At 42.7% G+C, this 288,358-nt stretch overlaps 1 protein-coding gene across 1 annotated transcript; it reads left to right on the forward strand.

Moving 5' to 3' along the window:
* The first annotated feature begins 102,919 nt into the window (after positions 1-102,919).
* LOC124544724 (neurogenic locus notch homolog protein 1-like) lies at positions 102,920-235,093 on the forward strand. Its single transcript, XM_047123370.1, has 8 exons — positions 102,920-103,025; positions 103,611-103,665; positions 151,060-151,194; positions 174,070-174,240; positions 183,582-183,665; positions 205,329-205,504; positions 206,246-206,468; positions 234,059-235,093. The coding sequence occupies exons 1-8, from the start codon at positions 103,020-103,022 to the stop codon at positions 234,421-234,423; spliced, it is 1,215 nt and encodes a 404-aa protein (XP_046979326.1). The 5' UTR covers positions 102,920-103,019; the 3' UTR covers positions 234,424-235,093.
* Positions 235,094-288,358: the final 53,265 nt, after the last annotated feature.

Consider the following 288,358-nt stretch of genomic DNA (forward strand, 5'->3'; position numbering starts at 1 on the left):
ACAACACTGCTCGCAGCAGCTGAAGATTGTGAATTAACGCCGGCTGGAGTGGCCGTGCGGTTATAGGCGCTACAGTCTGAAACCGCGTGACCGCTACGGTCGCAGGTTCGAATCCTGCCTCGGGCATGGATGTGTGTGCTGTCCTTAGGTTAGTTAGGTTTAAGTAGTTCTGAGTTCTAGGGGACTGATGACCTCAGCAGTTAAGGCCCCATAGTGCTCAGAGCCATTTGAACCATTTTTTTTTTTTTTTTGTGAATTAACATCTCGACTGGACATCCAAACCACAGCACTAATCAGTCACCTGTAAGATAAGGGAGGGGGAGCAGATTAGTGGTTAACGCCCCGTCGACAACGAGCTCTATAGAGATGGAGCCCAGGGTTAGGGAATGACGGTAAAGGAAAGCGGCCCTGCCATTTCGAAGTAACAATTCCGGCATTTGCCTTACGCGAATTAGGGAAATCAGTGAAAACCTAAATCACGATGTCCGGAATCTGGTTTGAACCGCCGCCCTCCAGAATGTGAGTCCAATGTGCTGACGACTGCGCTACCCAGCTGTGTATGAGAGATCATATGTAAGTGTGAGTTTCGATGTGAGAATATAAAATTTAACAACTTGCAGCATCCAGCGTTTATTTGATTGACAAAGAGTAGAAAATGAGAACATTACTTTCCTTAAATATTAACATAAAGCACACCATGAGAAAGACATAGCTATGACCATTAACCGTCTGTGCCAAGTTTCGTATCCAGGGTGGCGAACGGCATTTCCCGATGGCAAACAGCCGAGTGAAATGGGTCATTACTTCAGTCGACTAGAAGATCCCTCCACAATCTGCCGTCGCTGTACCCGGATACAGTACGCCCCTCCACTTCGTTACGTCTCCCAAATCGCGCCGCTACGCGTTTCCTTAACTCTGCTCGCCGTCTAAATGGCTCTGTTTTTGGACGCCACAAGTAGCCGACTAAATTCATCTCGTCTGGTCGGGCTTGAGAGAAGAACCGTTAACGGCGCCAAGTAGTGGATTCCGCCTCATATACACCCACTGCCTGAGAATTTTGCACCTTTTTTCGGGTACTCTCAGTGACTACACCGAAAGAAAATACCTTATAAACATGAAGTACTATCCACCACAAAACAAATAACTAAATATTTATAGAGTTTTACAATGTTTCGCCAAAGTCAGACACTTTAGGTAGCAATATCAGTTCAAATGGCTCTGAGCACTATGGGACTCAACATCTTAGGTCATAAGTCCCCTAGAACTTAGAACTACTTAAACCTAACTAACGTAAGGACATCACACACACACATGCCCGAGGCAGGATTCGAACCTGCGACCGTAGCAGCCTCGCGGTTCCGGACTGCAGCGCCAGAACCGCACGGCCACCGCGGCCGGCTAGCAATATCAGTCATACAGTACGTATCACAACGTTAGCAATGCACCACAGACAAGAATGAGAGTTTCACTCAGCAGCGGAGTGTGTGCTGATATGAAACATTCATAGCAGATTAAAGGTTCCGAGTTCGAGTCTCAAAAATGTTCAAATGTGTGTGAATTCCTAAGGGACAAAACTGCTGAGGTCATCGGTCCCTAGTCTTACACACTACTTAAACTAATTTATGCTAAGAACAACACACGCACCCATGCCCAAGGGAGGACTCGAACCTCTGGCGGAAGGAGCCGCGCTCGAGTCTCGGTCCGGTACATAGTTTTAATTTGCCAGGAATTTTCACCACAAACAACGTTTAAATCTTTTTAGTTAAAGGCGCAATTGCAGTGCTCGAAGGTACGGCGAAAAGCCGTCAGCGCCGCAGTGTGAGAGAGAGAGACTGCCGCTTCCGCAGTGCCCGTTAGATGGTTATTCCGTGGGCAGATCTCAGACGTAGAAGGGCGACTGTGGAAGGTCAACAAAGTGGTGCTCTTCAAGGGACACAAAATGTTTTCAGCTACAAATTTCTTACGATCTGATCACCGATCGACATTGAACGGGGGCAAATCTGATTAACAGGGTGGATTTACCAACAACAGGTTCTTCAACTACCTCAGTTTTTCTGTTGGCTAAGCGACATTATTTTATAAGTAGATGCACTGCCCTGATAAACGCGTTTTGTTTCTTGTGGAGACGAGACATTTCGTCGCGTACTTGTGAAGTAGTTTGGGCAGTAGACTACTGTTCGCCAGTTTTTATCTTATCCCATGTAAGCCACTCAATTAGGAGAATTGGCTTTGCAGTCCTCAAAACATTGACCACAATCCTAGGGGCCGTGCCACCGCCCACCACACACCACTCGGTTACATGTTCGTTTCCCAATAAAATTTTTGGACCCGTGTTTCGCCCAACCACAGTAAAAAATCGTAGCTGAGTATGAGTCATATTCACTTGAAAATGGTCCAAATGCTTGAGTCATATTCTCTTGAAAATGGTCCAAATGCTGGCAGATATTGGTGCTCACATCGGAGGGAATTTTAGTGTTGGGCGTGAGAGTCGCTGAGGGGCCTCGACTGCTGCGGTGTCTTCGCCACCTCGCTGCACGTGGTTTCCACGTGGCTTTCACGTGACTCACCTGCGAGAGACGTGCGGGCGGATTTTAGCACCGCTACACATTTCTTCACCGTTGGGAGTGAAGAAAGAGACTTCTTACGAACTGGTACCAAATTTTACTTTATATTGACTAGAAACAGCCGAAATCAAAAAACTTTAAGGTGGCTCGGATTTTTACAGTTGAAATGAATCTAAACGAAGTACACAGGGACAAACATTATAAGAAAACAATGTAACAGAAATAAGTTGCGAGATGGGATTATCAGTTGGTTTGTCGGTGTACAAACGGCTCGTACTGCAGCGCTTTGGTCATATAGTGCCCTGACAGATAAGATGAACAGCAAAGTCGTTTTTAAAGTAAAAAGGTGGAAGAACGAAAACTGTCACGCTAACAACGCATGTGCTTCTTATGTGAAAGAGGTAGTGGACTAAAACACCCATCATGTATTAATACGGGAGACTTTCCACTCTGTCCGTGCGCTGTTAATGCTGCTGTGAAATGCAGAGAAATTAGAAATAATAGGTACCAGTGCTACTATCTGGGCGACATCTGCTGTTATGGAGAAACTAGCAGTGTACACTCAAACGTACCACAACAAATGAAAACACAACATTTTCACAAATGATACTCCACCGAAGACAATAGAATATACACTGAAGTGCCAAATTAACTGGTTGTTGTTGTTGTTGTTGTTGTGGTCTTCAGTCCTGAGACTGGTTTGATGCAGCTCTCCATGCTACTCTATCCTGTGCAAGCTTCTTCATCTCCCAGTACCTACTGCAACCTACATCCTTCTGAATCTGCTTAGTGTATTCATCTCTTGGTCTCCCTCTACGATTTTTACCCTCCACACTGCCCTCCAATACTACATTGGTGATCCCTTGATGCCTCAGAACATGTCCTACCAACCGATCCCTGCTTCTAGTCAAGTTGCGCCACAAAATTCTCTTCTCCCCAATCCTATTCAATAGCTCCTTATTAGTTATATGATCTACCCATCCGATCTTCAGCATTCTTCTGTAGCACCACATTTCGAAAGCTTCTATTCTATTCTATTCTACTCTTGTCTAAACTATTTGTCGTCCACGTTTCACTTCCATACATGGCTACACTCCATACAAATACTTTCAGAAACGACTTCCTGACACATCTATACTCGATGTTAACAAATTTCTCTCCTTCAGAAACGCTTTCCTTGCCATTGCCAGTCTACATTTTATATCCTCTCTACTTCGACCATCATCAGTCATTTTGCTCCCCAAATAGCAAAACTCCTTTACTCCTTTAAGTGTCTCATTTCCTAATCTAATTCCCTCAGCATCACCTGACTTAATCAGACTGCATTCCATTATCCTCGTTTGCTTTTGTTGATGTTCATCTTATATCCTCCTTTCAAGACACTGTCCATTCCGTTCAACTGCTCTTCCAGGCCTTTCTGTCTCTGACAGAATTACAATGTCATCGGCGAACCTCAAAGTTTTTATTTCTTCTCCATGGATTTTAATTCCTACTCCGAATTTTTCATTTGTTTTCCTTCACTGCTTGCTCAATATACAGATGAATAACATCGGGGAGAGACTACAACCCTGTCTCACTCCCTTCCTAACCACTGTTTCCCTTTCATGTCCCTCGACTCTTATAACTGCCATCTGGTTTCTGTACAAATTGTAAATAGCCTTTCGCTCCCTGTATTTTACCCCTGCCACCTTCAGAATTTGAAAGAGCGTATTCCAGTCAACATTGTCAAAAGCTTTCTCTAAGTCTACAAATGCTAGAAACGTAGGTTTGCCTTTCCTTAATCTAGCTTCTAAGGTAAGTCGTAAGGTCAGTATTGCCTCACGTGTTCCAGTATTCCTACGGAATCCAAACTGATCTCCCCCGAGGTCGGCTTCTACCAGTTTTTCCATTCGTCTGTAAAGAATTCGCGTTAGTATTTTGCAGCTGTGGCTCATTAAACTGATTGTTTGGTAATTTTCCCATCTGCCAATATCTGCTTTCTTTGGGATTGGAATTATTATATTCTTCTTGAAGTCAGGGTATTTCGCTTGTCTCATACATCTTGCTCACCAGATCGTAGAGTTTTGTCAGGACTGGCTCTCCAAAGGCCGTCAGTAGTTCTAATGGAATGTTGTCTATTCCCGGGGCCTTGTTTCGACTCAGGTCTTTCACTGCTCTGTCAAACTCTTCACGCAGTATCGTATCTCCCATTTCATCTTCATCTACATCCTCTTCCATTTCCATGACATTGTCCTCAAGTACATCGCCCTTGTATAGACCCTCTATATACTCCTTCCACCTTTCTGCTTTCCGTTCATTGCTTATAACTGGGTTTCCATCTGAGCTCTTTATACTCATACAAGTGGTTCTCTTTTCTCCAAAGGTCTCTTTAATTTTCCTGTAGGCAATATCTATCTTACCCCGAGTGAGATAATCCTCTATATCTTTACATTTGTCCTCTAGCCATCCCTGCTTAGCTGTTTTGCACTTCCTGTCGATCTCATTTTTGAGACGTTTGTACTCCTTTTTGCCTGCTTCATTTACTCCTGCATTACCCCTATTTGATTTTGTATTTATAAGCCTGTAATCGGCTGACCAAAAGTCTTGTTCCTCCTGCCAGCGAACTTCACTAATTCCTACTATATCTAACTTTAACCTATTCATTTCCATTTTTAAATTTTCTAACCTACCTTTCTGGATTAAGGGATCTGACATTCCACGCTCCGATCCGTAGAACACCAGTTTTCTTTCTCCTGATAACGACGTCCTCCTGAGTAGTCCCCGCCCGGAGATCTAAATGGGGGACTATTTTACCTCCGGAATATTTTACGCAAGAGGACGCCATCATCATTTAACCACACAGTAAAGCTGCAAGCCCTCGGTGAAAATTACGGCTGTAGTTTCCCCTTGCTTTCAGCCGTTCGCAGTACCAGCACAGCAAGGCCATTTTGGTTAGTGTTACAAGGCCAGATCAGTCAATCATCCAGACTGTTGCCCCTGCAACTATTGAAAAGGCTGCTGCCCCTCTTCAGGAACCACACGTTTGTCTGGCGTCTCAACAGATACCCCTCCGTTGTGGTTGCACCTACGGTACGGCTATCTGTATCGCTGAGTCACGCAAACCTTCCCACCAACGGCAAGGGCCATGGTTCTTGGGGGGGGGGGGGGGGGGGGGGGGAGGGGGGAAATTAACTGGTATAGGCATGCATATTCTAATACAGAGATATCTAATCTGGGAGAATACGGCGCTGCGGTCGGCAGCTCCTATATAAGATAACAAATGTCTCGCGCAGTTGTTATGTCGGTTACTGCTGCTACAGTGGCAGGTTATCAAGATTTAAGTGAGTATGAACGTGTTGTTGTAGTCGGCGCACGAGCGATGCGACACAGCTTCAAATGGTTCAATTCACTCTAAGCACTATGGGACTTAACATCTGAGGTCATCAGTACCGTAGAACTTAGAACTACTTAAACCTAACTAACCTAAGGACATCACACACACATCCATCCCCGAGGCAGGATTCGAACATGCGACCGTAGAGGTCGCGCGCTTCCAGACGGAAGCGCCTAGAACCGCTCGGCCACAACGGCCGGCGAAACAGGATCTCCGAGGTAGCGATGGACTGGGGATTTTCCCGCACGATCATTTCATGAGTGCGGGCCGCGGTGGTCTCGCGGTTCTAGGCGCGCAGTCTGGAACCGCGCGACTGCTACGGTCGCAGGTTCGAATCCTGCCTCGAGCATGGATGTGTGTGATGTCCTTAGGTTAGTTAGGTTTAAGTAGTTCTAAGTTCTAGGGGATTGATGACGACAGCTGTTAAGTCCCATAGTGCTCAGAGCCATTTGAACCATTTTTGAATTTCACGAGTGTACCGTGTATATCAGGTATCCGGTAAAACATCACATCTCCGAAATCGCTGCGGCCGGGAAGAACGGGACCAACGACGACTGAAGAGAATCGTTCGACGTGACAGAAGTGCAAGCCTTCCGCAAATTACTGTAGATTTCTATGCTGCGCCGTTAACAAATGTGAGCGTGCGAATCATTCAACGAAGCATCATCGACATGGGCTTTCGGAGCCGGAGGCCCAGTCGTGTACACTTGGTGACTACACGACACAAAGCTATACGCCTCGCCTGTGCCAGTCAACACCGGCATTGGACTCTCGATGACTGGAGACATGTTGCCTGGTCGGATGAGTCTCGTTTCAATTTGTATGGAGCGGATGGACGCGTACGGGTATGGAGATAACCTCATGGATCCATGGATCCTGCGTGTCAGCCGGAGGCTGTTCAACCTGGTGGACGCTGTGTAATGGTTTGGGGCGTGGCCAGTTGGAGTGATATCGGACCCTTGATACCTCTAGATACGACTCTGACAGGCATGCTGTCTGATCACCTGCATCAGTTGATCTGCATTGTGCATTCCGATCGACTTGGGGAATTACAGCAGGGCAATGCGACACCCCACACTTCCAGAATTGCTACAGAGTAGCTGCAGGAAAACTCTTCAGAGTTTAAACACTTCCGCTGTCCACCAAACTTCCGAGACATGAAGATTATCGAGTATATCTGGTATGCTTACATCGTGCTGTTCAGAATAGATCTTCACCGTCTCGTACCACTAGGGATTTATGGACTGCCCTGCAGGATTCATGGTGGAAGTTCCCTCCATCACTACTTTAGTCATTAGTCGAGTCCATGGCTCGTCGTGTCGCGGGAATTCTGCGTCCTCGCGGGGGCCCTACACGATATTGGGCAGGTGTACCAGTTTCTGTGGCTCTTCAGTGTAAATTTTGAGGAAATAACATGGCGGAAAGAAATGCAATCGTTTTCCGCAAAGCATAAAAAAGTCGCAAAAATGAATATAATTCAAATACGTGATTAAACTGAAACGGTACAACGAGTGGCGCAGTATGGATGTTTTCTATCGAGTCAGAGGAAACGGTGGGACAGAGACGGCGCCATACGCTGGGAAACGCTGTAGTAAGCAGCAACGCGGTCCCCTCCTCGCCTGCTGGTAAGGGAGGCGCCGGGGAGGGTGATGCAGGCGGACCAAACGACTGCCTGCCGCAGCGGCCCGCCTCCAGCCCCGCTGGAGGCTGGTGGCTGGAGGCTGGAGGCTGGCCGCTGCGAGGCGGCGCCGCGCTCCGCCCTGCTCACTACACACCCTCGTGCTCACCACTCTGCCATTCAGTGCACGGATACAACAACCGTGGGAACATTCTTCTTCCGTCATGTAGATACTTTTCAAGCCACATCTGATTATTTCTGCAGCTCTGAAACGTGCGGGTGTTTGATCCAGAAGCTAGCCCAGCGCTGGGACTTGCGGACGATAAAGGAGAGCGTATTTCTCTATGCCTGTCATACGAAATAAAGAAACACTGCAGCCGAAACCAGCGAAGTACTGACACATAAACATATATTCACATCAGATGGAAAGCTTGTACGAGCTGTACGGAATACGAGGCTGTCGTATTGCGGTGCCGACTAGAAGCTGCGTTACGTCTTCAGACCGCTAAATCTGCAAGGTTGTCTTAATCTGCAGTGACTGGACAGTTCTTTCTTGAGAGGTGTGCGTTTTGCGTTTCAAATTTCGATGTATAGTGTAGGCAGTTGTGACGTACGCGTGTATTGTTTGTGTCGTGACGGCGTGTTCTGTTGTCACGGCTTTGCCCCCGAGTAATAGTGAGGGGCTGCACAGCACAGCACGGCGCACTGGAGAGCGGAGTGTGGGACTCGGCCCAGGGTGCTCGCCGGCTCCCGACGTGGCGGCCGGACATCCCAAAAGCTCCTCAACTCGCCCCTCAGCTCCACCGCTCTGGTGCTGAAAATTTCTCCTGGAAGCAAATCCTAGTGGTCGTCCCCGTTGTGAGCCCCTTCCGAGTGCGACTGCAGCCTCTGGTGAGGAGACTGTGCAGCGGGTGTGGGTGACTTGCACAGCCAAGTGCGCGGCGGCGGCGGCGGCTGCTGTGTGTGTGTGTGGACGCCGTGGGCCCACGCGGAAGCCGCCGGGCCGCCTCTCTGCCGCCTCCCGCTGCTGCTGGTGATGCCGCCGGCAGTGGCGGTGCGCCCACGCCGCCTCTCGCACTGCGGCGTCTCCTCCAAGGGTCGACGCCCTGTTCTCACGTCGTACCGCTTACGGGGCAGCTGCTGCCCGCTGCTCTGTTTTATTTCGTCACCTGTTTTACTACGGCTGCGCGATGCTACGGTTTAAACTAAAGGCCCGTCCACACGCAACGATCTGTCTGCGCAAATGTCTGCGCACATCACATCTGCGCAGACAGATCCTTGCGTGTGGACATAAGATTTGCACCAACCTGAGGTGTGTGCAAACCTGGAAGTTGGAGGTTTGAGGGAAACCTCTCAAATCTGTGGGTTCAAACCGCATCTGCGCAGACAAGTTGGAGCGTGTGGACAGGAGATCGCCGCAAATTGGCGCGAAACAGCTCTTTGCTCAGTCTAGTGTTTGTATTTGTGCACACAGGGCATTAAAATGGCTGATACTCGTCAGTGTTCTCGAGAGACTGTAAGTGAATTCACTGAAATATATAGAAACCACCCATGTTTGTGAAAATTAAAAGTAAAGAATATAGAGACCGAGACAAAGAGACAGCAGCATACAGTGCTCTAATTGAAAAATTGCGGGCCGTTGACACCTCGGCAAACAGAGAAACAGTAATAAAAAAAAATAAAAAAATTCGTTGCGAACTGTTTACCGAAAAGAGTTATCCAAAGTTCAGAAATCTAGAAGATCTGGTGTAGGAGTAGATCAAGTATACCAGCCAACGTTATGGTATTTTGATCTGCTTGGCTTTCTTAGTGATCAATAAACGCCAAGACCATGCAGGAGTACAATTGAAGATGAAATTGGAGTGTCAATGTGCGAGGAAATGGAACACGAGGTAATGTAAAACAAAATATATCACATACGTTTATGAAAAGTTTATTCGAAAGAATATATTTGTGTGCAAACATAATAGAAAATTAACTGCTGTTATAAAAAAAACGATGCATGTAATTGTCCATGTTTTAGGTTCGCCAGGCAACTCTCGCAGTAAATTTACGTGAGAAAACTGCTTTCGCTGTAGCAGCCACTGTCTACACCATTTTGACCGCTTTCTCTGTTTCCTGCGGTTGGTGTGAATGTTTCCTGCAACACAAGTTGCGAACACAGACCACAACAGAACTTCCTCCATTTCTATATTTCAAAATAACTGAATTAAGTTTTTTGACGTTTACGGGGAGCGTAGTCGCTTGCCACTGAGATTTCTTTTCTACGCCAACAGATGGCGGGCGAGTACTAGACTGGAGTTTGTGTCGTGTGAACACACCACATTTGCAGCGATCTTTTGCATGTACAGACATCTGCGCCGATGTCTGCGCAGACAGACCGTTTCGTGTGGACCGGCCTTAAGACCTGTGTACCCAGCTTCGTGCGGTCCTACCAACTACCGCGGGCTGTTTGTAGCAGTCAGTGGGCCAACTGCGCTTCCAGAGACGACGAATCGAAGAATTATGAGAGTTTCTCAACCTGTCGTAAATGTCATTTGCGTATTTCTTGAACCTCTGGATCAGGAGCTATTGTTCTATTGTGTATCCTCACCTACATCTAATCCGCAAACGAGAGTGGTGGGGGGCGGAGGGGGGGGGAGGGGGAGGTTTGTCGGGCACTTTCTCTTGACTCGTTTCCTGCTCCAGGCGCCAGTAGTTCGCGGGAACAGCGAGTAGCTTCCTGTGGGCTCGAATCTCTCTCGTCTTATCTTCACGGTAATATCGCCACGTATGCACAGGTGGAAGCAATAAGTATATTGCTTGCCTCTTCTGGTGACGTATACTTTCGGTTTTGTAACAAGAGGCGCTGCCGTGACGCAGAAGGCCTCTTTTGCAGCTTCTGCCACTGGAGTTTACTGAGAGCACCACCGCGCCTGCTGTGTGAACCCGCAGTGAGCACACGCGCTGCTCTTACTCTGGTCTCACCTGTTTCCTCACTCAGTCCTATCTGGCGCAGATCCCGCACTGATGAGTTATATTCAAGTATTGCTCGAACCAGTGTTTAGTAAGCTATTTCCTTTGTTCATCGAATACATTTTCTCTGAGGATTCTTACTATGAATCTCAGACTGGCAACTATCTTAGTTGTGATTAACTTTGTGTAATCGTTCCAACTGAATTCGGTCCATATCCATACTGCTACCTACTTTGCAGAAGTAACTACTTCTAGTGATCATTCTACAACTGTGTAATCATACAACAAAGGGTGTTTCCATCTCTGTACCAGCAATACATTACATTTCTTTACGCCGATGGTTAATTTCCACTCCCTGCAACAGACGTCGATTCTCTGCAGCTCTTCCTGCCACTTCGCTACAGCTGTCTGGCGTCGGCGCTTCTCCGTACACAACAGTATAGTCAGCTAAAAGCCTCACAGAACTTCCGGGGCTCTCCATTCAGAACGACTCACAGAGTTTGCTGGGGACGCTGCAGTCCAGTCATGACACAGCCGGTCTCATTCTCTCTCTAGGCTCCTATTTTGTTCATTAGGCGGCACTGCGGATCTGTATGGAAATCCTTTCACAAGTTAAGGAACACGGCATCTACCTGGGCGCCTGTATCTCCTGCTTTCTGGCTCTCGTGAACGAACAGGGCAAGCTGGGTTTCACACGGTCATTATTTCCGGAACCCATTTAGGTTCCTACAGAGCAGATTTTTTAATGAGCGCTAATGCGCTGCTTTCTGGACTCGGGTAGGCACGCCGGCCCCAGATCGAATCCACCCGGCAGCTTAACTACGGAGGCCCACGTGCCAGCCAGTTTGGATGTGATTTTTAGGCGGTTTTCCACATCTCACTAGGTGAATACCGGGCTGGTCCCCACGTCCCGCCTCAGCTACACGGCTCGCAGACATCTGAACGCATTCACACTATTCCATGGATTACACTAGAGACACAGACAGTTGGGGTGCACTAATTCCGTCCCGGGGGGTACGGGGTGGCGGCAGGAAGGGCATCCGGCCACCCCTTAAATTAACCTTGCCAAATCCGATTAACCTTGCCGACCCTGCGTCATTGTGGGAAAAAGGCACACGCAAAAAGAAAAAAAAAAAGAAGAGGAGACTTTTCAGCCTCCAGAAATGTCATAGTACGCCAGTAAAAACGTTCCAAAATACTTCAGCTGAGCGATGTTAGAGATGCTTTACGGGGAACTTCCTCGCAACATGGTATAACTGTTGATGTGCCTCGCTGTGGACTGTTTAGAGTTGGCTGAGGTGGGTCTTCAGTGGCGTTCCCGAGACGGGACAGGCCCACCCACAACAGTTCGGATGTCAGACCTGCAAATCTCGAGCCAGCATTCAACGGAGAGAGCCGACGTGGCGCTGGTGAGCGGCCAGGGGCGCCCAGGAGCGCTGCTCCCCTCCTCGTCGCTGTCGTCGGCGTGGCGCTGCCAGGACAGACGGCGCGGCGCTCCGGCGTCACTGCCAGGTCTTTCTCCGTTGGCGTCCACAGGATGGTTGTGTTGCTCATGTTCGGCGGATGCCTCTCGGTCAGTAGCTCTGCCTGGCTCTTTGCAGCATTGAAACCGGTGCCCCAATCTGCTGCCCAGCTTCAGATATCGGTGCACACGTTTTGCAGCCGTCGTTGAATACGTTCCAGCCACCCACTCGGGCAGATTAAAGCGGTGTCATCTCTGTAAACGTATTCGGTGATCCGTCCTGACGTAGGGAAGTTGGCGGTGGTTTGGGAATCTTATAACACAGGACCTATAATCGACCCCTGTCGCACTCCTGCTTGCGATTCTCTGGCGGCCGATTCGTTAATGCTGATCCTTACAATGAAGATTCTGGCGTCAAGGTATTTTCGAGTGCAGAGCTCGTACAGAAGCCCTCAGTGCCAGAGACTCTCCAACGTGTATTTGACATCTGGTAAAATCGCGCCACAGCATTCTTTGTAGGTCAAGGCGAGTGTGGCTTGGTCTACTACTACTGGCGGCAGCTGAACTAGTGTGGAGTCTACAGTCAAATGGGTCAAATGGCTCTGAGCACTATGGGACTCAACTGCTGAGGTCATTAGTCCCCTAGAACTTAGAACTAGTTAAACCTAACTAACCTAAGGACATCACAAACATCCAGGCCCGAGGCAGGATTCGAACCGGCGACCGTAGCGGTCTTGCGGTTCCAGACTGCAGCGCCTTTAACCGCACGGCCACTTCGGCCGGCCAGTCTACAGTCGTGCAACCAAATTATTCTCCAGGTAGGACGTCTTCCTGGGTGAGTTGGTGATTCAGCTGTCGGAAAACGGTGCCAGAGGACTTGCAGCCGAGGTGCTCTGTTGGCTTCTGGGGTCAGGTCTTTCAGCATCTCGATGTTGATGTCATTGTGCCCTGCAGCTTCTCATTGAAGAGTGCTTTCATGCATCACTGGGGTTAGAGTTCTGTGACGGCTGCTTGTTCTTCCTCTTCGTCTTCCCCAACAGCAGTGAGGAAAACTTGAAGACATTCTTCCGCCATCTGGATGTGGGGGTCGTTTATCGGTTCCTGCAGGGGTAGGGAATTGGCAGTGCCCGGTTTGCCCGTAGGTGTACTAACCTGGCCAGCTGGCATTGCTGACGGCGGCGGTCTCGTCCGCCATCTGGATGTGAGGTGCGGACGGCGTCCCAAGCCGCAGCGCATCTCTGCGGCGCTGCAAGTTCTTTGGCTACAGCTTCGACCATAGATACTAGTAGACTGGCCTTGCTGTGCAGAAGCTATAAGGCTGGTATGGCTCCAACATAAACCACGTGATTGTTGGCAAAACGTGGCGGGATTTCAAATCAGCGGTCTGCCATCCTATGTTTGCATCGTATTTTACCCACATTTCTCAATTGACTGCCAAACGCTTCCAACAAAACTTACTTTTTTATTTGCGAAAAATTATGTCAGAACTACATTTGACCTGGATTTGTTCACAGTACCATTTATAAAATCTAACAAATACATCGGACGCCCCTCTGGTGGGAAGCGGGACGAAATTACTATAAACTATCAATTAAAGTAAAATGTCGTTAAAATTCTTTTAAACAGTAAGAGTGGGCTCGTGTCAAAACTTTAAATATTGGATTCGCCACGTTTTGAGCTCTAGCCACTTATAAAAGAAAATGGGATATGGGAATTATGTCGACTATAGGTGCCAAAATTGTCGACTTTAGGGGCAGGTCCATTTTAGAGTATCAATTTTAGGTGCACTTCAAAGGTTCAGTTCCAAATATTTTTACAAAAATTTAAACTATCAGTTTTAAAAAAATGATGCTTTAGATGAAAAGTGAGCCTTTGAAGCTTCAGAAAATAATTTTGGAGCCTACATTTATGTAACAGTATTAGAAGGTAGAAAAAAATTCTCTTCTTGTGTCGACTATAGGTGCTCTTACCTTCTTATAATCTCACTTGTATATACAAAAAGGCGCGTATGTGCAGACGGCTTAAAGTTTTTCCGTTTCAGTGCCTGTATCCAAAGCTGCCTTCGGTTTGCATCCTTAGTGAACCTGTGAGTAGGAACGAGAAACAGTTATACTTACTTCTGTGACCGAATTATCACAGATACTTTCCAAAATGCAATATGAGTCTGACTTTACAGGCATCACTTTCAACACTTTAATTTACGTGATACTCTATTTCAAGTGTAAAAAACATATAAAAGTCACTTCAGCAGATTTCAATAAACGCATCTGCACTATCATAGAAACACACGTGAAATGTAATGCCATTTCCCCCGACAAAACGCTGAGTACAGCCATAAGCGCAACACGAAACAACCATGTTTTGCCAACATTCGCGTGACTTTAGCCCAGAGATGTTGGAGCCACGAAAATGACGTCAGGGCCAGTCTATTGTATTTATGGTCGAAGGGCTACAGTCACTCGTGGAGACTACCTCTGGCTTTTGTCTCTCGCTATCTGGTGAGGCGCCACTCCTCGGACAGCTGGCTTCTCCTTCGTACCAGGTGGAGGATATGTGGTGGCAGTGCTGCCGGTGGCAGGTCTCCAGGTTTACGCTGGACGTGGCTCCAGCCGGTCCCGGCAGCGCTGAGTTTTCCCGCCTCCCCCCCCCCCCCCCCCCCTCCCGTCGCTCCGCTCACTGTCTGCAGACTGGTGACCGCTCCCCTGCCCCACTCCCCCGTTCCCACAACGCTCGCCAAATCTGGCGGCCCTCTTCAGATCAGGGCGATTATCTCCGTTTGTCTCCAGGCAGAAACATCTGAATAAATCGAGTGCGTGGTTACGCCAGTCGGCAGCCGCCGCCTACAGATTTACAGCTTGATTACCTGCGTCTCCATTGTAATGTTCGGCATGAACCTTGACAGAAAACGTTAATGACCTGCGGGACCTGATGGCATAACATTAACCCACAACCCGAGTGTTTTGTGTAGGAGAGCGAGGTCCTTCTGTACCGGCTGTTGGTGGCGCACCATTGCAGCGCTGGGAGCTCTGAGGTCTCGCTCTCCAGTGTCAACGCACGTCAAGCCCCACTCGCTCCTTTGTCTCCATCTCTTGCAAAAAAATAAGTTTATACCCGAAGTGTTTAAATTTCATGAAAGTACGCCACTGGGACGAGACTACATTGCTACAGTGAAACAGCACAAAGCTTTGCTGAAGAAACGATGTCGTCCAATATGAAAATGTCACTATTGATTTTTCAGTTTTTCCAATGTAATTGCAGGACTGACTGATGTGCAATTACAGGAGAAGTTATATTACGAGAAAATGTTGATTTTAAGATTTTCCAGGAAAAATAAAGGAGTGGCTCATCTATAATTCCATCCGTGATGACATTTTAAATTAATGATAGAGTGCTATGTCCATGTCTAAGTAATTTTGGACTAGCTGATGAACAAGTCCAACATTATGATATGAATACTGTTCCATATAAATTATGCATACTTACAAACTGCTGTAAGATACTGATATATAGCTCGGCTGAGAGGAAAGAAGAGTCATTATTGTAGTATGCTGGCACCCCCACTCAATTGTTTGTTAGGTACGGAAATTGTGTGCTGGGAATAGCAATTCTCGGACATATTTTCGCGTCACACAGAATGAAGCAATTTAAGTTTGAAATTGTCTTTAAAAAGTTAATTTAACTAAGCAAGAACTGCACCTAATAATGATTGAATGCATGAGCTCTGTTAAAAAATGTTGCCTTCAGCATCTCCAAAGTTGCGATTTATCACTTGATTAATTACTAATTTCTGATTCTTTCTTTAGTATTGAGTAGCTGTGTTAAAATTTGTAGTTAATGTATCCTTATATTGCCAACTGCATTCAATGCTTTTGCAAATCAATTTTGGGATCAAGCAGCGATGAGAATTTATTATGACAGCAGTACTATTTATGGGTCTCTTATTTTTCATTTTCATTTATAAAGCACTAATCATGGCTTATTTCAAAACTATTTGTTCCCTAGTAGTTTTGGGAATATCACAAGGAAGGGGATGTATTACATTCTGGCTCTGTCAGACGTAAGATTATTCCGACACTTCACATCTCAGTTGAGCAAACATGCAGTAACTGACTGATGGTGTCATAAAGTGTAGTGCGTTAGGAGCAATGGACGGTTCTGAAAGGCTACATTTTAGACTTTAATCTCAGTGCTTAGCAGTTATGAGTCTGATAGTAATGTCCTAAAAATATTTTTCTTCTCGTACAAAATTTTGTCCCATGAGTGAACAACAGTGCAATCTGACTACTGCTAATGAAATATTAAGTAGTAATCTCACTTTCTAGGGCAACGGAACATATGATTGGGTCTTTTAGCAAGTCTTATAGTAATTCAAAATTACAACTAAGACGTTCAGCCACACTAACACAACATATGAGTTTTGGTCCGTCTTCTCTTGTAATAAAGAGCGTGCAGTGCGAATGTAAACTGCACCGCCAGCAACAGGCGTGAATCGCTGAAGCGATGTTTACAGGATGCAGCACGTGTCTCGAAGTTCTCTGCGGGTTAGACCTAACTTATACTGCTTGAAAATAGCGAACAAAGAAGGAAAATTACTGCTGAAGGCAGTTCATAATTCTATTAATTCCGCCTTTGGCACCTTATTTCCAATAAGCAGTGTATCATACCAGCTACTGGCGTGAATAAAGCATAAACGTGTGGTTGTGGGTTGAATATACACTCCTGGAAATTGAAATAAGAACACCGTGAATTCATTGTCGCAGGAAGGGGAAACTTTATTGACACATCCCTGGGGTCAGATACATCACATGATCACACTGACAGAACCACAGGCACATAGACACAGGCAACAGAGCATGCACAATGTCGGCATTAGTACAGTGTATATCCACCTTTCGCAGCAATGCAGTCTGCTATTCTCCTATGGAGACGATCGTAGAGATGCTGGATGTAATCCTGTGGAACGGCTTGCCATGCCATTTCCACCTGGCGCCTCAGTTGGACCAGCGTTCGTGCTGGACGTGCAGACCGCGTGAGACGACGCGTCATCCAGTCCCAAACATGCTCAATGGGGGACAGATCCGGAGATCTTGCTGGCCAGGGTAGTTGACTTACACCTTCTAGAGCACGTTGGGTGGCACGGGATACGTGCGGACGTGCATTGTCCTGTTGGAACAGCAAGTTCCCTTGCCGGTCTAGGAATGGTAGAACGATGGGTTCGATGACGGTTTGGATGTACCGTGCACTATTCAGTGTCCCCTCGACGATCACCAGTGGTGTACGGCCAGTGTAGGAGATCGCTCCCCACACCATGATGCCGGGTGTTGGCCCTGTGTGCCTCGGTCGTATGCAGTCCTGATTGTGGCGCTCACCTGCACGGCGCCAAACACGCATACGACCATCATTGGCACCAAGGCAGAAGCGACTCTCATCGCTGAAGACGACACGTCTCCATTCGTCCCTCCATTCACGCCTGTCGCGACACCACTGGAGGCGGGCTGCACGATGTTGGGGCGTGAGCGGAAGACGGCCTAACGGTGTGCGGGACCGTAGCCCAGCTTCATGGAGACGGTTGCGAATGGTCCTCGCCGATACCCCAGGAGCAACAGTGTCCCTAATTTGCTGGGAAGTGGCGATGCGGTCCCCTACGGCACTGCGTAGGATCCTACGGTCTTGGCGTGCATCCGTGCGTCGCTGCGGTCCGGTCCCAGGTCGACGGGCACGTGCACCTTCCGCCGACCACTGGCGACAACATCGATGTACTGTGGAGACCTCACGCCCCACGTGTTGAGCAATTCGGCGGTACGTCCACCCGGCCTCCCGCATGCCCACTATACGCCCTCGCTCAAAGTCCGTCAACTGCACATACGGTTCACGTCCACGCTGTCGCGGCATGCTACCAGTGTTAAAGACTGCGATGGAGCTCCGTATGCCACGGCAAACTGGCTGACACTGACGGCGGCGGTGCACAAATGCTGCGCAGCTAGCGCCATTCGACGGCCAACACCGCGGTTCCTGGTGTGTCCGCTGTGCCGTGCGTGTGATCATTGCTTGTACAGCCCTCTCGCAGTGTCCGGAGCAAGTATGGTGGGTCTGACACACCGGTGTCAATGTGTTCTTTTTTCCATTTCCAGGAGTGTATAAGTCGTGAAATTGATAAATGATTTGGGGGGAAACTTGACGTTACTTGCAATTATTATTCAATGAATGATGGTTCAGAAATAGTAGATAGATATGACGTCCAACAGACCAAGTAGACATACAACATCACGTATTCCCAATAACGGAAAATGTAGCCCATATGCTTTCAATCCCCGTAATGCTACTTAGTGAATGAGAAAGTAAAATAGAAAGTGTTTGTATTTTCAGACGGTTCGAACAATAGTAGATACCAGTCCTCGCTACGTCGGACAAAAACGTGTACCTGACCGAGGCCTAGCTTTGCTTATGTTGAACACACTTCTGAAAAACCGGAAAAAGAATCGTATACCATAGAAATAAGCGAATGCAACGCTAGCAAGCAACTCTGTCTCTCTCTCTCTCGCTGTGAATCCTGAATGCTGTAACTGAGAAACGGCCATCTCTGCGGAGCACGAGGCTGGAGCGTCTGAACGCAACGAGCAGTGTGACGTCAGCTGGTGCAGGCGGAGACGGCGGGGAGGCGCGGCGCAGCCAGCCACTGGTCCGGCCGGCCCTGTTCCAGCCGAGACTGAACGGCCGCCCAGCCGCCCCAGCTCACTGGTCGACAGGGATGCGCGCTCGTGAGGCCCACTCGCAGATATGCTTCACCGTGCAGCCAAAACATACAACTCCCACACCAGACGAGAGCGCTTAGTGCATAGTCTTTGAGTTACGTGAGTGATAAACAACCGGCCTATTGAAATATACTACTGGCCATTAAAATTGCTACACCACGAAGATGACGTGCTACAGACGCCAAATATAACCGACAGGAAGAAGATGCTGTGATATGCAAATGGTTAGCATTTCAGAGCATTCACACAAGGTTGGCGCCGGTGGCGACACCTACAACGTGCTGACGTGAGGAAAGTTTCCAACCGATTCCTCATACACAAACAGCAGTTGACCGGCGTTGTCTCGTGAAACGGTGTTGTGATGCCTCATGTAAGGAGGAGAAATGCGTACCATCACGTTTCCGACTTGGTCGGATTGTAGCCTATCGCGACTGCAGTTCATCGTATCACGACATTGCTGTTCGCTTTGGTCGAGATCCAATGACTGTAAGCAGAATATGGAATCGGTGGGTTCAGGAGGGTAATACGGAACGCCGTGCTGGATCCCAACGGCCTCGTATCACTAGCAGTCAAGATGATAGGCATCTTATCCGCACGGCTGTAACGGATCGTGCAGTCACGTATCGATCCCTGAGTCAACAGATGGGGACGTTTGCAAGACAACAACCATCTGCACGAACAGTTCGACGACGTTTGCAACAGCATGGACTATCAGCTCGGAGACCATGGCTGCGGTTACCCTTGACGCTGCATCACAGACAGGAGCGCCTGCGATGGTGTACTCGACGACGAACATGGCTGCACGAATGGCAAAACGTCATTTTTTCGGATGAATCCAGGTTCTGTTTACAGCATCATGATGGTCGCATCCGTGTTTGGCGACATCGCGGTGAACGCACATTGGAAGCGTGTATTCGTCATCGCCATACTGGCGTGATGGTATGGGGTGCCATTGGTTACATGTCTCGGTCACCTCTTGTTCGCATTGACGGCACTTTAAACAGTGGACGTTACATTTCAGATGTGTTACGACCCGTGGCTCTACCCTTCATTCAATCCCTGCGAAACCCTACATTTCAGTAAGATAATGCTCGGCCGCATGTTGCAGGTCCTGTACGGGCCTTTCTGGATACAGAAAATGTTCGACTGCTGCCCTGGCCAGCACATTCTCCAGATCTCTCACCAACTGAAAACGTCTGGTCAGTGCTGGCCGAGCAACTGGCTCGTCACAATACGCCAGTCACTACTCTTGATGAACCGTGGTATCGTGTTGAAGCTGCACGGCCAGCTGTATCCGTATACGCCATCCAAGCTCTCTTTGACTCAATGCCCGTTATTACGGCCAGAGGTGGTTGTTCTGGGTACTGATTTCTCAGGACCTATGCACCCAAATTGAGTGAAAATGTAATCACATGTCAGTTCTAGTGTAATATATTTGTCCAATGAATACCCGTTTATCATCTACATTTCTTTTTGGTGTAGCAGTTTTAATGGCCAGTAGTGTATGTAATGTAAAAGATGTTGCTCACAAACGGCGTTCGGTACTACGAGTACACGTATCGCAAGAAGCTGCAGCCAACTGTATAGTCTTGCAGTCTCACAGTCTGCTCTGATAGAAGATGGGATGATTACACTCAGGTCACTGCGCCAAAGATCACGTTTTCATTCATTACTCATTACTAAAATATAATAATACAATAATAAGGGAGAACCTCCCAGTACTAAGCCACCACCACGTATCAAAACTTCTTTAGAATGTCAGAATGTCAATTTTTGTAGAGCAACTGACTAACTCGAGATAGACCCCGACCGCTTAGCATGCCATAGGCTTTTGCGTGCCGAGCGACAGCCCAGCTACCCGGGACAGTCGTTGACGAGGACTGGAAGAGCGTATCTGCTACGATTCCAGAGGCAGGGAGTGACTGCGAGCGAGGCAGGGAGTAATTGAGCTTGTTGTTGTTGTGGTCTTCAGTCCTGAGACTGGTTTGATGCAGCTCTCCATGCTACTCTATCCTGTGCTAGCCTCTTCATCTCCCAGTACCTACTGCGGCCTACATCCTTCTGAATCTGTTTAGTGTATTCATCTCTTGGTCTCTCTCTACGATTTTTACCCTCCACTCTGCCCTCCAATACTAAATTGGTGATCCCTTGATGCCTCAGAACATGTCCTACCAACTGATCCCTCCTTCTAGTCATTTTGTGCCACAAATTTCTCTTCTCTCCAATTCTGTTCAACACCTGCTCATTACTTATGCAATCTAGCCTTCATCATTCTTCTGTAGCACCACATTTCGAAAGCTTCTATTCTCTTTTTGTCTAAACTATTTGTCGTCCACGTTTCACTTCCATACATGGCTACACGCCATACAAATACTTTCAGAAAGACTTCCTGACACTTAATCTATACTCGATGTTAACAAATTTCTCTTCTTCAGAAGCGTTTTCCTTCCATTGCCAGTCTACATTTTATACCCTCTCTACTTCGACCATCATCAGTTATTTAGCTCCCCAAATAGCAAAACTCCTTTACTACTTTAAGTGTCTCATTTCCTAATATAATACCCTCAGTATCATCCGATTTAATTCGACTACAGACCATTACCCTCGTTTTGCTTTTGTTGATGTTCATCTTATACCCTCCTTTCAAGACACTGTCCACTCCGTTCAGCTGCTCTTCCAGGTTCTTTACTGTCTCTGACAGAATTACAATGTCATCGGCGAACCTCAAAGATTTTATTTCTTCTCCATGGATTTTAATTCCTACTACGAATTTTTCTTTTGTTTCCTTTACTGCTTGCTCAATATAAGAGATTCAATAACATCGGGGACAGGCTACAACCCTGTCTCACTCCCATCCCAACCACTGCTTCCCTTTCATGCCCCTCGACTCTTATAACTGCCATCTGTTTTCTGTACAAATTTTAAATAGCCTTTCGCTCCCTGTATTTTACCCCAACCACCTTCAGAATTTGAAAGAGAGTATTCCAGTCAACATTGTCAAAAGCTTTGACTGTACAAATGCTAGAAACGTAGGTTTGCTTTTCCTTAATCTATTTTCTAAGACAAGTCGTAGGGTGAGAATTGCCTCAAGTGTTCCAGCATTTGTACGGAATCCAAACTGATCTTCCCCGAGGTCGGCTTCTACCAGTTTTCCCATTCGTCTGTAAAGAATTTGTGTTAGTATTTTGCAGCCGTGACTTATTAAACTGATAGTTCGGTAATTTTCACATCTGTCAACACCTGCTTTCTTTGGGATTGGAATTATTATATTCTTCTTGAAGTCTGAGGGTATTTCGCCTGTCTCATACATCTTGCTCACCAGATGGTAGAGTTTTGTCAGGGCTGGCTCTCCCAAGGCTATGAGTAGTTCTAATGGAATGTTGTCTACTCCCGGGGCCTTGTTTCGACTAGTTTTTATAATAAAACGTAAGAAATCAAAAGTCGATAGCATCCGAGGAGTTTAATTTCGGCGGCAGTGAGCGTCAGACAGGACATGGGCGGCTGGCTCGACTAGAACCTTACAGCGACAACAACAGGGGGGCGGCCCGCGCGCTGGCGAGGCGACGGCGCTACTTGGAGGCGGCTCGCTGGCGGCGGCTTTCAGAGTTCCAGTACTTCGCTGTGACGCAGCAAGACACAACTAAGCCTCTGACACGCCAGGCTACTCTTGCAGAAGTGGAGAAAGTCGCGTGCAGTCTGTGATAACGCCAGGGGGGGGGGGGGGGGGGGGAGGGGAGGGGGACAACCACACGCGGACTCACTGTGCTGAGTGACCTAACGTCGTATTCAGTAGCGACGACAGCGTATACTGACTGCAAGGAGGCGTTTAACAGCGGAGGACCACCTAATGGCATCTCATGTTCGTCCCCCTAGCGGCTAGCAGAGTCCACTACTGATCTCACAAGTCATTTGGGTCTCTATGACTGAATTTATATTCAGAGTTCACACAGCTTTAGCCACTGACAGCTGCAATGGAAAAGCGCAGACTTGTCCATGTGTGTAAAGGCAAGCTGTCGCTCGTTCATTAGCCCATAATTCTAGGTCAAATGTACCTCTAGAAATGAAAGCCGATGCCCCCCAACTGCCTGTACCCAAACACTGGGCAGCTAAGCATACCGGATAAAATGTTCAGTCATCCTCACAACACGTTGCCTCAATCCAGTGAGGAAGACAGTCGACAAGTTTCTTGAGGTATGCTATGTCCATCTTAAGAAAAGCATTGATGTGCATACAGGGTGATTATAACTAAAGTTAAACTTTCAAACCGCTGTAGAAATAACACCACAGTTCAGAATGACGTCATATTGCAACGGAATATTATCGGAGAAGGGGGAAACGTATGGCAGAAGAAAAATTAATAGTTACAAAATGTAGCAATAGATGGCGCTCTAAGCATCATAATTTAATAGTGGTCGACTACAAATGAATCATACAACAATGCCTAATGTGTACGTTTGACGTTAAACAAACTGTACTGCCCAGTGCGCGTGGTTGTTCAGGTGTGATACTCTTAGTTACGTAAGCCTATCCACCACGGCAAGAGCATATCACATCGTATGGGAAAAATCGGTTTTTAAGAGTCCTGAGGCCAAAAACCGCATAAAAACCATCAACCACGTCGGTTTTTAATTGCCCTGAGGCCAAGAACCGCATAAAAAGCATCAATCACATACTTTTCTAACTGTCCTGAGGCTAAAAACCGCATAAAAAGCATAAATCACATCGGTTTTTAATTGTCCTGAGGCCAAAAACTGCATAAAAAGCATCAATCAAAATCAAATCGGATTATTAATTTCCGTCTGACTGGCGCAAAACATGTTCAATATGCTGCGCACGGTTTTCTGCAACAAGTCGAAATCGAGAAACAGCATGTCCCACAACTGATCGAAGTGTTTCCGAGGTCACGTTCAGAATGTGTTGCGCAGTGCCTGCCCTGAATGCAGCTAAGTTTGCAATCGGAACGCTGAACATCTTTCCGATAGCCCTACTGCCAGAAGTCACACGGATTAAGATCAGATGATCGGGGTAGCTAGGCTGTAGAGAAATGGCGGCTGATAGTTCTAGCATTTCCGAAACGGCACTTCAACAGCTGCTTAACTAGATTGGCAATGTTCGGAGGTGCGCCATCTTGCATAAAAATGATCCCATCCACACATCCACACTGCTGGAGAGCTGGAATGACTACGTGGTTGCGCAAAAGACACTCGTAGCGCTTACCAGTGACGGTACAGGTAACAGGACCGGATGCACCTGTCTCTTCGAAAAGATATGGCCCTATGATAAATAATGCCGTAAACACGCACTACATAGTGACCTTCCAGCATGAAGTGTGATACTGATTGATTTGCGTGTGGATTTTCCGTAGTCCATATTCGACAATTCTGTGTATTGACGTATCTTGCCAGATGGAAGTGGGCTTCGTCTGGCCACAAAACCTTCCCCGGCCAATCATTGTCCACTTCCCTGCGAACAAGAAATTCTAAACCAAAGGTCTCTCTTGCTGGCAGGTCAACAGGAAGCAACTCGTGCGCGTGGATAATTTTGAATGGATAACAGAGAAGGATGTTCCGTAGGATTTGACGCACCGTGCTCACGGGTATGTCCAATGTTCTGGCAATTCTCCGTGCACTACACGTTTGCACACCACCACTCGTCTCCTCCTGCATTGCTGTGTCCACTGCTTCCACTGACGTCGAATCAATTCATTTCCTCCCTCTACGAGGTTGCGCATCAAAAGAACCCGTCTTCTCGAATTTCCGAATAATTTTCTCCAGACCCACGGCAGTCATCGGACCAGCGCCTTTTTTGAAACCCTTCAGTGTCCAGAACTTGTGCAGAGCGACGTGTGCACAGTCATCATTCTTGTAATACAGCTTTACAAGCAGAGCGCGATCCTGCCTGGAGACAGTCATGTCGAACGTCGCATACGCGAAAGGAGGAAAAGTCGTGTACCCGGCGTGTTTATACCAACTTCAAAGGGTTGTGCGCATCGCAGGTGTTTACGTTTACGTTTTCTGATACATACAGCATCTCCTGAGCATTTTTCACACTATTTTTTTCTTCTTCCATAAGTTTTCCCCCTTCTCCGATAATATTCCGTTGGAATTTGACATCAATGATATCTTCAGTGCAGATGCACATCACGCTCGAACTTATAACGGAATCGCGAAAATGCCGCAAGTAATGAGGATGACTTCCCGCCACTTACTACGAAATGTGATCTGTCTGACAGGAAATCACGAATTCAATCACATAATTGTGACGATATGTCATAAGCACGCCATTTTCACTACAAGCTGCTTGTGTGGTACAGTGTCAAAAGCCTTTTGGAAGTCTAGAATTATAAATAAATGAATTCTCCAGGTTCCATCTACCCCCTTCCTTATGTTGATGTTCGTCGACGTGGACATAATGGCCAGACGTGAAATGACCCCTGCACTGGAATATGTACATATGTTTTGCTATTTAATTTACATTTTTGTCACTGTACCTACAGGTTATAAACAGTTCTGGTGGTCTGGTATTTCCTATTAAGTAGCAATGTTTTGAACTGTACTTACAGGTTGCGTGGATAATTTCTTACGTATTACGCTCCTGTTGAATTTTTGGTGTTGTTATTCTTCTTATGAATGCCAATTTGCGGTTTTTTTCCCACATACCACAGCACTATGAACTGAACGCTTGTTTCAATGCAATGTTTTGGTTTCTGTTGCCGACTGTCAAATGTTTTTGCCAAAGATCGAATGTTATTGTCGAACTTTCGAGTGTAATTATTGAAGTATGTGTGATCTGTTCGTGTATGCATTTGTGTGTGTGTGTGTGTGTGTGTGTGTGTGTGTGTGTGTGTGTGTGTGTGTGTGTGTCCAGAAGATGAAGACGGAAAAGTTTTTATGTTTTTATGTCAGACAGTCAAAAAAATGGTTCAAATGGCTCTGAGCACTATGGGACTTAACTGCTCAGGTCATCAGTCCCCTAGAACTTAGAACTACTTAAACCTAACTAACCTAAGGACGTCACACACATCCATGCCCGAGGCAGGATTCGAACCTGCGACCGTAGTGGTCGCGCGGTTCCAGACGTAGCGCCTAGAACCGCTCGGCCACTCCGGCCGGCTGTCAGACAGTCAATAAGTAAAAATTATCAATATACCGTAATATTACACGCAACTGAGGAAGACAGGACTACAGAAGTTGTAGACCTAATGTCCTGTTTGATATTCTTTTGGAATCGTAAATTTTACGAGGGTTTACTAATGTAGCGTCAATAGACGATTCACTGATACCTCAGGACATGTTCTATTAAGCGACCCCTTCTTTCAATCAAGCTGTGCCGTAAATTTGCTGTCTCCATTATTATTTATTCTATCTACCCATCTCATCTCGAGCAATCTTCTCTCGCACAACATTTAAAAAGCTCATATTCTCTTTTGCTACGAACTCTTTATCGTCCGCATTTCGCCTCCGTAGAAGTTACACTTAAGACAGATACCTTCAGAAAATAGCTCCTGAGGCGTAAGTTTATGTGCGATGTTCACAAATTTCTCTTTTTCAGAAATGTTTTCCCTACTACTGGCCGTCTGCAGTTTATGTCCTCGGCACTTGGTTTATCGTGAGACGTTTTGCTGCCCATAAACATCTAATGAAGATCTCAGCGAGCAGGCGTAGCAGAGAACTGTGTATGTGTGTATGTATGTATGTATGTGTGTGTGTGTGTGTGTGTGTGTGTGTGTGTGTGTCAGACAAGGAGCGGCCTCGGAGGTCGTCCAACCACTGTGAGTCACGCGCGGCCGCGGCCGCAGCTGGACGCGGCGCCTCCACGGCTTTTTAAGGCGGGCTGGCGATCTCCAGGGCCGCGGGGCTGTGCGAAAGCAAGCAGCGGCAGTGGCTGCAGGCTGTGGCCTAGAGCCTAGACAGGTGCTCGTGCGAACCTGACGCGGAGCGGAATTCCAGGACACGAGGAGGGAGAGAGAGAGAGAGAGAGAGAGAGACACACACAAAGCACTGAAACTTCCTGGCAGATTAAAACTGTGTGCCGGACCAAGACTCCAACTCGGGACCCTTGCCTTCCGCGGGCAAGTGCTCTGCCAACTGAGCTACCCAAGCACGACTCACGCCCCGTCCTCACAGCTTTACTTCTGCCAGTACCTCACCTCCTACCTTCCAAAGCACTGCCTAAAGCTTGTACACACTGCAGTTCTCTGTGGAGACTACTGAAACATGCCAGTAGCAAGAGCTGGTGATTCTGACAACGTGCTTACTAGTGCCGCGCGGAAGAGACACCCTCAGTGCCTGACAGACGTAGTCAGTGAGGCGTTCGGAACGGGGAAAAGCGAGGCCTGCGGGTTTCCTGCTTGCTCTTGTAGCAGTTGTGGTGTCGACTCCCACAGAGTGGTTGAGGCTGGTGCCTCACGAGCAGGTCCAGGGTTCGGCTCTGGGATGGGGGAGAGGTGAGGTGGAGGTGATCCCACTGTCGTCTCTGTCTGTGTCTCCCCGCACCTCGACCCCCACTTCCGACCCCAGTCATAACTTGCCGCCATCTCCCTTTCAACTTACCATAGACGTGCACTGTTTTAATAATAACAAAAAAGCGTATAACAATTTCTAATATAACAATAAATTGTTCGATTACAATAAAAGGTATAAAATGTTTTGATCCAATAATGCCTATGTGTTTACATTGCTGAGTAGTACACTGATTTAGCTTAACGTCCAGTGCAGCTCAGAAAATATAGGCTTTCAGTATCTCACGTGTGTAAATTTGATAACTACACGACCGGCCATTAAAATTGCTACACCAAGAAGAAATGCAGCTGATAACTGACTATTCATTGGACAAATATATAATACTAGAACTGACACGTGATTACATTTTCACGCAATTTGAATGCATAGATCCTGAGAAATCAGGGCATTGAGTCAAACAGAGCTTGGATGGCGTGTACAGGTACAGCTGCCCATGGAGCTTCAACACGATACCACAGTTCATCACTGGCGTATTGTGACGACCCAGTTGCTCGGCCACCATTGACCAGACATTTTCAGTTGGTGAGAGATCTGGAGAATGTGCTGGCGAGAGCAGCAGTCCAACATTTTCTGTGTCCAGAAAGGCCCGTACAGGACCTGCAACATGCGGTCGCGCATTATGCTGCTGAAATGTAGAGTTTCGCAGGGATCGAATGAAGGTTAGAGCCACGGGTCGTAACACATCTGAAATGTAACGTCCACTGTTCAAACTGCCGTCAATGCGAACAAGAGGTGACCGAGACGTGTAACCAATGCCACCCCATACCATCAAGCCGGGTGATACGCCAGTATGGCGATGACGGATACACGCTTCCAATGTGCGTTCACCGCGATGTCGCCAAACACGGATGCGACCATCATGATGCTGTAAACAGAACCTGCATTCATCCGAAAAAATGACGTTTTGCCATTCGTGCACTCAGGTTCGTCGTTGAGTACACCATCACAGGCACTCCTGTCTGTGATGCAGCGACAAGGGTAACCGGAGCCATCGTGTCCGAGCTGATAGGCCATGCTGCTGCAAACGTCGTCGAACTGTTCGTGCACATGGTTGTTGTGTTCCAAACGTCCCCATCTGTTGACGCAGGGATCGAGACGTGGCTGCACGATCCGTTACAGCCATGCGGGTAAGATGCCTGTCATCTCGACTGCTACTGATACGAGGCCGTTGGGATCCAGCACGGCGTTCCGTATTACCCTCCTGAACCCACCGATTCCATATTCTGCTAACAGTCATTGGATCTCGACCAACGCGAGCAGCAATGTCGCGGTACGACAAACCGCAATCGCGATAGGCTACAATCCGACCTTTATCAAAGTCGGAAACGTGATGGTACGCATTTCTCCTCCTTACACGAAGCATCACAACAACGTTTCACAAGGCAACGCCAGTCAACTGCTGATTGTGTGTGAGAAATGGGTTGGAAACTTTCCTCATGTGAGCACGTTGTAGGTGTCGCCACCGGCGCCAACCTTGTGTGAATGCTCTGAAAAGCTAATCATTTGCATATCACAGCATCTTCTTCCTGTCGGTTAAATTTCGCGTCTGTAGCACGTCATCTTCGTGGTGTAGCAATTTTAATGGCCAGTAGTGTATATATTTGTCAGGCATTTAATGTGAGAACTGTAACAGCAAGACACTCCGAGAACTTTGATAACTACGTAGTATACACAAAGTGAGATCGCAGTGTGCGCTCATAATTGCCAGTATTTGACTCGGCACTACTCTAGTGAACACCGGTTTGAAGACTGTGGCCGTGTATGCACGTGAAAACGATCGGGATGCCGTTCCTTTGAGTGGTGGGCGCCCGCTCGCGTTCAGGAAGAGTGTTCTTCCCGGTGGAGGGCCTCTGCCTTCCCTTCCCTTCCCGCCCCGCGCCGCTCCGCTCCTCGTGCAGCCTGCAGGCGCGGTTAGGACAGCCGCCGCCCCCGCGTGCAGCTCCCACACGTGTTTCGATTCCTTCTGGTTCTCGGTAGCTGATTAAAAAAACGCAAAAAAAAAAAAATGAAATGAACGTGTGGCATTGATGGCCCGGAGGCCCCAACCGGGTAAGCCCGGCCGCCAAGTTGCAAGTCTTATTTCAGGCGGCGCCACATTGGGCGACATGCGTGTCGGTGATGGCGAGATGATGAGAGAACGAACAACCGAGCAACAAGTCCACGGGCGAAGAAAATCTCCAACCCGGTCGCGAATCGAACCCGGGCCCGCTGCACGGTATGCAAACACGTCAGCACTCAGCTAAGCAGGCGGACGAAAGAACGCCTTCACTCTTCGTTTCATTTCTACCTACCACTATGTATTTTTCAGATAAAAAAATAGAAAAATAAAACGTAATTTATCGTGCTCCGTGTCACTATCTTTCTTTCGTTTAGGAGAGAAAGAAATTTTTTTCACCTCTTTCCTCCATCCTGTAATTTTTATTTCATATTATAACTCTATAATATAAATGAGATAGTTATTGCAGTATCTGTAGTCTGGGCTTTCCGGGCGGGAAGGAGCGCCTGGTCCCCGGCGCGAATACCCCCGGCGGATTTGTGTCGAGGTCCGGTGAACCGGCCAGTCTGTGGATGGTTTTTAGGCGGTTTTCCGTCTGCCTCGGCGAATGCGGGCTGGTTACCCTTTTTCTGCCTCAGTTACACTACGTCGGCGATTGCTGCGCAAACAAGCTCTCGACCGAGCGAGGTGGCGCAGTGGTAGCACACTGGACTCGCATTCGTGAGGACGACGGTTCAATCCCGCGTCCGGCCATCCTGATTCAGGTTTTCCGTAATTTCCATAAATTGCTCCGGGCAAATGCTGGGATGGTTCCTTTGAAAGGGCACGGCCGACTTCCTTCCCCCTCCTTCCCTAATCCGATGAGACCGATGACCTCGCTGTTTGGTCTCTTCCCCCAAACAATCCAAAAACAAGCTCTCCACGTACGCGTACATCATCATTACACTACCACGCAAACATAGGGGTTACACTCGTCTGGTGTAGACGTTCTCTGGGGGGTCCACCGGGGCCCGAACCGCACAATAACCCTGGGTTCGGTGTGGGGCGGCAGAGGGCTGAAGTGGACTGCGATAGTCGCCGTGGGGTTGTGGACCACTGCGGCTGCGGCGGGGACGGAGCCTCTCCGTCGTTTCTGTGTCCCCGGTTAACATCCAATACTATACAATCTGTAGTCTGCATCCACTCATATAGACTGTTGTGACTTGGCAAGACAGCCAAGTCACTATGAGAGGAAGCCGAAAGGCACGCGCTTAAGCTCACGCAGGCTGGCTCGAGGTCTGGAACAGTTAAGGGAATTGATAGTAGCAAATAAGTACGTAGTTGATGTAATACTTAACTTTAATCCATAAGTGGTGTACATCGGTCTGACGGTACAGGCATCACAAGTTAAATATCTATTGATAATGGCGCCTTGCTAGGTCGTAGCAAATGACGTAGCTGAAGGCTATGCTAACTATCGTCTCGGCAAATGAGAGCGTATTTGTCAGTGAACCATTGCTATTAACGTCGGCTGTACAACTGGGGCGAGTGCTAGTAAGTCTCTCTAGACCTGCCGTGTGGTGGCGCTCGGTCTGCAATCACTGACAGTGGCGACACGCGGGTCCGACGTATACTAATGGACCGCGGCCGATTTAAAGGCTACCACCTAGCAAGTGTGGTGTCTGGCGGTGACACCACATAGACTATTACCTTTGCTGTTACGTAAAGATACTTATCTGTATACTTGGAAGATGTAAGATGCCTGACTGGTGCCAGAGAGCGCCCGAACAGCCTAAACCAACCAGGATACGGAAGCAGATAAACAGACAGACGACTCTTCACTAAACAAACATTGAGTGTGTTTATTGATACCTGCGAGGCATTTCGTAATTGGTTTTACTGTAGTATAAAGCGGAAGTCCAGACTGCTAAATTATAAGTATTACTAATGTACCGAGAATATTACTGCCGGTTTCGTTAGCTGTTCAAGGAGTTCATATTGTTCCAAACGCATTTGACGCGTTCATTGCCTCGAAAAAAAAAAAAAAACAATCTTTGGATGGTAATATATGCGGCAAGCATGCACCCTACTGTACGGAATGAGTAAATTTTGTTCCTGAATCCATTCCGATATGTATTTTTACGTCCAATAATAATCAGCGGTGCATTAGCAGAGGAGTATCGTTCTAATGTCGCAGAAATTCTTTCAGCAATGACAGAACGAATTTCCGAAGTCAAGGTGTAATACACCGTAACACATGGGGAGGGGGTTTAAACGTGCAGACAAACACCAAGGCTTGGATACACTGAGAAGACTGCAGTGGACAGTAAGCAGGCACGTGTGAAGAGACTCGCACGAGATGGGCTAGCGCGGCGAGCCAGCTACATCACACCAGCCTTCTTCATGCTGGTGGCTGCAGCGACGACGCTCGCGGCTACTGCACTTACGAATTGTTGAAACAAGAGCTGATAATGGACAGTATACGTACGTTTTCTGCAGGATGTCGAAAAAGTTCATTAGCACTGTTTAAGTAGTGGTAGAGGAGGTAAAAATATTACGAGTAAGCCGGCCGGCGTGGCCGAGCGGTTCTAGGCGCTACAGTCTGGAACCGCGCGACCGCTAACATCTACATCTACATCTATACTCCGCGAGCCACCTTACGGTGTGTGGCGGAGGGTACTTATTGTACCACTATCTGATCCCCCCTTCCCTGTTCCATTCACGAATTGTGCGTGGGAAGAACGACTGCTTGTAAGTCTCCGTATTTGCTCTAATTTCTCGGATCTTTTCGTTGTGATCATTACGCGAGATATATGTGGGCGGTAGTAATATGTTGCCCATCTCTTCCCGGAATGTGCTCTCTCGTAATTTCGATAATAAACCTCTCCGTATTGCGTAACGCCTTTCTTGAAGTGTCCGCCACTGGAGCTTGTTCAGCATCTCCGTAACGCTCTCGCGCTGACTAAATGTCCCCATGACGAATCGCGCTGCTTTTCGCTGGATCATGTCTATCTCTTCTATTAATCCAACCTGGTAAGGGTCCCATACTGATGAGCAATACTCAAGAATCGGACGAACAAGCGTTTCGTAAGCTACTTCTTTCGTCGATGAGTCACATTTTCTTAGAATTCTTCCTATGAATCTCAACCTGGCGCCTGCTTTTCCCACTATTTGTTTTATGTGATCATTCCACTTCAGATCGCTCCGGATAGTAACTCCTAAGTATTTTACGGTCGTTACCGCTTCCAATGATTTACCACCTATGGCATAATCGTACTGGAATGGATTTCTGCCCCTATGTATGCGCATTATATTACATTTATCTACGTTTAGGGAAAGCTGCCAGCTGTCGCACCATGCATTAATCCTCTGCAGGTCCTCCTGGAGTACGTACGAGTCTTCTGATGTTGCTACTTTCTTGTAGACAACCGTGTCATCTGCAAATAGCCTCACGGAGCTACCGATGTTGTCAACTAAGTCATTTATGTATATTGTAAACAATAAAGGTCTAAGTTCTAGGCGACTGATGACCACAGATGTTGAGTCCCATAGTGCTCAGAGCCATTATTACGAGTATGCCCACAGCCGTGTGTATGCTGTGCTGTGTCAACTTCGAAACGAAATATTTTTTGTGTCGCGTTTAGTTATCGAATTAGCGTCCGGAAATAGTTTCAATATCCAATGAAATGTAAAAAACAGTGCTTGTAAAAGTATGGTAATACACGTGTATTGTAACTGTGCTGCAGACGTCAAAAGTCCAGATGCAGCGAGAGCTGCCGCCGCCACCAGAGAGGAGTTAACAGCCTGCAGGCCGCTGGGGGTGCAGCCGACGGCCGTCGCCAGCGACATTTAAACTGTGGCGCTCTACACTCGTCGAAATTAATTGTTCCGTTCTGTTTTAAGATGGTCTTCGTAGACAGTACAGTGCCAGCGGAAGGAGAATTCGGTTCAAATCTTGAAGGCATAGTTTCGCAGTAACGTGGTTGTGGAGAGCGAGCTACTCAGTGCAGTAAGCTGTAATTGGAAGAGACTACCGGCGATATTTATTACTCCGCATGTCCCTCCGACATAAGAACTGGTTTCTGTTTCTGTCGCTGATAAAGTTAGTATTCCCGTAACGTTTCGAATGGTGAAGGGAGCGCTTTAGTAGTAAGTTAAAGTTTGATGGGCTTGCGTAACTATTGACTGGTAGAAAGGTATGTTCGGGGCTGTGTGGAGCAAGAATTAGTGATACGAACTGCGAGTTGTTGACCGGTGACACCGGACTGGAATCCGTACCCTTCCGTGGCGTTTTGCCGCTGGTTCCGGCGCTGGCACACTCAGAGGTAACTGAGTTGTGGCTGTCTTGTTGATGCGCGGCGCACTCCGAGGATTGAGTTGTTGCTGTTTTGTTGTGGTATATACGTGGATTTTTAGTCTTCAACGAGGTAATGACTCAAGTGCGTTTTAATTAAGGCGACACACCCTAATACTTGATAGCGGAAATTTATCTTCTTGCTGCAGAGAAAATTTGGGATTGAGTTTGTAAAGATTTGCCCTGGTAAAGCTAAAGAGAGATAACGCCTTTTAGAGAACCGTTGATGAAGGCATTTGTACAGATAAGCTGTTATGAGTTAACAGTGTCGAATGACCATTTCAATGACGGAGCTCCAGTGCGTCGCGTATCGCCAGCATTTGAAGAGGTTTCAGTTTCGTTCAGGTTGTTTAATGTATGCAGCAAACCTAGGTCTTTTGTTCGTCACTTTTGCTCACGATTAGGCTATTGTCCGTCAGAGGGGACTGTATTCTACTGCCACTCGTACTATTGTGATACTATTGCGACGAACTGGCTGTACTGGTTATTAAAAACCTAGTAAAGCCAAGGTACTTAAAACTGGGTTGCCGACTTGTAACTGAACGAAATTGTCCTTCAACGACTTTTTATTGAACCGACACTAGAGATACCTGAAAAATAATAAATTGTAATTTTTCCAAATGAAAGCAAAAAATTTATAATGTAATCTACGTAGTCGCCATTTTGGTAGATTTAATGCAAAGAGTTTTAGTTACATTACGACTATCTAATTTAGAACAGAAAGAAGCCTTGTTTCTTTGTAGGAAAATGGTGACTACACCACAAGAGGAATCGTTTTGTGTGTTAGAATTTACGCGAAGTCAATCCATTGTTCAAGTGCAACACGCATTTCGCCGTCGATTAAGTAAGAATCTGACTCTGTACAAGCAGATTAATGAGCGCAAAGAAAATTCTTGGAAGTTGGTTGCAAACGCAAAGGGAGGAGCACTGGTCCGCCAGGCGTACCTGATGAAGATGAGCGTGTCCGAGATGCGTTCACAAGGAGCCCTCGAAGTCCACAAGACTTGCAGGCCAGGAACTCCAGCTTCCTCAAACAAATATGTGGCCCGTGTTTTGAAACAACACTGGCATATAAGTAGCAGTTACCGCAGCAATTGCGTCCTGACGATCTTAACAGAAGGTACGAATTTTGCATTACAATTCTCCAGGATATTGCAGAGCATACTTTTTCCGAACGACTCAAGTTTTCGGACGAATCGACGTTTCGTCTATCGGATAAAGTAAACAGCCTTAGTGCAAGAACTTTCGCGTCACACAATCCTGGCGTCGTCGTCGAACATGAAAGAGACTCGCCGAAACTGAATGTGTTTCGCGCCGTTTCTGTTCGCAAAGTTTATGGAACTTTCTGTTTTTCGGAGGAAACTGTGGTAAGGATGTCACAAGTAGATATGCTGCAAAATTGATTATTTCCTCAACCTTATGAAGATTCCAATGGTTTCACTTTTATGCATGACGGCGCACCGCCCAACTTTCACCTTGAGGTGTGGTGTTATCCTGACACCACTGTCCCACAAAACTGGATTGGAAGAGAAGGAAAACAAGATGTTGCACATTGCTTTTCGCGTCCCAGCTCACCAGATCTCACACTTTGCGCCATTTTTTTTTCTGTCAGGGTACATAAACGACAGAGTCTTCGTCCCACCTACGGCAGATACTCTTCAAGAGCTGAGAAATCGGAATGACGACGTTCTCGATTCAATAACCACGGAACTGTTGATTCGTGTGTGGATTGAAATGGACTACCGTTTCGATGCTTCTCGAGCAACGCATGTTGCTCATGTTGGGTGTACGGTATAGTGACTGTGCGAACATAAAACTTCGAGCCTTCGTCTATCCAGTGGCATGTGCAATGTGTTTCATTCACAGTTTGTCTGTAATAAACAGTTCGCTGACTTGCGTCGTAGCATAATCTCTGTAAGGCGGTGATAAGCCTTGCAGAACAAAAGAACGTAATTTTCGCTGGACGGAAATATTAATAAAAACTTTACGTTAGTGGTTTTTGCTACTGATATGGACTTGATAGCACTCGGAGAAGCGTTTTACTGTTAATATCCATTCTTATGTTAATATTGAATAATCGTAGTCGGAATAGATTTTCGATAATGAAGTAGTAAAAGTCTGTAATTTACAGTTCGCACTGAGTGCTGAAGTTTAAATGCTTACTTAGCACAGGTAAATAATTAGGCATGTGAAAGAACTAGGCAGAAAATTTCTGTTAATGGGATCTACGTAAAAACACAGTTAACTGTGATTATACCACTTTCAAAAATTCACGAATATGTATTAGCTATTCATTAAAAACTAAGGAACTTTCCTAGAGTGTAGTAAGTCCGGTGCATTAATACTATGGTTGTTCGTACGTATACTAAATATTTTGGTCTGGAAAACCTGTATTCACGTGCGATCGCTAACGGGGACCAAATCGAGTGTAGGGTAAAGCTAACAGGAGCGCCAAGTGCCGACTAGATAATTACAATCAAGCTTATCGTACTGGTTTATAACAGTGTTACGAAAAATAAATTGTAAATCGTTCGTATTTATAAAGTGGCACAGTGCAATCTATAACGACGGACCGGTGTTCAGAACGCCTTGCAATGTTCTTAAACTGCCTTCTCTGCGAACAAATGTGTAGAACGTCACATCAGAATTATAATCGTTCTCCAGTTTGCCAACAATCCTTATAAAAAGAAATTATTTCTTCTTGATTGCTGGGAGACTTCAACGCTGGGTTTGGACACGAACTCACAGCACAGTCCCAAGTGAAACGACCCGGCAACTAGAAGGCAACCACATCGGGTTGCCATTTCGTTCCGGAATACCCGATTAGGATCTAATGTAATTCAGTATACTAAAAAGCTAGATTTCAGGTTGCACGTTTATTCCCAAGCACTGGCAAAACTGAGGGAAATCATTTAGTCATTGATTCTCCAGTGTCGCTTTGTAACACAGAAGAGAAAGTCTAGTTACAGCTAAGAAGACGAAAAATTGCGATTTTTTGTTTTTGTTTTACAATGATATTAATTTTCGGAGCATGGCATATGAAACAAAATTCGTACTTACCAGATCCGCAAGAGGATTCCGGAGGATTCTAGAGACTACTGCGTGTAAAATTATCCAACATTTTAGTTACTGCGATGCCCTGTTATTGGAAAAGGACATAAACTTGTATTTCCTTGTACTGAGAGAGCTACAAGAAATTGTCTGTCAAATTGGAACAACTGAGGAATTACAACTCGCCTGTACTACAGTTCCAACACAGGACTGAAAGTTTTGCGTGAGTCCGGCTACGTAGTTTACTTCAGAATAAGAAGTGAGTTAACTAACGGCCGTTTACATACAAGATTCCGAAACAGTCGTGTGGCAGACTGAGAAAACCGGGCCGCGCTTGTTCAGAAGACGAACAGCACTTCCACAGTGTCACGTGGGCACCTGCATCTCCGTCACATTATAGATACTACGCAGCAGCTACTTCGCTTTCCTTTCAAGGATTCCCAAACAGTTCGCCGAGCATATCTGTTACACTTTCACATCGGTTATGCCGACCGAGACGGCGAATCGTGTACGGGCGCCATTGCACTCCCACGGTATCGCACTGCTTGCTGCTAGCAGTCGTGAATGGTGTCTACGTTGTACACTCCTGGAAATTGAAATAAGAACACCGTGAATTCATTGTCCCAGGAAGGGGAAACTTTATTGACACATTCCTGGGGTCAGATACATCACATGATCACACTGACAGAACCACAGGCACATAGACACAGGCAACAGAGCATGCACAATGTCGGCACTAGTACAGTGTATATCCACCTTTCGCAGCAATGCAGGCTGCTATTCTCCCATGGAGACGATCGTAGAGATGCTGGATGTAGTCCTGTGGAACGGCTTGCCATGCCATTTCCACCTGGCGCCTCAGTTGGACCAGCGTTCATGCTGGACGTGCAGACCGCGTGAGACGACGCTTCATCCAGTCCCAAACATGCTCAATGGGGGACAGATCCGGAGATCTTGCTGGCCAGGGTAGTTGACTTACACCTTCTAGAGCACGTTGGGTGGCACGGGATACATGCTGACGTGCATTGTCCTGTTGGAACAGCAAGTTCCCTTGCCGGTCTAGGAATGGTAGAACGATGGGTTCGATGACGGTTTGGCTGTACCGTGCACTATTCAGTGTCCCCTCGACGATCACCAGTGGTGTACGGCCAGTGTAGGAGATCGCTCCCCACACCATGATGCCGGGTGTTGGCCCTGTGTGCCTCGGTCGTATGCAGTCCTGATTGTGGCGCTCACCTGCACGGCGCCAAACACGCATACGACCATCATTGGCACCAAGGCAGAAGCGACTCTCATCGCTGAAGACGACACGTCTCCATTCGTCCCTCCATTCACGCCTGTCGCGACACCACTGGAGGCGGGATGCACGATGTTGGGGCGTGAGCGGAAGACGGCCTAACGGTGTGCGGGACCGTAGCCCAGCTTCATGGAGACGGTTGCGAATGGTCCTCGCCGATACCCCAGGAGCAACAGTGTCCCTAATTTGCTGGGAAGTGGCGGTGCGGTCCCCTACGGCACTGCGTAGGATCCTACGGTCTTGGCGTGCATCCGTGCGTCGCTGCGGTCCGGTCCCAGGTCGACGGGCACGTGCACCTTCCGCCGACCACTGGCGACAACATCGATGTACTGTGGAGACCTCACGCCCCACGTGTTGAGCAATTCGGCGGTACGTCCACCCGGCCTCCCGCATGCCCACTATACGCCCTCGCTCAAAGTCCGTCAACTGCACATACGGTTCACGTCCACGCTGTCGCGGCATGCTACCAGTGTTAAAGACTGCGATGGAGCTCCGTATGCCACGGCAAACTGGCTGACACTGACGGCGGCGGTGCACAAATGCTGCGCAGCTAGCGCCATTCGACGGCCAACACCGCGGTTCCTGGTGTGTCCGCTGTGCCGTGCGTGTGATCATTGCTTGTACAGCCCTCTCGCAGTGTCCGGAGCAAGTATGGTGGGTCTGACACACCGGTCTCAATGTGTTCTTTTTTCCATTTCCAGGAGTGTATTTTCGAACAATAAATGCTTGCTTACTAGTGATGTTCCATTAGTGCCTTCGGAAGACAGGCAGACCATCTCCCACCGATCTACGGCTCACCCATGCACGACGTGGATGGGGTGAAGGGGAGGGGGGAGTGGGGGGGGGGGGGGGGGGGTTGGCGGTCCAGCCTGCTCCTGGCACCACCCGACACGCTGTCCGGTCCCCGGGCGGTAACGTTGCATACGTTCGCCTCGGCAAAGTATCCAGCCTGCAAATTGAGACCTCCAGTTGGCAACATGGACTGTTACGTGAAGGATTCGACACACGCTACAGAACGCACGAAGGGAGAAACAATTTTACCCACAAACATCGCGGGTAGCTTGGACGTAAAGTCACTGTTCACAGACTGCCATTAGACGAAACTATTCCCACCGTACAAGGGCATTTCCGACCAGACATATGCGACCTGGTTGATTTCTGTTTGTCATCGACATACTTCAAACAGCAAGGAAAATACTACGAGCAGACCGACAGCGTTAGCCCTATCTCCATTAGCAGCCGATATATTCACGGAGGCGTTTATAGCGACGGCACTTTTTTTTCAGCTCCTTTACACGCACGCCGCTGTTTCAGATCCGTGGACGACACGTTCGCTATACAGGCCCACGGTGTCATGGATCTACACACCTTTCACGAACATTTAAACAAAATGGACGAGAAGATCCGGTTCACGCCCTAATTAGTAAAGAATGCTGCCATTCCAGTCCTAGACGTGGAACTAGAGGACAATGTTTTGTATCCCGCCTGGAAGGCGGCGTGTGGGTCTGCTGCTGAAAACTGAGGGTAGGCCGAATGTAGGAAGCTAGGAGGAGCAGGTGAGGTAGAACACTTGGAACTGCAAATAAAAGTGGTTTTACTATGTACTCAACTTTGGCTGAGATGAGCACGTAGGTGCGACTCTGTACATCAAGTTACAAAGTTACAAGTAGTGGCTCCCCAATATGAAATAGAAACAATATTGCTTGGTCGTCTGCTCTTCATCAACGGCGCTGTCGTCGGTGTCGGTGTCGGTGTCGGTGTCGTAGTGCCAACCCAGCAGAGCGCACCTACGTTGTGGCATCGTAGCTATCGATAGCAGACACTGGATGGCACACTAGGGCACAGAGTAGGACTATGTCACACGGGCAGGTAATTTACACGTCCTGTGCCACTGCAGGAGAACTCAATCATTCGTTTTCTGGGTATTCGCTCAGTGCCTAAGTTATGGTCGCAATGTAACACCTGAACTTAAAAGACTGCGGACAACTTAAATGGTCGATGGCTACAGCCCCACATCGATCCGCAAGCCGTGGCAACGAAGGAAAGAACGAACGATATTATAATGCCACTTCCTCGGACGAGAAATGAAAATAAAAAATTAGCTCCAAAATTCCCAAAGATTTCCCCAAAACAAGTTTCAAATTCGATGAAAAATGAACAAGCAAACAAATTTCCAGTTAACAGTATTATTTGGATATTAACCAGTAATTGAATCAAGAATCTAATACTTAGTAATTTATTAACATACGAAAGAAAGATAGGATTCCAGTAAAATCAAACTCAAAATTCAAAATCATACTTAATCGCAAAATCATTGTAATTAAAATTCGCAAAGTCGAACGAACGTTCCCAAAGGATACTCCGTGTGAGTACTCTTTGAGATTCGTGAGCAATGGCTAAGGATAATTCAGTCCATTGTCATTACGTTACGAGAGTCAGCTGAAGCAGGTCATACTTTTTAATGCTCGTATATGTAGGCGCAATTAGATTGTTTTTTCAGAATTGATTATTGCGATCTACTATTACGCATTGAAACGATACTTTGACTTCAAATATTACGTTATTTAGAATTCAGATAGAGGACTTGCATATATTAGACAGATGTGACTTTTAATTAGATAACCTCAAGTTAACACTATTTAGGAAGTGACCACAGATAGACAATTTCATTCGTAGTAACTAATGGACTATGGAACTTGGCGATAGTTACGAAGCATATAATTTATAATTCCCCCCAACACCTGGGAAAGCTTCTTCCTCACGGCTCTGTTAGGAAGTGATTAATATTGTGTAATAAACCAGCATATCGTCTCAATTCACGCATTTATCATTCAAGTTTTACAATAATATTTATAGAGATAGCGTGCTGCGATATTATTTGACTGAAGCGCTAGGCGCTTATATAGAAACTCCTTGTCGTTAGGAATTAATAACACTGTTACGACTGATCATAGATTTGAGATTACAACCAGTCTATAGGGAATTTGGTGTCGCTGGAACTAATTTGAACTATTATTAATATTTAAATAGCAACTAATAAACCATCGATAATGAACGATTTAATTACGACATTTGGTGAAGTAAACATCTCGCACAAGTCGCGAGTTCAGTTCATCAACGTTCTGTTTTGTAGCGTCGATAGCGATACACAAGAAAGAACAATCTCATTGGTCTACCCCTGAGTGTTAGCCAAGACCGAAGATCCGAAGGTGACGTTGCAATATGCAGGACGTCGGCAAAGTGTAGCGAGCAGAGCGCTTACCCTGCGTGGAGACGGTCACTGACATTTGCCGGGTCGATGTCCATTCCGTCTTGTACAGCAGCTACGAGACCCAGGATGCGCCAAGTACACGACTGCTGCTCCGCACACTGCAGGCGTGAACGAGGTGGGCTGCAGGCGCGGATTACCGACACCCTTACGGAACCCAGACGGGTGCATTCGACTGGGCAGCACAACAGACCTGCAATGGCCGAGCACCGGAAGGACCGAGGCGAGGAAGTAAAATTCGGCCGCAGCTGTGTGTCTGCCTAGCAGCCGGGTTGGTGGGACGCAACGCGAGGGGGGCCACCGAAATGCTGAGACACCCCAGCAACGTGAGCAGGGAGGACGGCCTTGTCCTCTACTGGCTGCCGGCCGCCTGCGTCCAGCAGCAGCACCAGCAGCAGGGAAGCAGAGAGGAGCCCAGGGCGCCACGGCTGCTCCCCGCCCCCTCCAGCACAGCGAACTTGCTGCAGTAATGTTTCCCACCCGTTCCGCCATTAACGAGCAATAGTACCATCGCTTTTAAAATTGCGTCGTAATGTCGTGCTTGGCATAGCAGTCGCGACGTTAATACAAGTGACTCTGGACAGCAAAACTGCACCACTAGACCCGGAAGGAGGCCACTGCGATCGCGGCCTTCGTTGGGTTCGCCAGTGATACTACACTACAGGCCATTAAAATTGCTACACCAAGAAGATCACGTCCTACAGACGCGATATTTAACCGACAGGAGGAAGATGCTGTGATATGCAAATGATTAGCTTTTCACAGCATTCACACAAGGTTGGCGCCGGTGGCGACACCTACAACGTGCTCACATGAGGAAAGTTTCCAACCGATTTCTCATAAACAAACAGCAGTTGACCGGCGTTGCCTGGTGAAACGTTCTTGTGATGCCTCGTGTAAGGAGGAGAAATGCGTACCATCACGTTTCCGACTTTGATAAAGGTCGGATTGTAGCCTATTGCGATTGCGGTTTATCGTACCGCGACATTGCTGCCCGCGTTGGTCGAGATCCAATGACTGTTAGCAGAATATGGAATCGGTGGGTTCAGGAGGGTAATACGGAACGCCGTGCTGGATCCCAACGGCCTCGTATCAGTAGCAGTCGAGATGACATGCATCTTATCCGCATGGCTGTAACGGATCGTGCAGCCACGTCTCGATCCGTGAGTCAATATGTGGTGACGTTTGCAAGACAACAACCATCTGCACGAACAGTTCGGCGACGTTTGCAGCAGCATGGACTATCAGCTCGGAGACCGTGGCTGCGGTTACCCTTGACGCTGCATCACAGACAGGAGCGCCTGCGATGGCGCACTCAACGACGAACCTGGGTACACAAATGGCAAAACGTCTTTTTTCCGCACGTCATTTTTTCTGTTTACAACATCATGATGGTCGCATCCGTGTTTGGCGACATCGCGGTGAACGCACATTGGAAGCGTGTATTCGTCATCGCCATACTGCCGTATCACCCGTCGTGATGGTGTGGGGTGGCATTGGTAACACGTCTCGGTCACCTCTTGTTCGCATTGACGTCAGTTTGAACAGTTGACGTTACATTTAAGATGTGTTACGACCCGTGGCTCTACCCTTCATTCGATCGCTGTGAAACCCTATATTTCAGGAGGATAATGCACGACCGCACTTTGCAGGTCCTGTCCGCGCCTCTCTGGATACAGAAAATGTTCGACTGCTGCCCTGGCCAGCATATTCTCCAGATGACTCACCAATTGAAAATGTCTGGTCAATGGTGGCTAGGCAACTGGCTCGTCACAATAAGCCAGTCACTACTCTCGATGAAGTGTGGTATCGTGTTGAAGCTGCATGGGCAGCTGTACCTGTACACGCCATCCAAGCTCTGTCTGACTCAATGCCCAGGCGTATCAAGGCCGTTATTACGACCAGAGGTGGTTGTTCTGGGTACTGATTTCTCAGGATCTATGCACCCAAATTGCGCGAAAATGTAATCACATGTCAGTTCTAGTACAATATATTTGTCCAATGAATACCCGTTTATCATCTGCATTTCTTCTTGGTGTAGCAATTTTAATTTACATACCACGTGCTTTCGCACCCAGAAAACGTTCGTGTAAACCGACTCTGGCCGCGGACGCCAAGCGCAGTTCTATGCTGTGCAAAGCTAAGTCGTCAGCTTTAGCTCGAAACCGCAGGGCAGAACGACGGAGCCCACCGCTTAACTCGCCGTCACGTGACGTTGAATTTCCAGAGCTGCGCTGGCCGCGAAGAGCCGGTTGCTGCCTGCGACAAGGCATCACAACTTTCGCGGCTGACGGCCTACGGTCAATGTGCCGATGTCCCATTTCGTCGCTCAACTGGTGCACAACAGATATTTGCTATCCTACCTTCAAAAAAGCTATCAGTGGATTCGACACATTTTAGATGAGAGATTGTCATTATTTGACTAGAAAAATCTTCTAGAACTTTCATCCAGTTGGTGTACGGCCGTTTTACGAAACAACCAACTGTTGATGTCCACTTTCCAGGCTGCATACCTTATGAAAGGAAAGCATCATTTACAAAATCCTTTACGCCAACCAGGAGTATCTGAGAAGCCACAGTTTTTGGAAACGGTGTCCCTTGTGCCGGAAAAACAATGACCTCCATGTTTCACAGAAGGAGGTTTCATCAACTGTTCCTCACGGGAGTGATCAATATGAACTCTGTTCTCCCGTCGTCCGATATCTCATCCACTACTGCCAGTCACTATGTTCACTATAACTTCATTTGAGTTTCAATTGCCGGTCGGAGTGGCCGAGCGGTTCTAGGCGCTACAGTCTGGAACCGCGCGACCGCTACGGTCGCAGGTTCGAATCCTGCCTCGAGCATGGGTGTGTGTGATGTCCTTAGGTTCGTTAGGTTTAACTAGTTCTAAGTTCTAGGGGACTAATGACCTCAGAAGTTAAGTCCCATAGTCCTCAGAGCCATTTGAATCATTTTTTCAATTAGCTCGCACATCAGAAGTTGAATTTTTTTCAGCTGGTACAGTCCGCCCACGGTAGCTGAGTGGTCAGCGCAACAGGATGTCAATCCTAAGGGCCCGGGTTCGATTTCCGGTTGGGTCGGAGATTTTCTCCGCTCAGGGACTGGGTGTTGTGTTGTCCTAATCATCATCATTGCATCCCCATCGACGCGCAAGTCGCCGAAGTGGAGTCAAATCGAAAGATTTGCACGCGGCGAATGGTCTACCCGACGGGAGGCCCTAGTCACAAGATATTTATTTTATTATATTAGCTGGTACTGAACGTTCTTTTTTTGCACACGAAATTCCTTAGAGATAACTGTTTTCTACCATCCGTTTCATTTTCTGTATTAGCAATTTTTTTTTTTTTTTTTTTTTTTTTTTTTACTTTCCATAGAAGCAACATCCTGACACGTTAATATCTTTTTTTTTAAATACATCCGGGCTGACTTTAACTAAACACTTTGTCGCTAAATAGTTCATTAAAAGGTCTTGATTCATAACGTCATAACTTACATAATGCTTCCAGTTTTCAAACAGCAATGAATATTCCCCCGCTCATGAACCATGCACCCCGCCGTTGATGGGGTGATTTGCATGCCTCAACCATACAGATAGCTGTAGCGTAGGTGCAACCACAACGGAGGAATATCTGTTGAGAGGCCAGACAAACATATGGTTCCTGAAGAAGGGCAGCAGCCTTTTCAGTGGTTGGATGATTGGCTGATCTGGCCTTGTAACATCAACCAAAACGGCCTTCCTGTGTTGGTACTGCGAATGGCTTAAAACAAAGGGAAACTATAGCCATAATTTTTCCCGAGAGCATGCAGGTTTATTGTGTGGTTGAATGATGATGGCGGTCTCTTGGGTAAAATATCCCAGAGGTAAAATAATCCCCCATTCGGATCTCCGGGCACTGACTGTTCAGGAGAACATCGGCAGATACAAAACTGGCGTTTCGTGGATCGGAGCGTGGAATGTCAAATACCTTAATCGGGCATGTTCACTAGAAAATTTAAAAACGGAAATTGATAGGTTAAAGTTAGATATAGTGGAAATTAGAGAAGTTCAGTGCCAGGAGGCACGGAATTCTGGTCATGTGAATACAGGGCTATACATACAAAATGAAATAGCAGTAATGCAGCAGTAGGTTTAGTAACGAACAAAAAATAGGTACGCGGATAAGTTGCTATGAACAGTATAGTGAACGTATTATTGCAGCCCACACCTACCACAGTAGTACAAGTTTATATGCCAACTAGCTCCGCAGATAATCAGGAGATTGCAGAAATGTATGATGCGCTAAGAGAAATTATTCAGGTAGTTAAGGGAGACGAAAATTTAATAGTCATTGGGGACTGGAATTCTATTGTAAGAAAAGGAAGGGAAGGAAAAGCAGTAGGTGAATATTGATTGGGGGTAAGGAATGAAAGAGGAAGCTGCCCGGTAGAATTTTGCACAGAGCATAAATTAATCACACCTAACACTTCGATTAAGAGTCATGAAAGAAGGTTGTATACGTGGAAGGGGCCTGGAGGCGCCGTAAGGTTTCAAAGAGATTATACAATGATAAGGCAGAGATTCTGGAACCAATTTTAAACTGTAACACTTTTGCAGGGCCAGATGTAGACTCTGACCACAATTTATTGGTTGTGAATTGTAGATTAAAGCTGAAGAAACTACAAAAGGTGGAATTTAAGAAAGTGGGACCTGGATAACTGACCAAACCAGAGGTTGTAGAGTGTTTCACAGGGAGCATTAGGGAACGATTGACTAGAACAGGGGAAAGTTATACTGTAGAAGAAGAATGGTTAGATTTGAGATATGAAATAATGAAGGCAGCAGAGGATCGAGTAGGTAAAAAGAGCGCTAGTAGAAATGCTTGGGTAACAGAAGGAATACTGAATTTAATTGATGAAAGGCGAAAATTTAAAAATGCAGACGTCTAAGGAATGAGATCAACAGGAAGTCAAAATGGCTAAGCAGGGATGGCTGAAGGACAAATGTAAGGACTTAAAGTGTATACCACTATGAGGAAGATAGCTGTTGCATACAGGAAGATTAATGAGTCCTTTGGAGAAAAGAGAACCACCTGTACGGATATCAAGAGCTTGTAACGCCGAAAATGTATATCCTCCTATTTCCATCTACTGTACTATAAATTTTTTCCTTATTTTGTTACCTGAAGATATGACATTTCTGTTTCTTCATGTATTGTAATTGTTTTACTATTTGTGTATATATATATATATATATGCATTTATGTCGATGTATAATTGGTTTGTTTTGTAAATATTATTTGTATTTTTACGCTGGGTCTTGCCTAGGGAAAACTACGCTATCGAACGATTACATACACTCCTGGAAATGGAAAAAAGAACACATTGACACCGGTGTGTCAGACCCACCATACTTGCTCCGGACACTGCGAGAAGGCTGTACAAGCAGTGATCACACGCACGGCACAGCGGACACACCAGGAACCGCGGTGTTGGCCGTCGAATGGCGCTAGCTGCGCAGCATTTGTGCACCGCCGCCGTCAGTGTCAGCCAGTTTGCCGTGGCATACGGAGCTCCATCGCAGTCTTTAACACTGGTAGCATGCCGCGACAGCGTGGACGTGAACCGTATGTGCAGTTGACGGACTTTGAGCGAGGGCGTATAGTGGGCATGCGGGAGGCCGGGTGGACGTACCGCCGAATTGCTCAACACGTGGGGCGTGAGGTCTCCACAATACATCGATGTTGTCGCCAGTGGTCGGCGGAAGGTGCACGTGCCCGTCGACCTGGGACCGGACCGCAGCGACGCACGGATGCACGCCAAGACCGTAGGATCCTACGCAGTGCCGTAGGGGACCGCACCGCCACTTCCCAGCAAATTAGGGACACTGTTGCTCCTGGGGTATCGGCGAGGACCATTCGCAAACATCTCCATGAAGCTGGGCTACGGTCCCGCACACCGTTAGGCCGTCTTCCGCTCACGCCCCAACATCGTGCAGCCCGCCTCCAGTGGTGTCGCGACAGGCGTGAATGGAGGGACGAATGGAGACGTGTCGTCTTCAGCGATGAGAGTCGCTTCTGCCTTGGTGCCAATGATGGTCGCATGCGTGCTTGGCGCCGTGCAGGTGAGCGCCACAATCAGGACTGCATACGACCGAGGCACACAGGGCCAACACCCGGCATCATGGTGTGGGGAGCGATCTCCTACACTGGCCGTACACCACTGGTGATCGTCGAGGGGACACTGAATAGTGCACGGTACATCCAAACCGTCATCGAACCCATCGTTCTACCATTCCTAGACCGGCAAGGGAACTTGCTGTTCCAACAGGACAATGCACGTCCGCATGTATCCCGTGCCACCCAACGTGCTCTAGAAGGTGTAAGTCAACTACCCTGGCCAGCAAGATCTCCGGATCTGTCCCCCATTGAGCATGTTTGGGACTGGATAAAGCGTCGTCTCACGCGGTCTGCACCTGCAGCACGAACGCTGGTCCAACTGAGGCGCCAGGTGGAAATGGCATGGCAAGCCGTTCCACAGGACTACATCCAGCATCTCTACGATCGTCTCCATGGGAGAATAGCAGCCTGCATTGCTGCGAAAGGTGGATATACACTGTACTAGTGCCGACATTGTGCATGCTCTGTTGCCTGTGTCTATGTGCCTGTGGTACTGTCAGTGTGATCATGTGATGTATCTGACCCCAGGAATGTGTCAATAAAGTTTCCCCTTCCTGGGACAATGAATTCACGGTGTTCTTATTTCAATTTCCAGGAGTGTATATAGGTCGTGTGGAGAACCAAAGTGGTTAGGATCTTTGGTAGTGTTAACTCTGCCGCATGGAGCGCAGGCAGAGCAGAGTCTGGAGGGAGTAGGGCGATGGAGCAGGTGTGTTGTGTGACGCTACCGCGAGTTGGCGTGCTTTCGGGGTTTGGCAGCATGTAATTGCGCTCGACTTGTTATGATAGTTTCTGACACGGTGTCGCGGACGGGAAGCATTAGCTGGCGCACATCAAGAGCCCGTTTCGCCCGGTGACCGTGTCGAGAAGAAGGCGCGCCAACATCCAGCTTCTGCAACAGCGACGGCCGACAATGAGTGACTGTCGCCACCTCCTCGATCGACGGCTTCAAACCTTCAATCAACCAACAAGGAAGACTAAAAGAACGTAAAGTTTTAGAACTGTATGGCAGCCCTCAGCTTTTCAAAGTGTTTCAAAATTACAGCAACTTAGCATGAACCTTTGTTGCTCATTGTCCCAATTGCATTACCAAGCAGGGTCCCTTCCTTTTCTGGAATGAACCCGAGTGTCGTAGAACTTCAAACGCCAGCATTAAAGTAGTATCATTCCATTTCACTGCTTTAATTTCAAAGTTCAGTTAAAGTATTCATAGCTGGCTACAATATTTAGATTACACAAGCACAAATTAAGAGTGCGAGTTTTGTTATCATATTTTAGCTTACCTGTGACTGCAGCCCAGCTTGGTACGTACTAAATTTTACTATTGTTAACTGTTCAGAATCATTTAATTCAAGTTCAAAGTTAAATCTCTTATTTTAAATTGCGTAGACTCAAGTAGCTTTTGAAATGATTGTTGAGGTAGCCCAAGACTAACCTTATTTTACTGAATTTCGTAGTGCTTCAGAAACAAAGCTCACTATTAATTTCAATCACTAAATTAACTTTCAATTTTCAGGTTTTATTAATTCTTTTGCTAAATTAAGTCAGAGTGTAGCGAAATTTATTACTTCAATCTTTCATTTTCAGTTATTATAATAGTTGTCCATAGGACTGGCGACCGTAATTTTCCTCAGATCTCAAATATCTAATTAACGCCAATTAATTGTTAACGTAAAGTCCGCACATTTACTTTCTTTATTAATTTTACCCTTTTCTCAAAATTAATTTCCACCGATGTGCTCAGATCGAAAACTAGTCCTAGGTAAAGGAGGGAAAGCAGAAAGGTGGAAGTACGAGCGCAGTTCAATAAGTAATGCAACATTTTTTTTTTCTCGGCCAATTTTGGTTGAAAAAACTGGAAATTTCTTGTGGAATATTTTCAAACATTCCCGCTTCGTCTCGTGTAGTTTCATTGACTTCCGACAGGTGGCAGCGCTGTACGGAGCTGTTAAAATGGCGTCTGTAACGGATGTGCGTTGCAAACAATGGGCAGTGATCGAGTTTCTTTGGCGGAAAACCAGAGGATCTCAGATATTCATAGGCGCTTGCAGAATGTCTACGGTGATCTGGCAGTGGACAAAAGCACGGTAAGTCGTTGGGCAAAGCGTGTGTCATCATCGCCGCAAGGTCAAGCAAGGCTGTCTGATCTCCCGCGTGCGGGCCGGCCGTGCACAGCTGTGACTCCTGCAATGGCGGAGCGTGCGAACACACTCGTTCGAGATGATCGACGGATCACCATCAAACAACTCAGTGCTCAACTTGACATCTCTGTTGGTAGTGCTGTCACAATTGTTCACCAGTTGGGATATTCAAAGGTTTGTTCCCGCTGGGTCCCTCGTTGTCTAACCGAACACCATAAAGAGCAAAGGAGAACCATCTGTGCGGAATTGCTCGTCATGTGGCTGAGGGTGACAATTTCTTGTCAAAGATTGTTACAGGCGATGAAACATGGGTTCATCACTTCGAACCTGAAACAAAACGGCAATCAATGGAGTGGCGCCACACCCACTCCCCTACCAAGAAAAAGTTTAAAGCCATACCCTCTGCCGGTAAAGTCACGGTTACAGTCTTCTGGGACGCTGAAGGGGTTATTCTGTTCGATGTCCCTCCCCATGGTCAAACGATCAACTCTGAAGTGTATTGTGCTACTCTTCAGAAATTGAAGAAACGACTTCAGCGTGTTTGTACGCACAAAAATCCGAACGAACTTCTCCTTCTTCATGACAACGCAAGACCTCACACAAGTCTTCGCACCCGAGAGGAGCTCACAAAACTTCAGTGGACTGTTCTTCCTCATGCACCCTACAGCCCCGATCTCGCACCGTCGGATTTCCATATGTTTGGCCCAATGAAGGACGCAATCCGTGGGAGGCACTACGCGGATGATGAAGAAGTTATTGATGCAGTACGACGTTGGCTCCGACATCGACCAGCGGAATGGTACCGTGCAGGCATACAGGCCCTCATTTCAAGGTGGCGTAAGGCCGTAGCATTGAATGGAGATTACGTTGAAAAATAGTGTTGTGTAGCTAAAAGATTGGGGAATAACCTGGTGTATTTCAATGCTGAATAAAACAACCCCTGTTTCAGAAAAAAAAGTGTTGCATTACTTATTGAACTGCCCTCGTAGTACATAGAGCGTCTATACAAGGGAGATGTACTTTGGGGTAGTATTATGGAAAAGGAAAAGGACGCTGCGTGAAGAATTTGATAGAGCAGTGAAAGACCCAAGTCGAAACTCCAGAAGTTGAACTGTTATGGAATACGGGGAGTAACAACTGGTTCACCTATTACTTTAACAACAGACAGCAAAAAGTCATTATCCACGGAGTTGAGAATGGCTATGACGTGGGGTCTGAGTGGGACACAGTTAAACAGGGGGTGCCCCAGGGATCAGTGCTGGAACCCCTCCTGTTCCTTACTTATATGAATGATGTCACCTCTAGTATTACAGGTGATTCTCAAGTATTTCTGTTTGCTGATGACACTAGCTTCGTAGTAAAGAATGTTGTGTGCAACACTGGCTCGGTCTCAAACAGTGCAGTTCCTGGCATAAGTTCATGGCTTGTATAAAATAAAGTGACGCTAAATCACAGTTAGACTCAGTTTTTACCATTTCTAACACACAATTCAACAAAACCCGAAGTTTTAAATCACAGAATGGGCATATGATTAGTGACACTGAACAATTCAAATTTCTAGATATTCAGATGGATAGTAAACTGCCGTGGAAAGCCCTGGCTCAGGATTTTGTTCAAAGACGTAATGCTGCCATTTTTACTTTTAGAACGGTATCTGAAGCAAGTGATAGTTCGACACCAAAAGTAATCTATTTTGCTTATTTTCATTCGCTTATGACGTTTGGTATTATATTTTGGGGTAACTCTTCCCATTCTCAAAGGATATTTTTCGCTCAGGAACGGGCGCTTCGGGCAATGAGTAGTGTAAGTTCGCGAACCTCTTGTCGACCCCTGTTCATTAATCTGGGTATTCTGGCATTGGCCTCTCAATATATACATCCTTTACTGTCGTTTATTGTTAACAATATCAGCTTATTCCCAAGAATTAGCAGCTTTCACTCAGTTAATACTAAGCAGAAATTCAATCTGTATTTGAATTCAACTTCCTTGACTCTTGTGCAGAAAGGTGTGCATATACTGCTGCATCAATAGGCTACCACAGGAATTCAAAAATTTTAGCTGTAATCCAAGTGCTTTCAAATCGAAACGGAAGAGTTCTGTCAATGGTCACTGCTTCTATTTGTCTTGAGGAGTTCCTTGAAAAATTAAGCTGACTCCTGTGTCATATTGCTGATTGCATTTACGTAAAGTTATGGCTTGTCTTCTTTTGGCTTCATAGACATTTTATTTTATCTGTTATTACTTTTATGTTGTTTTCGTGTACTGACACATTTTATTACCTTGGAGATTTGCTCCTCAATTTGGTCCTACGGAGCTAGACATGTAAAATAAAATAAATAAAAAACAAGGCCTCAGGACTTAGACAACATTTCGTTACAACTACTGATAGCCTTGGGGGAGCCAGCCAGCCACGACAAATCTCTTCCTTCTAGTGAACGAGATGTATGAGAAAGGCGAAATACCCGCAGATTCAAGAAGAATATAAGAAATCCAATCCCAGAGACAGCAGGTGCTGACAGGTGTGAAAATTACCGAAGTGTCAATTTAATAAGTCACGACTGCAAAATACTAAAACGAATTCCTTGCAGAAGAAAGGAAAAACTGGTAGAAACTGACCTTAGGGAAGATCAGTTTCTATTCTGGAGAAATTTACGAACACGGGAGGCAATACTGACCCTACGAGTTCTCATAAAAGATATTTTCAAGAAAGGCAAAGCTATGTTTATAGCTTTTGTAGACTTAGAGACAACGTTTGACAATGTTGACTGCAATACACTCTTTCAAATTCTGAAGGCTGCAGGGGTAAAATACAGGGAGCGAAAGGCTATTTATAACTTGTACAGAAGCCAGATGGCAGTTATAAGATTCGAGGGGCATGAAAGGGAAGCAGTGGTTGGGAAGGGAGTGAGACAGGGTTGTAGCCTATCCCCGATGTTATTCAATCTGTATATTGAGCAAGCAGTAAAGGAAACAAAAGAAAAGTTCGGAATAGGAATTAAAATCTATGGAGAAGAAATAAAAACTTTGAGGTTCGCCGATGACAGAAGCAGCAAAGGACCTGGAAGAGCAGTTGAACGGAATGGACAGTGTCTTGAGAGGAGGATGTAAGACGAACATCAACAAAAGCCAAACGAGGATAATGGAATGTAGTCAAATTAAATCAGGTGATGCTAAGGGAATTAGATTATGAAATAAGACACTTAAAGTAGTAAAGGAATTTTGCTATTTCGGGAACAAAATAACTGATAGTGATAATGGTCGAAGTAGAGAGGATATAAAATGTAGACTGGCAATGGCAAGGAAAGCGTTTCTGAAGAAGAGAAATTTGTTAACATCGAGTACGGATTTGTCAGGAGGTCGTTCCTGAAAGTATTTGTATGGAGTGTAGCCATGTATGGAAGTGAAACGTGGACGATAAATAGTTTAGGCAAGAAGAGAATAGAAGCTTTACAAATGTGGTGCTGTAGAAAAATGCTGAAGATTGGATGGGTAGATCACATAACTAATCCGGAAGGACTGAATAGAATTGGGGAGAAGAGAAATTTGTGGCACAACTTGACTAGAAGAAGGGAACGGTTGGTAGGACATATTATAAGGCATCAAGGGATCACCAATGTAGTATTGGAGGGCAGCGTGGAGGGTAAAAATCGTAGAGGGAGACCAAGAGATGAATACACTAAACAGATTCAGAAGGATGTAGGTTGCAGTAGGCGCTGGGAGATGAAGAAGCTAGCACAGGATAGAGTAGCATGGAGAGCTGCATCAAACCAGTCTCAGGACTGAAGACCACAACAACAACAACTTGATGACAGTTTCCGCCATTCTGAACCTTGAGTTACAGAAATGCGCCTATTCTTCTTCCAGTGAATCCAAACATTCCTTCGTCCTTTATGTACCATGTCCTCCTCCATTCAGTTTGGTGGACATCCATCATATCTCCTTATGCTATTCTAAACAGTTTGCGACAGAAGTGTTAAGTACCTAGCATTTTCGCTAAACCATTGTTATGAAGATCGCATGCGACTTTCACATGAATAAAGATCACGTCGTGGTGCATGTTGACCGTATCCAGGATTCGTTGTAGATCCCCAACTTTTCCGCAGAGGTGCTATCCTCTTGGACTGTTGCTTTCACCAAGGCACTATCTTCTGTCATCTCGAAAGCTGACGTACCAGGCACGCACACTCAGTGCCCCTTCCTCTCACGCCTAACTGCTGTACTCATTTCTACTGTCGACCTGGCCGCACTGATGCTGCATCATGTTTGATGACGTCGCATGTAATACAACATTGTGCACACTTTTGTCTATCTTACTTTTCTTATATTCCCATATTTCTCTAATTTACATGGTATCATTACCTATCTTATCATAACCCTTACTCGATTAAAATACATTACAAGCTTTACAAACACTAAACTACTAAGACACTTTACAAAAATTCCGTATTTAAACTATACATAAGATTTTCGTTATTAAACTCTTCATGACTTTACAGCTATTTTAACAGATCAACATCTATCCCCATTCCACATGCAATTTTTTTTTCTATTAGTAAAAGGTTATGGTTTACTCATCTTCATCACGATGGATAGTAAGAGGAAAATTGATGGTGACGAAGGTCAGTGTGGTAGTAAGTCTGTTTTTTGTTCTAACTACAGGTACTTCATATTAGAAAAACTCCGCACTATGACTCCGACTCCAGTGTCTTTTTCTCTGCAATTTCTTCTTTCCAGCATTAACAGAACTTCAAAATACAATATATCCTTGCTTCTTGTCTCCCTTTTTAAAAACTTTCTCCACTGTCCAATTCCATTGTTCTAGAGCTTGTACTTTTATTAGCTGTAGTTATCCCTATCTCCTTCTTATAAACAGTAAACTTTTATATTACTTTCTCCCTCTATCTTACTCTTCCTTATTGAAATTATCTCTGTGTTAAACTCACATCCCTCTGTCTATATCCTTCAAAGAAATATCATGTTTCTCGCTTTCGTTAATAATTCAATTCTCTCTGTTAATTCTTACCTCCTAAGAACCTTTCACATCCATTCCCTAACATCTGCTTTTAATATCAACCTTTGGTAACTTGCACCAATCGTATATACTACTCATATTCCCAAAAATATCTCCTCAGCAAGATGTTCACCGTCCGTGACGGAACGAACCAAAAAAAATATTTCTTTCTTACGTAATTCTTTAGACACAACTTCTTGGCTTCCTTTCGTCCACAGAAAATCAACTTTTCCTACTTTACCCTACATTTTAAGAGAGAATCTACTACTATTTCGTCAAACTATCCGCAGGTTAATCTCCATCTTTCTCCTTTCTTTCTACTCATTCCCCATAACACACTTCCTCAGCAGAAGGATTACTTCAGTTCTTACTTTATTGTTCTTCCTTCACAACTATCTTTTTGATACACTGAGAAAGATAACCAATTTATTTTAATGTGATAACTACAAGTTAAAAATGCATTTTCTTAGCATCCGTACTCTTTGACTTCTAGATTTTGCTCTTATTGGAATCTGGATATTTGATACAACTAATTTTTCTTGTGGAGTTAATATTTGTTGTTTTACCCGTTATACAATTTCAAGTGACTCACATGGTGCAAGCCCCATGATTTTCCTGTTTTTGGATTAATCAATTCGACTGCATTCTCATGGACCAATTTACTCACTTCCATGGGAGCTTTGTGTACCGAAAAGAACTTGTGGCTTTGACGTTTTTTCTTGCTAGAGAGATGGTGGGTTTTCATAAGTACTTTTTGTCCTAGTGAAAACACTTGTGAGGTTGCAGTTTTGTCCACCCGGATCTTTCTATTTAACGCCGCAGCCTTCAAATTGCTCAGTGCCAATTTTACTAAATGTTGATGTTGTACTCTGGGTACTGGTGAGAATTTAATTATTTTTCGGATAAGTCCCTGTCCCATAAAACTTATCTGACTTGGGTATGAATACTGGTGTTGCCAATGGTGCATTATCCTCTTGGCGTACCATTTCTTTCTCGGTTTCGTATAATTGAACTACATTCTTCACAATTTGGTCACCATCAGTTTTTGTACAGCTGTCTATATTAACAGTTAACAACTCTTGTTCCTCATCAGCGGTCGATTCCCAATCAATTGTCTCCCAACATGCTGGTGTTTGTATCTGACCATCCCATAAACCTACTTCAGAATTTTGCTGATCAAAGCTAAGTCTGTTTACATATTTAATCATAAAATCGACTTCATGTGGCGATTGAATCACTTGTGACTGGTCTTCGTACCGTTGACCTTGTCATTCCTATCTTTTACCAGGATTTGGTGGCCTTAACTCGACTTCCTGTACCGGTTAATTTCGCGTGTGTTGTCCTGCTGAAGTCTGAATCTCCCAACCTTTCTACGTTCTAGGTATCCAGTTCCATCCGAATAATTTGGGTTATGTGGTGGAAAACCTCTGAACCTTCCTGCTTCGTTTGCACGGTGATCATATCGCGAATTATAGTTACCGCCATAGTTTCTGGGACCAAGGCCATTATTGTAATTCCGTGGCTCACCAAAACCATAGTTATTGTTTGATCTCTGTGGGTTGCCAAAACTATAGCTATTATTATCCCATGGGCGGTTACTATTCTTCCCAAAACGATTACCTTTCGCAGCATTATCATTGCATTGTAAGCATTGTTAAAGGCCAATCGGTTGCTATTATCCCCCTACCATTGGTTTTCTCTCACTGCACGTTGTTTCTTCGCGTCATCTCTACTGAAGATGCCTGTATATTATCTCCTGCTCTGCCAACCAACGATTGCTGATAACGCAAGGGTAACTGCATTGTGCACATACGTATCAGTTCCCCATCACTGTATGGATTGTCTAAACACTGATTTTTTTTTCGTCATTTCTACAAAAAATCTAACTGGCTTCTTTTCTCCCGAATTTTCAATTGACTCCTTCTGTAACAATTCATATTTTATCCTATTTTGAGTTTCCGCTGACCAGAATCGCTCCAAGAATGCAGACGTAAATTGTTCATACGACTGACAGTTTGCAGCAGCTCTTTGCATCGTTTCCGCTATTTCGCCTTCCATATGATCACAACCGAAATCAAGTTTATGGGCAAGTCGCCAAAGCTCTGGTAAACCGATTTGGAAATTATGTATAAAGGTGCGGGGGTGCAAGCCGTTCCCTTTGTACTGTTGGAATTTTCTGACCGTCAAAAAATGATCATTGTCAAATTTTTCTCTTGCACCATATGGCGTTTGTGCCTTCGCAACATTTTCCGTTCCCTTCAAGTGCGTCATGTTTTCCTTTATTCGTCCTATCACATTTGGATCCTGAGATGACATATTTGAGTCCCATCTAGCATCGCATCTACGCAGTGGTGTCCAGTTGTCTAAACCGTACCGCTCCTCGTGTATCGGTCTGAAAGATACGTTTAAATTTCCCGTTACTGGAATAGTGTTTTGTCTTTGTACTTGCTTTATATTGACCTGCAGTATACTGCCTGTTGTACTGTAACTCGTTAACTGAGAATTTGGTACGTGTGTCGCAGTAAACTGCTCTGTTATCGCGTCATTCGCGTACGTTCTGAGGGTCGGCTGCCGCTCTGTTGGTATTCCCCGCATTTACCGCTTCTCGCACCATTGTCTGCTGTGAACGCACATTACCTGCTTCGCTCACCTCTCTCAACTGTTCTCTTACCATTTGCTTCTGTTTCGGCTCTGAAAATACTCACGCAACATCTTGTGGACATACAAGAGGAATCTCATGACTTTTTTGTGTTTCCGCGACGGACACGGAAGATTGCATAACAGACTTGGTTACATATGGATTTTTTTTCCGGCACTATGTCGGATGATACTGCCGATTCCGTCGCCTCACTTCTGCTTTCTGTACGGTTCTCGATACACTGCTTCAGTTCTGTAAGAATCTGTTCATACTGCTGCTTATTTTTCGAGACGATGTTTACAATGTGTGTATCGAATCTTTTTAACGCGTTACACGTTTTCTGACACTGAGTTCTTCCACGATTTGTTGCGCCTTACCAGACGCCTTACGTGCTAAATTATCAACTCTTTGGTTGATATTAGACACTGCATCCTGCTCCTCGTCAATGTCAGTATGCATCCTTTTCTGATCGACCATAAGCGACTGATTTAGTTCGCGCGATTCTCTCGCCTCTTTCTGAATTTCAATAAACCGCTCATTAACTTCCGTTCGCAACTTTTGCTGATCTTTGCGGACTTTTTCGAACCCAGCATTCGTTTCGGTTTTTAAACTCACCGTTTCGGTTTTTAAGTCTGTTAACCATTCTCTCATCGCGTCACTTGTTTGATTGACAACAATAGTGGGCTGCTTCAACATTGCGAACACAACATCAGACTCTTCGCCATCGTCATCTTTTACCCTCTGGTGTAAATTTTACCGTTCGCGTCTTTCACGTGACGTCTCACCGACTTCTGTGTATAGTGCTGAGGGCACTTACACCCATTCTTTCCCTAGGAAACTGTCGCGTTCGGTTCAGAATTACAACATTTGGTTCAACGTACCGAAGTTGCTCGTCCTCTGATTCTGCTTCTGAACCACTAGATCCGTCATCTGTTCGGTTTTGCGCGCGGCCAGACCAAAGACCTTGTAAAAAATAGACTCACTGATGGCGCTGCATTGCGGGATAATTTGAACCTTCGGCTGGACGCCATTATAGTGGTGGTAGTCTGATGTGTTGTGTAGTACTGTTGTTTATGAAGACCCTGATTTAACGTTGTATATTTGTTGGGGCGTACATACAGGATTTGTTACTCGTAGTTCTACTGTCTGTGCGTCAGGACGCTGTCAGGAGGCAAGATTTCCGACCGACAGAATACCATTTTATATGTTCCGATCATTTTGAAGAAAGTTGTTTCCTTGAAAATTACGTAAATCGCAGAAAGCTGAAAGATGATGCTGTTCCATCCATCTTTCGTTTTCCAGACCATATACAGCAGAAGATAAATTTTTCTTTGTGAACCACATTTTATTTTAACTATAAAAGTTGAGTTGCAAGCAACACGAAATTTGAGTTAGCAGGCTTTTTATCGTTATAAAATGCAACTGAATGTGTGTAATTGTAATCTGATTTCACAACTTCTCTCGATGGAACAGTTGTTGAGTTTTATTTATTATATGAAAAAACCACACATATAAACTGAAGTGTACATCTTCGAAAGTAAATATTGTGACTAATGCGATACTGGATGCCTGCCTGAAGTCTTGTTTGTTGTAGCTGGCTGATCGGTAGTGTTTTCATGGTCTAGGTTAGGTTGAAACTTGATAATTTGGTCTTGAGTTGCCAAAGCACTACGCCATATATAACGCACTTTTCATCATAAAATCTAAAGCAAGGTAGAGTCAGAAAATATCTATTAACATAGTGGGCAAATCTTCGAGTATTTTGATGCATTTTGCGTACATCTATCGTAAATGAACTACGAAAAATGCTAGGGGTCCAGTGCATAACTTTTAGCTACGGCAGATTCCATGTACTACGTAACATAAATTCATAAACAGTGACTAGCTGCTGTTTGTTCATAAATTAAAAACTATATTGTAGTAACGTATTTAAATGAGGCATTATGTTTGTGACCTAACTCTAGGGAAGGCATTTTATAACCAAAAGCGATGTATATACATTCGAAATCGGCGCGTCAGTTTACCACTCTAATGGCCGCCGGCCAGCTATTCAATTTGTCCGCTCTTCACAGTCGACCTCTCGTGCGGTTGTGGGGGCCTGGGCCAGACTGAGATACTAATCCCTAAACTGCCACCATTCCCTCTGCATTGTCACTTCGTTCGGTTTCGTGACTTGCATTCGATACATTTTGTTGTACGTCAATTTCTGTCCTATCAAGATCTTCAATTTGCCCTATATGCGATGATCTACATCCTTCCGTCTAACTAACCTCTGTCTTTCACGATTTGCGCGAGCCTGAGCTCTAGTCAGCATGAGGTAATATGACCTGACACGTCTCCAAAATGTCACAGAGAGTCTCTTATTCTATTAACACAACATTAGCAACGCTGTTCACTGTTTGTCGATATTCAAGCCAAGTCAGCAAACTCGTGAATAACTTCGCGCGCGCCAGCAAGGTCATGCACAAGCTACTTTTACACAAAACTTTATCTTTACTCGTTAATACAACTTCTCCTACTCTGTGGATCACACATTTACAGTAATTTGACCACTATGCAGACACATTCCTTGAGTAAACTTGTCATTTTTTGTTTTCAAAAAAAATTTTTTTCAATTCCAAATTTTAAATATGCTTTCTATTTTGACTAATTGCCATACTGGAAGATCAATTGCCATCCTGGCAGGGTCGCCATCATCTGACACTCCACTCCTTTTCACGTTAGTCAGACATCAGCAAAACACCCTGTGAGTGCGTAAGCGTCTATAGGATAAATAACTGGGGTTAGCAACGAACCCTTATTCTGTGAAAGAGCACATCGGCGTTTAGCTGTACACAAATTGTTTTTAATCCAGTATTATTGTCAAAGAAGTACACGAATTTACATAGGTTGTAACATGACAATGTTAGGGCAGTTGGCAATATACCGCATTACGCCCTATTTAATCGAAATAACACCGAACACAACAATATCAAATTTTAACCAGAAGGTTCTCTACAAAATTATTCTTATGACTACACTGTGAAGTTGGCCAATATTATGACAAATCATCCGTTTGTGGTTATAAGTTTGGTACTATTTAGGACGACAATCAAGTCTATGGCGGATGATCAGTTTTTTGTGACAAGATGAGCAAAAGATTACTCACATTGGATGCAAGCTGGTGAACCAACAAGTTTACGCCTCTGCTAGCGGTATTTACCTTAGCTGCAATGAGCTGCTGGCTGTGTAGCTGCTCTGACCCTCCGAAAATCCTGTAAAAACTAATCAAAATCTTTGCTGATTATATCAGCAGAAGCTTTCTATGTTTCTCGTTAGGCGAGAAAACATGCATTCATCTCTGATCTTGAAATATGGCGATATACACGTGCATAGATGGAGCAGCGTGCTTATTACAAGGCACTATCAGTTCTCGCAAGAACAATTAAGCACGTGGCTGCTTCGTTTCTCCGCTGCTGGAGGTCAACGACTCTTCAGCTAATATCTAGCTGAATGTCAGCCAAATTGAACGCACTGTTCAGACAAAATTCCTCATTTGGCGTCATACAAAGTGTGATGTGCTTTGTTCTGCACTTGACTCTGGTTCAGAGGAGAGGCCTCGAAATTTTCGGTCTTGTGTCTTCTGCAGCAAAACTGTCCCCCCACTTGTGTCCTTTCATACTTCACAAAACATTCACTCTCTTTTAACACAGAACATTCGAAATCGTTTTATCCAGTCTCTCTTTGTAGTTTAGCTCAGCCTAGTCTGCATCTCCCTCTCACTGTGACCGTCTTCGCCGCACGACAAAATTAAAAGATCGCTTTTTCGAAACGGCGCAAGTACCTCCCATTCCAGCACATTAGTCTGAAGTTTGGCTCAAAGTTGCCTACAGCCTCCCTCTGCAGCGGCGCCCCACGACGTCACCCTCGGTCTCGGTGACACTTCAACCAGCGAGGTGTCGACAAGTGCGGAAAAAGAGGGCACAGCTGAGAAGTTCGTGTGAGCTGTGAGGTGGGTTCGTGAGGTCACACTGGCACCAGACTTCAGCACAATTGTTTGCAACGTCGCCGTGGGCGTGTCACACGGTGGGAAGGTCGCCACAACCCCCTCTTACCCACGTTTCACTCCTTTCTTTTGCCGGGTGAGAACCGCGACACCCAGAGTCGAAATCACGCGGTTTCATTATGGGCGACTGAGGGAATCATTTCAAATTCACCGCCCCTCAGAATCGACACCAAGATGCCCGAGGGGGTGGTATAAAGGGCGTCTCCGCTTGGGGCGTTGATTGCCGCGTATTTCGCTGTCTGAAACGGCAGTCTGCAGTGCGGTGAGCAGCTGTCGACAACGTTGACACTGCTGCCACCTCCTGGGCGTTTCAGCACTACTCTAAGGACAAGGTGGGGCTGGTATAAAGACCGTTCAAAGCCGTTGGTCGAAATTTTAATGTGATCCGAAGCGGCAAAGGCGCTTTATACTTTTTCAGCACTTCTCTTTCGCGCCCTCCTATGGACTGGTCACAGGGAGAGGAAGGGGGAGAGAGGGGCTACATTGTCGTGTGCATAAATGAAACGACAAAAGGTCCCTCCGAGAACCCCCAGTGTGACAACAGCCTAGGTGCCACCCTCGCATCTTTGTGTGGCATTTTAACAATGAACCTGTCGCAAACTTCGACACCAGTTTAGTCTCCCTCCTGCTGTAGAGTCTGAATCTGGCAGACCACACTTACGGGGCGCTGAAGGAATTGCCAAATCCTGAGCCACGAGGCTGAACTGGTGTTTTTGGCAGGTACATTTTTAATGTGCACAACAAAGGTCCGTGGGTGGCACCAAAGGTGTTACAGAACTGAGGGTCTTGGAGGTGCCCTTTGCCTAAACTCTACAGAGGGCAGATCGGGTGAACTGGCGTTGCAGTCCATCGATGTCGTCCTTTAATTTTGCTGCGCAGTGTACGTACGACTCCCTCCCACTGCCTACTTTATCTCCCTTTGGTTCTTCCTTCTGTCTGTCTCTCCCAGTACCACCGTCTTCATCCCTTTCCCTCGCCCTCCTTTACCACTGTCTCCTTCTCTGCTCTTGTCATTTTCTCTTTTTTCTACTGCCTTGTCTTGTCCCATTCTTTTTCACCCCCATTGCCACTGTCTGTTACATTCTCACTTACAGTCTGCTATTTTTCTCTTCAACCACCATTGTCTCCTCTCCACACATTTTCTTTGGAATGGTTTACTCACAGTTTTGACCTGTATACAGGGAAAATTTAACATGTCTACAAGTGGATGAGGGAAACTGCGCAAATGTTTTCCTCTTCACCCAGACTGTCAGTGGTTGTGGGGGTGGGGGGAGGTGGGAGGGGGGGGGGGGACGGTGCCTGTTGTCCACAGCACCAAGCCTATGTAAAGTCTTCACTCACCTCTCTTTTTCGTTTCCACTGTTTCCTGTCTCTTTCTCTCCCCATCCTCCTATTTTTCTCTTTCAATGCCATTGCCTCACACTGACCATCACCACATTGGTTACCAATACTATTGTTTTCATCCATCTTTCTCTCTTTCACTGCCACTTTCCGACTGTCACTCCCTCCTCCCTCTTTCTCTCTCACTTCCAATGTCTCCTCTCTCTTTCAACATCACTGTCTCTCTGCTAATCTCTTTCAGCACAAAACGCCGCAGATATGTCCGCGTGCCAAAATTTTTCGTTATGAAGACAGAACGAAGATTGAGACAGGAGGTTCTTCACCTTTATGCCAGAGTCTTTGGAAGGATAACGCTCTCGCCTTTTCGTGTTCCGACAGGAACGTTTTCAGCTCTTTCCTTCCTTTTCCCTGTTACAGCAGGCTGCGCTGCTTATATACAACGAATCCTGTAGGTCAGTAAAGTTTTGATAATTTATTTATATACTTCGACATATTTACGTACTTTGACAGATATAAACAACAAGAAAGTATGTGTAATACGTTAAAACAGAATCGTCTCCCATCAAACGTGGCTACCCCGCGTGTTCTGTGGCGTCTTGACGCGGTTCGCGCGGCTCACCCCGTCGGAGGTTCGAGTCCTCTCTCGGGCATAAGTGTGTGTGTGTTGTCCTTTGTCAAGTAGTTTAATTTAGATTAAGTAGTCTGTAAGTCTAGGGACCGATGACCTAGGCAGTTTGGTCGCATACAAATTTATCACCAAATTCCAACGCAAGTTCATTTTAAACCACTTTAGGCTACACGTACAGTATACCAAAAAATGCGGTGTTTCATTTGCTAGAAAAATGATTTCGAGTGACAAAATACTTTTTTGTGAGGTACTTAGGCAGCGAGGTGGCAACATAAAATAATATCCAGCTCGAGACAGCCCGTATTGGCTTGGGGTGCGCATTGTACACCTAGCGTTTTATCGGTCAAAAAATGGCGACTGGAAACATAGTTTAGTGACCTTGGAACTTTTTCTATGATCCCAGAACCCTTCCCATATATTCACTACGTCTCTTAACATTACATTTACGCTTCAGACCGGATAGAGCGTTCAGATTTTATTTCCTAAGTACGGTAACTTGAATCTCTGGCCCTCGATAACGGGTAATGGTATCGAATAAAGTTTCGAGGTTCCACGAGAACATCGTCATAAGAACACACGGCAAAAATGTCGACGATCTGCCACGAATAAAAGTTATAGAAATGGCCGTCCCACAGTTGGTACTTCTGGTAGCCAAAAATCTTGGTTTTTCGGGTTTTTATCAGGAACTGTCCACGAACAAATGGTGCTAAGGTCAACCCTAGACCACACCTGATGGAAAAGAACCAATCCGTTTGCTGAACTTGCCTCGGCTAGAGGAAGCGTTTAATGTTTGAAGGATAGCTGCAGAATGCCCATTCTTCCGGTAGGTGTACAGGTGGACAGTAGGCCAGCAGCAGTCCAGAACACCTGGCCACTCGTCTGTTATAGAATTATGAGTTTTCCATGCGATACGAATAGAAGCATATCTACTGTTTTTACTTTCAATAAACAGCGTATGCCCCAATACAGTTCTTCATTTAAACATAATTGTAAAGGATGTCAAGCACATTGCGATTCTCTCTATTTGCACTGACCATCGTTTTGTGAATCATTGTACTGATTTGGTACTGCGTTTGAAACATATAGTGATATTTTGTGCACGCTTAGCAGTTGAGAGTTGAAAAATTCTGTTCCGTGATGTAGAGGTTAGATGGAGACATTATACAGGGTTATTACAAATGATTGAAGCGATTTCACAGCTCTACAATTACTTTATTATTTGAGATATTTTCACAATGCTTTGCACACACATACAAAAACTCACAAAGTCTTTTTAGGCATTCACAAATGTTCGATATGTGCCCCTTTAGTGATTCGGCAGACATCAAGCCGATAATCAAGTTCCTCCCACACTCGGCGCAGCATGTCCCCATCAATGGGTTCGAAAGCATCGTTGATGCGAGCTCGCAGTTCTGGCACGTTTCTTGGTAGAGGAGGTTTTAACACTGAATCTTTCACATAACCCCACAGAAAGAAATCACATGGGGTTAAGTCGGGAGACCGTGGAGGCCATGGCATGAATTGCTGATCATGATCTCCACCATGACCGATCCATCGGTTTTCCAATCTCCTGTTTAAGAAATGCCGAACATCATGATGGAAGTGCGGTGGAGCACCATCCTATTGAAAGATGAAGTCGGTGCTGTCGGTCTCCAGTTGTGGCATGAGCCAATTTTCCAGCACGTCCAGATACACGTGTCCTGTAACGTTTTTTTCGCAGAAGAAAAAGGGGCCATAAACTTTAAACCTTGAGCTTGCACAAAACACGTTAACTTTTGGTGAATTGCGAATTTGCTGCACGAATGCGTGAGGACTTTCTACCGCCCAGATTCGTACATTGTGTCTGTTCACTTCACCATTAAGAAAAAATGTTGCTTCATCACTGAAAACAAGTTTCGCACTGAACGCATCCTCTTCCATGAGCTGTTGCAACCGCGCCGAAAATTCAAAGCGTTTGACTTTGTCATCGGGTGTCAGCGCTTGTAGCAATTGTAAACGGTATGGCTTCTGATTTTGCCTGTTCCGTAAGATTTTCCAAACCGTCGGCTGTGGTACGTTTAGCTCCCTGCTTGCTTTATTCGTCGACTTCCGCGGGCTACGCGTGAAACTTGCCCGCACGCGTTCAACCGTTTCTTCGCTCACTGTAGGCCGATCCGTTGATTTCCCCTTACAGAGGCATCCAGAAGCTTTAAATTGCGCATACCATCGCTGAATGGAGTTAGCAGTTGGTGGATCTTTGTTGAACTTCGTCCTGAAGTGTCGTTGCACTGTTATGACTGACTGATGTGAGTGCATTTCAAGTATGACATACGCTTTCTCGGCTCCTGTCGCCATTTTGTCTCACTGCGCTCTCGAACGTTCTGGCGGCAGAAACCTGAAGTGCGGCTTCAGCCGAACAAAACTTTATGAGTTTTTCTACGTATCTGTAGTGTGTCGTGACCATATGTCAATGAATGGAGCTACAGTGAATTTATGAAATCGCTTCAATCATTTGTAATAGCCCTGTATAGCAATATCAGCGGGTACTTGAAAACTGTGCTTGTTACGTACTTTTAGATCCAGAAGACTTATCATCACAAATTTTGTGCATTACTTATGTCCTACAATTGTGCAAAAGAAAATAAACAGAATTCTGTTGACCATAGGCGGGGTCATCCATGCGTAACAGATATGCTTTGAGATTTTGTTTACTGGACAGAGGCAGGTAACGGCAAACCATCTCCATAGCGACGACCGATGACAAAATTCGGAGGATTCCCGCATTGTTGCCAATGGTCACCAGTCTGTGATGGATTCGCCAACACAACACTACGACGCTAAGGTGTTTCGCTAATCAAAACTCCAGTGGAGCAAAACTCTCAGAGAACCGTACTTGACAGTGGGTACAAAACGGTTCATTCCCGTCATTGTGGTGAAAAAATGGTGTTTCCATGTCGAAGTTTAACATCGTCCTCTTCTTATTGTACCAGCTAAAGGATAACTGGGACAGGCTCTTGGGTGGGTCCCGGTCGGTCATTTAACACAACGTTTCCGTGGGCTCGAAAACACGGTTTTCGTTTAACCGACTTACAGACTCTACTCTTGTAAACACTCCAGTATGGATCCTAGAAATTCGACTCTGGCTGACAGATTTCTGTTCAGTGGGCTCGAAGTAAACGCACTACAGTGTCGTGACTGGGTTGTCAGGTTGTTACTTCGCGAGTTCTCGTTCGCAGGCTCGTGTCTGAAGTCACGGTAAACGGCGAAAAGAGGAGCCACGACAAAATGGCGGAGCCCACTGATAAAATCGTGCGTCAAACCGTTTTCTGCCTTTGAAGGGAAACACCGCCGCAACAGTGCCTTCTGAGTCGGTGGAAGAGTGCGCCAGGGTGCGTGCGCCGCCGCATCACGCAGTGGCTGAGTCGCCCGGGCGCTTCTAGCGTGGTGAAGCGAGTCTCAATCACAAAGAACGAAGCGGTGCATCGTCTCCACGCGAAGAACCGAGAAACGCGACAGAGGTGGAGGGACTGCTACTCGAAGGCCGGCGTTCCGCAACCCAGGCGGTGCTGGAAAAGGTGGAGACCATTTGCGGACCACTTGGCGACACCTTTCGCTCCATTCTGAACGTGAAAAAGATCAGACTAGCCTGAGAAAGTCTGCTTATGAAGTTTCAAGAACTGGCTTTAAATGATGACTCTCGGAACATACTACAACCCCCTGCGAATCACTCGGGTAGGTATCGTGAGGACAAGATTAGAATAATTACAGCACGCATGGACGCATCTAAACAATCATTTTGAAAAGATGCAAGGCGTGTTTTTTAAGTAAGGTCCGTTTTGTTGTAGACACTAATAGTTCGCGCGCATACCGCAACGAACGCGTGTGTCGTGTACTGGCATGCCTCGGAAATAACTGTGCTCAGTTTCAGCTCTGTAGCTAACCTGTACGGTTCTGTTTTGTGCTTTCAACTCTCCCGCCGCGTGTGAGGTTCGCTCAGTGATACGGTTTTTGTCAGCAAGGAACCTGTCTGCTGCAGGAATTCATCGACAGATTTGCGAAGTGCACGGTGATAATGTTATAAGTGAAAGCAAAGTGCGTAAGTGGGTACGAGAATTCAAAGATGGCCGTGACAACGTCCATGATGAGGACCGTTCCAGTCGCCCTTCTTTGGTGAGAGACGACTTGGTGGCTTCAGTTGAAGCGAGGATTCGTGAGAACAGGCGCTTCAAAACAACGGGTCTCTCAAACGAATTTCCTGACGTGTCGAGTTCATTGCTTTACAAATTTGTTTCTGAACACCTAAAGTTTAGGAAACTGTGCTCCCATTGGGTCCCGAAACTCCTAACAGAGTACCACATAAACCAAAGATTTGAGTGTGCGATGAAGTTCTTCACTCGTTATCACGAAGAAGATGACGGCTTCTTAAGTCAGATCGTAACTGGAGACGAAACATAGGTTTCGCATATCACCCCCGAATCGAACCAACAGAGCATGGATTGGAAACATACACACTTTCCTGTAGAGGTGAAGGCAAAACAGACTCTGTTCCAGAGCAAAATCATGGCGTCGGTGTTTTGGGATAGGCATGGGGTTTTGTTGGTCGACTTCATGCAACGAGGAACCACTATCAATGTAGAAGCATACTGCCAAACCCTGAGAGAGATACGCAGAATGGTTCAAAAGAAAAGACGTGGCATGCTGACAAAGGGAATTGTCCTTCTCTATGACAATGTAAGACCTCACACTGCAGGTCAGAACCACGATTTGTTGGACAGTTTTGGCTGGGAAGTTTTAGACCACCCACCCTGCAGTCCTGATCTTGCGCCGAGCGATTACCATCTGCTCTTCAACCTCAAACAACACCTCAGTGGCAACCGTTACAATGAGAATGACGACGTGAAAACGGCAGTAAACTCTTGGTTATCAGAGCAGGCGGCAAGTTTTTATGAAGAGGATATTTTAAAAGTGGTTGAGAGGTATGATACGTGTTTCAACGAACTTGTCAACTATGTCAAAAAATAGAGTGAAGTATGTACTTTCTGAATATAAATTTACTTTTTTAAAATAACCTTTCTTTTTGTACTTATATTCAAATGGACCTTACTTTAAAAAAAAAAAAAAAAAAAAACACGGCTCATACATGAATGCGTCGTGTCTGTTCTTCCGGACATGTCCACACAATCTGCAGCTGTGAAACATTATATGTGCGAGGGCTACCCAGAATGTAATTCAGCACATTTTATCTCCAACGATTCTTTATTGAACATAATGAGAATTACATAGACATAAGAAAGGTATTTTATCTACATACCCTATTTTTCCACGTTATGTCCATCCCGTCCTATAGCCTTCTTCCAGTGCGAAACAAGGGCGTGTATGCCCTCTCGGTACCAGTCATTGTCCTGGTGGCGCAGCCAGTGCTTCACTGTGTGAACCACCTCCTCACCGTCCTCTAAATGTCTTTTCGAGTCGTAATGCATCTGTCCTTGCGAATGACAACATCAGTTCGCTGCAACATGTCAGGTGTGACGGCCGTGGATGGTCTGCCCGACCGCTGCAAATTGTTGAGCTTCGCCGAACCGCCTGCTGGTGACGACATCCTCCGTGTCCAATGACTAACTGTACTTCTGTCGACAGCAGATGTTCCATAGACTCTGCACAAGTGTTTGTAAATATTCCCCACAGTTTTCTTCTCAGCAACGATAAATACAAAGACGGCACGCACATTGATTGTAATGCACATCGCCTGCAGACGCCGTTTTGAAACTGTCCTGCAGCTACGCTATCTGTCGGAAGTGACGGAAACTTGGCACGCTCACTCAGGAGACAACAAAGAAAACATACGTAGCGTTTCGCACTTGTAGAATTTTTTTCGGCTGAGAAAAAAAAAGAATGTGGTGCATTGCTTAGTGGGTAACCCTCGTAAATTGAAGGGTATCGTCACTTTCAGCCGCGGCGTGACATCACGCGGAATCAACAGCGGCGAGTGGAAAATTGTACTGGACGCAGATTCGAACGCGGGACCTCCCACTTCCTAGACACATGCGGCAACCACAGCGCCATCTGGGACACAGCAGTGTGGCAACTGCGCGGAGTATTTCGACACGCCTCACGGTCGACCCACGTCACCACCGAGCGCCACCTGTCTGCAGTCCCTGTCCATTACACGCTCGTTCGCTACTCTGAGTTTCGCACAGGAGGTCGGACGTATTTGTGCACTGAAGAAGGTGGATCAATTGAACAGCTAAGTATATCGATTCAGTGTGGATGCACAAATACGTCCGACGTCCTGGGGATGTCAGAGTAGCGAGCACGAATAAAATGGACAGGGACTGTGGATAGGTGGCTCTCTGTGGGAGGGTGGGTGGCCGGCGAGGCGTCCCGATACACTCTGCGCAGTTGCCACACCGTTGTGTCCCGGACGGCGCAGTGGTTAATGCACCTGCCTACTAAGCAGGAGGTCCCAGGCTCGTGCAGCCCCTTCTACTAAAACGAACGCTCGCCATCCACGATAATAACCCTGACAGCGTCACAGCCAAGATAATTGGAGGATACAATCCCGTAGCAGAAGAAGTGCCGGTCGACACGAGGCACATTCCCTTCAGAATGCGACACGTCAGGCTGCACTACACCAACAAAAGTTACGTTGTGGACACCGTGGCGAACCCCAGCCACAGAACAGCCGAGAGAATGTACTGGGCCCTCAGGGGGAAACCGGCAAAAAACAAAATTGAACACAAACTCCCGCAATACAATTGGAAACAAATATGGGGAAACGTCTCGGAAAACGTGTTGCCTAAACATGCGAAGGAGACATAGGACAAAATAGTCAACAGAACGGTACCAACCAACCAAAGACTGGCGGAGATAAAACTCGTCGCAAGTGACAAGTGCGACGTATGTGGTATGACCGACACCCTCGAGCACCGATTCACCTGCGGGAATGCCACCAACATATGGTGGCCCACGTCGACAGAACGGCACCGGGAAACATAACAGTGGAAACGATCATCGCCCCCGACTGCAACCCACTTCCACGACCCAAGCGACTGGCGACTCTCTGGATCCTCGCCATGACGGCACACGCCATCGTAGCGCGGAGACAGACCGACCAGCTGGCCATCCTGATGGACCTCTGGGAGGAGAACAAGACGGCCCAGCAGCACAGGTGCTACCGCGACAACTGCAGAAACTTCCTGCAGATCCCACTGCAGACAGCGACCGCCAGAGTCCTCCCCAGCCTGTGACCCTCAGCACCGCCACCAGCCACCTCACCACACTCACCACGAGAATAGAATAACGTGTGCAGTGATAGTGAACAAGTGCAACACAAAAGATAAAGTGCTTTCTCCTCTCCCCTCATCTAGTGAAGTATAGTAGTATAAAGTGTTTCTGCTTAGTGAAACCAGTGATACAAAGTGCTTCTCACCAACCATCTGTCATCCTCGCAGCCAAATCAGTGCCAAAGGAATGCCCAGTAGTACTAAGAGTGATTTCTTTTTTTCTTTCTTCCTCATTCTTGCACTATATTGTCTAGGATACAAGCACTGCTTAGTGGAAAGTGCCAACTACTCATAATTTTTTTTGAATGAATTCCTATACTACGTGCCCTATAAAATTTATATTGTTTACTCATACTTTCCTCTCTGCTTCTCTTACATAATACGACATAATTTTTTTCCTTCTTCTTCAATTTATGTACAATCTGTAGCACATGTAAAAATTCTTCCACTTCTGCTCCATCTGTCATGCTGACGTTTTTCCTCATACTGTCCCACCTAACAGTGCAAATTAGAGGAAGACATCAAACCAGAATACACAATGTGAACGTGGCATCACAAGTGCATGGCACACAGAAATTTGAACTCAAAAGAAATGTGTCGATGCTACGTATAAATTATTATGCCTGTCCTGCAATGCTTTACCAAAACAAAGAAGACGACAAATGGCCATGTAAAAGGGTTCAAGGACAACAATAAGAGAAAAACGAAAAGAATATACGAACGAAAACCTATAAAATGACAGTAATGTTAACCAACTCTAGAAATAGGATAATAGAATGAAATGTTTCTTTATTTAAATGTAACGTTTGTTAATATATTTAAATAAATATATATGGTTACAAAAAATGGTTCGAATCCTGGTGTGGTACACATTATTGCTCGTTGCCACTGATTCCGCGTAATGTTCCGCTGCAGCTGACAGCAGCCATCCCCTTCAGTTCACATACAGTTCTGAAACGAGTCAAACCAGTATGCCTCGTGACTTTCAATTCCTAAATCCGTCATTACGCAAATTAGCCACATTTTCATTTGCATATTCAGTGCAAGCTGCAAATAAATTACATTTCAAATTAAATCCAGTCGAAATCGTGGGACTGTAGAAACGCAAGCCTATTTTCAATTGTAATACAAGAACAGTGATTGCGTAGGTGATTTCATCCTTATTTCTTCCCTCTCGACACTTTTAGGTATTCCACCGCACGTACTGCGTAGTCTCCAAGACGATTTCTGCGTACTGTGCCAACCACAGAGCGACGAGGGCGGTTCGACCGAAGAACCGTTCCAACCCTCCCCGCTGCAGCAGACAGCCTCTGGTGCCGGACTCTGGCAGCGGCAGCACACACAGCTGTTGGCTGCACTCTGACCGCAGACCCTGTCAGTCGGGCGCACTCTGTGACTTCTCGCTGTTAAGGACAATCTGCGAAACGCTTCCCTGGTGGTGCGAAGACGATTTTGTAAATAACACGGCCAGTGCTTTTGAGCCATTCTTAAGAGAAAACTTACTAGGCATGTCACTGATTTCGAAACCTTTCCGAAAGACATGGGCAGACCCTGGGAATGACGGCCACATGCTTCGGCCGCCTGTTTGTCATCTAGCCAAATGTGATACGCCCTGATAAACCTGCAGGACAGGACAGGTAGTTGGAATTGTGGAAAGGGGCCAAAATGAGCGGCTGTCAGCTACACTCGAACACATATATGGTTCAAATGGCTCTGAGCACTACGGGACTTAACATCTAAGGTCATCAGTCCCCTAGAACTTAGAACTACTTAAACCTAACTAACCTAAGGACTTCACACACATCCATGCCCGAGGCAGGATTCGAACCTGCGACCGTAGCAGTCGCGCGGTTCCGGACTGTAGCGCCTAGAACCGCTCGGCCACCCCGGCCGGCGAACACATATAACTTTATTTATTTGACCAAACATTACACTACAAATTCTCGCCCGCATCTCGTGGTCGTGCGGTAGCGTTCTCGCTTCCCACGCCCGGGTTCCCGGGTTCGATTCCCGGCGGGGTCAGGGATTTTCTCTGCCTCGTGATGGCTGGGTGTTGTGTGCCGTCCTTAGGTTAGTTAGGTTTAAGTAGTTCTAAGTTCTAGGGGACTGATGACCATAGATGTTAAGTCCCATAGTGCTCAGAGCCATTTGAACCATTGAACAAATTCTCGAACTTAGTTATAGGCTGAATACGCCACACTATCTTATGCCTTAAGGGCGCAACCACTTCAATTTTTTTAAAAAAAGAAAAAACTGCTAAAAGCCATTAACTCAAAATTCAGACGCCAAAAAGAATATTTGGAAGGCAGAAGGCCTCACGTTAAGTAAGTTCTATAATTTGGCTGAAGGCCCAAATAACACTTCAAAAGCAACAACCTTAATTTAAAGACGGCGGAAGGCCTATGATTTAAGACTCAAGGTAAAATTAAATAAAAAAACACAAGACAGAAGGCCTTATCTTCAATTAGGCTGAAGGCCCCAAACAGTCTGATGCTCGAAAGACAAAGATCCTTAGTTTAAAAGTGGATGATGGCCCCATAACTTAAAACTCAAGGTAAAATAAATTTAAACAACAAAGCCTTATCTTAAACTAGGCTGAGGGCCCCAAACAATCTAGCACTTGAAAAGCAAGGAACTTTAATTTTAACGCGGCTGAATGCCCATGACTTAGAACAGCAGTGAAAACAATTCAACTTTAATTCAAAACCATCGGCTATGAGCCATATAAATACACACGACAGAAAATAAGAAAAGGCAGGGAAGCTAACGGCACTCAGAAGTTTCAGGGGACGGCCAGCACTTGAAATACTAACGTTAACTTAGGTGAGACAGGCAGTCGGCCCAACCATTGTCGATCCGCCGACAACCCAACCAACAGATAATAAACTGACTCACCGACAAGGTAACTTGTGCTCCACTCGCCCAGCACACAACTGGGAGTTCAATGCAAAACGTAAAAGGCATGGACGCCCACAATCAAGCATACACTAAGCTGTCGAACTACACACCGTGCTGGACAGCGACAACACGGTGAGGAAAGGACACTGCCTAAATTTACGTCAACAGCCAGGGCAGGTAACCGGAACTTTAACGGCCACAAAGCAGAAAATTCCGCTGGTGCACTTCAATTGCAAATAACCAAATACAGTTAGACTCCACCAGGCGGTGGCTAAACCTTCGCCAACTCCAGTACACATGTTCTTGCTCACGAGAATGTCCCAATAGCCAACAACGAGAACCAAACGGCACAATGTCAACAGTCTTGACTTGCTGATGAATTAAATCCAAACTCAACTTTCGTGTCCAGGGTCGGTGAGCCACGGACCTCGTAGCAATAGGAACAGCCCCACACACTCCGACACTGCATAGAAACCGACAGCGGGCCCGACCAAACTACGCCCCGCGGAGATTTCCTCGCTGATCCACGCCAACCGACCGATTGCCACACATGAGCACGGAGTCAGCGCCAAAATAACTGAGCAGTCGACATCTCAAGCTACAAGCAGACAACCAATAAGCGATAACCGGCCAACATACACGGCGTCCGACAAGATGACCGGCCGACCGACGACCGACCAAAGTGGTCCACACTCAGGTGATATGTATCGGCAACCGTCGGGCGAGTCGCGGCTGTCCGGACCTCACTGCAGCCGCACCCCGACTGAACTTCTGCCGCGTCCCAAGTCAAACACTGCCAGGTCCGAACTGCACTGCTAGCGCCTCCCAACTCACTGGCAGATCCCAACTAACTCCGAACACACGACAACCGGGAAGTAATAGCAGTCAGCAAAGATACTGTGCCAGGGCTTATATCGATAAGCGCCGCTGCTGCCGCTCACGGGCAGGCAAGGCGGCAACTCTGTGACACTAGTAATTAACATAACGAGATGGTAGTACAGTAAAAGCAGGATGTAAAATGAGATATGGCACGAACACGAGCCACGCACGGCTCAAAACGTTTTTCCCTTTTCTTTTCTTTTTTCTCATTTTATGTTCCCACGGTAGGAAACAGCGTGCGAAAGGCACCAAATGTAAGACACCTTGATCGGCTGGAGTATTGTGACGTAAATTTTTTAGACCCCAGGTTTCTGGAACAGTGATGTCGATTGGAAGGAGCGCATTTTCGTACGGTGGTTTGACTACAGCGGCGTGTGTTTAATTCTTTCACTGGCAGAATAAAAACGTCGCTTTTGCGTCTGGGAGTTGGTGCCTGAGACTCGGGAAACGTGCGCAGGACTGACACGCTCTGCGCTTTTAATTTCACGTCGGGTTCTGCGCCGGGTAGGGCGACTCTAGGCTCTGCTTCGGCGTGTCGCTTGTCCGTCTTTCTTACCCTCGGGGCTGCGCACGCCGCAGACGGCTGGCCCCGCCCCCGGCTAGCGGCGCAGCGCGGGCGGACAGACGGGCCTCCTCCGCCTCCGGCAGCCAGCGGCGCGTCCACAGTCCACACTCCGGCCGGCACCGGCGGTACGGGTCGCGGTGCATTTTACAGCCGTCACTAAGTTCACAGTTAGTTCCTACTTGGCCACTGACGCTGGCACAGCTCGACAACAAATTCACTTATATTCTAAGCACGAACACTAACCACTCTTGTCGAGTCGCGGACTTTAGTCAGTTAAAATTTAGACTGAAGAGCCTCAGGAACTTGTACATCTGCCTAACACCGTGTAGGCTGCCCGCGAGCACGCCGGAGTGCTGCACCGCGGCTTGTCTGGAGGGAAGCCACACCGTTAACCCTGCACGGCTGTCCACAAATCCGTAAGAGTACGAGGGGATGGAGATCTCTTCTGAACAGCACCTTCCAAGGCCCCCCAGATGTGCTCAGTGATGTTCCTGTCTTGGGACTCCGGTGGCCACCGGAAGTGTTTAAACTCAGAGTGTTCCTGGAGCCACTCTGTAGCAATTCTGGACGTCTGGGGTGTCGCACTGTCCTGCTGAACTGCCCAAGTCCGTCGGAGTGCACAATGCACGTGAATGGATGGAGGTGATCAGAAAGGATGCTTACGTACGTGTCACCTGTCAGAGTCGTATGTAGACGTATCAGGGGTCCCATATCATTCCAACTGCACACGCCCCCCAGACCATCAGAAAGCCTCCACCACTTTGAACACTCCCCTGCTGACATGCAGCGTCCGTAAATTTATGAGGTTGTCTCCATACCCGTACACGTCCATCCTCTCGATAGAATTTGAAACGATACTCGTCCGACCAGGCAACACGTTTCCACTCGTCAACAGCCCAATGCCGGTGTTGACGGGCCCAGGCGAGGCGTAAAGCTGTGTGTCTTGACCCCGGTAATTATGGGACAATTTTCTTAACAACATGTATTCTTCGACACTCAATAAATCAGTTTTCACCAAGACACCATCAAGGGTACATGAGCGGGCCTTCGGATCCGAAAGCCCATATCGATGATGTTTCGTTGTACGTTTCTAACGCTGACGCTTGTCGACGGCGCAGCATAGAAATCTGCAGCAATTTGCGGAAGGCCTGCACCTCTGTCACGTTGAACGATTCTCTTCCGTCGTCGTCGGTCCCGGTGTTGCAGGATGTTTTTCCGGCAGCAACGATGTCGGAGATTTGATGTTTTACCGAATTCCTGGTATTCATGGCACACTCATGAAATGGTCGAACAGGAAAAGCCCCACTTCGTCGCTGTCTCGGAGATGCTGTGTCCCATCGCTTGTGCGCCGACTACAACACCGCGTTCAAACTCACTTAAATCTTGATAACCTGCCACTGTAGGAGCAGTAACCGATCTAACAACAGCTCCAGGCAGTCGTTGTATTATATAGGCGTTGCCGACCGCAACGCCGTATTCTGGCAGTTTACATATGTCTGGATTTGAATACGCTTGCCTATATCAGTTTCTTTGGCGCTTCAGTGTATAATGTTAGGGAGCTGAAGTTAACCGTCGCGCTTCACTTCCTGAACTTCTCTAACCAAAGTCACTTCAATTTTATCTTGTTTTTTGTTCATTATTATTGCCGTTGCTTCTGGAATAACTTTTACTTAATTACTTGACAATGTTTTTAATCAAATGGTCTTGCGCTAATAAAGTATCGTATCCTCGAATTTCGTTTCGTAGCTAGTGATCCCCGTGCATAATTAACGAAACTATGTGATTACCCGCACCCGTTGATCCATTCCTGTGCCGAAAATTAGCGCTTATTAACTCCTTTGCGCACAGTTTAAGAAGCGTGGTTGATTGGGGAGAGCTGTAGATAGAGAACATATTAGCGCCATTTGTAACTCTCTTTAATAGCGAGGGGGACTTTGGTAATTCCTCCTGCGCTCCATACACTAATGGAACGGGCGAAAACCCCAACAGCTGGTGGAATGAGACGTACCCGCTGCCACACACTCGTCACTGCTTTGTGTACAGCTGCAGATGTACACTGCTTGGCTACACCAAGAAGAAATGGAAATGATAAACGGGTATTCATTCGACAAATATATTATACTAGAACTGACATGTGATTACATTTTCTCGCAGTTTGGGTGCATAGATCCTGAGAAATCAGTACCGAGAACAACCACCTCTGGCCGTAATAACGGCCTTGATACGCCTGGGCATTGGTCAAACAGAACTTGGATGGCCTGTACAGGTACAGCTGCCCATGCAGCTTCAACACGATTCCACAGTTCATCAAGAGTAGTGACTGGCGTATTGTGACGAGCCAGTTGCTCGGCCACCATTGACCAGACGTTTTCAATTGGTGAGAGATCTGGAGAACGTGTTGGCCAAGGCAGAGTCGAACATTTTCTGTATCCAGAAAGGCCAGTAAAGGATCTGCAACATGCGGTCGTGGATTATCCTGCTGAAATGTAGGGCTTCGCAGGGATCGAATGAAGGGTACAGCCACGGGTCGTAACACATCTGAAATGTAACGTCCACGGTTCAAAGAGCCGTCAGTGCGAGCAAGAGGTGACCGAGACGTGTAAGCAATGGCACCGCATACCATCACGCCAGGTGATTCGCCAGTATGGCGATGACGAGTACACGCTTCCAATGTGCGTTCACCGCGATGTCGCCAAACACGAATGCGACCACCACGATGCTGTCAACAGAACCTGGATTCATCCAAAAAAATGAGGTTTTGCCATTCGTGCAACGAGGTTCGTCGTCAAGTACACCATCGCAGGCGCTCCTGTCTGCTATGCAGCGTCAAGGGTAATCGCAGCCACGATCTGCGAGCTGATAGTCCACGCTGGTGCGAACGTCGTCGAACTGTTCGTGCAGATGGTTGTTGTCTTGCAAACGTCCACATCTGTTGACTGAGGGATCGAGACGTGGCCGCACGATCCGTTACAGCCGTGCGGATAAGATGCCTGTCATCTCGACTGCTAGTGATTCGAGGCCGTTGGGATCTAGCACGGCGTTCCGTATTACCCTCCTGAACCCACCGATTCTATATTCTGCTAACAGTCATTGGATCACGACCAACGCGGGCAGCAATGTCGCGATACGATAAACCAGAATCGCGATAGGCTACAATTCGGCCTTTATCAAAGTCGGAAACGCGATGGTACGCATTTCTCCTCCTTACACGAGGCATCACAACAACGTTTCACCAGGCGACGCCGGTCAACTGGTGTTTGTGTATGAGAAATCGGTTGGAAACTTTCCTCACGTCTGCACGTTGTAGGTGTCGCCACCGGCGCCAACCTTGTGTGAATGCTCTGAAAAGCTAATCATTTGCATATCGCGGGATCTTCTTCCTGTGTGTTAAATTTGGCGTCTGTAGCACCTCGTCTTCGTGGTGTGGCAATTTTAATGGCCAGTAGTGTAGAACGTCGGCGTCGGCTGGCTACGCGCGTTCAGGAAGCGCGCCGAGTCTAGAGGCAGCGTCAGCGATGCCGCGGCCGCGCCGCCCCTCCTACGGCTGACCGGCCGCTGCCTGCAACCGCGGCCAGCGCCCCCTGCGTGTCCACCACCGCCACGTCGCGGTGCCAGACGCTTCTGGTACGAGCTGGACGGAGCCCGGTTGTGATTCCCTTCCCCCTCGCATTTATCATTCGTTATTGCAACTCTTCTCATTTAGGATCAGACGTGTGCACGAGTGTAGCAGATTGTAGCACGCTCAGAAATTTCAGTAGTCGGCGGCGCCTCGTCCAGCACTGACCCCCGGCAGCTCCGCGCCGTGCCACACCCACAGGTGAGCACCGCGCGTGACGCTGCCGGGCCGCACCCCACTGGCTTTAGACGGGCAGCTCCCTCGTAATGCACGCCACACCCCGTAGGTGGAAATAAAAAAAGTGATACCCAAACTCCCACACCTCTACACGTGACGCTACTCAAGCCTCACAGTCGTGGGCAAAGCGGCAAAGCGAGCGCGAACGACGCCCAGACCCAGCAGTTGTCGGACGAACGGGGTTGCCGAGTATCTTCTGCTGGGGCTGTCACGGTGTGAGGCCGACAGTTAAGCCGGCAGCCGGCCAGTGTGGCGGAGTGATTCTACGCGCTTCAGTCCCGTGGTCCCGTGGTTAGCAAGAGCAGCTACGGAACGAGAGGTCCTAGGTTCAATTCTTCCCTCGAGTGAAAAGTTTAATTTTTTATTTTCAGTGTATGTGACAAACTCTTATGTTTTCCTCACTTTTTTGGGAGTGATTATCACATCCACAAGAAAACCTAAATCGGGCAAGGTAGAAGAATCTTTTTACCCATTCGCCAAGTGTACAAGTCAGGTGGGTCGACAACATATTCCTGTCATGTGACGCACATGCCGTCACCAGTGTCGTATAGAATATATCCGACGTGTTTTCCTGTGGAGGAATCGGTTGACCTATGACCTTGCGATCAAATGTTTTCGGTTCCCATTGGAGAGGCACGTCCTTTCGTCTACTAATCGCACGGTTTTGCGGTGCGGTCGCAAGACACAGACACTAAACTTATTACAGTGAACAGAGACGTCAATGAACGAACGGACGCAGCATTTTTTTTTTTTTTTTGGTCATCAGTCTACTGACTGGTTTGATGCGGCCCGCCACGAATTCCTTTCCTGTGCTAACCTCTTCATCTCAGAGTAGCACTTGCAACCTACGTCCTCAATTATTTGCTTGACGTATTCCAGTCTGTCTTCCTCTACAGTTTTTGCCCTCTACAGCTCCCTCTAGTACCATGGAAGTCATTCCCTCATGTCTTATCAGATGTCCTATCATCCTGTCCCTTCTCCTTATCAGTGTTTTCCACATATTCCTTTCCTCTCCGATTCTGCGTAGAACCTCCTCATTCCTTACCTTATCAGTCCACCTAATTTTCAACATTCGTCTATAGCACCACATCTCAAATGCTCCGATTCTCTTCTGTTCCGGTTTTCCCACAGTCCATGTTTCACTACCATACAATGCTGTACTCCAGACGTACATCCTCAGAAATTTCTTCCTCAAATTAAGGCCGTTATTTGATATTAGTAGATTTCTCTTGGCCAGAAATGCCTTTTTTGTCATAGCGACTCTGCTTTTCATGTCCTGCTTGCTCCGTCCGTCATTGGTTATTTTACTGCCTAGGTAGCAGAATTCCTTAACTTCATTGACTTCGTGACCATCAATCCTGATGTTAAATTTCTCGCTGTTCTCATTTCTACTACTTCTCATTACCTTCGTCTTTCTCCGATTTACTCTCAAACCGTACTGTGTACTCATTAGACTGTTCATTCCGTTCAGCAGATCATTTAATTCTTCTTCACTTTCACTCAGGATAGCAATGTCATCAGCGAATCCTATCATTGATATCCTTTCACCTTGTATTTTAATTCCACTCCTGAACCTTTCTTTTATTTCCATCATTGCTTCCTCGATGTACAGATTGAAGAATAGGGGCGAAAGGCTACAGCCTTGTCTTACACCCTTCTTAATACGAGCACTTCGTTCTTGATCGTCCACTCTTATTATTCCCTCTTGGTTGTTGTACATATTGTATATGACCCGTCTCTCCCTATAGCTTACCCCTACTTTTTTCAGAATCTCGAACAGCTTGCACCATTTTATATTGTCGAACGCTTTTTCCAGGTCGACAAATCCTATGAAAGTGTCTTGATTTTTCTTTAGCCTTGCTTCCATTATTAGCCGTAACGTCAGAATTGCCTCTCTCGTCCCTTTACTTTTCCTAAAGCCAAACTGATCGTCACCTAGCGCATTCTCAATTTTCTTTTCCATTCTTCTGTATATTATTCTTGTAAGCAGCTTCGATGCATGAGCTGTTAAGCTGATTCTGCGATAATTCTCGCACTTGTCAGCTCTTTCCGTCTTCGGAATTGTGTGGATGATGCTTTTCCGAAAGTCAGATGGTATGTCGCCAGACTCATATATTCTACACACCAACGTGAATAGTCGTTTTGTTGCCACTTCCCCCAATGATTTTAGAAATTCTGATGGAATGTTATCTATCCCTTCTGCCTTATTTGACCGTAAGTCCTCCAAAGCTCTTTTAAATTCCGATTCTAATACTGGATCCCCTATCTCTTCTAAATCGACTGCTGTTTCTTCTTCTATCACATCAGACAAATCTTCACCCTCATAGAGGCTTTCAATGTATTCTTTCCACCTATCTGCTCTCTCCTCTGCATTTAACAGTGGAATTCCAGTTGCACTCTTAATGTTACCACCGTTGCTTTTAATGTCACCAAAGGTTGTTTTGACTTTCCTGTATGCTGAGTCTGTCCTTCCGACAATCGTATCTTTTTCGATGTCTTCACACTTTTCCTGCAGCCATTTCGTCTTAGCTTCCCTGCACTTCCTATTTATTTCATTCCTCAGCGACTTGTATTTCTGTATTCCTGATTTTCCCGGAACATGTTTGTACTTCCTCCTTTCATCAATCAACTGAAGTATTTCTTCTGTTACCCATGGTTTCTTCGCAGCTACCTTCTTTGTACCTATGATTTCCTTCTGTGATGGCCCTTTTTAGAGATGTCCATTCCTCTTCAACTGTACTGCCTACTGCGCTATTCCTTATTGCTGTATCTACAGCGTTAGAGAACTTCAAACGTATCTCGTCATTCCTTAGTACTTTAGTATCCCACTTCTTTGCGTATTGATTCTTCCTGACTAATGTCTTGAACTTCAGCCTACTCTTCATCACTACTATATTGTGATCTGAGTCTATATCTGCTCCTGGGTACGCCTTACAGTCCAGTATCTGATTTCGGAATCTCTGTCTGACCATGATGTAATCTAATTGAAATCTTCCCGTGCCTCCCGGCCTTTTCCAAGTATACCTCCTCCTCTTGTGATTCTTGAACAGGGTATTCGCTATTACTAGCTGGAACTTGTTACAGAACTGAATTAGTCTTTCTCCTCTTTCATTCCTTGTCCCAAGCCCATATTCTCCTGTAACCTTTTCTTCTACTCCTTCCCCTACAACTGCATTCCAGTCGCCCATCACTATTAGATTTTCGTCCACCTTTACAAACTGCATTACCCTTTCAATATCCTCATACACTTTCTCTACCTGTTCATCTTCAGCTTGCGACGTCGGCATGTATACCTGAACTATCGTTGTCGGTGTTGGTCTGCTGTCTATTCTGATTAGAACAACCTGGTCACTGAACTGTTCACAGTAACACACCCTCTGCCCTACCTTCCTATTCATAACGAATCCCACACCTGTTATACCATTTTCTGCTGCTGTTGATATTACCCGATACTCATCTGACCAGAAATCCTTGTCTTCCTTCCACTTCACTTCACTGACCCCTACTATATCTAGATCGAGCCTTTGCATTTCCCTTTTCAGATTTTCTACTTTCCCTACCACGTTCAAGCTTCTGACATTCCACGCCCCGACTCGTAGAACGTTATCCTTTCGTTGATTATTCAATCTTTTTCTCATGGTAACCTCTCCCTTGGCAGTCCCCTCCCGGAGATCCGAATGGGGGACTATTCCGGAATCTTTTGCCAATGGAGAGATCATCATGACACTTCTTCAATTACAGGCCACATGTCCTGTGGATACACGTTACGCGTCTTTAATGCAGTGGTTTCCATTGCCTTCTGCATCCTCATGTCGTTGATCATTGCTGATTGTTCCGCCTTTAGGAGCAATTTCCGACACCTAGGACAAGAGAGTGCCCTGAACCTCTATCAGCTCCTCCGCCCTCTTTGACAAGGCCGTTGGCAGAATGAGGCTGACTTCTTATGCCGGAAGTCTTCGGCCACCAATGCTGATTATTTATCAAAATTTAGGCAGTGGCGGGGATCGAACCCGGGACCGAAGACGTTTTGATTATGAATCAAAGACGCTACCCCTAGACCACGGGTACGGATCAGAAAAGAGAGTAAACTTTTCACTTGAGGGAAGAATTGAACTAAGGACCTCTCGTTCCGCAGCTACTCACGCTAACCACAGGACCACGGCGCTCCTGAGCTAACACTATCCTTGATGTTGCCTATGTTGCGCATGTACTCAGTTTGTATATTTTGCTTATTTTTTCATAGTTCCACACAACTTCTTCCTGTTTTCTCGATTGATGTGTGTTCAGTTGTTCAAGGCCTATCCACTGTGCCAACTTATAACTAAATCTGAGGGGGGTGCGATGGGGAGGTTCCGTTGTCAGAGCCATTTGAACGATTTGAGTTAAGCGATCGGCAGCTAAGTAACGTTGACGTGTACGCGGACCGTGTTACCCGACACCACGAGACACGGCGCCGCCAGCACGCGGCACCAGCTGCGCAGCGCCATTCAGCGATCTCAGCGCTCCCCGGAGGCACTTGTCGGCTCTATTTGGCTCGCAAACAACACAGTTTGTTCACGAAAACGAATGCGTGTACAGTTCCTGCACGGGCTCTATTCAAACGCACATTTCGTTTCTGGACCGTATCCTAGTGGTGTCGCGCTGTCTGTCGTATACATTAATAAAGGGTCAACACCCGTGAACGAGTAGTAAGACGGAAATGAAACATACATGTCCACTCAGAAAGCACACCAGCGTATAGAAGTTCACCAAATCGAACAAACTCACTGCTGACACACAGTGCACTTATATTTGCGTAAAATCAAATATTACAGAAATGATTTCCACTACTTTCATAGGAAACCGCACAATCTTTTAAAGAAAGCGAGGGCCATGCGGAGGGTAGCCGAGCGGTCTCAGACGTCTTGTCACGGTCCGTGCAGCCTCGCTCGTAGGAGGTTTGAGTCCTGCCTCGGGCATGGGTGTGTGTGTCGCCCTTAGCGTAAGTTAAAGTTAGATTAAGTGGTGTGTAAGCTTAGGGTCCGATGACCTCAGCAGTTTGGTCCCATAATACCTTACCACAAATTTCCAAATAGAGAAAGGGAAGCTGAAAAGAAATTGCATGCAGCAGCACACGAACTCACTACCCGCCCACCCGCAGTTCCACTACAGGGCGCCCCGGCCAACTACGCCATGCCTATACTCCCAGCGTCGCCGTAATTCGTGTTACAGGCTTCTAAAGGCTTCAAACGTCGAAGTGTTATTGACATTTAACTGTAACAAACTCTAACAAGAAGGACACGTCTTGATGAATCTACAATGCGTATTAGCTTTAAAGTGGCTCACTCTCATAACAGGCGACTTATAACGCGAAAACAACTGAATACGGCGTTTTGCGTCATTTTATTGCAACAAATCCTACTACTAGCGCTTCGTTCTCGAGGCATTCAATGTGCTGGTGCTTTGAAACAGCACATATTCATAGCACGTAATGTACGACGAAAATGCATCGAATGCGGACTCGTACTGAACACGACAAATACAGTACGGCGTCATGCTTTCTGCTTGTGACGTAGCTAGCATTCTTGCTTCCTATCGGTTCTGTTTTACGTGGCACGTTGCCGAAATTCAGGAAGTTACGTCACAAAACTGGTAGACTACCTTAGGTAATTCGTTCCGTTCGCCGATGGTTTTGCACTTCTGAGGGGGAAACCTCGACAGTAGCATACCACCAAGTCCACATGGCCAACATACGGGGGCTGTGTCTTGCGACCGCACCGCAAAACCGTGCGATTAGTAGACGAAAGGACATGCCTCTCCAATGGGAACCGAAAACATTTGATCGCAAGGTCATAGGTCAACCGATTCCTCCACAGGAAAACACGTCGGATATATTCTATACGACACTGGTGACGGCATGTGCGTCACATGACAGGAATATGTTGTCGACCCACCTGACTTGTACACTTGGCGAATGGGTAAAAAGATTCTTCTACCTTGCCCGATTTAGGTTTTCTTGTGGATGTGATAATCACTCCCAAAAAAGTGATGAAAACATAAGAGTTTGTCACATAAACTGAAAATAAAAAATTAAACTTTTCACTCGAGGGAAGAATTGAACCTAGGACCTCTCGTTCCGTAGCTGCTCTTGCTAACCACGGGACCACGGGACTGAAGCGCGTAGAATCACTCCGCCACACTGGCCGGCTGCCGGCTTAACTGTCGGCCTCACACCGTGACAGCCCCAGCAGAAGATACTCGGCAACCCCGTTCGTCCGACAACTGCTGGGTCTGGGCGTCGTTCGCGCTCGCTTTGCCGCTTTGCCCACGACTGTGAGGCTTGAGTAGCGTCACGTGTAGAGGTGTGGGAGTTTGGGTATCACTTTTTTTATTTCCACCTACGGGGTGTGGCGTGCATTACGAGGGAGCTGCCCGTCTAAAGCCAGTGGGGTGCGGCCCGGCAGCGTCACGCGCGGTGCTCACCTGTGGGTGTGGCACGGCGCGGAGCTGCCGGGGGTCAGTGCTGGACGAGGCGCCGCCGACTACTGAAATTTCTGAGCGTGCTACAATCTGCTACACTCGTGCACACGTCTGATCCTAAATGAGAAGAGTTGCAATAACGAATGATAAATGCGAGGGGGAAGGGAATCACAACCGGGCTCCGTCCAGCTCGTACCAGAAGCGTCTGGCACCGCGACGTGGCGGTGGTGGACACGCAGGGGGCGCTGGCCGCGGTTGCAGGCAGCGGCCGGTCAGCCGTAGGAGGGGCGGCGCGGCCGCGGCATCGCTGACGCTGCCTCTAGACTCGGCGCGCTTCCTGAACGCGCGTAGCCAGCCGACGCCGACGTTCTACACTACTGGCCATTAAAATTGCCACACCACGAAGATGAGGTGCTACAGGCGCCAAATTTAACACACAGGAAGAAGATCCCGCGATATGCAAATGATTAGCTTTTCAGAGCATTCACACGAGGTTGGCCCCGGTGGCGACACCTACAACGTGCAGACGTGAGGAAAGTTTCCAACCGATTTCTCATACACAAACACCAGTTGACCGGCGTCGCCTGGTGAAACGTTGTTGTGATGCCTCGTGTAAGGAGGAGAAATGCGTACCATCGCGTTTCCGACTTTGATAAAGGCCGAATTGTAGCCTATCGCGATTCTCGTTTATCGTATCGCGACATTGCTGCCCGCGTTGGTTGTGATCCAATGACTGTTAGCAGAATATGGAATAGGTGGGTTCAGGAGGGTAATACGGAACGCCGTGCTAGATCCCAACGGCCTCGTATCACTAGCAGTCGAGACGACAGGCATCTTATCCGCACGGCTGTAACGGATCGTGCGGCCACGTCTCGATCCCTCAGTCAACAGATGTGGACGTTTGCAAGACAACAACCATCTGCACGAACAGTTCGACGACGTTCGCACCAGCATGGACTATCAGCTCGCAGACCGTGGCTGCGATTACCCTTGACGCTGCACAGCAGACAGGAGCGCCTGCGATGGTGTACTCGACGACGAACCTCGTTGCACGAATGGCAAAACCTCATTTTTTTGGATGAATCCAGGTTCTGTTGACAGCATCGTGGTGGTCGCATTCGTGTTTGGCGACATCGCGGTGAACGCACATTGGAAGCGTGTATTCGTCATCGCCATACTGGCGAATCACCTGGCGTGATGGTATGCGGTGCCATTGCTTACACGTCTCGGTCACTTCTTGTTCGCACTGACGGCTCTTTGAACCGTGGACGTTACATTTCAGATGTGTTACGACCCGTGGCTCTACCCTTCATTCGATCCCTGCGAAGCCCTACATTTCATCAGGATAATCCACGACCGCATGTTGGAGATGCTGTACTGGCCTTTCTGGATACAGAAAATGTTAGACTCTGCCTTGGCCAGCACGTTCTCCAGATCTCTCACCAATTGAAAACGTCTGGTCAATGGTGGCCGAGCAACTGGCTCGTCACAATACGCCAGTCACTACTCTTGATGAACTGTGGTATCGTGTTGAAGCTGCATGGGCAGCTGTACCTGTACAGGCCATCCAAGCTCTGTTTGACCAATGCCCAGGCGTATCAAGGCCGTTATTACGGCCAGAGATGGTTGTTCTGGGTACTGATTTCTCAGGATCTATGCACCCAAACTGCGAGAAAATGTAATCACATGTCAGTTCTAGTATAATATATTTGTCGAATGAATACCCGTTTATCATTTGCATTTCTTCTTGGTGTAGCCATTTTAATGGCCAGCAGTGTACATCTGCAGCTGTACACAAAGCAGTGACGAGTGTGTGGCAGCGGGTACGTCGCACTGCAACAGCTGTTGGGGTTTTCGCCCGTTCCATTAGTGTATGGAGCGCAGGAGGAATTACCAAAGTCCCTCTCGCTATTAAAGAGAGTTACGAATGGTGCTAATATGTTCCCTATCTACAGCTCTCCCCAATCAACCATGCTTCTTAAACTGTCCAGACGGGGCGTCGCGAGGCGGCGGCGCTCGCGCTGCACACCAGATACACGTGTGCCACCTCCTCGGGTTACCCTCGGTGTCTGGCTGACACCGCACCCACTCACCTCCTCTTCTTTCCTCGGATGGAGAAACCACTGCGCGACGTGCGATTCCAGATTTACGACGCACTGCGTGTAACGCCGGAAATGCATATCCTCCTATTTCCATCTATTGTACTATAAATTTTTTCCTTATTTTGTTACATGAAGATATGACATTTCTGTGGCTTTATATATTGTAATTGTTTTACTATATATATATATATATATATATATATATGCTTTTATGTCGATCTATAATTGGTTTGTTTTGTAAATATTATTTGTATTTTTACGCTGGGTCTGGCCTAGGGAAAACTATGCTATCGAACGATTACATATATAGGTCGTGTGGAGAACCAAAGTCTTTAGGGTCTTTGCTAGTGTTAACTCTGCCGCGTGGAGCGCGGGCAGAGAGCAGTCCGGCTGGAGTAGGGCGCTGGAGTACGGCGCTAGAGCAGGTGTGTTGTGTGACGCTCCCGCGAGTTGCCGCGCTTTCGGGTTTGGCAGCATGTAATTGGCATTGCTTCCACTTACTTATGCCAGGCTCCTCACTCTTATCTTTCCTATGTGGCCACCCTAGGCCAGCTCTTGTTCTTTTCCGACCCTGACGCTATTAGGTTTCGAGGGTTAGGGGTCTTTCATTTTCCAACCTATACTTCTCATGCAGCGTCTGACCCGGAGCGGGCGGCTGCAAAAGGCGTCTGTATCCCATGTTAGGGGCGGCCTCCAGAGCTGCGGAAGGCAACGGAATATCACCGCAGATTATCTTCCCTGCATAATGCAGTCTCCATTTTATGCACAAAAAATGGCTTCCTCTCATGTTAAATCAGTGTCCGGAGGTAAAATAGTCCCCCATTCGGATCTCCGGGGGGGACAACTTGAAAGGAGGCAAAAAATCAAAACGAGAATTGGTACCTGGAATGTCAGAACTCTGCTACAAGCAGGAAAACTAGAAAACCTTAAAAGAGAGATGGAAAAGAATCATATGGACCTCGTAGGAGTTGCTGAAGTAAGATGGAATGGACATGGAGAGTTGCAGTCAGATGAATATGTATTCTACTACTCAGGAGGAGAAGTAAAAGGAATTAATGGAGTAGGAATGATTATGACAAAGGAATTGGCTAAATGTGTGGAATATGTAGACTATGCAAATGACCGGGTTATTGGTGTAAGGCTGAAAGAGCAAAAAAAGATTTACTGATTGTCCAGGTGTATATGCCAACTTCAGAACATGATGACCAAATTGTAGAGGAAACGTACAATGTAATAGAGAGAATAATGGACGAAAATAAAAAATGCTGCAAAATAGTAATGGGAGACTGGAACGCCATTGTGGGAGAAGGGAAAGAGGGAAACATAGTAGGCAGTCATGGTCTTGGAAAGAGAAATGACAGAGGTGAATGGTTAATTGACTTCTCCAGGGAAAGGCAGCTGATAGTGGCAAACACATGGTTCAAGAACCATAAGAGGAGGCTCTACACTTGGAAATCACCAGGGGATAAATATAGAAACCAAATCGATTTTATACTGGCAGAAGAAAGATACAGGAATGGAATCAAGAAGGCGCACACATTACCAGGTGCAGATATTAATAGTGACCACAACTTACTTATGGCAGAAATAGAAATAAGAATGAAAAAACTGAAAAAGGCGACAATGGTGAAGAAATGGGATCTAGAGAAGATAAGGTCCAACAAAGAACAAATTACAGAAATGCTGTCTCGGGACTTTCTAATCACATTACGAGACAAAGAAGCACCTGATAATGCCAATGAGTACTGGAATATGCTGAAAGAAGGAATCATTAAAGCAGGACAGCAAAATATAGGATATGTAAAAGGGAAAAGGTCAAAAAAACCATGGGTCACACAAGAAATGATTTCCAAGATGGAGGAGAGAAGAAAATTGAAAAACAAGAACACTGAAGATGCAAGAAAGATATACCGAAGGTTAAATAACGAACTGCGAAGAGAAACAGAGCAGGCTAGGAAAAAATGGCTAAAAGAGGAATGTCATGAAATTCAAGAACTGGACAGGAAAGGAAGATACGACTTACTATACAACAGAGTAAAGACTATGACATGGGAACAAAACAGAGCAGGAAGTGCTACTATGGAAATTTTGAGTAAAGACGAAGAGGTAGTGTATAAAGATCGTGACGATGTCCTCCAGAGATGGGAAGAATATATAAAAGAGCTATATGACACAAATAGCAAACCAGAAACTCTGGAACTTGAATCACACAACAGTGTAAGTGATGAAGAGAAAGGACCGACCATCATAATGGAAGAAGTAAAGTCTGCCATTGATGCAATGAAAAATGGCAAAGCAGTAGGTACAGATACAATACCGGGAGAAATACTAAAATGCTTGAACCACAATGGAATAAGAGAAATATTGAGGTTATGTAATAAAATATATGACAGTGGTGAATGGCCTGAGGACTTTTTGACAACAGTAATGATTCCATTGCCGAAAAAACAAGGAACCAAGAAATGCAGCGAGCACAGGACAATCAGCCTCATTTCACATGCAGCCAAAGTGATGTTAAGAATAATTAATAAAAGACTTGAAAAAGTAATAGAGGAGAATCTCGGCGAGGAGCAGTTTGGCTTTAGACGGAATACGGGCACCAGAGATGCAATAGGGCTCCTACGAATCTTGGGAGAAAGGTTTATTGAAAAAGGAAGAGACCTATATATGTGCTTCATCGATTTAGCAAAGGCATTTGACAATGTGGTTTGGGACAAGCTGGCGACTGTTATGAGGGAAAAGAGAGTGGACTGGAAAACCAGAAGACTTATAAACTCATTATATCTTAATCAAAAAGTTTCAGTTAAAGTGAGAGGAGAAAGTACAAACTGGATCAGACTAGGAAAAGGAGTAAGACAAGGATGCTGTCTATCACCTACTCTTTTCAACCTCTACTTGGAAAATATGATTGACCAATGCTCATTAGATGACAAAGGAGTAGAAATTGGAGGAAGAAGAGTAGGGTGCTTGAGATTTGCTGATGACATGGTCCTTCTAGCCACAGGGGAAAAAGAATTACAGGATTTGGTGGACACCATTGCAACTAACGGAAAAAAATATGGAATGAAAATTAACACAAATAAAACAAAAGTATTGACAATAGGAGGAAATAAGGAAATAAAAATTGTGCTGAATGGAGAAAAACTAGAACAGGTGCAAAATTTTAAGTATCTTGGAAGCAGGATAGACACCGACTGGAAGTGCACCACAGAAATTAAAACAAGGATAGCAATGGCAAAAGAGGCGTTTTATAAGAAAAGGAGAATCTTCTGCAGCGGTATGGACAGAGAACTCAGAAAGAGACTCATAAAATGTCTTGTATGGAGTGTTCTTCTATATGGCGCTGAAACATGGACTATGAGGAAAAAAGACAGAGAAAGGCTGGAGGCTTTTGAGATCTGGACATGGCGGAAGATGGAAGGAATAAGTTGGATGGACAGAGTAAAAAATGAAGAGGTACTGAGAAGAGTGGGAGAGAAAAGGCAGTTACTAGATGTAATAAAGAGAAGAAAAAGAAATTGGATTGGGCATATATTAAGAAAGAATGACGGACTGATAAAAACAGTTTTAGAAGGTTATGTAGAAGGGAAAAGGAAGCGAGGAAGGAAGAGATTCCAGATACTGGATGACATGATGGACGGTACAACATACAGCAGCCTTAAGAAGGAAGCAATGGATCGCAGAAAATGGAGAGGCAAAGGACCTGCTAATATAGCAGATAACTGATGATGATGATGAATTGCGCTCGACTTGCTATGATAGTTTCTGACGCGGTGTCGCGGACGGGAAGCATTAGCTGGCGCACATCAAGAGCCCGTTTCGCCTGGTGACCGTGTCGAGAACAAGGCGCGCCAACATCCAGCTTCTGCAACAGCGACGGCCGACAATGAGTGACTGTCGCCACCTCCTCGATCGACGGCTTCAAACCTTCAATCAACCAACAAGGAAGACTAAAAGCACGTAAAGTTTTAGAACTGTATGGCAGACCTCAGCTTTCCAAAATGTTCAAATCACAAAATTACAGCAACTTAGCATGAACCTTTGTTGCTCATTGTCCCAACTGCATTACCATGCAGGGTCCCTTCCTTTTCTGGAATGAACCCGAGTGTCGTTGAAATTCATATGCCAACATTAAAGTAATATCATTCCAATTCACTGCTTTAATTTCAAAGTTCAGTTAAAGTATTCATAGCTGGTTACAATATTTAGATTACACGAGCAGAAATTAAGAGTGCGAGCTTCGTTACCATATTTTAGCTTACCTGTGACTGCAGCTCAGCTTGTTATGTACTAAATTTTACTATTGTTAATTGTTCAGAATCATTTAATTCAAGTTCAAAGTTAAATCTCTTATTTCTAAATTGCGTAGATTCAAGTAGCTTTTGAAATGATTGTTGAGGTAGGCCGAGACTAACCTTATTTTATTGAATTTCGTAGTGCTTCAGAAACAAAGTTCGCTATTAATTTCAGTCACTAAATTAACTTTCAATTTTCCGGTTTTATTAATTCTTTTGCAAAATTAAGTCAGAGTGTAGCGAAATTTATTACTTCTAACAAACATTCAGTTTTCACACGACACATATCAGCCTTCAGTTGCCACGCTTTTAGTGCTAATTATATGTGCAATTATCTTTCATTTTCAGTTTTTATAGTAGATGTCCATAGGACTGGCGACCATAATTTTCCCCAAATCTCAAATATCTAATTAACGCCAATTAATTGTTAATGTAACGACCGCACATTTACTTTGTTTATTAATTTTACCCTTTTCTCGAAATTAATTTCCACCAATTTCATTTCCATTTTTCGTTTCATGAAGATGTAACCCTTTCCCCCCTCTTTACCGACAAATTAACTTCGGTGACGATTGCTTTTCCCAAATTTCCATTAGGTGCACGCGGTTTAATTTTTCACTGTCATTATGGTCGATAAGTGAGGGGGAAGTTACATGCGGACTACTTCAAGCCGATGTCTCCGCCGGGTCATCCTTCTCAGGGGAAATAGTATCCACATTGAAGGGTGGATACAGAGGGAAGACAAAACACCGAGTTTCGTGCCGGCAGATTGATTTTTTTCCCGAGTGAGAATTGAAACTTACTGACTACCCCCCCCCCCCCCCCCACACACACACACACACGCCGCGTCTGGCTCAGGATCTGGGGAAACACCTATGCAGACCCCGTTTCTCAAAGCGCTGAAGAGCTAAAAGTGAGTGACGAACACTTTCCTAAGTGGTGCCTGACAAAGTGAAAGTGGACGGGTGTCGGTCGCGAAAATTGGAAAACCCTACTTCGATTGAAATTAAATGTGTTACGAGTGCCGAGTGAGAAGGAAGTTGGCGGTCACCCCAGCCTGCAGCGGCCTCTGCACAGAACACACACACACACACACACACACACACACACACAGAGAGAGAGAGAGAGAGAGAGAGAGAGAGAGAGACAGCGCCACTGCGCCTAGTTGAGCCGTGTTTAAAATCCCACACACTCAAACGCGGCCGTTTCTCTCAACACTGTTTAATCAGCCATTCGTTTATAGACCCATAAATGCGGACTGACGTGCAATAAACGTCGCCAACGGCTTTTCGGCGACAATAAGCCACAAAAAAGGAATTACGCACGCAGCAGGGGCCGACAAGTCGTAATTTCGCAGAGAGATCGAAAGACGAAACAACGAGTCACACTGCCCGTCGCTTCACGTGCATACGACCTCGCAGCTCTTGTTTGTAATCACAAGTAAAAGAAATAATAAGAAAAGTAACGACAGACAGAGGGCTGTGGCCAAGTTCTCAGTCGACGTTTTACGATTAAGTGCGCAAGAGTAGACTCCTAAGATGTTGCTCAAGTCGAGGCTTACAAGTGGAGAGACGCGGAACGGATGTCATTCTCACCTGCGTGCATCAACTAGACTTACCGAAATATGTGCCACGAGCTCAATCACTGCAGTACAGTTAAATCTTTCCTGAAGTTTCGGCTCGTAGCCGTTTACTGTGCACGCAGTTCTTTTCGTGGTTTGTTGCCGACTAAAGGCCAGCTGTGACGTTCAGTAGTACCGAACGTCGCACCACTTCCACATCTGCAGGCTTGTCCCCAAGGGCAGGGGGGGGGGGGGGCTTCGAGGGAGAGGGAATGGGGCTCGGTAGGAAAGGGCCACCTGACAACCCCCTACTACCGGAATATGGGGTGCAGCGCTTTTATTCATTACAGCATTCTCATACCCTTCTAGAAGTGAATAGATAGTTCTCTGGGGTACATTAACTTGCTTTGTGTCACCTACAAAATTTATTTCTTGTGGCATGACACGTCGTGAAACTGACCAGCTCATTTAAAATACAAATGGCAATTTTAGAGCCTTGTCCCCCCCCCCCCCCCTCCGCTCTCCGCCCCTCCTATCGTATAAAATTCTGCGGGCGCTCACACCAAGGTTCGTGTAAGTACCTGTCAATGAAAGGTTGTCTGATATATTTCATCTGCTTGATGAAACGATAACGCAAGTACAGAATGTAATATCACTCCAACAAGAAAATTCATTTGTTTTGTACGCACTTTCTTCCAGACGAATTCCATAGATTTCAGTGTACACCATCTCCAACCTGTTATTCTCTTTACGCAGGTGTTCCGCCCCGTGGCAGGCCCGTGTCTTCGTACGGAGAATTCCTGACCCCGATGTTTCCTGTGCTCGGCTTCCTCCTTCAGCCTTCCGTATCTTCTTCCACCTTTCGCCTTATCCAGATGTTGAGTTGTTGTTCTTCCTCGTCCTGTAGTTCCTTTCATCTTCCCTTCGATGACGTCCTGTATGTGACCATCGTGCCTATGTCCGATCCAATTGGCCTTTCTCTGAAGAACTACGTATATTCAGAATAGTTTTCTCCTCTCCTACTCTCCTCAGTACATCGCCATTTGACACCAGACCTGTCCACTCGATCTTCTCTGTTCTTCTCCAGCACTACGTTTCAAATTCCAGGTATTTTTTCTCCATTTTCCTGACGGTCCACGTCTCTGCTATGTGCAATAAAATGCTTCAGATGTAGCACTTCACCAGTTTTTTTTCCTTAATTCCGATCTCAATTTGCTGGTCAGCAGACAGTGGCGATTCTTGCTCGAATTTCCTTTGTGCAGTGGGCATCTTTTGTCAGCAAGCTTCCCAGGTACTTGAACTGCACCACATTATCCAGTTCTCGATTGTCGACAGTCATCCTCAGGGGGCATCTCCCGTTTGCTTATCCGCATCTCTTTCGATTTCTCGACGTCTATGTCTGGGCCTTATTTCCGCCGACCGTTTCATCGCGTGTTGCAGCTGTCTTTGAGTTTTGGCGAGCACTGGCAGGTCACCTGCGTACTCCACGGTGTCGACGAGTCGTCCTCCTATCCTGAAGTTTCCGCATCCGCTTCCCTCGCCAGCCGTACTCCACACAGGTTGAAGAGACTCGGTGACAGACGACATCCTCGTCTGACTTCTCTTCCTATTTCTGACACAGTCTGACTGCACTGTGTTCCAAGACTTGGACGAACAGCTCTCCAGACACCGTCTCTCAAAGAGCTGGAAAGCTAAAACTGCGGAACGACCACTTTTCTAAGTGGCTTCTCAGAAAGTAAAGATGGACGGGTGCCCGTCGCGCGACTTGGAAAACAATACTTGGATTGAAAATAAATATGTTTTGAGCGATGAGTTGCAAGTTAGTGGTCGTCCCGTCTCGGTGTATAAGTTCCCAGCGTTTTTCCATAAGTTTAATAAACACAACACATACACATAACAGAAATTTTAACATCAGTAATGTATTCTCCTTCACTGTTTACAACAGTCTGCCAGCGGTGGGGTAAATTTTCTATTCCTCGACTATAGGAATCGCGTGCTTTTCAGGCAAACAACTCGTCAAGCCATATTCGGAGCGCATTTTCACCCGGAAAGTGTAATGGTACTTGAATTACGTAACCATTACGGCACCTCACCTGAACCTCTCGATACCAGTAATATTCTACTGTGTTTCTGTAAAGTAGTTGCCGGCCGATGTGGCCGAGCGGTTCTAGGCGCTACAGTCTGGAACCGCGCGACTGCTACGGTCGCAGGTTCGAATCCTGCCTCGGGCATGGATGTGTGTGATGTCCTTAGGTTAGTTAGGTTTAAGTAGTTCTAAGTTCTAGGGGACTGATGACCTCAGATGCTAAGTCCCATAGTGCTCAGAGGCACTTTTGTAAAGTAGTTGACATATTTCTGAGACAACATTCAGATTTAATTTCATTACTGTAGAGGTATTTTGATACATCGACATGTTTATGTTGCAATGATATTATTCTTATGTGTATTCTTTCTTTTGTCACTATGATCTTTGACGTACTTGTAACTCTGAAGTTTTGGGCGCGCAGGCGATTATTAGTTAGTTAGAGTCGGACCTTGAGAAGGTCAAGTCTTGGACGTCATGTTGGAAAGACGCATATTGTAGTCAGCTTATAAAATGTGAATTTTAACAGTGAGGAAGATTTTTTCAAGTATGTTTTGTATTGTGAAGTGATGTTTTGTGTGTTACGTGATATTGCAGCAAAAGTAATAAAAAAGAAGTGCAACTTAAATTCAGAGTGCTGATTACTTTTTTTACATCACCATTATCCTGCAAAAGTGTAATCTTCAAGAATGGTTTGTGAAACACATCTATAAAACTTTTGAATATCGCATAATAAAACCTAGGCCTCTTTGCATCCGAGCTTGGAATCATCACCACCTAGATTTTCGACGATTGAGCCACGATTTTACAACGAGACCAGCGTGGGAAACACGAAAAGATGAGTACCTAGTTTATTCGTTATTACATGAAATGACTTTATTAACTGTGCTCTAATGACACCTGCCACAAAACAACTTTGTTGTTGCCCGAAAATGCAGTATTTAGCAGCGTGAGCAACACCACAATCATTATTAAATTTTGACCTTTGTTGTGGTAGGGTTGTTCCTCGAACGTTGTTCGATAGAGAGCGGAAGGATGAAAATCTGAGGGCGCGAGATCAGGTGAATGAGGTGCGACCAGAATGAATTCCCAGTCCGAGTCCTGTATAGTGTTTTTTTTATCAGTGTAGTAGAGAACGTTATCGTGGAACAGTATCACTTCACACAGTCTTCACACAGTCGTTGTTCTCGGACTGTGCCTGCAAGACGTCCCAGTTGCTGACAGTAAATCTCAGCAGTGACGGTTACACTTCGGGGAAGCAATCCGTACGAGGTGCATTCAAGTTCTAAGGCCTCCGATTTTTTTTCTAATTAACTACTCACCCGAAATCGATGAAACAGGTGTTACTTCTCGACGTAATCGCCCTGCAGACGTACACATTTTTCACATCGATGACGCCATGATTCCATGGCAGCGGCGAAGGCTTCTTTAGGAGTCTGTTTTGACCACTGGAAAATCGCTGAGGCAATAGCAGCACGGCTGGTGAATGTGCGGCCACGGAGAGTGTCTTTCATTGTTGGAAAAAGCCAAAAGTCACTAGGAGCCAGGTCAGGTGAGCAGAGAGCATGAGGAATCACTTCAAAGTTGTTATCACGAAGAAACTGTTGCGTAACGTTAGCTCGATGTGCGGGTGCGTCGTCTTGGTGAAACAGCACACGCGCAGCCCTTCTCGGACATTTTTGTTGCAGTGCAGGAAGGAATTTGTTCTTAAAAACATTTTCGTAGGATGCACCTGTTACTGTAGTGCCCTTTGGAACGCAATGGGTAAGGATTACGCCCTCCCTGTCCCAGAACATGGACACCATCATTTTTTCAGCACTAGCAGTTACCCGAAATTTTTTTGGTGGCGGTGAATCTGTGTGCTTCCATTGAGCTGACTGGCGCTTTGTTTCTGGATTGAAAAATGGCATCCACGTCTCATCCATTGTCACAATTGACGAAAAGAAAGTCCCATTCATGCTCTCGTTGCACGTCAACATTGCTTGGCAACATGCCACACGGGCAGCCGTGTGGTCGTCCGTTAGCATTCGTGGCACCCACCTGGATGACACTTTTCGCATTTTCAGGTCGTCATGCAGGATTGTGTGCACAGAACCCACAGAAATGCCAACTCTGGAGGCGATCCCCCAAAACAATTCTCTCCACTTTCTCGATCATGTCGTCAGACCGGCTTGTGCGAGCCCGAGGTTGTTTCGGTTTGTTGTCACAGGATGTTCTGCCTTCATTAAACTGTCGCACCCACGAACGCACTTTCGACACATCCATAACTCCATCACCACGTCTCCTTCAACTGTCGATGAATTTCAATTGGTTTCACACCACGCAAATTCAGAAAACGAATGATTGCACGCTGTTCAAGTAAGGAAAACGTCGCCATTTTAAGTATTTAAAACAGTTCTCATTCTCGCCGCTGGCGGTAAAATTCCATATGCCGTACGGTGCTACCATCTCTGGGACGTATTGACAATGAACGCGGCCTCATTTTAAAACAATGTGCATGTTTCTATCTCTTTCCAGTCCGGAGAAAAAAAATCGGAGGCCTTAGAACTTGAATGCACCTCGTAGTGCACCGCACCATCGCTGTTCCACCAGATGCGTCAAATTATCTTTTGTGGAAGCGTGCAGGTCTTTGTGAGAGGAATTCCTGCTTTGTTTGGCGTCAGCCAATCCTTTGTTTCCTTATGTTAGCGTAAAGACACCACTTCTCGTCACCAGTAACGACACAGGATAGGAATGGTTGACGTTGTTCACCCATTTCACCCATTCATTTTTGTGACTTTGGCATACAGCATGCGGTCCCCAAACACCCGATTTATGAACCTTCCCCGTTGTACGGAAATGTCACCAAGGTGGTGGAATGATCGCAGTTCAACACATTTGCCAGTTCTGGAGCTCAGTGACGTAGATCATTGCGCATTAATGCGTTTATAGTATCCTCATCAAACGCCAAAAGTGTTCCTGAACGTGGAGAATCACTAATGTCAAAACGATCCTCCGGCAAATGTTTCCGACTGCCTCCGCTGCTATCATTCCGCTATTGAACTCAAACAGAAGAGTACGTCGGAAATGTTCCGATTAACACTTCATTTTCTAGCGTCCACAGCTCCACTCACCATTTCCAAATGACAAAGTGACAATATATACACTCAGACAGCAATGCTGAACTAAAATAAAAAATGACAATCAATAAACGAACCCATAGCAACCGGAATATCAACATGTAAAAGAAAAACGCTAAGCACTTATGCATCAACCTAACTTTCCCTCTCTCAATAAATGTGATACGCCCCGCTTAACCCGCAGGACAGGACAGACAGTATAAACTGTGGAAAGGGGCCAAAATAAGGGGCTGTCAGTTACACCCCAACATACAAATGGTTCAAATGGCTCTGAGCGCTATGGGACTCAACATCTGAGGTCATCAGTCCCCTAGAACTTAGAACTACTTAAACCTAACTAACCTAAGGACATCACACACATCCATGCCCGAGGCAGGATTCAAACCTACGACTGTAGCAGTCGCGTGGTTCCGGACTGAAGCCCCTAGAACCGCTCGGCCACCGCGGCCGGCTCGAACATACAACTTTATTATTTTATCAACCATTACAAGATCCCAAAAAATTTAAAAAAACACACAGCTTTAATCTTTGGGGCTTAATTACCGGCTGAAAGCCACTTTCACTTATAATCAGCTGAAGGCCAAACACTTAAAACTCCGTAACATTAATTTTTTTTAATATCAAAGGCCTTACGTGAAACAGTTCTTTAATTTAGGGTGAAGGCCTCAGAACAACTCAAACTCAAAATCGGCTGAAGGCCCAAGACTTAAAATTCAACAACATTAAAATTTTTTAAAATGCCAAAAGCCTTACGTGAAACAGTTCTTTAAACTAGGCTGAAGGCCCTAAGAGCAAAACAACACTAATTTTTAAAAAAAATCGGCTAGAAGCCATAAAGTACAAACAACAAGAACAAATTTTTAAAAGGGGCAGTACAACCAAGGGCGCTCAGATGTTCGAGGGTCAGCCTGGAATTCAAACACTAACGTTCGCTTAGGTGAGACAGCAAGTCGGGCCAACCATTCACGATCTGACGACAACCCAACTGACAGACAGTCAATGGACCCACCAACAAGATAACTTCCACTTCACCCGACCAGGGTACAACAGGCAGTTCAACGGAACAACGTAGAAGATATTGGCGGCCACAACCAATCATAAATGGAGCCGTCAAACTACGCACCGCGCTGGACAGCAACAACACGATGAGGAAACTACACTGCCTGAAATTTACGTCAACGGTCAGGGCAGGTAACCGGAACGATAACGGCCACAAGGCAGAACATTCCGCTGGCGCACTTCAATTCAAATAACCAAATACAGGGAAACTGCACCAGAGGGTGGCTAGAAATGACACAGTGTGAACTGTCTTGACTTGCTGTTAGGTTAAATCAAAACTCAGCTTTCGTGTCCAGGGTCGGTGAGCCACAGACGTCGTAGCAATGGGGAACAGCGCCACACCCTCCCACGCTGCATAGAGACCGCCAGCGGTCACGGCCGAACTACCCCCCGCCGAGAATTCCTCGCTGTTCCACGCCAACTGACCGACACAGAGCAAGTACGCCGACAACATTTAAAATAACTTGCCAGTCAAATTCACACAAACTACACATAGTTTCACGAACACTTGCCCGAAGAACTAGACAATGCTAACGGCAGTGACTGCACAGTAATAAGGACGAATCGCAAGTCGGCACGCACAGCCAACCCGTAAGTGATCGCCGGCCAAATACACGTCGTCCGACAATACGACGGACCGCCGACCAACCAAAGTCGTCCGCACTCAGATCATGTGTGTCGGCAGCCGTGGCGGTCCGGACCTCACTGCTGCCGCGCCCCGACTGAACTTGTGCTGCGTGCCCACTCGCAACACGGCCAGGTCCCAACTCCCTCACAGCTAGACTTGGCCACTGTTTCTGTGTTTCGATACAGTGTATCGATACGTGGAACTGTTTCAGTGTTTCGGAACGGCTGTGGTTCACTGTTTCGAAACAGTGGTGTTTCATTCCGCCCCTGTCTCGGATAACCGGACCAGATTCGATCTCGAGCCAGACACAGAAACTGTATCGTTGTTTCAAAATAAGGCGGTTTCATTACACCTGTGCTTGGAACGGACTAATTGTATCGAAACAGTGATGTTTCATTCCGCTCTGTGTCGGGCGAGATTCGGGCTCGGCACAGGTACTGAAACACAACATACCACTTCGTGAAACACTTTCAAGAGTGTCGAAATCTTTTTGACAAGCAATAGCATGAAGCTTAAGATATCCGAAAATAAAGCTTCGTTTCTAGCTGACAGTCCTATGCCGAAATGGCATAACATCTGCTTTATAAACACTAACCAAACAATAAAACAACGCATACTATTCAGATTCAAAATAATAAATAGATGAAAATCATTCAGTTACATTACACTTTTTTTATAACATACGCTTCTCTGTTCATGTACAGTAATCATATTAAGAAACGCAAGTAAGCCTACAACATTTCGAACAAAAAAAAGGCGTAGAGTGACAGTTATTAGACATATACATAAATTTGATGTAGGTATAATTGCAAGCAACCTGTTTGACATATCACTGATAGTGTAATAGTGAACGGGAAGGGCTGGCAAGCATGGTGTATTTATAGTAACGGTTCGAAACACCTTGAAAGACAAAATTTTTTCTATTATATTCTGTTATTTATTCGAATTATTTGGCATTATTTGTGAGACTATAGTCACTGTGCCTATTATCCACAATGATTCCCTTTGTGTGCATGGAAATTAGCAGGATGGGTATATTACCCATACTAACGGAAACTGGGAATCCCAGTAGCATATCAGTTGTGTCTGCAGTTTGCTCCCCCCTCCAGTTCCGTTCGTGGTGGTTCTTCTGTCTTAGGCCATGGCTGTCCTCAGCCAATTGAAAAGTATGAAAGTCACACGACACGAAAGCAGAGCATTTGCTGCAGGAAATACGAAACTGCCAAGACGCCTAAGTGATAGTTTCATACTTTCTGCGATATGATTAGCGCTCTCGCACCTCATTTGCGTTTATATGGACAAACTTATACAGTAGACATTCAAGATGATAAAATGTGTAGGTTTATTAGATAACAAAACACAAAGTGTTTCACTGTTTCGAAACAGCGTATCGAAACATTACATTGTACTGTTTCATTTGTTTCGAAACAGTTACGTGTTTGCCCATTTCTACTCACAACTTACGACAACCGGAAAGTAATGGCAGTCCAGCAACGATAATAAGGCAGGGCCTATATCGATAAGCGCTACTACTGCCGGTCACGGGCAGGCTCAGTGACACCAGTAATTGAAAATTAACATAACGAGGTGGCAGTACAGCAAAAAACACGATGTTAAATAAGAGATGGCACGAACACGAGCCACGGACGCCTCAAAATGTACGAATTTTTGCAAACAAGACACCATTTCCTGAATTAAGTATGTAGATATCTTCCAAGATGCCTCTTTCTACGAGTATCGAAATCTTTTACCTCGGTTTTCCATAAGTTCTCGTCCTATTTGAAATAAGAGAAAAAAATCATTTTCCACAGCTGTATTACACATTATACAAAACAGACTGTTCACGAAAGGCAATTATACCAGCGTGCATTATTACCCAGATCTGTGTTTATATGCCAGCTATTTTACTAATATTGAAGTATTCATTTTCTGATACTTCATATCAATAAATTTTACAAACGCAATGTCCAGTAAGCGATTTTTAGTACACGGCTGTACGTATGTGGTATAGGTCAAGTCAGGGATGAAACAGTTATTTAGAGTCACAGTAGTTAATAAGTGAGACTGTAAGTGCAACAGAATCAAAGTAAATAATAATATGAAGCGTCATAAAACGTAATGATAATACAATTAATGATATTTGGCAAATGAGACTTATTTAGAATGATGCTTCAGACATATACAGACAGTGTAGAAGTAGTGGTCAAACAACAGACGTATAAACTGCACTTTAAATGTACCAAACGGTAGCGTTCATTGGTTGTCATTTCTCGCCTCTCCCCTCCCTCCCGCGCAAACTTCCAGCCGTGTCAGTTTTCGCTACTAGTTGTGATCCACACTGTACACAGACAGGTCATGCAGTTTCAGCGGCCGCTCGCTGTCTGTGGCGGAATCTCAACAGCTGCGGCGCCTGAGGCGGCGGCTCCACGTGGCTTGGGCCTGGGTTAAACCTCTTATAGTGGAAATCATAGATATACTCGAAGATCTTTTCCTCTTTTAAGAAGCTCCTTTAAGTGAAGATTGGTATTTGATATACTGTATGTACAGTCAAGGTAGAGACAGTATTTTCAAATTTTTAACTAGTGATCTACACTACAGAACAGAAAGTAAGTAAACAAGCAACCACATTTCAGTATCAGCATCAGTGGAGAACGTTCTTATTGCGATGTCATCAGCTACACTTCTACATGAGATTAAAAACGTGACTTTCCTCTATAGTATTCCAACCGTGTTCGGCCCTAGAATATTAAAATGTTCGCCTTATCTATTACTTGGTGACAAAACGTCGATTTTTCCAGAAACCCAGTCACTTTGTTCTGTTGCAGTGGCGGACAGCCGCTCTCAACGGCCCTGCCCGGCCGCCCGCCTCACCCACAACACAGGCCGTGACCTGACCCAGCCCACGTGTCCGAGGGCCGTGACTCAGGGCAGCGCCGGTTTGGGTGTCTGTGCTCTGCCGTGCGCCTGGACACAGGTACACTCACACACTGCGAGAAAACCTCCTCGGCATCGGAGGCGCGGCTTGCCAGCCTTGGCAAACCAATAAAGGTTGTGCTCGGCGCTTCGCACGCAACAGTCCGCTTCCGCGCTGGCTCCAGTCAACATGCACGTAAGTACACCACGCCCGCAGCTCGGTGTTCGTCACCTACTGTCACCTCATGATTACAGACGCATGTTTACCCAGACAAATTCTGCGTCCCCCCCCCCCCCCCACCCACCCTATTTCTCGCGGATATAAAACACGCTGTAAATGACACAGAAACCATTTCTCATATTTGCAATAAATTTGCAGGTTTAGTTACTGTGGCACAGCATTCTATAATTTGAAAGAAGTTTTTTTTTGTTTCATACGAGGAAAAAACCGATGATCACATTAAATCATCATATTTGCCAGGGCAGCTGCTATTCCAAGTAAAGTCTGATTATTCAGTCACTTCTGAGCTAGAGCCGTACGCTGCATAATTCTTGGAAGGTCGCGTATAACGGCAAAGGGAGCAGCAGTACTGTACGTCACTTTTCTGCTTTCAAGTTGCCGCCCCCGGATGTTCACTACCCTAGCTTATAGTGAGCAATGAAGTGACGCACAGTGCAGGCCTTTTGAGTTTTTGCGACGAATTTGCGTTGCAAGATAATCAGTTTTTTCTTTGAAATTTTTCAAGGTAATTAAGACAAATGTTGTAATGGATGTTCGCAGGTTACTTGCTGGGTCTTTACTGTGATTACGTTTCTCATTACTCCGTCACTGGGAGGTAAGAAGATACTCTTTTTATCACGACAGTAATGCACTATACTTTTAATATCATTCTTATCTGTGTTGTTACTAATCACGTTTGTTATTGTTATGCGGTACAGTACTGTCCTTGTAATAATCGCCGCTGTTTTTCAGCGTTACTATTGTTGTGTTGCAATGAATGCCGTTGTCGTCATAGTTATTATTTTTATGTTATAGATTGTCGTCGTCATTATCAGTAATGGTAATGTTCTGGCCCATTATAATTTTATTACAAGTGACGTAAATAAAATAATTTTGGAAGACCTGAATTTTACCGTCAAATACTTAATTGCAACTGCACTGTCTGCTTCAAGATAATGAAGTCATGGTTACTTTTAATTATGCACATATGTTACATCTGTACAACCTTAACGTCTACATGAATTATAACTTACAAATAACAGTTAACATGATTTACAATTCAGTTACAAATCTTATAATTTGCACTGAAATAATACATAAGTAAATATGTACTCGAGATCAAAGAAAGTGCCATTGTTGTAACAATGAACGGTGATTCGTACTGACGCAAAACAGGAGCCATTGTCTAAGGTTCATAGTGGCCTTCTGTAGTGTGGTGCAAAAACATTTGACAAACCACTGGCGAACTAAAATAAAGAAACTAGGAAATTTGCAAATACAGCTAAAGACACGTAATTGATCGTTCCATCAGTCAGTTATCTTATAATGTAGATTCAAGGATTTTATGTGGAAAATGCCAGGGTTCACCTCTCTTCATATTATATATAAAGTTGCAACTCCAACCCCATCCTCTCCCCCCAACAAATCACCCAGTGAGTAGCTTAGTCCACAAGAAAGGTAACCATTTCTTGTAGAATCATGACATGTTCTTCTAAACGGCATTCTAGTGGCTGTCTGCTTTCTTGCCATTTATTTATTTATTTAAAGCTCTCATACAGACAGCATTAAGCGAGTTTCAAAAACATATTGGGTACTTCTTGACAGCACATTATGAAATGAAAGTTTCTGTGACTTTAAAAAGGAGTAATTTCATGTATCCATAATAAGCAGGTGACAGTGAATTGTATTGCAGGGGGTTTAGGAAACATAGTGGTACTTTACACATAAAACTTGTAACGGTTTTTTTTTCTTTTTTGTTTTGGAGGTCATCATTGCTTCACTAGAATCCGCTATCATATAATCAAAAACTCTCAGAGCTTTCATTCTGATGAGGTACATGGGAGCTAGTAAGGTTTTCAACCATGGATTTTTATGACAGGAATGACAAAGACTTCTGAACATCATACTTTATTATTGTATGGCCACCTGATTTCTGAGTAAAGGAGCAGTTTGAGTAGACTTTATTCCACAAATGTACATATTGTATTTAAATTTTAAAAGTAGCCTATCCAGAAGGCTGAAAAATTGTATATTCTATCACTCACAAATGCTATTGGCAGTTACGCTACAGCTTCTCTTAAAATAGTAGCAATGTTCAGTTTTAGGTAAGTCAGTTTGCTTCTAGATGATTGACTAATAATAAAATAATAATAATAATAATAATAATAATAATGGCCTGCAAGTAAATATAAAATTAAGAAAACTGATGATGGAAAAGCCTAGTTGGATCACAAACAGCGGTAGAGGATAGAAGAAATTGTAACAAAAAATTATGGCTCTGTAAATAAAAGTTATAGTACATTCTGTTTTTTACTGTCAAAAATATCCCACCTCATATTTATGTAAATAATTTAGGAGTAAAATTAACAAACCACCAAGTGGAAATAACAATCTTTATTTGGCCACAATAACTTTATAGTTTTGGATATCATGATTTTTTTTTACATTTATAACATTGATTTCATGCTATAAGTATAACGAACGTATGCAACAAGTAGTTTTTAAGATATTTTATATCAACATTAATCACCACTAATATAGTGCAATATACAAAAGCAGTGCTGCTAACAATGGAGTTCAGAATTCTTTGAATTGGAATAAACATCTTTCAATGAACATCCCTTAAAAGCTTTCTACAGAGATTCTCCTTATTATTTGGCTATTGAATTGTCTTCCAGCTGCGAGTAGTCTGTGGATTGTGACGCTTAGCTCTTTTATGACCCACATCCCGTGGTAATCATATCTGGTTCGTGTATTCTGATTGTCTCTGTTCATTACAGTTGTTGTTCATTCTCTTTTACAAACATATTTGTTCAAAAGACATGCAATGAGCAGGCCTAAGCAGTCAGTAAATTAAACTTGAAGTAGCCCCTAGAGGACTGGTGTTTGTTTATATTACCAGTTTTTTCAACTGCTCTATTTTTAAGCCTGAGTATCCTATCCACTTAGACTGTGGTTGCCCCCATCCCATATTTCAATGCCACACTCCATATATGAGTAGATTAATCCATAGTGTTATAATAGAGGGAAACATTCCACGTAGGAAAAATATATCTAAAAACAAAGATGATGTGACTTACCAAATGAAAGTGCTGGCAGGTCGACAGACACACAAACGAACACAAACATACACACAAAATTCAAGCTTTCGCAACAAACTGTTGCCTCATCAGGAAAGAGGGAAGGAGAGGGAAAGACAAAAGGATGTGGGTTTTAAGGGAGAGGGTAAGGAGTCATTCCAATCCCGGGAGCGGAAAGTGTATTTGTTGTATTGTATTGTATTGTATTGTATTGTATTTGTGTATTGTATTAGTGTATCTGTTGAAGAACAGGAGGAGTTATTATATTTGTAAAATGTTTTAATACGCAAATGTTGCAGGTAATCTTCATGCAACATAGCACATCTGCTCTTTCACATAAGGTGTTAATCAATCCCAGTGCCTGAAAATTTATGTGTATTGGATGTTTCAGCTGTAGACAGTGGTTCAGTACTTAGCCCTCTCCCCCCTCCCCACCCCCCACCCCCCCTCCCACTTGAGATAAGTTATAATTTGGCAAGAACTTCATCACATCTGTCATCTCCTTCAGTGTAAGTTTATTTGTGATTAGATATTCTGTGATTAGATCAAAGTTCTCTTTATTGCTTTGCAATGTTAGCTATTCAGTATAGCCCCAGCTAATAAATGATGTATCATGTGCATAATTCACCAGTTTTCTGTTTTATGGCTGTGCTATGCAAGAAACAAAAATGGCCCAAGAATGTAGTTGATAGTCTTGTATGTTGAATGTACTGTTAAGATCTTAGCTTCATTCTTACAATGTAGTTCACCTCACTGTCTTTTGTCTTTGAGACAAGAACTTACGGAATTTAGTGCCATTCCACTTCTGTCATAAGTTTCTAATTTGGATAAAAGTACTGAATAATTCATAGAAGCAAAGACCATAGACAAATCTAGAAAAAGTCCCAGTGACTTTCTTTTCTTTATCCAGTCTTTTTAGTAGTTCATGGAAAAAAGTTGCCTCCATTATTGTGGATCACCCATTTAGGAACCCATGCTGTGAGTTGTTTAATAGGGTATATTTGCAGAAGAATGACTGCATTTGGTCTAGAATTATCCTTTCAAGTAATGTGCCAAATGCTGAAGTCAATGAAATTGGCCTGTAATTATTTGTCAGCGGCTGTTCCCTTTTTATACACTGGTCACACCACAGCAATTTTTGAAAGGCTAGGGAAGGTCCCCTGGCCAGTTTAATTTATTAATTCTTTTCTGTGTATGTTAAGTAATGCAGATGATATACTATCCAAGCCTCCAGATGGTTTTATCTTGAGTTTTTAGATTACTGCTGGTTCATTAATTTCTTCTCTTCATGTCTTCCTGAAATATTCTGAAGGCCTCACATACTGCGCTTTGCTCACTCACCGACATGCCATTTTCTCCTAGTGTTAAAGTACTGCAACTTGGAAGTTCGGTATTGTCACGTTCTTTGTTTACTGTCTTCCAGGCTGTTTTAGTAACATTATAGGATTGGCTTAGCTGTTCAGCATAATATCTTGCTTTTAAAGACTTCAGGGGTCCCGTTTATGTTTTTCTGGTGGTTTGTACATAGCATAAGGGTTTTCATGCATGTGGATTAAAGTTGTTTCTCGTTACTGGCTCCTTCTACATCTACATACATTTTCTGTAGGGTACTGAGAAGTGTGTGGTAGAGCATACTTCCCATTGTACCACGTATTACGATTTCTTCCCATTCCATTCATGAATGGAGTAGTGGAAGAATTACCATTTATTCCCTCTGTGCACACTGCAGTTTGCCTCGTCTCCAAGGACACTTTCTGCATGGGAGTAGCGTTCTGTCACTTTGTCTTGATCATGAAACTTTGTAACTAGATTTTAGCTGAATAATTATCTGTCTTCGTGTGGCTGCCAGTTCAGGTTTCTCGGGCATTTCAGTGATCTTCTATGAGTCAGACAGACCTGTGACACTGGCACTGCCCTTCTTTGTATGTGCTCAACATCTCAGACTGTTAGTCCTGTCTGCTGTGGTAATTGGTAAGCAGTCTCCTTTGTAGACAGACTACATTTCATGGTACACCTAGACTCCTGACTGTCCTGCTTGTGACAATCCGATCTCCGTCTGTCCGACCTAAGTAAATCCGGCCTACTCAATTAATATCACAATAATACTTCTCCGTGATATAATGAGGATTAATTTATTGTACTACAGACTTTTCCAATGGCTTTGCAAGTGGGCAGTAGCTGTAATGCTTTGTGACCTTTCAAAATGTTTCGTTTATCTTTTGTGCTTGTAGCACATCTTGAGTTGTTGTTGTTGTTGTGGTCTTCAGTCCTGAGACTGGTTTGATGCAGCTCTCCATGCTACTCTATCCTGTGCAAGCTTCTTCATCTCCCAGTACCTACTGCAACCTACATCCTTCTGAATCTGCTTAATGTATTCATCTCTTGGTCTCCCTCTATGATTTTTACCCTCCATGCTGCCCACCAATACTAAATTGGTGATACCTTGATGCCCCAACACATGTCTTACCAACCGATCCGTACTTCTTGTCAAGTTGTGCCACAAATTTCTCTTCTCCCCAATTCTGTTCAGTACCTCCTCATTAGTTATGTGATCTACCCATCTAATCTTCTGCATTCTTCTGTAGCACCACATTTCGAAAGCTTCTATTCTCTTCTTGTCCGAACTATTTATCGTCCATGTTTCACTTCCATACATGGCTACACTCCATACAAATACTCTCAGAAACGACTTCCTGACACTTAAATCTATACTCGATGTTAACAAATTTCTCTTCTTCAGAAATGCTTTCCTTGCCATTGCCAGTCTACATTTTATATCCTCTCTATTTCGACCATCCTCAGTTATTTTGCTCCCCAAATAGCAAAACTCCTTTACTACTTTAAGTGTCTCACTTCCTAATCTAATTCCCTCAGCATCACCCAACTTAATTCGACTACATTCCATTATCCTCAGTTTGCTTTTGTTGATGTTCATCTTACACCCTCCTTTCAAGACCCTATCCATTCCGTTCAACTGCACTTCCAAGTCCTTTGCCGTCTCTGACAGAATTACAATGTCATCAGTGAACCTCAAAGTTTTTAGTTCTTTTCCATGGATTTTAATACCTACTCCAAATTTTTCTTTTGTTTCCTTCACTGCTTGCTCGATATACAGATTGAATAACATCAGGGAGAGACTACAACCCTGTCTCACTCCCTTCCCAACCACTGCTTCCCTTTCATGTCCCTCGACTCTTATAACTGCCATCTGATTTCTGTACATATTGTAAATAGCCTTTCGCTCCCTGTATTTTACCCCTGCCACCTTCAGAATTTGAAAGAGCGTATTCCAGTCAACATTGTCAAAAGCTTGCTCTAAGTCTACAAATGTTAGAAATGTAGGTTTGCCTTTCCTTAATCTAGCTTCTAAGATAGGTCGTAGGTCAGTATTGCCTCACGTGTCCCAACATTTCTACAGAATCCAAACTGATCTTCCCCGATGTTGCCTTCTACCAGTTTTTCCATTAGTCGGTAAAGAATCCGCATTAGTATTTTGTAGCTGTGACTTATTAAACTGATAGTTCGGTGATTTTTCACATTTGTCAACACCTGCTTTCTTTGGGATTGGAATTATTATATTCTTCTTGAAGTCTGAGGGTATTTCGCCTGTTTCATACATCTTGCTCACCAGATGGTAGAGTTTTGTCAGGACTGGCTCTCCCAAGGCTGTCAGTAGTTCTAATGGAATGTTGTCTACTCCCGGGGCCTTGTTTCGACTCAGGTCTTTCAGTGCTCTGTCAAACTCTTCGCGTAGTATTATGTCTCCCATTTCATCTGCATCTACCTCCTCTTCCATTTCCATAATGTGGTCCTCAAGTACATCGCCCTTGTATAGACCCTCTATATACTCCTTCCACCTTTCTGCTTTCCTTTCTTTGCTTAGAACTGGGTTTCCATCTGAGCTTTTGATATTCATACAAGTGGTTCTCTTTTCTCTGTGGGTCTCTCTAACTTTCCTGTAGGCTGTATCTGTCGTGAGATAAGCCTCTACAACCTTACATTTGTCCTCTAGTCATGCCTGCTTAGCCATTTTGCACTTCCTGTCGATCTCATTTTTGAGACGTTTGTATTCCTTTTTGCGTACTTCGTTTAGTGCATTTTTATATTTTCTCCTTTCATCAATTAAATTCAGTATTTCTTCTGTCACCCAAGGATTTCTACTAGCCCTTGTCTTTTCACCTACTTGATCCTCTGCTGCCTTCACTACTTCATCCCTCAAAGCTACCCATTCTTCTTCTACTGTATTTATTTCCCCCTTTTCTGTCAATTGTTCCCTTATGCTCTCCCTGAAACTCTGTACAACTTCTGGTTTAGTCAGTTTATCCAGGTCCCATCTCCTTAAGTTCCCACCTTTTTGCAGTTTCTTCAGTTTTAATCTACAGTTCATAACCAATAGATTGTGGTCAGAGTCCATATCTGCCCCTGGAAATGTCTTACAATTTAAAACCTGGTTCCTAAATCTCTGTCTTACCATTATATAATATATCTGAAACCTGTCAGTATCTCCAGGTTTCTTCCATGTATACAACCTTCTTTCATGATTCTTGAACCAAGTGTTAGCTATGATTAAGTTGTGCTCTGTGCAAAATTCTACCAGATGGCTTTCTCTTTCATTTCTTACCCCCCAATCTATATTCACCTACATCTAGAGTATCAGTTATAAAATACAGATTGCATTGTTAATATTTAATAAATTACCAGAACCACTCTTCAAGAAATGATGCTTAGAAGCCCTCTTCCAGCACTCTCATACAACAATGATAAACACATGTAGAGACTGGTCTGTTGGCAGCTCTGTGTTCTTTGTTTCTTCAGTTGCGTATCAGATGTCCAGAGTGCAAGCATTGTTAAATTTTTGTTTTGTGCTGTGCTTTGTGTTTTAATTAAAGAGTTCAGAATGAGTGATAAACAAAAAAAATGTAGTGGCTATGGATCAGAAACTACATGCTATAATACAACTGGATTCCGGATAGGAGCCCTTAACTATTGCTTTGGAGATATGAGTAGGAAAAAGTCCTGTTGAAGACTGGAAGAAAAATAAAGCAGAAATTGAAAAGTGGTGTTTTTCCCTAGCTAGTAGAAGTGGGATCTAAGTAAGGAAGATGATGTTGCAAGGTAAGCGCAAAGAAGTTAAGGAAGCTGTATTTTTGTAGCATGAACATTTAAGAGGAAAAGGTTTTTCCATTACTGGGCCAGTATTGCAGGGAAAAAACAATACATTTTCAGTGTTAAATAGTAGAAGGAGATTCAGAATTTACTACCAGTGCATGGTTGTATCGGTGGAGAAAACAATTCAGTATTCTGCACATTACCATTAGTGGAGAGGCTTTATCTACTGACAGAGAGGACTCGATGGAAAAAACAGTTTAGTATTCAGCAGACTACCATTAATGGAGAAGCTTTATCCACTGACAAAGAGGCTGTGACATTGCTTAAAGACTATCTTTCCAAGTTAATTGATGAGGAGGGAATTTCTGGTGAACAATTGTACAATTGCAATGACAGTGGTGTAATTTACAAGATGCTCCCCGTGAAAACGCTTGCTGGAAAAAAGGAAGCTGCAGCACATAGATACATGAAAACTACAGAAGAGTTACCGTATTGTCTTGCAATAATGAAACTGGGAACCACAAGCTTAGTTCTACATTAATAGGGAGATCTTAAAAACCTAGAGCTTTTAAAAACATGAAAAGTCAGGAATCAAAGCCCCTACATTACGCCAATCAACAGAAGGTGTGGATGAATTTAGAAATCTTTCAAATCATCATCATCTTGGACAGTTTCCAGCCACTGGCTGGGCCTGTCGGGAACACAAGCCTCTCCATCGTGTTCTGTCTTTCCACCATTCCCCCTCTTCCACCTTCGTCCAGTTCTCTCCTCTTCTCGTCACACATTCCTTCACGCCCTTCACCCATCTATCTCTTGGTCTTCCCCTGGGCCTCTTCCCCTCCAGTTGCAGATCAAACATCCTCTTTGGAATTCTTCCCTCATCCATTCTCTTCATGTGTCCATACCACTGCAGTCTTGATTTTTCTATCCTGTCCTGTACTGGTTCCTCCTTTAGTCTTTCCCTCACATACACATTTCGCAATCTGTCTCGTCTTGTTACACTCAACCTGCTCCTCTGGAACTTCATTTCACTAGCTTGTATTCTACTTTTGTCGCTTTTGTGCATTACCCATGTCTCACTTCCGTATGCCAATATGGGGACAAAGTAGGTTCGGTATATAATTCCGTATGAAATCTTTCAAATATGGTTCCAAAATGAATTTGTGCAAGATGTAGAGAATTATTTCAGAGACAAGAATTTACTGAGGAAAGCTCTGCCGCTTCTTGATAATACACCTACATGTCCTGCCAGTGCTGAACTCACAGATAGACGTATCGAAGCATTATTTTTACCACCAAAATGTGATTGCTCTTAGTCAGCATCCTTTGAATGCTAAAGATGTAGTATTGCTGCCATCTCCTCAGTTTCTTGATATCAGCAATTAATAATGATGTATACTGTGTAACCGTTCTGAAGAGGATTGATTTGCTAGATGTCAAGGTGGTTCGGATGAACGGGAAGAGTTTCCGAAAATATCACTCGTAGGGTCACGGAAAATTCTTTTAGACATTGAAGGTGGACATTTTAACTTTGAATCCATGTGTGAAACCAAAGTCAAAGATTGAAATGGTGATATCGTTTTGTTGCTCAAAAATCTACTGGGCTGTGAGGATGTCGTTGCAGAGGACGTCACAGGATGGATGCAAATAATGAAGTTGATGTACTAACTGATACTGATATTGTGGAAATAGTGACACAGGGGGAAGTAACGCAAGACGAGGAGGCAAACATATATGACAGAAGAAATCTCATCCCATGTTCAGAAGGCTTCAGGATGATTGAGGTTGTGTTGCAATACATTAGAGGACAGAAGCAAGCAATGTCTGCTGGTATCTCCATTTATGTAAGTAGAGCCATACGGCAGCACAGAAGAGCTTTGAAAAGGGGGGGGGGGGGGACAGTCATCTATCATGGACTTTTTTTAAAACTCAAACGTATGAGGTTCATCTTTTTTGTTGAGCCTGGATTTTACATTGTGTAATCACACTTTACAATGCAGATCATTTTATATTTCCTTTAATAATTTCTGAAGGGCGCAGTATGTACATCATAAACACTTACAACTAGCATGAATTATGTAATAAGTTAGAAAATGTTAATATATTTGGCTTTTGGTACATTAAAAAGGGTGTTTTGAATAGTACGGCTGGTGTCAGACGAAAGAATTTTTAGAACTCCACCCTGTTCAGGTTTTTGTTAGCCAGCCTGACCTTGCGCCACATTAGGCCAGATAGTCTAACATCTAATTGTATTTTACCAATGAACTATTTTATACTGTAAAGGAACTTTTGTATAAGAAGTCAATTACAAACCTGTAACTATCCAGTTTGTAGTCATATAAATAATTTTTGTAATTATCCATGCAATATTTTGCTCAGTTGGCATATTCCTCATCATTTGTTTATTGTGTATATTGTCTATGGAACATAGAAGACACTAATTAACTAATTCACTGTGTGAGGGAGGTAACGAGGTGAGGTGCACATGGGAACACACAGAGCATGTTGAATACTGTTATGTGATGAAGAATGCAGGTCGTAAGTTGAGCGGTAGTGTTCAACATCTTGTTTGTATGCCTGTCTGTTTCTCAACCCTTTCTCTATACAGTGAGATGGTAATATAGTTTCTGATAGCATTCTATGATGATGTTGCAAAATTCACTCAATAGTTGATCTCTGTTGGGAGTCCTCTTGTTCCTGCATTAAAATTAAAGGGTTCAAGGAGTAAATTGGAAAGAAAATCAGTTTCTATTTGTCTGTTTTGTTGTGATGCAGAACCTATACAAAAACAGATTTTCAGTTTTTAATGTACAGTAACTAGAAATATGAAAGATTTCTTCCGTACATTCCTGAAACCATGTAAAAGTTTATGTGGAACTAGTAGGTGTAATTCTGTTTTCCTCATGCATTTTGCTGTTAATTATGGCTTAGTCATGCGACATTAAGAAAGGGAAAATCTTTTTGAATTACTACGATGCTCAGCTAATGATTTTATTTGCATTCAGGCCTGCAGTTCCCATGAATTTCTTAAATGGCTCCATGCCACCTGCAATTGTTGACCTGTAGATTATTTATGCACTGTTGCGTCGTTTCAGCCGTAGACCTTCTTCACACTCACTGTTAAGATTTTTTTTATACAATAACAACATTTTATCCTCAGTACATCATGCATTTTGGTGTAAGGTGGGTCCTCAATTATGGAACTTGTCACACATATGTAAACAGATGTGCAAATATGCACTTTATCATGTATGGTGATTTTTTAAGAATTAACAGTCACCTGTGAGTGTTATGTATATGGACATGGTCATGTGCACAAGGTGCTTTTTAATTGTAAATGTTTTATTTCTGGCAAACTTTTGTATAGTGTGCCATATTTTATCCACCATAATGATAATATGGCATGGGGTTCTAACTCACAATCAACACATTTTGTAATAAAAAATTTTTGAAGATCAGAAGATGGCAGTTATATCTGTCAAGATTGGTTGTCAAAAATAAAGACAAATTTATGTGATCTTGGCTATAGAAAGTTTTTTTACATTGTTTGAAGTTACAGATCAAAACCAGTGATTAAGCAAAATACAAATTACGTTGTACGCAATGACTAAATACATACATTTGTTAGCTGTTTGGTCATCAAAATTTTGCAGTGACAAATATTGCCATACTCGTCATTTATATGTGTCATACATAAAGCACAGCACTTATGCATGTACTTTTGAGTGTAGACTCCATGTTTATGATTAAAACATATGTATAAATGTGGTAAGGGAAGTTCTTGCTGAATCTAATTACTTTAGAACTAAAGGAGACCATTCATCCAATGGAAATGGAAATGTCGTGTGGCTAGGGCCTCCAGTCGGGTAGACCGTTCGCCTGGTGCAGGTCTTTCGATTTGACGCCACTTCGGCGACCTGCGCGTCGATGGGGATGAAATGATGATGATTAGGACAACACAACACCCAGTCCCTGAGCGGAGAAAATTTCCGACCCAGCCGGGAATCGAACCCGGGCCCTTAGGATTGACAGTCTGTCACGCTGACCACTCAGCTACCGGGGCGGACTATGCACCAAATAGTAGAAGCATTTAGTTAAGCACACAAAAAAGGAAGTTTTATGGATAGGGTATTGGAGGAATAGAGGGCTCCATGGCTTAGGCAGCATTTAAGGAACAGAATGTGGAACCATTTTTTATCCAGGTGTAGGGGTTTTTCTGAACTGATGCAGATAGATCAAGCAGGGATCCATTTGGGATGAGATGTAGTTAAGGCAGAAAAAGAAGGAACCATTCTAGCTACCAAAAACCTGAAACCCCTTGTCTACTTCACGTTCATTGTCAATATCTTCATGATCTGGACTGAGGACGAGACACCCTGTCATCATTCCTTATAACCTCAACAGTGTCTCTCCCCTCCACTTCACCTGGTCCTCCTCAGCGCAATATGCCATCTTCCCAGATGTTCATCTTCACCTTTCTGATGGCTCCATCTTTTGTCCATACAAGCTCACTGAGCATTACTTGCATCTTGACAGATTTCATCCCTTCCACACTAAAAAGTGACTCCCATATGGCCTGGCCACATGTGTAAGGCGATCAGCAGTGACAAGAATTCTCTTGTCCAGTACACTGAATGTCTCACAAAGGCCTTCACAGACAAGCACTACCCTTCAGACTTAATCCACAAACAATTCCTGACACCACCCTGTCACAAATTGTCCCACCACCTCCAAGAACCATCCACCAAGGTCAAATGTTTTTTATTTCAGTTTTTTATCACAATAAAGTCATTCGATGATGACCGGTTTCAGTCAGTAATGACTATCTTCACATCTACCATATGGAAAATATACAGCTAGTGGGCAGTCTATCTTTCAATACAGTATTTCCTATCATAGTATATTCTGATACAAACTGGGAATGTACAGATAAAAATAAGGTAAAGCGTACCTGTTTTATACCATGTCCTAATGTGATAAAGCCATAATGGCATCATCAAAACATATAAATACACTCGGCAAAGCGTCATCACGTAGAGCTACAATATGGTGTAAAATAGGCCACATCGTCCACACAGTCATTTTGCAACTGGCATTACTGTACAAAACATGCTAAGTGCAGTAGCTACCAGAATATGTTTGCCTGTATGCTTCATAGATGTCGCTACTGTGGGCTTAGATGTATTGTTCATTTGTGTGAGAACCATAATATGATGAAAATACAGTAGGTAAAATACAAATAGCAGACTTTTAAATACTGATAACTATTATAGAAACCAATTGTGATAAAATAAAAGATGAAGACAGTAACATATAAAATTATTTAAAAGAAGTATATAAAGATAATAGGTTTTGACATTTTTATGGTCAATTTACGGTCATAAATAAAATATACGTAAAACGCTGCCTATAGCAACCTATAAATTACCTATGAACGATAAAATGTGTATATGACAAAATAACTGTATGGAACAAAAGACAGATCAGTGATCAGCGCCTTCTGTTGGCTCGGCCACCAGGATATTATGTAGGTGCGCAGCAATCGTAAGAACTTAACCGCTAGAGGCTTTTCATACATTGTGATACATCTCCCACAGAAAAGATTTAGACAACATATTAACAGTCAATAAATAAGATTATATAGTCTGGCCATACAATCCATGAATAGGTAGGACATAATCAGTTACAGGATTAGAGCAGCGAATGTATGGTAGTAAGACAAGTGCATACTGTTCTCGACATCAAACAGCAACAAGGCTAGATATAAATAAGTGATGCATTAAGTAGTTTTTGTAATATGTTATCAAATAAAGCAAAGTAGGCGTTGGGTACAAAAGCGATCTGTCCATTGAGTACCCTTGTGGGCTCATGCTTTTTGGCCTTGTAAATCTCCAACTCCTCTAACAAATCGAGAGCTCGAACCCTTTTCCGCCTTGTGAAGAATACGCATACAACTCTCAATATTCTCTATAGTGTGGCCAGTTTCTGGCAAATGCATTCCCAATGCAGTTATGTTATATGCCTCCAAATGCGCCTTGAATCTTACTTTATAAGAACAGCCAGTTTGACTGATATAAAATTTGTCACAACCTGCTACAAACAATCTTTAAACCTCAGAACCATCAGAATTATTACTCAAATTATGTTTTACATGGAGTTTCAGAGTGTTGTTAACTTCGAAACCACATCTGACATTTTTTATTTGTTTTTTATTTGTTGGGACATTTTTCCGAAAAATTTCATTGGAATAGCTTTCAGTTTTTCTTTATTACTTCTTTTTTCTGGGTAATTGAGCGTTTGCATACTATTTATTTTCTGTTTTTTATCCTGTTGTATGGGTGCATTACAGCATTTGCAGAAAAACCATTGGCTACTGCAATTTTCTTAAAGATGCTAAGTTCTTGGCGTTTTTCATTGTTGGCCAATGGTAATCGAAAGAGTCAGATGGCATGAACTGACACTGTACATGTAGGCTTTCTGAAAATCGAAAATTAATGTCTGTTATCAACTTTCTTAACAGTAAGGTCTAAATAGCTAATGGAGCTTGCTTCTTCTACTTTCGTTGTAAAAGCTATTTTTTGGTGCATGCTGCCTATGGCTTGAGCAGATGTGGTAACCTCATTCTCGTCACCCTCTAACAGTAGCAAGATTTCATTGAAATAACATTTATAATTTATAGTCTTTTCTTTTAGATGGGGAAACTTAGCAAAGAACTTACATTCTAAATCGTACAAAAAATTTCTGCTGACATACGAGCCAAACTGTTAGCCATCCCGAGACCATCTTTTTGTTGACATATTTTACCATCGAAGGTAAAAAAGTTATAAGTTAACATTGCAAAGGAGTAATGTTCTCATCACCCAGTATCATCCCAGAGTGGAGCAACTAAACTACGTCCTTTGCCTGGCCTGCTGTATCGTTGTGTCCAGAAGTGAGGGACATCCTGTCCACAATCCTTTCCAACTCTCCTAAAGTGGTATTCTACCACCCACCTAACCTGCACAACATCGTGATCCATCTCTGTGCCACTCCCACTCCCAGTTCCTTGCCACAAATGCCTAGCCCTGTGGAAGACCCAGGTGCAAGACCTGCCCAATCCACTCAACCTGGCACTTTCTATTCCAGTCTTGTCACAGGCTTATCCTACCCCATCAGAGGCAGGGCCACTTTTGAAAGCAGCCATGTCATATACCTACTCCGCTGCAATTTCTGCACAGCATTTTATGTGGGCACGACCAACGACCAGCTGTCCACCAGAATGAATGGCCACTGCCAAACTGTGGCCGGGAGCAGAATTGCAGAACATCCTTCTGACAGTCCCACTGCCTCCACCCACCCACCTGACTGCCGGCACCAGTGTTTCCGAACTGTGTAGGCAGGATTTATCCTTGCAACACATACTTTACTCCCGTAGTTCTCCTGGGCCCACTCTCTGCTAACCCACTGCAGCCATGAAAGTCTCTTCGGGTTTGCTGCCGGATCCTAAAATCAACTTGACTCGATATTTCGGCAATCCAACTGTTTGCCATCTTCAGGAAAATGCTGCTTATGCTGATGAGTCCCGCTGAGAACTGACGCCAGGTTGCAAATTGACGTCCTATATAGGCCACCGTTCAGTACACGGCGCATGCGCCGCCCATCACGGTTTCTGCCTTCCAAAACAAGGGAGGTGGCGCCGCCCTTAGTGAAACACTGCTGGAAACGATATATCGCAATCAAGGTCGCACCGAAGAACGTTCAGTTTTGATACGAGATAATACAGGATTCCACGTTTTGCTGAGAGGAAACCCATTGTCTCTGTTGATTAAATTATCAGTCAACCTAATTTCAATCGCCTCTTTATGGACACTGTTCCAAAAACCGGAAATGTTGGCAACCACAACAGTTTCCTCAAATTTCATTTTGTGTCCCTCATTTGGGCAGTGTTCTGCTACAGCTGATTTTTCCCGCTGTTGTAGCCTCGTATGTCGGCAATGTTCCACACACCTGTCTTGCACTCTGCGGATAGAATGGCCAACGTAAGCTTTCCAACATTGACACGGAATTTTGTACACCCCGGGTTTCCTAAGCCCCAAATCATCCTTTGCAGAGCCGAGCAGAGCCCTAATATTAGAAGGTGGACAGAAAACACTCTTAATGTTAAAATTCGTTAAAATTCGTCCAATCTTAAACGATAAGCCTCCAGCATAAGGATGAAAGGCCACAGATCTATGTTCCTCTTCGTACACCTTCGGAGATGGTCCAAACTCCATATCCCAACGAATCTGCTTCTCGGTGTACCCATTTTCATTAAAAACAGTCACCAAATGCTCAAGTTCTTGGGTTAAGCTGTCTGCGTTGGAAATGGCATATGCTCTCCGTACCAAAGTCCTAAGGACGCCACTACGTTGGTGTGGTGGATGACAACTCTTAGGATGCAGATACCAATCTGTGTGTGTCGGCTTTCGGTGAACACTTTGTCCCAAAGTTCCATCTGGTTTTTTATAAACCATTACGTCTAGAAAGACTTTCAAGACTTATTACATCGGGAAAGCCTACGTAATCACTTTAGCCGCATCCTCTACCCAGCAGTCTCCCCTTCCTCTGCCCTACCAGTCCAGTCCTCGACATCACCGTCATGATACACCACACCGACTCACCGCTACCAGTGCATCACATCCCTACCACGTGCACTTGCTGACTCCCTCTGAACAGTCAGCTACCCTTCCCCAGCACTCCCACCCACCTTCCACCTCTTTCCTCCCTCTACCACACCCCTCTGCACCATCCTTCAGCCCAGTTTACCTGTCAAACCGCAGCCCCAGCAATGTGTGTTCATCTGGTGCAGTGCAACTCCACAGGTTTAAGGGGCAGGTGGGGGATCAGGATGTGTGTATTTTATGTATGTGTATTTTAGCTTGTCGGGTACAGCTAAACTGGTGGCTGTCCGACCTTCGCTTAACGTGATTCAGAAGAATGAAGACCTTCAGTTGAGCAACAATATCTTTATTGCGGGCGCGTACCTGACGACGCCCGGCATGCATGGACAGATCGGAGCTATAAAATTTGCTTCCGGCCTATACAGAGGATCCTTAATCCTCGGAAACTTCCGTAGTTAGGAGAGGAAACAGTACTCGTCCACACAAGTCAGGAGGCACGGAACTACTCACTAACTCAAAAAACAAGGAATAATAATAATAATAAACAGAATGTATATAAAAGCTAGAAAACACAGCGCCTCTAGAGGCTGAGCGCGGAACTACACTGACGTCGTGTACAGTAATTACGACCGCACAGCACTGCATTGACACACGCGCACAGCACGCAAACCGCGCCGGAAAGTGCACCCGACGTCCAGAACGGGTCGTCCTCGTCGGAGGAGGAGGAACAACGTCTGGAGGCGGATGTTGTGCTGCGTTGGGCGGCGGATGTTGAAGAGCCGGCGCCGGAGATGTGGCGTCAGTGTCTGGAACAGCGGTTGATGGATGCCTACGACGAGGTGCCGCTAGTGCGGTGTCAGGAAAAACACACGCAGGTTTAACCCGATTCAACGCAACAGTCGTGGTTTTGCCGTTCACTAGGATATCCATGGTGTGGGCACTGCGCCGTAGCACTTCATATGGACCAGAATAAGGGGCTTGTAGAGGCGGTTTAACGCCCTCAGTGCGGAGCATGACGTGACGACATTGTTCCAGGTCCTGGTGCACGAAAGTGGGCGGCTTGCCATGACATGTGGCTTTCGGAGGGCGAATCTTTGATACATGGTCCCTCAATCGTCGCAAGAAATCCGGCTGGCCAGTAGCAACTGTCTCTGTGGCATCAGCGTCTACAAAGTCACCAGGAAGGCGCACTGTTTCTCCATAAACCAGTTCTGCCGCTGACGACCCCAGGTCTGGTTTGAAAGTCGTCCGTAAGCCTAACAAGACCACTGGTAGTGCGGTTGTCCAGGTTTCTTCGTGGCACATCAGCGCGGCCTTCAAACAACGGTGCCAGCGTTCGATCATTCCGTTGCTTGCTGGGTGATAACTTGTGGTCTTATGGTGGGTGTAACCACAAAACTTGGCCAGCTGTGAGAACAGGTCTGATTCAAATTGCCGTCCGCGGTCAGTTGTAATATGTAGTGGGCATCCAAATCTTGTCAACCAAGTCATTGCAAAAGCAGAAGCTAATGTGTCTGCTGTGATATTATCCACCGGCACTGCCTCCGGCCAACGTGTAAAACGGTCGATCATTGTAAACAGATATCTTTGCCCGTTCGAAGGTGGAAGTGGCCCGACTACATCTAAATGAACGTGGGCAAAGCGGGCGGTGGTATCCGGAAAATCGCCGATCGGTGCGCGTACATGGCGGTTAATCTTGCAGCGTTGGCACTGAAGACAAGATTTGACCCACTCGCGGCAGTCTTTTTGCATGCCTGGCCACACGAAACGTTGCGATACTAGGCGGAATGTCGGGCGTACCCCGGGATGGCACAATCCATGTACTATATCAGAGGCTTGTCTTCTAAAAGCCGGCGTCAGAAAGGGACGAGGTCGGCCGCGAGAAACGTCGCAGTATAGCTGTGTATCTTCCCCCGGAACATCAACGAGTTTCAGTTGCAATGCGGAAGCCGTGTCGTTAACATAGGCAAGGAGTTCTTCGTCGTCTCTCTGTGCCTGTGCCAGTGCAGGAAAGTCTATGGTACTAGAAACACTGCTGATCCGTGAAAGGCAATCCGCAACAATGTTGTCGATCCCAGAAATATGTCTAATGTCGGTGGTAAACTGGGCCACGAACTCAAGGTGATGAAATTGACGGGGGGAGCAGTTGACGCTATTCCGACGGAAGGCGAACGTGAGTGGCTTGTGGTCTGTATATATCGTGAAAGTTCGCGCACCCACTTGGGGGCGAAAATATTTCACTGCCTGGTATACTGCCAGGAGCTCACGGTCATATGTGCTCCATTTTCTCTGTGCAGGCGAAAGCTTGTGGGAATAATACGCCAGTGGCTGCCATGCGTTGTCGGACCATTGTTGTAACGCGGCACCGATCGCCGTCTGGCTCGCATCTACGACAATTGCTAATGGCGCGTCGAGCCGTGGGTGTGCGAGAAGCGCCGCGTCGGCCATGCTCTTCTTTGTTGCCTCGAACGCAGAACACATGTCCTCTGTCCACTGTGTCAGAGACTTGCTATTTACTTTAGGGCCTGATAATGCCGCCGTCAAAGGTTCCTGCAGCTCCGCAGCGTGAGGAAGGTGTCGTCGATAAAAATTGAGCATCCCCAAAAAACGACGTAATTCTTTGATCGTAGTTGGTCGGGGTACCTGCAAGATAGCGTCCACCTTCTCAGACAGAGGAAGAGAGCCTTCAGCAGAAATCTTATGGCCAAGAAATGTCACCTCTGACTGCCCAAAAACACACTTGTCCACGTTCAAGACGACACCGTAACGCTCCAATCGCTCGAAAATCTCTCGCAGATGTTGTCGGTGTTGATCGCGGTCAGCAGAGAACACTAACACATCGTCCAGGTAGGCGAAACAGAACGGCAGCCCCTGGAGAACCGAGTCTATAAACCTTTGCCAGGTCTGAGCGGCATTGCGTAAACCGAAAGTCATAAATTTGCTTTCAAATAAACCGAAAGGCGTTATTATTTCAGTCTTTGGAATGTCGTCATTGGCCACCGGAATCTGTGTATACGCTTTAGCGCAGTCCAGAACTGTGAACACCGTGGCACCATGTAAAGCGTGATTATACTCCCTCAGTAACGGAACGGGATATCTGTCCGGCACTGTTCGCGCGTTAAGCGCACGGTAGTCACCGCATGGGCGCCAAGCTCCACCCTTCTTCGGAACAAGATGTAATGCGGAGGACCACGGGCTCTTAGATGGCCGCATTATGCCCTCGCGAATCATGGCGTCAAATTCTGCCTTCGCTATCTTCAATCGGTCCGGAGCGAGACGCCTAGGTCGGCATGCTACTGGGGGACCATCAGTCGTTTGAATGTGATGCGCCGTGTCATGTGGTATGAACCTGGGAGCGCCGGGCGGCCTGGTCAAGTTCGGATACTTAAGCAGTAACTCGGTGTACTCACCCTCCGTAGCATGGACCAACTTGGCACTGTGCGTTGCGGTGTTGCGACGGAAACCCGTGACTGCTAAGCCAGTGACGCTGTCTGTCAAGCGTGCGTTCGCGACGTCCGGCAGCAGGTGGTAGTGCGCGAGGAGATCAGCCCAGCCGATCGCCTCCGTGACGTCAGCCACTGTAAAATTCCACTCGTACGCGCGACGTAGGCCGAGATTAAGTTCCTCCCTCTGTGTGCCATATGTTGCGATGGAAGAATTGTTGGCAGCCGTCAGACGGAAGGCAGTTGGCGGCCGGCAACGATGTATGGCTGTTTGTGGTATGATACTCAGGTCCGACCCAGTGTCAATTAAAAACTTAACGCCGGAACTCCTATCGGTAACGAACAGGCGCTTGGAGGATAACTGGCAGTCGGTTGCGCCTATTGTCGACCGCCGGTGGCGTTTGGGTGCGAGCATGGCGATGTGCACTTCCTTGCCTGATCGCCGAATCGTCGGTGGTACCAGCACAACGGTACCTCGCCTTGCGGGGTGGTAGTACCGCCGGAAGATCTGCTTCTCGAATGCCGCCGTCTGTATCGGCTTCTTCTATTATTGTCGTCGTCACGTGCCAGCAGCGCACTGACCTGGGCGCACAAAAGCTCAACCTTGTGAGCGAGAGAATCATGGTCGGCTCGTGCTACAGACGCGGTACTGTTTGCACTGTTATCCAACGCCGCAACTGCGCCGACCGGAGCCAGTGTGATCGCATCCTGAATCCGGTCTGCTAGCTGCGCCACGTCATCCAGCGGCATGTCCGTTTGTGAGGCGATTATGGCTTTTATTTGCGGCGGCAACCTACTGCTCCACAGCGTTCTGAGCAGACTGTCTGGCACAGCAACGGTGTTAACTTTGCTGCGTAGATGTCGCAGGTATTGAGAAGGCTTCCTGTCGCCAATTTCTTCCTGTGTCAGAACCTGACGTATTCGGTCCTCTAGCGACGCGGCCACCCGTCGAATCAACTCTGATTTTAGCCTGGCATAAGCTCCAGCCTCGGGCGGTGCTGTGATTATGTCCTGCACCTCGGCTGCATAACGTTGGTCGAGTTGGCTCACAATCAGCGCAAATTTAGTTGCTTCGACCGTTATTCCAGTGCAGCTAAAACTTGCCTCTGCCTGCGCGAACCAGAGTACCGGGTTGTCGGGCCAGAACGGCGGCAAACGGACTGCAATCCTGGAGACGGCCTGCTGTTTGGTCATTATGTGCTCGTTACTTACGTAGCTCACGGCTGCTTCTTCTTAATCACGTCGGTCTCTGCTTGAATCACGTCGGTCTCTGCTTGAATCACGTCGGGCTCTGCTTGAATCACGTCGGGCTCTGCTTGAATCACGTCGGTCTCTGCTTGAATCACGTCGGGCTCTGCTTGAATCACGTCGGGCTCTGCTTGAATCACGTCAGGGTCACCACTTGTCGGGTTCAGCTAAACTGGTGGCTGTCCGACCTTTGCTTAACGTGATTCAGAAGAATGAAGACCTTCAGTTGAGCAACAATATCTTTATTGCGGGCGCGTACCTGACGACGCCCGGCATGCATGGACAGATCGGAGCTATAAAATTTGCTTCCGGCCTATACAGAGGATCCTTAATCCTCGGAAACTTCCGTAGTTAGGAGAGGAAACAGTACTCGTCCACACAAGTCAGGAGGCACGGAACTACTCACTAACTCAAAAAACAAGGAATAATAATAATAATAAACAGAACGTATATAAAAGCTAGAAAACACAGCGCCTCTAGAGGCTGAGCGCGGAACTACACTGACGTCGTGTAGAGTAATTACGACCGCACAGCACTGCACTGACACACGCGCACAGCACGCAAACACACACACACACCGGCGAGCTTGAATTAGCGCGCGGGAGCGTCGCTACAAGCTCTTTGAAGGATTTGTATAAAAGCTAGTGAAGTTTTCATTCTTTTTTGTGCATCTGTCGATGACTCGACACTTCTACTGTTTGGCGAGCTGTTGTCTTTATTCCAAAATTATGTACTTCCTACCATAACCTTTCTTACCATATTTACATGCATGATTAAAAAATACATACAATATTTCACTCAAAAGTACTGAGTTAAGTTGCCACTCTGTTATTTGTCATGTGTTATATAGGAAGCACATTACAATACAAACAACCATATTGATCTTGGTAATTATTAGAGAACAATTAAATAGAACTATCACAATCTTTAATGGAGCAGCCTTGGAGATCCACTTTCTCTGTAGAAACAAAATCGTTTGATCTCAATTGAACACCTCTAGTTGTCTGAAAATATTTCATTATTATAACATGATTTATTTATTTATTCATCAATCTTTAAGCATGTACATGCAATTGTTGTCATCATTAGTAAGTTTAAAAATAACTTTTACATTGGGGAGTGTCACGTTAGAAAAAACATGGTTGCTTATTATATAGTAATGTACTGTACTACTCAACCACAATATTATTGCATTATTGGAAACACATGGTGACATTACATTAAACAAGTAACATGGTGACTAAGGAAAGCACATCTCTCTGTAAAGGCTTTCAGCTCAGTTGCACGTATACTGTCAGTCCCGATTACACGCTGACTGACCGTGGCCTGACCAAGGCGCCCTCATTCTCAGCTGTGGTCAGCTTATATACTAAACTTTACAAAACCAAATAAACAGTATGTTTATATATAATAATGAACTATTAAGAACAAATAAATAATTCATGAATGAAGGCACAATCAATGTTATGAATTCATTAGTAAAACCGAACAATGGAAATTCCTGGGTGGAATCATAACAGTGTGGAAAGTATAGTTTTCTACTCACCACGTAGAGGAGGCATCGAGTCACAGACAGGCACTACGAATAATAATGCTAGAAGCATTTAAGCTTTCAGACAGAGTCCTTCTTCCAAAGTAGAAAACTCACCCATTCACACAAGCACATCTGCACACATATGCCCACTATCTCTAGCTGCTGAGGATCTTCTTCTTCTTTATCGTTGCCTTGTCCCACGTCACATAGGGTCGGCGTTGCTCTTCTGGATCCTTCTCCTCCATAGTACTCTATCTATTGCCTCTTCCTTCTTCCATCCTTTCTCCCTTAGGTCCCCGGATATCTTATCCTTCCACCTCATCTTTGGTCTACCTCTCCTTCTCGCTCCTTCAATCTTTATTTCTTCAACTCTGTTTCCCATATACTCTTCCGCTTTTCTCTGTAAGTGTCTGTACCACCTTAGTCTGCTCTCTTGTATCTTTTTCCCCATGGGTCCCACTTTCACAGCTCCTCTAACAAATTCATTTCTAATCCTGTCCTTCCTTCTTACCCCTCACATCCGCCTCAGCATCCTCATTTCTGCCACTTCCATCTTCCTTTCCTGGGCTACTGTGATTGGCCACGTCTCTGCCCCGTATATCATAGCAGGCCTTTCCACCGACTTGTACACTTTCCCTTTCAACCCCAATGCTCACCTTCTTGTCACACAACACTCCACTCATTTTCCTCCAGTTGTTCCAACCGCAATTTATTCGGTGTTGTATCTCACTTTCCAGTCCTCCGTTCCTCTGTATGTATGACCTCAGGTATTTAAATTTGCAGACCGATTTCAGCTCATCATCCTGGATCTTGCAAGACCTCATCTGCACATCCTTCAGTGCTAAATATTCTGACTTTGTCCTGCTAATTTTCATCCCTCTTTCTTCTAGTGCCTTTCTCCAATCCTCCAGCTTTTCCTCAAGTCTGTCAATGCTCTGCTCACAAAGAACCACATCATATTCCACAGCACTTCCTTCTTCACATCTTTCACCAGCACATCCATAATCAGGTCAAAGAGGTAGGGGCTAAGTGCTGACCCTTGATGTAACCCTACTTTTGCTAGAAACTCCTTTGTCATGCCCACACTACTTCTCAACTGTGTCATTGCTCCTCTGTACATTTCCTTCACTAACCTCACATACTTCTCTGGCGTGCACTGCTCTCTCATGCTTCTCCATATCTCGTCCCTTGGGACTCTGTCATATGCTTTCTCCAAATCAATGAAAGCCATATGTAGATCTGCTTGTAGCTCCCCATGTCTCTCCCCTGTCCGCCTTATTCAGCTGCTGAGGATATTCCTCATTATTTTATCTTTCTTTTGTTTACCTCAATGAGGAACTTGAAACTTCCAGCACAGGGGAGGAGCATGTAGAGAAACCATGGCTCAAGTTTAAAATAGTAGATGACCATGCACTGGATATAGTAGTTGACCATGCACTGGATAGATATGTACCCAGTAGAACAGTTCATAAGAGGAGGGACCCTCCATGGTATACAGTCACTGTGAAGAAACTTCTGAAGAATCAGAAATTACTACATAATAGGTGTAAAACAAAGTGTAGGGCTATAGACAGAGAGATGCTAAATGAAATGTGTTTGGCTGTCAAGAGAACAGTGAGTGATGCCTTTGATGGTTACTGTAGCAGAATATTGTCAGATGATCCCTCACAAAACCCAAAGAAATTCTGGTTGCATGAAAAGGCTGTTAGTGGCACCAAAGTTAGTGTCCAGTCCCTAATGAATGAAACAGGAACTGAAATTGAGGATAGCAAAGCAAAAGCCAAAATGCTTAACTTCATTTTCGAATGTTCCATTACAAAGGAAAACACACTCGAACTGCCTCAATTTAATCCTTTACCAATGAAAATATGAATGAAATAAGTATTAGTATTAGTGGTGTTGAGAAACAGCTGAAAGTGTTAAAACTGAACAAAGCTACAGGAGCCAGTGGAATCCCTATCAGATCCTACTCGTATACTGAATTTGCAACTGAGTTAGCTCCTCTTCTAATTACAATCTATCCCTCAAACAAAAAACGGTGCCCAGTTTTGGAAAAAAGCACAGGTACATCTGTCTGCAAGAAAAATAGTGGAAGTGATCCACAAAACTACCGTCCAATATCCTTGTCATGGATTTGTCGCAGAATCTAAGAACATATTCTGAGCACAAACATAATGAGGTGTCTTTAACAGAATAACCTCCTCAATACCAACCAGCATGGGTTCCAAAAACATCGATCACATGAAACCCAACTCGCACTTTTCTCACATGACACTCTGAAAACTTTGGATCGAGGCAGTCAGGTAGATGCAGTATTTCTTGATTTCTGAAAAGAATTTGACTCAGGACCACACCTACACTTACTGTCAAAAGTACTATCATACGGAGTATCAAGTGAAATTTATGACTGGATTGGGGACTTTTTAGTAGGGAGGATGCAGCCTGTTATCTCGGATGGAGAGTCATCACCAGACGTAGAAATAACTTTAGGTGTACCACAGGGAAGTGTGTTGGGACCCATGCTGCTCATGTTGTATATCAGTGACCTTGCAGACAATTAACAATAACCTCAGACTTTTTGTAGATGATGCAGTAATCTATGATGAAAGTACTCTGAAAGAAGCTGCATAAATATTCTGTCAGATCTTGATAAGATTTCAAAGAGGTGCAAAGATTGGCAACTTGCTTTAAATGTTCAGAAATGTAAAATTGTGCACTTCACAGAAAAAAAACCAACATAGAATCCTATGAAAATAATATCGGTGAATCACTATCGGAATCGGTCAACTAATAAAAATACCTGGACGTAACACTTTGTAGGGATATGAAATGTAATGATCACATAGGCTCTGTTGTGTGTAATGCAGATGGTAGACCTTGGTTTATTGGTAGAATATTGGGGAAGTGCAGTCAGTCTACAAAGGAGACTACTTGCAAATCATTTGTGCGGCCCATTCTAGAATATTGCTCAGGTGTATGGGACCCGTACCAAATAGGATTAATAGGGATATTGAACATACAGAGGGAAGGTCAGCATGAATGGTCACAGATTTGTTTGATACATGGGAAAGTGTCACAGAGATACTGTAGCAACTGGACTGGAAGACTTGTGAAGATAGACATAAACTATCCCGAGAAAGCCTATTAATTAAGTTTCAAGAACCAACTTTAAATGATGACACTAGGAATACATTAAAACCCCCTATGTATTGTTCACATGGGGATTGTAACAGTGAGATTAGAATAATTACTGCATGCACAGGGTCATTCAAATAATCATTCTTCGTGCGCTCCATATGTAAATGGAATGAGAAGAAACACTAATTACTGGTACAATGGGTCATACCCTCTGTTGTGCACCTCATGGTGGTATGGAGAATGTAGATGTAGATGTAGAAATCCATAGTGTGTTCATTAGACTGTTCATTCCATTCAACACTGTCAGCAGTTCTTCCTCACTTTTATTATTGAGGATAGAGATGTGGTGACATGTCTTGATTTTTCTTAAATCTTGCATGTATTATCAAGTGCACCATCAGAACTGCCTCCCTGATGCCCGTACGTTTCCAAAATCTGAACTGATTGTCATCTAGTAGATCCTCAGTTTTCTATTCCATTCTTACGTATATTACTCCTGTCAGCAACATGGATGCATGTGATCTTAAAATGATTGTGGAGGGTTGCCACAAGTTCTGGAAATCAGGGAATTTCAAATGTATCAGGGAAATCTGAAAGAAGAAACACTGGAAAAACCTCGTTTTTGTCTCAGTAGATGAAATGGTTTACTGAGATGTCACACACCGTCACTGACTGGGCACAACTGAGTATGTGTGTTGCTTCCCTTCTCCATAATTCCTACTGCTTCTCCCCTTCCTACCACTCCCCTCAGCTTGCAGTCATTGCTGTCACCACTTCCTGCCACTAGCCTAGCAGCTGCCAACGAGAGGCAGGGAAGCATGAGAAGTGCTTTGTTTGGATCTGATTCTCAGAGGTGGTTGACGCAGTGGCCGGAGACGGTTGTCATGTGTGCATGAATTGTCTCTGAGTGATTGTGTGAATGTGCGTTTGCTGTCGTTTTCTGACAAAAGCTATGGCCAAAAATTTAGTTATGGCAGTGTGATTGTTTTTTTTATGTGTCTGTCTGTGGCTCAGCAATCATCTGTACAGTGAGTCGTTACCTATTCTCATTATTTTTGATTGTATTTGCGCAAGTTATCTGTTGGCACGGACTGATCACCGCGGTCTCATTTCATCAACATTGTGTCTGTGACATATGAATAGCTGGCCACACGAGTAGACTTTCATGATGCACCAAAACCACAGTCCATTTCTTTGGTTATGTAAAGTATCAGGCCTGCCAATCTGAAGCCCATAGTTTCCCACTAATGTGCAGGCCCTGCCTGACGGATCTAGTCTCACCGATCTGTCCGCAGGCCAGGACTGTCTGTGTGTGAGGTGTAATGTGGCAAATTTTCATGGTTTATCTGTGCACCCAGGACTGAGGTACTCCTCGGCACACCAGGGGCCATGGGCAATGGATTTCAAAAATTGCGACTGTCTCACCACAAGTACATTCTAAAGTGTGGCATTTTATAGACATTGTATTTATTCTAGTACATTTTGGCACTTTGAAAGTTGTTTATGTGTTAGAAAGCACGGGTGACAAGAAGAAGAAAATTGTGGCAGTCATTGACAGTTTGTATGCTATGTACTCGTATATTTATTGAATGAAAAATCACACATTACGTGTAAAATAATAGACATAACACAGTGGGTAATAACTGACAGTAACAAGCACAGTAGAACTAACATTTTATTGGCGGTCACCTATAGTGTTGGTTTACACAACCTTTCCCCACCTTATACACTTATTTCAAGAGGCCTACTTTTTACTGAGGTTATTTCTGAAATCAGTGAAGGTATTTTAAATCTGTGTTGCGACTCCAACGAAATGCCTATTTTAGCCACCAAATGTGTTTCATTTTATTGAAATAAAATAACATCAGTGGTCTTAATGAAACATATATACAATTTGGCTTGCTTTCTTTGCCTAGAAACAGTTCATTACAAAATATGTTGATGTTAGTACTTAAGATTTTTGCTCACACGTTTGGAAATAAATTAGTCCTTACATTTTTGTCAACTTATGTCTCAAAATTTGTCAGGGGAAAATGCTAAAACTTGTCTGGAAATCAGGGAATTTCACTTGGGGAAACTTGTGGCAACCCTGTTGTGTGAATACTTGTCTGCCTTTCCTATTTTAGAAACTCCAAAGGAGTTCTGCAACCGTTTAGGTTGTAGATTCCTCGATAGCGCCATAGGATGGTGGGTATCCAGATTCTGCTTGATGGATCAGGGGTCCACTACACACAGGAAGTGTATACAGAGGTAGCAGGGATGTATGGAGAGGACTGGGCAGTTTTTGAGGTTAGAGGTTCTCAGGAGACAGCAGAAAGGATGTCAGTCTAAAAGGGCGCAGGACAAACACAAGAAAGTAGACCTAGAAACAAGTAGTATTATAGTTGTAAACTGCGATAGCTTTGATGGAAAAGAACCAGAATTCCAAGTGCTAATACAAAACAGTTAAGCTCAAATCTTTATAGGTGCAGAAAGCTGGCTAAAGTTGGAAATAAGTTCCACTGAAATTTTTACAAAGGCCCTAATAATGTTCGGAAAGGATAGATTACATGCTGTTGGTTGTGGAATGTTTATTGTTGTTAGAAGTAGTTTACCTTGTAGTGAAACTGATGTAGACAGATCCTGTGAGTTAGTAAGGGCACAAATTATACTTGACAACCAGAATAAATTAAGAATTAGTTCCTTTTACTAAACTCAGGACTCGGATGGTTTAGTTGCTGAACAGTTCAAACAAGACTTGAGTCTCCTTTAAAATAGGCACCCCACTCATACCACTATAGTTGGCGGTGACTTCAATCTACCCTCGATATGTTGGTGAAAATACATGTTTAAAGTTGGTGGTAGACATAAAACTTCGTCCGAAGTTGTTCTGAATGCATTCTCAGAAAATTATTTTGAACAATTAGTTCATTGAGCCCAATTGAAGTGTAAATGGTTGTGAAAATGTACTTGACCTCTTTGTAAGAAATAGTCCTGAGTAAATAGGGATCATCATGCTGGAAACAGGGATTATTGATCCCAAGGTCATTGTAGCAAGACTGAATACTGTAACGTCAAAATCCACGAAAAATAAACTCAAAATACTTGGTGCCTTCCTAAGAGACAGTATTCACTCCTTCCATTGTGACTGTGTAACCATAAACCAGATGTGGTTTAAATTCAAAGAAATGTTACTGATGGCAGTTGAGAGATATATAAAAAATAAACTAATAAATAAGAGTTGGTACGTATCCCCCATGGTACATAAAACAGGTCGAAACACTGCTGCAGAAGCAATGAAAAAAGAATGCCAAATTTCAAAGAACACAAAAACCCCAAAGTTGGCAAATTTTTACAGAAACTCAAAATTTAGTGCCAATTTCAGTGTGAGATGCTTTTAGTAGTTTCCAAACAAAACTCTGACTCAAAATGTAGTAGAAAATCCAAAGAGATTTTGGTTGTATGTAAAGTATACCAGCGGAGAGACAATAATACCTTCACAGTGCGATAACAATGGTGATGTTGAGGATGGCGGTGACTCGAAAGCAGAGGTACTAAACCCAAAGCCCGCCCAGCTAGCCACGTGGTCTAATGTGCTGTTTCCCATGTGGGAAAACGTGCCAGTCCCCGGCACGAATCCGCCTGGCAGATTAGTGTCAAGGTCCGATGTGCCGGCCAGCCTGTGGATAGTTTTTAAGGCAGTTTTCCATCTACCTCGGCAAATGCAGGCTGGTTCCCCTTATTCCACCTCAGTTACACTGTGTTGGCGATTGCTGCGCAAACACCATTTCCACATATGCGTACACCATAATTATTCTACCACGCAAACATTTGGGGTTATACTCATCTGGCATGAGACGTTTGCAGAGGGTCCACTGGGGGTCAAACCGCACAATAACCCTGGGTTCGGTGTGGGGCGGCGATGGGATGGGTCGACTGCTGTGGACTGTTGTGAGGTTGTGGATTACTGAGGGCTACGGCAGGACGAAGCATCTCCATCATTTGTAGGTCCGCATTTTAATACATATATACATACTAAACACAGTTTTCTGAAATTTCTCCTCTTCTTCTTATGCTCAGTTGAATATGCTAAATAATGACTTCCTTCTCCCTGTCAGTCTCTCTTTTCTTCATTGGAAAGAATTCATTAACTTTTAGTAGGAAAGTGGCGCACTTCTCAAATAAGATAAAATTCATGTAAGATAAAATTTTGAGCTTTGCTCTGTTTTGGACCCTCCATTAGTTCCCTTAAGGCCACAAGAAACACATCTGTTGGCAGTGTAGGAGCTGGACTGGGTTTGTTACCATTTTCTCAAGATCTGTTGCCATAGTGTCTTCATTGGATCATAGGCCAAAGTTACACCAAAGCAGGGAACAATGTTACTGAGAAGTGAAACATAATCTTTATTTTGTACCAAAGTGAAGAAATAGGAACTCCTTGTTTTACATTCCTATGTCATCTGCAAATATTATCCTTTTATGAGCAACCACTTTTAAGCTTAGATAATTAACGTAAAAAAGGAACAGAAGTATGGTTCATGGTGTGGGTTCCTGTAGTCATGTCCTAGTTCATGAACCACGGGCAACGTATGAGTGGCCAAGTAAGTGGTCCTGACAGTTGGGATACCAGTTACTTTGGAATAAGGCTGGGCATCTCGGACATATTCTGAGTCGTGGTCACCTTTGTGCTCATACGGCAAAGACTACCAAATCCACCGGTTAGTCCCTCAACCATTAGGGGTAAAACCCAATGGGACTCGGGGCAAGTAAGGCTAGCAACCTGCTTCCCCGGTACTTTAAATATGATGCTGGCAACAATCAGAGCAAAATGCCTCGGACCTTTGGAGGTGACAGAGTCCCACCTCTAACTGACAAACCAGGGACTCCTAAGATACGACTTGGCAAACAAATGGTAATGAGATGGGGAGCTATTAATATCAATGGGGGCTACTCTGGGAAGGAGGTAGAGCTGGCAGAGGCTGCAAGTAAGATGGGGCTGGACGTTTTAGGTGTTAGTGACATTCAGGTAAGGGGTGAGAAAGAAGAGGAAGTGGGAGAATACAGGGTCTACCTGTCAGGAGTCAAAGCAGGAATAGCACAATGGGGTGTAGGGCTTTACATCAGGAAAGAAATGGAACCCAGCGTAGTTGCAATAAGGTATGTAAACAAGCGACTGATGTGGATAGATTTGACAGTCTAGCAAGAAAATTAGGATTGTGTCAGTATATTCGCATTGTGAAGGGACAGATCAAGATAAGATGGATAGTTTTTATGAGGCACTCAGCGATGTAGTTGTTAGAGTAAAGGACAAGGACAGTGTTCTGCTCACGGGTGATTTTAACGCCAGGATTGGAAATTGAACAGAAGGGTATGAAAAGGTTATGGGTAAATTTGAAGAGGATATCTGTGCACCGTTCAATCTTTCGACCAACTTTGTTGTATGGGAGCGAAAGTTGGGTGGATTCAGGTTACCTTATCAACAAGGTTGAGGTTACGGATATGAAAGTAGCTAGGATGATTGCAGGTACTAGTAGATGGGAACAATGGCAGGAGGGTGCCCACAATGAGGAAATCAAAGAAAAACTGGGAATGAACTCTATAGATGTAGCAGTCAGGGCGAACAGGCTTAGATGGTGGGGTCATGTTACACGCATGGGGGAAGCAAGGTTACCCAAGAGACCCATGGGTTCAGCAGTAGAGGGTAGGAGGAGTCGGGGCAGACCAAGGAGAAGGTACCTGGATTCGGTTAAGAATGATTTTGAAGTAATAGGTTTAACATCAGAAGAGGCACCAATGTTAGCACTGAATAGGGGATCGTGGAGGAATTTTATAAGGGGGACTATGCTCCAGACTGAATGCTGAAAGGCATAATCAGTCTTAAATGATGATGATGATGAGGAGGAGGAGGAGGAGGAACAGAAGTGGTGCCATTACTGATCCTTGAAGTGGAGAAAAATAAGAATGAGGCAAATGAAACTGGTGAAAAGAAATACAGGCTACTAAAAACTGATATTGCCAGAAAGTGCTGAGTGGCTAAGCAGGAACTTAAGAAGACAAATCCAAGACTGTAGATCATGTACATAAGGTCATTTACCTGACCCTCATAATAGTTGGAACAGTACAGTACATGTACAATTATGTCGGCACCACAGGTAGCATAGTCATCACTGGCCCCACAGAGGTTGTACCTGTGATATGCTCTGCTTGCTGGGAAGTTACATTAAAATGACGTATCACTCAATGCAACCAGAACAGTTGACAGACTTGGAGATTCCGTATCAGTTTCATTATATTTTGTTGTTTTTGTATTATAATTTCCCTGTTACTGCCTTTTCAAGGCAACGGCACATTGAAGACTTATCACAGACACATCAACCTTTGTATGAGGGTAAGTCAGTTATTATCTGCAAAGTAGTTATAAAATTTTATTGTAATCAAAAAGGAAACTTACAAGAACATCAATTTTCAACATAGTCTCCTTGCATTTCAATGCAGTTGATCCATCGTTGTATAAGCTCCCTGATGCCCTCATAAAAGAAGGTTCTCAGTTGAGCAGCGACCCAGGAATGCATTTCTTCTTTCACTGCATTCTCTGAGGCAAATCAATGGCCCCTTAATGCCTGTTTTAGTGGACCAAACAAGTGATAGTCAGAAGGGGGAAGATAGGGACTATATGGATTATGATCCAGGACTTCAAATTTGAGTTTCTGGAGCGTTTCAGCAGTGTGGACAGCAGTATGTGGCCGGGCATTGTTGTGCAACAACACAATACCTTTTGACAGCAATACTCAGCCTTTGCATCGAATTGCAGGCTTTAGCCTGGCAGTAAGCATCTCACTGTAATTGTTGTGACCCTTTCCCCATAATGTTCCAGTACTGGACCTTGTGTGTCCCAAAAAACCGTAAGCATAAGTTTTCCTACGGACGGTTGGGTCTTGAACTTTCCTTGCACGGTGAATTTGGATGATTCCGTTCCACACTCTGCCATTTACTCTCCAGCTCGTAATGATGGATTCATGTTTCATCACCGGTAATGATCCTGTCTAAGAAGTTGTCCCCTTCGCTACCACAGCGATCCAAATGTTTTTTGCAAATGTCCAATTGAGTTTGTTTACACAACTGTGTGAGTTGTTTTGGGATCCATCTTGCACAAACTTTATGAAACCCAAGTCTGTTGTGGATGATTTCGTAGGCAGAACTGTGACTAATTTGCAGACAATGTGCCACTTCCTCAGTAATTAATCGTCTGTGTAAGAGAATCATTTCACGTGAACGCTCAGTGTTTTCTTCACTTGTGGCAGTAAACGGCTGTCCAGCTCCTTCATCATGCATAACACTTGTGTGATCATTTCGGAATTTTTCAATCCATTCATAGACACTCCGGTTTGGCAAACACTGCTCCCGTACTGTACCAAAAGTCTTCGATGAATTTTGGCCCCTGATATGCCTTCCGACCACAAAAAATGCATCGCTGAACGTTGCTCTTCTTTGGTGCAAATAGACAGCAGAGCAGCCATGATTAACAGCACAGCAGTGATAACAAAACTAACCTAGCAACTTGAAAACTGCAAATATATAACAACAAACAAACAAAGCATGTGTTGTCAGCATAAAATGACAGTACTACCAAAATAAACAAAAATATAACTAAATTGCGGATGATAATTGACTACGCTCATACAATTTCATGATTATATTAAGTGTCAGTTAATGGTGCACTGGTGGTGAAAGCCTTCAGGAGATCCTAAGGTGAATAATAACATTGCTGGGAGTCTTGTGGTCTTGCGTCGGCATCGAGACACACCAATGTTGAATTTGTATCTGTCCTGAGACGCCATGACCGGCCTCATTTGAACTCTTCTGTTGGGAGAGTTAATTTGGAGTTGGAACGGCTGCTTGGGTCGGGTGCGGGGGCTCATATTGGTGTGGTTCCTGTTGATTATCTCAGTAGGTGGGACTATACCAGGCACGGCCTACATCTCAACAGGAAAGGGAAGGGGAAACTGGCTGGGGTAATAGCAGGAAATTTAAGGGGGGGAGGCACTGCCATGAATGGTAAAATACCAGTGGTTACAGGTGTTGGAGCAGCACCTTTTTTAGGATAGGTAAGACAGAAAGATGTCAAGTTCTACGAGAGGTCAGGATTGAAACAAATCTTCAGTTTAGGAAAGAAATTAAACAGCACAATTCTAGCACATTGGATCACCAATCACAGCTATCAATTATAAATTTTCACCAATCACCAGAAATTTTATCTCCACCAAGTTGTATCTCAGTCCTAGGTAATTGCATTCATGAATTAAAGTCACCCAACCCAATTGACATAATCTGCCTCTCTGAACACCATGTGACCACTGGTATAGGAACTAGGCCTAAGCACAATGAGAAACTCAGACAGGAGAGTGCTGCAAATGTTAGAATAAGGAAAGGTTCTCATAAAAGTATAATTAAAAATAATGTAAGTATATTTCATCAAAATATTGGGAGTTTAAAGAATAAAGTAGATGAGCTTCTGGTTTGTTTAGAAGATTTAGAAGCTGAGTATGAAATAGATATACTATGTCTGTCTGAGCATCACATTGTTACTGATATGAATAAGGTAAATGTAAGTGGTTATAAGCTCTCTGCACATGTAATGAGAGAAAATATGGAGAAAGGAGGAGTTGCCATATATGTCAAAAGTTATCATTGTGCAAAAAGTATAGAAACAAAAAAGTTTTGTGTAGAGAAACATATAGAAGCATGTGCCTGTGAGCTTAAATTAAATAAAGTCACATTTATAATTGTAACTGTATATAGGTCCCCATCAGGAAATTTTCATCTATTTCTGAAAAATTTGGACTCCTTGTTGTGCTATCTGTCAGACAGGGGGAAGCAAATTATTATTTGTGGGGACTTCAATGTAGATTCTCTGAAAGAGGGTAATAGGAAAAATGACCTTGAAGTATTACTCGGTTCTTTCAATTTGACACCCGTTATAGATTTTCCTACTCGGGTGGTAAAGGATAGCAGCTCACTGATAGATAACTTCTTTATAGACCAAGATAAGTTTAACCAGATAAATGCTCAGCCTGTTGAGAATGGTCTTTCTGATCATGGTGCACAGCTAGTTACAATATATGACATAGCTCCATTCAGCAATACTAAACAGTCCTCCAAAGTAGTACGTTCAGTCAACGATTTAACAATTGCAAATTTCAGGGAAAGCCTACAGCAGTTAGACTGGGATGAGGTGTACCGTGAACCTGATGCCAATTTAAAATATAATTTATTTCATGACATTTTTGTAAATGCATTTGAAAACTGCTTCCCCAAGAAAATAGTTAAATATACTCGTAAGAAACCTTGTAACAAACCGTGGCTTACTAAGGGTATAAAAATATCTTGTAACCGGAAAAGGGAAAGGTATCTGACAGCAAGAAAGAGTAGTGACCCAGAAACTATCAAAAATTATAAAAACTACTGTGTTATATTAAGAAAAGTTATTAAAAAATCCAGGAGTATGTGTATCATGTCTGAAATCAGCAACTCTGATAATAAAATTAAAACAATTTGGAATATTATTAAAAGAGAAACAGGTCAACCAAGAGCAGAGGAAGACAGTATTACCATCAAATTGAATGAAAACTTTACGAACAAAAAGTCAGAAGTTGAAAATATTTTTAATAATCATTTTCTAAATGTTGTGGATATAGTAGGATCCAGGTGTTCATTAGAAGATGCTGGGCTGTTAATGGAAGAGGCCATACCTATGAAATTTGATACAATTGAAATCTCACCCACTTCTCCCTCTGAAATTAGGAAAATAATAAACTTGCTTAAAAGCAAAAACTCACATGGAATTGATGGCATTTCCAGCAAAATACTAAAAGCTTGTTCTCAACAGATAAGTAAGATTCTCAGCCACCTGTGTAATAGCTCTCTGGAACAGGGCATTTTCCCTGATAGACTGAAATATGCTATTGTTATACCTTTGCATAAAAAGGGGGATAGATCTGATGTCAACAATTACCGTCCAATCTCCCTTCTAACAGCTTTATCCACAATTTTTGAGAAAGTAATCTATTCAAGAGTAGCTTCACATATCTGTAAAAATGAAGTGCTAACAAAATGTCAGTTTGGTTTCCAGAAAGGTTTTTCAACAGAAAATGCCATATATGCTTTCACCAGTCAAATTTTGAATGATCTGAATAACCGAACACCACCCATTGGGATTTTTTGTGATCTCTCAAAGGCTTTTGATTGTGTAAATCATGAAATTCTGCTAGACAAGCTCAAATATTGTGGCATGAGTGGGACAGTGCACAAATGGTTTAATTCATACCTAACTGGAAGAGTGCAGAAAGTTGAAATAAGTAGTTCTCGTAACATGCAAAGATCAGCACATTCCTCAAACTGGGGAACTATCAAGAATGGGGTTCCACAAGGGTCAGTCTTGGGTCCTTTGTTGTTCTTATTATATATTAATGACTTGCCATTCTATATTCATGAAGAGGCAAAGTTAGTTCTCTTCGCTGATGATACAAGTATAGTAATCACACCTGAGAAACAAGAATTAACTGATGAAATTGTCAATACTGTCTTTCAGAAAATTACTAAGTGGTTCCTTGTAAACGGACTCTCACTGAATTTTGATAAGACACAGTACATACAGTTCCGTACAGTGAATGGTATGATGCCATTAATAAATATAGACCTTAATCAGAAGCATATAGCTAAGGTAGAATATTCCAAATTTTTAGGTATGTCCATTGATGAGAGATTAAATTGGAAGAAACACATTGATGATCTGCTGAAACGTTTGAGTTCAGCTACTTATGCAATAAGGGTCATTGCAAATTTTGGTGATAAACATCTTAGTAAATTAGCTTACTACGCCTATTTTCACTCATTGCTTTCATATGGCATCATATTTTGGGGTAATTCATCACTGAGGAATAAAGTATTTATTGCACAAAAGCGTGTAATCAGAATAATAGCTGGAGTCCACCCAAGATCATCCTGCAGACATTTATTTAAGGATCTAGGGATATTCACAGTAGCTTCTCAGTATATATACTCTCTTATGAAATTTGTTATTAACAACCAAACCCAATTCAAAAGTAATAGCAGTGTGCATAACTACAATACTAGGAGAAAGGACGATCTTCACTATTCAAGATTAAATCTAACTTTGGCACAGAAAGGGGTGAATTATACTGGCACTAAAGTGCTTACCAAATAGTATCAATAGTCTGACAGATAACCAACAAGTATTTAAGATGAAATTAAAAGAATTTCTGAATGACAACTCCTTCTACTCCATAGAGGAATTTTTAGATATAAATTAAGAAAAAAAAAATTGTTTTATTAACTTAAGTATGTTGTTAAATTAACCTAATTATGTCATGTATTGGAAAATTCGACTCGTTCCACATCATTACGAAATATCGTATTCATGATCCATGGAACTAGTATTAATCTAATCTAATCTAATCTAATCTAATCTAGGCTCATCAAATTATAGAGTCAAAAGAAGTAGATTCACACCCCTCTCTTTCTTTCATAATTTCTCCCATATTAGCATTTGTAACAGGTGCTAGAACCAGCAGTCATATTTGTGTTCTTGCTAGTGACAACTATTTTGCCATTTTTCGAGTGTCGCAATTTCCAAGAATATGGTTTGGCAGCAACCTAAGGAGAGAGCTCAAATTGCTGCAAATGAAATGAACAGCAGTGACATTTATAGTGTACCATGTCACGAATATTGAACTGTTTTTCCTGTGAATATGTTGTGAATCCTGAGGGTCCTCTCAGCCAAAGGAGGAGTTGGTGTCAGTATCATTCTCAGCTTACTTGAAATGAGCTGCTGTATACGTACATGTCATTTTGACGTCACTTCCAACTAAGCTGAGCGTATCATGAATGCAACCCCTCTGGCTGCCATTATTACAATCAGCACAGCTCCGTTTCCTACTGAGTTAAGAAGCTGTGCAGGTGTTGTCCTTCTGTTTCCGTGTTTTGTGTTTCATCAGCAAAATGGCTTCAAAGTGAAAGAAAGCATTTGCTTTGATTGACAAAAAATTGGAAGCACTAAACAGAGTAGGCAAAAGAGAAGTACTGAAAACTAGCTATAGTGGGGACATCAGCCGTGTTTCACACTGGGAAGAGAAAGGAAAAGAAGCTGATGACTTCTATTTCAAGGTAACGACTAAAGACAGTTTTCAAAACTGCCATGCAATAAAGAAAGCAAGAAATCAAACACGGGAAGAAGCATTATTCATTTAACTCATTGAGAAAGGAGAGCAATCCTGCAGCAAAAGGCACCGATCTCGAACAACAAGCTACCCGATGGGGATCCTTAACTACACAACAGGACAAGGTTGGCTGGAAAGATGGAAAGCCCATCATTGCATAAACCACCTTTCAGTGATGAGTGAAAGTTTTTCAGGTGATACAGTGGCTACAGAAAACTCCAAAAAGGAAATTATTTCCTCTGAAAACTTGATGCCACACCAAAGTTATAATGCAGGTTGCTCTGGACTTTTTTGTCATATGCTAACCCGTAAGACACTGGCTTCCAAATTAGATGACTTGACAAGGGATTAAAAGATATGCAAATATAGTTACAGAAATGAGATGAAATGTGCTTACGACAAATTTTGGCCAGAGTCGCTTTTGGGGAGTTCAGCTGCCTGATGAAATATTTTTATTTGATGCCACCTCGGTGACTTGTGTATCAGTGATGATAAAATGATGGTGGAGGCAACACGACACTCATTCTCCAAGTTAAAACAATCTTTGACTTGACCGGGATTCGAACCCGGGCCCCTCCCACAGCATTCAACTGCACTGAGCACTCGGCTACGGAGATGGACTATCGAGTTACAATTACAGCTTGAAGCAATGTATTTGCAATGCACAGATTCCCTCTCCTGTTATGCATTCAACTTTACAACAAATATTCTGTTACCTAATGATTCAATAAGGTGTCGCATGTCATTGTTCAATGTGTTTTGTGTGGAGGAAATGATGATCTGATGCTTGAAAATACTGATAATTTAAATTTACTATATCTTTTAAACAAATAAAGTTACAGACTTGATATTTACATTTGCGATTTTAATGCTGCCCGTTGATATGAAATGTTGATCATTAAGATCAACCAAAGTGTTCAGATTTTAACATTCAGGTCTTTGTTACAAAACTTGTTAAATTCACTTTAACAGTAAATCCTAAACTATTATAGATATGATCAGTATTCAAGATTTATTGGGATCACCATGAAAATTTAAGAAAGATGGTTGATTAAAATTACAGTAGCTTCATTCCCTGAATTGCTACAGACTTAAATAGTTTTCATAAATGTTTCCCTTTATGGCTGAGCTTAGGTCCGCCATATTTAACACTGCTGTGCCTCGCTGGTCACAACCAGCTCCTACAGGGTTTCCCTATGATGTAGGTTCTCGTCTGTCTCACTCGCACACTACAGCGCTTAGGCCTGATCAGTCTGGTCTCATTCAACACAACAGACACCTGCAGATTTAAAAATCGTTCAAATGGCTCTGAGCACTATGGGACTTAACATCTGAGGTCTGGGGGACTGATGACCTTCGCTGTTTAGTTCCCCTTAAACATCCAACAACCACCACCACCATCTGAGGTCGTCAGTCCCCTGAAACTTAGAACTACTTAAACCTAACCAACCTAATGACATCACACACATCCATGCCCGAGGCAGGATTCAAACCTGCGACTGTAGCAGTAGCGCGGTTCCGGACTGAAGCACCTAGAACTGCTCGGCCACCACGGCCGGCACCTGTGGACTTCCTCCATGTTGTGACAAATCTGCACTCTTTGTGGCACACGGTCCTGGATGACAGGATTCATTTCACAATTCCTGGAAAGCTGTCTCTTTCGGGCATATACTTAAATGAGAGCGAAATGCTCGTTAACTCACATATTCCAGCCTGAGAAAGGACTCATTCCAAAAGCTAGCATGTTTTCTTTCTTTATTGTGTTTGCCTGTCAGTTACTCAGTCTTTAGGTAACGTATTCAGAAATATCTGTGTACCAGTATCTCAGTTTCTACATTCATATGTTACCCTTGAAGTTCTTTTGCAAATAAAACTGGTGTCTTTTCTCTACGTCAGTTTGGAGTCTTTAAAAAATCCTATGGTTTATGATGCTAGAACAGTATTTTTTTCTCCTTCAGTAAGTGACTTATTTTCTATACCTTTGACAACCAAACAGTGGACGGTGGGTCTTATCTGTGTTACGCAAACATTTACTGAAAGAGAACAATTTCACTGCAATATCAAGTGATTCTGTAGACATTTGTTGTACTACTGATGTCTCTTGATGGGTGTAATTATTGTTGCATCATCTGCATAGCAGATCACAGAATGGGCTACACAGAGTGACAAATCATTAATTGCAATTTTGAAAAAGGATGGTCGAAGAACTGATCTCTGTGGCACATCAGTGTTAACAATTTTCAACAGAGAACACTCATCACCTCATCTAGATCTATTGTTTTTTGTTGTTTGAGCATGAAGCAATTACTTTTATTGACATACTATGTACCCCGTAAAACTCGAGCTTCTTAAGCAATATTCCTTAAGGAATACTATTGAAAGATTATTTGGGTCACATAAAAGAAGTGAGACTATATTTTCAAAAGTTGTGTTTATTTGATTTATGATGCTAGATCAGTATTTTTTTCTCCTTCAGTAAGTGAACTGACTCTTTAAAAGCAGGCTACATTTATTGAAATAATAACTGAGTTGTTTGCAGATGAGTGTCTCAATCATTTTGGAAATTATTGGAACTATCGAGATTGCTCGATAATTTTGAGGGAAATTTTTATTGTCTCATTCTTTTATTAAAATTTGGAATAATTTTTGAAATTTTTTGTGTTTGAGGAATAATTCAAAACTCTAGACATTTGTTAAAGATGCGTGCTAAAGCCAAATGTATAAATGTCTTATTTTCTTGATAATTTAGTTATATAGCCAGTATTGATCCATATTTATAGCCAGCAATTGTACATAGTTTTAGAAATGGACAAATTTTGCCAGTTTTTGTGACTTGGACATGATTGTATTCTATTGAAACAAATGTATGACTCACAGAAGTGACAATCATGTTGATTCTGTTTGTAATATCTTTCACTGAAGACACAGAGAAGTGATTCAGTTTGTTTGGTGCCGTTTCTATTGTATCTGTCTTCTTAGAAATTTACTACTCACCTTTTGATAACTGTTTGATGATTGTTTATCCACTTATTTCACCATGGGGATCAGCTGAAGTTTTACTCTGTGGAATTGATATATCCATTGCAAGACTGTTTCGTTTTAAGTTTATGAATAGACTGTTTGTCCCAAAGTAGTATGCTATATTTTTTAATGTTTTCTTTCAATATTTGGTTTGTTTTACCTGTTATTAAGATGCTACAAGTCTGTATATTTTACTGTTACTGTTATTTATGCCATTTTATTTTTATTATTTATTATCCAGGGATGATCTCACAGTGATGCAGGATTTGTCATTGTAATACAGTGAAAATAAATGGTTAAATATACATCAACACAGATGCATGTTATGAGGATAGGACATTCGGTTGACTGTGGCCTTGCCGAAAGAACCATCCCGGCATTTGCCTGAAATGACTAAGGAAAACCTGGAACAGGATGGTTGGACAGACAAAACTCCATACTCCTGAATATGAAGTCAGTGTCTTAACAAATTCGCCACTCCGCTGCACACACTGTGGACACAAACTGCTCAGATAGAGTACCCGACCTTGCTACAGCCTCTTTCTCAATATGAGACCAGTTAATTTGTGCAGCCTTAGATGCTTATGCTAACAGTTATTCTGAGCCATCCACACATCTTGAACTATAGGTCCTTACCCTGTCTGCTTGATTAGGTCACAAAAATTGGGTTTAAATTTTGAACTTCATTCTGTTTCACAACAAATAAAGTGACTCACATATGACACCTTAGTGTACTACATTTAATTATTCGTCTGTTGTACAGAGTGGCTCCTCTACCACAAAAACCCCACGTGTACAGGCTGCACATAGTCTCCTGCCTGAGCAGCTGCTGCAAGAGTACAGTGCATACCTGACCAGTATAGTGCATACCTGACCAGTAAGGTGAGTTGTACAATTCCCCACCGGGCAGCCTCAGTTAGACAATGTCCACCCAAATTGCCGTAAGTCCTGATTTAAGCCTTCCACTTAGCTCCAAATCTGAGAGCTGCTGATAGTTCTGTGGACAGTCAGTATTACAAATTGTGAACAGTGTCCCCATCCTGCGAGCAGTGCTAGCGGTCCTCTCTGCTTTAATCGACCTCTGAAAGGATTTCAGAGCAGCCTCTAAACCCATGTGGCAGGCACTTTCTATGCTGACACTCTCTACAACTCACAGACAGTGGAATGCATTCCAGTCAGTAGCTGCTGGCTGAGCCTCCTTCACATCTCGGTCAGGACGTCCCGGTGGACGTACCGTATTTTCAGTCAACTGCGTTCTGCATCTAGTTGCTATTTTGTGGAACAGCTGTATCACCTGTAACAAATGATCCATCTTACAAGAAGCTCAGTGTATTTCCCAACAGATACAGTTGTCCGTGCTGCTTCAGTCACGGTTTCTGCAGCAGGCAACACCTCAGCAGCCTCAAGCTTGCTAACAGTGGCATTGCAGCTTCTAACTGTTTGTAGATTATGGCTGGTTCCACCTGAATCTGTGCGAGAGAGGGCCAGTCCCTAGGAATTTTTCAGTATTAAACAGCTGTAACTAAGTGTGTAAACTCAAACAATGGAAACTCCAGGTTGGAATATCAGCAGTGTGAGGAAAAGATAAATTACCACTTATCATATAGATGACAGGTTAACTTGCAGACAGGCACAACTAAAACAACAACTACACATTAGTTTTTGACCACAACCTTCATCAGAAAAGGAGGCACACACACACATTCATTCACACAAGCAAACACACCTCATACACACATGACCGCCAGCTCTGGCAGCTTAGACCAGAATGCTGGAGATAGCGGTCATGTGTGTGTGAGGTGTGTTTGCTTGTGTGAATGAATGTGTGTGTGTGCCTCCTTTTCTGATGAAGGCTGTGGTCAAAAACTAATGTGTAAGTGTTGTTTTAGTTCTGCCTGTCTGCAAGTTAATCTGTCATCTTTACGATAAGTAGTAATTTATCTTTTCCTCACATTGTTAAATGTGTAGAAGAATTAAATGAATCCAAAGTAGTCAGGTCTGACAGTCTGCAAAAACTGAGACAACAGTTGTGACTACAGGTACCTGAACTACTGTATGATGTTATGGTCAAGTTTCAGCATTGTCAGTGGGTTCATTTTATGTTCTGTGAAATAACATGCAGCAGTTTTGCATAATATGTACAGTTTTAAAAGGGTGTCATTTGTATTCATTATATTACTGACACAGTGTAGACCTAAATACCACATATTGATGTTTATGTGGCTGTCTTTCATTTGCACTGCACCTGATATTTTGTTCCAGTTTGTCATCTGCAATTAATCAGGATTTCTCAATTGTATATTACATATATTCATCAAAATGTCAGGCCTAAAATGAAACTTTATTTTTCTCCACTTTGTTAATGGTACATTATAGTACTGCCATTATCTTACATTTTGTTTTCAACACTGATTTGTTAAGCAGCCTTTAACTATTGTTTACTGGGTTAATGTAATATCTTTTGAAAATGTTGTGAGGACCTCATAACAGGAAGATGACAGCCAAAGGAAGAAAGACACACTAGAAAGCTGAACAAGTAAAGCCTACTCTAATGAAAATGATCGCAACCATTAAGGGAACGTAAACCACTTTGGAATCTACACCTGGTGTCTTTGCTGATGCTACAGCCACAGAAGAAGACCCCTGCAGTACACACGGAACATAGACCCAGTGGGCAGATGTCAACATAAGAATGCCATCTTACACTGCAGTGCAGCTACATCCCTTCATTCAGTGTTAGATTTATAACACAATGTATCAAAAATTAACCTGTCGCCTTAAGATCTGTGCTCCTGCAGACTTTCTGTAAGGAACTGTGATTGATAGCACTCTTCTTCAGTAAGTTACCACTGCCAGTAACAATTTTATTTTTGTGGGTTATACTGTCATTTTTAACACGAGTAGTGAAATCTCGTAGCAGAATTTTACCAGTGCTATTGAGATGTCCTCAAAGAATCTCGTCAAGCTGTTGCTAAAGGCCAGGGGTGAAGACCAACAGTACCCAATGCTGTCAAAGAAGGAATAGTAGTTCTTCTCATGAAAACTGGCTGTGCTTAATGCAGGTTTCACAACCATTATGCATGCAGCCAAGAGTCGTACCGTATCACTCTTCGAGAACACTGTAGGCAGCTACCAGTGTTGTACTGTCCCTTGAAGAACCATTGAGTATGGGACGTGCTCCACAGCAGGGGTCGAACATGAAGGAGCAATTGTGTTTTTAGAATTTTTGAATGTATTTGACTATTCAAGTCATGAGTTTTTAATAGAAGTGATGAAGAGGATGGGATACGGAATTCATATCACAACAGTTCTTCGTGGATTATTATCAACTGTTTCCTCTCAGAGTTTAATTAATAATCACCTCACAGAATTGTAACACATCTATCTGCCTGCTGAGGATGCCCACTGTGCTGTGTCTCACTGAAGGCAGAATTTGAGGATTACATGTTCAGAACCGGTGAATCTGCTTCACAGCAGAGGCAGATGACATCTCTGTTGGCTTTCCAACAAGACCATTCTTCCATTAAAGACGTACTTAAAATCTACAGGAAGGTGTCTGGTCACGAGGTCGAATGGATGAGGGCAGGGCAGCGCGCAGAGTACTGGTAGGGCACCTAGAAGGAAAACGTCCTGTGGGGAGACCGAGGCGTAGACGGGAGGACAATGTGAAGGCTGATTTGAGGAGCCTAGGTATTGGAGGTGAATGGAAGGAAATAGCCCAAGACAGGGACAGGTGGCGAAAATACATTGCCGTGGTAATGGACTCTCGAGTCCAGTATGACCAGTGAGTAAGTAAGTGTGTAAGGTGTCTGGCACTCAAAATGACTGCAGGAAAATGACTGTACTTACCCTTAGTGGGGGCTTGGGTGAAGTACCTGAAGTGACACGAGTCAGGCAACAGACCTCACACCATTCTCTGGACGTATACTGGGAGGTACATCTGGCTGCAAGAAAACCAAAAACTGGGCAGACCTCCTGAACCACATCAGGGCCATTCTGAATCTGCTGTCCGACAGGCACCTGAACTTCCTGCAAAAGCCACAAATATTTCACACATTTGTCACAAACAGATTGTACTGCGTGGCCCGACTACTTTCACTCCCTGAAACTTGGGCAGTATCTGATCAGCTGGTTTCTTCTTCACGGTAACATCCCTAAAGCGCAGGTCATGGCACTCACCCTGCGTCCCTTGCAGGGTGGCCTCGGGTTCACCAGTGTTCGACACAAGTGCACGTGACACGCTCCTCACCAACCAAACAAGAAAAAAAAAAGTGGCATCAGGGCGCACACCTTCTGCACAGTCTTTTTACCGGCTCGAGATCGACAAGCCTGGCATCACTGATACACCTAGCAGTGATTCCACCTGAATACCATTACATCCAGAAGTGCTTTCCAGAATTTACTATGTGTGCACTAGTATATCTAAGACATCACAGTTTCTTAACAAAACAATACATAAAGTCATTACAAAGAATGCACCAGGAAACCCTGTCAAAGAAAGGGAACTACAGATGAACTCGACAGTATTGTGTCGAAATATTCACTGATGTGCCTGCCATCACGGATTCTCTTGTGGTGGTAATTGATAGTCAGTGACAAAATCTCTGTGAATGATAAACTGCACACAGTCCACGCCAGAGTAACATCTGCTTGCTGCAGATGCAGAAATGTCGACTCACTCGCGCACACATTTGTTTGCGGACCGGTGCGGGACGTGTGGAGGTTTCTCGGCCACCGACTAGCTGTCACTGACAGGGCGAATGCGTACTGTCTCAAATAATGTGGCCTTACAGCACATGATAGCCTACTACACACAATGCAGGTCTGTGGATGATTGAATATGCAGCCATCTACATTATTGAGAACCGAGATGCTACATTCTCAGAATAGTTGTCCTGTATTAAAGAAGAACATGATGAAATTATGTGAGGTGCCAGTCACAGGCACAGGAAACTATTTGGCAGCATGCTGCAATTGTGCATATCACACCTGTTACTAGATAATCAACACAATGAGAAAGCAAAATCCACAGAAAAGTGTCTTAAATTGTTATAGCTCTTTTGTGTAAATGATATAGCTGGGTAGAAGGTAGGCAAAGGAAAACTGTCCAAAACAATAAGAACTCCTCTGCAATTGTGTAATTTTTTATCTGGGCAGGTCTGTGTGTGTAATTAGTATGCACTAATATTTATTGTTCCCACGTTTTGTGATGATTGTACTTTCTCTACAACTCATTTCTAGACAGTGGCACTTAAACCAATTAAATCAAAGGCTTTGCTCTGTACAGACTATCACTGCGAGTGGCTGTCACTCACTTTTCAGTGACTGGTTCCCCACTTTATGGTAAGAAATGGAGTTCATGTACCTAATTCACAAATTTTATAAGTGCCGGAGAATGCCCAAGTACTTTGTTGTGTACTTAGGTATAAAATGTAAGTAATGTGAGTTGTACCACTGTGACCTACATTCACTGTTTGCCGGAGTTGTGGCTTGATAGGTCACCGGAAGAGTGCCCGACTACTGATCCAGAGGTCAGGGGCCAGATCCCTCGTCAGTCGCAGGATTTCACCTGAGAGAGTGTTTGTTGAGAGTAATAGTGCCGAGCAGCTCTGTGGTTCTGAGTCCACTCTAAACTGTTATCACCCTACTGTAACCGGCTGGACGACTCAGATCAGAGGACAGAGGGAGGCAACAGTGTACCACCTCCGACAGTGCTGTGACTGGTAAAACTCTGTGGTGCTCAAGCCAGTCTTTGATTCGATGGCGCTTTTAGGTTAAGATGTATACCTTGCATTATGTATGCACTCTTATTTGCAGTTCCCACTTAAAACTGACACCATAATTGAAATTGCCATTGTAATGGTTGAATGTAAGGCTGTCAGTCAAAGGAAAAAAATGTTGTCTTTCTAAATGTTTTACATTCTTAGTATGCAGTTCTTAATTTGGAGTAAGGAAACAATGTTTCTTATATGAAAGTCTCCATCATGTGCTATGTAAACATAGTTATTTTAAATAGCAGTCAGGACACTTACTTACTTTCTAATTACTTTGTGACTGGCAATCTGCAGCTAAAATGTGTAAGTGGAAAAACAGAAATTTTCCAGTTCCTTATCTAAAACAGAAATTTTCCAGTTCCTTATCTAAGACTAAAATTTTCAGGGTTTTGAAATATAAGGAAAGTATGGCAAGCAGCTATTATAAATAGTGCAAGCTATATGTTATTAATACTTTGGGTACCAGGCCCATAATACTACATTGTCACCTGTGTCGGAAAGAATACCGTGCCCATAATATTTTGGGAAAAGCATCTTACTGTTAGTGAGGAGTGCCACACCTGTAATATTACGATCGTAGCAGTTCTCACTAAGATGTTGTGCCTGAAATATTGTGGGCACGGCACACAAAGTGTTAAAGGTACATAATTGACAGAAGCAGTACATTCGAGCTCTATCATTATGTGTGCTTTGACTGATTCCACTCCTCTGAAGTTTCCCTCTTAATCCTGAATCTGTGGAATATGTGCCACAAATATGTATAATATAAAAATTTGAAGTTTGATGTTTTTCAGTTATTTGTTCATTAGTTCCAGACCCGTGCCAACCCAACCCGTGTGGGAGAAACACCAACTGCCGGAGTACGGCGGGCCGCGCGGTCTGCTCTTGCCTGCCCGGTTACCGTGGTTCGCCACTCAGTTCCTGTGAGAAGGGAGAGTGTTCAGGTCTGTATGTATAAGAGACGCCTCATCATCAGTAGTGTGCAGTGCAAAATGCCTCGCTCAGTGTGGTATTTCACAACAAGTCACAGAATGTTAACAGGAATCACGGCATCACTTGTCGAGACAGTGTGAGAAGGAAAAGAGTATGAATTTCTCCTTTGAGAGACTGCGATATGGGGGTAGGCATACCTATAGTTGTAAAGAATCAATCGTCACTGCGGAAAAAGCTTAAGTTCCGACCGTGAAACTCTGTGCCGGTGTCACTCCTACATCTATGTCCACTTCTACACCTGCACTCTGCAAACCATCATGACATACATGACAGAGAGTACTTCCCACCATATCGGTTATAAGGGTTCCTTACCGTTCCATTCATGTATGGAGTGCAGGAAGAATGATTGTTTGAATGCCTCTGTGCTTGCATTAATTACTCTAATCTTATCTTCATGATCTGTATGTGAGCTATATGTAGGGCATTGTAGTATATTCATAGAGTTATAGTTTAAAGCCAGTTTTTGAAACTTGTTTAATAAACTTTCTCAGAATTGTTTACGTCTATCTTCAAGAGGCTTTCAGTTCAGTTCTTACAATATCTCTGTGATACAAAACCTGTGACCATTTGTGCTGTCCTTCTGTGTATACACTCAGTATCCCCTGTTGGTCCTATTTCGTACGGATCCCACACTTGAGCAGTATTATAGAACTGGTCACACAGGGTGATTTGTAAGCAATCTCCTTTGTGGACTATTGCACTCCCCCAGTATTCTACCAATAAACCAAAGTCCACCACCTGCTTTACCCATGACAGAACCTATGTGATCACTCCATTCCATATCCCTACAAAGAGTTACATGCAGATATTTGGTTGAGTTGGCTGATTCCAACAGTGATTCACTGATATTACTTGTGATAGGGTACTATGTTTTTTTCTGTTTTGTAAAGTGCACAATTTTACATTGCTGAACATTTAAAGCAAGTTGCCAGTCATTGCACTTCTTTGAAATCTTATTGAGATATGACTAAATATTTATCCAACTTATTTCAGATAGTACTTCATTATAGATAACAGCATCATCAGCAAAAAGTCTGATGTTACTATTAATATTGTCTTGCAAGGTCATTGATGTACAACATGAACAGCAAGGGCACAACCAAAGTTATTTCTGCATCTGACAATAAATCCACATCCAGGATAACATGCTGCATCCTCCCTACCAAAAAATCCTCAATCCATCCACAAATTTCACTTGACACTGGATACAACTGTACTTTTGACAATAAGCATAGGTGTGGTACTTAGTCAGATGCTTTTCGCAAATCAAAAAATACTGCATCTACTTGACTGCCTTGGTCCAAAGCTTTCATTATGTAATGAGAGAAAAGTATGAGTTGTGTTTCACATCATTGATGTTTTCGGAATCCATGCTGGCTGACATTGAGGTGGTCATTCTGTTCAAGAGACTTCATTGTCTTTGAGCTCAGAATATGTTCGAAGATTCTACAACAAATCAATGTCAAGGATATGAGGTGGTATTTTTGTGAATCACTTCTACTATCCTTGTTGTAGACAGGTGTTGTGACCTGTGTTTTTTCCAAGAACTGGGCATGGTTTTTTGTTCTATGGATCTACAATACATTATAGTTAGAAGGAGATTAATTCAGCCACAAATTCGGTATGTAGTCTTACAGGGACGGCATTCGGCCATGGAGCATTGTTCAATTTTAACGATTTCAGCTGTTTCTCAACACCACTGACACTAATATTTATTTCATTCATCTTTTCAGTGTTATGAGGATTAAATTGAGCCAATTCTCCTGGGCTTTCCTTTTTAAAGGAGCATTTGAAAACGGAGTTAAGCATTTCAGTTTTTGCTTTGCTCCACTCGATTTCAGTTGCTGTCTCATTCGCTAGAGACTGGACACTAACTTGGGTGACACTAACAGCCTATACATATGGCCAGAATTTCTTTGGGTTTTGTGAAATATCATTTGACAGTATTCTGCTGAGGTAGCCGTGAAAGGCATCTCACATTGCTCTCGACAGCCAAATGTGTTTCATTCAGCATATATCTATAGCACTATGGTTTGTTTTACATTTATTATGCAGTAATCTCTGTTTCCTTAGAAGTTTCTTTACTGTGACTGTATACCATGGAGGTTTCCTCCCATTATGAACTGTTGTACTGGGTACATATCTATCCAGTGCATGCTCAAGTATTCTCTCTTAAACTTGAGGCATAGTTCATCTAAATGCTCCTGCCCTATGCTGAAAATTTCAGGTTCCTCACTGACATATGACAATACCAATTTTTTATCTAGTTTGCTGATCATATATATCTTTTTGTTATTTCAGTTGTCCTTTGTACTTTGGTAATCATTGTTGCCACAGCTGCATTTGGACATCCTCAAAGAGGTCTGGTCTTATTTGTTACCATTAGATCCAGTGTATTTTCATCATGAGTGGGGTCCCTAATTGCCTGTTCCATGTAGTTTTCAGAAGGCAGTTAGTAATGTTTCACAGGATGTCTTATATCACCCACCACTAACCTAACTATTCTTCCCAATTAATTGTTGGATGATTAAACTCTCCACCAATGATTACAGTATGATTGGGGAACTTATGTATGAGTGAACCGAGATTATCTCAAGTTTTTTGTTACATCATGGAATGAGTCTGGTGGGCGATAGAAGGATCCCTGATACTGAGTCTTGTCCAGATAGTCCGAAATGCCGCTTCAATTTCTGTCTCGGTGGATTTGAGTCTCTTGTCTACTGTGACATGTAAATCACCTCCATTTCCCATTTGCCTATCCTTTTGATATACACTTAAACTTTTCCCAGGGGTCTCACTGCAGTCAGTTTCAGGTTTCAACCAGCTTTCTGTACCTAGCATTATATGAGTTTTACTGCTTTTCATGAGCGCTTCAAACTCTATCACTTTATTGCAGATGCTTTGGCAGTTTACCATTAGGATTTTAGTACTCTCAGCCATGGGAGGTATTTCTTTCAATCTTAACACTAATACTTTCAGGTTTCCAACAGCTATTGTTATCTGGAATGGATGGAGGTTTACCTAATTGCGTGTTCACACACTGTTGTGTCGCGTGTTTTGGCCGAGATCTCTGTTGTAGAAGGGTGCATTTTGGATTTTCGATAGAGGTTCCGCCTCAAAAATCACCCCATTGTCATTCTGGAAATGCCTGCCACACAAACAGTGTTTGCACCCAATGAACTGGAAAGAAGTCACTGGGTGCCCTGCCAGGGGAATATGGGGACTGAGCAAATTTTTTTAGCCCAGAGAAGCAGCACACGTCTGAAGGTGCCCTGTGCAGAATGAAATGGGGTGTTGTCGCACTGCCGAAGAGGCAGATCTGACAGCAGAGTACAGTGCAGGTACAAGCACACATATTTTGGAATTCACCGTCTGACACTAATTGTCAAATGTGCGCTCCACAGCAGACAACCACTACACATTTCCGTGTTGACCTGATGATATCCTCAGTTAAGATTGCGGTGGGCATGGCAGCATTGAGATTAGACCGAGCATTAATGGAAAGGTTCCACAGAGTTGGACGAATTACGTTTCTCATTACAGCAGTTCAACTGTTGTGTCTGCGTATGCAGTCATCCGGGTGAGCGGCTGCTTGAAAAATGCATTGTGCCACAGATGCGGGACAAATGCGGCAGTATTGTGCCATGGAGGACATTCCCATGGGCTCCTATGGGACGTGCGATAGTAATTGAAGACACCAAGACAACTGCGGACTACCTCCATCCTTTCGTGCATGATGTCAGCCCCGACGTCTGCGGTACCTTCCCAGCAGTGTAGCTGTCCGTGTCAGTTGACCAGAACTGTGCTAAGTGGTTCAGGGACACAATAGTGAGCTCACGTAGACCTCTCAGCCTCCAGATATGCCCTACTTGAAGCTGGCAAAACACATCTGGTACACTATCGGGCACCAGCTCTGAGCCCACAAATGACTGGCCCATAATTTATGGAAATTATGTGATGACCAGTGTGTAGGCATCCGGTGCCATGTAGCTCTGGAAACCTCCCAACCACTTTTCAAAACCGTGCTACATAAAATCACTGCTGTATTTCATTCTAAAGATATGCCAACATACTATTAAACCATTAGTCATAACGGTTTGCTTTTGTGGTCCCGGTAGCCTCTATATCCGTATTCATTCACATCTTCAGAAGTAATTTGGATTAATTTCTAAATGAATTTCACACATCTTCATGGGATTGTCTTTTCATATTTATACATTTTTGTTCACATTGTCACTCATGGTGAAGATCACTTGTAGGGTATTACTTATATACTTCATTAAACACATGAACAAACTTACATACCAGTGGCAGTAGCACACTGTTCATCACAACGACAGTCCAATACGAAGTGCTGAGTTCTCTCTGGGTATTTAAAGCGAGCTCAGGAGATTTTTGTAAGTCTTCAAAAATCACTATTTCTTCTAAAATATTAAGGTTGTTACCTTTATTCTCCAAGTATATGATTTGCATACTCTCATGTATGTCTGTGATCTGATGTCCTGTGTCACATAAATGTGCACCCAGTGTTCATTCAGAATCCACGCAATTGGTACGCTCTTTAAATCGAGTTGAAAAACTTCTGCCGGTTTGCCCTATATATTTGGCATCACATTGCCGCCAAGAGATCCAGTAGACTCCCAGTAACTTAAACCTTTCGTGAAGCATACTTTCCTTGTCTCTAAAGTTTTGGCCATTGTTCTTAGGAACATAATAATGTTTTTTGAAACCAGACATTTTCATATTCTATCAGAAATATCTCAAAAGAAAGGAATCCGATGGTAGTTTTTTCTAGTGGAAGCTGTATCGTCTATTGTATTGTTGTTTATACTTACAAACATTTTTACACACTTTGCAAGGCTTATTTTATTCTCTCCTCACCAAGTACTCATTTTATTTTGTTTTACGGGCATCCTTTTATCAATGTGACATACATTACTAGCAGGTTTTTATTTACCAGTGATGTGAAGGATGGGCAGAGACTTCAGGATAGCTTAAAATAATGTTGTGGACACAATTTATGGAAGTACCTAATGTACAGGACTCCATATCACAGTATTGACTAACCCACTGTAAAGACAAAAATTGTAAAATACCTACATTCTAATCATCTGAGGATGTGCCTCAATTGGTGAGAAACTGGTCGTGGTTTTAATAAAGAGAACCTTCTGTGGCCAGAGAGCTGCTATTTTTTTGCCTTATAAAAATATGAGTAACGTTTAATGTAGTGATTGCATTGTTGAATGCTAGCTGCCCACTGACACATTGAATGCTGACTGTAGACCGACACTTTCCTGACTGCCCGTCACTCTCTTAAGTGTGCTCCTGGCAGCCCCTGCTCTCTACAGTGACATCTCCATCTGCCCTGGACCGTGGCTGAATATGCTGGCCCCGGGCACAGATGCTTCCCACATAGGTGGGCCTGTATGCAGTATGGGAGTGCTGATAGGGACACAGGATGTGTAACAGAGTGCAGTGCCCCCGCAGGATTTCAGCCGGTCTGACCTCGCTGACTGGTGTGGACCTCTGTGTCACAAGGAAGCTGTGTGGGGCCTCCTCAGTCGTGACTGGGTTTCGAAAGTCCAGATCGTCCACTCCCTCCACATTGGAGGCAGGTTGAAAGGGGCAGAGATCAATACAGAGTCCGCTAGAAAAATGTATACACACTTTAAGGAATGAAAAGTATTACTTATATGTTTATTTTACATTTAATAATTGATCACACACGTTGTACAACCTTCAGTTTAGCACACGGTTACTTTAAATGTTCAAAATATTCACCATTGGCGGCTATACACATAACAGAATGACTAGCGTTCGCCACAACAACGGATGTTACAGTGGATATCAGCGCACATGTTGCTGTAATGTCCTGGCAAAGTTCCTCCACCGTGCGTGGCTTACGTTGATAGATGTTATCTTTCACAGTCCCCCACAAGTAAAAGTCCATAGGTGTTAGATCTGGCAATTGTGGAGGGAACTCAATGGGCCCTCTTCGTCCAATCCAATGACCCTGAACGTTGTCATCCAGGAAAGCTCGTATGGCTAGGTGGTAGTGTGGTGGCGCCCTGTCCTGTTGGTAGAAGACCTCTTCATCAGCTCCATAAAGCACATGTATACCTGGCAAAATTTGTGTGCATAACACTTCCAGGTACACTTCTCCAATGACAGTAGCATCAAAGAAAAAGGGTTCTACTAAGCCCCTAGATGATAGTCCATACCACACATGAACCTCTGGTACATTGACTGCTTTATCCACATAAACATGTGGATTTTACTGTGCCAGTACACACTGTCATGCCGATTCACAGTTCCATTAAGTTTAAATTGTGACTCATCAATTGTGACTCGTCACTCCACACTACCTTCGTCACAAATTGTTCGTCATCAGTTACCATTTACGGATACCATTTCCAAAATTGCATTCAGTGATCAGGATTGTCGTCATTAATCGCATGCAGTAATTGTGGAATGTAAGCATTCTACTTTGCAGCTTTCAGAATTCTTGTTACACTTGTACTGATAATCCCCACTTCATGTGCACATTGCGTAGCAGACTTCTGTGAAGAATTAACGAACTTTTATAATGCGAGAGCTGACGAAGCAGGACTTGTAGCTGTATGCTGTCTTCCTGATCTTCCTTTGTGAATATCACAAATCGTTCCATGCAATTCAAACTTGTCAGTGAAGCATTTAACTGTTAGGCGGGTCGGTGGTTCCGTTTCAAGCTCCCACCTCCACTGACATTGCACTTCAACAGCATTATCAAATTTGAAAAACCATGTAACAATACATTTTTATTGCTCGAATCTCAAGTGCACCCCAGCCATCTTGTTTTGTCAATACCGAGGTGAAAGTACTAACATTTGTCGAGCGAAAGACCATACTACAACACACTCGTAACTCAAATCGAACAACAATATCGATATCTCGATAGAGCCGGACAAAGAGTGTATACATTTTTCTGGTGGATTCTGTAGTTTGATGTTGCTACAGCAATAGAAGGCCTGGAATTATATCGACATAAATTCGGACTCGTTGTTCAACACCTGGATGTCGGCATCCCCTGGACGGTGAGAATCTTCTGGAGGGCACAGATCTTAGCGAGGATCACAGTGGGCAGCATCCTTGTTATGTACAGTAAGTTCAAAGGGCGTTCACCACCACTGGCGATATAGCTCCCCGAAATGACCCAGCAAAATTGACACAACCCTTCCCTCCTTGGCGGTCAGGGCAGAGCTGTGGTGGGAAATGTTGCCCAGGAGACACCAGAGCAGGCACATCAAGAGCGCCATTTACGTTCGAATGTCTGTGTCAGTGAGTGGCCGGTAGATGTGCCATCCGGCCGACATCCTCACGCTCATCGTACTCGCGCGAAGAATGTGAAGAGCATGCAAGAAGTGGAGGATCTGGGGGTGGGAACACGACCCACACTCGGAGTCCTCCATGGCCGACATTAAGATGATCTTCGTGGTGTTAAGCCAAAACTGCAATGTGAAGTAACTGCAAAAAGCCAGGGCAGTCTGTCGAGAAGTGTGCTCTGACCGTCCTTTCTGGACTGCCGACAAAACTTTCTTTACGACCGAGGCACGGGCCAATACCGTAGCTAACTCGTGCACAGTCAGCGGGATATCATCCGGGGTTTGTTGTAGATATTGGTCCAGGGCAAAACAAACTGTTTTCTGGCAATCAAATTGGACTTTGCGGCCAATAGGAAAGCAGGACAGGGTGTGGGCATCGGTGTGTCGACCAGTGCGGCAAAACTGGACCTCATAGTGGTGCCTACTTGAAAACGATGCCCAGCGCTGCAGACATAGTGCCGCCTTTACGGGAACTCAGAGCGGCGCCTGAAAATGCAATCGAATGTTTGTGGTCAGTCATCCGATGAAATTTGCTGACATACAAAAATAAAAAACATTTATTGACCTTATAAATAATCAGCAAAGCCTCCATCTCAATTTTGGAATAATTGAGCTGTACAGTATGGGAGCTGCCTGATCCACAGCTGTAATGGGTGTGAATCACAGCAGAATGATCAAAGTGCTTAAGTCACTCACAAGGTGTCAGTGATCCAGATGCCTGTGAGCTCAGGCGGGACTTAGAGGCAGAAATAGAGGATGATTATATATGAAGACTGAAGAGATGAATGAAAATTTGCACCGAAGTCGGGATTCAGACCTGGATCTCCAAGCTCTCTGCCAGGAGACCTAGGTTCAAATCCCAGCTTTGGTACAAGTTTTCATTCATCTCTTCAGTCTGCACATATACATCATAGATGTCCGAAACTTGAAAAGGTCTCTGGAGATGATTAGCCAGAATCGTCAGTTGACCACGTTTGCCGTGGCAACTAACTACTTGTGAAACTTGAATTTTATTTTTAAAAGTGTGCTGAGCTGTCAAAGCACATTCAAAAGCTTTCGTAATTTTGAGCTTTTCACCAAGACTACATCCAGATTTGGGTAAAGCTTTAGCTGCGACCACCGTGTCAGGCTAGGTACACAATTTCCGCATACAAAACTTTACTGCTCTCTGATGTGAAATTGCATTTGTCTATGAGGCCCTGCAAGTCAGCAGTCTGTGCTGTGTGATTGAAACTTCCTAGCAGATTAAAACTGCTGCCAGACTGGGACTCGAACCTGGGACCTTTGCCTTATGTTGGTAAATGCTCTTTCGACTCAGTTATCTGAGCACAACTCACGACCCACCGTAAAAGACGAAGACTGAGGTCCCAGGTTTCAGTCCCGGTTGGGCACACAATTTTAATCTGCCACCAAGTTTCACTGCCTGCCCGTGTTGTTTGTGACAGTCATTTAAATGCAGCCTACTCAAACAAAGCACATCTGCTGATTGGTTAACAGGACTCAGTAGCATACAGCGGTAATAACGGTAACAAAGAATGCACCAATTTACAAAATTTATTTTGCTTCATTGTCATGAGTAATCTTAAACAATGTATTTCAGACATTTATTAGTGTTTCAAGAATTACACGGGTCATAATAATTATATTTTCGTTAAACGTTTAAAAGGACAAGTCACCATGAAGATATAACAAAATACGTAACAAATACAAAATAATTGTACTTTTTGTACAGATATCCACTGAAACAGATCTTATTGAAAATTGAATATGCTTTAATCTTCATTACCTTTAATATTTGTGCCTTCACCAGCTGTTGTATCTGCAATTAAAAACTTGTAGAAATGATGATTCAGTAGAGAAAACAGGTTATCTTGAGCTAATTGCCATTATTTCCATCACTGTCAATTTCTCTGTTCTTTATCCTGTAATGTCTCAGTTCTGGGAAATTGAGTACTTCTGTGTGCTGGACTTCAGTGAATTGGTAATTTTTGTTTGTTACTTGGCAGCAGTGAACCATCAAGCAGTCTTGTCATTTTCTCTGTTGAGGAAAAATCAGAGTCGCACTCCATTTGTGAGTGGCCTGGCTCAAAGAAGGTGTGACTTATTACAAGGATATAAGATGACCGACAGTGTACAGGAACATAATATGTTTCCATTTCTATTTTGCAATCCACTTGTATCAGAGAAGATAATCCAGTCATCACTGTCTACATTTTTTCTAGAAAATTAGGCAAGCGTGAAGCAGTGTCCATACATCAGCATTTGGCAGTAGGAGGGTGGTCCCGTAAGTACCCGGCCTGACCAAGAGATGGCAGTCGATGAAAAATATCTCTGGATTATAAAGTATACGTTCTATGAAGCATATGTTTCAAGTTTGAAGATGCCACATTTTTAGTATTTGTTTGGCAGCCATCAATAGTGAATGTTGTGAGTGAACTTGTGAAAATTGAGAAAATTGGTCATCGTTATGATATACAATATTTGTTTTCGAAAGGTCTCAGTGCAACCAGTATTAAAGCTGACCTAGATTCTACTTTTGGAGAGTCTGCTCCATTGTTGACAACAGCAAAGTATTGGGTAGCCGAGTTTAAATGAGGCCATACTACGAGCGGCCAAGATGAGCATCGCAGTGGTCGACCAAATGAGGTGAAGACTCCATAAATGGTGAAGAAAATCCACAAAGCAGTACTGGATGATCATCGACTGAACGTGTGTGAGCTAGCAGACATAGTAGGCAATTCCAAAATTGTGGTACATTGCACATTATCTGAAAAATGTGTGCAAGGTTTGTGCCACGTTTGCTCACACCCTAGCAAAAACAGTGTCGTGAAGATGTTTCAGTTTAGTGTTTAGCGAAGTTTCGCACCAACGAAGATGATTTTTTGTGCCATTTCATTACTATGGATAAAACATGGGTCCATCACTTCATCCCCGAGACAAAAGAACACTCAAAACAATGGACACAAATTGGAGAGCTGACTCCAAAGAAGGTGAAGACCGTTTCATCTGCAGGCAAGGTCATGGCATCATTTTTATGGGATGCGCGTGGGATAATTTTCATTGACTACCTTGGAAAAGGAAAAACTGTCAATGGCGAGTATTATGCAAAATTATTGCAACATTTGGGTGAAGAAATCAATCAAAAAAGGCCACATTTGACCAAGAAGAATGTGTCGTTTCTTCAGGACAATGCATCATCTCACAAGTCCATTATTGCAATGGCCAAAATTAATGAACTGAAGTTTGCATTGCTGCCTCATGCACCCTATTCGCCAGATTTAGCCCCCTCGGATTATTTTCTGTTCCCAAACTTGAAAAAATGGCTCGGCGGTCGAATATTTTCAACAAATGAAGACATGATGTCGGCAGTTAATGGCTATTATTAGGAATTAGACAGTTCTCATTATAAAAAGGGTATCAAACTTACTGAACATTGCTGGGAAAAGTGTATAGAGCTGAAAGGAGATGATGTTGAAAAATAAATACATTTTTTTCCAAAATTTTTGTGATTTCTTTGTTGGGTTGGGTACTTATGGAACCACCCTCGTACTTTCACGCCACTTGTAGCATGCGGCTTCTCTTGAAGTTTTATTGTGCACAGTTAAGTTGTACACAATGACTCTCCATCAATAAAACAATGCATTAGCATTTGTCTTTGGCTTGTAGTAGACAGCATCCATATTAAATTCAGCTAAATGTGTTTATCTTGATGTAGCTTCCAGCTTGATGCTGTCTCTTGTAGCCTTTGCTAAACTATCCTGATTTATGTTAGCATCTTGACCCAAATGACGAATTTCTTTCTCTGTGGCATTCTCAAGAGAAACCACAGCATTTCACACATAAAACATTTTAAGTACATGGAAGGACTGGATAAATTCTGCATTAAATATGTTTCAATAATAATATTCCTTTCCAGGAGAGATGTTATCATTATTTCCAGCTTTCACATACATAAGGCTCATTTTTTGAGGACTTAACTCGTGTGGCAAGTGGTCTTTCTCTTAATTCTTCTTAGCATAATGTGGAGGGAGTTATGAAAAGCTGAGATCTAATTTTTTCTTTGGCAGAATCTGATTTAGCTGTTTCCAGTTTGTGCTACCCACTTTATCTCTTAGAAATGATGTTGTACTCTTTCCTTTGTAACAGAACCTGACTTGTGAATGATGCAGTCAAATGAAACATTTGCAAGAGAGAAGGACTGATAAACCTGAAATCTCTGACCATCTTTGTTTAAAAAGTACTTATTTGTGAATTTTCTTCTGCATGAGCCTGTAGAAGTCTATTACTTCCCTTTCCCATCTTTTCTAAAAGTGTTTTGATATATAGACGCTGTCTGTCTGTATTGCCTATATTTCATAATTCTTCGTGAATTTTTATTCTGTCAGCCTCTCTGAAATTAAAAGTGCATTTCCTTATTCATTTTGAGCAGTCTTTTGGTTTAACTGATTGTCTAGAGATATATTTGCCTTTGGAGGGATAATATTCCATTTGGTTTTTCTACGTATCTCTCCATCTTGAACTTTTCTCACATGACATACTGAAAGCTATGTATCAAGGCAGTCAGGTAGAAGCAGTATTTCTTGATTTCTGAAAAAAATTTGACTCAGGACCACACCTATACTTATTGTCAAAAGTACGATCATATGGGATATCAAGTGAAATTTGTGACTGGAGTGAGGACTTTTTAGTAGGGAGGACACAGTGGTTATCTTGGATCAAGAGTCATCGTCAAATGAAGAAGTAACAGTGGGTGTTCCCCAGAGAAGTGCCCTTGCTGTTCATGTTGTATGTCAATGATCTTGCAAGATTATGTTACTAGTAAGCTCATACTTTTCGCTGCTGAAGCACTATCTGAAAGAAGTTGGATAAGTACTTAGATCTTGATAAGATTTCAAAGTGGCTCAATGACTGGCAACTTGCTTTAAATGTTCTGAAATGTAAAATTGTGCACTTCACAAAACGAAAAAATGTAGTAACCTGTGACTATAATATCAATGAGTCACCGTTGAAATCAGCAAACTCAGACAAATACTTGGATGTAGCACTTTGTAGGGATATGAAATGGAGTGGCTCAGTCATGGGTAAAGCAGGTGGGTAGACTCCAGTTTATTGGTAGAATACTGAGGAAGTGCAGTCAGTCCACAAAGGAGATTGCTTACAAATAACTCATGTGACCAGTTCTAGAATATTGCTCAAGTGTGTGGGGCCTGTACCATATGGGACTAAAGAGGGATGTTGAACATAAACAGAGAAGGGCAGCACGAATGTTCACAGGTTTGTTTGATCCGTGGGTGAGTGTCACAGAGATACTGAAGGAACTGAACTGGAAGACTCTTGAAGGTTGACATAAACTATTCTGAGAAAGTCTATTAACAAAGTTCCAAGAAATGGCTTTCAATAATGACCCTACAAATATACTAGAATTCCCTACATATTGCTCACATAGGTATTGTGAAGATAAGATCAGAATAATTACTGCACACACAAATGCATTCAAATAATCATTCTTCCCATGCCCCATACGGGAATGGAATGGTAAGAAACCCTAATAACTGGTACAGTGGGATGCACTTTCTGCAGGCACCTCACGGTGGTGTGCAGAGTGTAGATGAAGATGTATGTGTGGACTAAAGTTAACTTGTAGGTAAGCCATATACTATCTCCAGAATAGTTGAAGATAAGAGTTCCAGTGTTATGTCATTTATTAGATGGCAGTAGTGAGGCAGATAAGTAAAAAGTGGCCTTTTCTGTAGATAAGTTGTCATGACTCCAACCACTAACTTGTCACTGATATTCCGGGAAGAGATTACTATTGGTCTGTTGTCAGTGTAAATTGTCACAAGGGGAGACTAAGTTTATGGTCAGAAATGTCTAACCACTTAATATATAGCAAACATTTCTGTCATACACTCATCTACACCTACATCTATGTGATTACTCTGCTATTCACAATAAAGTGCCTGGCAGAGGGTCAGTGAACCACCTTCAAGCTGTCTCTCTGCTGTTCCACTCACGAACGGCGTGTGGGAAAAATGAGCACTTAAATTTTTGAGCCCTGATTTCTCTTATTTTATCATGATGATCATTTCTTCCTATGTAGGTGGGTGTCAACAGAATTTTTTCGCAATCGGAGGAGAAAACTGGTGATAGAAATTTCATGAGATGATCCTTTGGCAATGAAAAAGGCCTTTGTTTTAATGATTGCCTCTCCAATCCACATATTGTGTCTGTGGCACTATCTCCTCTATTTCGTAATAGTACAAAACGAGCCGCCCTTCTTTGAACTTTTTCGATGTCGTCCATCAGTCCCAACTGACGCGGATCCCACATCGCACAGCAATACTCCAGAATAGGGCAGACAAGCATGGTGTAAGCAGTCTCTTTAGTAAATCTGTTGCCCTTCTAAGTGTTCTGCCAATGAATCGCAGTCTTTGGTTTGCTCTACCCACAACATTATCTATGTAGATTATTTGTAATTGTAATCCCTATGTATTTAGTTGAATTTACAGCTGTAAGATTTGTGTGACTTATCACATAATCGAAATTTAGCAGATTTCTTTTAGTACTCATGCGAATAACTTCACACTTTTCTTTATTCAGGGTCAATTGCCACTTTTCCCACCATACAGATATCTTATCTAAATCATTTTACTATTTGCTTTGGTCATCTGATGACTTTACAAGACAGTAAATGACAGCGTCATCTGCAAATAATCTAATAGGGCTACTCAAATTGTCTCCCACGTCGTTAACATAGGTCAGGAACAATAGAGGGTCTATAACACTTACCTGGGGGACGCTAGATATTACTTCTTTTTTACTGTATGACTTTCCATCTATTACTATGAACTGTGACCTTTCTGACAGGAAATCACCAAGCCAGTTGCACAGCTGAGGTGTTATTCCTTAGGCACACAGTTTGCTTAGAAGACGCTTGTGAGGAATGGTGTCGAAAGCCTTCTCGAAATCTAAAAATAGGGAATCAATTTGACATCCCCTGTCGTTAGCACTCATTACTTCATGAGTATAAAGAATGTTTTCTGAATCTGTGCTGACTATGTGTCAATAAATCATTTTCTTCATGGTGATATCAACTTCTATATTTTGAACTTCGGCAAAACTTTGCCAATCTTGGGGATTTCGTGTTCTTTTAAATTTGGCATGCTTTTTTTGTTGCTTCTGCAACAGCGATCTGACCCATTTTGTGTACCATGGGGGATCAGTACCATCACTTATTAATTTATGTGGTACGTATCTTTCAATTGCCGTCGATACTATCTCTTTGAAATCATTCCACATCTTTTCTACACTTACATGATCAGAAAGGAAGGAGTGGAGACTCTCTTAAAAATGCTTTAAGAGCATTTTTATCCGCTATTTTAAATAGATGTACTTTGCATTTCTTTTTTATGGTTGTACGTGTTACAGTATTCAGCCTAGCAGCAACTGTCTTGTGGTTGCTTATCCCTGTAACCGTGATGATACTCCCTGTTTGTCCAGGATTATTTGTTGCTAAGAGGTCAAGTATGTTTACGCTTTGAGTGGGCTCATGCACTAATTGTTCGAAATAATTTTCTGAGAAAGCATTCAGTACAATTTCAGGTGATGTTTTATGCCTGCCACCAGCTTTAAACGTATAATTTTTTCCAGCGTATCAAGGGTAGATTGAATTCACCACCGACTATAATAGTATGAGTGGGCTACCTATTTGAAATGAGACTCAAGCTTTCTTTGAACTGTTCACAAACTATATCTTCAGAGTCAGGGGGTCAGTAAAATGATCGAATTAATAGTTTAGTCTGATTGTCAAGTATAACCTCTACCCATACTACCTACTTCAATTTCACTACAAAGTAAACTACTTCTGATAGCAATAAATACTCCACCACCAACTATATTTAGTCTATCCTTTCTGAACACTGTTAGGTCATTTGAAAACATTTCAGCTGAACTTATTTCCGGCTTTAGCTAGCTTTCTGTACCTATAACTTGCTGAGTTTCAGTGCTTTCTATTAGGGCTTGGAGCTCTGGTTCTTTTCCAACACAGCTATGACAATTTACAACTACAATACCAATCATTTCTACAACTACCTTACTGTGTTTTACCTGCCCCCTTTTAGAGGGACACCCTTTCGGTGGTTTCCTGAGATGCTCTAACCTGAAAAGTCACCCCATCCCTTACACACAGCCCCCACTACCCATGTAACCGCTTCCTGTGTGTTGTGGACTCCTGACCTATTAAGTGGAACCTGTAAACCCACCACCCGATGATGTCTTGAAGAAAAGAAAGTTACATTTGGAGCAGACGCTGTCATTGTTTTAACACATGGCCTATTGGTGTAACACTTATTTCACTGTTAACTGTTAACTGTATACGGTCACAGAACTGCCTGAGCCTCTGACTCAGACCCTTCGTTTGGCCCTGCACCAAAGGACCACAATCAGTTCTGTCGACGATGCTGCAGATGGTGAGCTCCGCCTTAATGTCACAAGCAAGACTGGCAGTCTTTACCATTTCCGCTAACAGCCCGAAACCAGAGAGAATCTCCTCCAATCCAAAGGAACACACTTCATTGGTACCGACATGGGCGCATGGGCCACCACCTGCAGTTGGCTGCACCCTGTACTCTTCATGGCATCCAGAAACACCCTTTCCACATCCGGAATGACCCCCCCCCCCCCCCCCTTGTATGTACACTGGCTACCTTCCCCTCCTTGGCAGCCATGTTCCTAAGGGGCCCCATCATGTGCCTAATGTTGGAGCTCCGAACTACCAGCAAACCCACCCTCTGTGAATGCCCAGACCTTGCAGGCCGAGAAGCTTCCTCTGGAACAGTGTGGATGACTGCATCTGACTCAGAGACTTCATCAGCCACAGATAATGCCCAAAACCTGTTCGTCAAACGAAACATGGAGGCCCTACGATCGGCCCCTCGAAGAGTCTTTCATGCTTACCAGACTTTGGAATGATCTCCCACTCAACCATTGCTGTGCTGGCAGCAACAATGAATAAAAATTTAACATTTGCCAGTGTCAGTCGGTGTGGTCTGCACCTGTTGTTGTTCGGCGGGCATCTACGACTGTTTCTGGGACACAGATGCCACTGGGTGGATGAGACAACTGCTCTAGTCAGGCACACCCGTAGATTGTGGAAAACGTTTTCTGTCTCCAGGGTCCACTCGATGGAATTATGTCCTGTGATCACATCAGTGGATGGCATTTGCGTAAGAACCATTGCTAGGAGGTGGTGGCAGTGAAAGTTGACCGTTTCGAGGAAATGTAATTATTGGTAGCCTGTCTGTTTCAGAGGGGTCTTTAGAGTTGCTGTCTTCTCTGGTGAGAGACAAGTGCCATCTGCTAAAACTGTGTGTCACAGCAAGGCCATGTCAGTTTTGCCAAAGACGCACTTCTTTCCATTTGGTAATGTGCCGTAGGTGTGCAACCATTGACGCACTTCCTGCACATGTCATTTGTGTAGCCAGTGTTTAGTCAAAACACTAAAATACCATTGAAGCACGCAAAATAAGAAGAAGCTCCTTTAACACTTTTTGACATTTTAGAGACCAAGTGCCATAGATAAAAATTCCAGTAGGGCAAAGGGCATTAACTACCACTACCTTCACAATGCCAGAAGGTGCCACCGGTGGTCGATTGTACACTTTACAGCACTCTCTGACACTGGAAACTTTTGTGCCGACTAATGCACGTGTAAAATCTTGAATGTCTAGTATAGAGTACCTGTTTGGGACTGTCGTGTTGTTTAAAAGTGCGGTAATTGGCACAAGGCCGCCACAAACTGTCTTTCTTTGTGAACAAGATGCAGACATTAAAGACAATGGGCTGTCAGAAAAACAGATTATCCCAGTTTGGAGCATGTCTTCAAACATGGCTTTTTTTCTGTTTGACACTCTGGGACAGTTATTTGGGTACACTGTGAAATGGGTTGGCCAAAAGTAGTACGTGTACGGTGCACTGTGTTGTGTCTGATGCCGCTATGCTGTGCTGGTGTCAGGGGATCGGTCAGAGACTTCTCGTGTGGGTTTCATAGGCTTTGGTGTTACCTATCTTCTGTACCGTGCCGTAGGTGGAGTTTTCCCGAATGGCAGCTACTGTGCTGCCATCAACTGTGTTCTGTAGTTCCAGTTTCCAGTTTCCTCAAATCTGCCACTAATGCACAACGAATGAACAAGTCGGTACACAATATAGGCTCGGTGACATCGACGACTACAAATGTACACGTGGAAGGGTGTCGATAGTCAGTGCATCGTAGCCATAGGTGGCAATTGTCGAGTCATTCCCTGCTTTCAGACGCAAACAGTCATCCAGTTTATTGTCAGGTGTGCACTGTGATGGGAGTGTGTCAGTATTTGAGCTGGTGTCAACCAGAAAGGTCATACGTACAACCTCTGTGATGCAGTGGGGTGTGCTGGCAGCTGTAGTTTGTTTGGAACTTAAGTAGACATTGTACTGTTGCTGTGGATGTAACGGCTGTCACAGTTTGGTACATTTACTGCCAAGTGACACTATTCCACTCGTCATTATTTTGCATGTGTGCCTTTCGGTGCTTTTTGTCCGGCTTGTGATCTGTCGTGCTTAATAGACATTGTGACAGCCGTTTTGGTAGGTGCACAGTGCATTTCGATCTTCATCAACCAAAATGCTTGCGGTACGAGCAAACATTAATAATTTTGTCGTTGGTAATCTTGGCGGTGGAGTACTGCAGTATGTCAGGACTGCAGCTGCTCGCTGAGTCCTCCCCGGTGCTGCCAAACTTGAATCTTCCCACTCAGCAGCACTGTGTGACAAAGCAAGCTGGGATAATTTTACGTCCCCTCTTGTTTTGCCATCTGCCTCCTTAAAATTCATTTTTTCATATCTGACTAATTACCATTAACATATACTGAGTATAATCTGCATTTTCATAAAAGAGGAAGGTTGGCCCTTGGTTTAAAGAGTATAACACCAGATCTAATTTTGTGCTTAGTTTTATGTGTGTAATTGATTTTCTAATTTATTTCAACTATTTCTAGTTAGTATCTTTTGTTATAGTGTGAAACCAGTTATTGTTTCGTAACTTATATTCTGTTGTTGACATATAAGCAAATATAAATTATGTACTAATTGTAAACATTTGGAAGACAAAATGCTTGTAATCTTAAAGTATCTATTTGACTCTATTCGAAAAAGTGTTAGCAAAGCCAGCCCTTCATTAATTCCAAAGTAATTAACAATTTTGTCAAAAGTGTTGTTTGCGTAACTATATACGTTAATTTCATGATTTTTAACAAATAATTCGGCTTAACCCTCGTAGTAGAAGAAACTGTTAAAAAGAATCAATTTTTTAATGTATTCAGTTAATTAAATGAGTTAAGTTTTAATTGTAATTTCTATAAATTTAACTTCAAACAATGTGTAGTTTCAGCACCTATTATTGTGAGGATATCTAAGGAGCCGATGTTTAGTCCAGAGACAGTCAGTCTACGGCTGAGTTTGAGACGAGAAACCTGTGTTGGCTAAAACAACTATGCTTCAACTTAACAGTGAAATAAGTGTTACACCAATAGGCCATGTGTTAAAACAATGACAGCGTCTGCTCCAAATGTAACTTTCTTTTCTTCAAGAACTGTGAACTCTTTGTGGTAAGGTTTTTACTGCTCATAGATGTACAACAGTAAACTGTTGCCTGCCAGAAAAATATATCAGGCTGATAGGAGATATGTATGAAGGTGCAATGACAGAAGTCAGGAGCAGTGCAGGTGCAACAAAGGCATTTACAGCAAGAGTAGGACTACATCAGGGATCTGCTCTCAGCCCATATCTCTTTGACCTTGTCATGGATGTACTAGTCAAAGATGTGAAGAAAGAGGCACCTCGGAGCATGATGTTTGCCAATGATGTTGTAATCTGTGAACCCACCCAGGAGACACTTCAGGCCATGCTTGAACAGTGGAGAAAAGCTCTAGAGGAAAGGGGAATGAGAATTAGCGGGTGAAAACAGAGTATAAGTGTACAAAGGATGCCAAAGATCTATATATTAACCTGCAAGGGAACAACTGACACTGGTCAAGAAATTTAAATACCTAGGCTCTTACATGCAAAGTACTGGAGGCTGAAATACAGCACATTATAAATAGTGGATGGATGAACTGGAAGAAACTGAACGGAGTACTGTCTGATAAGGAGGTTAGTTGCAGGATGAAAGGAAAGCTTTACAAGTCTGTGGTGAGGCCTGTGGTGCTGTATAGTGCAGAAACTTGGCCAATTACAAAAGCCGAAGAGAAAAAGATTGAAGTGGCAGAAAGGAGAATGTTAAGATGGGTGAGTGGGGTGGCAGGAAAGGATAGACTAAGGAATGAGTACACCAGGGGAACAGTGAACATGGGGTCCATAGGGAAGAAGGTTCAAGAAAATAAGCTAAGTTGGTATGGACATGTGCAGAGAAGAGGGGAGCACGACGTGGGAAGAAGAGTCGAAGACCTAGAAATCGAAGGAAGGATCAAGGAGAAGAGGAAGATCGAAACTGAGATGGAAAGACAAGGCAGCAGGGGATCTTTGGGAGAAAGGATGGCCCAGAGAAGAAGCAGTGGATAGGCATTTATGGAAGGGAAGGGTCCAGCAAAGCAACACCGACCCCACATGACGTGGGAAAAGGCTGAGATGATGATGATGAGATGTACAACAGTAAACTATTGTAGCAGTATGTGGATGTTCGCCTGCAACCTGTGAATGAGGCTTATTGAAAGTTAAACAGTAGTGCACTGGCCATATAACTGTGTATTATTGGGGGGTTGTGAACAGTGTTGAGTTAAGTACTGTGAAATGCAAATGTGCGCCTGTCAGCTACATCATTTAAAGTAATCGGTGTTGTACTTGCAGAACCCATTTTTCAGCCAGTTTAACAACACAGTACATTGACACTAAGAACAACAAACAAAGAAATAAAGCAGGAAACGTCGTCACAACTGCTGTGGCGAGTCAACTGTGGAGCTCTGCAGAAATTCAGGGTGGGTGCCGGGGCACGATGGTGACCCACTCCAGTCTCGCCTCTTCAGGCGAGTCTGGCATCTGTCAGGTGGACGTGCCCGGTGTTTCATCTGAGGTGATATCAGGGTGACTGTCGCCGGTGACTCCAGTGTCACGTATATTCTAGTAGCCACTCTCGGCGTCTTCTCTGTCGGTCCCTCTCTTTGTTACTTGCATTCGTGACACAGCAGCTACTGCTGCTGCTGCTGCTGCCAAACACTGCAAACGACAGCAAGTCATCTGAAATTGTAGCTGTGACTATTATACATTGTTGATGCTGACAAAACTCCGAAGTGGTTTTTTCACCCCTGTTTTCGCAGTCGAGCAGTTGTCTGAGCCTTCAGACTGGCAATTTGTCGTGGTCAGCAGGTAATTTGGCTCTAAAAGTGTGATAAGCTCGGCGATATGGCAGGTCCGGAATAATGTCCAGCACCCACGTTGTCACCCATCGTTCACAGGCATCAGAAACTTATCAGTGCATGATAATATATTCCGTGAGAGCAAAGCGAGTCTGTGGTCGGTCGGGCACAGACGGCAGGGCCCTTAACTGCAAAAATGGCACGGAAGAACCACTTCAGTTGATGGACGGACATTACATTGCTCCCGAGTGCAATTATCATGTGAAAAAAAAAGACCTGAATGATCAACATTTTCAAATGTGTCTTAATGTCAGTACCCAGTGTAGCAGAAAGATCAAATGCGAGGTGGCGTGTAGTCTGTCATATAGGTTTGACGTATTGTTTGCACCGTTTTAGCGTTCAGCTCATTACGATATACTGTGTTCACTTTGTGCATTTCAGGAAGGGAAACTTTAGTCATTGCTATACAAGAATCAGATGACATGCAATAGCGAGAGCTTCTGTAAAGTTTGGAAGGTAGGAGACGAGGTACTGCCAGAAGTAAAGCTGTGAGTACCGGGCGTGAGTCGTGCTTCAGTAGCTCAGATGGTAGAGCACTTGCCCACGAAAGGCAAAGGTCTCGAGTTCGAGTCTCGGTCGGGCACACAGTTTTAATCTGCCAGGAAGTTTCATATCAGCGCACACTCCGCTGCAGAGTGAAAATCTCATTCTGGAAACATTTTTTTGTACTGACAATGCACAAGACTTACATAGGAAATATACACAGAACTCAAGTAGTAGTAATCCGAGAGATAAGGCCAGTAGCGAGTCCAGGGAATTCCCCAAGTGTAAGTACTGAGCCGAGTTGTATCGGAACTGCTAACGAAGAGTAATTTTTGGAGACAGGTGCAGTGGTAGGTACGACCACCCGCAGTTCTCAGAGGTGCAAATGGCACTGGGGGTCAAAAGAGCGCAAACAGCCAGCGCCACAAATTCACACGGTGCTGCGGCAAGCGCGTGTCGTTTGGCCAGCCGGGAGTGAGTTTCTGTTGTCGGTGCAGGTTGCTGGTGTGTTGGGAGTGAATAGCCGTACGTGGAGCAGCTGTTGGCCTCTCTGTAACTGGAGGCTTAAGATCTCCTGTGGCCCCTATGTGGTGGTATAGCAGAAGCGTCACCACTGAGACCTCCAAAACATGGATTTTGTTGCACATTTCTGGAACCTTGTGAGTGTCTTCCATTGTCGTGATTCCAAATTTAACTGTCCACAAATTAAAATGGCCATACTTATACCATTTTCTTCGTTGTCAGAGTCACCAGTTATGTGGGTAAACCTTACACACCAAAGAAATAACATACACCGAATTGTAGCTACACAAACGTACAAGAAGTAACACATATTATTACAGATGGTTGCCGGATCGATTATTCTCACATATTCAAAGATTATGTGTGTACATCACACGTTAGGAGTGATTCTGTAGTGAGGTGGGCTCTCTCCCACTGTGCCGCTACTCTCCACCTCACCGCCCCTCACAGGAGCCTGCCTGCTGCCTCCAGCCTGCCGACAATTGCCTCCTAGTGTCAGAATCCCTCAGAGATTCTCATATTTTGTTAATATTTGTCAGTAAGCTGAAGACAGGTGAGTACAGTGTCAGTTCTTTGTTTATTAGCTGAGACGTCTCTACAGGCATTTTTGTCAAAGTGAAGTGTAGTGCTAGGATGACTGCACATCACATACCTCACTCCTCATATATGTACTTCTGTGGCTATTGAGTAATTCGTTTGTCTGACATAAAAACCATGTTGTTATAAATGTGGATAATATAAACAGAGATTATGCTTTCATATTTATCATACATCAAATAAGCACTTTCACTCTTGAAAAAGTGTTCATTTCATCCCTGTTTATGAAATAATACTGGATTGGTGGGTTAGGTATTACAAGAATTATGCTTAATTAGACAAATTTTGTGTTCTTCTAATACGTGTGCTGATACAGAAGCTGTTAAATGTCGAAGCTGTGATGCCTCGAGATTTTGAATAAGTGTTTTATTACACTTTTTGTGAGTCAGTAATTTGTTTCCCCACTTTTGTCTGTTGACAGTCAGTGAAGATTGTCCGAGCCACAAGACTTGCATTAGTTCTCAGTGCAGAGATGTGTGTGATGGAACCTGTGGAATAAATGCAAAATGTGAGGCACGGAATCATGTGCCCATATGCTCTTGCCCCGCTGGGTACTCTGGCGACCCTTTCGTGCATTGCCGCAATGATCCAGGTGAGTACTTCTCGTGTGAGTGGTTGAGTGAATGAGATTAGTGTGAGAGGGATAGAGGACACACTCTCAGTTCATAGTACACATCTGTACAGGAAATATGTGGTAGCAGCTTCAATAGATTTGGTCACCTGCCACCTCAGTTTCCCCTTCTGAAGTTGATAAATTTGTAAAATATCTTGAAAATAAAAGTTCATTTGGAGTACACAGCATTTTAAATAAAATACAAAAATGCTGTACTCAGCTAATAAACAACATATTTCTGAAATTTGTAATTAGTCATTAATTCACAATACTTGGCAAGAGAGGGTAACATATTCCACTATTAAACCATTTTAAAAGAAATTTTTTATATCCAATGTAAATAATTACTGATCTGTTTTGTTACTGACATTTTTGCCTAACCTTTCTGATTAAGTAATATGTTATCAAATGGTGTCCATCGTGGTAATAATATCACATTCAAAACTCACAAACTGATCTTTAAAAGAAATGCTCAACTGATGCTGCCATTAATACATTCACTTGCCATATTTGGGTAATCATTAAATCACGAAATGACAGCAGTTAGTGCGTTTTGTTAGCTACTCAATGGATCCATGGGATTCTGTGAATCTTAATATTGCAGGGTGATTATAATTAAAGTTCCAGTTTCAAAATACTGTAAAAAATGAACCGTTGCTCAGAATAATGTCAAATTTGAACAGAATATTGAAGAAGGGGGAATCATTATGAAAACAATAAATAAATTTTTCCATTAGATGATGCTCTAAGCATCATAACATAAATGGGTTCAGCTACAAATGACGATAAATCACAATACGATGGCTACGGTGTGAGTTGCACATTAAACCAACTGTGCTATGCAATGTGCATGACTGCACAAGTTTGACTTTCAACAGCTGTGGCACTGGTAGGTATGCCCATCCACCATGCCAATGTCATACCACGTCTAATGGGAAAAGTCAATTTGTACCGTATTTACCCTATTATAAGACCAGTTTTTTCCCAAAAACATCAGTAAAAAATTGCAGGGTCATCTTATATTCACATATCAATCTATGCTTGCTGAGATCAACATTTTTACATAGTTTAATAAATAGATATAGAGGTATTTTTACATTTTCAAATGAAGCTTTCGCTATCGAGATCTCAGCCAGATTTATTTTTAAGAATTTGTAAGGGTGGGATGAGCAAATGATACTGAAGCCCCAACAGCTAGAGATTTCCTGATACGCTGAAGCATTCGATGCAGTGTCGATCTCGCTCGAACAGTTGAGGAAATTAGACTTGCGCGGCACTAGTGCGAGGGATGCACGGGAAACTAGCGACCACAACAGTCTACTGCTCTGTTTAAAATTTGATAATTTTGTGAAACCAAAGAGGACGCAGCAATAAATTCTATCATCTTGTAAACTCTTGTTTTATTTGAACAGGTTTACAATAAAAGGTTTTGGTGAGTTTTCACAGTCTAGGCAATACAATAGTGAATTATTACCAACAGTGCTGCATTCTGTACACAGCATTTTATTTCCACGTAATACAATATGTAGCATCCATTAAATATGAAAGCACAGAGCGTATACTAATTGTGGCCCCAGAAGAGAGCATGTACATTGTCCATCAGTGATGTCATTGTTCAGAGTCCCCAAAGACCAACCCACCCCCTCCCGGCCCGGGGAGTGCAGAGCACGGGGGGGAGGCGCAGTTACTGCTGCCGCTTACGTGAATTTGTAATCTGTGAGGTGTTGCGGGAAGCGTCGTGGTCGGCCGTACACCGAGGTGGGAGGTGGTGCTCTGTCGTCCACTGCCCTCGGCTGTCGCACGGGTGATGCTGGTCATTCAAGTTCCATCAACATCTGTGGTGGCAATAAAAGTGGTGTAGAATCAGTGGAGAGATCTTCCAAGGTCTACACCAGCTGCACAATGGTTGACAGCCACCGTTGTCAGATTGCCATCGCCCTGGATTCGGAAAGTTTTATCGCTGCAGTCGATGACTTGGTATGGACCCTCGTACGGAGTCATGAGTGCAGGTCAGACCGTGTCGTCTCGTCACACAGCATGACAGATTGTGTCGTGACCGGTGCCTTGTATACAAAAGTAGGCAGTGTTGTGTGGGGCTGTGGTGATGCACTGAATTCTTATCCATACTGGTTTTAGTAGTTCCAGTAATGGTTGCGGGTCGTTGTCTGTGGGTGGCTTGAAAAGGTCCTGTGGTAGTTGCAGTATGTCTCCACATAGCAGTTCGGCAAGCGACACCTGTAAATCCTCTTTTGCAGTGTTATGCACCCCTAGCGAGACTTGAGGGAGCACTTCCCCCCCATTCACCACTGTGACACATGAGTGCTGCTTTCATTTCTGTGCCACTTCTCAACGAGACTGTTACTATGTGGGTGATTGCTGTCATACACCAGAGGTCGATGCCCCACGTGTTGCGTAATGCTTCAAACAACGAGACGTCTACTGTCGTCCTCCATTGTTATCATGAGTGGGCAGCTGAACTGGGCGATCTACATTTGCGCAAATGTCGTAGCTGTGGCTTTTGCCATCATATCGGTCATCGGTGTCACCTCAACTCGTCGTGTCACCCCCATCAGTCATTGAGAGGATATATTTTTATCCTGAAGATTCCAGTAAAGGGCCAACAAGGTCCAAAGGAATGTGATAAAATCATCCCCACAGAACTGTGAAGTGGCCTAGTGGCGATTGTGTCTGACGACCGACTTTGCTTTGTTGGCAGGCAGTGCATGCGTGTGTCCATACTTTGCTGTCTCTTTTAACATCCAGGTGTATGAAATTGTCAGTGACAAGTTCATTGTGGGGCATATTACTGGATGGGAGAGATTTTGCAACGACTGGAAAATGGCTTTGTGAAAGGGCGCTGGAACCAGTGGCTGTCGTTTTCCAAGCGAAGTATCACAGAGTAGATCTCCGTCTGTCTCTGCTAGCTGACATTGTCCAAACCTCAGACTGGTTGCTGGGTCAGAAGCAAGCACCGTAATTGACAGATCTGATGTCTGTTCCTGTGCCATTTGGAAGTAGTTCAGTTGAAGCGATATAGTATTGACCTGCCCATAAGTAGCAGATGTCCATTGTAAATTGAGAAATATAGTTCAAGTATCTAAATTGTCTCGGAGTAACTCATGTCAACAGATGTCGCATCACGTCCACAATCAGTTTATGGTTTTTTGTAAATCGCAATTGCTCGCCCGTCAATATCTTCTCTGAAATAGCGGACAGCTTCGTAGGTTGCTAAAAGTTCTCAGTGAAATGCAGAGTACTGCGTTTGGGCTTTTGAGAGCTTTTTGTAGAAAAACCAGAGCGGCTCCACTTGCTCATTGTTGGAGTTGGAGTATCGTGCCTATTGCTACCGTGCTGGCATCAGTAGTGAATGTAAGAGTGAGCCCAGCACCGGGTGGGGTAAAGGCAGTGCCGAAACCAAACTGTCAACTGAACGTGCGAAAGCCATTTGCATGTCTTCGGTCCATGTAAGCTGGTGATGTCCATGGGTGTTTGGTCATTTTAGCAGCAGAGGATCAAGTAGGTAAAAAGATGAGGGCTAGTAGCAATCCTTGGGTAACAGAAGAAATATTGAATTTAATTGATGAACGGAGAAAACATAAAAATGCAGTAAATGAAGCAGGCAAAAAGGAATACAAACGTCTCAAAAATGAGATCAACAGGAAGTGCAAAATGGCTAAGCAGGGATGGCTAGAGGACAAATGTAAGGATGTAGAGGCTTATCTCACTAGTGGTAAGATAGGTACTGCTTACAGGGAAATTAAAGAAACCTTTGGAGAAAAGAGAACCACTTGTAAGAATATCAAGAGCTCAGATGGAAACCCAATTCTAAGCAGAGAAGGGAAAGCACAAAGGTGGAAGGAGTATATAGAGGGTCTATGCAAGGGTGATGTACTTGAGGACAATATTATGGAAATTGAAGAGGATGTAGATGAAGATGAAATGGGAGATATGATACTGCGTGAAGAGGTTGACAGTGCACTGAAAGACCTGAGTCGAAACATGGCCCCGGGAGTAGACAACATTCCATTAGAACTACTGACAGCCTTGGGAGAGCCAGTCCTGACAAAACTTTACCATCTGGTGAGCAGGATGCATGAGACAGGCGAAATACCCTCAGACATCAAGAAGAATATAATAATTCCAATCCCAAAGAAAGCAGGTGTTGACTGGTAGAAGTTGACCTCAGGGAAGATCAGTTTGGATTCTGTAGAAATGTTGGAACATGTGAGGCAATACTGACCTTACGACTTATCGTAGAAGAAAGATTAAGGAAAGGCAAACCTACATTCCTAGCATTTGTAGACTTAGAGAAAGCTTTTGACAATGTTGACTAGAATTCTCTCTTTCAAATTCTTAAGGTGGCAGGGGTAAAATACAGGGAGCGAAAGGCTATTTACAATTTGTACAGAAAACAGATGGCAGTTATAAGAATCGAGGGGCATGAAAGGGAAGCTGTGGTTGGGAAGGGAGTGAGACAGGGTTGTAGCCTCTCCCCAATGTTATTCAATCCGTTTATTGAGCAAGCAGTAAAGGAAACAAACAAAAATTCAGAGTAGGTATTAAAATCCATGGAGAAGAAATAAAAACTTTGAGGTTCGCCGATGACATTGTAATTCTGTCAGAGATGGCAAAGGACTTGGAAGAGCAGTTGAACCAAATGGACAGTGTCTTGAAAAGAGGATATAAGATGAACATCAACAAAAGCAAAATAAGGATAATGGAATGTAGTCGAATTAAGTCGGGTGATGCTGAGGGAATTAGATTAGGAAATGAGACACTTAAAGTAGTAAATGAGTTTTGCTATTTGGGGAGCAAAATAACTGATGATGGTCGAAGTAGAGAGGATGTAAAATGTAGACTGGCAATGGCAAGGGAAGCATTTCTGAAGAAGAGAAATTTGTTAACATCGAGTATAGATTTAAGTGTCAGGAAGCCGTTTCTGAAAGTATTTGTATGGAGTGTAGCCATGTATGGAAGTGGAACATGGACGATAAATAGTTTGGACAAGAAGAGAATAGAAGCTTTCAAAATGTGGTGCTACAGAAGAATGCTGAAGATTAGATGGGTAGATCATGTAACTAATGAGGAGGTATTGAATAGGATTGGGAGAAGAGGCGTTTGTGGCACAACTTGACTAGAAGAAGGGACTGGTTGGTAGGACATGTTCTGAGACATTGAGGGATCACCAATTTAGTATGGGAGGGTAGCGTGGAGGGTAAAAATCGTAGAGGGAGACCAAGAGATGAATACACTAAGCAGATTCAGAAGGATGTAGGTTGCAGTAGGTACTGGGAGATGAAGAAGCTTGCACAGGATAGAGTAGCATGGAGAGCTGCATCAAACCAGTCACAGGACTGAAGACCACAACAACAACAACGAGTGTGCAGAGCTTCTGCAGAGCTACTAGAGCACTGTCAGTTCTTGTAAAGAGCTTCACCAGCGGCACACAATGCTGCATTGCAGCAGTTGTGCCGAGTACCTCAGATGCAAACTGAAGGACAGCCATGTAACCTGTGTCCTTTATTTTGCATATTCTGTTGCTAACAGCACCATCTTGCAGTAAAATTGTGATTAAATTTCATTAATTTTTTTCCATAATGTTTCTCCCTTTGATAAATGTCATTTAAACTTGATGTCATTCGGAAGAGTGGTTGCTACAGCATTTTGAATCTGGAACCTTGAATATTTCTGGGCATGCACATTGGTCAAAACTTAAGCTGGAAAGATGACATCAATTATTTATCCCACAGGCTCAGTTCAGCATGTTTTGCATTGAGGATAATATATAAAATATGCAGCAGACAGTGTGCTAGATTAGTGTATTTTGCTTTATTGCAGTCTATTGTGTATTTTGGTGTGTAGTATTCTGGGGTAAAACTAAATCATACTTAATAGATACATTCAAACTACAGAAAAGAGCTATTCAAATTACAACACACAATTCTCCAAGAACTCACTGTATGCCTCTCTCCTAACAATTACATATACTCACATCATCAGTGTGTATATTTATAAGCATTCTGTGTTCAAGAGCAAACCTGAACAACTTACCTACCAAGGACAACTGCTGCAATTTTAATACTTACAATTGTAAAAATTTACATGCAGAAACAGTAAGAATAATACAAACCCAAAAGCATGTAAGTTATATTGGAATAAAAATTTACAATGCTCTGCCAGTTTGAATGAAGGAAATAACAGAAGAAGTAAAATTTAAGACTGAGTTTAACAATTACCTTTCAAGTAAAAGTTTGTAGGACATAGATGAGTACTTTGAATGTGTGTAAAATTAGTCTTAACATTTATGTACATGCTCATGACAATGTTGTACTCTGAAAAATGCATTGAAAACACATATTTAAGTGATATTCTGTTATTATGTTTGTTTTACATGTACTTTGCGTGTTAATTACACTTGTAATAGTTCATATATTTTGTAAATGCTTTACAGGAAGACGATAAATTGAAATGAAATTAATCATCCTGTATGTTAGGAAAAAATGAAGTTATTTTTTAAATTAACTGTGTAGCCAACAAATGGATCAAAAGTTTCTCAGTTGTGAAATGGAAAATATCCCTTTGAAATAGTAACAGTACAAATCAATTTATTATCCTCTAGGCACATACTTATTCCCTAACAATGTGTTGGTGCATCCACTCTTGTATTAACAGTTACACTCGTTTTACAGTCACGTTGCCTTTTTCAATTCTGTACTAACAGCAGCGTGTACTGCCATTAAGCCATTTTGATCATAAATTTCATAACTAATTCTGCGCACCTTTCCGCTGATAAACCAAATCGTAAACCATTTTTACCCTGCAATATGACATAATACTTTCAACTTGTAATCATACTGTCTCACAAATTCTTCAAAAAATTTATCCACAGCACATCTGCACATGACTGCTCTGCACACAAGGCCATCAACGACTCTCCACCCACTATTTGTCTGCCAAAAACATGAAATTTATTTTTAATTTAATTATGATTCTTTTCAAAGAAAATGTGTGTAATTATGAATTTTCAAATCTGTTCCATAAAGTATGTGTGTAATTATGAATTTTCAAATCTATTCCATAAAGTATCCAACAATATTTCATCATTCACCAGTTAACATTCTATTACCAGACTGTAAAAACATGTGTAACTTCACACAAAATTTTGTCATGTGCATAAAAAATGAAATTTTTGTAAAACAAACAACTTTTCTAATTCAAACATAGTGGTCACTTTTCTTGTTATTCTGGCATTATTTAAACTTATTACCATCACAAGTATGATTTTCAGATTTTTAAAAAACCAATAGTGCACTTTGCACATCTTTATAATTTTAGATAACATTACTGGGAAATAGAGACTGTTTATTACTAATTTTATTTAAAGAGAAGGCTGTCTGTCTGGACTGGAAATGATTGGAACAAATCTGGAGGCAGCATGATCCACTAAATTATTAGGTACTAAATGAATCTGACTAAAAAACGTAGGCATCTTAATTTTATACATTCTTGTACATATATATAAAACAATAATCAAGCAATGGAAAATCCAGGATGGAATGTAACAGTATTATGCAAACACAACTCACACACATGACTCAGGCAACTGAAGCCACACTGCAGTAAAACAATAATGTACATCACAAGAGATATTTGAGAGTGGATCGCAAATGCTAGTGTACCTGACTGCAACACACAGCAGGAAATACATGAAGCACACCTCAACTGGTGATGATAATGCTTGAAAATTACCTCAGAAGTCAGATATCCAGTTACTAAGAGCTGTGTCTGGAAACCTGAATGCCAGCATTCATGACCCTAGCGTACCAAAGAAACTCATAAGACTATAAGAGGGAAAGAAATTTTATGGTGTTTAAGAGTGTGTATCAAATTAAATTTGTGTATATTATTCTTTATAATGGGTGCAATTGCCCAAGACTGCCGTCGTCTCGTTGAGTTTGCATGTGTGTGTGTGTGTGTGTGTGTGTGTGTGTGTGTGTGTGTGTGTGTGTGTGCGTGCATGCCTGTCATCTATTGTTGATGAAGACCTTACTGGGCGAAAGCTTTATTTAGTGGAGATGCTGAGTTGCAGATAGGCACAACAAAAACACTGTCACAAATAAAGCTTTTGGCCAGTAAGGACCTCGTCAATGATAGACAACAGACACACACACACGACTGCAGTCTCAGACTTCTGAAACCACACTGCTATAAAAGAATAATATACATCACAAAAGATATTTGAGATTGAATTGCAAATGCTAGTGTACCTGATCACAACACGCAGCAGGAGGACATATACGAAGCACACCTCAACTGCTGATAATGCTTGAAAATATCCTTAGTACTCAGATATCCAGTTACTAAGAACTGTGCCTCGAAACCTAAATGCCAGCATTCACAACCCTAGCTTACCAAAGAAACTCTTAAGACTATATGGTGGAAAAGAAATTTTATGGTGTTAAAGAGTGTGTATTGAATTAAATTTGTGTATATTATTCATTATAATGGTTGTAGTTGCCTGAGACTGCAGTTGTGTGTGTGAGCTTGAGTTTGCATGTGTGTGTGTGTGTGTGTGTGTGTGTGTGTGTGTGTGTGTGTGTGTGTGTGTGTGTCTCTTACTGTCGTCTATTGTTGACAAAGGCCTTACTGGCTGAAAGCTTTATTTGCGACAGTCTTTTTGTTGTGCCTATCTGCAGCTCAGCATTTCTGCTATATGTCGAGTAGCAACTTTACTTTTTATAATATTGTTATAATTAATTGTGCTAGAGAGTGTAATCAAAGCGGTTGCTTCTTAGAAAATAAGTGATAATGAATGTTTTATGTTGTTGATATGTCCTATGTTTCTCATACATTCACTGCTCACAGTGTAATCTTACAGGATAAATAAAATTCAATTAAATTCAATTAAAAAAGTCATCTTCTTGAGCAATGGTTGATGCTTTCACAGACTCATCTCTAAATGTGCTATCTTGTCTGACTGGAGTCTAGGCTGTGAGCACATATAAGACAATTTGTTGCACCATTTGTGAAAATGACTAGATAAGCCATTCTGAAATAAATCAACTTGTTTGTTTCTTTCTGTATAATGAATAAAATTCACTGCATAGATGCTCTTACATTGGGATGTATTTCACATTGGGTGCAGAAATTAACTGCAAGTAAAGGCCATTCTCTGCTTATTTATAGTTCTTTTATGCAATTCTAATGCCACTTGACAATTTGTATGCTTTCATCTGGTGGGTCATTGTATTCCAGCATATTAAGGCAGTTTCAGGCATTTCACATTTTATGTATTTCTAAAGAGAACTTTTCTTTTTCAGAGTCTCTTTGCATACCAAATCCTTGTGGAAAGAATGCACAATGCAAAGTAGTGAACAAAGTGCCCACTTGTTCGTGTCCTCCAGGTACAGTACAAACAATATAATGTTACGTTTTTAGTAAATGATTCAGTAAAAATTGTAACACGTAAAAGGAATATCTCAAGCAAATGTGAACTTGGAAGATGTGTAGAACTTTTTACTAGCAATTAATATAAATATTGGGTTGGCTACTGCGAAGTCTGTTCTGCTCAAAAAATTCCGGAACATTCATAATTTCGAGCCAACAATGCGTTGGAGCAAAATGCGGTTGGCATCCCTACACATACCTATTTTTAGTGTGTAAGTATGGGAAGCTTCATTGTTGTATGTTTGTTAGTTATTTTGATCAGTGCTGTTTTGAGCAGAACATTGTGCCACATAGTTTGTGAATTTCGAGATGGTAGTGTTAGAGAAGCAATGCATCTGTATTAAATTTTGCATGAAACCCAAGAAAACCCTTACAGAAACACACCAAATGTTGCAGGAAGCCTACGGTGACAAATGCTTAAGCTATACTTGGTGTTACGAATGGTTCACATGATCTAAAAATTGCCGGAAGGAAGGTAAAGGTGACCCTTGTTCAGGATGCCCTTTGACGTCTACCAGCAACACCCATGTGAGGAACATCAGTGAAATCGTGTGTGCCAATTGAAGACTTAGTGTTTGAGAGATTGTGGAAGAATGTAACATTTCAGTTGGATTATGTCATGAAATCCTGACATGGCATCTTGGAATGCATCATGTTGTCACCAAGTTCATTCCACGGCTCATGAGTCAAATCAAGAAAGACCTTCGCCTCGCAATCTGTGAAAAGCTTTTGGATTGCGCAAATGAGAACAAAATGTCCCTTAAGAAAATCAAAACTAATGATGACATGTGGGCCCATAGTTATGATGTTGAGACCAAGGTTCCGTAATTTTTTGTACAGACCTCATAAGTTCATAGTGTTTTTCCATAAGCTGAATAAACACAACATATACACATTACAGAAACTTTAGTCGTAATAATATTTACTCCTTCACTGTTTACAACACGCTGATAGTTTTCTTCAAATCTGAAGAATTAATTTATCACGAATTCGTGCCACAGGGACAGACTGTTAATTGATGATGCTATCAGGACATGTTGTGACACCTGAGAGAAAATTTGGGATGGAAACGGTCTGAAATGTGGCAAGACAACTCTTGACTCTTACATCATGATAATGCAACCGTACATTCATCCCTGCTGGTGTATGACTGTTGTACAAAACACGAAATCACTGTGCTGCCTCTTCCTCCGTACTCTTCAGAACTGGCCCCTGTGGACGTTTTTTTATTACCAAAGTTGAAAACCCCGTTGAAAAGACACAGATCTGGAACAATATATGAGATAAAAGAAATTCACATACGGCACTTCACGTGATCCAGCAAGAGGCATACCGAGACTGCTTCCAGTGGTGGAAAAGCATTGGGAGTGGTGTATCAGTTCTGGAGGTGAGTGTTTCAGAGGAGACCATGCACAATAAGTGAAAGATAAGTGTAGAAAAATTTTGTGGACAAAATTCCAGATTTTTTTGCACAGACCTCGTAAGCTCAAAGTGTTTTTCCATAAGCTGAATAAACACAACAGATACACATAACAGAGACTTTAGTCATAATAATATATACTCCTTCACTGTTTACAACAGTCTGCCAATGCTGGGGTAACTTCTCAATTCTGCACCTGTAGAAATCACATGGCTTTGAGGCAAAGAATTCATTGAGCCATGTTCAGAGTGCATTTTCATCCAGACAGGAAGTTCGTTGAAGTTGTTCGATAGAGAGTTGAAAAGATGAAAATCTGAGTGCACGAGATAAGGTGAAGAAGATGGTTGCAGAATGAATTTCAAATCCAACTCTTGTTTAGTACTTTTTGTCAGCCTAGCTGAATGTGAACAAGCATTATCGTGGAGTAGCATTGCTTCACACACTCTTTCTTGGTGTCATTCTGGAATTGTGTCTGCAACACATCTCAGTTGTTGAAAGAAACTGTCAGCAGTCATAGTTACACTTCGGGAAGCAATCCATAGTACACCAACCATACCATCATTGTTCCACCAGACACATGACATTATCTTTTATGCATGTGCACAGACAGCTCTTTGTATGGGGAATTGCTGTTTTATTTTGGCTCAGTCATTTCTCTCTTTTCCTTATGCTAGCATAAAGACACCATTTCTTGTCACCAGGTATGATACAGAACAGGAATGGTCGGTACTGTTCACAAGCCAATTGATGGCGAGCAAGCAGAGGTGCACATATGATGACCCACAAATTTTTGTGATTTTGACTGAAAGCATAAGGTATCTGTACACCTGATATTTGAACCTTTCCCACTGCATGCAATTGTCACACAGTTTTTCAATGATTACAGTTCATCACATTTGCCAGTTCTCAAATATGCTGATATGAATCATTGTGTATTAACGCGTTTAAATGATCTTCATCAAACCCCAAAGGTCTTCCTGAACTTGGAGAGTCACTAATGTCTAAATAATACTTCTTGAAATGAGAAAACAATTTTCTTGATGTGCTCTGTCCAGCGGCATTATCCCCATACACGGTGCAAATGTTTCTTGCTACTTTCATTGCTGTCACTTCACTCTTGAACTCAGACAGGAGAATATGTCAAGACAGGAGAATATGTTGGGAATGTTCTGATTTTTCCACTTGGCACCCCATTTTCTAGCATCGACAGTTCCACTTACTGCCTCCAAATGACAACAAGTAAACTCAAATAGCAACAGTGAACGACAAATAAAAAAATAATTGATACATAAGCTCATAGTAACTGGAATATCAACATCCAAAAGAAAAACTCTACAAACTTATGCACCAGTGTAATACAATTCCATCAGCATGCCCATCATAATATGTGATACTTCTGTTGGGTTTGTCATCAAGGTCTAAAATTTACACTATATTATGTTTGTAAATGCGAAGATCCCAAGCTCGAAGAGTCCTCAAGCTCATTAATTGAAAAAAAATAATGTGGTTGTGGTGTTATCTTCAATGTACTTTTTAATTGATGAAAAAGCTTTTGGGCAGTGAGATGGAGTGGCCACAATTGTGCGTAACTGCTAACTTATTTGTAGATGATTTTGAGAACAGGCACTTAGGCAAATTTCTTTGAAATCAACCTATTTTTGGAGATTAAACTTCGTAGTATGTACTGGGCTCTACAGTGTGACAACAGTATTAGATTACTGTCATCTCGTCCCCACAGCTTGTGGCGACAATCCCTGCTTTGTTTCTTTGTTTGTTGTCCTCAGTGTCAACTTACTGCGTTACTTACCCTGCCTGAAAAATGGGTTGTGGAAGTGCAACTACTGTCTACTGTAAATGATGTATCCGACAGAGGCACATTTGCGTTTCACAGTCTTTTAGTTGCACTGTCCACGACCCCCCCCCCCAAATTACACATTTATATGACCAGTGCACTACTGTTTTAACTTACAATAAGCCTCATTAATAGGTTGCAGGTAACATCCACATACTGCTAGAATAGTTTACTGTTGAACATCTATGTGCAGTAAAAATATAAACAAAAAGTTCACAGTTCTTTAAGGATAGAAAGGTTTGTACGGAGCAGACACTGTCATTGCTTTAACACACGGCCTATTGGTGTAACACTTATTTCACTGTTAAGTTGATGCATTGTGTCATTCTAACCAACACAGGTACCTTGTCTGAAACTCAGCCGTAGACCGACTGTCTTGTGCCCAAAAACTGAGCTCTTATATATCTTCACAATAATAGGTACTGAGCTTACACATTGTTCGAAGTTAAATTTACAGAAATTACGATTAAAACTTAACTCATTAAATTAACTGAATACATTGAAAAATTCCATCTTTTTAACAGTTTCTCCTACTACAAGAGTTAGGCCAAATTATTTGTTTAAATAATGAAATTGACAAATATAAGTATGTAAACAATATTTTGCACAAAACTATTAACTACTTTGGAATTAATTAAGGGCTACCTTTGCTAACATGTTTTCAAATATAGCAAAATAGATACTTTAAGATTACTAGTATTTCATCTTCCAAATGTTTGTAATTAGCACAGAATTTATATTTGTTTATAAGTCAACAATAGAATTTAAGTTACCAAACAATAACTGATTTCATCCTATAGCAAAAGATACTACCTAGGAATAGTTCAAATAAATTAGAAAATCAATTACATACATAAAACTAAGCACAAATTTAGATCTGGGGCTATATTCTTTAAAACTGAGGGCCAACCTTTCTCTTTTATGAAAATGCAGATTATACTCACGTATGTTAATGGTAATCAGTTAAAATTGAGAAAAATAATTCTAAGTAGGCAGATGGCAAAACAAGAGGAGAAGTAAAAATATCCCAGCTTGCTTTGTAACAAGCTGTGACGACCTAACCATTATGTGACAGTGTTGGCTTGACACTACAGCATTGCAACTCGTAGGAAATTGCGTACATCAGTGACCTGATGCCTTCTTTGTCAGCTGCACCCTGGCATGCGTGCTACAGTTTTGGCTCCTATTGTCCAGAAGTCACAAGTGATGAAGACTAATGAGGACACACGAATGCTACCAATGGCAGATCGAATGACAAAAGGTAGTGTTTTCGTATTCTTATTACGCTTCCCTCATACACGTTACAAGCTGTCTTCTCAATCACTGTTTGACAGAATCATAGCTGAGCAGTACAGTGGGCAGACAGTAGGTCTGACTGGACCCAATAAGCAATCTCATCTTCTACGTACTATGAGCAACCAGCACAGCTACTGCCGGACGAGGTGCCGCTCCTCCTCCGGGCAACTCCATGTATCGTATTTCAGCAGGACGATGCCCGACCACGAGTGATGAGGAATGTGCAAGCCTTCCACGTAGAACTCTTTTAAGTATCACCAGTTCTACGGCTAAAACACAGCCGGATACACTCGTATACTGTCTGGCGAGACAGTATCGTGCCGAAGTGGGCAGAAGCGGAAGCGTCGTCACTGTGAGCAGACAGACCACTGGAGGTACTGGCAGATCTGTAAACAGGAAATCTCAGTGCAGGGTGGCTACCACCGAGTGTGTGACCGGCAGTTCCGACAATCATCTGTCGGTTATCGAAAGGCGATAACGGGTGAAATGGTGACCGGTAAAGAACGTAAGCTGCCATCAGCCAAAGTACAATACCCAGAGAGCGAGACTGCGGTACCCAGAGATTGACACCAAACTGAGATTGTGAGATGTAGCTGGGCCAGTCCCCAGACACTGAACGGTGTATGATGTACAGCTTTATAGTGACCGTCAGGTGACTGCACTCGGGTGCTGGCATGCTCCGGCACACGGCTGTGCACTCACCCTATGCAGTGGAAGTGCCACGTATGGTGAGGACTGTATGCCATTGACATCTATAATGTCTCATTTATCGTCGGAGTCAACATCTTTGTGCTAAATGCCTCCCCCTTTAACAGGCACCTGAGAAATAGCTGGGGCGAATCCGTAACTGACCGGGGCGAAAAGCTCGGTCGTGGAATCCTCTTCCACAGATTTCCACATTTCGGTGTCCCACTCGGCCACCGGCAAGGGAACTGCCGGACCGGCTAGTGCAGGTCAGACGGGTACCAGGAGAGACATGCGGGACGAGCAGTGTTCGAGGTCTGCGAGCGTCTCCACCTGCAATGTGGACTCCGCCCAAGGCGGCCGTCCGAGATGCGGTTGTAGGCCCCGGTTCCGCTATGACCCACGTGCTGGGGTGGGCCAGGTGTCCTCCTAAACATTTCCCTGGAACTGGTCCCTAGTGATGTGGCACTTTATTCTCCAGTCAGCTCACACGTGTGTGCACACTGTATGGAGCACCGTGGCGAATGGGCCACTTTCACCAAGACATGACGTCTAAAAGCCGGAGCGGCTGGCAACTGTGCCTGCCATCTGCCCCTATTTGCCAGTTCGGGCATGGAATGTCAGACGAGATCTGCAGTGACTGTCAACTGGAACAGACGGTATTTAGTGCAGAAGCTTGGCGGAGTGGGGACTCCACTGTGGGCTTCCAGATTTGTGCCTCAAAATTACTGACTGCAGTCTGATGGCCAATGTCATTTATGCTGCAGTATTACTGAAAGCTTTTGACAGTGTTGATTGGAATACTTTCTTCCAGATTCTGAAGGTGGCAGGGATCAAATACAGGCAATGAAATGCTATTTACAATTTGTACAGAAACCAGATGGCAGTTATAAGAGTCGAGGGCCATGAAAGGGAAGCAGTGGTTGGGAAGGCAATGAGACAGGGTTGTAGCCTATCCCCAATGTTATTCAATCTGTATTTTGAGCAAACAGTGAAGGAAACAAAAGAAGAATTCAGTGTAGGAATTAAAATCCATGGAGAAGAAATAAAAACTTTGAGGTTCACCGATGACATTGTAATTTGTCAGAGACAGAAAGGACATGGAAGAGCAGTTGAATGGAATGGACAGTATCTTGAAAGGAGGATATAAGATGAACATCAACAAAAGCAAACGAGGATAATGGAATGCAGTCTGATTAAGTCGGGTGATGCTGAGGGAATTAGATTAGCAATTGAGACACTTAAAGTAGTAAAGAAGTTTTGCTATTTGGGGAGCAAAATAACTGATGATGGTTGAAGTAGAGAGGATATAAAATGTAGACTGGCAATGGCAAGGAAAGCATTTCTGAAGAAGAGGTATGTGTTAACGAGTATAGATTTAAGTCTCAGGAAGTCTTTTCTGAAAGTACTTCTATGGAGTGTAGCCATGTATGGAAGTGAAACATGGACGATAAATAGTTTGGACAAGAAGAGAATAGAGGCTTTCAAAATGTGGTGCTACAGAAGAATGCTGAATATTAGATGGATAAATCACATAACTAATGAGGAGGTACTGAACAGAATTGGGGAGAAGAGGAATTTGTGGGACAACTTGACTAGAAGAAGGGATCAGTTGGTAGGCACATTCTGAGGCATCAAGGGATCACTAATTTAGTATTGGAGGGCAGCATGAAGGATAAAAATCATAGAGGGAGGCCAAGAGATGAATACACTAAGCAGATTCAGAAGAATGTATGTTGCAGTAGGTACTTGGAGGTGAAGAAGCTTGCACAGGATAAGGTAGGACTGAGAGCTGCATCAAACCAGTCTCTGGACTGAAGACCACAACAACAACAAAAACATTGCTGAAAAGTGAAGTCACAAATTGGAGATCATTATCAGTGACTGGGTTGCAGAGAGCACTTCTGATTGTGAAATTTGCTAGGGCTCAGATAGTGGCAGCTACAGAAGTCGTCAACATTCTCGTGATGTGGGATGTAAACAGTAATTGGCTTTCTTGTCCGCAATTTGTACTTGCCATCACAGGTCAGGAGGTGTGCACACCGAAATCAGTTGCTGTGAGATTATTGCACAACTATAAGTATAAATGTTTGGGACTTATCTTTTGGTGCATTGTTTTCTTCAAGTTGCATTGCGTTATCCAGGTTCGAGGTTCCGCATAGCTTCTGTGTATTAATGGCTTCTGTTGTTTCTTAAATAAATGAAAATTCTTTTATGTCTGTAGACCTCTTGATTTATTCACTGGTACACTGATAGCTACATAGTGTGTGCATTGCATCACTACCACCAGTGTTGTGCAATAGCTAAATTTACACAGCAACTTTTGTAACACGTCTAACCTCTAGCGTGTACACATTTCAAGACTCTTTCGTCGCAGGAAAAGTTTGAGGTTCCGACAACCCTGTTCCCACAGTTCATTAAGCACCAAGGTGAATAATGGAGCACAAAATTAGTTTTTGGCTCTTCTGTTGGAATCAACAGACGTAGGAGTGTTTGGTATTACAATTTGGAAACCTGAGTTGTAGATAGGCTCCACCTATGTTGTTATTTGCAATAAACCAAAGTCAGAAAATATACTCATCTTGAATTCTCATTGTTGTTGATGTTGGCTCGGTTGTCATCCTATAAAAATTTTGTTGGGGCCTATGTCTTGACTTGCTTAAGAACATAACATACTCTGGGTAATAATGGCTAGACAATATGTACTAATGAACTCAGTTCTGTCAACAATGAGATTTCGTTCAGTTACGTAAAAATTGTGATTGGGTAAACTTGTAAACTTTCAAAATAAATTCTTTTTCAGATCCATTTTTCATATATTTCAGTATGAACATATGCAAAGCAATTCTTGAATATAAATGTATTTATATATTATGGAGTTCCAGTAAGTACATTTTACATATCATTTTACATAGTTGCAATGGAGAAAAGTTCCTCACTTGGCTCTCCATGTGTGATCCCCTCTATCACTTCACACAGACTCTCTTTAACTCTCTCCAAAAAGTATGAAGTAAACAAATATGTTGCATTTTGACACTACAAAGAGCTGGTTAGAGGACATTGCAATAAGACCACAATAACCTTTATGTTGGAAATGTTATTCGCAATACAAACATGTTCTGTAAAGAATGAATGATAAGGTAATCTTAAATACAATTTGTGTAATGGATTTTTAATAATCTATGTATTCCCAAAACTAAGATTATCTGGCGATAACTGGCAAAGGCAAAAAATTGACTTCATAGGATAAGAAGAAGGGAAATTTGCTAACATTGAGTAATGATTTAAGTGTCAGGAAATCTCTTGTGAAAGCATTTGTATGGAGTGTAGCCATGTATGGAAGTATAACATAGATGATAAACAGTTTAAACAAGAAGAGAATAGAAGCCTTTTTAATGTGGTGCTACAGAAAAATGCTGAAGAGTAGATGGGTAGATCACATAGCTATTGAGGAGGTACCAAATTAAAAAAAAACATTGTGGCACAACCCGACTAGAAGAAGGGATTGGTTGGTAGGATACATTCTGAGATATCAAGGGATCACCAGTTTAGTAATAGAGGGAAGTGTGAGGGGTAAAAATTGTAGGGGAAGACCAAGAGATGAATACAGTAAGCAGACTCAGAAGGATGTAGGTTGCAGTCCTGTCCTTGCCTCTCTTTATTATGCACTACACAGTCATATTGCTGTGGACTTTTTCATTCTTGTTGAGGATATGACCCAAAACTAACATTTGTCAAGACGGCACCACAAACCATTTTCTTGTGGTCTCGTGAATGACACTTGCATATTTACTAAGTGTTACTTGCGCATCAGACCGAACACTACATTGTCAAGGTAAGTTACACAATCTGACACACCCCATATAAGACACTGAAGATATTACTGAAAAATTGCCAGGGACTTTGAAATCATGAAGAGATATTGGTTGTATCTGTGTGTGCCAAAGGGCATTTTAAGAATGAGAGTGTTTTTAGACTGCAGGTAGGCATCAGTAGGATTAAAGGCTTTTCCCACATGGAAGCAGCAAAAACATCACCTTGACCTCTCCAGAATTTAAATTCAAACACGAATTTTTTGGTGCTTTGTGTCTAAAGTGAGTGCCCACACTGACATGGCTGCCTGCCTACACATCCACTACAGTGTGTGTATTTGTGACAAGGTCTGTAGACTTAAATCTTTCTCAAACCATTTCGAGAAAACTGTTTGGTTGAAAATTTGGTGATTTCACGTCTTACAGCCACATATTGATATTTGACAATAGACTAGTTATGTTTTCACCATAGTTACTATGATGTTCCAAATTCAAGTAATCAATTTTTACAGTTTGGATTGAAAAACATATTGGTTGACTACTTTATGCCCGGCTCACTTTAGGTCAAACATTGCTACATAAAAAATGTGAGTAACAAATGCAGTCACTTTTAAGGCTGAAAGCAGAATCATATTTATTTCCAGATAAGAATAGATTTTGAAGAGGGGTGTGCTATGTTTAAAGCTGCAGAGACTATAATACAGGGTGTACATAAAGTCTGGGAACACTTTCAATTATTTAGTTAGATAGTTACATGTTCCAATTTTTTTATTATAGTTTTATACCTAAATATTTCTATTATCTATCCCATTCCCTTAAATGACGCAAAATGCATATATTATATCTCCAGATTTGTTTACTCATATTCAAGAATTCATCTGTGGTATAGAAGGAGTTGTCAAGGAGGTATGATTTCAATTTGTTTTTGAAACTATTACTGCTGTCTGTCAGACATTTTATTCCATCTGGTAACTTATCAAAAAGTTTTATACCAGCATATTTTACCCCTTTCTGTGCCAAAGATAGGTTAAGTAAAGGATAGTGTAGGTCTTTCTTTTTTCTGGTATTGTAATCATGAATGTCGCTGTTTATTTTAAACTGGTCCATGTTGCTGAGAAAAAATTTCATTACTGAGTAAATGTACTGTGAAGCAATAGTAATAATTCCTAACCTTTTAAACAGATGCCTACAAAATGTGCTACTATGAACCCCACACATTATTCTAACTACTTTCTTTTGAGCAGTGGATACCTTTTGCCTAAGTATTGAGTTGCCCCAGAATACTATCCCATAAGACATGAAAGAGTGGAAGTATGCAAAGTATGTTAGCTTACTAATTTCTGCATCCTCAAAATCAGCAATTATTATGATTGCAAAAGTTGCTGATCCTAATTGCTTTAGGAGATCCAAAATATGAATTTTCCAATTAAGATTCTTATCTATATGTACACCCAAAAACTTTGTATGCTCTACCCTGGCTACTTACTTCTTTTGATGTGTTATGTTTATTGAAGGAATTATGCTTTTTGCAGCAGAAAATTGGATTTACTGTGTTTTTTCGAAGTTCAGAGCAAGCCCATTCGCAGAAAACCAATTATTCTAAAGACCTTATTTGTATCATTTTCTATGGGACTTTCTTTTACTGGATTAATAATTGTGCTTATATCATCAGCAAAAAGTGTCAGTTCAGCATCTTGTTTCACATAAGAAGGGAGGTCATTCACATATATCAAGAACAGGAGGGGACCCATGATCGAACCTTGTGGAACACCTAATGTAATTTCACCCCAGTTAGATGAAGTGGCAAACTCCTTTGAATCACTTGAAACATATAAAGAGACTTTTTGCTCCCTGTTCTGTATATATGACTTAAACCACTCATATGCTGTTCCATTTATACCATAGAATTGTAATTTCTCTAACATAATGTCATGGTTCACACAATCAAATTCTTGGGATAAGTCACAGAATATTCCTACTGGTGACATTTTACTATTTAAAGACTCTTATTATGCGGACAGTGAAACTGTATATTGCTGTCTCAGTGAAACAGCATTTCTGAAATCTGAACTGTGATTTACTATGTATCCCATTATTGTTGAGATGGCTAACCACTCTTGACTACATTACTTTCTCAAAGATTTTTGAAAATGCTGTAAGCAAGGATACTGGCTGGTAATTATTGACATCTGTGGTTTCCCCCTTTTTGTAGAGAGGCCTGAAAATGGCATATTTTAACCTGTCTGGGAAAATACCCTGAGTCAGTGATGCATTACATATGTGACTCAAAACATCAGCTGTAATTGCTCCACATTGTTTTAATAACTCGTTAGAGATGTCATCTGCTCCAACAGAACATTTATTTTTCAAAGATTTATTAATTTTCCTTATTTCACAAGAGGTTGTTAGATGAAACTCAATCTGACTAAAATTTTTCAAAACTGACTCTTCCATGTACTGCCTGGCTTTTTCTTTTGAACTATTCTCACCAATTTTTTCACCAACACTTAAGAAGTGATTGTTAAATACATTGGCTACCTGTGTACTGTTGGTTAAAATGGTCTAATTCTCTTTAACAGTAATACTACCTACCACAGTGGTTACTTTTCCTGTCTCCCTTCTAACAAAATTCCATATTGATTAGATTTTATTGCTGGAGTTGTTAATATCTTCTTTAACATACATATTTCTTGATTTCCTTACAACTTTTCTCAGTATGTTACAATAATTTTTATAGTGTAAAACTACTTCTGGATCTTTACTAGTTCTTGCTGTCTCATACAGTTTTCTTTTTCTTTCTGAAGACACTTTAATACCTGTAGTAATCCAAGGTTTCTTTGAAAATTTTGTGGTGTTACATTTAGTAATTTTCTTTGGAAAACAATGTTCAAAAAGGGATATAAATTTATCAAGAAATATGCTGCATTTATCATTAGCATTTGGCTCATTATATACATCTTCCCATTTTACATTTCCTAAACTTTCTCTAAAGTGATCTATAGATACCAAATTGAACACCTTCACACTTTTACTTAATGGTTTCTGAAGTGTACACCCTGTTAGGTTTTGTAAGTTAATCAATTGTGCATCATGGTCAGGTAATCCACTTGCCACAGGGAAAGCATGTGTTTGTTCTACATCCTCTTGCTGCACAAGAACTAAGCATGGTACAGATGTCATACATATTGCATTTTGAAGAGAAATTCTGAAAGTTTTCTTACAAACATTCGATATGCGAACCATGAGTGACCCGGCAGATGCCAATACGGTAATCGAATTCTTGCCATACCCGTCCCAGCATGGCATCGTCGAATGTGGCAGTCGCTTCTTGCATTCTCTCCTGGAGCTCTGTTGCATCATGCGGTAGAGGCAGTACATACACCAGACCCTCAATGTGTCCCCACAGAAAAAGGTCACATGGAGTGAGATCTGGTGATCGGGAAGGCCATTTCATGAAACAGCTGTCCCCTTCAGTAGCACGGCCGATCCATCGATGCGGCAGCTCCATGTTCAGGTACCCATGAACTTCATGATGAAAATGGGGTGGAGCCCCCATCCTGCTGAAAGATGAACGGAGAGTCCCATTGCATTTGACGCATCAGCCATTCCTGCAAATGTCCAAGTAGCAATGTCCAGTGACAGTGCTCTCGACGAAGAAGAATGGCCTGTACAGTTTTCGATGTGACAAGACACAAAAAACATTTACTTTTGGGGAATCACGCTCAAATTCAATGCATTAGTGTGGATGCTTTGTACCCCAGATGCGACAATTATGCCTGTTCACTTTCCCATTAGTGTGAAAAGTGGCTTCGTCATTAAAAATTAAGTGATCAACAATGCTATCCCCATCCTCATTCAGTTGTTGCAACTGTGAACAAAACTCAAAATGCCTATCTTTGTCGTTGTCATTGAGCTTCTGCACTAGCTCCAGTTTGAATGGTTTCATAGACAGCTTCTGTCACATGACTTTCCACATTATTGGAGCCATTTTAAGTTCACGGGATGCACAATGCACCGATTTCTTTGGACTCCTCATGAATGTCTCTCATATGCACTCCACATTCACTTCACTCACACTGGGACGTCAGCTTCCCTTTGCCGGGCACAAGCAACCAGTCATAACAAATTTGTTGTGCCAGTGGTAAATGGCCTTCCTTGTTGGTGGCTTCTTACCATACTTGTTTCTAAACATCTGTTTAACAGCTATAGCACACTTGTTTTTGTCAAACTCCCACGCACAGAAATCTTGCTCTGCACTTTAACTCTTCAAGTTTGCGACTAGCGCTGACTGTTGGCAAATTACCAAACTACACTGTTGGGGTATACATGAAAAAAAAACTTTCAGGGTTTCTCTTCAAAATGACATATGTATGATATCTGTACAATGTTTGGTTCTTGTGCAATAAATAACTGAAAGTGTTCCCGGAATTAATGTACATCCTGTGTATCCAGTGGTATCCGTATATAGATATTTATTCTAACTTGCTGCCCACAGTGTGAAAGCTTTATTCACAAAACAATATCTAATAATTGTTATTGATGGTAACATATTAAACATCAGTTTGAAGAAAGAGAAAAAATAGAGAAGTTTAGTAATATTCAGTACATGCTCTGTCTAATGTGAAAGAGAAAAGGCTCAAATTACTTTTCAGAGAAGTGATGGAACAGAAATTCAAAGTTACGTATGATAATGGCCATTGATTTCTGGGTTCATGCTAATTCATACTATGTTTTCAGTATGGTTAATGAGTTTGTAAAGTGAAGTGAAGTAATTGGAGTTCATTCCAAAGTTTAAAAAAAGAAAAAACTGTTTCTCATGTAGAAAAACCTGTGCCGTGTAGAGATGTTGGTATATTTTCTAAATTTGTGTTTTGTACCAACTAGTTTTGTTTTTTTGAAAAAGTCTTCTGCATTAATTGACAGGTTTTATATTTGCCACTACTGCTTCTGATCTAATGTCAAAACATCTGCAATATAAATGAGTTCTTTCATCTTTCTTGGTTCATGCTCTAATGCTGATAATATACTTAATTATTGTGGTGGGGCAGTTATTCAGACAACACTATTAGGCCATTTTTCTGCACAGTTGTGGTCTTTTCTGTCTCTCCTTTCATTTTCACTCTGTATCACATTATTTGGAGTCACTGGTACCAGTAATTATTCACTGTGATGGACAGGTCTTAGAGCAGATGGGAAATTGGCATCTTAAACAATTCTCTCTATCTTTTTAGATGATTCCAACTACTTTTGTGAGATGAAAATAACAGTCTGTTGTGTAATCGATTGGTTTTCTGGAAATCATGGAAACAGCTAAGAGTGGAAGACAAGATCCTTTCAACCAGCCTATCAGCATGAAGTTGTGCTCACTACACTGATACCTGTTTCGTTATCTTGACACGGATTTCCAAATTGGGGATCGTGTATAACAGGTGTGGGCAAATAGTATCCTGTGGGCCGCATGCAGCTCCCTAATGGCGTTTGTGTGGCCTGCCAAGACAGTCAGAATTTTTGTGTACAACTTAAACTCTTTCTGAAGTGCAAAGTTAACTAATGCGTGCAGTCATTTTAAAAGGTGTGGCCCTCTGCTAACTTCTGCTTCAACAAAGTGGCCCCCAAGCCAAAACTATTGCCCACCCCTGTTTTATAAGAGCTCCTAGTGCATAATGCAATTGTTTTTCAGAAGTTAACATTGCAGAAAATTTAAGGTAGATCCCATTAGAACAACCAAATTGTCAGTATTTCCAGGGATTTTGATAGAACGAGGGTAACATGTTGCAAAACCACTGAGCTCAGTAAACAAAAACTGATTTCATTTTAGAATACAGAACCCACAGATTTGATAAACATAAGGAAAAATGTAATGATTATACATTCTTTGTCATATGACGTACAATTATGATTGACTAATAAAAAGTTTTTGCTATAGCATCCACAAGTCTTGGAGGTCTAGTGCAGCCTCAGTAGATTTCAATGCAGTGTGGGACACCTACAGCAATAAACTCATACTGCCACTGTCCTCGTACCACCTGCCAAGAAATTGTGTCTATGGGAATACCTAATTTAGAAAGTAACTTCTCAGGGTGTGGAATCCAATGTAACTCTATGTTTGATTGCAGGCTAATTGTGACCTTGAAATCACTACATATGTAATTGGATCCATTTAGTTTTTCTGTTGATATCATTGAAGAACATAGCAAATACTGATTGTCTTTGGAACCAATTATGGCAATTACATATTTGTTATTGGTGCTGTTGGGTTCATGAAGTTTAGCTCTTCAATACTATGTTAACATATTCCAGAAATCTGTTGTGGTTTGATAATAATATAAGCTGATAGTTTGGGCTGGTTGAAATCTTTAATTAATTATATCTCCTGAATTAGTTAGCTTTGAGCTAAAATAAACATGTCTGGGAAATGAGCAAAAATTGGTCTACAGTTTAGAGATAATCTACTTTTTTGAATCTATTTATTAGCTCACTAGACTTTTATGGGTGCCTTCTAGATCAAAAGCTTTGAAATACAGTAACTTATGAAATACATCATTTCCAGCAAAACCGATTTATTTATTTACATTTTTGCATGTAGGCCATCAAGCTAATGACTTTTGCAAGTGTCATCCATGGGTTGAATAGATACAGTAGTGATACGTACATTCATCTTAATATTCTAAGTATATTACATGTTACAACTGAGGGCAAGTAGATTAGAATTCACTGAGTGAATATAAACATTTATTTACTAGGAAGGCTTGTAACTACCTATGGAACAGTTTTGGTTCACAAGTCTTCAAAGCATGTGGCAGCTTATTGAACCACATCTGCCCATTAACATAAGGACAAGTGTCAGTTATTTTTAGTTTTGTCCTGTGCTTGAAGTAGTTACCCTTACTTCTAGTATCATAGTTATGTGTACCACTGCACTTATTTACTTTGTTTTACTATTCAGTAAAAATATAATAAGTTTATATAAATACAGGGAATATACTGTTAAATATTTATGTTGGACAAAAGTTTCAATACAGGACTCTCTGGACTTTAGTCCTTGCATTAACCTAATGGCTCTTTCTGTAATATTAATATTCCATTCAGGTGCAGGTCTGCCGCACAACCCCATAGTTCAATACCATAATTAAGAAATGGATAAACTGTTCCATAGTAAACCATTTTTAGTGTTTGACTTGGAACTATTTTTGCCAGCTGACTTATCAGATGCAAGCTACTGTTGATTTTCTCACATGCAGAAGTAATGTGGTTTAACAGAGATTTTTGTCCTGTTGGACACCGAGAAATTTAATGTTATATGTTTCTGCTGATGTAATGAATACAAAAGTTCAGAACAGTGAATTGCCTAATATGAATAAATAGATTTCACAGGGGAAATTAATTTACATTAGTTCATAAATTCATGTAATGTGTGCTCAGTAAACGACTAGTGTGATCCTAGCCATTGTAATTAGGAACGTAAAAGACACAGGATGAGGATGGGGGCTAAACTTGCTTTGTTACATCACCCCATCCCGCCCACCCCCACTGGAATTATGCAGGTGAATACTATGGAATATGAGACTGGGTAATTCCATGATACTAAAATTTACATATATATACCAAGTGAAGTCAATATTTTGAATATTGTGTCACAATTTTCAGTAATTTTGAGTAGGTCACTGGTCATCTACTTACAATTTTATACAAAAAATAGGGGAGGCTATAATATTCAATATTGTTACATTCCATCTTGGATTTTCTGTTATTTGAAAATTCAATCTTTTTTATTTTGTTGCATATTTTCAAAATTTAGTTAAAAAAGAAATTTGAAAGAATTACAAAAATTCAAATTACTGTAGATCTTAACTTTACATCAACCAATACTCATTAATTACTTGACATTATTAACAAAAAGGGATTCACTTTTTCAATAAAAGAAAAAAATTATGTCACCATGAGAGCAAGTTTTTTGCTGTGGGTTTTCCACCACTTCGCTTTCTCTGCACTTATTACAAGTCGCACTCTATGTCCTTGGCATCAGAATGATTAATTTGTGATCATATGAAATAAATACAAAATAAACGCTAATCAGTCCCTTATAATGAAAATCATTTCATTCACAAAATTTAACTTACATCCACCAATGCAAGTATATCCCTGTTTTACCCTCAGGGCTCAAATGTTCCTTTAATTCAAATGTTAGTCTCAAATCATCCTCTGTCAGTAAGTTCTTTTGTGTCACAAGTTTTGCAAACATTTACAACTCAGGCCCGTTATTTGCCTGTTTCAAATTTTGTGTGTAGATAAAATAATTTTCAGTTATTATTATCCTTTCCATAGAAGAAAAAAAATCCATTCACCCTCTTCTGAGTGTATGTACACGAAATACTAACATTTTCAGAACATCACTTGATAGTTTCATATAGAATATACATACCCAGCATTATACAATTACAAGACAAAATTCTTTTATCAAAATTTATTAGTCTAACATTCAGATGTACCAGATCGAGGAGTTTTGGTAGGATACTGCTACAAGAGAAGCACAAAGCCTCTTTTCTTTAATGAATGGAAAGATAATGATACAGTAAATGCTGGAGAAGGGTAGCCTAAGGCCCCCCTCCCCCCCCCCCCCCCCCCCACTCCCCTCATCGACACGAGAAGAAAGAGAGGACACACTCAGTGACACGGCAATAGGATAAGTAATTAAAAGGGGAGGGTGTTGTTTGATGGCTGAGGAACATGCAACAGCAACCGCCCACTGATGTAATTTATCACACAGATTGGCAGAAATGGACAGTTATGGTTTTGTCCCAACAGTACCATAAGAAACCTCATCACTGAAGCTTTTTCCTACACTCCCTTATGGCAGAAATGGACGGTTGTGGTTTTGTCCCAACAGAACCATAAGAAACCTCATCACTGAAGCTTTTTCCTGCACTCCCTTACTTGTAATAACAATATTTATTTAAATTCTCTTGTAATGCAAAATAATTATAGGTCATACATAAGCAAACTGAATCAATATTAATCAAGACAATACTAAAATGAAAGTAAGAAAGTTCTTTTCATTAAAACAGAGAAGATATTACCATATAAAGTAAGCTATATTCGATTTGTTTGCAGAAGTGACAATTCCGATCACTTATGTATATTGACTCTTTGTTAACCAAAGTAAACCAATTAATTTTGTTCGACATTTGAATAAAATTTTTGTAAATGCAAACACCAACGTTCATAATAAGCTATGATAAAGGAGCCTAAGGATATACAAGTAATAGTGTAGTAAGTAGTGGGGTGTATTGATTTGCTTGGGTTGTATGTTATGGATGTTGCCTCCACTGATTAGGACTTTAAATAGTAAACATACGTAATGATAACTGTAATGATTTTTGTGAACTAGCTTCTACCATGGAGAACTTTAAAAATACTATGACATATTCAGAAAATTAACAAAATACATTATAAACATTACACAAGCAATTTGCCTCTTCTGATGAGGACTTTAAGTGATAAGGCCATAAGTGAAAAAAAAGTGGTAATAATGGTTTTCAAAGATAAAGATGACACAAAAGGAACTGCAAAAGGATCTCTGAATAGAGTGTAGGTCCAGAACAAGGAAGAGTGCCACTGATTAAAGAGGGTGTAGAATCATTACATGTGAAACAAATTGCAACAGTGCAATTAAAATTACTGATTGATCTTTAATTCTAATACTTTTATCAAGAACAAAGTAATGACATAAAAAAGTTAATCAGAATCCTATTACAAAGTTTGCAAGTGTTCTTTTCTGACTGGATCCAGTGCCTAAATCTGGAGGATATGGTTCTTGCCAGATATTATAAAGGCATCCACTCAGAAAGTGTGTGTGTGTGTGTGTGTGTGTGTGTGTGTGTGTGTGTGTGTGTGTGTGAAGAAATGTGTGACTGTAAATATTGCGAAAGAACAGATTATATGAGTGGATCAGAAGAGGAAGAATGATGTTACCCAGCTGTGGAGGCACCAATTGACAGTTGGTGTACTCAGTAAAGAGTAATGGATTCTCTGCCCAAGTGGCATTATAACTGTTTAGTAATTATTTTATTCTATTAGTAAAATTAATATCTCCAATCTTGTTGAGTTCTGTGTTGGTTAGTTTCTTTAGTGTCATAGGTCTCACAGTAATCGCATAACATTTCAAGTCAATTATGTTTTCAATCCAAACAACGTACCTGATTTCACATAAGCCAGTTCATAGGTATTATTGTGAACTACTCTGATGGTGTTAGAAGGACCCTGGTACACATCTAAAAACTTCTTAATTTTGTCACTCACTTTGCTGGATTTTTCTTTTGTTGTTACAATACTAAATCAACAGATTTATAATTAACAGGGTTTACATTTTGTCCTGTCTATTTCTTCTTTCTACTGCTTTCTTTTTCATCATTTCTTTGGCTAACCTTATATTTTTCATCATTTGCTATTTCACTTCATACCAGAAAATCAATTTCTTCGCAAGTCATATTAGATCAAACAGTGAAAAATACAGTATGGAATGTAACAATATTACGAAAAGGGAAGTTGCTACTCACTATATAGCAGAGACGCTGAGACGCAGATAGGCACAACAAAGAAACTGACACAGAATAAGCTTTCGGCCAACAAGACCTATATCAAAAATAGACAACACACACACACACACACACACACACACACACACACACACACACACACACACAAAGAGCAGCAGAAGCAGCTCTAACATCACTGTCATCAACACCACCCACACAATGATTCTTCAGTTTATATTTCATACTTACTTTTACATGGATGGAAGAGATAATGCCTCCATTGTTACAGAATCTTTCATACCTATTTTCATGGTAAGTGTTGATCAGTGTGTAACTTGCTCCAAGATGTCAGTATTCTCTACACTGTGTGCTCTAGTGTTGTTGTAGAATGACTATTATTGAAGGAAAAACAGAGAGAAAACTATTCTCTAGACACTTCTTTGAAATTTACATGGATGTGTTTGAAAACTGCCTTTCAGTTTTCGATATGAAAGATATTCACCCACTCGTGGTGCAGCACTAGACCGTATGCCTGCAACATTTGGCAGTCGGCCAGCCATCTAGCCATCCAGAATGCCAGGGCTCTTCACCAGAGACAAGTCTTTTCTAAATTTTGTAGCAGAGCCTTACTGAATCTGCTGTCTTGTGCTACATGCCGTGGATTACTGTCATCCAAGCCCACTGTATTACGTTAGTGATTTTCTGCTGTCTTTTTGACATACTGCAAACAAACAGTTGGCTTCCTTTTCCTTATTTTAGTTCATTTCATGTTTTGATACCTTATTTATCTGTTTATCATTCTTTCTATCCATTAAATAATTTTCTTCTCCTTGGCTGCCTTTGTTTCATTTTTCCCTGTTTAAACAGACCTATCTTTTGTGCGACTTCCTGCACTGTGTTAACTGTAACGAATCCTCCCTTATGTAAACAAACATTGCTTGTCTCAGCTGACATCACCACCTGCAGTGAACCCCCCTTAAATTGTTCCTGATTTATTTTTCATAACAACATTGCTGTGTGATGTTATCCCATTTAGTAACTATGTTTTCCTAGGTGAAGGGAAAGGTTCAATATATTGCAGTAACAAATTGGTACTTATCTTTTCAACAAGGCCTCAGTGTCTGGTTACCTTCTCCTGCTGCATAATATTCTGAAAATAATTATTAACATGAAGATTTGTAGGCCTCATTTTTAATGACAAAGATTGCAAATTTTGACAGTGTGAAAAATAGAAGTTTCCTGTTATTGTATAATATTGATTTCATTATCAGTAGCAAAATTAATGAAATTATAAATGGAGATGGATATTTTGTGTACAGTTAACACCGAAAAATGTAAATTACTGATCTAACATAGACTTATTTTCAGATCATATACTTTTGAAACTGTGACTACTAATTTTCACAGTGTAAGTTTGATGCCTGATAATATATCAAAATAATACAGTATTTATGTAAAAAAAGGCATTTGACAGTCAGGAAACTTTATAGCTTTCATAGATAAGAAATAAATAATTTACATAATAAATTCAACTCAAGTTTGGCTAAAATTTAGACAGTATCGAGCATTTCAGAACTCGATCAGAAATTTTGAAGATTCATTGTGTAACTCACTACATAGTTAGCAAGAACTAGCAGGATTTCACTTACTTTCTGTACACTTCCCTAGAGTTTTAACTCCCTTACTTCAGAATACTGCTCTTCCTTACAATCTTTTTCATTTCTGTACCCTGCACTGTGCATCAGCTTGGATTTAGGCCATTACAACAGTAATTTAGCAACCATCTTATGTCAGACATACATGTTTTACAAGGCTCTCAGTTTCTTAAAAAGAAGTGTAAGAGATATAATAACAGTTTATTCATGTGTAAGTTGTTCTGTTTATACCTAAGGTAAGATGTAATTTTTTTTCCCTATCATAACATTGTGTTAATTGATGTCTGTCTTGCTTTGTTGTTGACTGCCATTCTGTAGCTTTCAAAGTGAGGCCCACAAGTATGGTTAATGCGATCTGCTCTACAGGCTATGTCGGGTCACCACTCAGAGGGTGCAGACCAGAGTGCGAAAGCGACGGGGATTGTTCCGATCACCAACACTGCTCCAACAACCGGTGCACAAGTGTCTGCACTACGGGTGTTTGTGGTGTAGATGCTCTCTGCTCCGCCAGAAATCATGTAGCTGTGTGCACCTGCCCAGAAGTAAGACAAAAGTCTAGTAATGCTTGTAATTTTTTGTACTGTGTAATAATGTGAATTACTAAAATTTTGCAGTGAGAAAAGAACAGCCACTCTTGCAACAAGAATTATGGTAAGGCTGATTAATGCAAATGAATACAAAATTGTTAAGGCTTTCGTGGCCACTTGTTGACAAACTGCCTATTGGCTTCTGTCTCGGGTTCTTCGGCCGACGTCAGAAAAATCATTAGATGAACGTCGGCCGAGCCGAAGAACCCGAGACAGAAGCCAATAGGCAGTTTGTCAGTGCAAATGAAGCTGCAACCTAGTAAAATACTAGTGTGTGACAATAATATAATTAATCCAAAAACAACAGTTACAGTTACCTGCAAAAAGAATGAATTGAAATATTTAAAAATATGCAGATGCACAGGGCGGATGCCTAGATGTTTCAAACCCAGTTCAGTTGCTTTTCACATAAAATTAAAAAAATATTGTTCCATGAGTTATTGGACACAGTTTCCACTAGCCCTTAGTGGGTATTTCTCCAGGTGAAAACATATCACTGATAACAGATGACCAATATTTTTAATATTAGGAGAAGAGTTGAGTGGGATACCCTGTATTCTGTTTACAGGTCATTCAACTATTCAGTTTTTTGTTTGCTCGGGGCAGAAATATATCCTCTGACTTCAACAGAAAAGTGTCTTTATAATAGGGTAATGTAACGCACAACGAAAACTTGTCGAACTCTGTGCATTTCAGTACTACGTCGGAAATCCACAAGTGTCCTGTCGCCCCGAGTGTGTTACTTCAGAAGACTGCACCAAAGACAAGCCCCTCTGTTGGTATGGTCGCTGCCTCGACCCTTGCAAATCGGCATGTGGTGTTAATGCTGAGTGTCAAGTTAAAAGTGAGACCGCAGTCTGCAGCTGTCCAGAGGGCTACGTTGGACACGCTATGCTCTACTGTCGGCCAGTCACAGATGGTATGTTCCTGCAGTACTCCTTACACGTGCTCGATTTCTTTATTACTGTATGATTTTAATCATCGACAAATGGGGTAGATCATTTACGATACGTTAGAAACAGATTTTCATTAAAAAAGTATTGCCTACCCACTGACATTTCTTCATAGTAACTTATTCTTACTAACAGCTCGTTCTATAAATTGAATATTTTGTAGTAGTTTTTAGTCAGAGTTTATTCTTAAGGAGACTGTAAAGCCTAATTCAGTTCATTTGAAGTTCATGAAAGTGTGTCTCCATCATTAAAGAAGAGCTCCTAAACTTAATGTGGGCTTACCATCCTTTAAAATCAGCTGTCTGAAGGACTTTTGAGAAATGTGACCTCATTAGAAATATTGACAGTATATTGACAGTAATGCATGAAATTTTATTGTAAGCTGGTAGATACAAGTGTGAGAAATTGCTAAAACACATCTCATTTCAAGGTGACATGTGAGCTCACGCTTTACTATAGAAACTGCATGTGAAAAAGCTTTACATAATATGGGTGCTGGAATTGCTCACAGGAGACCAGGTAAAAATTTTAAAAGGTTGAAACTAATTTTGTGTCTCACTTTGTTAGTGTGCAGAAAATATTTTACTTCATTATTCACACCAAAACCCAGACAGTGGAAAGAATCTGGATGCTTTTCACCAGAAATAAACAGTTCAGTGTTTATTGATACTGTATGGAGTTTGCTCATCAGTTATCACTAAACAAATGAAAATGTTACTTTTTTCACTTCACCATAATAAATGTCAGAATTGTGAGAAGAGACATGATTTGCAAAAAACTCACTTTTCATCATTATAATATACTGTAACTGTTAATGAAGTGTTTTGCAGTTTCAAAATTAAGGACTTGCATTGCATTTTGGTTCGCCACATTTTTCTCCAGATTTGGTTCCCTCAGGCTTTTCTTGCTTCCTAAACCCAGATTCTTCCTGGCTGGCCAGTTCTCTCTCTCTCTCTCTCTCTCTCTCTCTCTCTCTCTCTCTCTCTCTCTCTCTCTCTCTCCCCTCCCTCCCTCCCCCCCCCCCCCCCCGCCCCCCCCGTCTCTGTCTCTTTTTTCCTCCCAAATCAAGAACCAACTGCAACTGAAGAGAGTGCTGTGCAGTGCTTCCAAAGAATCACTTCAAGCATGGTATAATGGCACTGCCCCCCCTCCCAACTAGCCATTGGTAAAAATGCATTTGTGTACAGTATGAATCTTTCTGATAAATTAAAATTGTATGGAGGACTGAGGTTTGCCCCACTGCAACACAAGTTTTGTCCCTCTCCAACACACAGTTTCGGTACACAGGTAGATTATTCTGAAAAGTCTGTAGCTCACAGGTGGTTCATTTTTTCTGTAAAAGAATTTTTTAAATTGTATTTGCCATTTATATTGTTATATCAGAATTAATTCTTACGCTTATTGTACTACTATGTAGGTTGGTATTCAAGAGAAGGGGTGGATAAAGCATATAGAATAGATTATAGATTTATTAACTTGATCAGAATTGTCTGGATTGATGACTGAGAGGTGTTCCTGGGCAACTTCAGCAGTGATTGTAAGCCAAGACTCTGACATCAAGATCCATTTTGTCATACAGTTTTAATCTGCCAGGAAGTTTCATAACAGATGTAATACACTAAACTTTGTCATGAAAGATTCACTTTTGAAAACAATTCTTTGGCTGTGGGTAAATCATGCTCCTCTATGCAATTGTCATAAGAATGCTAAACTAGCGAAATACCATGCGTTCTGAAGATACAAGATAACTACTGACAGGTTAGGCTGTGGACTGAGCCATGGGGTGTGCCCAGATAACACCATTCACCATGAGAGGCAAAGCTCCGTGTTTGGGTGCATCAGAGAAACTGTTGTCAGAAACCATGATTGTAGTATTCATTTCATTGCCAAAAGAAAGATTTCATTCCAGTAATTGTTACATAGTTATGCAAATACTTAAGTGCTACAGATACAAACCAACAGACAAGGTACTATATATTGAGAAATGTATTTTACAAGCAAATAACTGTGCATATATTCCATGAACATATCACCAATATTATTGATCCCTATCTTAAATATAAATATGGTAGTTTTTGAAGCAGCAACCATAGGGATAAAGTGCAGTACATTGTACTGGAAAAACTGTATAAGGAGAAGTCAAATGAAAATGAGACTAATGAAAAAAGGAAGTAAACTGTTTATTGTTTCAAAATTAACCATCATAACTATAAATAAATTTATTCTAGTGTCACACAAGACTAGCAACACCTTCATGAAAAAATGTTTGCAGTTGTTACAATAACTATCTGTCACAATGACATTACTGGCAATAATTGGAAAAATATGTAATGTGTGACAAGTGAATCACCACATTCTTGTAAAATAAAAATAGTCCATTGAGTGTTAGTTACATAAAATGTCGACCTCTGCTTATCTTTTTGATGGCTTTAGTGGTCCAGTTGCTGAAATTCATTTTATCAAAACTTTGGAATGTAGAGGTCTGGGTTATGCTTTAATTTTTTGCTGTTGCTGACTTATTTTGCCATTTTAATGGGTGCAAATATATTTGACAGTCACTGTTGTTATCATATATTCACATGATTCTTTAAATTAGATTTGTATCTTAACAGTCACAACAGACAACGTACATAACTTCACAGAACAGATCTGAAATCTGACTTAACTGATCAGAGCCATAAACACAACTAAATTTCAATGTATACTACTTCTCATGGCATCAGCTTACGACTATAGACTATAACCATTTGCCTTCTTACCTAAAATGCACACCAACATTAAATGCATTTAAAATAAAGTTAAAACAATTCTTGCTTGACCACTGCTTCTATTCTTTGTCTGAATTCATGGAAAATCATAATAAATAAACCTCATTTACCAAATTTTACTAATGTCAGTTCATAATATAGTGTATGTTGTGCTTATCATGTCATCTCACTTAATAAGTGTACACCAACACACATTATTATTCATTTTGATTATGTCAACAATGTAGTCAAAATGACTACCGTATTGTAAATTAACTAGGTTTACCACTATCCTATATCACATTTACAAGCAATGTACTAAAATGATTCTTGGACAAATAAATAAATATATTGATCTACATTATGACATTAATTTTGTTCATCAGAAAAGTAGAAATTTGTGCGTTATGTTAAAATATAATCTATATTAACATTAATAATTATGTTTATCTGATTCTGTTTAAGTTAAATCTAAAAATGGCTGCATGACTGACTTTCTGGACTGTACATATTTTTGTATAAAAAGCATACCGAATGTTTTCATAACTATCCAGTACTATAAAGAAATAGAAATAAAGGATAAATTCAACAACAATACTACATCCCCAGTAAAAGCCAAGAATCAAACAAATAATGACCAAAAGTGGTATCAGATGATTCGTGAACAGTGAGACCAGCTCCGATAGATTCAACTTGGAAAAGAGAAAATTACCCTCTGGCTGTTACACTACATGACAGTGATCGTACCCAGATGTGCATATCTTCTCTCAAAGCAAAGTGATGACCACACGTGTCTTTCTTCAGGGCTCCAAAATTACACAAATTGCATGGGGACTGTGTGGAGGATGTGTAAGTGCTTCCTAGGAAAATTCTTGCGGCATAAGCAGACCCACACATTGCCGAGGTTGTTTCCAGTGCGCTGCAGAAGTATTGCACATTTGTAGCCATCAGTTTGCTTCAGAAGAAGAAGTGAATGCCTGTGTTCAATCATCATTCTGTAGGCAACCACACATAGTTTTCACGAAGGCATTGAGTGTCTTGTCTCACAGTCGGATATACACTCCTGGAAATGGAAAAAAGAACACATTGACACCGGTGTGTCAGACCCACCATACTTGCTCCGGACACTGCGAGAGGGCTGTACAAGCAATGATCACGCGCACGGCACAGCGGACACACCAGGAACCGCGGTGTTGGCCGTCGAATGGCGCTAGCTGCGCAGCATTTGTGCACCGCCGCCGTCAGTGTCAGCCAGTTTGCCGTGGCATACGGAGCTCCATCGCAGTCTTTAACACTGGTAGCATGCCGCAACAGCGTGGACGTGAACCGTATATGCAGTTGACGGACTTTGAGCGAGGGCGTATAGTGGGCATGCGGGAGGCCGGGTGGACGTACCGCCGAATTGCTCAACACATGGGGCGTGAGGTCTCCACAGTACATCGATGTTGTCGCCAGTGGTCGGCGGAAGGTGCACATGCCCGTCGACCTGGTACCGGACCGCAACGACGCACGGATGCACGCCAAGACCGTAGGATCCTACGCAGCGCCGTAGGGGACCCCACCGCCACTTCCCAGCAAATTAGGGACACTGTTGCTCCTGGGGTATCGGCGAGGACCATTCGCAACCGTCTCCATGAAGCTGGGCTACGGTCCCGCACACCGTTAGGCCATCTTCCGCTCACGCCCCAACATCGTGCAGCCCGCCTCCAGTGGTGTCGCGACAGGCGTGAATGGAGGGACGAATGGAGACGTGTCGTCTTCAGCGATGAGAGTCGCTTCTGCCTTGGTGCCAATGATGGTCGTATGCGTGTTTGGTGCCGTGCAGGTGAGCGCCACAATCAGGACTGCGTACGACCGAGGCACACAGGGCCAACACCCGGCATCATGGTGTGGGGAGCGATCTCCTACACTGGCCGTACACCACTGGTGATCGTCGAGGGGACACTGAATAGTGCACGGTACATCCAAACCGTCATCGAACCCATCGTTCTACCATTCCTAGACCGGCAAAGGAACTTGCTGTTCCAACAGGACAATGCACGTCCGCATGTATCTCGTGCCACCCAACGTGCTCTAGAAGGTGTAAGTCAACTACCCTGGCCAGCAAGATCTCCGGATCTGTCCCCCATTGAGCATGTTTGGGACTGGATGAAGCGTCGTCTCACGCGGTCTGCACGTCCAGCACGAACGCTGGTCCAACTGAGGCGCCAGGTGGAAATGGCATGGCAAGCCGTTCCACAGGACTACATCCAGCATCTCTACGATCGTCTCCATGGGAGAATAGCAGCCTGCATTGCTGCGAAGGGTGGATATACACTGTACTAGTGCCGACATTGTGCATGCTCTGTTGCCTGTGTGTATGTGCCTGTGGTTCTGTCAGTGTGATCATGTGATGTATCTGACCCCAGGAATGTGTCAATAAAGTTTCCCCTTCCTGGGACAATGAATTCACGGTGTTCTTATTTCAATTTCCAGGAGTGTATGTTTAACAGTTATGGTCATTGCTTTTAATATAACAAACAGTTTACTTACTTTTTCCATCTGTCTCATTTTCATTTAACTGCCCATATTTTTACGACCTTTGCTGGCAGATAGTAATTATAAAGTGTTTCAAACTTCTTTAGGGAGGGGCACATTCTAAACCATCCGCAATGGATAGCAAGGCTGGTATACCTCGACGATACAGATTGCTGTACCATATATGTAAGGACAGTGTAGAGTTTGGGAAAACCAATTGTTCCTAAAAATGGGCAGCAGTCTTTGCAGTAATTTCAGGGGCAACAGCCTGGAGGTTGACCAGTCTTGACTCATAACACTTGACCAGCATTTCCTTTTTGTGCTGATACTGCAAATGTCGGAAAGCAAAGGGAAACTGCAGCCATGAAGCCGGGGCATGTAGCTCTACAATATGGTTTAATGGTGGGGGTTAAAATATTTTTGAGGTAAAATAGTCCTCCATTCTTTTGACCAGACAGGGACTACTCGGGTGGATGTTGTCATCAGCAAAATCGAAACTGGCATTCTATAGGTGAGAGAGTGGAATGAAACTTCCTGGCAGATTAAAACTGTGTGCCCGACCGAGACTCGAACTCGGGACCTTTGCCTTTCGCAGGCAAGTGCTCTACCAACTGAGCTACCGAAGCACGACTCACGCCCGGTACTCACAGCTTTACTTCTGCCAGTACCTCGTCTCCTACCTTCCAAACTTTACAGAAGCTCTCCTGCGAACCTTGCAGAACTAGCACTCCTGAAAGAAAGGATATTGCGGAGACATGGCTTAGCCACAGCCTGGGGGATGTTTCCAGAATGAGATTTTCACTCTGCAGCGGAGTGTGCGCTGATATGAAACTTCCTGGCAGATTAAAACTGTGTGCTCGACCGAGACTCGAACTCGGGACCTTTGCCTTTCGCGGGCAAGTGCTCTACCAACTGAGCTACCTTTCTGTGCACATGCATGTGCGGATGGATATGTGTGTGTGGCGAGTGTATACCCCTTCTTTCCCCCTAAGGTAAGTCTTTCCGCTCCCGGGATTGGAATGACTCCTTATCCTCTCCCTTAAAACCCACATCCTTTCATCTTTCCCTCTCCTTCCCTCTTTCCTGATGAGGCAACAGTTTGTTGCGAAAGCTTGAATTTCATGTGTATGTTTGTGTTTGTTTGTGTGTCTATCGACCTGCCAGCACTTTCGTTCGGTAAGTCACATCATCTGTGTTTTTTTTATATATATATATATATAGCAATGACAGGAAGCAATAGTAGGCATTCATGCAAACCACTATTCGAAAGCTTGGACTTCATGACAATCCCTTCCATCTTCATATATGAAATACTTCTCTTTGAACAAAAAAACTCGCACCTGTTTGAAGGAAATACATTCACAAATGCCTATGAAACTAGACATAAATTTAAATACATGCTACCTTGTCACTGACTCACAGTATATGAAAATACTCCATATTACATGGCTCTGAAGATCAGAAATAAGATAAGGTCAATATTTGGGGAATCCACATTGGAGACCATTGGCACATAGCAGTAAACAGGCGTGAATCACTTAACTTCCACAGCAGTTAAGTACAACATAGATGCATCAGGCAATAACTGTTGTAACTGCAGGCAACCACTAAGGAAACTGGAACAATGGATGATGTAAAGAAACAAACAGTAACCAAAAAAGAATAATTAAAAATCCTTGCCTTTGTAAACAATATATTCGTGTATTTCCAATATATTGCAAACAAATTAATACCAGTATATTAATGTAGTACCATCTAGGTAAAATTGACTCATTTGTGATGGAATACATAATGTATTATTTATAAAACTCTCAACGCATACAGACATAAACTAAGTTTACAGCATGAAAAACAAAGACGTATTGAGATGAAAAACAGACTTGTTGAACAGTTGTTAGTCAAATAGAAAACACTCATCAGGAAACAAGCACCATGACACAGAGAGCTTACACAAACAACACTGCACATCTGTCAGATTACTCACTCACTACATCACTCCCTCCTCAGTGTCAGTGAACCTAAGGTTCATAAACACTCGCCATCCCAAACGTCTGACAACTGTGTTGTGATCCAGAGGCTGCAGGTCAGTAGCATGGTATCGCCACGAGTTGCATTGTGTTGCTCGCATCCTTGTATTCGTTTTGCACATCTCATTGATTACAGCTTGGAGTTCCTGGGGTTTTAGATGCAAGTTTAGCCTATTTACTGTAATCATGGTTCTACACACATACTTGCTTCATGACTGCAAATCATTTAAAATGAATGTTTGTTAAACACTATACCCTTTTTGAAATGCTCACTTGTAATTATAAGATCTGTGTTCATAGGTGCTACACAAAGTCAGGTGCACAAATCAAGGAGGTTATTGTGTCAGCAGAATATTTGCTGGGTAATTGTAGTGCTGTAGGCTAACTAAAAATAGTGGTTACTGTTAAATCCGACGGTCTATGAAGTTACATCTTAATGTGGTCCTCCAGGTGTCGGTGTGGTATTTCTACTGTGTTGTTTGCAGCAGGATGGTGGACTGTTTGAATATGTCTCATTTCCAACAGTGATGCCAACGCTTTGAGAAGAAGGAATTTGAATTGCCTGCCACAGTCAAGTCGGCACGTGTTAAATTACCGATCAAACATCTTTCAGTCCTTGTTCATACTTTTCCAGACATGTAGTTGGTCTCTCTACAGGATGTGAAGACTTGGGAATGTGGATGTGGCAGTATGGCAAATGTCCTTTTTTCTGAATGGTTGATGTCACAGTACAACATTACACTAGACTCTTGCTAAACCGGTCATTCCTCGCACATCTGGGTGCCGGATTAGCGGAAGTGCCAGATTGTTGAGAGTGTCTAAAATTTAGTATAAACACATAGGGTTTGTACTTTATCAAATCAAAACATACATGCATTACTACAGAAAACTTAGTCCTTGAGTATGTACATGCATATTAGTATAACTCGGCGTTCACTACTAAACATGTCCCTAAGCTTTAGTTGTCACCATGAAGATACGCGACGGTAGCATGCTTTATCACACAATGGCTTCACAAGCATTTCATAGGTCCTGTCATGTTTCTGTTTGTTGCATATTGTACTCCAGGAAGATGTCTCCAACTTCCTTCATGTTCTCTCCTCCTATGCCCTCTTCTTTATCAGTTTCATTGTAACTTTCCTGTGAGCTTATGATTACCTCTTTTGTGCTGAAGTTTGGTCGTAAATAATTGCTCATCCAACAGTGTTGCCAGCCACAGTGGTTTTCTGCGAAGAACCTCAGTTCATGTTTACTGAATCTTCCGTCGGTTCTTGGTAGAACAACATTATAATAAATGAAAAGCACCAGTTTGCTTTTGTTTTACAGTATTACTTTTATTGTGTTAACCAGTTTTCGGCTTACAAGGCCATCTTCAGACATTTACTGAGTATTGTCACCAAAGAAGTTACAATGTTTGTAAACAACATTTGAAGAGAAGTTACATGTCTAGATTGAAGCAGAGACATACAGTAAGTAACATCTTTGAGAGTGTGGTGGTAATGCATTGGGGAAGGGGGGGGGGGGGGGGGGGGAGGATTAGACAGGAAAAGACTTTAAAACAAAATAGGAACGGCATTCCTACATTGTTGTTGTGGTCTTCAGTCCTGAGACTGGTTTGATGCAGCTCTCCATGCTACTCTATCCTGTGCAAGCTTCTTCATCTCCCAGTACCTACTGCAACCTACATCCTTCTGAATCTGCTTGGTGTATTCATCTCTTGGTCTCCCTCTATGATTTTTATACTCCACGCTGCCCTCCAATACTAAATTGGTGATCCTTTGATGTCTCAGAACATGTCCTACCAACCAATCCCTTCTTCTGGTCAAGTTGTGCCACAAACTTCTCTTCTCCCCAATCCTATTCAATACTTCCTCATTAGTTATGTGATCCACCCATCTAATCTTCAGCATTCTTCTGTAGCACCAAATTTCGAAAGCTTCTATTCTCTTCTTGTCCAAACTATTTATCGTCCACGTTTCACTTCCATACATGGCTACACTCCATACAAATACTTTCAGAAATGACTTCCTGACACTTAAATCTATACTCGATGTTAACAAATTTCTCTTCTTCAGAAACACTTTCCTTACCACTGTTTCTATTAATAAACAAAAATAATAAAATAAAATAAAATTTGTGCTTGACAAGACTACTTCTGGAGGTATAAAACATGGAGTGTGATACACAAACCAATTAAAAGAAGAAACAATTAATCAATGTAACCACAGAATACGTAAGGAACTCAGGCAATATCAATAAGATAAACAGAAATAAATAAATAAATTCAGGAAAATGGAGGAGTTTGAGGGAACATACAGTAAAAGCAATCTTTGAGAGTGTGGTGGTACTGCACTTTTAAAAGGTAAAAAGGCTGAACAATACACAAATACAAAAGGAGCAAACAGAAAAAACATTAACATTATATTCAAAGCTGTGGCTATGTAACAGTTTGCATTAAATAAATGAACCAAGCCAGTCCATATGGAATACATAGACAACTTCAATAAAATAAAATAACTTAATCAATACAAGAAAATGGAAATATGTAGGAACAGAGAGCATGGGAAGTAATGAACACAGAAATGATTATATGAAGTTTATGAGAGGGGAAGTGTTGAGCTGTGTCTTGTCATTTAGTAAATTACTGAGACAAAAAGCAAAGTCAACACAATGCATTTGGTTTAACAAACAGTATTTGCAATGCAAAATTATGCCAAAATACATCTCCTTAAAGTCAAGAGGAACATCTGCTACTGCAAATAAAGCCATTGACATTGCAAGATACACGTGGATAAATGAGGAAATGGTATCATGTTCATGACGTGTGTACACATCTAAAAGTGGTCATATGGCCATCACATCGAAGTTACACCCCTGTGAGTTTGACATTTTCAATTGAGAAGTTCGTAAAAGTGTAAGTGATCTTATTCATGATGTATTTTTGCTGCAGAACAGGAATGTGAGTGCACCTCTAACCTCAAATTGTTAACAAAAGTTTTTGTGATGTGTAATTAATGTATTGAACTTGGTTCTGTTGCCAAGTGACCAAAAAGTGCTTGAGAAAGGTTTTAAATATGCTCCACCCCACCCTCCATCAGAAAAACAGCTGGATGTTATGAAAGTAGATATTGAATATGTTCTAACAAAAGACACCACGGCAAAATATTTAGTTGCCTTATGCGCTAAAGAAAGAAACCAGATTAAAGTGAAACATCTCATGGTCTATTGACTTTCACACCCTCAAGTTCTTAAAACAGAAATTACAACAACAAGATATCATTGCCACAAAATCTAATAAAGGCAACAGTATTGTACTTTTGAATAAATGTGATTATGTTGATAAAGTTAATGATTTCCTGAATACCACAGGTTTCCAAGTCCTTCATAAAGACCCTACTAAATTATTCAAAGAGGATGTTAAATATGCAATCAGTTCATGCAAAAGCATATTCTCTTATTTTGAAGCAAAACCGTTAACTAATATGAACCCAGTGCCTCCTAGAATGTATGGGCTTCCTAAACTGCATAAATGAGATTTTCCTATTTGTCCAGTTGTATCACCATTCACTGCTCCTTCTTACAGACTAACTACTAAACTGGATGCCTTAATTAAGAGCAAGACTAAATTCAAATCAAAGCATGGTATTTCAAACTCTGTGGACCTAGTAAATAAGATAAAAGGTATATCCGTCTCACTCAGTGATAAATTAATATCCTTTGATGTCTGCAGTTTGTTTTCCAACATACCAATGGTGGAATGCATTGATATTCTGACAGAGCTGATGCACAAGTCTAATGTCAATCCTGGAATTGAATGACTTGAGACTGGCCATTCAGACATGCTTGGCACAGAACTATTTCCAGTTCCTAGGGACTCTTTATAAATAATTAGATGGCTCCGCTATGGGTTCGCCTCGTAGTCCACTGTTGGCTGAAGTATTTATGGATCATTTTGAACAAAATTTTCTAAAAACAGAACCTTCGAGTGCAAATATCAAATGCGGGTTTAGATATGTGGATGATGTCCTGTGTATGTGGACTGGTACTACAAGACAGCTCAACACTTTGAATAAATGTGATTATGTTGATAAAGTTAATATAAAATAATATAAAAATATTCAGTTCACAATGGAGATTGGCAGCAAATCCACAAACTTCTTATATCTCACCACTGACATCTGTACACACACACACCACACACACACACACACACACACACACACACACACACACACACACACACACACATTATTTCAAAATTTATAGAACAACTACAGGCACAGTAATACCTTCTTGCTCACAACACCCCATACCTCACAAAGATGCAGCTTTCCACTTGATGGTACACCATCTCATATCTATCCCCATGTTCAGAGATGATTTTAAAGCAGAGTTAGATACAATAAAATTTATTTTCACAGCCGATGGCTTATTGGCCACATCTTGTACAGGAAACAAAAACAGAAAATTATGCCCCACCTCTATGCCCCATCTGCTTCCTCATCCTCGTCTGCAAGAAGTGGTGTGCACTACCATATCTAGGAGGGGTGTCACAGATTGTAGCCAAAGCACTGAAAGCCTGCAAGTATAGGGTTTCCTCCTATGTTAAGAACACAACAGCCCAATGTATTTTCAATAGCAAAGATAAAATCCAGTTATTAGCCAAAATCGGGTATACAAAATTACCTGTTCTGATTGTGACAAGTTTACATTGGTCAGCCAGGCAGAGACAAAACAACTAGGCTGGCTAAACATGAACACAGCTGGATGCTGCAGAATTCTGACTGCATTTGCTGAACATGTACTGAGTGAGGTTCATAACTAACAGCCAGTGTCCCATAAATTCAACCTGCTGGAAGCCCTGGAAATTAACAAACATCTAGCCCACAGTCCACATCTAATCCTAAATGAGCAGACACAGCTCAACACTTCCCCCTCTCATAAACTTCATGTAATCATTTATGTTGTCTATAACTTACCACACTCTCTGTTCCTACATATTTCCATTTTCCTGTATTCATTAAGTTCTTTTGTTTTATTGAAGTTGTGTGCGTATTCCTTATAGACTGTAGTTTCAATTGTTAAGGCTTTCTTTTAACTGGCACTTATATTACTGTCCATGTTTAATACCTCTTGTAGTTGTCTCATCAAATATTGGTTATATTTTGCTTGGTTCATTTATTTAATGCAAACTGTTACATAGCCACAGTTTTGAATATAATGTTGATTTTTTTTCTGTTTGCTTCTTTTGTATTTGTGTATTGTTCAGCCTTTTTACCTTTTAAAAGTGCAGTACCACCACACTCCCAAAGATTGCTTTTACTGTATGTTCCCTCAAACTCCTCCATTTTCCTGAATTTATTTATTTATTTCTGTTTACCTTATTGATATTGCTTAAATTCCTTATGTATTCCGCAGTTACATTGATTAATTGTTTCTTCTTTTAATTGGTTTGTGTATCACTCTCCATGTTTTGTACCTCCATAAGTAGCCTTGTCAAGCATGAATTTTATTTTATTTTATTATTTTTGTTTATTAATAGAAACAGTTATGTAGGAATGCTGTTCCTATTTTGTGTTAAAGTTGTTTCTTGTCTAATCCATTTTTATTTATTTTCTGTTCAATTTTTTGCTTTTTCAGTGCATTACCACCACACTGTCAAAGATGTTACTTATTGTATGTCTTCTGCTTCAGTCTAGACATGTGACTTCTCTTCCAATGTTGTTTACAAACATTGTAACTTCTTTGTGAAAATACTCAGTAAATGTCTGAAGAGGGCCTTGTAAGCCGAAAACTGGTTAACACCATAAAAGTAATACTGTAGAACAAAAGCAAACTGGTGCTTTTCATGGATTAACCTCAGTTCAGTTTATATCTAATTTCGAGTTTCTGTTTGAGGTTTAGCATAACTCGATTCCCTTTAGGTGCCATGATAATGATCCACAATGAAAGCCACAATTTTAGAGTGTACTGGAATACTGAACATTATGATTAACTAACAACATCGTTTCAGATGAAATTTCATTATTGTAGGCATCATTTCAGGTTGAACGACAAGAAGCTGGAAATGTGCCAGATTACGGAGAGGCCAGACTACAGAGGACCGTATTAGCGAGAGTTTAGTGTTCTTTGGAGCTTGACAATGTGAAGTGTAGAAGCTGTATACCAGACTTGACGTGATAAAACAATTTAACTCATCTCATGGCAAAATCAAACAACGGAAAATCCAGGATAGAATGTAACAATATAGCTCCAGCCACCAGGGACTGTCATTGTGTGTGTGAGTTGCGTTTCCATGAGTGTGTGTGTGTGTGTGTGTGTGTGTGTGTGTGTGTGTGTGTGTGTGTGTGTGTTTCTATTTTTGACAAAGGCCTCGTTGGCTGAAAGCTAATTTTATGACTGTCTCTTTGTTGTTCCTTTCTGTGACTCAGCATCTGAGTACTACTAAGTGCAGAATTTGAAAAGTGTCATTTCAAGGTAGTACATCTACTGGTGCATTTTGTTCTACATCAGTGTATCTAAGTAACACAATTGGGTTAGTGTTGGATTATCAGTTTTTTTTCTGTGGAAAGCTTGTGTAATTAGTATGTGATCTATGAGGAACATGAACTGACATCCATTTAACTTGTATCAAAGCTCTTTCACTGTGGCAAAAGCAGCACACAACTTGTGGTTCTTTGCAAACCACATCATCTGTGCTGGAGAAAACTAACAGTTGTCAATGCTGGTTTTCACATCACTCCAACAGCAACTGGAGATCTGCCTATAATAAAGGCTGTAGGTGTAAGCATTAACATGTGTACTAGGAGAACAGTGTGCGTGACAGCAAATTTCACGTTAGTAAGCAGAACTTTCACGTCTTTTCAGTGAAGACAAAAATTTAACATTAATGTAACATGATCGTATGACCTAAAATTTTATTTGTTTATCCACAAAATCATGTTCATGATATGGGATACAAGCTATGGCTATTGAAGGAGCATAAACCATATGGTACATTGGTTTTTAAATATACATGTGGAGTAAAGGACAGTGTGTGTGTGTATGTGTCATATATAACAATAGTTTTTAAATAGCACTCTGTATGTTTAAATAAGAATAATTGTCATTTAACTACCATAACATGCAAGATTAATACACTTGGATGAACTTAAATTTGTATGTTACAAAAATTGGTCTCTTGAAATTCAAAAACAGAATAAAAACAATGCTGGAGCATTATACTGTAACAGTCTTCCTGAAAGAGTTTTTATTACTTTGTCAGATGAATGTTACCATCGCCAAATTCATATCATTATTTGTTTCAAAGGTGTATATGTTGACAGTCGTATTGCAAGCTAGGCACTTTATTTTCGCCTAACAAATATTTTCTTGTGTATTTACCCTAGAAATGAATGCCACATGAGATGACTGAGTTAACTACAGCAAATTATATGGTTTTAAAGCTATTCAAATCGCTCCTTAGGCTGAGAACTCACTCCAACATTCCTTTGTAGCGCGTTGTCTATCCAGAACCCCAGGAATTTAGTATCACTGACCTGTTCAACAAATTTCTCGACTATAGCTATCGTTTCTATATGCATTATATGGTGCTTTGATGGGCAGAAGGTCATACAGTCTGTTTTATTCATATTAAGAAAGAGGTTGTTATCATACAGCCTTTCACAGCCAAGTCAGCTGTCATCTACTGTGGAGTAATTTTACAAGGGAGGAGGCTTGTAGAATCAGCAAATAACAAAGGTACTGTTGAGGGTAGGTAGGTGTTCATGGGGGTCATTAATAAAGAGAAGGAAGAGGAGGGGGACTTAAATTGAGCCCTGAGTGACTGATATTATGTCTGTCAAACAATGGAAAATCCAGGATGGAAAGTAATAATATTATGAAAGGGAAAGTTGCTACTCCCCATGTAGCGGAGATGCTGAGTCACAGACAGGCACAACAAAAAGACTCCCACAACTAAAGCTTTCGGCCATTGTCCTTCATTAACAATAGACACACACACACACACACACACACACACACAGATGCAAACGCAACTCGCGCACACTAGTCATGTGCGCGAGTTGCGTTTGTGTGTGTGTGTGTGTGTGTGTGTGTGTGTGTGTGTGTGGTCTATTGTTGATGAAGGACAAAGGCCGAAAGCTTTAATTGTGGGAGACTTTTTGTTGTGCCTAGTGCCTATCTGCGACTCAGTATCTCCGCTACATGGGGAGTAGCAACTTTTCTTTTCATAATATTGTGATATTAAATCTGAACAGATTCTTCTTCCGTCATGTGTTGTTGTTTCTGCTGTTTGATAGACGAGACTGAAACCTTTCATTACAGACTCCTATACCATAAGCATTCAGTTTGCATGGAAGCAGTGTGTGATTGACTCAATGAAATGCCTTTATAAGATCAATAAAAAGTTGAAAAGCATAGTGTTTTTCATTAAATACCTGTATTATCTGATCAGTAAATCAAAAGAGAGCCTCATCGATGATTTACTTTAGTGTACACAATGATTCCGGTTGTTTTGGATACTGTTGAGAAGAAGTTTATATATTGGTAGTTTTTGACCTTGAGCTTGTCCCCCTTCTTGAGGGGATCATGAAGATTTTGAGTGGTTGAGGGAAAATACCAGTACCAAATGAATAGTTGATTATTTTGCAAAGAGGCTGTACTGTCTCATTATCAATCTGTCTACTTACATAGCTGGGTAAACTATCAAGGCCAGATGAGAGAGACTTTTTCATATTTTTATTAATTAAGAGAATATTCTTCAAAGTTGTAGACATAAGAAAAAGTTATTTGTCATATTTTATACACTTTGGAGGGAAAGATTTTGTTGGTGGAGAGTGACCAACCGAAACACCGCTAGCTATTTCAGCAAAGCATTTATTAAATGTATAACAAATGCATTTGGTGTCTATTATGTTTTGCCCACTATGATTCTATGTGACATCAGCTTGTTGATAATATCCCACATGGCTTTACATTTGTCATTATAATTGTTTATGTAGCCTTCGTCTGCTAGCTGTTTTGCATTAGATATTATTTTACAAAGGACCTTCTTGTGCAGTTTGGAATAACTTTGTAAATTTGGATACTGTGTTTTTATAATTTGCACATAGAGTGACCTCTTAGTCTTGCATGACATTCTCACACCCTTTAGATCCATCTGTTATCAGTTTTCCTGGTTGAATGCTGTATTTTAACTCATTTTACTGGGAAGACCATATTGAAATGATGGCAAGGAATAGGAAGTTTTCTTATCTACACGATTCGCTCGTGATGGATTACATAATTCATTAGCTCCCAGTCCATACAGATATGAACTATGATAATGAGATACAAAGTAAACAATTATCGCAGGATAGACACCGTGACACAGACCTTACACAAACAATACAGCAGCATGCTCATCAATTGTCAGACTGCTTGCATTCTACATATTTAATATTTCATTCATGTTAATTGGATGAAAGAATTCAAATTTAGTCTGAAGGTGTAAACAAAAGTGACGAAATTGATTTCTGCCAATTTGACATTCAGATTTTGAGTCCATGTAAACTGTGTGATGTAAAATAATTCACAAGTATAGAAACGTTATTTAAATTTTTATTATACACTGGTCTCATCATCTGCATTAGTGTTGAAATATAAGTAACATATATAACTTAATGACATAGTGTTGTATAAGTACCTTTGCCCACAGGTCGCCAGTAAGCAATCAGACTCAGACTGCAATACCTTCAGAATACACAGGTATTGGTCCAAAGAAAAGTTATTAATTTATGCATGATGGTGATGCACAGTGCACAAACTAGCATTTCACATTGCAGTGCACCCCACCAGCTTATAAAAGTTTTACTGTACTCATTTACCTCTAAAAATTTGAGAGTGGAAAACATTTATATATATTGTACATATTTTCATTAGGGCCTTACTAAAGAGAGAGTCTCTCACACGAGCAAATGGGGCCAAGACTGAGGTCAAGGATTCAGCAGTATAATGCACTGCTGGGCACAGTATCTTCGACTTCAGTGGCAACTTCCCATCAGTGCACTAGATCCCGGTACCTGTTTCTCAGATGTACGTAGACGAGAATCGTATCGGTGACATGTCCTCCGGTCCCCCTGTTCTCGTGGCTTCAGCAAGTGCTATACTTTGCGCCACACCTGCGCGTTCTGTCCCCTCCCCTTCCATTTCACCCCATCACTCTACGTGTTCCCTGTTTGTTCCTCATTGTCTCTTCCACGTCTACCACTCCCCCATCGCAACTGGACCGATTCGGAGACTTCGCTGTGCACCATGTGCAACTCCCCCACTCCATACTGGAGTGAGTCCACAGCGCAGTGCCATGCCGTGCTGTGTCGCACCACATTCCTAGCATGTGGGCTCGTCACTAACACAGCGCCCCCCCCTCCCCCCCCCCCCACAGCCAACGGTCACCCTCCTCTTGCCCCTCCCTCTTTTTTACTTTCACCCGCATTCCATCCGACACAAGCCTGATCCCAGGTGGACTACAGTGCCGAGACAGTTTAGAGGTGGGGAGTTTGCGTGCGCTGAACGAGGACCCAACCTAAAAGTTCAGGTACATTTTCACTTTTTTTATCCACCTGTCAACCAGTTGACACCTCCAATGTATGGCAACATGTTAGCTCTACACTTTGCACTCTTTGTATTCCACTGGCAATTTCTAGTGTCATTTATTTTTTCTCTTTGTCCAGTTAGCTTCAGTGCAATGTTTTCTTTTCACTGAAACTATGATGTTAAGAGCTAAATGCACCTTAAGAGCTAAATGCACCTTAATCTCATATACTGTTTCAGAGACACAGCATTCTTAGTACTGTTTGAGTCAGTAGTTGCTTCTACTAATATTTTGACTCCATGATGTCATAAGAGAATATCTGACAGCTCGGAGTTCTGTTGGTTGTCGTTGGATATTGTGGATAACTGTGTTGAATCTGTTTGAAATTTGATCGTGTGATTGCAGTTATTGTAATTGTTAGCTATGTTGTCCTGGTGCCAGTCATCTGCATTTGAAATGAGTAGGGCTAGTTATTCCGTAATAACTTCACTGTCAAAGGGACATTAACCTCTGTTCTTACTTTGGAAGTGAAATAGAAAGGTAGGATTGTCTTGCTTAAGCAAATGAAGATCACAGTTGCGAGGCCAGCACATTCCACCACAGAGTGGAAAAAAAGAGGCTCTCAAAGCTTTCTTCCTTTTACTGAATCCGTACTCATCCCATCGACATTGGTGTTAAGTGAAGCCGTACATTACATTGTGATATGTTCAATACGAGCTACCCCGGTTACAATATCATCTCAATGTGTCCCCTAAATTTCTGTGTGCTGTATTATTTGGCCAAATAATACATAATTTTCACCCTAACTTAGTCCGCCCCTGGTAGCTGAGTGGTCAGCATGACAGAATGTCAATCCTAAGAGCCCGGGTTCAATTCTCGGCTGGGTCAGAAATTTTCTCTGCTCAGGGACTGGGTGTTGTGTTGTCCTAACCATCATCATTTCATCCCCATCGACGCGCATGTCGCTGAAGTGGCGTCAAATCGAAAGACTTGCACCCGGCGAATAGCCTACCCGACGGGAGGCTCTAGTCACACGAAGAAGTAAAAACCCTAACATAACACAGGCTGAATCAATGTCGTTTCCATCGATCACATAAGGTTTCTGTAGAATTGTTGTATACAGATTTAGTATCCTACTCATGCATTGCAGTTGTGGTACATAAAGTTCTCAAGTAGATTATGGGCCAAGTTCTCAAAGTTCATCAGATGTGGCACTCAGATAACCCTCTCACTAAGTATGTGGCCCTGGAAACAGTTGAAAAGAAGACAGTCAGGTTTGTCAAATGATGACTTAAACCCAATATCATCCACTTGTTGCTTCAGTCCTATTGTGTTATATTCTGCTACATGGACATGGAAAAAGTACTGAATAGGTGGCACTGTAATTCTAACTGAGCCTCTCCCTGGGCTCTCATTCGAGCGCATTGCAGTTCAAATCTCCATCTGACAGTCATGATTTACATTTTAGTCAGTTAAGCAAATGAAGAGATCGTTCCTTTGGAAAATGACATGGTTAATTATTTTCTTCATTCTTGTTCTATTTCATTATTTGCTTAATCATAAATGACCTCATTGTCAAAGGGACATTAATTTCTGTTTTTACTTTGAATATAAGTAGAAAACAAACATGGAATCTGCTGTGCTTTAAGTTTGCAACAGAAAGTGTACTGTTAATAACACAAAAATATGCACACATTTATGGTACAGCCTTCAAACAAATGCTTTCTTACTTAAAATAGACTTACCTACTAAAGAATTAGCAAATAGGTAAACCTTATAAATGAGTGAGGACATCTTGGAGAGATGCACATTAGGAATTGCTCTTCAGGCTAGTTTCAAGTAAGCAGCTCTTTCCATTTTGGAAATCTTTAGAATTTATTATGGCTTTTTGTCACCTTTCTTGTTATGCTTTTGCTTATTTTCCATTTTTTTATTTTGTTGTATGAAGATGGATGTAGTTTGATACTTATTAATGTAGCTTAAGTGGTCATGACCACAGTGTCCTGTGTCCTATTAAGGTACTTTGCCGTGCAGCACTTCTGAACGTGTGCTCTTAACCCCTGGTCTCTTTCTGCACTGTGTGTTTTTAATGCAACATTCTCTCAATGGATTATTTGAAACAAAAATGACACTTATTTCAGATACTGTTTATTTGCTTCAAAAGTAATCTCAAAATCAATCCAAAATTTTTAAAATAACATAACCAATGAGAACATTAAATTTTAATTTTAATGGGTCAAGAGGTACTTGTTCTTGTTTTCATAGATACACACAATATCAGGCTTTGTGGAAAAAAGTTGAATTCTTGTGGCAGGTTTGAAAAATCTGCTGTAGTATTTATTTTTTGTAGACACATAGGGTGAGAATGGAAATCGGTAGACAAGATTTGTATGTAGAGGCAAACAAATTATTACAGTTTGGAAAAATTGGATGATTTATGCAAGAGAAAGAGCTTCACAAACTAAGCAAGTTAGGAATGTGTTGGTCCATCTCTGTCCCTTATTCAGCTTGGCATTGATTGACAAAGTTGTCGGATGTCCTCCTGAGGGATATCATGCAAAATTCTGCCCAAGTGGTGCATTAGATTGCCAAAATCCCAAGCTGGTGGGAGAGCCCTGCCCATACTGCCCCAAACATTCTCAATTGGTGAGAGCAAAGGGTGAAAGTGTCATCTTTGCCTGGAGAATATTCCTCTTGTAAACTGCATCAGAATTCTGCTAGCGGTATTGATTTTAATTTTTCTTCCAATGTCAATCAGATGTCAGCTTAATAAAATGGTTGCATTCATCTGCTGACCTCGCCGAATATCGTGCATTGACAATAAATGGGTATTTAACCGATAATTCATTTTGATATTTAATGTCCTGTTCATTTTCAAACCACTGATAAAAAGCTTCATTCATACCTTTCCGGGTCTGTATAAATTCTACATTAAGTCTCCTATTTCAACCCATTCCTATTCTAGATAGCATTTCATTGTCGGAAAACAACCAAACTTGCTGAATCATAGGTCATGCTCCTCACTACAGATCTGAATGAATGCAGTTGCCCCATTGTAATTTATATTCTCTTTGAGAAAAGAATTCAGGAGACAAAATATCTCTAATTCTGTAGGGGATGCTAGTAGATATTGACATGAAAGAAGATTCTCCAGTGATTTGTTTTCATAATGATACCTATTGCAGTTAATAGCATGAATCGAGCTACATTGTTAGATTCATCCATTTGTAATGAAAATTCGTGTGATTTGAGGTAAGAATAAGATCATATTTTATATTGGTTGCTAACATCTGATGCACTAAATTAGCATGTCATGCAGTAGTGATATCTTGGATGTTTCTGATGCTGATTTTTCACCCAACATTTTACCACCTCAGTTGCAGAAGTTGTAATAAAATTTTCTGCAGTTAAGCATGCTCCACTGAGGTATTTGATATCTGGCTATTTAAGCAGCTTCCGGTTTTTTTTTCATTGAATATTTTTGTAGTTTAAACCATAAACATATTTCTGGCAAGAGTATACCAAATCTTTGAATGAAGTAATTTACTCTTTCTTTTTTTTTTTTAAAAAAAAAAAAAAGAAAGAAAGAAAGAGAAACAACTCACCACAAACAGATCCAAACGACAATGCATTTTTGCTGGAGCAGTAGAGTTACTTGGGAGAACTTTGCTGCACATAACACACTGAGGACTATGACTATCATGACTTTTTATGAATCATAAAGATATTCTGGGTGAACATTAATAAAACCAACAAACTGCAGGGGCAGATTCCTGACTGGAAATGGAGGAGAAAAGATCCTGTAAACATGTGTCTGGAAGCGCATCATTGCTACGGTAGATGGCACTGAGAAGTGTCAGTTCCTCTGCCCACGTGCCGTGCATTCCTTGTGTGTTGCAGGCTGTGTGATTGGTGCAGCATACTGTAAACAGAGAATGATACAGTATTCATGTTGGGAACAAGCCGAGAAGATGTTTCCATGTGGCCAAGCAGATGGAAATGATTAAGAGGCAGCATGGCTATACCAAAACAAGTACCATCACAGACACCAACCACATCACACAACATTTTGAGCCCTTTTTGGGCGTTTGTGTGATCGTGAGTCCTGTCAGACAGATAAATGTTTAGGTAGATGGCGGACTGTGCATACACCAGATATGGAGGACTGGGGTGTACAGGATATATTGAGACGAACCCTAGTACAAGCTCTGGGCAAGTGGCCTGCCAATATGGTGTAAGCCAAAGTACAATTATATGTATCCTGCATGACATTGCATTTAATGGAGGCCACTTTGGACATCTGTTGTGGCGTGAATGTGATACATCTCTGCACTGTGTTCCAGGACGCACATCGTCCATTTCCTGACATGTGTTCCAGTCAGGAATACTTCCTTGCATTTTGTCAGTTTTATTAATATTCACTCTGTATAAGTTTCATCGTACTTCCTAAATTATTTTAATAACTACTCTGGCTCGATTATCGTATGAGCGTTAACTAACTTACCTCCTGTAAATCCGATTACATTGGTATCACTCTCATTATTACCATAATTAATCTTAGCAAAACATCTAGTTGTTGAATTAGAAACAGAAGAGTCAAGTTCTGTAGTAGAATGCTTTCAGTGCTTTTTTAAGCCACTTCTCCATCTAGCAACAAAATATCAAAAACTACCTTAAGACAAAAGTACAGTGGCAGCAGGCCGAGTGAAGGTTAAATGTTTATTTATGTCCATAATATAGTTAACAGTGAAATGTAGACTCGAACAAATGATTAATACAAACTAACCTTCACTTTCATATTCCGTAATTCAAATGGCCCACCACGTCACACCTTGTGCAGTCGCTACCACATTGTGGAGTTTGCTGTCTGCGAGGTTGGCCTCTGGAAGAACAAAGGAAGATTAGAGTTTAATATCCCATTGGCAGAGTAATCATTGTAGTTCGAACTACACATGGATGGGGTGCTTTTTCCAAAGGAAACATTTCAGGATTTACATGAAGCAATTTAGGGAATTCATAGAGAAAATCAATATGGATGGTCAGACAGAGATTTAAACCACCATACTGAATGCTTCCCTCCTGTGGCTGATAAATACAGTCTTCTCCACTGTCAATGTTGAAGACGTATGAACTACCCATATTTGCAAGTTTGATGGTTCGTTGCTATCCTTGTCTTTTTTTAAAAATTTTGTAGGGAATTCTTCTTGGCAGTAAAAATCTTTACACACACATTTAAAAGCTGATTAGGCTATGGGTAACGGCATTATTTCACTTGAATCTCTGCAAAAATGGATTACTAAACACTGACCAGGCCGCATTTCAGTAACTGTTCCAAGGTTTCTCTCAAGCACCTGGTAAGAACAACACTATGAAACATACTTGGAAAAAGCTTCTTATCTTTATAAATTAAGCAGTGGAATTTTAATTACTTTCTGCCATCAAGTGCCAAACTGCCTCATTGTCAGTAGAAATGAAGTATCAAATACACCTCTGTCCAAAGATCCAGTAACAATCAAAAGCTGATACCATTCAAGTAGTAGTAGGTATTTTATTAAAATACAACAGCCCTGCCTGAGAAGTGACTCTTGAAATGAAACATATACAGCCTAACCATAAAATCCTGGGGCACTTTCTACTTCTCCATGAACTTGTCTGACGATCCCCTTTTCCATGAAAGATTTTCTGGTTTAAAGAATACAGTTATTGGTTTCAGATAATGAAAGTAAAACATGAAGTTCTTTGAGTTTAGTCTGCCTTTCAAGCTCTAGTGCTACACAATACTCTGCTAGGAGAATGACACTTCTCTCTGCATTAAGCGATAGATTGCCTCTCGAGGTGGCCAGATGTTTTTGGTAGAACATAACACACCACTTTTTTTTGTGTGGTCAAAGCTTACTGGATGTTATCCCAGTGTCTGAAGAAAGTGATCTGGATGTATATTGCTCTGTTTTCCTTGTAGCACATCATTTTCACAAAAAACACTAAACCCACTCTCTCATCATTTTGCTTACTTTATCTTTCAGATAAAGTCACACTGAGATGCAATTACTACAGTTTTAATCTATTACCATTTCCAAAATTTGCATACCTTACTTTGTGTTCAAAAGCTGTAGTTCTGATGAATTTTTCAGCGAGTCGAGCATTTGTATGGAAACTGCTGTTCCTCATTGTTTGTGTTTATATTTTGCCATGCATAAAGCAAGAAGAAATGTAGGATTATAGTTCAAAGGCGAGCAAAAGCCTCGAACGGGGAAGGAAATATGCTCTGGCCTCTTCGAGTAGCAACCGCAGATTTTGATGGAACTATTTAAGAAAATGATGGAAATCTAAAGCAAGGCAGGTGTGCACCTTCACCCAAGTACAAGTTTACTGTCAATACAAGATTATAGCAAGTGCAGCTACCATATGTAGTCCAGCTCTGTCATGGTAACTTCGCACCTGTATGCAGGGTGAGCACACGTCATTGCTTGACCACAAATCGTTCGTTTCGTTCTGTCAAGCTGCAGCACCAGTACAATGTAGTTTTCTGGGACGATGTAACTGCGTGCGTGTTCTGTATTTGCTATCTCTGAAGAGAGGTGTCATCCAAAATCTTAAAAATGTTTTCATTCAGTTTGTCTGTGCACCCATAGACCACTTAGTGCTTCAACTGTACATTGTTACCTTTACTCCTTTCAATATCTGTATTCCAACATTGATTTTCCATTATTATATTTCTACAGTTGTAATAGTCAAGAAACTAGCAAATGTCTGAATGATGGATTTAATGAAAGCAGATGTAAGTATTAGAAGTTTAAATTTAATTCATGTACATAATTTTACTGTTTATTGACTGAGGATCATTAAAATTAATGAAACTCAAGTTTTTCTAATTACATTTTTGTAATGTGTTTATCTGACATGTTCCACACCCAGGAGGGTCTATGGAATGAATAATTAATCTAATCTAATCTAATCTACTTTATGTTGGTAAAACAGCCTTAAATAAATCCTTCTTTACACAAATGAAAATGGAAAGTCACAGTTATAAATTATGTTTGTTAGCCTGGAAGATATTGGTTATTTTTTCAGTGAAAAATCACATTCCATATCTGAATCATCTCTAAGACATAGAAAATGAGTATCTGTTGTACTTAGCTATACAGTTAGCTATTTGATACAATTGAAATCTCACCCACTTCTCCCTCTGAAATTAGGAAAATAATAAACTTGCTTAAAAGCAAAAACTCACATGGAATTGATGGCATTTCCAGCAAAATACTAAAAGCTTGTTCTCAACAGATAAGTAAGATTCTCAGCCACCTGTGTAATAGCTCTCTGGAACAGGGCATTTTCCCTGATAGACTGAAATATGCTATTGTTATACCTTTGCATAAAAAGGGGGATAGATCCGATGTCAACAATTACCGTCCAATCTCCCTTCTAACAGCTTTATCCACAATTTTTGAGAAAGTAATGTATTCAAGAGTAGCTTCACATATCTGTAAAAATTAATCACTAACAAAATGTCAGTTTGGTTTCCAGAAGGTTTTTCAACAGAAAATGCCATATATGCTTTCACCAGTCAAATTTTGAATGATCTGAATAACCTAACACCACCCATTGGGATTTTTTGTGATCTCTCAAAGGCTTTTGATTGTGTAAATCATGAAATTCTGCTAGACAAGCTCAAGTATTGTGGCATGAGTGGGACAGTGCACAAATGGTTTAATTCGTACCTAACTGGAAGAGTGCAGAAAGTTGAAATAAGTAGTTCTCATAACATACAAAGATCAGCACATTCCTCAAACTGGGGAACTATCAAGAATGGGGTTCCACAAGGGTCAGTCTTGAGTCCTTTGTTGTTCTTATTATATATTAATGACTTGCCATTCTATATTCATGAAGAGGCAAAGTTAGTTCTCTTTGCTGATGATACAAGTATAGTAATCACACCTGACAAACAAGAATTAACTGATGAAATTGTCAATACTGTCTTTCAGAAAATTACTAAGTGGTTCCTTGTAAACGGACTCTCACTGAATTTTGATAAGACACAGTACATAAAGTTCCGTACAGTCAATGGTATGATGCCATTAATAAATATAGACCTTAATCAGAAGCATGTAGCTAAGGTAGAATATTCCAAATTTTTTGGTGTGTCCATTGATGAGAGATTAAATTGGAAGAAACACATTGATGATCTGCTGAAACGTTTGAGTTCAGCTACTTATGCAATAAGGGTCATTGCAAATTTTGGTGATAAACATCTTAGTAAATTAGCTTACTATGCCTATTTTCACTCATTGCTTTCATATGGCATCATATGTTGGGGTAATTCATCACTGAGGAATAAAGTATTTATTGCACAAAAGTGTGTAATCAGAATAATAGCTGGAGTCCACCCAAGATCATCCTGCAGACATTTATTTAAGGATCTAGGGATATTCACAGTAGCTTCTCAGTATATATACTCTCTTATGAAATTTGTTATTAACAACCAAACCCAATTCAAAAGTAATAGCAGTGTGCATAACTACAATACTAGGAGAAAGGATGATCTTCACTATTCAAGATTAAATCTAACTTTGGCACAGAAAGGGGTGAATTATACTGGCACTAAAGTCTTTGATCACTTACCAAATAGTATCAAGAGTCTGACAGATAACCAACAAGTATTGAAGAAGAAATTAAAATAATTTCTGAATGACAACTCCTTCTACTCCACAGAGGAATTTTTAGATATAAATTAAGGGGAAAAAAATATTAAAAAAATAAAAATAAAAAAATAAAGAAAAACAAAAAACAAAAAAATAAAGTTGTTATATTAACTTAATTATGTTGTTAAATTAACCTAATAATGTCATGTACTGGAAAATTCGACTCGTTCCACATCATTACGAAATATCGTATTCATGATCCATGGAACTAGTATTAATCTAATCTAATCTAGTCTAGTTACACTGTTAATATCAATTAAAGCCACCAGAGAAGCTCAGTACCTAAATTAGGAACTTTTTACACTTCTGTGTCAAAATCAAACCTGATGAAGGTTCACAATTTTAAGCAAATGAGCTTTTTGACATTTGCTTTTTCACAGCAAACAAGGGATATGAAGGACAATTGAGGGCACGTGTACTGTGTAATTAAAAATGCGATATTATGTATGTTCAAACAATAGAAACTCCAGGTAGGAGTGTCAACAATATAGGAAAAGACAGATCACTACTTACTGTAAAAAAGACATGATAAGACAAACCATTCATACAAATGAGCAAGCACACTTCATGCACATGTGACCTGAGATGCTGTAATTGGCAGTCGTGTGTGCGTGAGGTGTGCTTGCTCATGTGTACGAAGGGTGTGTGCTTCTCTTTTGTCGATGAAGGATGTGACCGAAAGCTTCACGTAAGTGTCTTTTAATTGTGCCTGTCTGCAACTTAATGTGTCTGCTTTACAGTGAGTAGCATTCTGTCTTTTCCTACATTGTGTATTATGCATGTTGTTATATGAGAATTGATTGGTACATCATAAATCCTGTTTACAGTATAAACTCTATAAGCTGTGTGCACATTTATAACACCTGGCACAAACACATCACTTATATAACATAACCTTGCGCGTGCACACACACACAAACACACAACACAAAAGTGTTTGTATTTTCCAATCAAATTAATTATCTACACAGATATTCTGACAACTGTCAACAGACGATTACTGCAATCCCAATCCGTGCGGAAAGAACGCCGTCTGCCAGCCTGGCTTCGACAACACGGGGAAGCGGCGGCCAGTCTGCACTTGCCCTGCCGGCTACGTCGGAAATGCACTCCGGGAGTGTCAGCGTGGAGAGTGCCTCACAGATAACGAGTGCAGGCTTGACCTCTCGTGCGACGCGTCCACCTTCACTTGCCGCAGTCCGTGTCGAGGGGCCTGTGGGGCACTGGCAGAGTGTGTCGTCAGGAACCACATTCCCCTGTGTGCTTGTCCTGCAGGCTACACAGGCGACGCCTCTGTTGCTTGCCAGCCATTAAATTCTCAACAGAGGATAGTCTACCAGAGCAGATATTTTGTATGAACATAGACTCTTTTTTTCTCTCTATTTGTACCTAATCTTCTCAAATAATGAAAGTATCTATAATAACATCGAATATTAAGAAAGTTTTAAGCATCGAGCTATGTTTGGAAAGTGAACTAAAGTTCCAGTTCTTTATGTATATACTTGTGGAAATTATACCAAGCAGTTTGTACTGGTAGGTGTGTTTTCAGTGATACAGTCACAGATTTGGTAAGAGTTCTGTATCACACTAAGAAATGTTAGTAACAAATTGCTATTTCACGAAAAGGTTTTATGGGTATGGTACTACATCATATTGTAAGAAAGTGTTACAGATGAAACATGTTTTGGTCACGGTTACTGTGGCTGAAATATCAGTTTCATCAGTAACAGTTTCTTACATTAAGATGCGGTACCATACCCAGAAAATGTCCCATGTTAACTGACTCTGGCTGTGGAGGCCTACACAGTTATAATTGGGTATCTGTTTCAAATAATACCTGGCTCTTGAATTGTGCTGTTTTTCAGGAACCCACTCATCACACATTTAATGATAGTGTTTGTGCATTTATGTGAATTGTTGATATTTCCAGCTGTCTGTATATAATCTGTGTGTTATAGAATAAGCATAGTGTTTGTCTCTGTACCTCTTTGTAATGTTCCATAGTATAAAAGATAAACACAACCATAATAGTGTATTATTAATTTTTTTAACTACATTGTAGACATGTATCCCCTTTCAAGAGTACAGCACAAGGTTGCAAATGACCCTGGCTGTCACTTTATCATAGCAATCAAGAGATCGCAAATAAAAGCTTGAAATAAGATTATGAAACATTATAGTTACGTAACTTCCATTTAAAATATTATATCCACGAACCTTATATCTATGAAAACGTCTCTGTAACATCTTATGTAAGATAATTAAACTAGATGTTGAAGGACAGAGAGATCTACTCATGAGAAACACTTCTTTAATTGATGAATGAAATATTTCAAACAATCCTTATAAGAATACAAACAATGTTTTATGTTTATTGGAACCACCTGTGGCACAAGCATGGACATAGAAGTACAAAATAATAGAGCTGCATCTGCAGAATATATGATTGTGAGTAACTTGGCACAGTTGAGTATGGTGCTATGCCTTCCAACTAATGTGTTGTTCTCTACTGTACATAAGAATAATACTCACAAAGGACTGTCTCCATCCTATGAACATCTAGCAACACAAAATAACAGAGTTGGGATGGTTATGCACTGTCATTGTGGATCTTCTAAGAGTATAAAAAGGGACTTGATAGGCACAGCAAGATGCCATGGTTTGTTGTTACTACTGGAGAAACTAGACAATTTTGTTATGAAAAATCAATAATATAACTTTTTATATATAAAAACAAAGATGAGGTGACTTACCGAACGAAAGCGCTGGCAGGTCGATAGACACACAAACAAACACAAACATACACACAAAATTCAAGCTTTCGCAACAAACTGTTGCCTCATCAGGAAAGATACAGACACAAGAAGACATATGTCTGCTTGTGTCTGTATGTGTGGATGGATATGTGCGTGTGTGCGAGTGTATACCTGTCCTTTTTTCCCCCTAAGGTAAGTCTTTCCGCTACCGGGATTGGAATGACTCCTTACCCTCTCCCTTAAAACCCACTTCCTTTCGTCTTCCCCTCTCTTTCCCTCTTTCCTGATGAGGCAACAGTTTGTTGCGAAAGCTTGAATTTTGTGTGTATATTTGTGCTTGTTTGTGTGTCTATTGACCTGCCAGCGCTTTCGTTCGGTAAGTCACCTCATCTTTGTTTTTATATATAATTTTTCCCACGTGGAATGTTTCCTTCTATTATATCAATAATATAACTTGCATCACAGATGTTATGCTGAGCAGGATGAATTTAAATGTGCTTACATCCATCACAGAATCATTTTGGGAAAAGTTATTTGCTATTTGCGGGGCTGTAGCACTGTTGAAATAACATTCAAGCGGTTAAAATCGAGACTTAATGATTGGCAATATTCATGCATAGTCTCTATAATTATGTTTGTAGAGCTGTCAGTGGTGGACATTTCTAGTTTGAATGCATAACTTGCTAACACTATGTCTATTAATTACGTTGTCAGGGATGCACACTCTGTAGATGCAGGAAGGAGAGACTCTCACAGTTGAGGATGCTAAGTGCAGATGACATTATGTCAATTAATGAGTAACGTATTACTAGGATAAAAGAAATACCCGAAATCTACCATTTGTAGATGCCCTGACATAGTTGTGGGGACGTATCAGAGTTGGAAAGTGTAAACAAAAGTAGAGAAGCTCATCTGGTAAGCAATAAGAGCATATACCTATCGGGAAAAAAATAAACTCTGTACACATGTCAACTCTCTGTTGCAGAACCCTACATGGTAGAGTGGAAGTCAGATGAAAGTGTAAAACTGCGTCAGACTTTTGAGTTTTCATTGAATGCGTTGCCACAAGAGTCTGCCGACAAGTACTCTGATGTGTTGTAGCAGTACATGGATTTGTTTCCAGATTACGAGTTTCCAGCATGCACCACTCGTTAAGTCTCGTCTAGATATGAGGTGAGTGTTATCATACTTTTCACAATCTTCCTAGCCAAAATCAGGAAGAGGAGAATTCTTAGGAGTTTTTAGTAGGCTTGTGTATAGGACATGCAAATATCCTTATATAAAATCGAACAACACATGGGTATGCCATCAGTATGACCATATATTTACGGAAAAATATCAAAAAAATATGAAAAAGTGACATAACATTGGTAAAAATTGAGGAAAACATGGTGTAATTATGACAGGTTGATGGGAAATGTGTAAAATTGAGCGAAATATGACAAAATATGTAAAATAGCAAAAAGAACTTGCAAAATTGGTTAAAATTATTGAGAATAATTAGAGAACAAGTACCATGAAATGCATGGAATTGAGGTGGGTTGGGGGTAACCCGGACACTCAGGACTAAGAAAAGTTTAAAAATTATGCTCTGGCTGCATTCACTTTTAACCCTCTCCCCCTCCCTGTAAACTATGTGGGTTTTCGTAACTCATACTCCAACAAAGGTGACATAAGGATTACACAGAGATACCATATTAAAGCAGGCAAAGCATGTGTATCCCAAACCATAACTGTGTCTCACACATGCAGTCGAATATATATATTACCGAATTATGGCCGGTTCTCACAAACATTGTTATTGCTTGTGTATTACGGAGAAGAATCAATGTGATTATCAGACTTAAGCCATTCCCTAGTGTGTTCTGTAGGAGAGTGCATCAATATCACATGTATCACCTTGAATAGTGTGAGGGGGTGTTCTCGAGAGCTGTGGTGAGAGGATGAAATGGCTATATTATCCTACACATGAGCGAAACTACCTAACATCGGACCAGGGCTTCCTAGTGCAAGAGGAATGCTACCAGAGCTGTGGTGATGCTACTGTAAACAGCAATAAGAATGTTACATCTCTTTTGGCTACTGATCATGGTGCTTTCTCTGTTTTTAGAAGTTGCTACTTCTTCATGTTTATTTTTGTGCACCTCTATACATCAGTTATCAAAAATATTCATGTTGGTTTTTCTTCGCTCTATTTCCAAGTGAGACATAGCCACATCCGTTGAAACCAATACTACTACTACTCCTGCTACTACTACTAATGACATGCCCAACTAACATGGGAAGTGTAGTTGGGAGTACGTACATTTCCACTTTAAAAAGATGTATAAAATCCATTAATTTTTTAAAAGACAGAACAGCAGTCTCTGGACTTCTTTCTAGTTGGTTTATAGGCAGTTTGAACAGTGGATGTACACTGACGATGCCATCCTAGGACACCAGAATAGTGTAGAAGGAAGTAGTTTTATCATTTTAAAGTTTCATCGTAGTGATTGGGATAGGAAACTTGCAGGGTGGTTTTATGTCTGATTTTGGACAAATATATCCTGCGTTAGAGTATTAACAGCATTGCATTCCGCATGACTAATACTTCTTCTTTAACAACATAGCATTTTTCAGTGCAGAACCGAGTAACCATCGGAGTGTGTGTTTATGCTCTGTGATCATTTCCCTCATGCCGGTACCCTCCTGATACTGACTCCATACAATGGAATAATGCTCCAGAGTTGATAGCATGGTTGATTTATGTGCAGTATTTCAAACTTCATCCATCTGGAACTCCATTGTGTATAATCCACACGTCTCTCCTTAACCAACTGTTATATTACTGCAGCACTCTCATGTCTGTTATACACCCATAAGAGGTGCTACCCTCCTCAACATGCATGCATCTGAAGAGATCTTGTGCTTTTGGATGGGTGCCATGGATAATATTGGTAATGTGGGAGGGATCTCCCAACCTCTAACTTTATCCTACAAATGTGAGAATACTCTGATGCTCATCCATACAAGAAAAAAATGGCCAGTTGGAATTTAAATTCTGCAGTATGATCAGTGCACTGGAAATATGTAGATAACCTAATTGCTTCAATATAGGATGCTGTGTGGTATACGTTGAAGTATATGGTCGAATGGACGTATTGCACAGTCATCTAGCTGCATTCACAATCTAGTATATTGTAGCTGCAAATTAGGGGAGGGATGATTTAGTGATGATACAGAAATTAGGAAGCATTCTGCCATGTCATTGGCTAGCGTTGAAATTATGGAACAACTGGTATACTTTCATGTATATGACCAAGTGGATGTACAGCGAAGTCGTCTATCTGCATTTGCATTGTAGTTTATGGTACTTGCACAGCCGTGGAGGGGTGATTTAGTGATGATGCAGAAACTGGGAAGCATTCTGCCATGTCATTGGCTGGTGTCAAAATTACGGAACACCTGGTAAAATTAATGAAACTGTTTGTGTTATCAACTGTGGTGCATATTACAGCACATTGTCCCATATCAATAGTATCTTTCCCATCCCGTCCTTCTATTGGTAGATTGTTGATTACCACATAAACATTGATTGACACCACTTTGTTGAGGTGGAGGGTGCCTTGGTGGACACTGGATATCTGTGGATATCTGCTACTTGTCACTGTGGAGCATGGGATTAAATGCAGAGGTCATCATCTTCAGAAAGTTGGTCAGGCTACTTCCATATGTTGTGATGCTCTCTACATATATTTTTTCACCCTCCAGTAAGATAACAGTACCTCTTCTTATTTCTACTACCTCGCCCATGTTCTGAACAGCACCTTCCAGCGATGGTCAGCACCAGAACTGCCATCATGTAGATGACTGCAAAATGAGGAAACAATGCTCTTCGAAATGAGATACTGAGACATCCGCTTCCCCATTTCTGTAGAGGATGAGATTAACTGTTTAGGTCATCACCTTGAGACAGCTGTTGGAAATGCTGTAAAATGCTGCAAACTCTTCCAGTTTCCATATGTTACGATGTCCTCCACATTTTTGTCAATGAGAAACATCACCTCTGTGTTTTATTTCTACCAACCTGTGTGTTGTGGGAGTTGCGTAGTTTACACCATGCAGTGTTAAGCTTTTTGTGGGAGCTAAAGGATCGAAATGTGTTAATTTTGGTTTAGCAGCTGACACAGACCTTGAAGTTATGGTAGATAAGCAAAGTGTAGGGCCGTGTACACAGCTTGGATGTGTTCAGCCGAAAAAACAATGTATTAATCTGCTCATGAAGGACCAATACAGGAATCCTCTCTTGTGATTGATAGTCTGTTGGATACAGTCTTCCTCGAGTACTGGCAATAAAACTTTATGCAGATCTGTGCAAGCGACTTCGAACACTGGCCACGTGCTCCAATGAGGCGATACATGTGTATGTAACATGCTCAATGTCAACACGCAGACAGTATTTGTTTTTCAATATATTGGAAGGGAGAGAGATGCGATAAAATCTTACAGGAGGTTCTATTACAAGGAGTGGTATACCTGGTCAAAGTTTGGATGCATATAGTTCTCTCTAAATTATACTGATTTTGCTCATAAGACTAATAGAAATCGCCACGCGGGATTAGCCGAGCGGTCTACAACGCTGCAGTCATGGACTGTGCGGCTGGCCCCGGCAGAGGTTCGAGTCCTCCCTCGGGCATGGGTGTGTGCGTTTGTCCTTAGGATAATTTAGGTTAAGTAGTGTGTAAGCTTAGGGACTGATGACCTTAGCAGTTAAGTCCCGTAAGATTTCACACACAACACACAAAACTAATAGAATTCGGACGTATCTATTCTCATGGAATCATGACTGTTTTTATTATTATCACTAACGATTGCGTGTTTAAAAAACAGGTGTTATGCCAAGTCCTGTGTTATTTCATACTTCATAAACTCTAATTATTAACAAAACTTGAATTATAGCTCATTGTGGAACCTTGAAATAATAGTGCTTTTTTTCCCCAAACATGTGAGTAGATTGTGTGAAACAGGCTGTGATGATCAAATTCATTACAAAACTAGAACATGAGGTATGATTAGAAACTTTACAGACGTTTTGGTAGAGGGGAGTTACGGAGTAAATGTAAGCATGCAGCCAGTAATTGGTTTTGATGTAACGGAAGAGAGAGAGACGCGGTAAAATCTTATAGTAGATTCTATTACAAGATAGGCTCTCATGATTTGTTTTGTAAACACAGGTGTGATATAGCTTTGCATTGGTAAAACAGGACTTGACATAGTGTACAAAACAGCAATGTGCTCTTGAATTATAGCTTTTTGTTGTCTAATGTAAAATGATTGTGTTTTTTCTGACATTTACGTATTTATTTATTTAATTTTTTTGCATAGAGTCAACAGAAATGACGACTATTGCAAATGTCAGTGTTGTTTACATAATTATGAAAATGTTCTTAAAATACAAACAAAACAAATAGTTGATATAAACTAGCAAGACTATAATACAAGCACAAAAATGGAATGTAGAGTCACAGAATTAGGTATACAACTAAATTATTTCTAATTTTTAATACGAACTATAAGAGCACGTGTTTTCAACTTAGAATTCAGACAGAGAGTACAAACATTTCTTTGCCAGGAATAATTTGATTTTCGTTTTTGTTAAATCTTCAAATTTAACACATATATTTTGGACAACACAACAACACATATAAGTCACTGAGTAAGTGGACCTGTGAACAAGTCGGCATTCGATTAAACACTGAGTCTCAGTCTAGCGGCCGCTGCTCGGCTGGCCGCGTAGGTGGCGCAGCTGCTGCATGGCTGGCAGACAGCGCCGCACGTAGAGGACGTGCGTAATTGCGCGGCGGCACTTTGAATAATCGGCGAGTCACAACACTTTTCCCCCCTTTGAAATGGTTGCGCTGGTCTTGATGGAGGTGTCCTGGAGATGGCTAACGTCCATAGGCATTGTTTGAGGAGGAGGCTTCCCGTATGGATGGAAGTGTCCCCGATGATAACGGGTCAAGATGACAGGAGATGTAGGGGAAGAATCTGCTGGGGGCCCCATGCACCAATCTGCCCGTTGCGGCAAGTCCAGTTGATATGACAGGAGACATGGGCGATGTGTCGGCGTCCGTTGGAGGAGGAGGCGAGTAGATGTACTCTGACAGAGGATGGTCCTCCGGTTCCTGCATGGGCACGTCTCCTGGTGGCGTCCGTTCTGGTGCTGGCACCGCGATGACGGTGAGAGGGCAGCGTTGTGAGTGTTGAGAGATGCCAAGATCCCGAGCATCAGGTAGAGCCAAAGGTGGTGTGGCGGCATTCGGAACAGGCATTGCTGGCACCCGAGGCCGAAGCTGGTCCGAATGACGCACTGCAACAGCCGTGTCCGTCTGGATTTCATACAGGCGTCTGCCACGGTGTCGTAAGATGCGGCCCGGGCTCCATTTTGGCCGCCTGCCATATCCCCGTACCCAGACGAGGTCGTCGGCGGTGAACCGGCCAAGTGAAGGCACCCGCGGCCGTGAGGTGGGAGGTTGCAGAAGATGAAGTAGTGTGTGGGGCTGTCAGCCATGTAAGAGCTCAGCCGGGCTGTGATCGCCCGTGGGGGTGAAACGGTAAGACGCCAGGAACTGGAGAAGTGCATCATCAGCAGCAGAAGAAGTCAGAAGTTTCCGCATCTGAGCCTTAAATGTGCGGACCAGTCGTTCAGCCTCACCGTTGGATTGTGGATGGAACGGCGGGGCTGTGACATGCGTAACGCCGTGACGAGCACAAAAACCCGCAAAGTCGGAAGAGGCAAATTGCGGACCATTATCAGTAACAAGCGTAGAGGGGAGGCCTTCCAAAGAAAAAAGCGGGCGAGAGCACTGGTGGTTGCCGCGGTGGTAGGTGACGTGCAACGGACAATGAAAGGAAAGTTAGAGTAGGCTTCAATTAAGAGGAGCCAATAAGTACCTAAAAAGGGTCCCGCAAAGTCAGCATGAATGCGCTCCCAGGGCTTCTCAGGCGAAGGCCACGGTGACAAAGATGACTTTGAGGCAGCGGCCTGTGACGCACAAGGGCCGCAGGCAGCGACCATGTGTGCGATTTCAGAGTCGATGCCAGGCCAGTACACATGACGGTGCGCCAGAGATTTTGTGCGAGACACACCCCAGTGCTCCTGGTGAAGGAGGCGCTCGACCGAAGCACGCAAAGACGCAGGTACCACAACACGCGGCGAAACATTGTCAGTGGAGTGGAGGATAACACCATCCCTAGGTGTGAGGCGGTAGCGCAAAGTGTAGTAGTTCCACAACGGATCAGAAGTCTTAGCGGACGGGCGATCTGGCCAACGCTTCTGAATACAGCGTAAAACCCGGGAGAGGGTAGGGTCAGAACCCGTAGCAGCCGCCAGCCTGTCCCCAGTGATGGGGAACCCGTCCACAACCCGCTGCTCGGCAACATCCAGGTGGAAACACAAAAGTTCGTCCCTATCGAATGCCTGATCAGGACCCATGGGAAGGCGAGACAAAGCATCAGCATTCGCATGTTGAGCCGTTGGCCGGAAATGAATCTCATAATTGAAACGGGACAAGTAAAGAGCCCAACGCTGGAGGCGGTGTGCAGCCTTGTTGGAAAGTGACGTTGATGGATGAAACAAGGAAACAAGTGGTTTGTGATCCGTAACAAGATGAAATTTTGAGCCATAGAGAAAAACACCAAACTTATGAAGAGCATAAATGATGGCCAAAGCTTCTTTCTCAATTTGAGAATACTTTTGTTGGGCATTCCATGTATGTTATTTATAGAGCTATGATGAGAGTTAACAGTCTTGAATGATGATAATTGTGATTTATTAACATTGACCTTTAGCTTTTGTTCTTGAAAATATTTAATTATAGTTATTACTCCATCTGTTGCAGAAGAGGTAAGTTCACAGGTATTTTTGCCGAAAAACAACAGAGATGTGTTATCTGGGTAGCACACTAGTATGGAGTTTCGTGGCTTGGTGAGGTCATTCACCTAGACTAAGAAGAGAAAGGGGCGAAGAATAGATCCCTGGGGAACTCCTTGTTTGACAGTTTCATTAGAAGACTGGGCGATTGCAACTCGGTCATTAATTTGGTATGTTAGCTATGTGCACTGCTTCCGATTTGTCAAGTAGTCGGTTAGCAGTAGTATTGCTGAATCTTTTAAGCCATATGCCTGAAGTTTCTTCATTAATAGGTCATATTTAACTGAATCAAATGCCTTTGTAAGATCAAGGAATATGGCTGTTGGCAAACTTCCTTCATCTAGTGCACTATGTACAGTGTTTCAGTGAGTAGGTTATTTGTTGCGAAGTAGTTTCCAAGTTGTGAAAGCAAAACATATTCAAAGATTTTGCTAAATATGGGGATTAATGATATTGGCCTAAAGTTTTCAACCTGTTTTCTAGATCCTTTCTTATATACTGGTTTTACTACACTCATTTTGAATGAGTCTGGGTAGGTGTTTTCCCTAATACGGCTGTTAATCAGATGGATAATATGTTCAACTAATTCTTTGTGACACTTTTTAACTGGGGCACTAGATACCTCATCCCACCCAGCTGAGTGCTTGGTCTTTAATGTGCAGATTATTCGAGTTATTTCATGTTCACTCACAGTTCTGAATTCAAAGTTTGTACATTGGGATGAGCAAATGTTTATCATGCTGTTTTGGTCAAGTGGTTGAGTTGAAATGCTACATGAAGTGATGAAATATTTATTAAAAATGTCACAGATTGTTCTCAGATCTTCTATTAATTTTCCCTCATGCAATATGCTTATTTCTTTTGTATTCACAGTTGATGGTGATTTCCAGTATTGATTGATGAGTTTCCAAGATTCTTTACTCACACTGTCAGATTTAATGACTGTATCACCGTGCACCTTTTTCCCGAAATTCGAAAGTTCTGCCTTAAACATTTTCTTGGCTTTTCAATACTTTCCTTAAGGATGATATCCTCTTTTGATTTATAAAGAAAGAAGAGGTCATGAACATTCTGCTTGAGTTTAATCAAACTACTTGGTAGTTTCAGCTTTGGTTTCTTTCTATGTATTAGAATCTGTTTTACATCTTTAACTGGGCAACAGTTATTAAAATGTCTCAAAATTGTTTCATAGAAGTGATCCCATTTCTTGTTTGAGCCTTTTACCTTATAAACACAGTTCCATTCCTACTGGGCTAGTTTATGTTTAAGGCGATTTGTATTGTGATTGTTCAAGATTCATTTCTGTTCAGTGACATTTGTTGCTTCTGCTGTGTTTACACCTATGTACTCAACAGACTGACAATAGTGGTCAGGGTAGTGAAATTCTATAGTTCTGTGACTAACAGTGTTAGTAGCAAGTTTAGTGATTATCAAATAATCTATCCTCATGGAGGTGTAATTTGTCACTCTTGTATCAATGTCTGTTATGTTTACAAGGTTATATGAATTCAGAATATCTGTTAGCTTCAAGCTAGGCATGTCGTGAGAGTTTGCATTAATATTCAAATCCCCAAGTATAGTAAGATTACTAGGGCCACTTAAACTAATTACTGATCTGAAGCTATTAAAAAAATGAGACACGTCTGCATTTGGTGGGTGATAAATTCCTATTACTTTTTGCTTTGTATAATTACTCCCCTCTCCCTTCAATTCAAGAGTAATTCCAGTAATTTCTAGATTTCTTTCACTACTGTGTTTATCCAGGAATGGCATTTTAGTAGTAATTCATGTTTCTTTGACAAAAATAGCCACCCCACCACCTTTATGTAGCTGTCTACATTAGCTGTTAGCGAGAATATAACCCTGTAATTTCCAAATTTTAATTCCTCACCTTTAAGACCATGTTCAGTAATCACAATGACATGGGGGGCATGTTCTGTCACAAAAACTTGTAAAACGTCTAGTTTATTTCTGAGGCACTGAATATTTATGTGCATTAGTTTCAGGGCTGGTTTCCTATCTGATACATGGTGTGAAATATTGTATTCTATAATGTTATTTCAAGTGTCTGAAATGTTTGTAATACAGATCTGCATGACAGTTTATTTACAGACACCAATTTGAACACAAGAGACCCTCTCAGCTCGTGTAATTTGTCATCTACATCTACATCTACATTTATACTCCGCAAGCCACCCAACGGTGTGTGGCGGAGGGCACTTTACGTGCCACTGTCATTACCTCCATTTCCTGTTCCAGTCGCGTATGGTTAGCGGGAAGAACGACTGTCTGAAAGCCTCAATGCGCGCTCTAATCTCTCTAATTTTACATTCGTGATCTCCTCGGGAGGTATAAGTAGGGGGAAGCAATATATTCGATACCTCATCCAGAAACGCACCGTCTCGAAACCTGGTGAGAAAGCTACACCGCGATGCAGAGCGCCTCTCTTGCAGAGTCTGCCACTTGAGTTTGCTAAACATCTCCATAACGCTATCACGGTTACCAAATAACCCTGTGACGAAACGCGCCACTCTTCTTTGGATCTTCTCTATCTCCTCCGTCAACCCGATCTGGTACGGATCCCACACTGATGAACAATACTCAACTATAGGTCGAACGAGTGTTTTGTAAGCCACCTCCTTTGTTGATGGACTACATTTTCTAAGGACTCTCCCAATGAATCTCAACCTGTTACCCGCCTTACCAACAATTAATTTTATATGATCACTCACTTCAAATCGTTCCGCACGCATACTCCCAGATATTTCACAGAAGTAACTGCTACCAGTGTTTGTTCCGCTATCATATAATCATACAATAAAGGATCCTTCTTTCTATGTATTCGCAATACATTACATTTGTCTATGTTAAGGGACAGTTGCCACTCCCTGCACCAAGTGCCTATCCGCTGCAGATCTTCCTGCATTTCGCTACAATTTTCTAATGCTGCAACTTCTCTGTATACTACAGCATCATCCGCGAAAAGCCACATGGAACTTCCGACACTATCTACTAGGTCATTAATATATATTGTGAAAAGCAATGGTCCCATAACACTCCCCTGTGGCACGCCAGAGGTTACTTTAACATCTGTAGACGTCTCTCCATTGATAACAACATGCTGTGTTCTGTTTGCTAAAAACTCTTCAATCCAGCCACACAGCTGGTCTGATATTCTGTAGGTTCTTACTTTGTTTATCAGGCGACAGTGCGGAACTGTATCGAACGCCTTCCGGAAGTTAAGAAAAATAGCATCTACCTGGGAGCCTGTATCTAATATTTTCTGGGTCTCATGAACAAATAAAGCGAGTTGGGTCTCACACGATCGCTGTTTCCGGAATCCATGTTGATTCCTACATAGTAGATTCTGGGTTTCCAAAAACGACATGATACTCGAGCAAAAAACATGTTCTACAATTCTACAACAGATCGACGTCGGAGATATAGGTCTATAGTTTTGCGCATCTGCTCGACGACCCTTCTTGAAGACTGGGACTACCTGTGCTCTTTTCCAATCATTTGGAACCTTCCGTTCCTCTAGAGACTTGCGGTACACGGCTGTTAGAAGGGGGGCAAGTTCTTTCGCGTACTCTATGTAGAATCGAATTGGTATCCCGTCAGGCCCAGTGGACTTTCCTCTGTTGAGTGATTCCAGTTGCTTTTCTATTCCTTGTACACTTATTTCGATGTCAGCCATTTTTTCATTTGTGCGAGGATTTAGATAAGGAACTGCAGTGCGGTCTTCCTCTGTGAAACAGCTTTGGAAAAAGGTGTTTAGTATTTCAGCTTTATGCGTGTCATTCTCTGTTTCAATGCCATCATCATCCCGGAGTGTCTGGATATGCTGTTTTGAGCCATTTACTGATTTAACGTAAGACCAGAACTTCCGAGGATTTTCTGTCAAGTTGGTACATAGAATTTTACTTTCGAATTCACTGAACGCTTCACGCATAGCCCTCCTTACGCTAACTTTGACATTGTTTAGCTTCTGTTTGTCTGAAAGGTTTTGGCTGCGTTTACACTTGGAGTGAAGCTCTCTTTGCTTTCGCAGTAGTTTCCTAACTTTGTTGTTGAACCACGGTGGGTTTTTCCCGTCCCTCACAGTTTTACTCGGCACGTACCTGTCTAAAACGCATTTTACGATTGCCTTGAACTTTTTCCATAAACACTCAACATTGTCAGTGTCGGAACAGAAATTTTCATTTTGATCCGTTAGGTAGTCTGAAATCTGCCTTCTATTACTCTTGCTAAACAGATAAACCTTCCTCCCTTTTTTTATATTCCTATTAACATCCATATTCGGGGATGCTGCAACGGCCTTATGATCACTGATTCCCTGTTCTGCACTTAAAGAGTCGAAAAGTTCGGGTCTGTTTGTTATCAGTAGACCCAAGATGTTATCTCCACAAGTCGGTTCTCTGTTTAATTGCTCAAGGTAATTTTCGGATAGTGCACTCAGTATAATGTCACTCGATGCTCTGTCCCTACCACCCGTCCTAAACATCTGAGTGTCCCAGTCTATATCTGGTAAATTGAAATCTCCACCTAAGACTATAACATGCTGAGAAAATTTATGTGAAATGTATTCCAAATTTTCTCTCAGTTGTTCTGCCACTGATGCTGCTGAGTCGGCAGGTCGGTAAAAGGAGCCAATTATTAACCTAGCTCGGTTGTTGAGTGTAACCTCCACCCATAACAATTCACAGGAACTATCCACTTCTACTTCACTACAGGATAAACTACTACTAACAGCGACGAACACTCCACCACCGGTTGCATGCAATCTATCCTTTCTAAACACCGTCTGTACCTTTGTAAAAATTTCGGCAGAATTTATCTCTGGCTTCAGCCAGCTTTCTGTACCTATAACGATTTCAGCTTCGGTGCTTTCTATCAGCGCTTGAAGTTCCGGTACTTTACCAACGCAGCTTCGACAGTTTACAATTCCAATACTGATTGCTGCTTGGTCCCCGCATGTCCTGACTTTGTCCCACACCCGTTGATGCTGTTGCCCTTTCTGTACTTGCCCAAGGCCAGCTAACCTAAAAACCGCCCAGCCCACGCCACACAACCCCTGCTACCGGTGTAGCCGCTTGTTGCGTGTAGCTGAAAGAAATTGTTTCACGTAAATGTTCTTTCTTCGGAGTTTAAATTCTCGCTTTTCCTTTACTTCGATGATGGTTTCGAGGTAAAGAAGACGTCTTCTGGTGATCGGTAGTTTTCGCAGCAATATAGTGAAAGCTTTTCTCCCAATGTTATGCAGGGTGGACAGGTATAGGCCTCATTAGTAATTGACAATGGTGCACTTTGTTCGATGTTGCAAAACAATTAAATGGAAATTGTATCCTGCAGTCAAAAGTAAAAACTATACCAATTTTGCTCATAAAACTAAAAGAAAATGGACTGCATGTATTTTTATGGAAAGAGGACATTTATTATCATCACAGTTGTGTTTTACTTTTTAATAGGTGCTTGATTATAAGAGGTGTGTTGACTTAAATAAAAGTGTTCTCCTTCTCAGAATGTTGGTAGCTTGCTGTGAGGCGGTGTGGGGGACGGTGCAGTGTGTATGAGAACGCTGACGCAGCTGTGCCCGACCAGAACAGTATGTAGGGTGGGGTTGTGCTTCTAAATTTCCATTTCATGTTGGCGAAGGAACTTCCCCCCAAAGAGACCGCGAGGTCGTGCCACACCCTGCAGGCTGCTCCGGCTGCAGCTGAGGAAGACTGTGCTCCCAATTACGGCAGGGTCTGTGGTTGCTGTAGGTAGAAGGCTTCCTGCTTTCCAGCAGTGGACATTTGAAAAAGCAATCTGGAGTATTCTCTGGATTTTCATTGCTTTTCTATGGTGGTGGGGGTCCATTCTTTTTGAGAAATACATTTAAAAGTTTGCGTGAAGCTCTTGTTCTTGTTTTTTGTTTTTGGATTGTTTTGTGGGAAGAGACCTAACAGCAAGGTCATAGGTCTCATTGGATTATGGAAGGATGGGGATAGAAGTCGGCCGTGTCCTGTCAAAGGAACCATCCCGGCATTTGCCTGAAGTGATTTAGGGAAATCACGGAAAGCCTAAATCAAAACGGCTGGACGCAGGATTGAACCGTCGTCCTCCCGAATGCGAGTCCAGTGTGCTAACCAGTGCACCATCTCGCTTGGTTTGTTTTTTGCCTATCTGTGACTTATTGCCACAGATTGGAGACAATATATCATTGCCATCAGAAGGATCTTGTTGTGGACCATCAGCGGCAAGATAGAACAGGCCTCTATCCCTGCCTACAGTGACAAGAGGGGGCCAGGGATGAGGGGTGGAAGGGCGGTTAGACTACCTCCAAGTTTGTTATTTCGTGAGTGCCCTTCAAGGAGGACACAGCTGCAACTGCACCCCCTCTGCAATCTTCTGGGATCAGCTTTTGCGGTAATTGTGTTATTATGATGATTTTTTCCCAATCCCCATTACATCTGTTGCATTATGACCCACTGATCATAAGTGTTGATTTTTTTTTTCACGGCAGTGTCAATGTGTAATTAGGACAGTGGTGCATTTTCCATCGGTTGTGGCAGCGTGTATTGGCTTCAATTACCTGGACTGCAGGGTGATTGTCGAGCAGATGTCTGTAGCGAACTCTGACGACAAACAGCAATAGATACAGTCATCAGCTGTATGCTTACAGGTAACACACTTATTAAACTCCTCTCTATCCAACACCAGCAACTTGTCACTTGAATATATTTCTCATAGAATGAATAAATAAATAAAGATAGTATCTTACACCTTTGCGTTTTTATGCCAGCTTGTAGGTGTATGGTAGAGTTTGAGTCCGTCTGCCACTGGGTTCGAATGGTATTGAGAAATTTTTTCTCAGTAAGATAACACCTGTTGTTCCGTGTGGTCAATTTTTGAGCTGTATTGCGATTTTTGGCAGTCCTTGTGTAGTGCTATGCATATAATTGTGTAATTAGGGCCAATCTTTATGATTAATTACATAATTAGGAGTGATCTCTACGTCAGTTATTCAACCAAAGTAAATAAAGTACACTAACCTAACCTTCCTCTCCTGCATCTGGGAAGTTTCCATGTACTGGGGAATGCACTTGGGCTTTCTGTCCAGAAGGACCAGTGTTTGAGTCCCACAAAGGGCACCACCATTTTTGATTTCCCACCAATTCCAGGGGGGGAGGGGGGGGAGGTGGGACACCATCACAGCACTGGGACAAAGCAATTCCCACCTAAATTGGGGTCTCGCACCCATGTGCAGGCTGAGAAAAACACATGACATCATCCAGGATTGGGCATGGTTGGGGGAGGGGGTACTTAAATGATCAATTTAATTAATTTGCATCTCAATTTCATTTCAAAATTGTGCCAGCACCGCCATCTCCCTATTACTCGTGTGATCCCAGACTTTGTATTGAGGTGAAGGTCCGGGTAAAAGCAGGCCCAAACATGGTAATTGGATGTCTCTATAGGCCCCCTGGCTCAGCAACTGTTGTGGCAGAGCACCTGAAGGAAAATTTGGAATATTTCGTGTAGATTTCCTGACCATGTTATAGTTTTGGGTGGAGATTTTAATTTACCAGATATACACTGGAGACTCAAACGATTATAACGGGTGGCAGGGACAAAGAATCCAGTGAAATTTTTTTTTCTGAAGTGCATTATCTGCAAACTACCATGAGCAGTTAAACAGAGAACCAACTCGTGGTGATAACGTATTAGACCGTCTGGTGACAAACAGACTCAAACTATTTGAAACAGTTCACGCAGAACAGGGAATCAGCGATCATAAAGCGGTTACTGCATCGATGATTTCAGCCGTAAATAGAAATATTAAAAAAGGTAGGAAGATTTTTCTGTTTAGAAAAAGTGACAAAAAGCTGATTTCAGAGTACCTGATGGCTCAACACAAAAGTTTTGTCTCAAGTACAGATTGTGTTGAGGATCAGTGGACAAAGTTCAAAACCATCGTACAATATGCGTTAGATGAGTATGTGCCAAGCAAGATCGTAAGAGATGAAAAAGAGCCACCATGGTACAACAACCGAGTTAGAAAACTGCTGCGAAAGCAAAGGGAACTTCACAGCAAACATAAACATAGCCAAAGCCTCGCAGTCAAACAAAAATTACACAAAGCGAAATGAAGTGCGAGGAGGACTATGCGAGAGGCGTTCAATGAATTCGAAAGTAAAGTTCTATATACTGACTTGACAGAAAATCCTAAGAAATTTTGGTCTTATGTCAAAGCGGTAGGTGGATCAAAACAAAATGCCCGGACACTCTGTGACCAAAATTGTACTGGAACAGAAAATGACAGACTAAAGGCCGAAATACCAAATGTCTTTTTCCAAATCTGTTTCACAGAGGAAGACTGCAGTGTAGTTCCTTCTCTAGATTGTCGCACAGATGACAAAATGGTAGATATCGAAATAGATGACAGAGGGACAGAAAAACAATTAAAATCGCTCAAAAGAAGAAAGGCCACTGGACCTGTTGGGATATCAGTTCGATTTTACACAGAGTACGTGAAGGAACTTACCCCCTCCCCCCCCCCCTTCTTGCAGCGGTTTACCAAACATCTCTAGAAGAGCGTAGCGTTCCAAAAGATTGGAAAAGGGTACACGTCATCCCCGTTTTCCAGAAGGGACATCGAACAGATGTGCAGAACTATAGACCTATATCTCTAACGTCGATCAGTTGTAGAATTTTCGAACACGTATTATGTTCGAGTTTTCTGGAGACTAGAAATCTACTCTCTAGGAATCAGCATGGGCTTCGAAAAAGACGGTCGTGTGAAACCCAGCTTGCACTATTCGTCCACGAGACTCAGAGGGCCATAGACATGGGTTCCCAGGTAGGTCCTGTGTTTCTTGACTTCCGCAAGGCGTTTGATACAGTTTTCCACAGTCGTTTGATCAACAAAGAGCATATGGACTATCAGACCAATTGTGTGATTGGATTGAAGAGTTCCTAGATAACAGAATGCAGCATGTCATTCTCAATGGAGAGAAGTCTTCCGAAGTAAGAGTGATTTCAGGTGTGCCACGGGGGAGTGTTGTAGGACCGTTGCTATTCACAATATATGTAAATGATCTTGTGGATACCATCGGAAGTTCACTGAGGCTTTTGCGGATGTTGCTGTAGTATATCGAGAGATTGTAACAATGGAAAATTGTACTGAAATGCAGGAGGATCTGCAACGTATTGGCGCATGGTGCAGGGAATGGCAATTGAATCTCAATGTAGACAAGTGTAATGTGCTGCGAATACATAGAAAGAAAGATTGTTTATCATTTAGCTACAATATAGCAGGTCAGCAACTGGAAGCACTTAATTCCATAAATTATCTGGGACTAGGCATTAGGAGTGATTTAAAATGGAATGGCCATATAGAGTTGATCGTCGGTAAAGCGGATGCCCGACTGAGATTCATTGGAAGAATCCTAAGGAAACGCAATCCGAAAACAAAGGGAGTAGGTACACTTGTTCGCCCCCTGCTTGAATACTGCTCACCAGTGTGGGATTCGTACCAGATAGGGTTGATAGAAGAGATATAGAAGATCCATCGGAGAGCAGCGCGCTTTGTTACAGGATCATTTAGTAATCGCGAAAGCGTTACGGAGATGATAGATAAACTCCACTGGAAGACTCTGCAGGAGAGACGCTCAGTAGCTCGGTAGGGGCTTTTGTTAAAGTTTCGAGAACATACCTTCACCGAGGAATCGAGCAGTATATTGCTCCCTCCTACATATATCTCACAAACAGACCATGAGGATAAAATCAGAAAGATTAGAGCCCACACAGAGGGATACCGACAATCTTTCTTTCCACGAACAATACGAGACTGGAATAGAAGGGAGAACCGATAGAGATACTCAAGGTACCCTCCGCCACACACCGTCAGGTGGCTTGCGGAGTATGGATGTAGATGTAGAGATGTAGATGGACGATAATGCTCGAAACTTCCTGGCAGATTAAAACTGTGTGCCCGACCGAGACTCGAACTCGGGACCTTTGCCTTTCGCGGGCAAGTGCTCTACCATCTGAGCTACCGAAGCACGACTCACGCCCGGTACTCACAGCTTTACTTCTGCCAGTATCCGTCTCCTACCTTCCAAACTTTACAGAAGCTCTCCTGCGAACCTTGCAGAACTAGCACTCCTGAAAGAAAGGATACTGCGGAGACATGGCTTAGCCACAGCCTGGGGGATGTTTCCAGAATGAGATTTTCACTCTGCAGCGGAGTGTGCGCTGATATGAAACTTCCTGGCAGATTAAAACTGTGTGCCCGACCGAGACTCGAACTCGGGACCTTTGCCTTTCGCGGGCAAGTGCTCTACCATCTGAGCTACCGAAGCACGACTCACGCCCGGTACTCACAGCTTTACTTCTGCCAGTATCCGTCTCCTACCTTCCAAACTTTACAGAAGCTCTCCTGCGAACCTTGCAGAACTAGCACTCCTGAAAGAAAGGATACTGCGGAGACATGGCTTAGCCACAGCCTGGGGGATGTTTCCAGAATGAGATTTTCACTCTGCAGCGGAGTGTGCGCTGATATGAAACTTCCTGGCAGATTAAAACTGTGTGCCCGACCGAGACTCGAACTCGGGACCTTTGCCTTTCGCGGGCAAGTGCTCTACCATCTGAGCTACCGAAGCACGACTCACGCCCGGTACTCACAGCTTTACTTCTGCCAGTATCCGTCTCCTACCTTCCAAACTTTACAGAAGCTCTCCTGCGAACCTTGCAGAACTAGCACTCCTGAAAGAAAGGATACTGCGGAGACATGGCTTAGCCACAGCCTGGGGGATGTTTCCAGAATGAGATTTTCACTCTGCAGCGGAGTGTGCGCTGATATGAAACTTCCTGGCAGATTAAAACTGTGTGCCCGACCGAGACTCGAACTCGGGACCTTTGCCTTTCGCGGGCAAGTGCTCTACCATCTGAGCTACCGAAGCACGACTCACGCCCGGTACTCACAGCTTTACTTCTGCCAGTATCCGTCTCCTACCTTCCAAACTTTACAGAAGCTCTCCTGCGAACCTTGCAGAACTAGCACTCCTGAAAGAAAGGATACTGCGGAGACATGGCTTAGCCACAGCCTGGGGGATGTTTCCAGAATGAGATTTTCACTCTGCAGCGGAGTGTGCGCTGATATGAAACTTCCTGGCAGATTAAAACTGTGTGCCCGACCGAGACTCGAACTCGGGACCTTTGCCTTTCGCGGGCCAGGAAGTTTCATATCAGCGCACACTCCGCTGCAGAGTGAAAATCTCATTCTGGAAACATCCCCCAGGCTGTGGCTAAGCCATGTCTCCGCAGTATCCTTTCTTTCAGGAGTGCTAGTTCTGCAAGGTTCGCAGGAGAGCTTCTGTAAAGTTTGGAAGGTAGGAGACGGATACTGGCAGAAGTAAAGCTGTGAGTACCGGGCGTGAGTCGTGCTTCGGTAGCTCAGATGGTAGAGCACTTGCCCGCGAAAGGCAAAGGTCCCGAGTTCGAGTCTCGGTCGGGCACACAGTTTTAATCTGCCAGGAAGTTTCATATCAGCGCACACTCCGCTGCAGAGTGAAAATCTCATTCTGGAAACATCCCCCAGGCTGTGGCTAAGCCATGTCTCCGCAGTATCCTTTCTTTCAGGAGTGCTAGTTCTGCAAGGTTCGCAGGAGAGCTTCTGTAAAGTTTGGAAGGTAGGAGACGGATACTGGCAGAAGTAAAGCTGTGAGTACCGGGCGTGAGTCGTGCTTCGGTAGCTCAGATGGTAGAGCACTTGCCCGCGAAAGGCAAAGGTCCCGAGTTCGAGTCTCGGTCGGGCACACAGTTTTAATCTGCCAGGAAGTTTCATATCAGCGCACACTCCGCTGCAGAGTGAAAATCTCATTCTGGAAACATCCCCCAGGCTGTGGCTAAGCCATGTCTCCGCAGTATCCTTTCTTTCAGGAGTGCTAGTTCTGCAAGGTTCGCAGGAGAGCTTCTGTAAAGTTTGGAAGGTAGGAGACGGATACTGGCAGAAGTAAAGCTGTGAGTACCGGGCGTGAGTCGTGCTTCGGTAGCTCAGATGGTAGAGCACTTGCCCGCGAAAGGCAAAGGTCCCGAGTTCGAGTCTCGGTCGGGCACACAGTTTTAATCTGCCAGGAAGTTTCATATCAGCGCACACTCCGCTGCAGAGTGAAAATCTCATTCTGGAAACATCCCCCAGGCTGTGGCTAAGCCATGTCTCCGCAGTATCCTTTCTTTCAGGAGTGCTAGTTCTGCAAGGTTCGCAGGAGAGCTTCTGTAAAGTTTGGAAGGTAGGAGACGGATACTGGCAGAAGTAAAGCTGTGAGTACCGGGCGTGAGTCGTGCTTCGGTAGCTCAGATGGTAGAGCACTTGCCCGCGAAAGGCAAAGGTCCCGAGTTCGAGTCTCGGTCGGGCACACAGTTTTAATCTGCCAGGAAGTTTCATATCAGCGCACACTCCGCTGCAGAGTGAAAATCTCATTCTGGATAATGCTCGACTTCATCGAGGACAGGTGGTTGATCTTTTCTTGGAAATGGAAGATATTGCACCCATAGTGGGGTCTGCTTACTCTCCCGATTTGAAACCCATAGAGTATGTCGGATGCACGGGGAGATGGGTTGCATCACATCAGCATCCACCAACCACTCTCCAATACTTGCGATCAGTTCTGCAGGAGGAATGGGCATTATTGCATCATCATGAGATTGATTACATCATTCACAGTATGGCCTGTCATCATGCCAGTATTGCTGCCATAAATGGAAACAACCCATACTGAGCACATTAATCGGAAGTCAGAATGTGTGTTCAAGTCCATTAGTTGGAAAAAACGAAGAACATTTTTGTCTATCGTTATTCATGTTGCAGTTGATAACTTTCTGTATTCTTTACACTGTTTCTGGTTTATCATCAACTGTGTTTACTGTTTTGCGGCAAAATAAACGTAATCTTGCAAAATTTGTGTTTGTTGCTTTAATTTTGAACACCAGCATATATTGCTTATCGAAATCTGACTGTGAGATGTTCCTTGTGGAAAAGTCAACTAGTGGAATAAGATTATATGAATCCATCAGATGTTGGAGTTCTACTTTGTTTTTGTTTTCACCCAAAAGTCTACATTAAAATCTGGTGGAATGATGAAACATTATATTTAGAAAATGAAGCAGATAACAGTAATTCTATTTGAGCAAAAAGACCCTAAAGTTAGTTCCAGGTATCCTGTAAATTGCCACTTCTGTTACTGGGGAGCTATCTACTGTAACATCTATTGAACATGCTTCAAATAGTTGTTCTAAACAATATTTCCTTACATCAATAGATCTAAATATTACATTATTTTTAACAAAAATAGCTACACCAGCTCTTTCCTTGTTGTCCCTAGAGTAGCTTGCAATGTTTCAAAAATATTTGATAAGGTTGTGTTCAAGTGTCTCCTTAAGCATCTGACTTTAATATATTGTCCGAGTCACAGTTTGGATTTCTTATAAGGGTTTTAATATAGAGAAAACGATTTACACTTACAGTGATAATGTACTTAATTCATTATGTAATAGATTAGAGGCTACTGGCATTTTCTGTGACCTGTCAAAAGCCTTTGACTGTGTGAACCACAGCATTCTCTGAAGTACATTTGAATATTATGGTGTCACCGGCAATGCTGAGAAATGGTTTGAGTCTTATCTATCTAACAGGAAATAAAGGGTGTCGTTGTGAAATACCTCTGCAGTAAGCAACCAGTCTTCATCTGACTGGGAATCAATCACATGGGGGGTTCCTCAAGGTTCCATCTTGGATCCATTGTTTTTTCTTGTGTACATTAATGACCTCTTATCTGTTACATTGCCAGATGTTAAGTTTCTTTTGTTTGCAGATGATACAAACATTGCAATATGTAGCAACTCAAGTACAGATTTAGAAATAGCTGTTAATCAAATTTTCAATGACATTAATAAGTGGTTTAAATCTAATTCACTGTCATTAAACTTTGAGGAGACCCACTATATACAGTTCATAAACTGTAAGAGATTTCCTTCCAGCATGTGTATAACATATGAAGATTTCAAACCTTCAGTTAGTGTTGATTACTATGATATGTCATGTAATTTGTTGAAAGATGTTATTGATTGTGTGATTTATCCTTTAACCTTTTGTGTTAACAAATGCCTGGTTGAAAGTAAGTTCCTCGACATACTAAAAATTTCTAGAGTAGTGCCCATACACAAAAAAGGGGAAAAGAACTGTCCCGCTAGTTACAGACCTATATCCATAACCCCAGTTTTTTTCAAAAATTTTAGAAACGATTATGTATGAGCAAGTTAGTGCCTACTTGGGTAAACTAAATATAATTAGTGATAAACAGTTTGGATTTAGGAAAGGTAAATCCACAACGGATGCAATGGACTCCCCATAAAATTAGTCCTAGATGTGTTCGAGGCTAGGGACTATGCCCAGGCTACATTTTGTGACCTGAGCAGAGCCTTTGACTGTGTAGAGCATGACACTGTGCTGAATAAGCTAGTTTACTATGGTTTTGATGACAAGAGTATAAATATGTTCAGGTCTTTTCTAGACAACCGTCAACAAGTTGCGTGCATTGGTAGGGGGAAATCAAATTTGGTTAATGTTAGGTACAGAGTGCCTCAAGGGTCGGTGCTTGGACCTTTACTGTTTATACTAATGATTAATGACCTGCCCTTATTCATAAATTCTCATACAATATTGTATGCTGATGACACAACTTTTCTACATAAAAGCTCTGATCTACACTCCTGGAAATGGAAAAAAGAACACATTGACACCGGTGTGTCAGACCCACCATACTTGCTCCGGACACTGCGAGAGGGCTGTACAAGCAATGATCACACGCACGGCACAGCGGACACACCAGGAACCGCGGTGTTGGCCGTCGAATGGCGCTAGCTGCGCAGCATTTGTGCACCGCCGCCGTCAGTGTCAGCCAGTTTGCCGTGGCATACGGAGCTCCATCGCAGTCTTTAACACTGGTAGCATGCCGCGACAGCGTGGACATGAACCGTATGTGCAGTTGACGGACTTTGAGCGAGGGCGTATAGTGGGCATGCGGGAGGCCGGGTGGACGTACCGCCGAATTGCTCAACACGTGGGGCGTGAGGTCTCCACAGTACATCGATGTTGTCGCCAGTGGTCGGCGGAAGGTGCACGTGCCCGTCGACCTGGGACCGGACCGCAGCGACGCACGGATGCACGCCAAGACCGTAGGACCCTACGCAGTGCCGTAGGGGACTGCACCGCCACTTCCCAGCAAATTAGGGACACTGTTACTCCTGGGGTATCGGCGAGGACCATTCGCAACCGTCTCCATGAAGCTGGGCTACGGTCCCGCACACCGTTAGGCCGTCTTCTGCTCACGCCCCAACATCGTGCAGCCCGCCTCCAGTGGTGTCGCGACAGGCTTGAATCGAGGGACGAATGGAGACGTGTCGTCTTCAGCGATGAGAGTCGCTTCTGCCTTGGTGCCAATGATGGTCGTATGCGTGTTTGGCGCCGTGCAGGTGAGCGCCACAATCAGGACTGCATACGACCGAGGCACACAGGGCCAACACCCGGCATCATGGTGTGGGGAGCGATCTCCTACACTGGCCGTACACCACTGGTGATCGTCGAGGGCACACTGAATAGTGCACGGTACATCCAAACCGTCATCGAACCCATCGTTCTACCATTCCTAGACCGGCAAGGGAACTTGCTGTTCCAACAGGACAATGCACGTCCGCATGTATCCCGTGCCACCCAACGTGCTATAGAAGGTGTAAGTCAACTACCCTGGCCAGCAAGATCTCCGGATCTATCCCCCATTGAGCATGTTTGGGACTGGATGAAGCGTCGTCTCACGCGGTCTGCACGTCCAGCACGACCGCTGGTCCAACTGAGGTGCCAGGTGGAAATGGCATGGCAAGCCGTTCCACAGGACTACATCCAGCATCTCTACGATCGTCTCCATGGGAGAATAGCAGCCTGCATTGCTGCGAAAGGTGGATATACACTGTACTAGTGCCGACATTGTGCATGCTCTGTTGCCTGTGTCTATGTGCCTGTGGTTCTGTCAGTGTGATCATGTGATGTATCTGACCCCAGGAATGTGTCAATAAAGTTTCCCCTTCCTGGGACAATGAATTCACGGTGTTCTTATTTCAATTTCCAGGAGTGTAATTAGAAATTTAAAAAGACATGTTCCCAATGACTATGTGAAATCAGCATATTTTGCCTTCTTCCAAAGCATCATCTCTTATGGAATTTTACTGTGGGGGAGTAGCTGTCATGTAAATGAGATTTTACTTTTACAGAAGAAAGTAATAAGAATAATAACGGATTCTGATAAAACAGAACATTGTAAACCTCTGATTTATTAAATTGCAGTGTCTTACAGTAGTAAACTTACTCATCTACAATGTTTTAATGTACATTAGAAACAATGTGTCTAATTTTGTGTTGAGAAGTGATATTCATAGCCATAATACTAGAAACAAAACATCTGTAGATGTACCATATCATAGATTATCAAAATCGCATAACTCTTACCTAGTTCTTGGACTAAGGATGTTTAATAGACTAAGTGCTGACTTTAAAGAACTGCCTGTAAATATCTTTAAAGCTAAATTATACAAGCCGCTAGTGAACAATCCGTTTTACACCATTGATGAATTCCTTGAAGATGAAAATACTGTATTCTAATGTGTACCTGTTTTATGTAAACCAATTTACATCGATATAGTAGTTTATGTAGAAATATATGCTCTTGACTTTGTCTATTGCTCTAATCAGCTGAACGACAATAAAATTATTATTATTTATTATTTATTATTATTATAGTGTTAAATTTCTGGGATTACCACTCGAGAATAAATTCAATTGGGAAGGGCATACCACATAATTAAGTGCCTAAATAAGTCTGTATTTGCTGTGAGAATGATGTCAGATGCTGGAGATATAAATACAAGAAAAACTTGCATACTTTCATTCTATTATGTCATATGGGATCATATTCTGGGGCAACTCATCAAACCAAGCAAAAGCTTTAGGGTGCAAAAGGGTGTGATAAGAATCATTCCTGGTGTAAATTCTATAACATCATGTAGAAACCTGTTCAAGGAAATTTGTATTCTAACCACTGCTCCTCAATGTATTTATTTCTCAATGAAATTTGTTGCAAGTAATACATCTCTGTTCCCAACCAATAGCTCAATACATGGTATCAATACTAGGAATAAGAATAATCTACATAAAGACCTAAAATCACTTACCTTGGTCCAAAAAGGGGTCCAATATTCAGGAACACACATTTTCAATAAATTGCCAGCAACCATTAAGATCTTGGCTTCAGATAAAGCATGTTTTAAACGGACTTTGAAAGACTTTTCGATAGATAACTCCTCCTACTCTATAGACGAATATATTAACAGAGACTGTTAGGCCAGAGTAAGTAAAAATGTCTGTTAGATTTCAGTTTTGACAGCACTTGGTCACAATAGTTAGGATTAGGTATTTTGTGTATGATCAATTTATTAATAGTGCATAACAGTGTTTAATTCTGACAGCATATTAATTCTGTTAATATTAGCTGTTCCAGTTTACCGCATTGTATTCACCTATTTCGACAATCTCCTGAGAAATGATCAGGGTAGTAAGTATTATATTCGAATGTTTTATGTTATACTTTCTGATATGTTCCACACCCACAAGTAACATCTCATTTTTTGGGTCTATGGAACGAAATCTGAGTCTAATGTAATCTAATCTAAGAATCTAAATGCGAAAAGTTAATGTGATTCCTGATAAGTTTTGTAAAGCATAATATTTGAGCATTGTTTATACAATTTCTGTCATTTATATTAAGTGATCACTTATTTTCTTTGCTGCTAAGTTCCCTAATGTTTTGATGAAAGATAGACAGGGTAGACTTGTTTGTAGAGGTGTCACTTATCTTGGGTGCTTCTTGTTCTTTGTATCTGTAGCTGAAAATTATTTCAGACGAGATGGGCGCACTACTTTCAGTCTGCTTGCTGTTCCTTGTGCAGTCTGCTTGGTTGTTGTGTTTACTTATGTTACTGCTGGCTCTTCTTCTTCTTCTTCGTCTGCAAGTGATGTTATGCATAAAACATTGTTGGTGTATTTGATGTGTATGGCTTCTGCTTCCTGGTGATGATCAAGTGTTGAAGTTATTTTTGGAGCTTGCAAAATTTGTGCTTTATTCACCCCCCTCTCCTTATTCCGCCTTTGGAAAAATGAAGTACAGAAGTGAGGAACCTGTGGTGGGATTATGGGCTTGAGGGGCTCTAATTCCAGGCACAGAGAGTGCTAGTGTAGTTTTCGAAGTGGTTCCTAATTGAACAAAGAAAGTTTTGGTTAAATTAATTGAGGAATATTCGGCCGAAGGTTCTGTAGCTATTTTCGATGGGTTTCCATCAGACAGGGATTTGGGAAAGTGGCTTTCAACAACTGATTGTGAATCGCAACAATGAATTCAGAAGTTCAACTACTGGGATGTAACGAATAATATACAGGATTATTGGAGAGCCACAAAATCTGTTGTAAGGAGGGGGAAATGACGTATTTCAGCATTACAGAGCCAATTAGGTGAATATTCTCGGAGGAGATGTGCATCGAATACACAATGTCCGTTTAAGTGTTTTCTTAAACATATCGGATAGATCCATCCACCAAATTTTGTTAGGTAATTTCATGTTGTGGTGGGGGAGGGGGGAGGGTGTATGGAGGGGTGGGATATTAAATGGTAATTAAAGAAAAGAGTGGGTTTTGTTGGGATGGTTAAGGTAGTAATTTGGAGTTTTTGGGATTATTTCGTCTTTCTTCATTTTCTCATGTTAGATAATGTTTCATCTGCGGTATCCTGTTTTATTATTTTTGTTCATTTTGTTTATGTGAACTTCCGGGTATATGTCTTTGTATGTATGTCTTTACCTTTTTTTTGTATGATGTGATGTTGCTTTTGCTGTGTATTTGTATGTGACTCTGTGATTTCTGTTGACATCTTTCAAGGCCAGCTTTGGTATTCTCTGAAGGAGTTTGTGTATGGTAAGTTAAGAGGTGGGAATTTAAGGAGATGGGACCTAGATAAACTGAAAGAACCAGAGGTTGTACAGAGATTCAGGGAGAGCATAAGGGGACAATTGACAGGAATGGGGGAAAGAAATACAGTAGAAGAGGAATGGGTAGCTTTGAGGAATGAAATAGTGAAGGCAGCAGAGGATCAAGTAGGTATAAAAAGACGATGGCTAATAGAAATCCTTGGGTAACAGAAGAGATACTGAATTTTATTGATGAAAGGAGAAAATACAAAAATGCAGTAAGTGAAGCAGGCAAAAAGGAATACAAAGGTCTCAAAAATGAGATCGACAGGAAGTGCAAAATGGCTAAGCAGGGATGGCTAGAGGACAAATGTAAGGATGTAGAGGCTTATCTCACGAGGGGTAAGACAGATACTGCCTACAGGAAAATTAAAGAGACCTATGGAGAAAAGAGGACCACTAGTATGAATATCAAGAGCTCAGATGGAAACCCAGTTCTACGCAAAGAAGGAAAAGCAGAAAGGTGGAAGGAGTATATGGGGGGTCTATACAGGGGTGATGTTCTTGAGGATAATATTATGGAAATGGAAGAGGATGTAGATGAAGATGAAATGGGAGATATGATACTGCATGAAGAGTTTAACAGAGCACTGAAAGATCTAAGTCGAAACAAGGCCCTGGAGTAGACAATGTTCCATTAGAACTACTGATAGCCTTGGGAGAGCCAGTCCTGACAAAACTCTACCATCTGGTGAGCAAAATGTATGAGACAGGCTAAATACCCTCAGACTTCGAGAAGAATATAATAATTCCAATCCCAAAGAAAGCAGGTGTTAACAGATGTGAAAATTACCAAACTATCAGTTTAATAAGTCGCAGCTGCAAAATACTAACGCGAATTCTTTAGAGACGATTGGAAAAACTGGTAGAAGCCGACCTCGGGGAAGATCAGTTTGGATTCCATAGAAATGTTGGAACACGTGAGGCAATACTGACCCTACTACTTATCTTAGAAGAAAGATTAAGGAAAGGCAAACCTACGTTTCTAGCATTTGTAGACTTAGAGAAAGCTTTTGACAATGTTGACTGGAATACTCTCTTTCAAATTCTGAAGGTGGCAGGGGTCAAATACAGGGAGCGAAAGGCTATTTACAATATGTACAGAAACCAGATGGCAGTTATAAGGGTCAAGGGGCATGAAAGGGAAGCAGCAGTTGGGAAGGGAGTGAGACAGGGTTGTAGCCTCTCCCAGTGCTATTCAATCTGTATATTGAGCAAGCAGTAAAGGAAACGAAAGAAAAATTCGGAGTAGGAATTAAAATACATGGAGAAGAAATAAAAACTTTGAAGGTCGCCAATGACATTGAAATTCTGTCAGAGACAGCAAAGGACTTGGAAGAGCAGTTGAATGGAATGGATAGTGTCTTGAAAGAACGGTATAAGATGAACATCAACAAAAGCAAAACGAGGATAATGGAATGTAGTCGAATTAAGTCGGGTGATGCTGAGGGAATTAGATTAGGAAATGAGACACTTAAAGTAGTAAAGGAGTTTTGCTATTTGGGGAGCAAAATAACTGATGATGGTCGAAGCAGAGAGGGTATAAAATGTAGACTGGCAATGGCAAGGAAATCGTTTCTGATGAAGAGAAATTTCTTAACATCGAGTATAGATTTAATTGTCAGGAAGTCGTTTCTGAAAGTATTTGTATGGAGTGTAGCTATGTATGGAAGTGAAACATGGACGATAAATAGTTTGGACAAGAAGAGAATAGAAGCTTTCGAAATGTGGTGCTACAGAAGAATGCTGAAGATTAGATAGGTAGATCACGTAACTAACGAGGAGGTATTGAATAGAATTGGGGAGAAGAGGAGTTTGTGGCATAACTTGACAAAAAAGAAGGGTCTGGTTGGTAGGACATGTTTTGAGGCATCAAGGGATCACAAATTTAGCATTGAAGGGCAGCGTGGAGGGTAAAAATCGTAGAGGGAGACCAAGAGATGAATACACTAAGCAGATTCAGAAGGATGTAGGTTGCAGTAAGTACTGGGAGATGAAGAAGCTTGCACGGGATAGAGTAGCATGGAGAGCTGCATCAAACCAGTCTCAGGACTGAAGACCACAACAACAACAACAACAAGTTAAGAGTCCCACTTTTATGTTATACTGATTTTCTGTTATTTCATGCATTCGTTTGTCGTTTATATCGTTCTCCAGTGTCTTTGGGTTCATTCGGGTTTAATGTTTATGTAATAAGAATATCTTGTGAATGAGACTGTCAGGTTTGCTGTACCTCCGCAGTCGACTAGTATCCTGTACTGTGTAGATCGAATAAAGAATTGGTGACTGTTACTACAGAAAGCAGAAAAAGTGACATATGTAGGCCTAACAATGGCACCCAGTACCTCAGTTGAACTACGGAGGGAGTATACTGTTCTTCCATTGACATATATTGTGCAGCTGAAGTACAGAAACAAATTTTACATTTTGTGTTTTTTTCGCCTTTGCGAGTGCAAGTACCCTATTTTTCAGGTGATAGCAGTATTATTTGAAGGCAAAAAGACCGACCTCAGTTGATGTACAGTATATAGGTCAACTGAGGTTCATGACACAACCTATATATGTCAACTGAGGTACAGTGTGCCAGTATTGCGTATGCCGCGTTTTTCTTCTTCTCTGGCGCTAATATCCTATTCTGCAGTTGATCTAAGTGCAACAACTCAAGTACAGAATACAAATCTTACATTTGGCACTTTTTTTGACATCGCTATTGCTAGTAACCTGTTTTGCAGGTTATGCCAGTACAATGGAAGGTGAAACGATCGACTTCAGTTGACTAAAGAGGCCAACTGTAGTTTGGGAAACAACCGATATACAGGGTGACAATTATTTAAATATATGAAAAAAACGTAAATTAGTTACAAACTACAGCGTGCATGTACTTTATTCATCATGTAAACATCACTACAGATATTCGAATTTAGGTTGTGGGAGGTTCAATATGCCTGCCATCGTTGGCGTTGATGTGGTGCAGATGAACGGCAAAATTCTGCCTGACTCGCTGCAGTGTCGGAACATCGAAGCCGTTAATGACCTCCTAAATGTCTGTTTCCAGCTCAGCAATAGTTTTGGTGTTATGCTGTACACGTTGTGAGTAATATAGCCTGACAAAAAGGAATCGAATGTGTTCAGATCCGGAGAATATGGCCGCCAATCGAGATCCATGCGCCAGTGGCCTCTGTGTACCCCAGAGCCAGAATGCGATCCCCAAAGTGCTCCTCCAGGACATCAAACAATCTCCTGCTTCAATGGCATCAGGCTCCGTCTTGCATGAACCACATCTTATCGAAATCAGCGTCACTTTGGATAATACGGATGAAATCATTTTCCAAAACCTTCATGTACCGTTTGGTAATCACTGTACCATCAAGGAATATCGCATTGGTTATTCTGTGACTGGACATTGCAGACCACATAGTCACCCATAGAGGGTAATGAGACTTCTCGATCGTGAAATGCAGCTTCTCAGTCCTCCAAATGGTCCAATTTTGCTTATTGGCGAACTTATCCAAATGAAAGTAGGCTTAGACGCTAAACCAAACCATATTCATATCAAAGACCTGTTCGTCATTTCTGTGGACAATAGTGTTCGCCAAACACAACTACTGTTCCATGGCCTTTGGGCTTAACGGCTGATGGGTTTGGATTTTACATGGGAAGAGATGCAGGTCTTCAACAACAATTTGTCGCAGTGTCTCTCGGTTGGTTCCCACCTGTCGTGCAGCTCGTCTGATCGATGTTCTGAGGCTGGTTTGAAGTGATTGTTTTAAGGTGTGTCACCCTTTTCGGATGATCGACATTGCCAGCACTGTCATCACGAACACTATCCATTCTCTCAAACATGCGAATCAAATTCTTGATTGTTAGCACACTTGGACAATTGTCTTCAGCTTGAACTCGATTGCAAATTTCCTTTGAGCCGCAGTTGGGCTGTCATCGCTCGCATAGTAGGTCTTCACAAGCGCTATACACTCAGGCACGCTGTACCGTGACGTTTTCACGTGCAAATGGCCGACAACAACAAGTCGCATGCGCATATTAACTCCCATCATGCCGCGTGCCCAAACGTGCAGGTTGAACGTCTTAATGCAAACCATTCAGAAGCTACGACTGTTTCATTTCATATAGTTCATTAATTGTCACCCTGTATGTCAACTGACGGACAACAGACCAGGGTTACGTATGCCGGTTTTCTTGTCTTCGCTGACACTAGTATCCTATTCTTCAGATAACCTATATGCGTCAACTCAAATACAGAATACAAATGTTAAATTTGGATCTTTTTTCGACATCGCTATTACTAGTAACCTATTTTTCAGGTGAGACTAGCACTATCGAAGGTGAACGGATCGACTTCATTTGACCTGTAGGTCACAACCTGTATACGGCACCTGAGGTGCAAAAGACCAGTATGTCGCTTTTCTCATCTTCGCTAGCGCTAGTATCCAGTTCTTGCGTTGGCCTATGTAGGTCAATTGAATCAGAAGATATAAATTCAACATTTGGCACATTATTTGGCTTCGCTAGTACTAGCATCCTATTTTTTAGGTCGTACTAGTACCCTCGAAGTCGAAAAGACCGACTTCATTTGATTTATCTAGGCCAACTGACGTTAGGGACACAACCTATATATGTCAACTGAGGTACAGGGTACCAGTATTACTTATGCCGCTTTCATCTTCTTCTCTGGCACTAGAATCCTATTCTAAAGTTGATGTAAGTGAGTCAACTCAAGCACAGAATGCAAATCTTACTTTTTGCGCTTTTTTCGACATCGCTATTACGAGTAACGTATTTTACAGGTGATACGAGTACTGTGGAAGGTGAAAGGATCAACTTCAGTTGACCTACATAGGTCAGTCGAAGTTTGGGACGCAACCTATGTATGTCAACTGAGGTACAAACGGCCAGTGTTACGTACGTCGCTGTTTTCGTTTTCTCTGGCACTAGCAGCTTATTCTGCAGTTGACCGATGTGGGTCGAATGAAGTACAGAATTTGGCGACATTTTCGCCTTCGCTATTGCTAGTTCCCTATTTTTAGGCGAAAAGACTTACCTCAGCTGACATCTAAAGGTCAACTGACACAACCTATATATGTCAACTATGCTACATAGTGTCCGTGGTATGTAAGTCGCATTTTTCGTGTTCGCTAGCAGTAGTATCCTACTCTTTACTTGACCTATGCAGTGCAGTTAGGTAAAGGATACAAATTTTGCATTTGGTGCTTTACTCGCCTCCCTAGTACTAGTAACCTATTTATTAGGTGATACTCTTTCAATGAAAGGCGAAAATGCCATACATATGCCACATATAGGTCAACTGAAGTTCGGGATACATCCTGTACATGTCAACTGGTGTACAGGGGCCAGTGCTACGAATGTCGATTTTTTCATCTTCTCTGATTCTAGTATCCGATTCCTCAGTTGACCTATGTGGGTCAACTGAAATACAGAACAAAAATTTTACATTTGGCGCTTCTTTCGCCTTCGCTACTACTAGTATCCTATTTTTCAGGTGATAACTCGTACTGTCAAAGACGAACGACAGAAGTCAGTCGCATATGTACGGATTCATTAGTTGGATATAACCCATTTTTGTCAACAGGTACAAAGCAGTATGTCGCATTTTTCGCCTTCCCTAGCACTGATATCCTTTTATTCAGTTGACCCATGTATGTCAACTGAACAAGAGGATATAAATTTAAGATTTGGCTCTTTTTTCAGCTTCGCTAGTTCTAGTATCCAATTTTTCAGGTCATACTATTGTTCGCGTTATGTAACAAAGCGGCCCATTTTTCAGCCGTTCTGAGCTTCCCCCTCCACTAGCGGCCAATAATATTTATTCTCTTTCCGAGCGGCTATCAGAGAGTTACAGCTAGAGAGCGAGAACCTTGCTCCTACATGTTGCACTGTTGCCGCACTTCGTGACAACCGTATTATTCATTCAACTATCAACTTTTTTTCTTTTTTTTTTTTCTTACAGCAGTATAGCTCCAAGTGTGTATATTGTAAATGCTTAAGAGCGATTTAAAAAAAAAAGTCAGGTGACGGCAATAAACGTGAAGTGCTTCACAAGCAGGCGAGGCGGATTATTTACCGGATTTATATCTTTTTAAAACGTGAATTTAAAGGCAGGTCTCCTACTGCTGACATTGGAAAAAACAAGAACGGACTCCTGAACCATGTGATGTCGGCAAGAGAACTGTAAAGAGAATTATAAAGGAAAGTGTCAGAGCTGTAGGAACCGTAGAAACGGTTGGTTTCGTGTAACCTGGAAAGCATCGAAATCACGAGGAACCTGTAACACAAATGGATAGTTTTAACAACGATGTTTTAAAGTGCTCCATGTGAATGATTAACGACAGACATAACACAAACGAGTTACAGTTATGCAGGCTTCAGTGGTAAGCGCTTCGCCAAGGTAAAGAATTTTAGAAGACTTTGGTTCCAGATATGTTAAGAGAGTTTTTAGTTCAAAGAGGTAAATTTGGTGAAGCATGAACTATATCCCATATAAAGATTCACGATACAACAGGAGGTAGTTTAACGGTGTATTACCTTGATGAAATAAGGGTCAATTAGAATCATTCGAAGAAGATCTGCTGGAAATTTGGTGTGGTACTGGCGGTTTTAAACTTGTCAAAGGGATAGGCTGTCAGATAATTACTCAGCATGCTTACTCTTATTCTAGTTTAGTTATTGAGAATACACTTGTATTTACGTGCAAGAAAAACAGCAGCGATTATCATTTGGCAATGAATGCTATCAGTTTCGTGATATGATTCACAGTTCTTGTCATACCTTGCTTCGAAGTCGGTAATTGCCGGATATAATTCAGCTGTTATAAAAAATGGTTCAAATAGCTCTGAGCACTATGGGACTCAACATCTGAGGTCATCAGTCCCCTAGAACTTACAACTACTTAAACCTAACTAACCTAAGGACATCACACACTTCCGTGCCCGAGGCAGGATTCGAACCTGCGCCGTAGCGGTCGCGCGGTTCCAGACTGTAGCGCCTAGAACCGCTCGGTCACACCGGCCGGCCAAATGTTATAGAGAAAACATCAAGTACAAACACCAGAAAAGCGGACAATTTTCCCCGGCTTAAAAATAAAAATATTAAGCTCCGTATAAACCAGACTCGTGCCGATTCTCCTGCAGCTCGTTAATTTCTTACTGTACAAGTCACGTGACAGAACGTAGAAACTTGACTTCCTTGCACGTAAATGGGATCACACAGTTTTGTGTTTACCCACGTGTCACTGTCATCGTAGCCCCATGGAATTAATAAGGGCAAAGGGTTTTAAGGCTGTGTGGGAGAAACAAAAAATTCAAGATAACATACAGCGAATTGCTGGTGCATGCGGCAACATCCCAACTGTAGCGTGGGCACGGTTGTGTGGCATGCTGAAAAGCTTCAGAAAAAAGAATTTGACAGAGAAGTGGTGATGGATATAAGCCTTGAATCTATCATCGTAAATTTAAAATCAGATTGTTCGGAAGCAGACTCAAATAGAAGTGACGGTGGTATTGCGACGTAGACTTTGGAACAAAGTAATAATATTCCCCAGTTTTAAAGACCCATGGTTTAAAAAATGTGTTTGTCAACATATCAGTTGCATACATAATAATGATAACTTCTTAGCCTTTCTGATTAGGACTTCGTATCCTTTTAATTATGCAACTATAATGTTCAACATATTGCCCAAGGAGCTAAGCGTCTCCCACAATGTTGTCGGTGGTTTTCGATGCTATAGGTCAGATTCCCTGGAGTTATTCGCAGATGATGGTTAATTGTTTACTTGTTCAATGGATTATAAATCCGGTCTCTCACTATAACGCCCGTTAACAACGAAAAATATGACAACTTACTGACCATTTTTACGATATTTACATTAGTCTTTTCTATCACTAATTCTTTTTTACACGCAGTGATTACACTTAACTAACGTCAAACACACACACACACACACACCTTACTCATTTTTAAAAATTCTATTGAGCACAAGAAGTTTTCAAGCAAATACAATGATTTCGGTTTGTGCCTGGAAGTTAATTTTGTTGTATATTAAATTTTTATTTACAATGCTGTTCAGATCGAAATAAGTGGTAATTATTGCAAACAGTTTCAATGTCGTTTCGAGAAAAATTGTACTTCAAGTCTTCACAAAGCTGTGTCAGCTGTTCTCGACGTCACGCAGAGTAAATCTGTGGAGCAGTGCATGTGAATAAATATTTCTCTCATGACCAATGATCAAAATTGGTTTTAATATTTATTATTCCCCTCATAGATTTGAACGTATAATACAATTTACCGTAGGCAAACGAGCCTGACTGTTATGAGCAGCAAGTTGACCTATATTGGCCAACTGATGTTCGGGACACAACCTACGTATGTCAACTGAGGTACTGGTTGCCAATGTTACGTAAGTCATTTGTTTCGTATTCTCTGGCATTAGCATCCTATTGTTCAGTTGGCCTATGCGGGTCTATTTAAGTACAGAGTACAAATTTTATTATTTGGCGCTTTTTTGCCTGCGCTAGTGCTAGCGCCCTATTTTTCAGTTGATGCTAGTACTATCACAGGCGAGAAGACCTACCTCAGGTTACCCATATAGGTCAACTGAAGATCGAGACAGGACCTTCATATGTCGACTGAGGTACGAAGTTCCAGTATTACGCATGTCGCTTTTTTTCGTCTTCCCTGCACTGGTATCCCTTTCTTCAGTTGACCTACGTGGGTCAACTGACATACAGAATAAAATTTTGAATTTGGCGTTTTTTCCCCTTCACCAGCGCTGGTACCGTCCTTTCCAGTTGATTCTAGAACTATCGAAGGAGAATAGACCAACTTCAGTTGACCTATATGGGTCAACTGACGTTTGGGACACAACCTACATATCGAGGTATTTCTACATTTATACTCCGCAAGCCACCCAACGGTGTGTGGCGGAGGGCACTTTCCGTGCCACTGTCATTACCTCCCTTTCCTGTTCCAGTCGCGTATGGTTCGCGGGAAGAACGATTGTCTGAAAGCCTCCGTGCGCGCTCTAATCTCTCTAATTTTACATTCGTGATCTCCTCGGGAGGTATAAGTAGGGGGAAGCAATATATTCGATACCTCATCCAGAAACGCACCGTCTCGAAACCTGGCGAGCAATCTACACCGCGATGCAGAGCGCCTCTCTTGCAGAGTCTGCCACTTGAGTTTATTAAACATCTCCGTAACGCTATCACGGTTACCAAATAAGCCTGTGACGAAACGCGCCGCTCTTCTTTGGATCTTCTCTATCTCCTCCGTCAAACCGATCTGGTACGGATCCCACACTGATGAGCAATACTCAAGTATAGGTCGAACGAGTGTTTTGTAAGCCACCTCCTTTGTTGATGGACTACATTTTCTAAGCACTCTCCCAATGAATCTCAACCTGGTACCCGCCTTACCAACAATTAATTTTATATGATCATTCCACTTCAAATCGTTCCGCACGCATACTCCCAGATATTTTACAGAAGTAACTGCTACCAGTGTTTGTTCCGCTATCATATAATCGTACAATAAAGGATCCTTCTTTCTATGTATTCGCAATACATTACATTTGTCTGTGTTAAGGGTCAGTTGCCACTCCCTGCACCAAGTGCCTATCTGCTGCAGATCTTCCTGCATTTCGCTACAATTTTCTAATGCTGCAACTTCTCTGTATACTACAGCATCATCCGCGAAAAGCCGCATGGAACTTCCGACACTATCTACTAGGTCATTAATATATATTGTGAAAAGCAATGGTCCCATAACACTCCCCTGTGGCACGCCAGAGGTTACTTTAACGTCTGTAGACGTCTCTCCATTGATAACAACATGCTGTGTTCTGTTTGCTAAAAACTCTTCAATCCAGCCACACAGCTGGTCTGATATTCCGTAGGCTCTTACTTTGTTTATCAGGCGACAGTGCGGAACTGTATCGAACGCCTTCCGGAAGTCAAGAAAAATAGCATCTACCTGGGAGCCTGTATCTAATATTTTCTGGGTCTCATGAACAAATAAAGCGAGTTGGGTCTCACACGATCGCTGTTTCCGGAATCCATGTTGATTCCTACATAGTAGATTCTGGGTTTCCAAAAACGACATGATACTCGAGCAAAAAACATGTTCTAAAATTCTACAACAGATCGACGTCAGAGATATAGGTCTATAGTTTTGCGCATCTGCTCGACGACCCTTCTTGAAGACTGGGACTACCTGTGCTCTTTTCCAATCATTTGGAACCCTCCGTTCCTCTAGAGACTTGCGGTACACGGCTGTTAGAAGGGGGGCAAGTTCTTTCGCGTACTCTATGTAGAATCGAATTGGTATCACGTCAGGTCCAGTGGACTTTACTCTATTGAGTGATTCCAGTTGCTTTTCTATTCCTTGGACACTTATTTCGATGTCAGCCATTTTTTCGTTTATGCGAGGATTTAGAGAAGGAACTGCAGTGCGGTCCTCCTCTGTGAAACAGCTTTGGAAAAAGGTGTTTAGTATTTCAGCTTTACGCGTGTCATCCTCTGTTTCAATGCTATCATCATCCTGGAGTGTCTGGATATGCTGTTTCGAGCCACTTAGCGATTTAACGTAAGACCAGAACTTCCTAGGATTTTCTGTCAAATCGGTACATAAAATTTTACTTTCGAATTCACTGAACACTTCACGCATAGCCCTCCTTACGCTAACTTTGACATCGTTTAGCTTCTGTTTGAGAGGTTTTGGCTGCGTTTACACTTGGAGTGAAGCTCTCTTTGCTTTCGCAGTAGTTTCCTAACTTTGTTGTTGTACCACGGTGGGTTTTTCCCGTCCCTCGCAGTTTTACTCGGCACGTACCTGTTTAAAACGCATTTTACGATTGCCTTGAACTTTTTCCATAAACACTCAACATTGTCAGTGTCAGAACAGAAATTTTCGTTTTGATCTGTTAGGTAGTCTGAAATTTGCCTTCTATTACTCTTGCTAAACAGATAAACCTTCCTCCCTTTTTTTATATTCCTATTAACTTCCATATTCAGGGATGCTGCAACGGCCTTATGATCACTGATTCCCTGTTCTGCACTTAAAGAGTCGAAAAGTTCGGGTCTGTTTGTTATCAGTAAGTCCAAGATGTTATCTCCACGAGTCGGTTCTCTGTTTAATTGCTCGAGGTAATTTTCGGATAGTGCACTCAGTATAATATCACTCGATGCTCTGTCCCTACCACCCGTCCTAAACATCTGAGTGTCCCAGTCTATACCTGGTAAATTGAAATCTCCACCTAAGACTATAACATGCTGAGAAAATTTATGTGAAATGTATTCCAAATTTTCTCTCAGTTGTTCTGCCACTAATGCTGCTGAGTCGGGAGGTCGGTAAAAGGAGCCAATTATTAACCTAGTTCGGTTGTTGAGTGTAACCTCCACCCATAATAATTCACAGGAACTATCCACTTCTACTTCACTACAGGATAAACTACTACTAACAGCGACGAACACTCCACCACCGGTTGCATGCAATCTATCCTTTCTAAACACCGTCTGTACCTTTGTAAAAATTTCGGCAGAATCTATCTCTGGCATCAGCCAGCTTTCTGTACCTATAACGATTTCAGCTTCGGTGCTTTCTATCAGTGCTTGAAGTTCTGGTACTTTACCAACGCAGCTTCGACAGTTGACAATTACAATACCGATTGCTGCTTGGTCCCCGCATGTCCTGACTTTGCCCCACACCCGTTGAGGCTGTTGCCCTTTCTGTACTTGCCCAAGGCCATCTAACCTAAAAAACCGCCCAGCCCACGCCACACAACCCCTGCTACCCGTGTAGCCGCTTGTTGCGTGTACAATGTGTCAGCATTACGTGCGTTGCTTATTTCGTCTCTGCTAACAATAGTATCCTATTCTTCAATTGACTTATGTAGAAGAACTGAAGTACAGGACACAAATTTCAAATTTATCGCTTTTTTAGCATTCGCTAGTACTTGACCCTAATTTTCAGTTGTTACTAGGTATCGAAGGCGGAAAGATCGATTTCAGTTGATCAACGTGGGTCAACTGAAGTTTGTGACACAAGCTATATATGTAAGCAGGGTGCCAGAGTTGCAGTATGTCACTTTCTCCATCCTCTCTGGCACTAGTATCCTATTCCTCAGTTGACATCCGTCGGTCAACTGAAGTATCGAATACAAATTTTACATTTGGCGCTTGTTTCGCCTTCGCTAGTACTAGTGACCCATTTTTCAGTTGATACTCGTACTGTCAAAGGCGAAAAGACCCTCTTCAGTCTAATAGGTACGTCAGCTGAAGCTGTGTGTAACCTATATGTGTCAACAGTCGTACTAAATCCAGTGTTACGTATGTTACTTATTTTGTCTTTGCTAGCGCTAGTATCCTATTCTTCAGTTGAGCTACGTAGGTCAGCTGAAGTAGAGGATACAAATATTACATTTGGTGCTTTTTCGGCTTCGCTAGTACTAGTATCCTATTTTTGGGTTGATACTAGTACTATCGAAGGCGAGAAGACTGACTTATGTCGACCTCTATAGGTCACTTGAAGTTCGGGATGCCATCTGTTTGTCTAGTGAGGTACAGGGTGGAACTGTTACGTATGTCGCTTTTTCGCTAGCACTAGTGGACTATTTTTTAGTTGATACCAGTACTACCGAAGGCGAAAACACCGACGTCAGTTGAACTGTATATACGTCAACTGAAGTTTTGGTACATGGCACTTGAGACTGAGCTGACCTATGTAGGTCAACTGAAGTACAGGACAGAAATTTTACATTTGGCGCTTTTTTTGCAGAAGTATCGTATTTTTCAATTGATATTAGTTCTATCAAAGGTGCAGAGTCGACTGCAGTTGACCTATGCAGGTCGATTGAACTTCCGGATACAAATTTTAGATTTGGAGCGTCTTTCGCCTAGTACTAGTGTCCTACTTTTCGGTTGATGCTATTACTATTTAGTAGAACTGAAGTACAGGATACAAATTTCACATTTGGTGCTTCTTTCGCGTTGCTAGTACTAGTATCTTCTTTTTCAGGCGAGATGACCTACTTCAGTTCACCTGTATGGCCTAACTGTATTTCGGGATATAACCTATTTGTGTAAACTCAGTTATAGGGTGCCTGTGTTACGTACGCTGCTTTTTTCGCCTTCACCAACACTAGTATCCTATTTTCTAATTGATCCTAGTACTATCGAATGCGAAAAGACCGACTCGAGTTGTAATGTGTGGCCCAACTGAAGTTTGGGATATAAACTATTTACATGAATTGAGTTACAGGGTGCCAGTGTTACATATTGTGGCCGTATGACTTGTGGGGAATGCTCAACTCGAAGAAAATGAAAGTTGTAAACTGTTCACAAGTTCTATACCAGCTCTGAGGCCGCACATGCTACAGCACAAGAAGATTTTCCCACACATTAAACAGCACAAAACTTCAATGTGCCACGTAAATGTGATTTGACTTGCAAGTTCAGCTACGTCTGATCTGTCGGGCACCAGCTTATATTCGTCACAATGTACCCAGTGTTCCACGAAAATATTTAATATAAATGCTGGCAAAATTTGCTATTAAAAAAAATCACATAAGCATTCACGTATTTTGTAAAGTTACACAAATTCGGGTTTATTTCCTGTAAGAACATACAAAAAACAAAAATCGAAAGTCACATTTCACAATAAATTAATTTCAGAGGTGCCCGAATTTCTTGAAATCCGTGTGACGGCTGCATAAATCACTATTAATTTTTTTTTTTTTTTTTTTTTTTTTTTTTTTTTTTTTTTTTTTTTTTTTTTTTGTGGGGTGGCGTTGTGCGAAGACAATTCCTTCTGCTTTGCCGAGTCTACGTGCGTTTGTGCGTGGTTTGTGTTGTTCTGCTCTGGGATTTGTTATTGTTTACGAAATGTTGGCTTTGGAGGTCTTGGTTGGATCAATCAGGCCTTTCGGCCCCCCAGCCCCTCATCGCCCTCGATTGATGAGGCGTGGGAAAGAGGGCGCAAGGCACTGTGCAGCGGCTGCAGTATATGTGTGTGTGTGGTTTGGGAACTTGGGGGCACCCAACGGCGAGGTTATCAGCGCCCTGACATCGATGAAAAAAAACGAATGTGGACAAGAACGAAAACTGTCGTACACACATGCACACGAAAACAAACCACAAAAGAGCTAAAAGAACAGCACAGGGAAATGAGACTGGCTGACAACTTACGAAAAAATTTGGGTGAGCCAGCCACCCCACCGACACATTAAAAATATCTCCCAAAAATCTTGTTAAAAATGTGGGACAATTCACATTACTTTAAAACTCGAACCACATTCGTTTGAGCATTGCATAAAATAGACTGCAAATCCGCTGCAGTCCGCTGGTCAGCAAATAAAATACAGTCCAATAAAATGTGGTGCCCCGTGATCCGCACGCCACAAGCACCACATATCGGAGGGTCCTCTCGCCGGAGTAAAAATCCGCCGTGCGTCATAGGGCTGCGCCCGATGCGGAGACGAGTAAAGATGACCTCGTCCCGTCGACGTGGCTGGGAGGAAGTACACCACGACCGAGTCGTGGGCTTGACAACAGGGAGCGTGTTGTCGGTCACTTCTAGCGACCCATGTTCCCAACGACACAGGACTTTATACCTCAACAGCGAGGTGAGGGCATGCAGTGGGACAGCACACTGAAAGACCTGGCGGTCACGACACGACTCCTTGGCTGCTCTATCAGCCCTTTCCTTCCCCAGAATTCCCGAGTGCCCTGGTACCCAGCAGAAAGACACCTGCTTCCCCAGTCGCTGTAGTTGGAGGAGGGCGTCGTGGATAGTCTGGGTTCCTTTATCTGCTGGGTACGAACGCAGGAGAGAGTAAAGAGTGCTCAAAGAATCTGAACAGACGAGAAATCTAACACTGGGAGAAGGTCTCATCTGCTCCAGTGCCCGCAAGATGGCACATAATTCTGCATCCAAGATGGTAATTTCGGGAGCCAGTCTGAACTTGAGGACACGATCTGGGAAGACGACAGAGCAACCAACAGAGTCACCCTGGTTAGACCCATCCGTAAAAACAGTTGCATGGTCGTGGTGCTCAGACAAAACGGCAGAAAAGACCCGATTAAAAACGGAAGCAGGAGTGCTATCTCTCCTGTACCGCACCAGATCTAAAATCAATCTGGGCCTCTCCAGTACCCAGGGTGGCCGGCAGTTAAAACCCTGGATTTCGGGTCGTACAGACTCCACACCGAAGGACTCTAGCACATGCTGCACACAGATCCCAAACGGCAACGTAGCCCGGAGATGGTGGGAAAAAAAGTGGTCCAGAGGCGGATGAACAACAATATGGTGAGCAGACGAGGTTGTAGCTGCAAGAAACTTACAAGCCTGGCGCACCAGTAGGAGCTGCCGCCAGAAGGTAAGTGGCGGTTCCCTGGTCTCAGCACAGAGGCTGGGTATGGGACTGGTCCAATAAGCACCCATGCCCAGTCAAATCCCTGCATGGTGGACAGCGTCAAGCATCCGCAAATAAGACTGCCTTGCTGACCGATACAATGTGCACCCATAGTCCAGCCGTGAACGGACAAAAGCCCGATAAAATTGAAGGAGACGCGCCCTGTCCGCTCCCCAAGACCTGTGGGTGAGGCACTTGAGGATGATCAGTGCCTTCAGTGTTCTGGCTTTCACGTGTCGTAGGTGTGGCAGCCATGACAACCTGGACTCAAAAATTAGGCCCAGAAACCGCACTGTGTCTCTAAAATGTAGGACGGTATCCCCCATACGCAAGGCAAGCAAATTAAAAGGTCGACGAGAACGATTAAAATGAACACAAACACACTTATCGGCAGCCCACTCCTCTAACCGCCGCACTGTTAGCTGCAACTGACGGCTCACGGTTGCAACACTGGAGGAGGAACAGAAAACAGAAAAGTCGTCCGCAAATATGGAACACCGTACTGGGCTCCTCACTGTAGATGTCATACTGTTGATGGCTATGGCAAAGAGGGTAACACTTAAAACACTGCCCTGGGGGACACCATTCTCCTGCTCAAATCGATCAGTGTGTTACCAACTCGGGTCTGGAAAAGCCGCTCAGACAGGAAAGACCGAATGAAAATGGGGAGGTGCCCACGAAAGCCCCATTCAAACAGTTGTGCAAGAATACAGTGTCTCCAAGTAGTATCATCTGCCTTACTGATAACAAAGAATATGCCGATACAGTGACGCTGACGGAGAAAAGCCTGCTGAATAGCCGCCTCTAGTAGGGTCAGGCTGTCGACTGTGGACCGATATTTGCGGAATCCACACTGAGAGCGGCTAAGAAGTTGCCTGGTCTCCAAACGACAGACCAGACGACAGTTACCCATCCATTCCAGGGTCTTTCCTATACAGTTCGTAAGGGCGACTCTCCGATAACTACTTGGACACGTGTGGTCCTTTCCTGGTTTGAGCAGAGGAGCCAGAATTGCCTCCCTCCACGAGTTGGGGAAGTTACCTGTCTGCCATATTAGATTAAAACAGTCGAGGAGGATATCCTGGGACGCTGCTGGCAAATGGCGAAGCATGCAGTACCAGATGTGGTCGTGACCGCGTGCAGAGTCAGCAGTCTCAACCACTGCCGATTCGAGCTTCCACATAGAGAAAGGGGAGTTGTAGGCCTCAGAATCATTGGACCGGAAGTCCAACTTCTCCCTCTCTACAGTTGCACGGCAGCGACAAAATGCGGGATCCTAGCTTGCACTAGCAGTAGTTTGCGCAAAATGCTCGGCCAGCATCCTAGCAGTGTCTCTGGGCGCCGTTTGGAGGCACCCCTGTTTCAGCACTGCTGCAATCGGTAAACGGCTGCTTGTACCGGAAATCCTCCAAATGACTTCCCACACTTTTGTGCAACAAGTGGAACGGTTGATGGAATCCAGGAACTCCTGCCACGACCTTTTTTAGCTCTCTTTAATGACACGGCGATTCGAAAGGCGGTAAGATTGACCGCTGTTGGGCGGCATTTAAACCGTCGAAGAGTCGCATGCCTGTCCCTGATGGCTGAATGACACTCTTCTGTCCACCGAGGTACAGGTCGCCGCTTAAAAGGGCCAAAAGACTTTGGTACGGACAGGCCTGCTGCACCCCGCCGCGCGGCCCGCTTGCGACGGCCGCCTAGCACAAATAGGCGCGCAGCTGGCTTTCGCCCTCGCCCTCCTGTCACAATGCTGTAGCTTTCTAAGATTTGGAGCTCGTAATCTACCTAACTTGACAGCCGACTGAGGGGGGCCTAGACTAGACTAACCTAATGTTCTATCCTAACATAGAGTCCTTAACACTAATTTTTACTCCACTGGTGTGTGTGGAACAATTCGCCCGTGACTGCTCCTTGGAGTTTGCACTAAATTTAAACCTAAATCAAAATCAGCCAGCCCTACTGTTGTGTGTTTTTTGTGGGTCTTTTGTGTAAATGGTGTGACACTTCCACTTTTTGTTTGGTGGGGTGACACTATCATTTTTAGTTGAAATACACTCTGGGAAAACACATATACACTCGCGGAAAAAATTTGTTGCTGCACAGTTTTAGTTTTACTATTTTAAAGTTATATATTTGTATATGGATCTTTAACAACTTAACTATTGAGCGTTGATTAATGAGGCATGGCACCCTCTCTCTTTGTCACGTTCTTGTTGTCATTATACCTAAATCACTTAACTGCCTGCAGTTGTTGCATACGATGTCTACACTCCTGGAAATTGAAATAAGAACACCGTGAATTCATTGTCCCAGGAAGGGGAAACTTTATTGACACATTCCTGGGGTCAGATACATCACATGATCACACTGACAGAACCACAGGCACATAGACACAGGCAACAGAGCATGCACAATGTCGGCACTAGTACAGTGTATATCCACCTTTCGCAGCAATGCAGGCTGCTATTCTCCCATGGAGACGATCGTAGAGACGCTGGATGTAGTCCTGTGGAACGGCTTGCCATGCCATTTCCACCTGGCGCCTCAGTTGGACCAGCGTTCGTGCTGGACGTGCAGACCGCGTGAGAAGACGCTTCATCCAGTCCCAAACATGCTCAATGGGGGACAGATCCGGAGATCTTGCTGGCCAGGGTAGTTGACTTACACCTTCTAGAGCACGTTGGGTGGCACGGGATACATGCGGACGTGCATTGTCCTGTTGGAACAGCAAGTTCCCTTGCCGGTCTAGGAATGGTAGAACGATGGGTTCGATGACGGTTTGGATGTACCGTGCACTATTCAGTGTCCCCTCGACGATCACCAGTGGTGTACGGCCAGTGTAGGAGATCGCTCCCCACACCATGATGCCGGGTGTTGGCCCTGTGTGCCTCGGTCGAATGCAGTCCTGATTGTGGCGCTCACTTGCACGGCGCCAAACACGCATACGACCATCATTGGCACCAAGGCAGAAGCGACTCTCATCGCTGAAGACGACACGTCTCCATTCGTCCCTCCATTCACGCCTGTCGCGACACCACTGGAGGCGGGCTGCACGATGTTGGGGCGTGAGCGGAAGACGGCCTAACGGTGTGCGGGACCGTAGCCCAGCTTCATGGAGACGGTTGCGAATGGTCCTCGCCGATACCCCAGGAGCAACAGTGTCCCTAATTTGCTGGGAAGTGGCGGTGTGGTCCCCTACGGCACTGCGTAGGATCCTACGGTCTTGGCGTGCATCCGTGCGTCGCTGCGGTTCGGTCCCAGGTCGACGGGCACGTGCACCTTCCGCCGACTACTGGCGACAACATCGATGTACTGTGGAGACCTCACGCCCCACGTGTTGAGCAATTCGGCGGTACGTCCACCCGGCCTCCCGCATGCCCACTATACGCCCTCGCTCAAAGTCCGTCAACTGCACATACGGTTCACGTCCACGCTGTCGCGGCATGCTACCAGTGTTAAAGACTGCGATGGAGCTCCGTATGCCACGGCAAACTGGCTGACACTGACGGCGGCGGTGCACAAATGCTGCGCAGCTAGCGCCATTCGACGGCTTAACACCGCGGTTCCTGGTGTGTCCGCTGTGCCGTGCGTGTGATCATTGCTTGTACAGCCCTCTCGCAGTGTCCGGAGCAAGTATGGTGGGTCTGACACACCGGTGTCAATGTGTTCTTTTTTCCATTTCCAGGAGTGTAATTTATCGTGTAGTGCGTTTACGAGTCTTTTAACTGTGTCACTTACACAGTCTGTTTCCACTGCTTCGTGGGGTTCATGTCCACGGCGGTGCGTCCAGAATCCACCTTAAAAGTTTGTTCTGCACTATTTGCAGTTATTTCTGATTTATCTGGCCCGTAGTTCCCCAAGCAGAACAACTGTATGTTAGTGTTGAGAGATCGGTTGTTTTGTATAGTGTTCTTTTTTTTCCATTCACATCTCCCTACCGAGGAAGAAGGGCAGGAGAGTTTTTGCTAAGTTTATTCCTCTCGTCCTCTTGTCACCGATGTGACGATGGAACAGCATGATTTTGTCTAATGTTACAAGCAGGTATTTCACAGAGAACCTCCACGGTAATTCCAGGACGATTAGAGACGGTCGGTTTCTGAGTACCAGGCGTTACCTTGTGAAGTAGACAACTGCCGTTTTACCTGCATTTACCTTGTCTAGCTGTATTCGAAGGTGTGCTATGTATGAGTGGTAATTTTTACAGGTATCATATTGATGTTATCTATCTTTCCTGAACCAGAATTAACAGATGAGATGCAAAAGAAGGAGACATATGTATACGTATTTTCATTTATGCTGTGTTTTATTACAAACAATTGCAATAGATGTCTACCTATTCACATTATTGCTATAGTTGTGCTTCAGTAGGTGCAGTATTGTTATAATGAAGTAGGTGCCAATTTTTCATATAGCTATCACAAGTAGTTTTTGATATAATGAAACATAAAGCATGAAAACTTTTATTTTGAGAAAATCACATTTAAAGTTTAAAATGATAAAAATTGACATGTAATTTTATATTAAGTCTCAAAAACATCCAGCAGCATAGACAGCATCATTATCTTTGCCAGATTCCTTCTCTAAAAGCTTCTTTCTTCTGGTTGAGCTCAGCTGCATGCCACGAAACCTGCACGCCGTGCCTCAACCTGTCCAATAACTTCAAGCTGTTTACAGTATGGTACCCTAGAGTGGTGTTAAGATGTTTTAGAGCTCTTATTCTTTCCATGTTTCCATCATTAAATATTAATACAGCATCACTAACTCCTCATTTCAGTGTACTGAGCCCTACAAAAATATTTTTGGGAACTCATGCCCAGATAATGTTACTGAATGAGTCGTTAGGCTTCTGTGTTCGCCATGTAGACACTTTCGGAGGAACTCTGGGTGAGTTAGGTCCCTATAAATTGGTTTGGTTACTTCCATAATAACGTCAGGAATAGAGTTCTTGTGTTCAAAAGACACTCCTGAAACACACCATGATTCGGGTCCAGGTGGGCAGAGTGGACGTGACAGTTTTCTATCAGTTGAAACTTTGTGGAAGTATGGGCCCAGAATGCTTCCCTCATACTTTCTAAATCATTTCCATTATTTCTGATGGCCATTCCATACTACTGCTGAAGCTGATTTATTGTTTTATCAGTCAGCCGACCTGTAAGTGGCTTGCCATCAGACAGTGCAGTGGTGCAAAGAGTGTGTTTTAATTTCTGTGCCAGTCTTCTTTTGCACATGCCTAACGCATCCCAATTTCTTTATCACAATATTTTCATGTGGATCTGCTTCAACAATACACTTATACGCTTTAGAGTCTCCATCTCCAAGGTACTGTGTGTATCAGACACCCATTTATGCAGCGATCGGCTAAACATTTTCATTGTGGCATCAGTTTCCCTTCCTCCACGGGGTTCCTTCATAATTTTTCTGACAGTTTTCATGTTCGTTTTTTCCATTTTTCTCACAGGAGCTATAGCAATGGTTTCTAAGTGCCTCAAAATCAATTATTTTTCTTGTGTCTACACTTGTGATTGTGGCAAGCGAATTTTTCGAGGTGTGGCCACGCTTTTGCCATGTCCCATTAAACGCAACTGCTACGCCAATGCTTGCCTTCGTTCTTTTCAATAGCTTCATTTGTTGCAGCCTTCATTGACAGGGAAGCGACAGTTTCAACCGCTTCTCCTGTAACTTCAGTGTACCTCTGAATTTTCGTAGGTTGTGGCGGTAGATTCATGAGCAAACAGAAACACTAAGCTACACTAAGACCTTTTCCGATAGCTCTCATGGCATAGAAAAATATTTTTGGGAACTCGTGCCCAGATAAAGTTATTGAATTTACCTCATACAGACGATTCTTGCGTTTATTGACGTTACAAATGACTTTCTGTTGTCATAGATAGTGCAACTAACTGCTACTGTCGCAGGAAGTCCAATTCTTGCAGAAACATCTTCTTCGATAATTACTTTTCCGCCACAAATATTACAGCACAATGAATCACACAATACCTGAATTAAAATGTTCATTTCCCACAAAACATAACCCAGGCCAGAACTGCTATTTTCTAAATTATCCTGCAGTAATCCTAGCTCTTCATATTCTTTATCTATTTTAGTTTTACTTGCACTGGGTGATGTTGCAGCTCCCTTGTTCTCTGCTGGTACATTGAAGTTATCTGATTTTACACTGTTTGTGGGTTCCAACTCTTAAAAAACACTCGTTTTTACACTTCTAGTGTGTTGGTTTCTTGAACAGATTAGCACTTTTAGGCATGTTTATAGTACATCAAACTGCACCAGATTTCACCGAAAGTCACTGTTTCACTCAAAACAAACAAACAATTGCCAAGTGACAGACAATACACAAGTGTGACTAACATAAAGCGCCGCGTATTTTCTGTCCTAGGTGAAAATCACAGCCTTCTATGAAGTGTAGTTTCCGAGATATTCACATATAAACAGATGCGGGTTCAAAATTTGGTGATCTCAGAGATACACATGCAAGACCAGAAAATTAAATATAAAATACTTCTAAATGTCACAGACAGATAATTTAAACACCATTTTGTGCAGGAAAGAATAAATAATATTCTAGGGCATGTTTTGTAAAATGTCAAAATCTTCGAGTTTTTGCCTGCGGAGTTCCCTTAAACGAGGCGGATGGCGATACGGACCTCTGGGGGATGCCAGCCATCAGGGGCTTTTCTTGAGGAGCATTTTCCGTCGACTTCGACGAGGAACGTCTGGTCTGTCAGTTCTTGCTGCTGTCCAAAACTATTCTTTCGAGCGTTTTCCTCATAGTGGAGAGTAGGCTGATAGGATGATGATTTGCGGGTAGTTTGGGATCTTTCCCTGCCTTTGGGATAAACTAGAGACCGGATTATACGCATTTGCATGTTGCATATGCATTTCCACATTTGGCTCCTTTTAACCGGTTATTGCATATTTTAACTAAAAACTATTGATGATGTAATTTTCGCTGTATGTTTACAATATTAGAAATTTAGATAGGCGCTCTCTAGCTCGGTCTAGTTATGGTGTCTCGGAGATTGACCACGACCTAGATCTGCTTGCAATGCTAACCGAGAGGCCACTGCCTAGCGACATCTTTACAGAAGAGGCGCAGGAACAGGCAGGCAGAGTCAATCCTCCAGCGCCCGCGCCCCACGTTAACCCCCTCCGCTGTTATACCATACGCATCGGCAACAATTAAATTAAACTACGCAAGCTTTTAGTCACACGTCCATTGTTTCAGTTTAGCTTGCTATTTACTTGCACACAGCTGAATGTGTTTAAGACGTGTAGTGTGTAACGTGCTGTGTGCCATGACGAAATAAGAAACGTCGTTTCGTGGATAGCTAATCAACCTGGAACATTTACATATGACGGAATTGTTTTATATTGTCGAGTTTGCGAGAAAAACGTTTCGTGCAAAAAAAGTTTATAATAGACCAGCCTGTCAAGACAAGTCTTCATATAGCAGGAATGCAGAAGAAAGGACCACGACAACAACTTCTGACAACAGCAAGTTGTATGTGCAGGGATTTGTCCAAAGGTAACCAAAAAACTCTGTTTAACATGGAGCTATGTGAAGCATTCATTGCTAGCAATATTCTTCTTCACAAACTTACAAACCCTATCCTCACAGGCTTCCTGCGCAAATATTACTTAAATCAAAATATACCAGATGAATCATCATTGTGTAAAAATTACATGCCGACAATTTACGTAAATGTTCTGGAAGAAATACGCAATAAACTCCAGGACAGCATTATATGGAATTCAGTTGACGAAACGACAGGCACTTGTAGCTATTACATTGCAAATTTAATTGTTGGTGCTTTAAAAAAAACGTTTTCTATCTGTTTAGTGGCCTGCAAAGGACTTGAAAATGTGTATTATTCTACTATCGCCAAATTTGTGAATGAGGATATTAGAAAAATATTTCCAGAATCTTCTGCAGGTGAAAAGGTGCATGTGTTTATTTCCGATGCTGCTCCCTATACGATCAAAACATGAAAAGCCCTATCTGCTCATGGAGTACGTCGCCTTGCTGAAGAAGTACATTCCACACATGCAAATAAACTGATTTCCGTTTGTGTTTCTAAAGGCTGCTGCTCGCATCAATACCTACAAAAAGAAACTACCAAATGTGCCTTTACCTTCTGAACCAGTGCTAACTCGTTGGGGTATGTGGGTCCAAGCTGTGTTGTTTTACAATAAACATTTCGAGGCCATTAGAGGGGTAGTAAACGACTTCGATACTGCAGACTCTTTGCAGTTTACCAGTGCAAGGAAGCTTTTAATGATTCCGGTATTAAAAAGGACATTGCTTTGATTAGCACTCTTTTTCCTATATACCTGCAGGTATTAAAAAGCTTGAAACTCAAGGTTTGGCGTTGAATGAATCCGCTCAGTTTGTAACGCCGGAAATGCATATACTCCTATTTCCATCTATTGTACTATTATTTTTTTTCCTTGTTTTGTTACCTCAAGATATGACATTTCTGTCTCTTTATATATTGTAATTGTTTTACTGTTTGTATATATATATTTATGCACTCATGTCGATGTATAATTGGTTTGTTTCGTAAATATTATTTGTATTTTTACGCTGGGTCTTGCCTAGGGAAAACTGCTATCGAACGATTACGTCGATAGGTCGTGTGACGAATCAAAGTGTGTAGGATCTTTGGTAGTGTTAACTCTGCCGCGTGGAGCGCGGGCAGAACAGAAGGAGTCTGGCGGGAGTAGCGAGTGGAGCAGGTGTTGTGTGACGCTCCCGCGAGTTGCCGCGCTTTCGGGGTTTGGCAGCATGTAATTGCGCTCGACTCGCGATGATAGTTTCCGACATGGTGTCGCGGACGGGAAGCATTAGCTGGCGCACATCAAGAGCCCGTTTCGCCTGGTGACCGTGTCGAGAAGAAGGCGCGCCAACATCCAGCTTCTGCAACAGCGACGGCCGACAATGAGTGACTGTCGCCACCTCCTCGATCGACGGCTTCGAACCTTCAATCAACCAACAAGGAAGACTGGAAGCACGTAAAGTTTTAGAACTGTATGGCAGACCTCAGCTTTTAATCTTGTTCCATTTGCCTCGCAAAATTACAGCAACTTAGCATGAACCTTTGTTGCTCATTGTCCCAATTGCATTGCCAAGCAGGGTCCCTTCCTTTTCCGAAATGAACCCGAGTGTCGTTGAAATTCAAACGCCAGCATAATTCCATTTCACTGCTTTAATTTCAAAGTTCAGTTAAAGTCTCAGAGCTGGCTACAATATTCAGATTACACAAGCACGAATTAAGAGTGCGAGCTTTGTTACCGTATTTTAGCTTACCTGTGACTGCAGCTCAGCTTGGTACGTACTACATTTTACTATTGTTAATAGTTCAGAATCATTTAATTCAAGTTCAAAGTAAAATCTCTTGTTTCTAAATTGCGTAGAGTCAAGTTGCTTTTGAAATGATTGTTGAGGTAGTCCAAGACTAACCGTATTTTACTGGATTTCGATGTGCTTCAGAAAGAAAGCTCACTATTAACTTCAGTCACTAAATTAACTTTCGATTTTCCGGTTTTATTAATTCTTTTGCTAAATTAAGTCAGAGTGTAGCGAAATTTATTACTTCTGACAAACTTTCAGTTTTCACACTACACATGTCAACCTTCAGTTGCCACGCTTCTAGTGTTAATTATATGTGTAATAACCTTTCTTTTTCAGTTACTATAGTAATTGTCCTTAGGACTGGCGACCGTGATTTCCCCCAAATCTCAAATATCTAATTACCGCTAGTTAATTGTTAACGTAACGGCCGCACATTTACTTTCTTTATTAACTTTACCCCTTTTCAAAATTGATTTCCACCAGTTTCATTTGCATTTTTCCTTTCATTTAGATGTAACCCTTTCCTCCCTCTTTACCGATAGATTAACATCGGTGACGATTGCTTTTCCCAAATTTCCATTAGGTACACGCGGTTTAATTTTTCACTGTCATTAAGGTCGATAAGTGAGGGGGGAGGTTACACGTGGCGACCGTGACAGGACAATCTTCAAATTTGAGGTTGTTCTGGACACGAATTTTGCAT

Source organism: Schistocerca americana, chromosome 8 (genome assembly GCF_021461395.2).
Source record: "Schistocerca americana isolate TAMUIC-IGC-003095 chromosome 8, iqSchAmer2.1, whole genome shotgun sequence".
Classification (NCBI taxonomy): Eukaryota; Metazoa; Arthropoda; class Insecta; order Orthoptera; family Acrididae; genus Schistocerca; species Schistocerca americana.

Excerpts from the sequence above, each read along its gene's own strand:
- LOC124544724 (XM_047123370.1), top strand. Across the intron at positions 103,666-151,059 it reads CATTACTCCGTCACTGGGAG|TTCCAGACCCGTGCCAACCC; the intron begins GTAAGAAGATAC and ends TTTGTTCATTAG. Across the intron at positions 206,469-234,058 it reads CTGTCGGCCAGTCACAGATG|ACGATTACTGCAATCCCAAT; the intron begins GTATGTTCCTGC and ends AACTGTCAACAG.